Raw genomic sequence first — 288,358 nt, 5'->3', positions numbered from 1 at the left:
TGCCAAATAAATCTAAATGATCTTCAAACATGCGTTCCCTTCTCAGAGCACGATTGGCAAGCTCTTCAAGAAGTAACGGAAATGCCATTTTGATAGCAAGGCCAATGCACAGAAACAGACCTATTTATAATCCGCATGGTTACTACCATGAAAATAATTTTTACACTTTAAAATGATTTTTTATACTTTACTTTTAGACATTATTCAAATACTATCGTTTTATCAGCTGTAGACTGAACAAAACTGCTATAACCGATTATTTTGAACAAACTATCATTACTCAAATGTGCGTACGAATGGTCTTGAGTTTGCGTAGATTCTGTTCTTAGCTAAGAACAAATTCAGATAAGAAAACATTGGTGAATGTCAGAATCTTTGTAAAAAAAGGTGCATACGTGGGGTTTAAGAACAATTTTTGTTCTAAGTACGGTTGGTGAATGAGGCCCATTGTTCCTCAACACTAAAGCTGATTTGTACTTTGGTTCTGAGTCTGTAAAACAGTTTTAAAAAGGCAAAATACAGAGGAACTTTAATTGACAAGATTTATTTTAATGTCAAATTTTACTTCAATTCAATTGTAATAATAATAAAAATCTTGATCTAAACTGGAAGGTTGAAGAATAATTAATAATAAAAAAGAATAAAGCAGATTATGTTCAAAAAGAATGCAAATCTGTATTGCTAAAAGATTAATAAATTACACTCCTGTATAACTGAAGAAAACGGTCAAATTGATATGTCCTTTAAAAAACGTTTGAAAACATCTAACTTTGTAATAAAAACGGGCCTTATTCATCTTGTTCAAAGATTTAGGGAAATAAGTTATTAAAAAGAGGCATCCAGTCAAAGATGAATCTAGTGTCTTATTTAATTTGAAAATAACCTTTTAAATGCACTTTAAAAAGCAAAAATATAATGAAAAGTATCTAATTGCAATCTTCCAAAGCACTGAATAAAACCATTATCGTTTTTATTATCTTTTATCAACTGTAGCTAGTTTGGAAGTACAAAACACATTTAAAGTTGTATATTTTATTAGTGTATTTTATTAAATAAAATAACATCTGCTCTCCAGGTACAGTTTCATATTACTTGTGTCATTTTCTAAGGTTCATTGGTGGAACATTAACATCCGGTGTGTCACTGTGCCCTGGGTCATCCTAATAAAAAGGCAATACCTAACAATTTTTGTTAAATTAAATACATTGTGTAAATAGGAAAAAATATGCAAATAAATTGGCCTTCAGGGATTAATGAAACTACAATAAATATGGACAACAATTACCTCAATGAGGTAAACCTAATTTTCTTGGTATTTTATGAGGAATATAAGAAGATTAGAATAAAGTCTGACATGTTTGTTAATATATAACTGGGCATGTGGGCATAAATTATCAGGGGATGGGGGGGTTGTGACCCACCCAGAAATCAACAGCAGCCGATACAACCCCCTCAACCCCCCCAGTGCTCAACCCAAAGTTTTGCCCTTGACTGAGCATGAATGTCATTTAATTTCTTTGTATGTGTCCTTAGCATTGTTTGAAAGGCAAACATTTATCACATGAAAAAGCCTGAGAAAAGAATCCGCATGTTTTCCTACCTCTGTCTTTTTACAGATCCCTGTGATGCACGGCTAGATAAGGAGAAGGCTGGATATGTGGCTGTTTTGTTCCCGTGAGACTCCGTGCAGGATGGCGCGGTGTATTAGTGGGCAGCAGTGTAGCCTCGCACCCCCGACGTTGAGGGTTTGTTTTGCACCCTCAGCTCTCTCTGAGTTTGCATGTTTTCCATGTGGCGTGTGGGTTCACCCACCATTTAGGGGTCCACCAACAGTCAGGAGACATACAGTTCAGAGGACTTGGATTTGGAATCTCTGTGTTACCCACAGAGTCTCTGTGTTGCCCCAGCTATGAACCGATACCACTGGCCTGTGCTTCATGGGAGAGGGTCCAGCTTCTCCATGATCTGCATCACGATTGTGCTCATTGTGTATTGTGCATCACGATTGTGCTCATTGTGTATTGTGCATCACGATTGCTGTCCATTGAATTTGCATATTAATGGTCAGATTTGCCGTTTAGGGCTTTTTGGCAAGTGGGGTTCCCCGCTGGATTGGGAGAGGAGCTCCATATTATAAGCCTGTGGTGTATCAGGAAATAGGCAGCAGCCTCAATTGTTGTAGGTCATGCCTTTGTTCTCGCACTTATGCTATTCTGCAGTAATAGCAGAGCTATTGATTTGCCAGTCAATCTGCCCTCACCTATGGTCATGAGCTCTGGGTAGTGACCGAAAGAATGAGATCGCCGATACAGTCTCCTTTTGCAGCGTGTTGGGGCTCAGCCTTAGGGACAGGGTGAGGAGCGTGGACATTCAGGAGGGGCTCAATGTAGAGCTGCTGCTCCTGCGCATCGAAAGGAACAAGTTGAGGTGGTTTGGACATCTGTCTAAGATGCCTCCTGGACGCCTCGCTGTGGAGGTGTTTTGGGCTTGTCCAACCAGGAGGAGCCCTCAGGGCAGACCCAGGACACACTGGAGAGATTATGTCCCCTCAGAGGAGCTAGAGAAGGTGGCTGGGGATAGGGAGTTCTGGGCATCCCTGCTTAAACATCTGCCCCCGTGAACTGACCCCGGATAAGCAGTGGCGAATGAATTAATGAATGAATAAATGAATGAATGAATGAATGAGCATCTCTGTGTATTTTATAACAACAGTGCAGGCAGTATCCAAACCAGGCGAGGTGGAGTGCTGCTCATGACGGTAGCCTTTTATAGTGATTTATGGTGATTCTTTGTATGATGGATTATCTCACCCAAGGTGTCCCCTGCCCTGTCCTCCATGCTGCCTGCCATGGGGGCATAAGCGGCATGGTGGGGGGGGGGGGGGGGGGGGTGCATAAACGGATGGATGGATATTAAACTCATGCCTGTGATTCTCACGAGTTAAGGTTATAATAACAAAGATTCCATTCTGTGTGTGTTTGTGTCTTATGCACATTGCTGAGGATCAGGGACTCTGCAGGTATGTCAGCCTGTGGCATTTTTCACAGTAAATTACCCGGCACTGCTGCCTAATCAGTAAATGTGGGTTTGATCTGAACAATGCCTGACATATTGTGTAATGAATTTAATGTACGCTATCATACAGTGAAGCTCAGAGAGTTTACACCACTGGCTTGCATTGAAGAATGCAGGGACAGGCGCAGGTTCCATTAAGGAGGAGGTCAAAAGGGCAACAGTTGCCCTGCAAACACAGCTGTAGATCACATATGTCTGACGTGATCACTTATGTCTCACAGTCACACAAGCCTTTTTAATAAACTCACACATTAAAGCATTTGAAATCCTCCCACCCATTTTCCATAACAGCTTATCTAGTATATATATGGTCACAGTGACATTTTAAATATATATTCTCAATATAAATGCTTAATATAAGCATTAAATCTAATTGCCTTTTTATCACGCATTATGAATTACAATGTTGTTTCTCACCTTAAACAACTGCTCAGTTTTATAATCCCTTAGGGTCTTAACATTAAATTAGCAGGTTTCGCTTTTAGTGTAAGTAGCATTCATCTGGGAATAGGTAATCAATTATCCATTAAGAGTTATTTCTTTTAAAAGACATGAATGGTGTGGTGAATGTAATCAGTCTTCGTATCATGTCCCATTACTGCTGATATTTTTGTAAGTATTGATGCTGTTGTATATCTGTATATGGTGGGACAGGGTGTAAATTAGACACCACGTGGATTGAGGCTGGTCCCCACAGGTTTGCACAATGGACTAGAGTCTGCTTCACATCTGCCTTTACACTGACGCTTTCCCATCTTTCATGCATCCCACATTTATCCATGAAATGCAGCTACTGTATGAACATTATGAATTAATCCTCCTATTTGTTTCTCTACCTGTTGGCAGCTGCCCGAGTTGAGGCCTGTTGGGTGACCGTGCAGCCAGGGATTGTGGTGGCCGTTATCTGACAGTGTGTACGGCTTCTCCCCAGCAGGGAGAACATGCAAGCTGCACATGCACAGAGCCGGGGGAATATGACAGACACCGGCCTCTGTGGCTCTGTGGGTTCAGCCTCTGGGCCAGTGATCGCCTGTTCAAAAATCTCATGGTCGGCAGAGTGATTTTGACGTTGGGACCCTGAGTGTGGCCCTTAAAGCCAAATGCTCCAGGGACTGGCTGACCCTGCTTCCTCAGTTGTACGTTGCTTTGGATAAAAGCACCAGCTGAATAAGTAAATGTAATGCAGAGCGGTTGCTCAGTGGCTGGTCTTGCGGGCTCATACCTCCAGGGCTGTGGAGACCCCCCCCCTGCCCGGCACGCGTGTGGACTTTGCATGTCCTTCCCATGTCGTGAAGCTCCCTCTTGCAGTCTGAAGGCATGCCATTAGGTTAATTAGTTAATTAGTGTGTAGCCCTGCTTTGTGGCTCCAGGTCACCCCCTGCTACACCAACCAGGGTTCTGTAGACATCTTCAGGCTGTCCTCCATGCTTCTATGGATCTGCCAGTTGTCTCACGGCGCATTGAGTTGACTGGAAAGTGAAACGTATGTCTAAACACAACATGCATTCTTTGCCAGCCACCTTTAAACTAACATTAGACAAAAAATGGTGTCCCATCGATATTCACTCTGACCATTTCCCTTTTTTTTGCGAACTGAATGAATAATATATTCTTCAATCAGACCAGTTTAAAGGTTTCATTGTAGCTGCATATTCTTTACACAGCAGTGCAATAATCAAGATGCCAAATGCACTGCCAGTGTTGCTAAGCAATGGCATTTATTCAAGCACATGGACCAGTTCAAACTAGGATTAAAAATTTAATTCACAATATATGTCAAAAGCTGAATTCTTGTATGTTGTAATAACAATTAGTCAGTACATCGTTCAAATGTTTTAATTATATTTGAATTTATCCCAGATCTCAGACTTAAGGATCCATGATGTCATTATCACATATAGGGGTTGGACAATGAAACAGAAACACTGGCCAAGATAGGGTTAGGGGTTTCATGCATATATATGTGTGGCCTGGTGGCCACAATTCACTGATTGTACATTCCGTCAGTAAGAGTAGAGTGTGAAGGTTGAATTAGTAGAGCAATAGCAGAGCTGTACATAAAATACTTCAATTCACACAACATAATGGGAGACATATCAAAGTTCAAAAAAGGACAAATTGTTGGTGCGTGTCTCGCTGGTGCATCTGTGACCAGGACAACGAGTCTTTGTGGTGTATCGAGACACGGTATCCAGGGTAATGTTGGCTTACTACCACAAAGGACAGACCACATCCAACAGGAGTGACTGTGGACAGAAGAGGAAGCTGTATGAAAGGCATGTCCGAGCACTAACCCGGATTGTATCCAAAAAACATGAAACCACAGCTACCCAACGCACAGCAGAGTTAGATGTGACTCTCCAGTGACACCATGACTCTCCTGTTTGCACCAAAAGCCTCCCAAAGAGGCTGACCACCTGGACTATTGGGTACTCAGAGTTCAGCACAGGGGTGGGTCAGTGATGGTTTGGCTTGCAATATCATGGCATTCCATAGGCCCTCTACTGTGTTCAATTGGCGTGTCACTGCCAAGGACTATCCAACCATTCTGGTCAACCATTGGCGCAAACATTGTACCCTGAAGGTGGTGCCATGCATCAGGAGGATAATGTACAAATACACACAGCAAAACTGGTGACAGAGTGGTTTGATGAGCATGAAAGTGAAGTTGAACATCTCCCATGGCCAGCACAGTCACCAGATCTGAATATTATTGAGTCATTTTGGGGTGTTTTGGAGGAGCAACTCAGGAAACATTTTCCTCCACCAGCTTCATGTAGTGACCTTGCCACTGTTCTACAAGAAGAATGGCTCAAAAGCCCTTTGGCCCTTGTGCACGACTTGCATCTCTCATTCCCAAGATGAATTGATGCTGTATTGGCTGCCAAAGGAGGCCTTACACCATAGTAATACATTATTGTGGTCTAAAACCACGTTTCAGATTCATTGTTCAACCCCTGTAGGTCTAACCATGAACACTAAGTAAAGCCTGACACTGTCACAGAGTCAAACAGTTAAATCTCCATGTTCTTTATTGGTCTTAGGAGAAGTCATAACTGGAAAGGTGCAATACTGAGTGTCTGTAAGTGGGCCACAATGGATGGATGATGCATGCATGAATAGAACAAATGTGGGAAGTGATTCATGATTTGTTTGGAATGCTATGTAGTTAAAATATTTATGAGCGTTGCTTCTTCCTTGAACTTGAATGGCTTAGACTTGGCTAGCCCAGTTGCACAGGCCATCTTCCACCTGGATGCACGTACAGTTAAAACCTGCTTTCTGTAGGTGTCACTGACAGCAACATAGTAAAACTGGCTTCAAACACAAAATGGGTATAATGATAATGTTCAAAATTAATATATGTCTTGACTGAAACTTGCCTATTTCCTTCTACTTGCCATAGTAGACTTGATTTGTGGGAAGATGTTGTGTAGCTTATGCTAAAATACTGTTAACACTAGTAACTGGGCATTCATTGGAAGCTCAGCCTAGCCACACTTGTGCCTAGTCATTACAGCCATATGTTTGTAATGTACCATTTGCCAACCTTGTACACTGGATAAAGTTGTCTGCTAAATAAAATGTAAGTATTCCATAACTTCGCATAACAATACAGGAAGTAGTTCTTATGTGCACTGTTTTCTGGTACTTCAAGAAATTTCCATTTGCAAGAAATTCCCATAAGATACTTTGATAGATGTGGTTTGGTGTCTCAGCGGGTTGCACTGTAGGTTAAATTAATACAGGTAACAGCAAAATCTTCTACTATTTAAGTGGTTATGGAAGCTGGTTATAGGACACTATTGGCTTATGGAGGAAGAGACTGGTAGTCATGGCTATTTGCATTGATTCCCAGTGTCAGTGTCTCTACAAGCTATTGTGCTCTCTTTGTGTCTGGACAGCAAACACAAAGCTCTTTAGCATCCTCAGGAAAAACGATATCTGCTGAGCCTTCTTGAGAAGACAGCTGATGATTAGAGACCATGAGAGGGAGTCAGTTATCTGGACGCCCAGGAACCTGAAGCTGGTGGTTTTCTCAATGAATGATCCATCGATGTATGATGTGGAGTTAAGGCCTCAGGTGTTTCTGAGCTCAGCGATGATCTCCATTATCTTGTCCACATTAAAGGTCAGATTGTTATTGTGGCACCCTACAGTTAGGTCTCTGACCTCCCTCCTGTAGGTGGCCACACAACTCAAGGAAACAGGGGGTTCCATTCTTTTGCATCGGTCAAAATGTCACCCAATGTGTAATAAAGCTGACATGAGCTTCAAAGTTAAAGATGAGATTCATTAACCTTTGTCCCTCATCCTCTAATTCAGCCATGGCTCAGCTGCCTGGCAGGCTAATGGAACAGCTTGGGCGTCTGAACAGTCCAGCTCTGTTCTACTGTTAGAAGCTGAAGCGGTAGACAAATAATGACACCAACCAAGTGCAACTGAATGATCCAGTGTTTTGCGGTTCTGCTAACTGAAACAATGTACACACTCCCAACCAGGAGTTAGCAAATAAACAGTGAGTTAGCAAATAAACAAAGTAATGACATAATGGTGGACAGGAGAGAGGAAGACCTTCATATTACCATTTTTAGCACTTCTGATTAAGAAACTTATAAATATCTGCGAAATTGTCTGAAGCAGGCTGAGCATGTAGATCCCTGGTATCTTATTTCCTTATGTGAAGTGGGGCATGCATGTCTGTAGTGCTGTCGAATGCTATTACTATTTGTATTTTGTATTTCTATTGACAGCAGAACTGTCTGCAGTCCGTGCTATGCTACGTGTCTCTCTGAGCCATCAGTGTTGTGTGTTTGTAATGCCACAGTGGCTGCAGACTCCAGAAGGACTGAGATGTAATACGTTAGACGTATTATACACGTCCCAGACATGACAGTATAGCTCTGATGTGTCGGTCCATCACTGGCTAAATCACTGCACGTTTTCAGCTTCTGTCCAGTATTCCAGCATCCTGCCACTGTCACATGTCCCTCTGTTAATTACCGAATTACTGGAATATTTGGGGTTTCCATAAACACTTCAACCAATGATAGAAAGCCAGTTTGTTTCACAATGGTGCAACTATTTAGTCAAGTGTTCAGCATACCGAGGTACGCTACCATGCTTTTATATATTGGTAATGCGAGCATGTTTACTCGGCTCTGTCTCCAAGCCCTTTGATTACTTTGTGTGGGAAACCATCAATTGCCTCATTGAAAATTGCTGTTGCTGAAATCCTGGACATGGTAATTCTTTATATCATCACCATTTTACATGAGAGCATCTATCAATTTCATTTAAATGGCATAAAATGAGTAAATATTTTTGTTTACTGACAAACTTTATCTTATACATTTTTTTTTATATATTTGTTTGTGTATGTACTGTAATAAGTCAAGACTGTCACAGAATCAAATGCTATAGTCATATCACCACTGGGTCTATAGGTAAGGCACTTAACTCAAACTGCAGCAGGGGTGCTGCACACTGACTGAGTCTGCATTTTCAATGGGGGGGAAACTGACAAATCTCCGTCCTGTTCAAAGGTCAGAGGTCATCAGCAACCAGAAAACACATACCTTTACCAAGAGTGCGCAGACGGAATCCAGACCCAAACAGTGAATAGATCTCAGAGACACAGGGGCTGGAGGTTGCAGCAGGAAGGTTATCTGTAGCCACAGGAGGTAACAGGCTGGGTGAGCAAAGCAAACAGCCAAGACAGTCTTTTTGGTGGTGACTAAACCAAACTGACAGGGCAACCGCAGGAACATAGCTCACTGTCTCTCTCACCCCGCAACCCCGCCCCCTTAAAAAAGCACTTACCCCCTTTAAAAATCAATTACTAGTCCATGCAGTAGCCTGTCCTCCCCCCCCCCCAGAAGATCTACTCCCTCCTGCCATCTCACAAGATCTACCTGCATTCATTTGCAGGGTGAATTCTTTGTCCATGACTATTTCTAGACAGATATTATGACGAATGTCTTGTTTGTCATTTAGAAATATGTGGAAAAACCCTGAACTCTTAACACAACAGCTGAAGAAATATGCATTGTTTTATGCTTACAGGTTTTAGTGGTGCAGGGAGGACCAAGGTCACAGGGTAACGGCCTCTATTCAACTGTGACTGATTGTACTAAGGGTATAAAACAAGCTCACTGCATGCTGGATGGGGACAGAGGGGGGGAATATAGCAAAAAAATAAAACGTATGACTGGAAATGTGCCTGAAATGTTGCTGATATGCTGCTCACATTCCCTGACTATTCACTAGAAATTCACCAGAGAAGCTTAGGAACTTCATGTGAGTATATCCTTCACCAAAGTTGTTCCTGTCGCGTGTACTGTCACGGATGTGGGTGAGGCGTAAAACTGTAAACTGGCCAGAAAACAAAACAAAACAATGAAACAAAATAGTTTCAGCAAAAGTAGCTGGTAGACAGTATTAACAATTCAAAATGGCTACCTACTGCCATAAGGACAGATGGGACAGTAAGTGAAAATCCTCTTGACATTACAGTTAATACATATAATATGTGTCAATAAATTATACTGCAGAATTGGCTGCCATTCTGTGTCTGTGGTGATATTATATTATATTCATATAACAAAATATTTTATCCATCCGTCTTCTAACTGCTTAACCAGGTCCAGGGTCACAGGGATAAAAAATAGTTTTAAAATCGAATTAGTGAGAGAAAGCAAGAAATGGAAAAGATGACAGAGGAAGACAAAAGCGTTTTTCACTGCTTCATGGCTTTTGTTACAAATATTTTCTGACAAGCAGAGACAACAGGGTGATCCTGGTGGGGAAGGGAGACAAAAGCGTAAAAAGGAGCCTTTTCCAGAAGCGGACGTTTTTAATAAAGTGCGATTCCTCGAATTAGGGCCTGCCACAGATAGCTATAAGTTCCTTATTAGACATTATAAAAACAGGATTTACAGAAAATAGAGAGGAACGGCAGAGTAGCGGTGGTCACTAAGTGAACTGCGTACACAAGCAGGAACGCATGTAGTCCGGCCCCTAACCCTCAGGCGGTAACGAGCGTGAGCACGAGTAAACACTGTATTATTGGAATCAGGGCTATATTTAATCCTGCTTTACTGAGGAAAGCCAGGTACTTAAGCCATGGGGGAGGATTGGTGATCATTACACTTACCCACAATGAAGTTCATTATCCTGAAAGTACAGCAGGAAAATGTTTCGCTCTATGACACTCTGTGGCTTCATCATAGTATGACTTGTCCTCTCAGAATCAGAATCAGGATCAGAAGACTTTATTAATCCCGGGGGAAACTACTCACATTGCGACTGCACAATCACACATAGACACCAAGGCAAGAACAGCACAGTAGAAGTATAAAATATGAAGTGTAAAACAAATTGGAGCACTGTTAAACATTCTAATAAAATAAAATAAGAATAAAATAAAATAGAAAATCTCTGTACAGGAGAGTACTTTTGTCCAAAAGTTACAGGAAAAATAAAAATGTGTAGGAGTACATTGCACTGTAAGTAAAAGTACACTACACTTTTGTATATATTTTCTAATATTGACAAATTTTCTTATGATTTTTGACAGGGCATGTCTACCAACTTGTCTAGTTGAACTGTTAATGTAGACAGTACATATTAATGTGTCTGATGGGATGTGTAAAGGGATGTGGTGGGGTGTGTAAAGGGATGTACCTCATCATGGGTGCTGTGGGTCTGTTTACAACAAGATGCTGGCTGTAGATCATCTGTAGGGGAATGACGGTTCCTTTTGGGTGTCGGTGAGCTGCTGGAACCAGACACGGTGCCGTGATGGGCTTTCGTCCCAGACTTGGTGCGGGGGTGGGGGGAGGGGCATTTGAGGAGCAGGGACAGTGACACCTCCTGCTGCTCCTGTCCTCAGCACCCGCTCCCAGGTGGTAGAGAGGGCCGTATCTATAACAACGCGGGTCGCAGTTTCCTGTCGCCCTGTGATGTCGCTCTGCTGTGTCATACATCATGATCCCGATCACTTATCAGTGAGACGCGTCCTTGTTGAGACTGGCTACGGGAGAGTGGGGGCACAGACCTTCCCATTATTCCGTACTGCTCCTCTCGTGCTGCTTTATATCTGCCCTTGAGTGAGAATGGTGTCGGAGCTCAGACGTACAGCTCCAGGAACTTGGCCGCTGGCAGCACGCCATAATGCCCTACGGCCTGCTCGGCGCCTCTCATCCCTGTTTTCCTATTGGTGTTGCCATGGTTTTCCCAGCATCATTCTTTGCTAACGTTAACATGCTAATCCTCAGTTGTATGGTATCGTCTCCATCACTGTTCATGAATTTGTCACAATCATCGGCAAATTAAAAATAAAATTACCTTTCATTTGAAGCCCTCAGTACAGAAGGTTTTACATTTTTGTACTCTTTTTTTTGCACTTGAGTTTAGTAATCATACATCCATTTTCATACATTTTATCCCGTATAAGATCACAGTGAAGCACCAGTACAGGATGCCAGTCTTTTGCACAGCACCCCCTTCAAGCATGTAAGAGACACCAATTCACTTAAAGCACAGTTATTAGGCACTGGGAAGAATCCAGTGTACCTGGAGGAAATCCACACAACACTTAAAGTACATGTGAACTGCACACACACACACAAACACACACACAGATAGCGGCGTTAGGGATCAAATCCACATGCTGGAGTTCTGACGCTGCAGTGCCGCACGTGTATAACCATGTATCACCTTTTTATTTCACTGAAGTTTTGCTCCGCAGTGTTCCAGTGGCTTGCAGCACCTGTCAGTTTGATAATGACTTTGGCATTTAAGTGTTACTCCAGGAGCTTGAACTCCCAGTAAGTATACCCTAAAAGCAAACCAACACATTTCTGTACCCTTGTTAAACACTGGCCCGAACAGGTCTCAGACCTGGTTAGGACCCAAAAAGGTGATCACCCTCCACTGGTGCGTAAACGGAAAGGGGGGTGCATTATTCATCAGACGGCAGGAGCTCCTCGAGACAAGGGGAGCAGGTGGGCCTTTGGCACTGAGTGATCGATGGGCTTCCTATTCTCACTAAAACAGTGGCAGTGAATGCTGGACTGCAGTGGAATAGTCCCTCTGTTTCAAATGCTCCATGATCACACTCGCCACTGCAAAATGCTCATGACCAGAAAGACTCTCTAACCACCATTTACAGGTGCATGCATAGGTACCCAAATGTCCCCACAATGTGATAAAGACTGTCATTTTGATGGTGTTGGGACCATTTGTGGCCCCCACAAAAAATCTAAAAACGCCAAAAGTCTTGTATTTTCTTTGGTTACTTATGGTTAAGGTTAGGGCTGGGTAGGGGTTAAGGTTGTCATTGTTGAGATTATGGTATGCCCATAGAAATAATTGGAGAGTCCCCATAAAGATATGAATAAGTGGACTCTGTGTGTGTGTGTTTGGTCATGCAATTATCACATTGTGGGGACCAAATGTCCCCATACAGTAAAATCCCGTTATAGTGGACTCACTTATAACGGAATATCGTCTGTAACAAACAAGGTCCGCTGGTCCTGGCCGTGCGCCTTTAAGAACATGCAGAAAAAGCATCGGATATAGCGGACTCACATATAACGGAGTTTCGCTTATAAAGGACAGACAATTTGGTCCCCAGGGCCGCTTTTAGCTGTAGTTTTGTTCGGCTATAACGGACATGCAGGCTCCGCCTACAAGGCGTGTGGCGTGCCGGTGATATCCAGCGCAGATACGTAGTCGGGATTATTAATAGTCACACATCTGGTCAGGTAAAGTTGGATTACTACATGTACAATATAATAATCTATACCACACGTGTGTCTGCTGGGGTGTGACATGAGTAAATGGTGTCCTGGAGTTGTGTTCTGGGCTTACAGCGACTCTGGATATAACAAACTGTTTTGCCAGGTCCCTTGAAGTCCAGATTTTACTGTAATGTGATAAAAAAAAACCTGTTACTTTTTACCTTAACATGACAATAACATATGACAACCACGTGAGACATTGCAGTGAATGTGTTCATATATCTGCATGGATATGTTGAATTTACTCTGATAAATGCTCCCTAGTGTATCACAGGTGTAGTAAGAAAAAATATAAACGCTTGAAATAAGCCAGCTTTTCAGCTTTGCTTGACCTGATTTACTTTGGCAAAAAACTTAAGCGAAATGTAAAATATGACAGGTTTTGTGTGGCCCAGGTTGGTGTATCTGCTGGCTTTAAACCCCCCTGATAGATTCTGGACTCATACTTTCACATTTTACTACAATTCTTCAGACAAAGGTGGCAGACAGTGAAATCTTACTGCTGAATCTTCTTCCAAAGACGTTGTTACGTCCTTGCGTTTCACAGCCCAGCACCAGTCTTTTTTCTCAATGCTGTGACATGCTACTAAACTATTTATATTTTGTAATCAATGGTTGTCGAGCTAAAGACAACATGCTTAGTGTATTTCGTTATCTATAACTTCTCGGACTCAACTGGAACTTTTAAGAATAGGAGGTGTTTCTCGATGTGCTTACTTGACTGTTCATGTCTTCTCCTGTATCTGTTTGACATCATCTTCCATTGCCGAAGACCGGTTCCAATACTAAGAACAGAAGTACAGAGGGAGGTAAAAATCCCCTGATGTCGTTCTTGCTCCGGAACAAACATGAAGGATGCATCGGTTGGATTCTAGCCAAACAAAAACAATCCCATGATTCACTGCGTCCCAAGTTTGCGCTCTTGAGAGACACCCAGGGTCATCCGAAGGGGTAGCGGCATGGCATGGGGGCTTCCCTCACTTTCCAAGGGGGCCTGTTCATGCCCAGGTATCCGTGATGGGGAACTAGTTGCCATTCTGTGTGTCCTGCAGCTTCACACAGACATTCACGCTCATGCTCTCCTGATCTTCCCGTGCTACCTGTCTGACAAGGTTACATTGTGAATGGCAAATCACAGAGTCACAACAAGCTGTGGGGCTCATCCTCTGTTTTCGCAGAATTGTTTCCAGCCCTGTTAGTGCATGTAGAATACAGCTGGCAGTGCGACCATCTGTGGAACAAAACCAGGAGATTTAATAAAGGAATTGCTTCTCCACCCCACTGTTCTTCTTGATCCTTTTATTTTCTTCCCCTTTTGGTGCCAGGTTGCTGTAATCTCATTGGAACCTGGCCTCCTCTCTCACATTAGCTACCTGTCTGTCTTTGCCCATGTATCCTGATATTTTTTTCTTTGAACAGAGTGCCGCCATTTTATCTGGAGGACGGTGGAGCCCTTAGATGACCTGTTTGGAGGAGCGCGATGGATGTTGGCAGGGACGAACGTCTTGGTTTCACAGCAGAAACGCATGATCATCCCAGCTTGCTTGAAACACTATGTCCTGATTCAGTAATTGTAATGCCATATAATTCTGGCCGTAACATTCTTCCTGGGTGGCGATCTAGCTGTTAAGATGGGGATAGTTTGAAATAGGTCCAAAGCACTGTTTAAAGGGACTGTTCAGCCTGAATTACTGCTTCCCCAAGCTGCTGAGTCATTTTATGAGAACTAACTGGAAGTGGTCTTGGATTGCTGCAGAGCAAATTTGATTTTTCATTAAATTCTTCTTAAATAAACACAGCATTTTGCATTGAATGCAGTAAAAGTAGAGATGCAGTATAACTATACCAGTTAAAAAAAAAACAGTTAATTTGATATCCCCCATTGAGATACCAGCTTAGCTGCCTTCACATTCACACCTTTGTGTCCCGGCTGTTGTTTTTCCCGAGCCAAACTGCAGCAGGCGTCTCTGTCTGGCAGACAGGCTCGCGGGACCCTCCTGCCGCAAAGCATCTACCCTTTGCGGGGCTCCCCGGTCACCTGACGGAAGGCAGGCAGTTTTACCTTCAGCTGAAACCTGGCAGATATAAATAGATCTCCTTAGACTGCGGCTCTGGTTGGCCGATGCGGAGTGAATGCCCACAGCGGCAGTGGATGCTGACAATGGCACGGGCAGAGGGCGGCGTTTGGAGACCTGCTTGGCACATGGTGGCATCTTTAGGCAATTAACCTCAACATAATCAGCATTTATATGATATCTGGCATATTGTAAGAGACAAAATGTTTGACGGATTTGTTATTTATAAGCAAAAAACATTAACATTATAGTATCTTAAATTCTGTTTGATTTGACAGATAAATTAACCATTCCAACCAAACAGTAAATACTATACATATGATTTTTTCTGGAATCTCTAACTTCCTGGTATTTTACGGCTCACTAACCCAGCAGGAGAACTGTGGATAAAATGGAGAATCGCCTGGTGGTTGTTTTGAGTTATATAATCAAGGTTTTGGGAACTGTAGTGCATCCTGAGTTTATGAAATCCTGTGTGGTTAAGTGGTAAGCAGCTCTTGTGAAACATCTTCAAAAGTGGACCAAACCACTGTCGGATTGTAGCTGGGGGGTGCTAATGTCTGCTCTATAGAAGACCCACGAGCTTCATCCTTGCAAAAATATTTTGTTTTGGTCTAGCAATAGAATGCAATAAATATACTTTATAGTTAACCTCAGCATCAAAAGGAAAAGCACCTGTAATTTCATCACATTTCTCATTGCGATATGTCACATCACAGGAGAAGCATCAACATGACAGCAATGAGAGATAACATTGATCCTGCTCAGTCCAGCTGGGAAGGCGCACCTCTCATTGACTGCATTATGGCACAATCCTCTGATATTCCAGGTAAGCTGGGAATCCTGGATGATGTGACTATCAGGAGAGTGGAAGGATCGTCCTTGAAACGTACGGGTGCACCGATAAATCATCTGGAAAACACTACATTTTTAACCAACTGCACATGCATAATTTGCAGAACTTTAAAAGCGATCCCGCCATGAAAAACAATACCAGGTTATTACTTTCATCTTGTAAATAAATTACTCCTCTATGGAAAAAAAACTTGACATGTTTGGCAGCGAAACATGTTCCACGGTGAAAAAACCAAATTATGGGCCTGCTTTTAAAAAATAATATTCATAGATCATTCTTGAGTATTACGGGAGCGCAGTAACCGCAGAGCGTAACAAAGGGAAAGCCGGAACGAGACCGTAAAACACTGTTACAGGTATACGACTTAAAAAGCCATCCTATTAAAGTCAGCCCAATCCCCTGCAATCTCCGGATCCTCCATTAAAATGATTAAAGCCCTCCTGGGGTGGTTGGCCATCGGAGCAGAATGCTAAAAGCGCAGGAAGAGCCGGCAGCGTGCCGGAGGACATCCTGAAGTCAGCCCACCGCCTTTTAACACCAGAGGTCCAGCATACGGGACACCTGACGGGCCCCCGCTGGTCCTGCTGGCCATTTATCCGGGTTTGCATTTGTACAGTCGTGCGAATGGATTTGTGCTGATGTTTAAGCCCCCACCGAGTGCGGCCTAGTGGTAAGATTAGCTTAGCAGCATCCCAGTCTGCGGGCCACATCCAAAATGCTTTAATACGGTCCGCAACATGCTGTTCATTCATTATTAAATATGGCCCGCAGATCAATCTTTTGTTTTCCACAAAAAGACAGTATGAAATCTATATTCCGGTAATCACTGCCAGCACCCCCGTGGCCTAGCGAGCTCCACCGCCCCGCCCCCCAGAAAGCTTTGCCACCAACACCAAGTCCTGATTAGCATGTTATTGAAAGTACATTATTTTTTATTCTCTCTCCTTTCCCTTTTAGCTCAAGTTGCCTGCTGGGAGAATTCCTGCTGGCTGGTCGGCCCCAGGCTACTTAGGTTTGACACCTCTGGTCTAGCAGTAGATATAGATGTTAATGGTCAGGCCAAAGTTTGACTTACTGGGTGGAGGGGAGGGGGGGGGGGCAGGTGATGTAGTCGCAACGTGCTGGGCATCATTCAGCATGTGGCTCTGTTCAATGGAGTCCTGTTTCTGGGGCCGTCACACTGTATTTGCCCACTGGAATTTTGTCTTGGGGTTTCCTGTCCATTTCGGGGTTTTAACTCCCTTCTCTAGTAGCGTCGCCTTGTGTTCTAGGGCCCATGTCCCAGTTCCTGTATCCTGGATGCAGGTCCTGCCGATCTACCACACCTGAGTCCTCCACCTATGCCTGTCCATCTCATCAAAGCCCAGAGTCCCTTTCAGAACAATGGATTCCGAGACTGAGGATCAGAAGATCTGGCACTGCAGATTGGGGTGGGTGGGGGGGGGGGCAGGGGGCTCACTGCTTTGCGTTTATTCTCTCTCAGACCTTGGGTCATTTCCAGGAGAAATAGGAAGGTGCATGAGAAATTAGTGGTTAATTAAATAGCATCATGTTATTAATTACTTATTAATTAATTATTATTCAAAACTATTTGAGGAATCCCAGCTGAATGTTTTGTTTCTCACAGTAGGCTATGCCTTTATGTTCCCTCCATTTATCTTCATTCAGAAGAGGCCCATTAATTGTCTTTTGACAGGACCCTGTTAACACCAACAATGAATTAATTCAGTGAAAATGATCAACTAGATCCGTCCCCATCCACGGAGCTATAGATCAATGTTTCCCAACCCGGTCCTCAGGGACCACAGACTGTCCATGATATGACTCCATCCCCACTAGCAAAAATATGGACTGTCTGGCAGGGAGCTGGGAGGGAGCAGTGACATGATCCGTCTGGGGGTCCCCAAGGACCGGGTTAAGAAACACTGCTATAGACGCTGCATAGGGATTGGATTGCCAGAGTAAACACCTTTGGCTCGCAACACAGGCTGGGTGGCTCCTGCCTAATGGAAACAGCCGTGGTATTTCAGAGCCGTTTGCACTGGGTGAGAAATATTAACGTGTCGACAGCGCAAGTCAAACAGACCATTTCCATTCATTTAATTCACAGACAAAATGTTGCAAACAATCTCCCTATAATATTGAGAAAAAAAGATAGGGATAGTGACCAAATACATTGAATGGAAACAACGTTAATATCGATGTTAATGCTTTGATAAGTCTGATCAAGAAAGACATTCTACATAATACTAACTGGTAATATATTTACATTTAATTTATTTAGCACATGCTTTTATCCAAAGCAAAGTACTTTTTTTCCTTCAGAAAGCAGGGTCCCTGGGATAATTGGGGGTTGGGGTCTTGCTCAAGGGCCCAACAGTGAGACCCAACTGACTACACTAAACCTGCAGAAGTATCAGTGATGTCTATCAGCATTTACTAGATATGTTTTAAAGCTAAAAGGAGAGGATGAAGTTCATTATCTAATTAAAGCAAATGACCAATATGTACACATACTTAATGGTGATTTGTGTGGATCGTGAATACTTTATTTCATTAATTGGAATAAACTCTATTAAAATATAAACCTGCGACTGAGAGTTAAAATGAAGTGTAACCTTTTCATTTATGCAGCTTTAAAAATACACATTAAAGTGAGTGCTGTGCATTTCTGTGTTCAGGACAGGCTGTGCAGTGAGCATCGCTGCTTGTGACATTCACTTTTGCTGCCATTGTCACTGAATTAATATGCACTATGTGGTCTAAACAATTTGTGCAGTAGTTTAGCTTGCAATTGCCTGAAAGGTTCAGGAAATTTTCCTGGTAATGGTCAGCATTAATCATCACTACTAAATAAATAAATAGATCCATTATAAGAAAAATTCATGCACAATTTGTGCTCAGACATGATGATTTAATCTGGGAAGGTTCTGAAAACTTTTGTGCATTGTAAGAGTTAGTGTTCAGGTCTGTGTTCCTGAGGAGTGTCTCCCTTACACTGAAGCTGACCGGATTGGGAAACACGTTCCGTCATTCCATCCTCATGTCATGCAGCCCCAGCAGGTAATACATACTACAGATGGAAATCATACATCGTGTGTCAATGTATTCCTCTGCTCTGGTAATCCTTCTGGACACTTAGAGGGTAAAATGTCTTGTGTCATGTGTAGATATACTGAAGGTTATTTCATAGACAGCATTCCTTAGAAAGCCAGCTCTTCTGTCCGGGTTTGCCGCTTAGATGACTGAGTCTGTCTACCTCGTCACTCAGGAAGTGAGCACTGAGTAAGGAAACTACACTCTTCTCACTTAACAGCCGTAGCTGTGTTTAATTTCCTCAGAAGACGCAGTCTGTGGCCCCAAAAGTCCCTGAGTTGCTTGTTGCCCTCCACTATGGCACATGATCTGTTACAGGAACGCAGCGTATCCGGGGAATGTTTCATTACTGGCTGTGTTCTGTAAATGTGATAATACTGTATAGTCTCCACTGTGGATGTGGCCCCCGCTTCCCGCTGTCAGTCAGCGACTCGGCTGAAGGGGGTGCAGGCGACCAGCGCGGACGTGTCATTTAATCAATCTCTGGCTCTGACATTAGAGTCATTTATTCGCACCTTCAGTTATGCATTTAAAACGGTGAGCTGGAGCAGTGGCTGAGAACTGCTGAAAGGGCATCATTTCATGTACGCCTTAATAGCAGGAGAGATCACAGGCCATCTATCATTCTCTCCATGCTCTCTGTGTTTGGGATGATGTGTGTTTCCTGATCCCCCCCCCCCCACCCCATATTTACTGGAAAATCAGATTGGTGTTTTTTTTTTTTTGACCTAGCGATTACTGGACTTTTTGTTTCAGTTGCGGGAGTCTTCCTTTGAAGTATTGGGTTCTCCTCCGAGATGCGTCTCCCCTACCGTCAATGATGACATCATGGCCGAGCTCATGAGGAGAGATCGAAATCTGATTTGCTCTCATAAAACTTTCAGTACCTTATCGGTGACAAAGTAAGAATTATGGAGCTCATTCGTCGGCTGGGGATGAAAACCAAGTCCATCGCTAGAAAGAAAAGAAAAAAAAACACAAAACTGGCATGACGCAAGTGGACAATACAGTGAATTCGGCTGTTGAGAAAAATTACTTGCATGAGTAGGATGCAGGACCCCATCCTCATGTATAATAGATGCTTTCTGCTTTTTTGTTCTCCAAATGTCCTCCCGTTGTCATGCTCCCCAATGTATAGCTGTCACTGATAAGAGTGACAGGCCCCACGCAGCCACAGCCCCAGGAGAGTGACCCAGGCCTGGCCGACTTGTGTCACATGTCTGGCAGTCTTCTCCTATTACTGTACGGATTTCACTTAAATCTGTCACACGTCTCCCTCTAAGAGACCAGTGCAGTACATTTTAAAGCAGAATATGAAGATATGGCAGCTGTTTGGGTTGGGCTTTTAAATGCTGCCCCCACGCTGCCTGTCTGCAGTTTGCATGCTGCCCCCACGCTGCCCGTCTGCAGTTTGCATGCTGCCCCCACGCTGCCCGTCTGCAGTTTGCATGCTGCCCCCACGCTGCCCGTCTGCAGTTTGCATGCTGCCCCCACGTTGCCTGTCTGCAGTTTGCATGCTGCCCCCACGCTGCCTGTCTGTAGTTTGCATGCTGCCCCCACGCTGCCTGTCTGCAGTTTCCATGCTGCCTTCGTGCTGCCTGTCTGCAGTTTGCATGCTGCCCCCACGCTGCCTGTCTGCAGTTTGCATCCTGCCCCCACATTGCCTCTTTACAGTTTGCATGCTGCCCCCACGCTGCCTGTCTGCAGTTTGCATGCTGCCTTCGTGCTGCCTGTCTGCAGTTTGCATGCTGCCCCCACATTGCCTCTTTACAGTTTGCATGCTGCCCCCACGCTGCCTGTCTGCAGTTTGCATGCTGCCTTCGTGCTGCCTGTCTGCAGTTTGCATGCTGCCCCCACGTTGCCTCTTTACAGTTTGCATGCTGCCCCCACGCTGCCTGTCTGCAGTTTGCATGCTGCCTTCGTGCTGCCTGTCTGCAGTTTGCATGCTGCCCCCATGCTAGACGCTCTATGCACCTACACAGGTTTCTGCTTGCTGTCCAAAGAAATGCAGTCAGAAGATGTGAGTCTGAGTGTCTGCAGGCATCCCATCCTGGGCATCTCCTGCCTGCGTCCTTCGGAGACCGAGAAAGGCTCCGGGCTCCCTGAGAACTGGAAAATGGGAGAGAGGATGGATGGATGGATGGATGGATGGATGGATGGATGGATGGACAGACATTCTGTACATTCTATAGCCTACACTTAGCTATAAGCCTATTAGGAGCAGATCAGAATCAGGATGGAACTCAGTGCCATTAACGGGGCCTATTCAGCAGTGAGAATGTTCTGGTTTTCTGGCAGTGAGATGAAAGCTGCAAACAATCAGTGCCTGCTCAACAAAACGGGGGGCTGAAAGGGGTCTGAGCCTGTACTCCAGCAAAGTCGCTGAATTCTCCTCAGAGCAGCAAAAAGAGCAAACACACCAAACACTGGCAGTCTGGATTTACTTTTTCTTATTTACTTTTTTTTTTTCCTTTTTCCAAACAATGCTTTTTGTAAAAGAGCATTACTCCAGGGTAGCCTTGGTTAGACTATAAAACAGAATTTTACCTTAAGTTTGAAAATAATTAACAAAAGATTTCATTCCTTACATGTAGTTAAGTAAATCAAAGACTGCATGGTGTGTCTAATTTGAGTGCTCAGTGCTTTTTAAATGTATTCTTGACCACACCCTGCAATTACCTGTGCTGTCATCCTAGTATCCACATTATGTAATTAAACATCCAATCCCGCCTTCCAAAACCAATCAAGATTCATGTGACTTTAATTTGGGCTAAATTGTTTACGTTGTCTACAGAAACGCAAAAAAAGTTCTTGAATTAGAGAGAAAAGTCAGTTGATACTGAGGCCATTTAGCCAGTTCCACACTTGTAGCGTAAAAAACATTTATTTTCCTTAAAGCATGTTCATTTCTGTCTCATAGAAAACAAAACATAGTGAATTAACTTAAAATAACCAGCTGCTTTGAATAAGAAATACATGGTTTGCATCAGTTTCAGGTACATGGAAACCATCTCACATTATGTCATGTAAGATTATATATTTCATATTTCCCAAATGTTTAGATTTTTTAATGTTAAAAAAGCACAAAATATTGTAATATCCAAATGTGCCTTCTTAAATATACCCATCCTACCCCAAAACCCTAAATGTTGAAACTTACCTTATTGAATGTACACATCCCACCCCTTACAACACTAAATGCCTGAATGTACCTTCGAAGATGTACACATCCCAACCCCTATAGCGCTAAAAGGCCAAAAGCACCTTCTTAGATGTACACATCCCACCCCTTACAACACTAAATGCCTGAATGTACCTTCGAAGATGTACACATCCCAACCCCTATAGCGCTAAATGGCCAAACGTACCTTCTTAGATGTACACATCCCACCCCTTACAACACTAAATGCCTGAATGTACCTTCGAAGATGTACACATCCCAACCCCTATAGCGCTAAATGTCCAAACGTACAGTACCTTCTTAGATGTACATATCCCATCCCTTACAATGCTAAATGCCCAAATGTAACTTCAAAAATGTACGCATCCCCACCCCTACAGCGCTAAATGCCCAAACTTACCTTCTAAAATGTACACATCTTACATTCTAACACCTCAAGAGCCAAAGCTTATTTTTTACACATTCCATTTTCTAAAACCCCAAATGTCCAAGCTTACTGTCTTACTGAAGGTACCTTCAGAAATGTTTTGAAACACAGATATCCATGCTCCGCATTTCAATTTCAATGTGTTTCCTTTATTAGAACCCAGATGCCCATTTTTCCCTTCCTAAATCAAATGCTGACTTACAACCCAGCGGAACGTCTTAGGTATGCTTAAAAACACAGCTTCTTCAGCAGCTTCAGCATGTTTATGCTTTAAAGCAGGACTAAAGCACAGCAGCACCAGCTCTACGTTGCTCATTAGCAGGAGCACTTCAGAGCAGGCTGGACGGGTCATTAAAGCTAAAGGCAGGACAGCACTATTCATCTCTACCTCTTACTGCTCCTAAGCGTCTGTAAGGATGTGCCGAGGAAGCAGTGTCATGGTAACTCAGCGGGCAGCACTCACACCTCACACCTCCAGGCTTGCTGGCTGGAGGTCCTGGCCCAGCTGTCTGCATGGAACCTGCATGTTCTCCCCGTGTTGTACTGGTTTGGTTGAGGTCAGCTGAATTGGCATCTCTATATTGCCCTTAGCGTGTGAGAGTATTTGACCTGTGACAGACTGCCATGCCATCCAGGGTGTACCCCTGTTCTATGCTCCAGACTGTCTGTGACCCTGGAATGGATAATAATTATTATTAGTATATATATTATAGTATATTATTCTTATTAATGAGGATGATGACCATCGAGACTACAGAGTTCTCCAGAATGTCCTGCCTTCTGATTGGCTCTTCCAAATATATTCAATAACATACAGATTTTATGACGCTTGAAGACATACACCTTGTTGCTTGATGCTTGCTCTTTCTCGTTTACCATGTAGCATTCTGCTCCTACAGGCTTCATAATCAGCAGTCCACCGGTTTGCTTTCCTTGCAGTTCCTGGTAAAAGACACTGATGCTCTTCCTGTCCTGTTTCTTCATTGCTTGCATTTCACATCCAGGAAGAATCATGCCATATTCTGACCACATCTGATCATTGTTCCTAGAGCTATATCAGTCATTCCAGGGATATTAACACATTAAGGGTTTGTGACACTGGAAGGTAGTGGATGTTTAGGAGAAGGAACGGAGTCAGGGGCATGCTTCTCTATTCATCAGTATAAAACAAGTTTGCACTGTTATGTAGAGGGTGTCTAGAAGTAATACTCCAGGTATGTTACCTACCTGCCCATCTCAGCCAATTAAATGGCCCCGTTCCTTTGTCCACTTCCCACGTCCCGCTCATCCGTTCACTTTCCAGTATCCGAGGTTCTTCACTGGATAATAGGCATGAAAACCAATGAACAGACCTTTTTTTGCACATCGGCGTTACCCAAAGCTTAAACAGTTTTGGCACAGATGTTATGCAGGTTTCCTAGGAGACATGTAAGAGTCCAGTCATCTCCAAGGATGTGTCAAGCGCCGCAGAATCCTTAGTCATTAATTTGTTCAGCTCTTGCAGAATGACATGGTACCCTTGACCTGTTGATCGGATGAAAAATCATAATTCTCCCATCACCATGCCTGTCTGTGCCTGAGCAGGGCGGAGGCTGACAACGACTTTCTTTGATTTCTCATTTCGGTTTATTAAGCCACTGGGTTCCAGTTGGGAAGTGGCATGACAGCCCCTGTAATACATTTTGGATTTACACCAGAAGCCAAGGTTAAAATCTTCCCCTCAAGGTCCAGCTGGTTCTTTGATGTCCGTGCCCAGTTTAAAGACCATCCAGAGCAATGCCTTCTACAGATTACAGCCTGCTCATTTATCCCCAAATTGGGGCTGGAGTCTAATTTATCCTCACACTTCAGCCTCGTGTGTAAATACTTCACCTGAGTCCATTTTATATTTTTGTAGAGCCTAGATTTAATATGAGGCTTTAAATCACTAACCTTTGATTGGCAGATCTATTATTATGCTCATAAAATCTCTTTCAAAACAGATCAGGTCCAAGAACCTGTTGCTGGACTTAGTCCATTTAATTAGCATATTTTTCTTATTCGTTTGTGTCATTATTATTATTATTATTATTATTATTATTATTATTATTATTATTATTATGTCATTTGCTTATCTTATTTTGAATTGCGCAGAAGTATAATATGTGCACTTTTTACAATTTGACACCTTTTTCTGCTTATTTATACTAGGAATTTAAACCAAGTCATTTCGATGAAGGAGAAGGACTAATCTTGAGACGTCACATGATAACCTTTTCATTGCATGTCTTACACACCACAACCACAGCACAGCCTGCTGGCAGCCGAGCAAAATCAGGCGACTAAGCTACAGCATGGAGAAACGCAATTAATTTTGCTTGCATTAGACATCATGCACATCATTAATATTTTCTGGAGTGATCATTTATAACATTGTACTGGAAATGCACAGGATGAGTAAGCAAATGTGGATTAAGTAAACACTGTTAGCTTGGATGATATGGTAGGTGTCTGAATGAGTACGACAGAAGAAGTAGTAATGCACCAGCCACATTCCTGGATGTTCACACTTACTTGCGCCAAGGCGCCGGGTATCATGTACTTTGAGGCCAGGCCTGGGGTGGCGCTATGGAGCAAAGCTGCTAATTTATGAAGCGTGGTCTGGATGTTACATTAAAAATGATTATTTTACTAAAACTAACCATGCAATATGCACTTACAGAATGCGTGGACAAAGGCAGGAATACGATGTTGCAGTTACAAGCTTGTACAGTGGTACCTCAGAACTCGAATTTAATCCATTCAGAACTCCGGATAGAATCCTAAAAAGTTTGAGTTGTGATGGAATTTTCCCCATAAGAAATAATGGAAAACCAATTAATTGGTTCCCGGGCCCAAAAAAATACACCTAAATATGTTTTTTTAAGCATTTAAATACAAAATAACTGGATAAAACAAGAAGAGCATATACTGTACTAAACACATCTAAGCACATTCATCAAAACAGTAATTTGTAAAATAAGAAAATAAATGTATCCAAACAATGTTTCCTGCCCCAATCGTCCGCTCCTTCCATGTGCCACGCCCCCTTGTTGTTATTAGTCCTCTGTATTTAGTCCGCGTTTCAGTTTGTTTCCACAGTCCGGTCATTGTATTGTCTGTCTGCGTTTTGCCTGCCTTACCTGTAATTAAACCCCGTATTCCCCGATACCCTGACGTCTGCGCCTTTGTCTCCTTTCCGTCCCTGCTCAGCACGACAATATTATTATAATTAAATGTATTAATGGTTTATTATTAATACTTAAATAATTAATAAGAAATCTTTATTTTTAAATGTATTTTATTATATAATAATAATTACTGTTACTTTCTATCATTGTCTAAATATTTTTACTGTCTAAATAAATGTATTCAGCTAGTGTAAACATGCACGATGCTATCACAGCAAACGTGAGGCTAAGACTGAAGCGTTACTCTTTGTTTCTGCTGAGAGACGTGCCGCGTGACTCATTTCCCTGAGCATACAAGTTATCTTAGGTCGGCGTTCACGGTTTGACTTCTGAGATTCAGATCGAGTTCTAGGTAATTTTTTTTCGAACTGGTTGGTTCGACTTTTAAGAAATTCGAGTTCTAATGAGTTAGAGAACTGAGGTACCACTGTATTTTACTTTAGTTTATAAGACCATAGCGGGGAATCATATAAATGTTACGGATTGCGTCCAGGGGAGCAGAACAAAATGCCGTGAAGTGGGGTAACAGGGGGTTTATTCAGGGAAATCACCAAGCACAGGATTAAACGCGTACCACCGTCAATGACTGGAACAGGGGTAAGACAGACAAGGAAGCACTAAATACAGAAAAACAATTGACAACAACTAGAAACAGCCGAGAACACCGAATTAGACGAGATTCCACACAAGGTAACAAGGGGGCGTGGCACACAGGAGGGTCGGACGAGCAGATCATGACAATAAATGCCGGTTTTGATGGACTTCCTCAGCTAGCCTCTCTTTCAGTCTTCCAGCCATGTTTGGGCAGAAATTGTGTTCATATACAATCTTCGGTCCGATCTCCTTTCTGACTTCCTGCTACTTTTCCCACTGAACAATCGAGGCAAGTTCACCTGACTGAAAGATCCATGTGCGTTGCTTCAGTTTTTGAGTGGTATGTGCTCTCGTGCCTCCCCAATGCGCTCTCCACACCCGACCTCACTGATGAAATTATATCACCATAGTGCATCCACAGTAAGTTTGATCCAGCCGTAATTCACTCAACTGCCCGTCTTGGACTGCAGGAGATGGGCGACCTCTGGAGAAAACACAGGGAGAACATCCAAAGTCCACCTACACAGAGCAAGGGCAGGACTGAGACACACACTGTGCTGTATATACAATAGCATATAGCAACCAAAGGAGATTAATAGCTATATATGTGACACTATGTATTTCTATAAAGATACAAACAGCTATGCCCTATTTCAATTACATCATTTTCATACATTTTCTTTAGTCATTCTGGTGTGCCTCTCAATGCCGCCCCTAATTTTAGCATCCTCACAATCAGCGAGCACAGCGTCCTCCCAGGACGTGCTGATATTTCATAGAAGTTCTATGGATCATCCTCGTTGATGTTGAAGATATAGTGGCATCTCTTTCAGGATGTGGGGCTTGGCTGATCACTTGTGTTGTTGTGACCCCGTGATCCCTGTGTTGTTATCAAATGCTGAAGTAGCCATCTTGGTTGCGCTCCTCTCCCCACTACCTTGCTGCAGCACCTCCCCACTGCACAACATGGCCTCTATGCAGAAGGTTGGGTTGTAGCGAGCGATTACGATCGCTGGGAAGCGTGAATATGAAACAGCTCGGAGTCAGTCGCAGAGAGCACCTCTACTTTGACCGCCGTTACGTTATGTAGCTACGACCATCAAACGCCCTTGAGCCGCAGTGCGGTGTTTGAATGGGAGGTGATTAGATAGGGCTCTGAAATTACTTTCTGTTTGAAACGTGCCTTAATAAGAAGTAATACAATGAGACTGGATAATGAAAGCAGTGTGACAGACTGCGACCCAGAGGTGCATAGGCATGATATTCCAGCAGAGTGTTGGGCTTTTCCTGGCAGCTGGCCCCTGCATTGAAGATAACTTAGATAACAAATTATCATCGCATCATAATACACCCCATAGACTGCAAACAAAATTCTTACATTCCCTTTGGCTATGTTAATGTTTGAGTCTCTGTGATTAAAATTGGAGATGATTTCCATTGACAAAAGAGTGATGTCTAACTTGTATCCTCAGTCCGCTTTGAAGCCCTGTCTGAACTCTGTCCAAATTATCCATTACGTATAACCAAATGAACGCACATTCAGTCATATTTAAGCAGCTTCATGTCATGCTTTTCTGCACACTAACCATGTAGGTAGGCATAGCACATGATGTAATACATTGAGTTATACATTTCCAGAAGCAAACTTTATCGTTCCCTTGTGTGATATTATTGTAACCTCATGCTAATCATTGTTTGCAAACTCTCAAATAATTTCTTTGCCCCAGTGCCTCCATGTTATAAATAAAAAATAGCATAAACAATAGTGCACTTCAAAATAATGGAATAAAAATCAGAGAACAGCTTTGCGTGTGTGCATCTGCTTGTGTGTTTTGTAGGGCAGCAATGACGATAATAATTGGTAATAAAAGTAATTGACAATAAATGTTGTCATTCACTGGTAAACTGCACACAATGAGATCATCGCCTAACAATGTTAATAATGGCATGTTAAATTTAGCTGATACTTCACTTTTCCATGTGCCTTTATGGCAGATGTACTACAACAAACACAAATATAAGCAGTGCAATCTGAAATTGTCGGAATATCATTCCATGAAAATACCATCAAAATCAACCACAATCAAAGTGTGGTATAACGTACAATCGTTAGCAAGCTATATATGGCAGAGACAGTAGAGCATTGTTTATATGACACTTTTGCACTGTAAAAAGTTTTCCATAAATGCTTAACCAATGCAAGCCTGGAGCTTGTCCCATGATGTACAAGGCATAGTACTGTTTGGACAGGACACACTTAATGGTCAATTCAGAGACACCGATGCATCTAAAGAATAGGTAGGAGACCACAGAACAACCTACCAAATATACCATAAATTCATTTTATTTCTATAACCAGGCTGTATATTAAAATAAATTGCTGTCAATGTGCTTAATTAAAGTCTCCTCTTCTTAGTCTTGGACTGCAGTGCCTTGGTTTGGGCTACGATCATCGTTGTTTCCATTCAGCTGCATCATCATTGCATGTTACCCCAGGAAAAAAGCAGGCATGGCTGTATATCACGATGGCAGCAAACCAGGAGAGTTAAAATCTTAATTGATGGCTTATTTGAAAGCCAACAGCAGGCCGGGTGCAAATCAGTTTCAGCCAACTGCAATCATTTTTTTAGCCTTTGAATTTCATAGAGCCTTTATAAATGCATGTCATTACAGTATTAAGTGAGTGTGAAACATGAAGCAACTCTAGCAGCCAGGAAAAATTGCTTTGAGAAAATCTCCCAACATGTGTCAGTTCAGTCCATTGATAGTGCAACTGATCATGTTGCTTCAAGTACAGTCTGCGTTTGACGAAAACTGTTTTGATAAAAATGCAAAATAAGAAATTATGTTATTGTTGTTCCTATAGGGAGATTTTATTCTTCACTCAGAGAGTTTGATATAAGAGATCCTGACAATTAGCTCCAGCTGGGCAGCGGCAACCATGGAAATGGTTTAGATGTAAATTGATGTAAGTGCTGAATTTGGTGGAATGTAAAATACTGAATTAAAAGTATTAATTTGTGAAGACATGGAGCCCTGGGGGTGGGGGTGTTTGAATCCTGTCCGTGTCCCTGTGTGTGCAGTTTGTGTGTTCTATCACCCACACCTCCAACTGGGGTTTGGACCCTGTCCCTGTCCCTGTCCCTGTGTGTGCAGTTTGTGTGTTCTATCACCCACACCTCCAACTGGGGTTTGGACCCTGTCCCTGTCCCTGTGTGTGCAGTTTGTGTGTTCTATCACCCACACCTCCAGCTGGGGTTTGGACCCTGTCCCTGTCCCTGTCCCTGTATGTGCAGTTTGTGTGTTCTATCACCCACACCTCCAGCTGGGGTTTGGACCCTAACCCTGTGTGTGTTTGTCTGTTCTATTCGTCTTCCCATGATAAATATGATTCCTTCTGTGGTCCAAAATCATGCAGTTTGTTAAAGCAGTGTCCAGTCAATGTGTGTGTGTGGTCCCTTGGATGGACCCCCCCTCCCCCCCCCAGATAACTGGAAGGTACTGTTCGTACTTTAGACATTTTGAGGAGGTGGGGATTTGAGTATCATGGTGTTCCAATAAAGCTGAATACAATTATTTGGAAAATGACCATGTCTATAAAAAATTTAGTTGTTGATCCATACCCCTGTAATAGAGGCCATACTGTGATTTAACACGGAGTATGCTAACAGGCCACACTGTGATTTAACACGGAGTATGCTAACAGGCCACACTGAGCCTTTCAGGAAAGGTACTCTGGATTTGTTTGTCATTTGCCCCAGCTCTGAGAAATTACCCAAAATCTTAAGGTTGCTGGGCATCCCGGTCAGACAGTACTTACTGCCAGGAGCATATTAATGCTGAAGCAAACGGGTCAGCTTTAGGGTACCAGAACCAGCTCAAAATCCAGGTTTCTTGGTCAATAAACATTGCAGTTTGCGTCTTCCTGTCACCCTTGGGCACGTGGCATTTTCAGCTACACCAGGCTTTTTTGCATTATAGTCAATTCACAAGCATACTGATCATGTGAAGGACTAATCTGTAGAAGGTCTGGGTCTGTGTCTGTGTAGGTGGATTTTCCTTCTATGGGGATTTTACCTAAGATTCTACCTAATTTGAAGAAGTCAGGTTGGTGGGAAAATATCAGGTTTAAAAGAGGATTTTGTGTCTAGTGCCATGCATGTTCAAAATCCATCCATCTGTCCGTATGTCTTTCCATCCATCCATCATCCATCCATCCATCCATCCACAGGACCCCCCGAGAAACATAGTCATATGCCTTTCCCAAGACTACGAAACACAGACTGGATGGGCAAACTGCTACAAACCCTCCAGTATCCTTGGGAGGTACAAAACTAGTACAATGTTCCATGACTAAGATGGAGTCTATATTGTTTCTCCTAGATCCAAGGTTTGGCCAATGGATGGACCCTCCTCTCCAGTATGCTGGCATAGAGCTTCCCAGGGAAGCTTAGGAGTGTGATCCCCCTGGACCGCCCCAGTCTGCCAATCCAAAGGCACTGTTGCCGATCTCCATGCAATGTTGAAGAGGCAGCCTAACAACATCAAGAGCTTTCAATACCTCAGGGCGAATCTCACCCAACCCCAGAGCCTTACCACCAAAGAGGTTTTTGAATACTTCAGTGCCCTAGTGAAGGGTGAGTCATCTAACTCTACTTCCTCCAAGGAAGACGTGTCAGTGGGATTCAGGAGGTCCTTGAAGTATTCCTTCCACCTCCCGACTATATCCCTCCTGTAAACAACATGGATAAAGCCCTGCTTCTCCCTCCTGAGTCACCTGATGGTTTGCCAGAATCTCTTCATGGCCGACTAAAAGTCATTTTTCCATGGCCTTACCGAATTCCTCCCACATCCAAGTTTTTGCTCCAGTAACTGCCAATGCCGAATTCCACTTGGCTTGCCGATACCTGTCAGCTGCTTTGGGCGTCCCACAAGCTAACCAAGTTCAGATGGCCTCCTTTTTCATCCTGACTGCCTCTGCCAGATGCTCCCAGCACACCTTAATTATGTTTTGGTCTACCAGGTCTATCCGGCATTTTCCCCACCATGTGATCCAACCCACCACCATGTGGCAATCAGTTGATAACTCAGTTTCTCTCTTCATCTGAGTATCCAAGACATACGGTCACAGATCTGAAGATATGATTACAAAATCAATCATCAAGCTGAAGCTTAGGGTGCTCTGGTGCCAAGTGTACTTATAAACACCCTTATGCTCACACATGATGTTTGGTTTGGACAAACTGTGGTTAGCACAGAAGTCCATTGATAGACCACCACTCGGGTTCAGATAGAGCAGGCTGGTACTCCCATTTACACCACCCCCTCCCCCACCCAGGATTCACTGTCATTACACACGTGAGCGGTAAAGTCCCCCAGTAGAGTAGTGGAGTCCCAAGAGTGGGCGCTTTCCAGCATCCTGTTCAAGGTCACCAAGAAGGCTGGATACTATGAACTGGTGCTCAGTGCATAAGTAAACCTGCCCTCTCTCAGGAGACACAGGGCACAAAAAAGAACATCATCTCACACTCTCTCTCACACCTGCCTACCACGACAGCATGGGTGTGCCCGGCACCTCTCACTCAGGGGAACTGCAGAGTGGAATAGAGTCCAGCCCCTCTTCAAAAGTTTGGTTTGAGAAACTGCATTGTACATTGAGGTGAGCTTGTCTATATAGTAAGTATCTCTCTACCTCCAGCACCAGCTCAGGGTCCTTTCCCATCAGAGAGGTTACATTCCATGTCCCTAAAGTCAGTTTTAGTAGCTGATGATCAGACCCCTGCCTTCGACTACCACTCCATCCATAATGCACCGAACTCCACGGTGCCCCCTGCTGGTGGTAGGCTCACGAGCGTGCGAACTCATGTAACTCTTTCAGGCTCTGCAGGGTTGGGGTCCGTGGGTAGAGATTCGACTACTATGTGCTCCAGACCAACAGCCCCCCTTCAGGGAGGGGCCCCAGTCATCTTAGTCTTGGAGAGGTTACATGGTCCTTATACTTTGCCTTCATAAAGATTTTTGAACCTCACTTGGTCCAGCCGCTCACTTAGGACAAATTTGCCTTGGGAGACCCTACTAGAGGCAATTTCCCCTGACGACATACCTCTAAGATCACAGAGACGCACAAACCGTTCCACCACGAAAAGGAATCAATTCATGGGTAATCCAATTATTTTTATTATTATTTTTATGTTTTGCTATTATATATTATGTTTATTCTGTTTCGTGTCTGCCATGCCTAGGAGTCTCTTTCTAGCCTACACATTAGTGAGAAAATGACTTCACAAGTCAAGTGAAACATGAAATAAGGTCAGTGAATGCACCAGTCTTATATTACACCATAATGTCAGACGGAGGAGAACAATGAACTGGCCAGGGCTCACATAGCCACATATCAAACTGCAGTTGCCATCTTGCAAAGATTTGACCCTTGACCCCAGGCCTTTCAACAATCCTGAGAGACCGAGATGGGACAGATTTGGCAGCCCACCGACCAACTCTCTGCTGGTGATGAGGTCAACACCCCCCTGAGAAGTTCCCATGCAATGTTTCTCAGATAAAAAGAGGTCCTAGCAGTCGCCCCCCGCCCCGCCCCCCCTAACAGTCACAGTCTGCATCCACACCGCTATTAGAGAGGCTCTTTCTCTCACTGCTGATAAGAACAGATATAAAAGCATATTTCAGGAGGATAATGGCTTTGCGGGGTGTTGGGTTACACCAGCAGATGCTCTGAACCTACTCAGGCTTCTGGCAGGTGGGACTCAGAAACACGGACGTGTGATAGAATGATGCCCTCGTTTGAGTCAGGCGGCGAGGCCTCTACGCATTGACCACGTCTGTCCACTCTTTTCTGGGTCACTCCCCGGTCCAGTCTTCGGTCAGATATGGCAGGATTAGCAAACGGCATGCAGAGGCAGTCCTGCAGCGCTTAAGGCTCGTTAAGGCTAAAAAATGAAGCATCAGCATGCGAGCTGATAAAACAAGGAGCCACGTCTTTACCCACCATGGAGCACCGCCATGCCTGTTCATTATTTAAGCCTTGCAGATAAATCCATTGACAGGGTGGTGACAGCGACGTCCAATTTAATTTGGCGAGGACTAATGGAAAAAAATTACTTAATTACATTATGTGATTCAGTTCTGTTGTTTTAATTGTATTCCTTTTCATAATGCTACGACTTAAATAATCAATCCCCAGACAGGCCACTAATGAGAGGCACAATAGCTAGAATACACAGAATACACATCAAGCAAGGACTTTTAGTGGTGCTATCAGTCAGCGAGAATTCAGTCATTACTTTTGTCCTGATTGAAAAAATACAAACGCATGTTTAAACATATTTAAACTTTTCAAGCACATAAAACACATATTTTTCACATCTTAATTGAAAAGTCTGGGTGTATTAACACTCTCTCACCTTTCCCCCCCCCCCTCCGTCTCTTAACAAAAGCAGGACACGTGAAGTTCAACAAAAATGCGGATTTTGGAAGAGCATTGTGGGAAAGGCTGTGGACAGCTCCCTGGCTGCACCTTCTTGGCACCGTGAAGACACCTGATGTTCGCAGGATGCACTTTAGCTGGCTCCCTCGGCCCTGGAAACCTGAGAGCGCGACTCTATCGAGCGCAGCCCAGATAGAAAGTGACGTGGGTGGCAATGGCTCAGCCTCGGCAGATGTGCACGTCACAAGAATAGCTCTCCGCTGGTGCTTGTTCAGTGGATGAATAGGCCACATTAAAAAAGGACATTAAAGCGAGGTGAAAATAGCCCTCTTTCTGAAATGTTAATGGGGTTTCAGGTTATGCATCTTTAATAAATTATGCGCAGACAGTAGCACCATAGCGCATCAGGGACAGCTTGGCCATCTCTATATTTAATTTAAACCCAGAAAACAACTTCTTCACCTCTGAGGCAGCTGTCATCGTCTCAGGCTTGATGTAGGCCGCACTAAGTGACTGGAAGCTTCTGTCCCTAGCACAGTGCACACAAAAAAGAGGATGTAGTTTTGTTTTCTTTTTCTTTTTTCTGATTCAGTGCCTGGATGAAGCCCGCAGATTTGATGTCTCCCATACAGACGCGCTTGAATCTCTCAGCTCCGTCTCTATGATGCAAGCTGACCGTTTGTGGCATGTTGGCGAACGTGAGCTCCATCCAAGATGTGAGATTTGGATACAAGAAGGTGCACGAGCTGAGTGCTAAATGCCATGTTTGTGGGGGGATCTACTCCATTCAGCCAGTAGAGACCACAAGGCTGCAGGTGCTCTGTAGTAAAGGTTAGACCGGGTCGGGAAAAAAAAAGGAAAGATGAGATACACATATTTCTCCATCCAGTGTACTTATTGTTTTATACAGACTTTCCTCTACTTAAGAACTTACGAACTTTCAGACATACGAACGAAGAGGACTGTAATTTCAAATTGTGTTAATCAGGCTCTCGTTTACTGTCCGCAACATGAATTTTTTTTTTCTGCACGCCAATTCCGCCTAGTACAACTTCTGGCCGCTACTCCCGACGTGTAGCAGCGTAGCGTACGTACTCCCAGCATCCTAGTTCTTTGTACTTGCGTATACCCTTAATATGATCTTGAATAACGATTTACGAACATTTCAGGTTGCGAACGGCCTTTGGAACGTATCTCGTTCGTAAGTAGAGGAGCGTCTGTATTCCTCCTTCTATTAATGTACCATGATTGTATGACCATGTATAATATAAATGTGTTGACTGGTCCCTGGTTTTCGACTTCCACAAAAAATGCATCCCTATTAATTAATGAAACTGACTCAGATGTATAGTTCACGACACTGTAGTAACATGAACCAAGAATTAGCTAAAATTATAGCGTTTATTCTTCACAACCGTGTAACAAGCTTCAACTGATTCCACATTTCTCCACAGCACACTCTCAACATCCCATTCCACCAAACAACCTAACAATACAGGCACCAAATACACATCTCAACCTCACTCGATGTAATATAACAACAGAAAATATTCAGTATGCTACAACCACAAAATTTCCTGCAACAAACATTAGCAGCAGAATGGGTGGTTTTAGAGAGGTTAGTAACTTTCCTCTTGGCACCATCGTAGGATGCCACCCTTCCAACAAGTCAGTTTGCCAAATTTCTGCCCAGCTAGAACTGCCCTGGTCAGCAGCAAGTGAAGTAATTATGCAGTAGAAACATCTAGGAGCAAGTTCAGTTGCTCCTGGTTTTTTTGCCACACAAACCTACAGTAATGGACCCATTCGTACGACATCAATACCCAACCTGAATGGCAGGAATAAACCCATCGGCAATGTTACAACATGTAATGAAATGCACTCTTGAAAGAAGAGAGGCTATTATAGCAACAATGGTTCACCAAATTCATAATCATTCCCGTGGTCGTGGAATGAGATACTAGACAAGCTGGTGTCCACATAAAACAGATTTAAATTTCTGTTCCTGTGGTAGCTCACTGCACACAGATGCCTTTTCATTAATACTGACAGGTCAAACACTGTGTCAGAAGAGAACGCTCAACAGTATGCTTCACTTAAGGGTGCAACTTGAGATCTTAGCGTCCATCTGTTTCTCTAAGCGGTGGCACAGCGGCCCAGTCGGTACCACTCCTGCCTCTGTAGGTGTGGGTTTGTCGTGCTTCCTCTGTCTGTTTACAGGGGTTTCCTCTGGGTCCTCCAGTCTCCGCCTGCAAACCGAAAAGTGTGGTTTGGTGAGCTGACATCTCAAAATTTCCCGTGGTGTGCGCTTGTGTGTGCAGGATTCAGTAGCGCAGCCAGAAATGTTAGCGTGGGTGGGTTCGGCAGAAAATCAGGTGGACCAGTCCCATAATAATTCACTTGGTGACAGTGTCACACTGCAGACTTCAGTACTGCATATTTGCTACATATTTTTTCAGTTTTTAAATGACCGGTGGCATTACTATGAGCGAATGAACAAAGACAAAGAAAAATCTATTTGCCTCTCACCAGTACGATTCTGCCGATTGATCTAACTATGCACACAAATACCTGTCAGGCACCATCATTTTATCGCTCTGTATTGCTCGCTGTGATTGCTGAATGGGTGGGCCCGGGTACCACCCCAGCCATTGCATTAGGTGGGCTTGAGAATGAGTGTGACAGGATGGTCTCCTGTGCCTTTTAGGATAGGCTGCAGGGTGACAGTGACCCTGCACTGGATATGTGGAATGGAAGATGGATGGATGGATTGATTCAGTAACTGCTAGTCAAGTGAGGTTGGCAGTGCTCCCTAACCTCTCTCAGGAAGCACAGGGTGTAAGGTCAGGCACAGCCTGGTCTTTGGTGCATGTCCACTGCTGGACACTGCAGTGAGTCTGGAGGTGATCCCAGGAAGCAGCGGGCAGGAGGCAGGATGCGCCGATCGCAGAGCACACTCTCAAGCAGCAATCTAGCGACACGAATCAGCTAAACCACATGTCACAGAACCGAGGGGGGAAACCTGGAGGACTGACAAATTCGGGGGTGTGAGGCCCTGGCATTGCGCACCCTGCAATCTCACTCACAAAGCTGCAAACACAGCCGCATGCAAACACACATGTTCACTCACACAGGACCACATAAAGGAATTCTTTGCTCATTGATTTCACTTTCATAAGCAGGAAGAGGCAACAAAAAAAGCCTTAAAAATTTAAATGAAAAAAATAATTAAGGAAATTATTGCCTCGTGTTCTACTTGTTAAATGGTAATTCAAATTAAAGTCAATTTTCAGAGCAAAATCTGCCATACAGCTGTAATGCCAGTGGGCTTTGACTTATGAATAATTGATAATTGCTAAATAATAGTTGCAGATGTATGATGGAAACAGATACTGCAGAAAATGTGATGGAAAAATGAATAAGCCCTGAAATTCATTAGTGAAGGCTGGCATTTTTTTTAAATATCATTTGTACAAATGAAAATATAAAAATACAGATGGGCATTAATTGCATTCAGCATGTTTGCAACCTGAATTGAGTGAAAGATGCAGATCCTAAAATGTTCAGGCACCTGCTGCTCCAAATCCTAGCATGTGCTTTGCAGTAGCAATAATTTACTAACTTCATCTTTTCAGTTCATATTTTTAATGTACTTTATTAACTCTTAGTTAAATATCTTGGAATAGACAGTCAGGGAGACAAATTGCACTATATACTCTGTTCATTTTCTTTATCCACTCTTACAACTGTTGCTTTCATGTGAAAGTTTTTTGTGAAATCTTCATGATCCCTTTACGTGCAAGAGATTTATATCTGCCTGCAGCCAGCTGTCTGTATATGCTGTATGTAAACTGGTTTTTAGCTGGTTTGGTTAGCCGCTGTGTTAATATGACATGGACTGTCACACGCTGATTTAGGACCATCAAAGTCACCCTGAATTTGTGCATTTTCTGAGGAGTGAAACACCTACGTCAGGTTTTAAGATAGACATCAGGCCACACACTATGGATTTTGATAAGGTCATGACACCAATGAATTCCTTTCCCATAAATAGATTTCAACTAATAGCAAATGTCCAAATTAATAACAAAAACGTGAATAGATCTCTGTCTTTAATGAGGACAGTGATTAATAGCAACAATGATTTAATTGCTCTTCATAAAGAAGCTAAATATATCAATGGCTGATTCTGCCAAGTCCCTCAAAGTGCTGTTTCCCAGCTTCCAGAGGCAGATTTGTGTTATCTACTGTTTGGTCAGCAGGGAGTTTTACCATAAGAGTTTTCATTATTCTTTAATTTTATTAGCGTCAAATAAAATATTCAAATAAGTAGCAGCTGTAAATAAAATGAGATAATGAATCTTTGATAAACATCAATAATGGATTTGCTATCTTCATTTAAAGAAACGGAAGCCTATTAGACATTTAATGTAGATGTGTTTAAAGTATTAAAAGATATATGAAATACATTTGTCTGCCCTAGCAGGACTGTTCTACAAAACCCTGTAGAATTTTCTGATCTGATGATCATTTCCAAATGAGGTTAGATGTTTTCCAGTAACGGCACTTTCAGCAGATCAGCATCATACTGGGGACACAATGAGGCACATTGTTTTAAATAAAATCCCATCCAAACTACAGTACGGAGGTTAAGTCTCCATTGGGCCATAGAAACACTAATGTGTCAGAATCACAGGCTAACTGCCATGTGCCATTTCCAGTGTTCTTTTTTTTTTTTTAGATATCACTGAATAATGCAAAGCAAATTAAACAGATAAAATTACTGTGATTATTCTCTTTAATGAGAGATGCAGCAAAAGGTGTCAGTAAATGTCAGTGTTCCGTTTGCTTATTTGCTCAATAAGTAGGAGTTCATTTGAGCTGCTGTCGGGAACCTTTTTCCAATCATTGTTAATGGCTTTATTTGAAAACCCATAGTCTTCTGCAGTGTTCTGCTCAGGTCATGCACATGTAGTTACGCATGTAACATGTTGTAAGCATCCAAGACAGGAAGTTGACAGTCAGCACGCAAGGCACATCCCTGAAGACCTGTCATGCGTGTAAGTGGTACTGGAGGAAACACTCACATTTACAGTGGAATGGACGCTGCCCAGTACGGATCATGACTTGAGAAAATGAAATGAGCATGACCTACTAAGTTTGCCGGAACACTATCACTTGCCAGGCATGAAGATCCGATTAGGGAGTTATGTGATGCTGGCTCAGCCGTGGCCCCTCCGCAGCCAGCCATGCAGCCTGCATGCGCATGTGCCGAGACTCGCTTTCACTTTACTCCCAGCCCACATCTCAGGGGCCATCGCTCCTGCTTCCATACATGATTAATGTCGCATGTGTGGGTCAGTCCCCTCACCCTAGACGTGCGTGCGAGGTATCTAGGCCCAGCATCTCGTCGCTCATTTAAATGCATAAATAGGAAGCTGTGGAGCAGTAATGCAGAGGAAGCAAGGGGGAGGGGTCAGGCAGCTGCAGCATCGTCTTTTTGCATTTGAAAGCAGGGCTGCTTCTAGCGACTGTCGCCTCAGGGATTGTTTTGGTCTGTGCCGAACTTTGACACTCGATGCTTAATATTAAATGTGTTCTGGTCCATTAGAGGTTTCCTGAAGATACTGAGGTCAACCCAACTGTGAACAAGAACGAAGACAAATTTGTAAAAAGAGCGACTTTCAGCAAAATCACACTGGGTCCATGAAGGGAGGCGATCCACTGTTTCAAATTGTTACTGTCATCTAACCTACCCACAAACCACGGTAAAGAGTCAATTTGATCAAATTATATTTACTGTATTATCAGAGGTTATTTTTTATTATTCATGAAGCTCTGATAACACTAAACTGCATCTAGAAACATGACCAAAATAGATGTTTTACATCAACAAAAGTAAATAAATAAGAAGAACAGCAATGATAAATCTAATCAAATGTTCAGCAAGGGTAGGCGAAATGCTGTTGTCCTGAATCAGGGGTGTCAAACTCCAGTCCTGGGGGGCCGGAGCCCTGTGTTGTCCACAAGGAGTTGAATCAGGTGTGTTAAAGGCGGGGAAACCATAAACTGTGCAGGGCTCTGGCCCCCCAGGACTGGAGTTTGACACCCCTGCCCTAAATCGTCACACGCTGTTCCTGCAGATATTCAATCATATTACATCATCTTAAAATCCATCCATCCATGTTCCATTCCTGCTTCTCCTACGCATGCTCATGAAGAGTTAAATAATGCAAATCCATGGTCATTATGTAATTTCCCCAGTTGTTCTTAGTAACCACTACAGAGTGATACATACCATGTAAACAGCTGATAAATGGTTTCACATAAATGTGCTCCTGCCATACTAAATGTTTGATTATTAGCTTTATAATAAGCTACCAATTTAGTTTCCAGCCAAACCCATGTCATAAAAGTATGAACCAATAACCACCCGTGGTGGGGGGGGGGGGGGGGGTCCTGTTATGCCGATATCAAGACATGCAGTATGATTGTGGTTCTGAGAACAGGAAGAAAACGGACAGCACAGGCACTGAAAACTGCTGTTAGCCTTTGGATTTGAGTGTATCATTTATTTATGGAGCATTATTGTGTGAAACAAAAGAGAAAATATTTAGCGTGCCAACTCTGCCATCACTACGCGGCTTTTCCCAAATGCAGGTGTTAGCATTGGTCTTCACCAACAGCCACAGGCGTCATTTATATTAAAAATAAATATTGACTAAACGTTTGTCTTTATTATTCGCCAAGTTGGGGTCAAAGGGGAATATCATAACTCATAAATCAGCAGTCTGCCTTTTAATCAGATAAGAATATAAGCATGTATGACATAAAAAGGATGTTATTGGCCAGCAGTCAGTCACATGGGAATGCCCATGCTTGCCTTGTAAATCACTTTCACAGCCAGGACTTAAAATGAAAGCACCCTTGAAATGAGACTGCCGCCCAGTAAGGGGTCTTAGTGCTGGCTTGCGAGGCCCTTGTTTATGAACCACACGGGCCCCATAAAACCATCATAGACAAGCCTCTGCCGTCAGACCTGTGGACTGGTCAGGCTGTCACACAGGCCACCGTAGCCGACCCTGTACCACGCATTGCCACAGAGCCATCTCCATCCTGCTGATGCCCAGCCACAGTGCGTGCTGGGAGTGATCTCTACATACATTCTTTTTGGCTTGTGGAAACGCTGTTTCCCCCACATATGTCTAAGAATCTATAGTGGTACATATAAAATTACATAGAACTTGTATTATATTACACATCATTCTGTTCTATTACTCCACACACTATTCAGTACTTTTACATCACATACTATTCTGTCTATTACACCACACATACATATTTTATTACATCACACATTATTCTGTGACATCACATGCTTTCTGTTTCATCATGCATGCATATTCTGATGTATTACAGTATATCACACAATATTTTGTTCTATTACATCACGTGCAATTCTCTTCTATTACGTTTACATTTAACACATTTAGCAGACGCTTTTGCCCAATGTGCGGTATTAGCCAGGGAAATTTCAAATCACAAACATTTTCAAGGAGTCGGCTAGGTAAACGTGCAGCTAGGTTGAGCACAGAATGAATGCCCAGGTACAGGTGTGAGCAGTTTTGGTGCAGGAGCGACCCAACAGCTACACAACAATTACTCATCCAGCTATTAACAAAGTAGGAACTTAATATGACTATTCAAGGGCCGACATTCAATCAATAATCAGGGCTGAGTTTCCTAAAAATTATCAATCTTAGCAAATAACGAATGAGGTAGGTAAAGAATGAGTGTGATTCACGAGTGTTTCCCAAAACCCTTGGTTATTTCAGAAATAACAAACAAACTTTAAGTAGTACGTTATTGCTTCCTCCTCAGCCTCCATGTAAGAAAAGCACAAACTGTTGATACCAGGAATATCAATCCCATGTATTTCAATATTTGAAATATTTTATGACTGTAACACCAGACATATGTAACTGCAAAAAATAAACTAAATAGAAACACACAAAAGCGACAAAAATTACGAACAAAACAAATTAACCTATTTGTTGGAAATATAAAAATGGGCTCAAAATGTGATGTTGCTTCCTTGTAAACAAAACGCAATGGTGAGAAGCAATACACAAAGAAAGTTACACTTCTTAAAAGAATTGTTAAAACAGCTTATGGATGAGCTGGTCAAAATTTTTATTTTAATAAAATAATACTGCAATGTTGTGCAGCATACTATACACAACAAGAACAGCACAGCAACATTCAGGGGGAAACTTTAGAGCTCCCATTAGACTTGTGTAGGCACCAGAATCACATCATCCTCATCATTCACCAGAATCACATCATCCACCAGAATCACATCATCCACATGCCCAAAGCACACAGTAGTGATGTAGTCAAGACCATCTAAACCGAGACCGAGTCAGTACTAAGACCCGAGTGTACTGAGTCCAAGACAAGACCAAGACCAAGGCAGGGACCAATCACAGTATAATTTGAACCATATAAATGTTTCCATACAAATGTAACATTTTCTTCAAGTGACACCTTATTTCTTGCATTTGAAAATGAATATCTTTGATTTTGTATCCATTTGGTAACTGCAACTGCAACAATGCATGTTTTTATATTTTTTATTTGTTACTTAAGCATCATGTGTCCTCCCATGTTTCATAGCCACCTGAAAAACAGCATTTAAACCAGCAACATGGCTTCCTGGATGGTGCTGTCTCTAATGCCGTCCTTGGTTGAGTAGCACAAGTCTTTGTTGGTCATGAGGGGTGATTCATTTTTCCAATTTAAAGGATGTAATCGAACACATAGCTAATTTGACTGGTTAGATATGTATTGGGGTTGTTCAGAATGTATTGATTGTGCCCCATTCCATTAATGAATTGGTATTTGAACTGAATTGGTCACACAAAATAATTATAAAATAGATTTACTTTCTAGATGGTAGATGTATATATTGACTGTATATGTATACTAGTGAGTGAATTGACTTTATATTTGCATGAATTGTCCAATATATAATTAACAATATGAATTTGGTGCCAATATATATATATATATATATATATATATATATATATATATATATATATATATATATACTGTATATTTGGCATATTTAGATGTTTATGTGTGTTAGTATTTGTGAGAAGACTGCAGTAGCTTTTCTTGTGCGTGTCTGTGGGTTTTCACAACCTCAACCTTGGTGGTCTTCCTTGGTGTTCTTCCTTCTCAGCTTAGTACAGTGGTCAGAGATCTTGGTGTCCTGGTTGATTCAAATTTATGTTTTGATACTCACATAAGAAGTATTACCAGAAATGCGTTGTACCATCTACGGAACAAAATCAAACTTTGGAAGATGCTCACCTTTCATTATGGAGAAAAACTAATACCTGCCTTTATAACCTCCAGACTGGACTACTGTAATGCCCTCCTTTCAGGTGACTCTTCTGGATTCTTACATAAACTTACATAAACATCTAATACAAAATGCGGCAACCAGAGTTCTTAAAAAACACAAAAAAAATTTATGATATCAGCCCTGTTCTATGCTCCCTTAACTGTCTTATAGTTATTTCTTGGATTGACTGCAAAATACTGCTATTAACTTATAAAGCACTGAACGACCTTGCATCAGAATACCTTAGAGACCTACTGGTCTCTTATCAACCTCCTCGCTTGCTTTGATCTCAAGGAGCAGGATATCTATTCGTACCTAGGGTACATGGAGCTATGGTAGGCTGCAGAGCTTTCTCTTATAGAGCTGTGGAATAGTCTTCCAGCAGATGTGCGAGATTCAGGCTCATTCTCAATATTACACTTATTTAGTCTCGCTTATAAGGACCCTCTTTCTAGCTCTCACTGACTTCTCACTCCCAGTTAGACCTATAGTGTGAGGTGTAGAGCTGGGTGGGGATCGGTGCCATTGGCTTTGGAGGAGCTGAACTGTCAGTGCTGCCTCTCTAGCTTCACACCCCCTTGTGGATCTGAGGTGCTGACGTTCAGGGACCCCCCATGCCTGCGTTCCCACCTGCCTCTCCCCCCTACTTATGCTGCCACAGCCATATCTGCTGGAGCTTACATACTGCACTCACCTGTTTGCACTGCCTCTAGTCTCCCCTACTTTGGCTAATGCACTTTTTATTTCCCCTACCGCTCCTGGGCTGTGCTGCCTGGAGACCCCAAAACTTCAAGATATTCTATCTACCCTGCTGCCTGTGACACCTCCACTACCCGTGGCTCCTTTCTCGCCCTTCTGCCTGTGACGTCTCTCCTGGATGCCCTGCTGCTGAATGCACCTGCCTGACATCATCACCTGCCTGACATCACCTGCCTGACATCATCACCTGCCTGACATCACCTGCCTGACATCATCACCTGCCTGACATCACCTGCCTGACATCACCTGCCTGACGACATCACCTGCCAGACATCATCACCTGCCTGCCCCTCGAATTGAAACTCAAATCTTAAGATGTGGACAGTGTGAACTGGAACTTTTGCCATCTTGCCCGTTTGACTTTTACTTTCTCTGCTGCCCCCTGGAGGATGGGCTCCCCCTTTGAGTCTGGTTAGGGTTAGGGCTTCCTCTGCTGCCCCCTGGAGGATGGGCTCCCCCTTTGAGTCTGGTTAGGGTTAGGGCTTCCTCTGCTGCCCCCTGGAGGATGGGCTCCCCCTTTGAGTCTGGTTAGGGTTAGGGCTTCCTCTGCTGCCCCCTGGAGGATGGGCTCCCCCTTTGAGTCTGGTTAGGGTTAGGGCTTCCTCTGCTGCCCCCTGGAGGATGGGCTCCCCCTTTGAGTCTGGTTAGGGTTAGGGCTTCCTCTGCTGCCCCCTGGAGGATGGGCTCCCCCTTTGAGTCTGGTTAGGGTTAGGGCTTCCTCTGCTGCCCCCTGGAGGATGGGCTCCCCCTTTGGGTCTTGTTAGGGTTAGGGCTTCCTCTGCTGCCCCCTGGTGGATGGGCTCCCCCTTTGAGTCTGGTTAGGGTTAGGGCTTCCTCTGCTGCCCCCTGGAGGATGGGCTCCCCCTTTCAGTTTGGTCAGGGTTAGGGCTTCCTCTGCTGCCCCCTGGAGGATGGGATCCCCCTTTGAATCTGGTTCCTCCCAAGGTTTCATCCTTCTTGGGAGTTTTTCCTTGCCACTGTCCCCTCTGGCTTGCTCACTGGGGGCTTTGGACAGGGATAATGTAAACCACTTTGAGACAATGTAATGTTGTGAAAATGTGCTGTACAAGTAAAATTGGATTGAATTGAATTAAATTGAATTCAACGTCAGATGGATAAAGTTGTGATAGGGTTACTTATATGATTGCATGGTGTTGTTCCACCACGGTACAAAAAAATGACAGTTAAATTATTTATTATATAGGTTAAATTTCAAACGTGGCACTGGTGAATTTTTGTGATTGTGAGGTGGAGGTGGGATTCAGTGAATGCTCTTTATGTTACCTTGCTGTGTAATTCACACTGAAATATAAAGCTGTTACAGCTGCACTGGCACTATGTGTATGAATTTCAATCAATTTAATTTAATTTCAACTTCCTTATATTCAAATTCAAATTGCGATTCTGCATCCTTTTTCCAACCAATTTTATGAATTGAATTTGAATTTCAAGGTCATTCTTAATTCAGTTCTGAATGGTGTACAACCCTGTTAACTGCTCTAATTGCATACAGGTGTTAAAACAACAAGCCCTTTTTATGCTAATTTATAGCCTACATTGTAGCTTTATATTGCACCCTTGACCATTCTATTGTTATATCATCATCAGCCGCGTTATCACATTCACCAAAAAAGAGCATCAGTGTGTATTTGTGATCTAATTTGGGCAGGCAAAAGTTCAAATGTAGAACGGTGTAAAAAGTAGTGAGCGGGCCAGAGCACTTGTAAACTTATGGGCAAGACTACAAACAACTTTAGTTACGAAAGGGTTTGAGAAACACTCACTAATTAATGATTTATCTAAAGTGCTAGATAATGAACTACTTAGTGTTATGAAGCTTTCTGGAAACCCACCCCAGGTTAGTAAAGGAATTCAGGGAATGGATGAGTCTATGGTGTTTCTTGAAGGTAGAAGAAGGAGTCTGATGACCAGACGTGCTTTGGCAGCTCATTCCACCACCGGGGAACCAAACGAGAAAACCATCTGGAGCAACACTTCTCGTGTGGTGGAAGGAGCTCCAAGTGATGTTGGTTTGCTGACCGAAGGGGGAGAGATAGGACATAGGTCTTGAGGAGCCTTTGGATGAAGATGGGTGCCTGTAATGGATCTGTAAGCCGGCCCCAAGGACTTCGACTTGATTCAAGCGCCAGTAGGGAGCCAGTGAAGAGAGATCAGGAGGGGTGTGACATGAGAACGCTTGGGCTGACTGATTAATAGACGTGCTGCCACGTTTTGAATTATTTGCATTGGTGCGATAACCAATGCTGGTAGCCCTGCCGATGGACAGTTGTAGTAGGCAAGTCATGGAGTAACATCACATGTTATTCTGGTCTATTACATCATACTGTCCTGTTTAATTGCATCACATTCTGAGGAAGGAGGAGGTAATGATGGTGGTACTGCAAAGATGCCCTACGCTTGTCCCAGAATGCCCTGAGACGCATGTGTCACTGGTAGCGTGTGGCATGTACACTGTGCCCCGTGCGATTGTGCCGGCCAGTTTTAGGCCCTGCTTTTTCCAGTGACTAGCACTGCGGGATAATAGCCAGGCGTCTCATCTCTCTAAATGCTCCTGGCACATTAAGATGCGGCACTGTGCAGCCCCGCATTAGCTGGGCTTGCGGCCTTAAGATGCGGCACTGTGCAGCCCCGCATTAGCCGGGCTTGCGGCCTTAAGATGCGGCACTGTGCAGTCCCGCATTAGCCGGGCTTGCGGCCTTAAGATGCGGCACTGTGCAGCCCTGCATTAGCCGGGCTTGCGGCCTTAAGATGCGGCACTGTGCAGCCCCGCATTAGCTGGGCTTGCCGCCTGGATTGGAAGGACCCTCCCATTGGGTCCAGCACTGAACTGTTCTTTAGCACCCCCAAGGGTTCCAGTCCCTGAATCCACAACCGGGTTGTGCCCTGTACCCATCCGTCGTATGCGATCCTGTGAGCACACTGTTTATGTGGTGCTGGGGGGGGGGGGGGGGGTTAGTAATGAGCCCGTCGGATGATGTCAGGTGCCAGCTATCTACATATATTTCTTCATGTTTGGAAAGGCGAGGTGTTTGCCTGGATAAAGACAGGGGCCCTTTATGTCCACACAGACAAACTCTCATAATCGCTCCCTCTCTGCCAGCAGCCATGGTGGGAAGAGGCTGTGATTTAATGCCAGGGGTCTTTGCGGGTGAGGCGAGGTGAGTGGGAGTCTTCCTGTGACAGGGAATAAGCTGTCATCACGGCTCATAGACAGAGCACTCCAATGCCTATAGCACATTACTGCCACAGACATCAAAGGATGAACAATACGAAATGTCACGTCAAGCAGGCACCCTGTTTTGACAGCAGTGACATTTTTACAGCATGTAACAACGTGAAATATATCTGCTGGCAAATCAAAAGTAACATCTTCAGAGATCTTTAGAGGGAATCTGTAATGCAGATACCCCTGCTAACAGAAGATCTGTAATGCTGATCTCTCTGTTTAATTGAAAATGTCTAACATAGATTTCCCTGATAATTGAAAATGTCTTAATGCAGATATTCCTGATAACAGAAAATGTCTAATCAAGGTACCCCTGAAAGAACAGAAATAGGAAATCTATAAAGCAACCAATAAATCTCTCTACTGTTGCAACCTCAATTATAAACACCAACTAGTATTTGTGCTTTTCTCCCATTTCCTTTCTGTATAACTTAACGCCATGTGGCCATATCTGATGGGTTGGGTGACCTTCCTGGCTAATACCAGAGTCCACAAAGGCAATCGGTTGCCCCAATTATAAATGTACTCATTAACTGTGGAAGAAAGATGATTTCGAAATAGAGAAAACAAGAAGAGGCCTGATTGAACCTGGTCCTGGGCCCACGCCATGTGTAACACTACATCCGTGGGCATGTCTTGCCACTCATTTCCATAAGAAGGTTTTTACCATTTTTTTAATGGTTGCTCACCATAAAGGTACATCGTTCGTATATAAGAAGCCTATTGACTGTATGGCAGCTGGAAACCTTTTTATTGTCATGGTACGGCCTAATCGTGGATGAGAAGAGACATGCACACCAGTGGGCCGTAACACCGCTAACGGCATATTGCTAATGCAAATCTCCCCGGTAATAGCTTCTAATTGCTATCAATCATTGTGCCTTCAGGGTCCTATTGTCCAATGGTTTCATTTTTCATATTTTCATTTAGTCTAATTAGGCATAACAATATCCTTCATTTCCCACCTATAGTACGATAGCCAAAGGTAACTAAAATTACATTTTCATTTTCCTCTGTAATACACCTATTTGTCGATTCAATGCGCACAAACACACAAACGGACGGATACCCCAGATGCCAGCACGAGTACGAAAAGATGAATCATTATTATCATAAGCGATTTATTTGGCAAGCAGGAAGAGCACTATAGCTACTGTACGTACAGCAGGAAAGTGTACTTCATGCATTCAGAAAAGTATACTTCAGTATACTTCACTATACTTCAGGCACTGTATGAGCGGGTCACTGAAGCATCGGGAGCATTTCTGAGTAAAATCTAAGCATTTTCTATTTCAGCACTAGGAAGCCGTGCTGGGAGCGTGCAATCCCTCACATACAGTCGCACTAAGCAGACGAAGGTATGGATGAGTGCACAGGGAGGTGCACGATTACGGCGTGTGGAGGGTCACTGTACCCTCCCCCATTAGTCTAAGAAAGGGTGACACCGGCCCTTTGTGAAGCCCTCCCCAGCAAACACTCTGCTGAAAGCTTCTAGGCCACAAATGTAGACAGTCACAGAGCAGCTGGGACCAGAACTAAGGAGACAAGTCTCTACACAAAGGGCAGTGAGCATCCAGAAGTACCTCCCCAACAGCGCAGCACCATACAGAAATTAATAGATAGTAAATGCACATATCAACAAGTATCATGCATCGCATATGTACATATATAAGAAATAATACCCCAAGCAGAGCCACTGATCAACATTCAAGGAAATCAGAACACCATGCTTTGTGGTTTGTAGTTTATTTATAGAATAAGTCTACATAAATCATCATAGGATACATAGTTAATTACAGCTGTGATTAGTTCATTTTTTAGATGGATAAGTCAACGAAACACTGATTAAAGATGAGTTACAAACATGTGAGTAGTTGAACACCTTATTCCTTCAGCACTCTAAAGAGGGTAGCACACACCGATAGGAGTACGAGAGAAATGCAGAATTCAGTGCGCGCTCCTCCTGTGAAAACACATCACCGGCAATGTCAGAGGGAGCCACAGAGTCATTAATAACCATACACAGCTCGATGGCAGTGATAACACAAAGTACCTGTACGTGTAACACACACAAACACAGAGACGTAAGGAATCTCTCACTTCCGGTGGCTGCCGCCAATCCAAGGTATAAAAGAGGAGCGCAAAAAAATAACAGACATATAATTATGTATAGTAAGATGTTTCGCATGTATACATACTGCAGATTATTTCAAATTATTTACTGGAAGGGAATTATATTAGGCTATATTTTAAAGACCATATTAATGCGGATGCATTTCGAAAAGCTCCCGTGAAACACCGCAGAATACATCCATCATTTCATTATTTACTTCCAAGAAATGTTTTTGTATCGCTTGTGTACGGAATGTCCCTCATTACTGTACTATCACGCGTAACATTTTCTGAGGAACATGTCCGAAATGTGTATTTGCGCTGTAATATATTTCTCTCCTAAAAACACGTGGAATTTATCTGAATGTGTTAATGGAAAAGTAGCACTTTTGGTCCCCGATTTACGTAACTGCCCCCCACCCCCTACCATCCATTAATCCCAGTTTACTCCCAATAGCACCGTCACCGTATCCATGACCACAGTGCTGGGATTTCTGCAGCCGCGTCCCGACGCAATTAAGAAGCACCGCGGAAATCCATGCGTCTGCAAACTCCTTCGGGTAATGCGCTGCTTCTGTCTGCCCGCCACCATGTATGCACAAAACGACGAAATGTGGACAGTGCATGACGCGGCATGTATGATCCCGCAAAGGAGCTCAACCCAATACCGTACATTAAGAAACGGTCTGACATTTCAAAATGAATGACTTGAAAAGGGGGTCAAATCAACACCCATCTCCCATTATTGAACAAAGCTCTCATAAAATGTAGTATTTTAATATCAATAAATAAACTGTTAAATGCCAATACATGCCATGTTGAATAGTACTCTATATACTGTAGATAAAATGTCATACATGAGGAGTCTTTATATAAGTAAAGGCCAAAGAGGTATAGCTTTTACGGTGTGACTCGTTTTAAAATATTCAGAGTTTTAAAGTGTTTCATATATTTTGAGAGGAGCTTTTGTCAGGAATGAGCGGCTAATGACATTCTTCACACACGTACAACTGTCATGAAATACCCTTCAAGTAGTACACAGCAATTAATTATAAACTGCCGCACACATATGAAATTCCACGGGAAAAAAAAAAACAGAAATTTTGAAAGATACAAAGCAAGCCAGTAGATTTTGCAGCTTGTGTCTTTTTGCACCATGTGTCTTGGTATAGAGACTAAGAACGATTCTCCTGCTTTCAGCCTTGATCTCTGATTTTCGACAGTAAAATGAGTTCATAGCAGAACCATGAATGAATGACCTACAAGCACAAGGAAGATGCTGCTCTTGTTAAGGATGTGATGGGATGATGTCCTCATTCTCCCCCTTATTGCTCAGCTTCATTCATCTAAATTAATTTAGCATCAGAACCCAAAAATAAATAACAGGATACAAAATAAATAGCAAAATAAATCTTGCAAATACAAAAATACCTTTAAATATAAACATTTCCGACATCGCTTTGTTCAGTTGGTCTATTATCATGGCAGCATGATTCCTCATGCATCTATAACTTACAGTAATGTTTAGTCCTGTGCACAAGGTGTTTTGACCCCTCACAGTAAGCTTGCTAAAGACCTACAGTAATGATGTTCCTCAAGAAATTTATTGCAAGGGAAATATATGTATATGCACAAGCTGGGGCCAATAAGAAGACATGATGTTTTTAGGGATTGGAGCCTTTCTGGGTGGGGGCCATGTTTGCTGACGGTCTGGATTTGGGTTTACTTTTCATAACCACAGGTCTGTAAGCATCAGGTTGCCTTCCTTCAAAACAAGTAGTATAGAGCAGCTTACATTCACTTAACTGGCAAGGCTTTGGGCCACCACTGAACACAGATGCAGTTGCCCACTGCAGATTACCACACCTCACTGTGGGTTTAGCTACTTAACTAGCTATTTTCTCTGAGGGTCAGTCCCGCCAAAGCCAGGGCTAAACCGGCCTTGTTTGCAGGACATTAAGATGCTCGGTGCTGGAACGCCACTGCGTGCAGAGCCACCACACCGACCAGAGGCCTGGATGCCTCCCAGTGCTTCTGTGAGTGAGGCTGGTCTCGCCCCCCACTGGGATGCTTCTGAAGTGGATCTCAGAGGATTCATGCGTTTACCACGCAGGCCTTTCTGCGTTTCCCTGCGACTGGCTGCGGGGATAGTGGACACACACACACACACCTGCAGTCCCTTATGGGAGTGATCTCAACAAATAAGACCAAAGCTGAGGTTCAGCAAGCGTGCCTGAGTATGGGGCAGAGAAAGGAAGCAAACAGCGGCGGTAGTAGGGGGGCAGACGGCAGACTCCATGAACACGTTCAAAGCGCAACAATCTCCTATTAACGACACCCTGTCAAATAAATTTGCTGAATATTCAAATTGTACTTTATGATCCTGAACCTTCCACCTCTGGTAACTATCAGTGAGATGAATGGCAGATTTAAGCTCACTTTGGTTAAATATTTTCACCATTTTGATCGGTCCACGTCCTGCTTTACTGCAATGCGGCCACTGAAAGCCATCTAAGCCTGCTAGCTGTTTAGCTTGGGTCCAGTTGCTTACTGCATGGTTCAATATATGCTGAGAAATGACTGACAGTTCTAGAAGATGGAAGGGATTAGTAACAGTGCTGATGTGGCCGGTCACTTGGCAGGGTGCAACTCTGCTTTAAGCGAGCAGAAGCAGCTTCCTAGTCATTTTCAATGTTTTCAAATCTGAGTCTCGATTCACGATTTGACTTTTCCAAAAGCAGTTGCATAAAGCTCAAATTCTTGGTTCCTTTTGAAGTATCCCTTACATATAAACCCCTGGATTTATTACAATTCTCAGGAAATTGAAGCTTTTTTCTCCTACAATAGTTGCTTAATTTTACACTGTACTACAACTTTTCCACGGAAGCTGTGTGAGTCACTATGGGCAGGAACATCTGCCAAATGAATGAGATTCCAGCCTCATCAAAAGTGTGATTCCCTCAACATAAGCAGCTGTTCTCCTTACCAGGTTCACATCTTAACATCTAACCACCTTCCATAACCACTTATCTAGTATGTGGAGGCAGGTCACTCTTAATCAACTATACTGAATTAAATATGAAATTACTAACTATTCTTTAAATATATAAAGATTAGCTGGTATTAACAAAGAGAAAGAAAATTATTGGCGAATAACCAAAACAAAATCTGTCTTTAAAAGTTCAATTGGAATTCTCCAATCATGTGACAAGGCCTTGTTCTAAGTTCAGGTTGCGGTCTGTTTCAGGAAATGATCTTCATTTCCTGGATCCAAATAAGTGTTTACCCTGCAGCACCTCCTACTGGCAACGCTGTAACGTAACTGTGTTTTTCTACAACTCAAACCCCCTCCACAGGCAAATGCACGTGTGCTTAAAACACACAGTAAACGTGCCCATTGCTGAAGTCACTGAATCTCACGTGACTGACCTTACAAATGCAGACCCTACTGTGATATTATTAAAATTGCTGTAGGTGTAACTTCATATTAGTTCTCAATTTTCCCATTTTCTGAAAATTATGTTTCTGTCAAGAATAACTTATTAGATTGCATAAAATACAAATGAGTCCAGTATATTATAAGGACTGTACATTATCAGAATACAATCATGAAAATTCACTTTTGGCAGGATCTCACTAAGTCAAGGAAGGTTTATAGCAAATGCTTACATAATATATGACATGGTCGGGGCAGATGGCTGTGGTGTATTACCATTCATCCAAAAAGGTTGCTTCCCCCAAGCTACTCGTGGATACAATCATGTTCTCAAGGAGAGCAGTCAGAGTTTTTCTGCCAGCCTGAAATGTAAAAACTGGATCACAGGGAGCCGGACCCAGAGAGGTCAGGCCTCAGGCGCAAGAGAACTTGACTCAGCTGCAGCCTTTCAGTCCGAGCCACCGGGTCCCTTCTTACCGCAATTAAAGCCTTAAACCCTCCATCATACTGCAGGAGCAGTCGCGCATGGGAAGAGAGGGGGCCCGGGGCTGGCATCTTGCAATCCGTCAGAGGCCAGTGCTTTCGAGCTGCGACCCACAGACCTGCGACCTTCATCAGAGACCGTTTGACCTTGGGGGATTAGCGGAGATGGGCCATCATATTCAGAGGGTATCTAAAGATCGGAAAACTCATTTCACCCATAATTTCCACCCATTTCAGCAAGGTGAAGTCATTAGACTCGCTGCGACCTTTCTGGGGGGGTGGGGGGGGGGCTGGTTCTGAGCCACCATCTTGTCACACTCACTTTGTTTTGATTACACCGCCCAGAAGCCGGCGATTCTCCCTCAGACACAATTAATTTATTGATTTTCTTTGCAGATGAGCTTAAACAGTAAGTACAGGTAGCAGAATTACCCCAGTAAAGGCCGTTCTCTTGGGAATCAAAGGGAATAGCATCGTCGAGGAAACATGTGAGTCACAGATTCGAAGTCTGGCCATTTTTCGAAACAGGCTACCAGGTATCTCAACCCAGATGTCATCACCTCTGAGAAAGAGGAAGAAATAATTCCAACCACAACCATTCATCTTCCTTAATGCTTATCCAGTGTAGAAATCCTTCTCAAACAGGGGGAGCCTGGGAGATGGGAACACAAGTCCCAGCCCTGGAGGTATGAGGCTACAATGCTATTGGATAAAATACTGTTTCACTAAATTAACTTTCCCATAAAAATTCACAGCAGAAAATGCTTTTGTGTGGTTTGCGGATTGGGCGGGAATCATAATACATTATCATAACACAATATCCATAATAGAGTCCATGAAAATAATATTAAGTAAATCCCACAGAAGGAGATACAAAGAGATCTATTAAGTTCTCCTGCTCTGTGATGTATGTGTGCGTGCAGATCGAGATTCCGACACACGGGGGCGCTGCTTCTCACTCTGCCCTCGTCTCCACGCCACAGGTGCCCCTGCTTCCTCCTCCAAGCCTCAGCCAGGAAAGAGAGCCAAAGAGGGCCCAGTGGCTGCCACTTCCTGGGCATGCAGAGCTGTCACACCATAAACTCAAGCCTTGAGTCCTGGGAGCACAATGGAGCCATAGAGGAAATGTGGCGGCCCCGCGAACGCCGGCCCCGCGAACGCCGGCGCCACGAATGGGACGAGCCCACACAGGCCCTCACTAGCTGCAACCCAGCATGAGCTCAATCCAAATTAACAAGTGATCACATACATGTATATGGTCGAATAAAACACAGCAATCATGCCCTCAAATCCATCCAGATGGTCTAAATCACTGACATCAAAGCATGTAAAAGAAAGTCTCAGATTACTGCCCAATTACAAACGTCAGCGACTCGTCACAAAAAAATACCCGTTTGAAATGCAAATACTGCCGGTACCTTAACAGTCAGAAAACTGATCTACAGCCATTCTTACATCCACCGCAGCCTGGATTCCATGCATATAGAGAGTTGAGCCACAGCAGCGGGGGGAGGCGTGGACAGACCTAAACAGTCGAGCCGCGAATGAAAGCGAGGAGACAGGATGCTGGGATATGAAAGGCAGAAGCAGATTATCTCACACGAACATTTCCCTCCCCTCCCTGTCGTCCTGGACCACAGCCCCGATTCCCCCTTAGAATCAGGGCCAGAAGAACCTGCACATGGTGGAGAGGATCCACCGACTATCCGCGTAAGGGGCGGGGGCACTCTTTATTTATAATATACTGATGGGGGGGTGAAAGGCTAAGACAGGGTCTGGTTGTATGCTGCGGGCCTTTCTGAGGCCTGGCAGGAACAGGAACAGACACAGTCACTGCAGGAACTCAGATCCACAGTGTCGGGCACACAGGCACAGCCGTGAGGCCGAGCCGCATGAGAGGAGTATCAGCAAGAGTCACAGCGAGGCAAACACCTATTAAACACTCATCACCCGCACTGTGTTTCCAGAGGACATGGTGATGTCAGGACTGGCCTCATCTGAAAACCCAAAGTGATTTTTGTTCATCTAAATTAATGGTCAGTGACATTTAGTAAACATAATACTGTGATGGCACTAGCACGCTTACAGAGGGGGACCTAAAGGGCGGCGCTCTGTCGACTTCAGCCTGCATGGTTTTCGCAGGTGGATGAAGCCGCATGTACAGCTCATGTTTACACTCTCTAAAGCGCATCTTGTAGAAAGGCTGGAGAAAGCGTGCTATTTTTGGCAGGATGAAACCAGGTGACACTCTGCTTACATTAATAATAAGAAATCAATAATTATAATAACCATTAATTTAAAACCTGTATTAATGCAAATCTGCATTTCACAAAAAAGGAATCCAATGCAAAGGCTGCAACCGTGCCACATAATATTTAGAAATCCGGTTACTGGGTCTCGATGTGGACTGAGGGCTATTTACACCATCGCAACACCTCCCAGGCAAACACTGAGGATGGGTGACAATGACACACAGACCACTGTGGAATGCAGAACGTGGGGAACATGGACTGTGTACTACCACGTGACATCCGAATGAGCTTCCTCTAAATGCGACGGACAATCAGGGTTAAGTCTTGGGATGCCTTCGACGGTCCTGATGACATGTTCAGAAACACGCCTTCCTCTGTGAGTCTGAAAGGCCAGAGGCCTCCTGCGCCAGTGTTACCCTCTGCGAGGAGAATACAGTGAGGAGACGTGCGAGGAGAATACAGTGAGGAGACGTGCGAGGAGAATACAGTGAGGAGACGTGCCGCGCCTCCCACCAACTCCACATCGGCGGGAAAAAAGTATAAACGCCTGGAAAACACCGGCGTCTTTGTGACACGTCTCACCGGCTCTCCGGCCTCAGTTCATACTCTCTTCCGTCAGGATTACAGATGATGAGAAGTTTGGTGTCCTTGCTCAATTAAAAAGAAGGAAACGTACATTCTATGATCATGTTAAAAAGTCGAGAAACTAAAAAAGAAAAAAAAACAATTCTAGGATTAACTCACCATAACATCACAACAAACTAAATAACCTAAACAGGAAAAGAAATAAGTTAACATAATTTGTGACACAGAATTTACAGTATATACATTTAAATTATTAAATTAGGTTGTATTGATTGTTGGGTCCTTCTTGCTAAAGGGTTCTCCAGTTCGCCAATACGCAGATTTTTTTTTATTATTATTATTATTTTCAGAAAAATAAAATCCCCCAAGACGCATCTCCAGCATCAGAGATACAATCCAGCCAATCAGAGTGCAGTAAGGCTTTCTTCAGGAAGTCCCTGCCACTGGTCCCACTCAATAACGTGATTAAGTCATCTGCAAAAAGTGCCGTACTTTTTGTGATCGACACAGCAGACAACCACAACGTATTAAAAATAAAAAACAAAAAGTATATATCTATTTGGACAGAATATGAAAACAAAAAAAAAACACACCCAGGTATTTAATCTTGTTAAGTTGTTGTACCAAATGCAAAAGTATTGGTTCTCTCTTTTTTTTTTTTTCCAGTTTTTCGGTGCTTTTTTATATTTGTTTTGTTCATTTTGGAGGCCATTTTTAAGAAAAAAGGATTTCAATCTTCATACAGTATAACTGTACATTTTTATATGCACGTAAACAAAATGTAAAAGTGCTTTTTTGTCTTTCTTTAAGACCATTATCCAGTGTGTGGAAAGGAGTAGCAGGCACTTAGGTCCATCCCCATGTCAGGCGTGTGACAGCAGAGCACTAAGGTACGTGTTGTTTGGTTATTCCTGGGTAGTGCTGGCCTGTCTGCCAGAGACGGGCAGGTGGACGAGTGGGTGGCCCAGGCACTGCTAGCCTAGGATGTCCAGGTAGACCGGCGTGGCCTTCCCCAAGGCGTAGAGGATCTTCTGCATGTCCTTGATGTTCAGTCGCTGCTGCGGCTCCCTCTGCCAGCAGCCCAGCATGACGTCGTACACCTCCTTCGGACAGAGGCGGGGCCTTTCCAGGACGCGGCCCTGTGTGATGCACTCGATGACCTGAGGGGGAGACACAGAGCAGAGGTGAGAAGGCGAGGCAGAATGAGAGGCCGCTGGGCATGCGATGAGTCAGGCCTCGCTGTGTAGCTGTATATACAGTACACAGCACTGTGGGAAAACCACAGGCCAACAAAGAAGGTGCTTACAGCTATTTATCTGGGCAGTATGGGGATATTTGCTCAGGAGTAAAACAATTTAACATTAGAATACTGTACATGCAGACGAACAGTAACAAAATGAAAGTATCTTGTTGGATGGCTAGATAAACACCACTTCAGTTCCCAAACCTCTCTTCAGGGGCACCCCAGACATTCTGTGTATTTGTTACACAGCTCCACTACTAGCATTCTGAATTAGTTAAATAACTTGATTGGTTTTTGATTACCCAAATATGCTATGCTAATCAGAAAATCCATGAATGTAGGAGATTTGACAGACAAGACAAAAGATTTGAGAGTTGAAAGCATAATTTTACACCAACATGACAATTTTCTTGGGCAGCCTGAGACTTTTGCACAGTATTTATCTTGTTTGCCCAAAGCAGAAAGACACGGCAGCTCTGAAGTGAACTGTTTTTTAGTGATTTCAGACGAAACACGACCCATCCTGTTTAAAAAGCTGCTTATCGCTTATCCAGTGAGAGGTGATTTGGGCCTGATCCCTGGAAGTGTAGAGGGAAGCACGCTGAGCACGGAGCAGGCGCTCCAAACGCACACAGAACCGCACGACTGTGGACCTTCAGATGCACTATGAGCCCTATACGGAATGCTAAAACAGCAATATACATTTAACACAGAACCCGACTGAAACCTGAACCTCTGGACTGATTCATATACTAAAAGAATATTTTTATTCAGAACAAAGGAGAATGGAGAAGACACGTCTGGAACTTTAACAACGTACAGAATAGTCCGTCTGAAACAAATGACTGCAAGACCACATCACATCAGGCAGAGGCCATTCGGGTTATTAAGACTTTCATATCATCTGTCAGCACAGAAAAATGAGACATGCTGGGATCATACAGTCAGCTGGAAAGGAGAACATTGCTTTGGAATGTCTCTGGCTGCCAGAGAGGCGTTCTAAGGCCTGGTCTCATAAAACTGCATCCTATTTGCTTACAGTGAGGGCCCACTGGATAAAATGGAATGGGATATTCACCAAGAGCCAGCTGACAGGGGCTGGCCTGGCCTAGCTCAGGAGCGTGGGGGTGGATAGCAGCTCGACACAGAGGGACACTCCCGTGCAGTGGATGGGGGGGGGGGGGGGGGGGCTCACAGTATCACATTTGTAGAAAGCGCAGCACCCCAAACGCATTGGTTCCCACACAGTGCCCCCACTGGCCACTGTCTACGGAGTGCAGTGCCAGCGCACGAGGTGGGGGGGGCAGTTACAGTGTAAGCGTCTGCGTTTCCCGGGACAGTCGAGCGTATAATGAACTCAGCCGTCTGGAAGCAGCTGGATAATGACCAGCACAAAATCCCATTCCAAACCGGTCAGCCAATGGCGGGGCAGAACTGAGAGCGGGCGGCCATTAGAGGCATGGAGATTTTACTATCTGTGACAATGTGATGTTTAAACAGAAATGGTACATTGCTCCACAGTCTTCCACTTCAGTCTTGCCATGCCCTGCCCCCCCCCCCCCAGTTACACACCTCTAGCCGTGTGAGGCACTGAAACTAGCCAGCAAATCATAGCTCAGCCGCAGTACGGCGTTTAGGTGTGTATCTCTACTCAACAAGCTCAAATGCCATGCGAGCGCTACAACACGGTCAACTGTCACATACCAACACGCACGTCAATCGTGTTTTACTGCTCGATCCTACAAATGGGCTGATGCATCTTGTGTGACAGTTGCAGGGTGAATTTGTCTTTATCACATCAAGAGGGTGAACAATGTTGTAAGCAGGGAGATAATTAATCAGTTCACCCATGTAATACCTGCCTATCCTGATCAGACACACCCAGAGCCACCACCCCCCCCACCACCACACACACACAGACCTGTACCTAACCTAACCATAACTAACCAAACAAAATACATTTTTACTTTTTTGATTGCATTCACAGATCTTTGAAGTGACCCAAAAAATGGTCAAAATAACAACAAACCTAATCCACACACAATCACACACACACACAGTCATACACCCCCATGATGGGGGAGAACATGCAAAATCCACTGTGCCACTGGGTAATCATAGGGGTCCCATCCAGGGCACTCCTGCCCCATATCCTGCATGGGATAGGCTTCTGGACGTAACCTGACCTAAGGGATCTGCAAATTAAAGTGAATAGTGAAGCTTCTTCCTGCTGGCTGGGCTGCAGACAGGGGGTGCCGTACCTCGTTGTTTGCCAGCTGGAACCACGGCTGCTTCCCGTAGGTGAAGATCTCCCAGAGGATGACTCCGAAGCTCCACACGTCACTCTCCGTGGTGAACTTCCTGTACATGATGCTCTCCGGGGGCATCCAGCGGATTGGCAGCATGGTGTGTCCACCCACCTGTCATAGAGGGGGGTGAGGTCAGGAAAGAAAGTCACAAGCATGCACACGGAGACCTCATTGTGTGGGGGGGGGGAGTATTGGCACCAGCAGAGACAAAACTGCACTGGGAAGGTTACAGGTTTGAATCCCATGATGGTTTTCAGCCTCACAACCATCAGCTGAGCTCCCATCAGAACTGCCGGCAAAAACTGAAACCAGCGTATAATTTAAGCTGGTTTGGGTGAAAGCGATATCTGAGCAACATGATTTGGAAAAATCAAACTTGTACTGTCTTCCATATGGCCTGTGCTCATTTAAGAGGCGGCATGAAGGAGCTGCATCCTTCATCGGAGGAGATCCCAGCGGGGAGAGCTCATGGCTGCCAAGACACGGGAGACAAAGCAGATAACTGCGATCACGCGGAGACTTAAACACACTCGCAGTCCCAGCCATACATTAATTGATTAAACAATAACACATAAATCATGACAGTACTCAGCTTCCATTACACCGCATCGCGTTAAAATCTATTTCCTATTCCCGTCGATCGCGCAGCATTAATCACCTCCATGGCAGCATGGCAAGGATGAAGTTTCAATGGGCCGCTGGATGAGCTGGGCTCTAAGTGGGGTCTCCATAGTAATTACAGAGCTCATTAATACCAAACGTTACAAGGGTCAGGCTAGAGGCTGAATCAGTAAATAGGAAGAAGGAGATCGTATTCCATCCATGGACGTGGATCCTGAAACCGATGGACCGCTCTGTTTACCACCATGCTGCTTAAGGAGCCCAGTTTAACAGGTTAAGCACTATTTTACAAGGGAAAGCACACCTTAGAGCTTAAGGTAAATCTATAAACCAATGGGATGTAACCACACCTAATCGTTTGTTAAAGAAGACTGAGTATATTCAGAACTGCACAGCCTTGCCTGCTTTATTCCTTCTAATTGGCATTAATGGCTGGTAATATTGTGCCCAGTCTTGTTTCTCAAGCACCCTCATTTCCTGCCTCTGTGTAACGCATCTTCCTGTTAAAAATGCATTCGGCTTTTATATAAGAGGGGCACGTTCGCCGCGGCCTGTGAAAGCCGACGTGTGGGAGCAGGCAGCGCAACACACACCACCTGGAAGGAGAAACAGAAGCCACCTGGTAAATAATACACAGCGATGAATATTCAAGGGAAAATCCTGAAAGCGTCTCTAGCAGCAGATATGCACATTATACACAGCGCATCAGCCCGCTGGAGTATGAGAGCCCCTTACAGAGGCTGCCTCCAGCCCTCAGAGGCCCCTCAAAGGAGGCGCGGGCAGACCTCTCAAAGGAGGCGTGGGCAGGCCTCTCACCTGCTGCTCGGCTCTAAGAGGCCTCTTAAAGGAGACGCGGGTAGGCCTCTCAAAGGAGGCGTGGGCAGGCCTCTCAAAGGAGGCGTGGGCAGGCCTCTTAATGGAGGCGCAGGCAGGCCTCTCAAAGAATGCATGGACAGGCCTCTAAAAGGAGGCACTGGCAGGCCGCTCACCTGCTGCTTGGCCTCTCAAACGAGGCGTGAGCAGGACTCTCGACGGAGGCGTGGACAGGCCTCTCACCTGCTGCTCGGCTCTCAGAGGCCTCTTAAAGGAGACATGGGTAGGCCTTTCAAAGAGGGCATGGGCAGGCCTCTAAAAGGAGACGTAGGCAGGCCTCTCAAAGGAGGCATGGACAGGTCTCTAAAAGGAGGCACTGGCAGGCCTCTCACCTACTGCTGGGCTCTCAGATGCCTTGAGAAGCTGAATGATGCCCCCCCCCCCCCATCTCCGCCTCTCCTCCAGCCATACTCAGACTCATAGTGTGACCATACAACCCAAGTCAGGGAGGACACTAGCTACTATTTTAAAACTGAAAGGCTTCTGTGTTTTGATAAATCATTCAGTTCTTTTGCTTTGACTGGTTTCCTTGATTAAAATACTTATCCAGCTGTTTCACATTAACAGTGACACTCACGACAGGAGCCTGACCAATCAGCATGCAGCAAGAACTCAGTGAATTAAGTGAAATCCAGGTCCTTTTAACTGAAATGTTAATTCAGAAATCCTGTCTCAGCTCCATCTGTCCTCCAGGACATAGATCATCTGGTCAACCTAAATGTGAAGAAACTAATGATCACACCATATAGCCTAGGTGTATAGTAGGGCTATTCCATCTAGGTTTGTGTAAGAACATTCTATGATGTTCACACAACAATAAAATTGCCTTCTCTGAACATATCCCTGTCATTAAGTGACGCATGACTGTACTGGCAACATGATTATTTTAAATTTTACCATATGTTACCCAAATGTCTTTTGTATTACTTAGTTGTTAAAACACTCACTATGCCGTTAATTATTGTTTTGTATTGAATGATTTCAGCCTTACAATGACCAGATGTATTTCTGAGTTTGCCTACTACGGTTATCAGTTTTACACTGTCGGTGTTGGTATAGCTGTGGAATAAGAAGGTAAAAAATATAATAGCATATTCAGTCAGGCCTGGCTACTCTTATGAGAATGATTTTCCTTTCCCTTTATTTGTGAAGTAGCTGATGAAATACACTGATAGCCACTAAGCCACAACATACTACAGTGGCACTGATGAGATATAGTTACATTTCTTAGCTTTAGATTGTTATTTAGACTGCGTCGCACGGCTGGCACTCACGGCACAGCGCAGGGAGACACGCAGTATGGCCCAGATCCACACCGCATCGCCGGCAGCCCTTCATATTTCAGCTGGGCCTCAGCTCTGTGTACCTGCCTCTACATTAAACACAGTGTAATATTGATGTACACGGCAGCCGCTCCTCTGGAGAGCCATTCCGCCGGCATTGTGACTAGTGGGGCCTGCCGCTCCATTTCCAAAGCCGCTGCACCTGGGACTGATTATTGCACGTGCTACATTGTTTCGGGCGTGGTATTTTCAGCCCACCGCGTTCCCCGCGGACTCGTCTCGTGGGCCCTGTAATGGGATGCATTCCGCTGCCACGGCAACATCGCAGCGGCGGCTTGCCCTTACAGGAGATTAGGTTCAAAGCCCCTTGCCCCCCCCCCCCCCCCCCGCCCTCCTCCCTCAATGTCTGGGTTTTTTTTTCAGGTGGGGGCCTGCCCACCTCCTCCCCCGGCAGACAGTGGCGGACCGACTGGCTTGCTGACGTTTAGCAGAAGCCGCGGAAACGCGCCTTCCTTCGCGATGCTCAGCATGGAGATAAGGCCAGGGACACAAAAAGGGGATGAGGGAAGCCTTCACAACAGAGTCCTGCCCGTCAGTTTCGCTTTTCTTCCCTGACTGACAGCCTGTGCCAAAGCCAACCGGATCCGGCAAACAAACGCACGGCATTCCAGCAGCGGTGATAACGACGTGGTACGCTTCAGCATGAAGCCGTGCAGCCTGGCCTCACTTGGGCCGGCTTTGTGCACGACGGTGGCTGCGTCAGTGCTCGTGATAGATAAAACCAACTTGAGAAACATATATTAATCTAAATGAGGTGTTTTTTTTTCCCCTCGCGGTGAGCCGCCGCCCACACGCCCTGGCTGTGAATGCGGTTACATTAGCCATAGCCTTACCGCGGAGACAGGGGGCCCTTAGCAGAGGTCGTGCTAATGTGAGATTGTGCCAAGCCAGTACAATTAGCTGGACAAGGTGAAAATAAATGAGAAAATGTGGAAAATAAGACTGGAAATGAACCCCATTTTCCCAGTCAATGCTTTGCCTTCATTCTAGCCGCTATTGTCTGGAGACAGGAGATGCATGGACAAAGTAAGGGAGTTCAATCAGCATGCGGCCCGGCCCACACTGGAAGGCTTCTTTAGCATAACAAAGAGACGAGGTGATTATCTCGTTGCAGATACTGATGCTGATGTTGATTCTGAGGTTAACAGTGCGGACATTGACGCTATTGTGGTTTGTTTCTGAACCTGTTCCCGATGTGGACGCTGACGCCGATCTGAAGCTCACGTCCTGCTAAAATGGTTTGTCATGTAGTTTATAACACAACCTACCACGTCAATAATACAGCTTCACTATTTGGGGGCCAACATACAATTTTCTTCGACGCGACTGAGGTCTCCACTATGCAACTGATCACACCCAGGCTGACAAAATAACCCCCCCCCCCCAAAAAACTGCCTGCATGTTGCGTCAGCTGATCAAGGCGCCTCGACCACTCTGCGGCCTCCATCGGTGTGCTGTGATTTCCTCGGGGACGGCGGACAGGCTGGCAGGCAGCTGGTGTTTCCTTCAATGCACTCAAAGCCAACGAAGGCGCCAGCTGCTTGTGGAAGAATTCCCATCACACCACTGCCAGAACCTCTGGGTCTAAGAACATCAGGGTGCCGCCATGACGTTCAAATCAAAGCCCCCAGTGTTATTTCAGGTTAATTTATTTAGTAACATGCAAAGACAGCAGGAGTCTTGAAGAGGATAGAGTACAAAAGAGATTTTTCCTGCCCGTTCAGAGTACGCTGCCGCTTGTTTGGGACCCTAACAAGCTCTTGTAGAACTGCATCGCCAGGAGCGACAGAGAGATGTTGGACATGGCAGGCATCCATGTACGCAGGAGGCCTGACAGCGCCATCAGTCAGTATGTTTTACGCTGTTCCAGAAGGACTGCCGACAAAAGTCTCCCACCATCATGGCCTCCTTCTTAATTATTGGGATGCAGTGTCTGCTCAGAAAAGAGCATCAGACGACAAAGAGGTTTAAAAACGGTCATGCTAAATGCTGCTGCACCATGGGTCTATGCCCAGCATAGTGCTGTGTGGCTCTGTGGGCTAGGACTCTGACTGGATGCTCATTGGTTCAAAACTCAGTGTGGTAACCAGAGGGCCAATGAGTAAGACCCTTAACCCCAGCTGCAGAAGAGATTGGCTGCCTCTGCTCACTGCTCTTTACTTTCTGAACCTCACTTTGAACAAAAGCATCTGGTACATTGCTGATTGTACTGGGAGCACTGGTCTCTCGCTGCTTATCCCATCACCCTTGGACTCAGTTCTTAATTATTTGCACACCCCTACTTTAGTTACCTTCTTACATATTTATCATTTTCTGTCTTTATACTTGTATTCTTTATTTCATATTGTATTGTGTTGTTTGTTATCTTGTATAATATTCTATTCTTTATTTTTGCTATTATTGCATCGTATCGCATCACTTCATATCGTAGACCCACTTTCACGTGCTGTGAAATGCATTGCTTTGTTATGTATATTTACATATGATATTTGCATTGACTTTAAGTTTGCACATATATTTTTTGTGCTACTGCATATAAAAATTACAAATGAGATCCAAGTCAACTGAAGGTTAATTCAATTAATATGATAATTAAATCTCACCTGCTGGTTTTTTAAATATACATTTACTGTAAGCTCAATTTCTTATCGAAAACATTGTCAATATCAGATAATTCCTTCAAATATTTACAGTGACCTCACGGAAATGACTGGATCTTCTACAAAGAGACCTGTAAGGAAGTGTTTATCCTGGCCATGTTAATACATTTGGTATTCAATACTGGATTTCCTAACGCAAAAAATATCATTACTGGCTGAAAATATGATGGTTTGATTGTGGTATTTCACAAACCAGTCCTCAGAACCCCAGACAGTCCAAATTGTTGCTCTATTCCAAATACTTGAGGACTGGTTTGGCTATTCTAATGGACTGATGGAATCCCGTAGTGCCCCCCCCCCCCATAGCTAACATAATCAGTAATGCCAGGTACTCAGTAGACCTAGATAATGGGTAGTCCCAGGTAATCGGTAGACCTAGATAATGGGTAGTCCCAGGTAATCAGTAGACCTAGATAATGGGTAGTCCCAGGTAATCGGTAGTACCAGATAATGGGTAGTCCCAGGTAATCAGTAGACCTATATAATGGGTAGTCCCAGGTAATCGGTAGTACCAGATAATGGGTAGTCCCAGGTAATCGGTAGTACCAGATAATGGGTAGTCCCAGGTAATCGGTAGACCTAGATAATGGGTAGTCCCAGGTAATCGGTAGACTTAGATAATGGGTAGTCCCAGGTAATCAGTAGACCTAGATAATGGGTAGTCCCAGGTAATCGGTAGTACCAGATAATGGGTAGTCCCAGGTAATCAGTAGACCTAGATAATGGGTAGTCCCAGGTAATCGGTAGTACCAGATAATGGGTAGTCCCAGGTAATCGGTAGTACCAGATAATGGGTAGTCCCAGGTAATCGGTAGACCTAGATAATGGGTAGTCCCAGGTAATCGGTAGACCTAGATAATGGGTAGTCCCAGGTAATCGGTAGTACCAGATAATGGGTAGTCCCAGGTAATCGGTAGACCTAGATAATGGGTAGTCCCAGGTAATCGGTAGACCTAGATAATGGGTAGTCCCAGGTAATCGGTAGTACCAGATAATGGGTAGTCCCAGGTAATCGGTAGTACCAGATAATGGGTAGTCCCAGGTAATCGGTAGTACTAGATAATGGGTGTCCCAGACAGGGACCCGCCCAGCCCGGTCTGTCATACTCATAGCCTGTCTCTGGCCGAGCTCTGCAGTGATGATGAAGGACAGGTGCCCTGAGGCTTGCTCGGCTCAGTTGCCATGGCGAGAATATAAACATAATACATGCTTACAGGGCTGGGTCTGTGTGCTTTCAACAAGCAAAAAAAGTATCGGCCTTTAATAACTGGAGACACACATGCATGCAAACCAACATCTAAGCCAGCAAAAGCCAGACTAATCGTCCCATAGAGCACAGACAGCAAGAGCAGCTCTGCATCTCCAGTGATTCATAACAGACACCAGCTAATTACATGTGAAGCACAATGCAATGCGACTGAAAGCCCACAGGATGGAACCTCATGGTAGAGATAGAGCCTCAATCACCTCAGCTAGCTGACAGGCCCCTTATTGAAGGCAAGAGTCCAGGAATTAATTATGACATCAATGCTGCATATCAAATATAAATGTAACTGCAACACATAGATTTAGATATACTGATATTCATATGACTGCAATGCGGATTTTCAGACACAAATGCGACCTCAATACGGTCATTTAGCCCCAAAAATGTGATGACTGATTGAATGCCAAAGCAGCATTAATCTTTCATATTTCGGTAGATGTAAATTATTCAGGATTTATCAAACAAAATAAAATGTTTTTTATACTTTACTCTGGCTGTGGACGACTTTCATCATCTTGAAAAGTACCGACGCTGTGCTTCCTCATAGCTGGTCCGCTTCCTGCTTGGCCTTACTGTGTCTTTGGCTACAGATGTTTCTTTCAGTCGCACCTGTGCCTGGCAATTCATCCCGCTGTCTCCGCGGCATTGAGCTCCGCTCAGCGAGTCGCAGATTCACTGCTCAGTCCCTGCATCTGCTATGGGGTCGACGTATGCTTGAACTTATTTATTATTTTGTCACGTAAAGCCAGCTTTGAGGAAGTGAGCTTGGCACATTTCTCTGTTACCGTAGCAGCACACAGTTGTCAAGACATGCGTGGTTACCAACGGTTACCGCAAGTGTAAATAAAAGAGGCGGGACATCAATGGCCATTACGGTCACAGTCACTTCTTAGATTAGATCTTTTTAAACTAATCCTACTTGTATGAGGGATGAACCTTAACAAAGTCAGAACATGCTGTAATATTGAACAAGAATCTATTTTAGGGAGTTTCTCTTCAAAGTAGTATTCTTCCTGATCATTGTGGATGCTTCATGCTAACCCTGCCGCCGTCTTGCCCATGGTGTCTACATTATACAGAGGAAGCTGACATTACACAGCACACTCGGACTGCCGGAACATCCCAGAATATCCTGAGATTGCTAATCACAATGCCGTCCAGTGAGTCTGTTCACAGTCCATAAGAACAACTTTATATATATAAATCAGAATTACATCTGGACCACCAAAGACCTGGAGGAATTAGCCAGAAGGCATGGAACAGACACCGAGTGAGGTCATGAGGTCATGGGGTCATGGGGTCGGAGTCACCAAGAGGCACTACACATTAATCAGCAGGGTTCTGCTACTTTCGAAATAGGTTCATGGAATTCCTTTCCGTTTATTTATTTACCATTCCCTCCAGGCAGCACTTTGCATTTTGATGTATCATTAAGGCAAGGTGGGTTAATTCAGAAACCCTATAGATGACAGGTCATTTTATATAAACAAATCGTGCTTTCATCCAAAAACATCTCATATGCTTATCCTGCTTCAACCAGTGTGCAGCATATTCCCTCCTGTCCTCCTCAGCGGTCCCGCTCCCCCTCTCGGTCCGGTCACGGTGACCGTTTCATAACCCGTAACCTCTGCTCAGTGCGGCAGCCATGTCATCAGGCTGAAAGCTCTTCTGGGGTCTGAAGAGCTCATATCAATGGTGCTAAACTCATCTTTCAGCCATAGAGCATGTTTTTCGGCTCAAAGCAGGGAGTTTCAATGAACTAAACCCAACATTCAGCATAGCTCCATAGCCCTAAGACACATTAGGCAGAAGCAGACAGCATGAAGGCCGTGCCCACAGGAACTATACTGGTGTTCTATCTCCATATCTGGTGCCGTTTCCAGTGCAGGCCGTGTTATTTCCTATTTATTAACACACAGCTAAATGGCTCATTAGGCAAATCTCACATTGGTCTTGCGAAATCCAGACGCCCACACATATGGCCGGATCGCTTCGGGATCCTCCGCTGTCTTATTTAATCAGCCAATCACCGCCCCCCCAAACGTTACTGAACGAGGGAAATGTGGGACAAAACACCCGTGCTCTAAATGGAACCAAAGCAGAACTTTCTGGAATGTTCCCGGAGTCATTTTAGCGGCTAGGTATTGCTTGGGGCTGTGTCTGAGGCATGAATTTTAGTAGCATGATCGGACATTCGACAGGCCAGCTTCACCGATGCCATCATCTGATTTAACCCTGCAGAGTTCAGCTGAATGCCTTCACGCCTCAAGGGTGCCGCCCTGGAAGAGGCCGTGATCTAAGCAACTGCTGATCACGGCCAAGACTCCATTACGGCCCGTCGCAGCGAGTCAGCGAGACAACCGAGACGTCTTTGATGGCGAGTTTGAAATTCCAGCTTGCTCCAGCCGTCTGGAGTCGCTGATTAGCTCTGAGCTGAGCTGACTGGCAGGTGAGCCTACGTGTGTCAGCATGTGTGTTTTGCAGCTCACCCGGTAGTAGTCGGTGCTGTAGATGTCCCGGGACATGCCGAAGTCGCCGATCTTCACCAGCAGGCCGTTGCCCACCAGGCAGTTGCGGGTGGCCAGGTCACGGTGCACGAAGTGCTGGGAGCCCAGGTAGACCATGCCGGCGGCGATCTGGGTGGCGATGTGCAGCATCTGCGAAAGGCCTAGCTCCCCGCTGGTGGGCAGAGGCTGCCCGTCAACCAGGATCATGGCGTCTGGGCCATGGGCTCTGCAGGGAGGTAAAACACCACAATGTTTCCTCCCGCCCTCACAGCTCCTGCTCACGGTCACACCAACCTCCACGTCGACCTGGGCGACGAGACTATTTCACGTTTTTCATTTTGACATGATACAGCACAAAGTGTAGCTACCTCCAGGCCTTCCCACAAGGCCATGGGCTACGGGTCATGTGGCCACATCCATTCCCTGGGCTATGAGAGGTCAGGATTCAAATCAGTCTGCTGCGCAAAACTCTGTCTAAAAGGCTTTTGTACTAGAAAAAGAGGTAGACTGCATTTAAAGTCCTCATTTGGGGACATTCATAGATGGCTGCCAAGCTAACATCAGCACTCATGCACGTCAGTTGTGTTGGGCATGAAGGCGGGACAGACAGCACAAGTGAATCCATTAATATCAATCTCTCTGAAGGTCATTGAAAGGATTTTTTAAGTTTGTGTGTTACCATGCCCTGTGGTATCCTAGCTAATGCGGGTACCATCTTATACGAAATGCTAACTTTAACAAACAGAGCACTTTCAACGTTTTTTAAATATAAGACCCTTTCGCTATTTTACAAGCCTAGCACCTAGAAACGCAATTATGGAGAATACTCATTGCAATTAATATCTCTTATAATTACCCGACAAGTCTACCGCCATCCTCTTAAAGACCAAAAGTGGGTAATTAAACACAGAATTTCCACTTTGCCTTACTAGAGATGAAGTCATAGCAGCACAAGTAAGTACCATCTGTAGATTGGTAGCCTGTAGGAAGCAGCATTCCAGTCTAGCCCAAATATCGATTTATCACACAGCCCAACCAAGCCGAATAAGGTCTCCGTGAACCACAAGAACCAAGGTGCCGAGCTGCTGCTCTTGGATCTGCACTCATGTTGCTGACGTGACTGTGACAGCTGTGTGAGACGGGGTCTCCTGCGTTTTCAGTGACCACCCGCTCCCCCCTTCCACTGAACCAGGAGCCAGTCAGACCCTCATAATCTCTCCGTCAAAGGTATCAAATGACTGCCTGCATTTTCCTGAAGGCCAGATAACTTAGATAGGAACAAAGGCCAATATGAACCTCAATATTAGCACAAATATCTGCACGTCCTGCTACAAAATGTATATTAAACAAGGTATTTCCAGTACATTGTTGGGGATAACAAGCCTCTCTACCAGGGCAGGACGCCAGACAAACTTCCCAGCACCCAAACCCGCTTTGGGTCACAGCAAAGTGGGAGATGATCCGAAAAGCCTGGCCAATCCGGCCCCCTTCTGGGGCGGCAGGAGGATGGGGGTGCCTGACACACAGAGGCGTCTTCGTTTGACCTGGAAGGGAGAGGTGCTGACGTCACGCCTCACGGGCGTGCCGATGCCAAGCACCCCCCTCTTGTGAGACGTGGCAGGGCGCTTTGGCCGCTTAATTCAATTTCACAGCTTAATCTGCGCTGGGATTAATGGAGCTGTAATGGACCGTCTCACTTCTCTGACGCCATCTCGCTCTGCTGGGAAGTGTCTCGCCATCTTCTGTGAAATAACGGCTTTGTCCACTGAATTACAGAAATCTTGGAACGCCACAGGTTTCCCAGCCCCCCGTCTCCCACCCCCCCCTTAAGGCTGCTAATCGTATTTAATGACCCATGTGAGAGAAAAAACTCCCAATGTCACGTATAGCCGGCATGGTTAGTAGAGAGCCACCCCTCCTGGGAGACCTATTAGTTAGGGTTCTGTATCACAGCCCTGCCGGAGCAAACAGGACGCAGGGAGTCTGCAAGCCCCCCCCCCCCCCACCCCGGAACCGCCCTCCACTTGGATCCACGCAGTTACCTGAGGAACTTGTTGAGGTCGCCATGCTTCATGTACTCAAAGACCATGATGAGCGGGTCGCCGTCAACGCAGACTCCGTAGAAGCGCACGATGTGCTCGTGCTGCAGGTTGGTCAGAAGCTCCGCCTCCCTCTGAAAGTCCTTCCTTGCGGCCAGAGTCGGGTCCTTCAGCGTCTGCAGAGCCGGGAATCAGTCAGTCACGTGAAGGAGGGCATCCTCCGATGGGAACGGAGGCTTGGGATGGCTACATAAACAGAGCAGGCTGCAAACTCATCTCCAGACTACATCGGGAACACAAAAACCCCGATAACAGGAAAAGTATTCATTTACAGATAATAAAAAGAATAGACCTAGATGAACACATATTGAGAGTTCCTGGTACACCGTGTCATCTGCTGAGATGACTGTAATGTTCATGGACAGGCAGAGCTCGAAACTGCAGCAAACACTTCAGATCCACTTTAGACATGAGTTCCATCATTTGGCATCTCTGAAAATGGAAGATGAGTGAAAGAGGATTTCTGACCGGATGTCACCAGCATGCGAGAGCGGTTCTGGACAGCTGCCTGATGATCTGCATTAGGGTTCCCGTATAAGGGCTGATGGTTCATTTCAGAGTGCAGACAGGGAGCCTCGCTCCCTCCGGATCACACTGTTCCCACATCTATCTCCTGGGAATCTCAGCCCTGCCAGGCCTTCTCTGTCCCCCCTTTAAAACATGGAGATTTACTGCTTATCCCCTGGGCTTTTGCTGAGAACAATAATTTCAGGTGATTTCCGGTAATAAGATAAATGCTCTAGCCTCAGCAGACACTGTGGACAGTGTCACTCTAACCCAAGGGAGTGTGGACTCAGAGAGTCACTGTAGCACCACCAATCATAGTTAAGTGTGTGTAGGACAGAGTAAAATGACGGTAAACGGATTTGCCTTTACTATTCATCTTCAGAAATCAAAAATCTTTCCTGGGATGCAGGACTCTTGTTTTATTTATAAGGTGATTTCCATGGCAACGACAGTGACTCTGATCCTACAACCAATAAGCAACTGGGTCCTGGAGCCAGAGAAGCACAGAGCTTCCTGGGTGAGGGGGAGGGAACAGGGTTACAGGTGGAGGATCTGTCCTCCTGGCCCGAGATGCTCATCAAGCGACTGGTCTGATCTCTTCATCGTTGAGTTCTGGAGCCTGGTGTGGTTTGATTTTGATTAGACTCTCCCCAGATACGTTTCACTCCACAGATTCACATGGATGAAGGCTCCAGCATACAGATAGCCAGGCAGCCATTTCCACCTGGGGCATTTTATCTACCCGGTGAGGCCGGGGGTGGGGGGTCCTGACCTGTATAGACAAGCACCCCCGCGTGCGTGTGAAGTGGAGATCCATCAACAAGGAGGATCCAGTGGCTGCATTTATAAAGCATCTCAGAGAAGGAAAATGATCCAAAGTGGCCTAAAAGTCTCAAAGTGACGCAATTTTAAGGAAAGTGCTCCCAGCTGGAGCAGGATTTAGGAGCTCCGGAGCTGTCCTAACTCGCCGGGAGCTGCCAGGAGACGCCGGTCAGGCGAAGACCAGCACACACATTCAACACAGAGCTTATAAAAGGAGATCGGCCTGATAAAGATGGAATATTATTTGTTACTATAAGACATGGTGAAGACATACCTACAAGGAGAAATCAAAATTATTATTATTATTATTATTGCAAAATCAGAGAACTACAAAACATTTCAACAACTTTAAAGAACTACAAAATATCACCATTAATGCCATTTGTCCACACAAATGGAAATTGTGATGTTAATTTCGCTCAAACATGAACACCTACTCCAAGCTGAGAGTGGGTGTAGGAAGCTCTTTAGCCTGAGGTAGGATAAACTCTTCACCTAGTGAGACACTTTGCGTGATTCATCCTGAGACGCTTTATAAATATGGCCACAGGTCTCTAACGAGATGCAGAGCCCCGCCATCAAATGAAGACTTTGTCAGCAGTTCTCTGACGCCTTAATCGTCATGTCTAGTTGGGATAAATAAACAGTAAAAACAATTCAGTCAACGTGTGGATAAACTTTGGTATGTAAACTCAGAGGAAAAATGTGTTTTTAAGAAGTGTGTCTCCACCCTGTGCAAAATAAAGCCAAGGACGGTTTGAGTCACTCTTCTTCTTGGGTTTGTGTTTGGATCAATACACTTTACAGGGTTACAGGCAGCTTAATCACAGCACCGCTGCCTTGGCTGTGTGTCACCCATCGGATTTATATAAGCCTCATTTGTACGGATACAGTTCTCGTCCTCAGATGTTTGTCATGTACAAGGAGGGAGGGAGAGAACGGAGCGGCTCAGAGGGATCCGTCAGCCTTTTAATTCCGATCAGAAACACGTGGTGGATGGAACGTGTTTCACAGCCGTCGCAGCGGTGTGTGGGGCAAGCGGGGGTGGGGGGGGGCGCGTCCAGTGGCGCTGGTGGCCCGATGGAGATTGACGGCGAGCGAAGCGGACCGCTGTCTCGTCTCGTCTCCTCACGTCGGCAAATATTTATCAAGCTCATCATCGGTGTTTTCTTTGCTGCGGCCGCTTGTCTCGACCGTCTCGCCTCCGTGAAATACTGTCCCTCTTAAAAAATGGAGGGGAGCAGGCAGGGGGATAGAGATGCAGAGACTGAGAGCGAGAGATTTCCATGGGCGGCTGTAAATTGGGATGTTAGGCTGTTGCCGCTATCTGCATGCCATGTAACCACCGCGCCAGGATTCATGCAAATTCAGAATTACATCAAGTCCCCCCCCCCCACCTAAATTCACCCGGGCTCAGGAGTTACTAGATCAGGGGCGGCCAATCTTATCCGCAAAGGGCCGGTGTGTGCGCAGGTTTCTGGGATAACCTGTAGGTCAGCTGTTCAAACCCAGGTGTGAGGACTCTTCAGCCAATCAGTCCTCTAATTAGTGACCTAATTAGGAAGTTGCAGCGAAAACCCACATACACACCGGCCCTTTGCGGATAAGATTGGCCACCCCTGTACTAGATCATTTGGCTGTTGCTTATATTATTATTATTATTATTATTATTATTATTATTATTATTATTATTATTATATACTAACATTTTTTTTCCAGTCATTTTTGCCTCATCCCCATAGAGCAGTGACACAGGGCACAGGGACTACAAAAGCTTACAGTTAAGGCTCTACATGCTGGTATCTGATCATAATTAATGGCTGATAGTTGTACCACTGGCATATAAGAGTGCAGATCGAAACCCAGCCAGAACAGGTTATACAAACCACATCATCTGAAGATCTTTAAGCCTGGATAAAGCGATTCACTGCCCCTATAACGATTTTGATGTTAATGACTGCAGAGGTCTGTGTTAGGCAGCCCAGACGATACATCACAGTTAAGGGACAAACTCAAAATGTACTGGTTTGAAGATGCTAAATTCCAGCAATATTAGCCTCCGTCCTTATCGAACAGCATGTTCCTCGTGTGTGACGTAAGGCAAGAGGATAAGGTTGTCATCAGACACTCATGTGATTTCCAGAAGCTAAGCTGGTGACCCATTTGTCAGCAGTCGGCCGCTCTGATGGCAGGTCTGATGCCAAGATGACAGGGGGGGATCCCCTGCGGCCTCGCACTGGGAAATCTGGGTCCAGGCGGCCCGGCAATACCGGCCACTGGCAGTTTCTCTCATCGATCACGTCGGGAATGAGTAGCGAACCCACATCGATCGGCGATCCTAGATGCATACTGGGGAGGAGTTGGGGTTGAGGGAGTGTGGGGCAGAGAGGGGTGGGAAGGCGTGACCCCTGCCCCTCAGCTGAAACTGGATGCTTAATAGAGTCTGGGGAGAGAGAGAGAGAGAGAGAGGGGGGGGGCGGGGGGGGGACAGGGCCCTCACTTGTATCTCACCTTGACTGCCACCAGCATCTTGTCTTTGGTGGGGCTCAGGTTGTAACACTCCGCCAGGAAGACCTTTCCGAAGGCGCCCTCCCCCAGCTCCCTCTTCAGCACGATGTCCCGCCTCTTGATGTGCTGGACATCTGTGGGAAGGGGGCACACAGATGGACGCGGGTCCGTCAGCGCGGGGACAGCCTGCATGGTGGGAGCGGGACGCGCCGGCGCGGAACGCCCGCTCCCATTCCGGCACAGATGGGACACTAACAAGCCATACCGCTGGCAAGGGCTGGGGGCCCCATGCCGAGAGAGAGGAGCTGCCTGCGGAGGCGTGGCACGCGGGCCCCGGGGCCTCCGTTACACGTGGCGTGCCGGCTTTGAAAAGCCGCAAATGGTGGACGAAGGCACACCCCCCCCCCCCCCCGCCCCCCGCCAGGAACACACTTCGGTCAAATGAAAACATCCCAATTAAAGGTACGCGGAGGAGGGGAGACGCGTCTGCCGCCATAAACACGGGAGCAGCAAAGTCAACAGTCTCTGCAGCCTTCTACCTGCTTAGCATTCCTGGGAATATTCAGCAGGGAGACAGGCAGCTCCATATGGCCAGCAAGCACAGCATCTGCTATTTACTCAAACGAGTGCTCTGGAGAAGCAGCGTCCAGCATGGCTAATGAAGCCGACCTCCGGCGCGGGGGCCTAACGGTGCGTTTCCTCTGACAGCCTCGGGGCCACCAAACAAAGCAAACACTGGGGGCACCCGGGGCAGTCAAAAAAGGAAAGCGGGCCTGGTATTCGATTGGCTGCTAAAGCCTGCTGCTGACACAGATCAAACACAGCCAATCCCGTGCGTGTTTACTCACAAACCAGGATATGGGGCCGCTCCAGGCCGACAGAGCTCCATGCTAATTACATTTTCAGGCCATCTCACAACCTGTGGGCACATAAATCATATTTCAACACTTACGATCTTTTTCGAGGACGGCGAAGAGACTTTTTCTAAATGCTTGTGTTCTCTCGTCACTTTGTTGACACCTCTGTAGGTTTTCACTTCCTTTCCAGCGAGGTATGAGTTTGAAGCAGCCTGTCTGGGCTGGATAATTAGGACAGACACAGCTTGTAACTGCGATGGAGGTTACCCATCCGTACCCCTTCTCCTTCTCAGAGAAAAACAGAGTACACTCTCTGAAGTCCTGCGAGGCTAAAAAAAGGCACTAAGACCACGTATTTATGTCTGATTTAGTCCATATTTCTGAGTTGACCTACGTCAACATCCGCAGTGCTCCTGCTCTTTTTCTCCTCCTGCAGGCCACCGCCGTACACAGGCTGCTAATGTTCGACAACAGCGGCAACAGCAGCACCAATTCGAGCTGCTATTCTAAAACACATTTACATTTATAGTGTCCCGTCTGCCTGTAGACTCGACCTGAGGACTCACGCCGTAATCAGTCTGGGAATCAGCCCGACTCCTAAAGCGGCAGCCCGCTCCAGGGCCTTTAATAAGCAGCCAGTGCCGTATATGGAGCGCTACATGATTACAGACAGCAAGGCTTTTATTTTAGAACCCAGATGAACCCAGCTATCATAATTAGCAACAAAATGTATCGACAATAGACAACTTTCACCAATAGCTCATGCAACACTTACAACAAAAATGCATTGTTATGGATTATTATGTAGATGCTTAATTAAATTTTATTTGCTGTATGTTTAATTCAGCTGAAGTGATTATTTTCTCTTATTAGTTATAAATATTCAGAATGCTACATCTACAAATCCAATCATTATTCAAAGCATGGATATTATTAGCAAACACAAATGCTAAATGATATGGCCTGAGATCTCTGTCTGTGGGGAGGGGGAGGTGTGACGTTTTTAGGTGAGGGAGGTGTCAGGGTCAGGGGGCTCCTTCCCCTGTCTCGGGCGGGTGGCCCCTCCGGAAAGGCCACGCAGGTGAAGCCCTGGCACGTTCCCGCCTCGGCCCAGACCGAACCAGCGCTCCAGCAGGCACTGACAGTAGTCTTGAGATGGGGGAGGGGGGGGGGGGGTTCTGCTTTTCCCATGGGCCATCTGTGGAGCATTCGGCTTGGGGCCTGAGTCACATCGGAACAAATCCAAATCGAGGGTTTTCCTCTCCGCCGGTGACGAGCTGAATGCACATTTTTAAAATGGGGGGGGGTTAGCGGGTACCTCAGGCCTTCCGGATGAACGGATGCAGCGGGAAACAGGAGATTGTTGATCAAACACTGGCTGAGGAGCCAAAATCACCAAAGAGAAGGGAATAAAATAAACTCGCTGAGTTTAGCCGCCTTCCAGCAAACTCTGTACATTCGGAAAGGTAGAATATGAGCAAAGGGCAGGAAAGGGGAAGACACTCGAGTGACAGACGGGCATCAAGGAGCCTCTAAGGTCTTGCCGGCCACGCAGTACCCCTGCCCACAGTGAGCCCCCCAGCCTAGTGGTAAAGCACGCTCTCGTTACTGCCACACGCTGCAGATGGTACGTCTTCTTCAGTGTGCAGCTGCAGCTGTGACGTGTCACTTCGCCGTGGCTGTTTGGGGGACTCGCATCGATATTACAGCCCAGCTCCTAATAACCCTGCAGCTTACATTTTAATATATAAAAGCCATTTGAAAGACTCCTCTGTGATCAGCACAGCTTATGAATTCCACCACACATTCATGTATTATTGCCTCAGCCAATCACGGTAAAGCTCCTTAAAAGCACCACACACAGCTTCTCTTAAGGTTACAGCAGCAGCCTTCAGCTTCGGTTGCAGAGGTGGGCATTTCAGTCCAGAGAGTACAAATCCAGACCAAGATTTTGTTTCAACCAACCCAGGTGTCTAAAACGCCAGTCCTGGGGGGCCGGAGCCCTGTGTAACTTAGTTCTTTCCCTGTTCCATCACAAATGATTCAGCTCAAGAGCTGTGTGGTAATTAGCACAAGGACCTGAATCAGGTGTGTTAAATGAGGGGAAACCAAAAACGGTGCAGGACTCCGGCCCTCCAGGACTGGAGTTTGAGACCCCTGAACCAACCAGTTGAGTAAAGAGTGACTGTCACAGAGTACTCAACTGGTTGGTTGAAACAAAATCTTGGTCTGGATTTTTACTTTCTGGACCTGAAATGTCCATCTGGATTTGCGTGTCTTAACCACTAGTCCAGCAGCTAGATGTTAATACAGACACTCAGGTGACTAAAGCTGCAGCTACACTTTGGCATCACGGATATAAATTCAGCATTAAAAAGTGTTTGTTTGGATGCCTCTTCTTCCTCAGGATGTTCTGTAGCTTCATATCATCAATAAAGTGGATGATTAGAATTCCTAAATGTGTGTATTATAATAATGTACAATAATTAAACGATCACAATAATCATAATAATCATTTGGTAGGTGACTCAGACGGAAAGGTGCGTATTCCGGCAGACAGGGTTTAGATGGGGATTTGTGGACTGCAAGGCGGTTCTGTGAATTTTTCAGGTATATTATAAATATTCCCTCAGATTTCTTTGTTCTGTTTAGATGGAAGAGAACTGGTTGTAATTAGAATGTAAATTGTAAACTAAGTAATTAAAATGTAATTTCTGCTTGGTGAATCTCACATGGTCACTGCCAGCCCCCTCGTGGGCTATAGCCACTTGGTTAGGCCTCATCAGCTCTAGTGGCATGGAAGAATTTCCAAATTAGTTACATTACCATTCGATGATCAGTAAGAAAGACAGCAATAAGGGAAAAAAAGGGTTAATGAACATAATTACATTTTGATATATTGGCTGTCCAGACACCTTCATTTCAGATATAATTCTAAGAGACGTTTGTAATATGGTTATCATGGTGATTAATTTCTGTTACTAACATGATCTTAATCAGCCGATAATTCATATAACAAGCGTTACATCTATTGGACGATGGTTATAGGAGAACGGGGCAAAGTTACTTTGTAGGGTACAATGAGCATTACAAGGGTGGTTCAAAAGCCAAGATCTTTAATAAATTGAGAGCGACATATCAGAGCATACACGCTAATCAAATAAATAAGGGCCGTTTGTATAGTTCCACTCCTGATACTAAGACGTCGCTGTTACAGTACTGAGAGCTACATACATACAAACTGAACGGTTCATGTTTATACACCAGCAGCTCATCTACTGACAGAAAACAATAACACTTATAAAGTCAGACTCTGTTGGCTGGCATCCTGCCGAGAGTCTCCCCAAACTTATGTCCTGCGCCGCCTGGAACAGGCAACAGGGGATTTGTTTAGGTTTTGTTTAAGGTTAGAAGATGGATGGATGAATGGATGGAAGGTGAAAAAGAGTAAAAACCAGTACAGCCACCCATTTCCCATAACCACACCAGTTCAGGCCCATCCCAGGAGAAAAGGGGACATGGCAGTGGACACTCTGGACAGTGCAGACTGTAAGGAGCGGCTGAGGAACACCACCCTACAGAGCTCTGAGCCGTGTGAGATGCCCAGAAGCAAGCAGCAGGAGAAGGTGCACACAAGGCCCAAACAGCCCCTTGCAATATGAGGTCACTAAGCATCTATAGATTATCACCACGACATGTATGTTCTTATATATATCGCATCCTTAAAACCATGCTTGTGTATTTGTATGTCTGTCTGCTTATTTCAGTTTCAGTAACTTCATCTATAAATGCATGAACATCTATCCACAGTAAGGAATAAGTGATGCACTCTGTTTACCTATAGATGTAGGGAACATCATACCGAAGTGGTGACAGTCAGCGCAAAGGTAGAATAGTATGGATGTGCAAGAAATATTTCGAATATCAATCTTCAACATTTTGACTCTTCTAGCTTTTACTTAATAATTGCAAATAATAAGTGTTTAAAAGCCTTAAGTATTTCTCATAAATTTACTGATAACGGCATTCATTAAAATGACATAAATATGTTTTTTCAGTACGGCGTTGCATTCAGGGGCAGCCTGGTGGTGCAGCTGCCTCACACTTCTGGGACCCGGGTTCAAGTCTCTGCCATGTTGTGGTGGGGTTTTCTTTACATAATCTGGTGCCCCCCCCGCCCCCAAGTCCAAAAACATGCTACAGTGAAATGGTATCCTCTTAAAATAAATGCACTTTTCCTTACTGAAAAAGGAATGTTGAAAATAGACAGAGAGGGAATTGGATGGATGGATAAAGAGGAGACATAATCCTTTACTGGGGACTGAAGGAGACTCCAGAGATCGGCCCTCCTGCGTCCCCTTCATGACTTCTATATAATGGTCTCTTTCATATCACACCCAGAAACCAGTCTGAAGCCAGTCCCAAGATTCATAATCTTCTCCCAAGCAATATCTTCTGAATCTGTTCAGTCCCGATACCTCAGGCCTGTTTGTTTGCTCTGCACCCATGAACCCAGCTCCTCTCCTGCAGTATTCCCCTTACTGCTGCGGCAGCCCCCAGCCCATCTCGCCTCTGTCTAATCGGGAAAACGGAAGGTATTCTAATTGAAGTCATTCTTCACTGCCAAGATCCAAGAAGATAACCGGGATGCTCCCACAAGCAGAGCAGAAACCTGGGACAGACCACAAAGCGTAATCGATAGGGAGTTCACCGCTGGTCAGAGACCTTGTGTGCCTCTTCACCGTGCAGGAAGAACATCACCAGGATTCCTCACATGCCAGCATGAGGCACTCCTCTTCACGCCTGCTGTCCAGGAACTGCTATCCTGTTTCCCACAGCCATCTCTCTGCTGTCTGCATCTATTTAGGTCTCAGAAATGAGACCAGAAGCATTTTTAACTGCTATCAAACAAGCATGGCAATGGTCAAGGGCTGTAGGGTGATGAGGCTGCTGCTGCTTAAGTGGAAGAAGTGCAGGAAGCCTCAGGCAGAGGAGGACAATGACATCTCAAGGAGAATGACACCCCAAAGAGAAAGGCCCTGGAAATGATAGGCCTGTCGGGGCAAAGCACCAATGGATCTCATCCTTGCAAATGTGGACCAGTTGCTCCTGGGGCCCGGAAGATAGAAGCACGTTTCTCTGAGGACAGTGTGAAGCCGAGGACATTGAAGCAGGTCATCTCCCAAAGGTGGTGTGAGATTGCCACCGGTAACACCATCCACCCTCCCCATGTATACGGCTGAAACCTTCTGTCTGGCTGTCTGCCGTGACACGAGTGAACCCGCCAAACCCAGACCGAGCCCCCATCCTACGCACCCCCCTCCTTTTGTTCTGAAGTCCTTTTATGCCGCCTGAAACAACAGCACCGGTCATGCCAGGATGCACCTCCCAGATGGACTCTCGCTGTCATCAATGCTCAGCTCTCAGCGACAGCCCTGGGGAAGATTGCACTGTAGCCCGAAGCACTGCTTGCCTTTAAATCTCTCATTTATCCTCACTTAACCACCATTAAGCAGTCTACTGGTCCATCCCGCCCTATCTCCAGCCATGGAGCCGGCAGTCCAGCGTGCACCTGCGGCCGAGGATGGGGGGGGGGGGCTTCCCGGGCTGTTCTCCCTGCCTGCATCCTCCACTCTGTTTGCACAAGCTTGGCTCAAGGGGGCCGCAGGATTAAAAGGCAACATCTCGCCACTTGCAATTGCCCGTTTACCCTTCATGAGCCGAGCTCCTCACTGAGGGCTTCTCCCCCTTTTTGTGCAGTAGTGCTCTGCCCAATGGAGAACGGCCTGCGGTGACAGCGCAAGACTGGATTTGCTTCAAGGCCTCTCCAGTTTACTCGAGAACTCCCTCCACAGCTTGCCATGTCCACCTTTCTCTCTGCCTCATCTCGGTTCGGAGAAGTCTCCTCCCCAGCCCAGCAATTTATAACTCCGAAAGAACACCCGTACCCACAAAGCCGTGCTGTTTGTATACAAAATCCCAGCATAACAGGCCTCCTCGCCGTCCATGGATACCGGGGTGCACGCTTCCATGTGAGAACCCCTCAATCCGCCTGCCCGCTTCCCCCTGCTTCAAGTTTGGCACCACAGACATCCGAAAGATACATGGACTTTAAGCGCTCGCAATCGACCGAGTGACGCCCTACTTCTGCCGGTTAGCGGGCTTGTTTATGCTAAGAGCCTCGCTGGTGAGAGACTTTGAGATTTCTACCCTCAGCATTGCCGCAGGCACAGGAAGCCTGACCTGGATACGATGCTTTCATGTAAATGAATGAATAAATTATACTTCCACGGTCAGACATCAATAATTAATCACTGTTTCCCTTTCTGGTGGCTAAATAAAAATGACACACGACATTGAGAAGGTCGTAAACAATCTGGAGAGTTCTCTGGACTGGTTCATTGTAACAGCACAGTCCCGGGGGAACAATTCACGGGGTTGCGATGTAAAGAGTCTGCTCCTTTATTCCTGCAATCCAGCTGCAACCTGCATCTGACAGCCTCTTTCATGGCAGTCAGTGTGCTCAGCCACGCTTCCCCGTCCCAGCCCAGCTGCCAATTCTCCCGCTGACTCAGCACGCGCACATTTATAGCTAAGAGGGAAAAGTAATCTGTAATCAGCGCTGGCAAAACATAATGAGCTTGCATACTCGGCCACTTGGAAGAAAATATTTGGACAAAGTGGGCCTTTCGTTCGTCTTTCTTCACCCCAGAGGTCTTGGCTTAGGCTCGGATGGGCATTCCTTATCCCTCACGTCCGCATATGAAGGTGCGATCCTCTCCGGATTGCAAATCAATATTGCAAAGCAAAGGGCATTACTTTAATTGATTTAACTTTAATTTACTCAGCAGCCACTCACTGTTACATGGAGCATTTTGTATTTTATATTGGGAATAATTAACTTCCAAAAGGCATCTGGCTCAGAGAGTGTCATTGTTACACTCACACCTCCAGGGCTGCCAGGTTGAGCTGAACCATCAAACCTGCATGTGTGTGGGATGCCATGTCCTCTGCGTGTTTCTGCACATCTCTGCATATCAGGTGAAGGCCACGTGCTGAAATCATCTGATGGATTGATGTTAACATTTTTTAACATGCAAGCTGCCATAAATGATTAATACAGTAACATATCTTGGAGCGCGTAACTTTGCCTGTTTTCAGTGTTACCAAAATAAAACTACATAATTATATATAGTATGTATATTTTTTGTTTTAAGAAACTTTGTCAAATGATTCCAGCTGGCAGATCTCACAGGATCTCGCTACGAAACATGGCAGGGCCAACGAATGTGTCCGAGTGCCAACCTCACACGCGTTTGTGAAAATGCACTTTCGGAAACCAAAGCCAAATATGCAATCTTGTCGGCAGCCACCAGAACTGGAACAGAATACCTAGAAACCAGTAAGGTGTTAAATGGAGCTGATTAGTGCATCAGGAATGCAACTATTTCACAGTGCATTTCACCTGTGTTGACAGTAGTCAATTGCCAGTGTATTTCTTTGCTGAAGCTGGTTTCTCTGATCTTCTTAGGAGAAATCCACTTTTACTTCAAGGAAACGGTGCAGAGAGGAGCCGTAAGAGGAAGCCTCACTGTCTGTCACTGTCAGCAAAAGAAGTAAATTCTGTTCCAGTTGCCATTCATTACACAGAAATCAGGAAATAATCACATTCGTACATGTAGGACCCTTAAAGGGCATTCTGGCCTTTGTCTTTTATATATGTACTATCTTAGACACACATCACCAGGTACTAAGGAGCTCTTGTTTTTCCGCTGGCTGATGCATGACTGATGATGCTGGCCTTTGTTTTATGTGCTCTTTATAAGAGCAGCTTAAATTGTCTTTGCAGAGAATGGGTTGAATGAGGGCCACAGCTAATCAGTGAGGGTTAGTATAAAAACGCTTATAATAATGAAATTAGCCTTGAGGGCAAAACAAATTAATAGTAGATTTCTGTAAATGAAATATCAAAAAAAAAAAACCTAGCAGACCTACACAGTGTCCAGTTAGAAAGGAGACCAGTACAGGCAACCCTTCGTTTTTGGGCCCAGTCGTCATCTTCTTCTTCCCATCTAAACATTGGAATCTCATTGGAATCTCAGGTACGTGACCATGAAGGATACACTTAATACGAAGTCCCCCGTCATTTACTTATTAATTCACGATCGGATCTGTAGCACATGGGCACGATGGATTATAAATCAGCCATTTGCCATGAAAGATTCATTCAATCCATAATGCATAACTCTGTTAATTTATTTATCAGTGCTAAATGTGAGTTCCTCTCTTCCCTTTGGGTCCCCTGGTTTAAGAACGGCATTACGGGTGAGATAGAGGAAGAGGATTCGGTTGTGACGGACCCCCACTCCTCCAGCAGATCGCCCCGACTCAGCAGGCTGCCAGTTAGAATTTTCTGGTAACACTCACAACCTGTGTCACGTACTGTATCAGACGTCTGTGGCGTGCGGCAAATCCACCAGATTTTTGGGTCGTCCCTGAGTTTCTCTGTAGCTACCCGAGCAGCTCGCAACTTCTGGCTGGATTGATAGAACAATGACGGCTGGCTGGCTTCTCCTGTGGCTCTGTCATTTTTCATCTGCTTCCCTCCGAGTGGCTCATGGAGAGGAGAACGGCAAGGTTCCAAAACGCTGCCATCTCCCCGCAGTGCGTGGACTGCCATCCCAAGCACCGAGGAACCTGTGGAGGACTGTTCCCCGAACGCCTTTGTGTCAGAACAGAAACACCATGCAAAATTGAAAATAAATAAATAAGCAGTCTGACTGCTGCCACCAGGCGTTACAGCGATAAGAGGGGATTGTCACCATGCAACAGCTGTGAAATCCTACAAGGCTTTAGGAACAGGCCAAGCTAATCAAGGTGAGCAGATGGGGCTATTTTAAGAGACACAAATGTTTCGACAACCACATCCCAATTCATTTCTAACGCTAATCACTAATGACCTCACAAAAGCAGCTAAAAATAAATGCCAGACATTTTTTATTATTAATAATGGACCCTGTTTGCTTATTTTTATCCAGAACTTTCCAACAATGTAATTTGTATTCCTTGCTACAGAAAATTGCTTTGGACCCGGAGGCTTGTCAAATTCTTTATTTCGCATTCGGCGCGGAACGAGATCAAAGGGATGCTGTAATCAATACCCAACAACTGCACCCTGATGTAGCAAATGTACTAGAAAATATATGGAAATAAACCCGGGGATGAAGATCTGAAGGTCTGAGAAGTCAATATGCAAGCCTAGCATTAGCTACTGCAGTAGGGCTAAAATCCAGCATACTGATATACAAGGGTCACAGGTGGAAGCGTAAATAAGTCAGTGTTTTTACAGAAATGCCAAGAAAATACAAACGTGCCCTAGAAGGAGGCGAGATCCAGCACTAAGAGAAACACAAAGAACCATTGAGTCCACAGCTTTATGGACCCCAAAACAGAAAGATGGCTGGACACAGTCCATCTTTAGCAGTAGGGAATTCTATTCAGCTCTTTTTCTTCCTGACCAGGGAACTAACATCCATACTTGTTAAATCCCCCCCAACGTGGTGCAGTCACAGAATGGATGGAGAGCCAATCAGAGACAGGCAGAGCAACGCAGATCATAAATTACAGTGAGGAGGGCAGGATTCTGCCAGACTGCCAATCCGCATGGCACAAAAAAGACATCAAACTATCAGTATAGCCAACACACAGCTGGTTATGTGCAAACAGATATGGATAATCTGTAAATATAGGGGCTGTCAGTCTGAGCATACTACTGATGTTTCCTAATGAAAACACCAAATTAAGCCAAACATGACACAATCCTCTTGGTTGCACAGTAACCAAAACACTAATTAGCAAGTTGCCGATTTGATTTAGTCCGGTGGTGTTCACACCACCAGGGGAATGGGGGGGGGGGGGCTGAGTGTGTGGGGGTTACTCACAGGTGGTCGGCTTGTTACAGTTGTGCCCATGCCTGAAGTACTGCGGGTTCTCGATGACCGGGATCCGGGTCATGCCAATGACCACAGCATCAGGAGCAGCATCCAGGGTGCAAGGTGTAATGATGCCATGGTTCACGTGATGGAGGGGGCTCGCCGAATCCTCCTCTCCACTGATCACCGCTACAGGACCTGCGGAGCAAGAGAAAGATCCATCAACATCCAAACGGACAGGGTTTCCCCGGAACCGAGGGCTTACCTTCATGACATGGCACCGATTTAATCAACACAGAACTCCCATAAATAAAAGATGTGGCATTCATAATTTGCCCACAATATATCTGTAAAGAATAAATTGCCTTTCAGGCTAACGCCACCGTTAATGGAACAAAATATATCTGTCTGATTGAGTATTACAAGCAGGAGGATCCAGCGAGATGTTTCACCAGGCCAACACTGGCTCAGCTAAGGTAATACCTCAGCGGTTCTGGAATTGACATTAAGCCTCCATTAAGGCTCGCCATGCACCAAATCCCTCTACTCGATTGAAACATATACGCACAAGCTACCAAAGCTGACAGCAGCACAAAAACGAAGATGCACGCAAGATGCTCCAAGTAGCACTGCTCACTGTCATTGGCCATGAGCAGAAAGGGGCCCGGCGGCTTGCCTCATTCGCACGGTACTCCATATTACCCGGCTCACATTATAGATTCAGTGGACCATCACAAAGCTCAATGTTTGGGCACCACCTCGAAACAAGGGTCAACAGCTTGCTGAGCCAATTTGAAACAGTGCCAGATTACAACAGAAGTCATTTAAGGTTACCTTTCCTATAGAACATGTCTATATATTGCCCTTTTATGAAATAAACTAAATTTTATTTACCTTATTTACACAACAGCTTGTCATTTTTTGTCTCTACACGGCCGCGCGTTTTCAATTCTACTCTGGTCTCTGTATCGCGCATGGCGGAGTTCCGCCCCAATGCGCGCACACAGATGCCCCCCCAAAGCTGTAAACCTAGGGAAAACACTGCTCACCACTCCTTGAAAGGAATACAGCATCAAACCACACCCCTTAGAGGAATACAGCGACAAACCACGCCCCTAAGAGGAATACAGCAACAAACCACGCCCCTTAGAGGAATACAGCATCAAACCACGCCCCTTAGAGGAATACAGCGACAAACCACGCCCCTTAGAGGAATACAGCATCAAACCACGCCCCTTAGAGGAATACAGAGACAAACCACGCCCCTTAGAGGAATACAGCATCAAACCACATCCCTTAGAGGAATAAAGTGACAAACCACGCCCCTAAGAGGAATACAGCATCAAACCACACCTCTTAGAGGAATACAGCGACAAACCACACCCCTAAGAGGAATACAGCGACAAACCACGCCCCTTACAGGAATACGGCATCAAACCACACCCCTTAGAACAATACAGCAGCAAATAACGCCCCTTAGATGAACAGAGCAGCAAACCACACCCTTTAGCCTCACCACTCTTTCTAAGGAACAGAGCAGTTCACTGACCAGGAACTCTGCTAAATATCTTTTCAGAGCAAGCAACAGAACAAAACAAAAAATGAGAATATGATATTAAAGGAAATGGGACACCATGAAGTGGATGCTAGTCCACTGTAGGACACACACGCATTTTGATTGCATTCATAGATCTTTGTTTGACTTGAGAAAAGGTCCCCACAACATCAAAATAACAGGTTTTTATTACATTTTGGAGGACATTTGGTCCCCACAATGTAATATAAACATAATGCACCACCCACACGCACACACACACATACACACAATCTATGGGTAGTTTACAGGTGCTAGTTTTTCTATATGCATAGTTCTGCTGTGATGGAAGAAGGGGGTGGAAAGGCAAAGGAATCCCACAGGAGTCCCCAGTGGTCTGCAGACACACAGGCCACTCAAACCTGGGAAGGTGTGAGGCCACAGCGTTACTCCGTATGGAAAATGATTCCTTCAAATTCAAAGAGTGTTTTTAAAGCCCAAGCCATGAGCAAGTGTAAGTGGACATAAAGTGTTTTGTTTGTCTCACGGAAATCACAAGCCACTTTCAAGTCAATGTCTGCCATGACTAAGCTCTAAGCTCTAAGACTTTAATTCATCCTTTTCAACTACAAAAAGACAAACTGCAACACATGTGGTTTGTGCTATTCAAAAATATTACCATAATTTAACACTCACAAAGTTGATCAGGCTTGAAGCAGCACCCAAATAAACACTTATACAATATGTGGAGTAATTACCAGAGTCAAGTGCAAAGTACCTTTTCTGAAAGGTGTCTACTGCAGCATAGTCCTTCTGTGTTGGTAAAATAAACTTAATTACTGTGGAAATCTCCCATAGAGCCAGTAGCAGCTTGTGCAAACGGCCAGCCAGCCTCCATTGTTCATTACCGTGTACTTTAAGCATAAGTACGGTTCCAGTGAACAGAAACAGCGCTAGCAGTAAGTGGCCAATCCACCGCGCGTCCTAATCTGTGCCAATCATTAACCATCTGTTTTTAGCAACTACTTGCAGTTAAACTTTTTGTTTGTTGTTAATGTTCATCTGTTTTACGGTTTTGTTGGATGGCGTTACCATTCTATGTCACTGTGAACGTTTACATGCACACTACGAAAATCGAATTTTGTGTTAGTCAGAATAAAACTGGACTTTTAAATTACATGTGAACATGTTAGTCCGACTGAAATCGAACTAAAACGAATTTCTCGAAGTCGGACTAAGACACCCAGATAATGCGATTGGGAATCGATTTACTGCATGTGTACGCTCAGTCGGACTCAAACTGGCCTAGGCGCTCTGCATGTGCTCCACGGTTTCTTCCCCTGGGCTTTGACCCGGAAGTAACAGAAGAAGCCAGTACACAGAAGAAACCCGGACCATAGCAGAGGACGTACAGCACGTACGAGATGTAAATGTAAAGCTGACCGAATCACCGCTCAACTAAAGGGCGCTTTTCCACCACACCAGGTACTGTATTTTGGAACGTCAAGAAGGTACCAGAAGTACGGCACTTCAAGGTGTTGGTTTTCCACTGGCATAAAAACTGTTACTGGCGCTGAATGACATCACAACACGAGCCAGGGTATTGAATTAAGAAAATGGCTGTAGTAGGACTGGATGATTGTACAATATCAATACCAATTTTTCAATTCTTACATCGCTAGTCAGCTACTGTAGGTTAAGATCGGGCTTTGTTAATTTCAATTTGATACAGATGTTATAGCACAGGGATTTTAAGTCTTGCTAAAATCGTTTTAATCATAGGAAAAAAAAAATGTTTAAAATGTTTAAAAGCAGTTCTCCAAGACAATCATTTTCATCCTTGCTGTTTAAATCACTATTAGACAGATTTGTGAGAAATTTATGTTGAACTCCCTTTTTTTGTTTCATAAATACCCCAATATTTATTACAACAAAATCACATTGCAATATTTTGATTTATTTCCAATACTGTGCTGTCATATTATATTATACAAAATACTTTGTTTATTGTAATGCTATCCTCATCTTGCTGTATCTCTTCTTCCGACAAGATCGCAACTGAAGCTTGTGTCACTTCATTTGTCAATGCATCCATTATTATTCATTTTATTGTTTTTTATGTCTGTGACATAACAGGTCAACCGGAAAAAGCCCAATACTAACTAGCTGAAAAGAGCCATATTGCCACCTATTGTAGCGGAGTCAGACATATTTCGCTCAGTGATTCAATTCCCCTGTCGTGCATGTATACTGGGACAAAGATAGTAGTCTGAATAAATGGCGTAGTCAAGCTATAATGTATGTAAACGTAGTCACTGTGTGTGTTTTATACTTTTATGAAGTGGAACCAAAACTACCGTTCAGCCATAGTACAATATCTTTCACACGCACCCCACCCCAAGTCTTCCTGTTCTCTCCCAGTATCTCCCAGTCTTGCTGGATCCCTCCCAGTCTCCCTGATCTCTCCCAGTATCTCCAAGGCACCGTGATCTCTTCCAGTATCTCCCAGTCTCCCGGATCCCTCCCAGTCTCCCTGATCTCTCCCAGTGTCTCCCAGTCTCCTTAATCTCTCCTAGTCTCCTTTATCTCTCCCAATCTCTCCCACTCTCCTTGACCTCTCTAAGTGTATCCCAGTTTCACCGATCTCTCCCAGTCTCCCTGATCTCGCCCATTCTCCCAGTACGGGTCTCCCTAGCCCCAATGCCCCAGCCTCCTATTCCCACCATGTGGCCCAGAAGGTCCACAGCTAGCTATGCTGCTGGAGTTTGGGGCTCACCCACAGGGCTTAATGAGCCAGTGCAGCTCTCTGAGGCCTAGCCTGTCTGTCAGGAGGCAGAAAAAGGCAGCAGAAATCGATGGGGGGTATTGACATGTCAGGCTGCGTGCTGGGATTGGGTGATAATAAAGGTCCCCCAAGGCTGGATCACCTAATGAGAGACAGACAGACAGAGGCAGTCGATGTCCTGGACTCCAATGAAGAAGCAACTCAAGGGAAAAAATGAAGATGAACACTTGGAATTCGCACTACTGCAGGACGGACATAAACAGGCATTGCCGAGGGGAAGCAAATAAAGATACTCCTGCTGAAAAGAACTAACAGCTAACATCTTTGGGTTTTCAGAACCACCTCCTGCAGCCAGAGCTGCATGTTACACATAAGAGGTTTCCATGGACCATCTCATTCCATCTCTGCTTTCCACAGCGTAGCACTGATCACGTTCACCTCCCAAACAGAAAGTCCTTGGCTCGAAACTGAGTGGAAACGCACCATCGTTTGGGGACCAGTAGGTTAGGCCTCTGTGTCTTGGATCAGAAGGTCACAGGCTTGAACCTCAGGGTCGACAAAACGGTTGCATCAATGTTGTGCCTTTAGGCAAAGGTCTTTTATGGAGCATAAGATCATTCTTCTCCACTTGCATGCATCAAAAGGGGCAGATGAAATGAAGACTAAACATCCAAGGACACAAGCATGCCCGCTTCATAGAGCTACACCTTCGGCCTGTGTCACTCCCGACCTTCAGTGATGTTTATCCAAAGTCTGACACTGTGTTGCCAGTGAACTGGGAGGATGCTGCATATTAGAACAGCTTTAATAATTAAAATGTACAAACAAAGGAGAAGCACACACAGTTATACCCCAAAGCGAGCCTGGGTAACAGTTCGGGAGTTCGCTGTTGTTTGGGATGGAGCAAACTGCCTAATTACTGCTGCATTCCAGGTAATGTAAGGAATAAGAAGAATCTCAGAGTATTGAAGAGAAATATTCACTTAAACAGAAACGTTCACTTCACAATGCAGTAAACATTTCAGGCAGCCATGAATGTTTAGGCATTAGCATGCCCGTGTGTACAGAGCTGTGCAAAGTCTTAGGATTTTGCAGAAATTTATGTTCAAATTACATTCATGTTGGTGTAAAAACATGATATGTCAGTCAAAGTGTGTAAGCTTACTTTTTCCAAACTTCTCATTAAGCCACCACAATATTTTCTGGTACCGTCCTGTATATCCTTATATTTGTTAAACCTGACCCCTAATGTTTAGCCAATCAATACCCCGTCAATCTATTAACCGATTAAGTAATTCAATTCAGTGAGCTGGTGGTGAAACTTAACAAATAGAAGGATCGGCTGAGGAGGCCCTGCGGAGAGGTTTTGGAACAATCTGGATAACATAAAAAATTGTGTTCCTTTTTATTTAATTACAACACCCCCCCCCAGTTTGTCAGTTAAAAACATAGCTGGGTCTGTATTGTGATTTTGTTGCCAAATGAATTGTTGTGGGACTGGCCCACCTGATTTTCTGCCAGCACACCCACACAATAATTCTGTTTCGATTACTAGTTTACACATTAGCATACCTGTTTTAAGCATTAGCATGTGTGTTTATACATTAGCATACCTGCTTCAGCATTAGAAGCCTGTTTACATATTACCATACCAGCTTCAAGCATCAGTATGCTTGTTTACACATTAGCATAACTGCCTCAGCTTTAGCATGCTTGTTTACACATTAGCATAACTGCCTCAGCTTTAGCATGCTTGATTAGCATACCTGCTTCAGCATTAGTGTGCTTGATTAGCATACCTGCTTCAGCATTAGTGTGCTTGTTTACACATTAGCATACCTGCCTCAGCTTTAGCATGCTTGATTAGCATACCTGCCTCAGTTTTAGCATGCTTGATTAGCATACCTGCCTCAGCTTTAGCATGCTTGATTAGCATACCTGCCTCAGTTTTAGCATGCTTGATTAGCATACCTGCCTCAGCTTTAGCATGCTTGATTAGCATACCTGCCTCAGCTTTAGCATGCTTGATTAGCATACCTGCTTCAGCATTAGTGTTTTAGCATGCTTGATTAGCATACCTGCCTCAGCTTTAGCATGCTTGATTAGCATACCTGCCTCAGTTTTAGCATGCTTGATTAGCATACCTGCCTCAGCTTTAGCATGCTTGATTAGCATACCTGCCTCAGCTTTAGCATGCTTGATTAGCATACCTGCTTCAGCATTAGTGTGCTTGTTTACACATTAGCATGTCTGTAGTTGTTTCCTGAAAGGCCCTCATTTCTTTGTCCTCTCTTGAGTGCTCCTTCAACCTGTAGCTAAGCCCTTCCGAGTCTACCATATACCTGGCCCACTGCCAGAATGAAGGAAAATAAAAACACACAAAGCTAGTGGAGGAAAAAGCACCTTTGATTCTCTGGAGAGGACTGACATCTAGGAGAACTGGCCATCTGCCACGGCTCCCCAGGGAGCACATCTCATAATGTTTAGTATCTACAGGGAAGGGGCCAAACTCTGGGTGGAGCTTGTCCCAGTTTATATTTAATTGACATGAATAATAACAATAATAATAATAAACAAATTTCTGAAAAGGCTGAGTAGAAAAACCACTAGCTAAGGAGAGGGAGCTATCCAGTTCTCCTTATTCACCTCCCACAACAAGAGTTTGACATTCCCAGCATTCCCAGAGCAGCGGTTCGTCACTGTCGGACTGTGGAGGACAGGAATGCCTGGAGATACTTCCCATGCCTGATTACCTTTCAGCGGCCTGTGCTTCAGGCTAGCACTCTGTCATTCGGCTTATTTTCAGATCGCTCCAGAGAAGGTCTTACATGAACAGTGAGTGGATTTCAAATCTGAACAAGGTGAGTGAGTGGCAATACTGAGACACAAAACCATGAAAATCCTAAAGTAGCTAAATCTGTCTTGATACTGTAACTGCTATCATGCTGTGTGGTGGAACTTATGAATCGTACAGTTTAGGGATAGGTTGCAGTGATGTCTACACACCACAGCGTTTCCAGTCTTTGTTCCGGGTGCTTCCGTCGTGTCCCCCTCTCAGCGTATGCTGTGTTTGGTAGCAATCACCTATATTAAACCAACTAATGCCAAAACACCGCAGCATGTCTGCATTACTTATAGCAACAGCTAATAAAATGAAGATGATGCTCGGGTGCCGTGAACAGGAACGTGAATAGGAATAGGAGTGGGAATAGGAATGGGAATAGGAGTAGGAAGAGTAATGGGAGGAGGAACAGGATCAGGAGAGAGAATACCTATAGGTTTAGATGCTGTGGTTCTAAAGTCAGATATTAAACATAGAGTGCACTTGAATAAGTACAAAACTCTGAAAAATATAGTCACACTATGCTGATTTCAAGCAAACGTAATTAGTTAAGAAAATGTCCATCAATTTTATCATAACTGCAATATTAACTCCTGCCCTGTTTACCTATACAGTTTTAAAATTGTTTCTCAAATTACAACTAATCATTTGCATGGCATACACACAAAATTAATAACTTTGTTTTCTGATTGGATTGTTCAATCATTTTAAATTGTTACCAAAAATGCAGGATGTTTGAAGAGGGAATATACATATACATACAGCTAAACACTGACCTAAATAAACAAAATGATAGAAGCATGTGACTGTATTCTTCTGCACTATGTAAATGTCTCAGCTAATTTTATGTATATCCCCCATTTCTCCAAAGCACAATCCACAGGCTGATTTTAAGAAGTGATGACCTTTCATTTGCCGACTGTAATTACAGCTTCAATATTAGAACTTCATACTTTAAACAGAAACTTAAATGCATTAAAAAGTAATTACAATTATATTAAACTATTACATTATATGATCTATCAAATTAAACTAAAAATTATCCTATATATTGTAAAAACCACTTAGATTCACGCTTGATAATCATTGGTCATTGTTATTTATGCAAATTCAGAGAGACTGTTTAAAAACCATGAGCTTTGTTTCAAGCTCTTCTCATTAACATTTATATCTGAAAAGCCCTATGGTTAGATCATTAAAAATAACCCTGACAGAGCACCGGGAGGGTGACTGGGGCCAAGCCCGCGACTCGCCTCCATGGCCTGTAATAATGTTTCTAAGAGGCATAAGGGGAAGCCCCATAGTCACGCTCGGCATCCACGGCTCTCGCGTAAGAATGAGATATTCCCTATAATACGCAGACGTTACAGATTTGGTAAAACCTTTGTGTGATTTACACAGTGAATTAAAGAAATGAATGACATTAGCCCAGTTGCCCATTTACAGCTCCTTCTAAAACAGTGCATCGTAACACGTGCTGCATTCAATTTTCCTGAGTGCCTGGAAGTCAGATGAATTGTGACCCATCACTGTGTTTTCATAAAAGGGCAATACGGCGGGTGCTGAATCAGTGATGGGAAGCAGGTGAGGCACCAGCAGCAGACATTATTGGACAGAAAATCAGGAAGCGTAACTAAATATCCAAAATGACTCTGCAGCGCCTCCCCCTGGCATGTGTACGTCAGATTGGTGTCTGGGCTCAGATGTCAGTGTGTGGATGGTACCATGGGACGTCTGGAGCAAAGGACAGCAACAGAGACGTCCGTCACGAGTGTCCTCGTCATGCTGCCCTGGACGGGCGTGTTTAATTGCAGATTCGGGGGGGGGGGGGACTGAGTGGCGCACCTGCGGAGAGGCGCACTCTCCAGCAATACACCTGCTGCCTGCGTAAAATCGCAGCTGCCAACCTCTAAGGGCGTGTTGGGCCACCGGGCCTGCGGGCCAGGCATCTGCCTGCCGTATAAGGCAGCGCCGACTTAAACGACCCACAGATGTTTTAACAAGGAAGAGACAACTACAATTTGGTTCCCTTTCATAATTCCGAGTGAATATGGAGCAGCCAGGCAGATCCTGAGGTAGAGTCTGTTTCTACGTGGTGCGGGAGAAGGTGTAACAGACAGCCTGATTGTCTGAATGGCCATGACACCCTCAAAAACAACACAAAAATTCTCACATACAAGAAGAAGAAGCAAATGGAATATTCCGAAGAAATGAAAGTTTCTCAGAACAAGCGGATGCTCCCCTCTGGCCAATGTCAGTATATGTAATGCGCTAATAAAACTTAATTAATTTCAATAATAACTATATGATATTTATAGCTGTTTTGAAGAATATTAAGAGGCCTGGATATTTTATGGTAAGATCTGGCTATATAAACCAAAGACTAGAATAAATTATATAATGTAATGCTCATCCACAATGCAGGGACCCAATGGAGGCCTATTCAATCCAAACCAGACGTCCAACAGCATACTGAACAATAACATAAGGCAGTGTCAAAAAGATGGATTCTGTTTAAACAATTTATTGGATACCCAAGAAAGAGATCCCGTGTTGCTTACACAGCAGAAAGACATCCGGTTAAATGTTGGGTTGACGCTAGAAGACACAGGAATCATGGTGTGATTTTACAGCCTCCAATTAGAGCAGGGTAATCAGTGGAGGACCACAGCATTCTGTGTTAGGGCAATTACTATTCCTCATCTGCATAAACAAGCTAGATTCCAGCATACTTAACAAACTGTTTAAATTTGCAAATGACAGAAAATTAAGTGGCGCAACAGGCAGAGCAGGAGGGGAAACGCTGGGAAACAGACCGGGAGACAGCAGACGGGCTTCCGACACAAGGTGCAATTTACGTCTGTGTGCTGTGTGTCTGTCGCCACACCGCATCAAGGCTGCAAAAGCCTGTCCCTCGGGCCACAGGAAGTGCCAGGGTGACGGCAGGAAGACCCTGCCTAGACGAGTGTCCAGCTTCGTCCGCCGTCTTTAAAGAAGGATATTTCTGCCTTGACGCACAGAACAACAAAATCGAGGCCTAGTTTTTGGAAGCCGCCATATATCGACATGCCAACAGAACAAAATCGCCACAGTCTGGCGCAATGAAGAAGAGGAAGAGAGGAGGGAAATGATCTGAGCGTCTGAAATCCTGAGGGTCAAGGATTTTCCGTATTAAGCATCCTATCCCTGTGTGTCAAAATGTACTCGGAAGTCTAGCCCGTGATGAATTGTTTTTTCTGACACTCAAATTATTTTCCCTGACTTAAAGGCCTACTCTGTTTATCACAAATAGAGAAAAAAATAAACCTTTCTTCTTAAACAAAACCGGATCAAAGCTGATTTACTAAGATACTCAGATACTGAATGAGTCTTGTGTGGCGAGCTTCTGTCTGGGGCAGCGCAAGGGGGGCAAAAGAAGGTTTCCAAGGGTGTGTGTGTTGGGGTGGAGGGGGCACACACTGTAGCCATTCCCACGACAGGGGTAACTTTCCAACAGGCATAAAAGGTCATAAATAATTTCATAAGACATACCCCAAAAATACAAGGCAATGCAGAGTGCTGGTCAATTTCTAAACTAATACATGCCTCCATAATACAAAGGTTTATCCAGTACACAGCCCAGTGAGCCTGAGGTTGTTCCAGGCAGGGGGGCTTCCTGCATGAAAGGCACAAACACACACACACACACACACATACCAAAATGACACAGGAAACCAAAGTACAAAGGCGAACATGGGAAGATCATATGAAGTCAGCCCAGTGAGCCCAGCGAGAGGCCGACACTGGCCCAGAAACAGCGCCATATACTATGGAAATTTACATATATATTCATGGTGAGTAAGTGAACCACAGGAAGCAAATACAGAACAGCTCACTAAAGTGTGGGGGGCAGATCCTGGTGGCAGCAAGCAGGAGGCCGGGTCTCTGGCCACTCGGAGCGGGAAATGGAGCCAGCGGAGTGCACGATTCCATGCTGCCCCGTAAATCCATTATTAACAGTAATTTGAAGTTCGCTACCGAAACGATACTTATTACGGCAGACCTGGCCGTGGGTGGCGAAGTGAGCCAGGGGGCGGATAGTAACAGCCGCCCCCACAACTCCTCTCGTACCAGACAAGGATGGAAATGATGAATAATCTTACTGAAAATTATTTCCAAGGAATTAGATATAGGTCTCATTATCATTTAAAACACGCTGGCTGCCATTATCCGGCACCGTTTACATTGCCTTTCCCATGTAAATTCCTCTTTCATAATATCTTGACACGTCGCTTCATCAGCTTTGATGTTTAAAGACAGGCCACTCGCGGAGGTGAAAGGTGAGGCACAGCGGCGAAGGCGTCCTCGTCACACTCATTAGCTCGCTTGGGGGGCGCGTTACGCGGCTGAACGGGGCCCAACGCAAGCTTGCTGCCGAATTAAAACACAGCCCTCCTCTTGACACTTTTATTCTTTCTTTCCGAAACTGAAGGATTAATAGGTTTTAATAGATATCGGCAGCGATTTGTACTAAGAAGCTGACACTGGGACAGACGGGAGATTAACTGGAATGGTACCTGCTATCCAAGCTAAACCAGAAATAGAACATTTGGCCCTTTTAAGAAAACTGGAGTTTAATGTAAGAGTACGACCCAGGTCAGGTAGGGCAGCATGTTCAGCTGCAAAGGCTCCGCCCCCTCGCCTCACTTCCCTCCTGCTTCAGCACAGCTGGCACTTCCTTACGGCCCATCAGGCACGTTAACACGGACAAGCCGGGCATCTTTGGCGGGCGGCGCTGGCACCGGGCCCAATCATCTGCTCCCAGCCATGTGATCCGGCTCACACGGCCCAGCAATCAGGAACTTGATGTTTTCCACGAGTTACTTTAGTGGATGTATTTAATCAAAGCCGCACATCCAGCGTATAAACACATCACTTACGTAAAACTGATTTTTTTAAACAAATCACTCTCGATTGAGGCTGGTTCCCATGGAAACTACAGAATGAAACACTGGATGAAAGCAGAGAACATTGATATGACGTATATGTAATATAAGTACCAAACTCCGCACTCAAAATGTGTGTACAGGAAAAGGATAGTGTTAAAAAAATGGAACGCCATTTATTGGAGGTCGAGCTTCAAATTTTATTTATTTATTTTTTTTAAATGGCTTTCTCTTGGAAACCTTGCAATTGCTATTGCGTGTTTGGCACAAAGGTAGTATTCCACACAACCATGTGTGAAGTAGCTCATATCAAATTTACAGTCTGAGTGCAACAGAGTGTGTCTTATGTTTACAGCTGTATAAAAGTGTTTTGAGGCTGTGGAGGAAGACCGGTGTAGCGTGAGAGGACAAAGAGACGCAGAGACACTCACTTCCCACAATGACAATGACAGCGTTTGCTTACAGAGCTTGGGGCCACGTGGTTTGATTTTTCTAATTCTTTTTCCATCTTAATTACCTTAGGCCAATTGAAATCATTATATATGAATTTAGAGTACCTACTCATGACCGCCAGTCACTGTGAGACACACAAACCCCATCTATAAAAAGTAATGACTGGATTGATCATTTCTTTCTACAGATATAATGATAGAATCACAATAACAGCCTGGTATCCAAACCTAGGCTGCTGTTTTCTGTGCTTTATGTTTTACTTTTCATTACATCCACAACAAGTGGAGACGGATGGATATTTCAAGTTAACTTCATTTACCGCCTCAGGAAAAGGTGGTTAGCCGGAGCTTTGAAAGGCTCCTCGTTTTACGGATCCGAGGCCGGAATAACCAAGCACAACAAGACAAACAAGGTCTGCCTGTGCTGGGCCTTTAAGGGGCCGGCAGTAAGTTTTGATAAATCATTCACCTTCAGCGAAGCCTGTAACCATCCCTGTGTATTTTCAAAGCTCTGCACGCATGAGGTGTGAGGCAGTGTGGGGTGACAATGAAGTGCCAGTTTGGTGCAGGACACAATTCAGAACCAGGGCATTGGCCAAACCCATGACTCTACGGAGGTAACATAGTGGTAAATGTCATCTCTGTGGACTAATTGCAGACCTGCTCACTCATGCGGCCATATCTGGCTGAGTGCACCTTCCCACTGGCCGGCTTCAAAATGGATCCTACAATTCAAGGCTGGGTGCCTGTCTCTTGCTGGGCCTTTGTGTCTCCCTCTCCTGCCCCCCCCCCCCGGTAATAAAAGAGGCTTGTTATAAAAAGGAGTCAGGACTCAGGAATTCTGATGGCCACACCCCCACACGTATCCACAAGCTCCCGACACACATAGGAATGGTGTTGTCGGCTCAAAAAGCACGACATGCTGGGAATCCAGGATCTCAGTGGATTTTCTGTGCATCCAGCCCAAAATTCCTCTCATCCCTTCTTCTGGATCCGATTTGGTGCCACACTGAAATCCTCCTGGAATCCAGGCCAGCCAAAGCTCACACGGGACAGCTCTCGCCTGTCGAGATGTTTGTCCACATGGAACCCTTCCATATTTACCCAGCAGAAGGAAACTGGCTACGGATGTAACTGCCATCTGAACGCCTAAGTGAAATCCCTAAATGCTTCCTTGGATGCAACAGTGAGTTATTGAATCAGCTTGGTGTGCCATCTTCAATAACTGTCTGGCATATATAACCAACGATTTAGGCTCCACTGTGCCAGACTCGCCAACAAATTAGAAGCTACCGAGACTGTGAGAAGGAATTAGGATGACTCAATGGTTTTTCAGGAGCTTGTACTGATGGTGATGATGATGATGATGATTATGATGATGATTATGATGATGGCGCAGTAAACACAGAACCTGGGCCAGATTCCCTGCTGTTTCTGCAACAGCACGACTTGCATGTCCGGCAATATGTTTAGTTATGGTAAAGATGCAATTTCATACAGTTTATGTTTAAAATAAAAGTTTTTTTTTTCTCCAATCTAGTACTGTAACTGACAGAAACAACAAATTTTTTTCAGCAGAGGGACAATCCAACCAATGAAAACACCAGGGCAAACCTATGTTTGCATCAAGAAACAGAAGACATGTATTACTGTGTCACTGGTGAGACAGCTGGATGATTTCACTGATAAACAATGTCTAGGCAAAGAGATACCACATTCTGTCTTAGATTCATTTTGCAGATGCAGTACAGGGGACATAAAGAGGACCTGTTTGCTTTGGTCCTGATATGAAGATGGCAGGAGTGCTGCAGCTGCTGGTCCATATACCACCAGCACTGTCCTCGGGACGCCACACATTTGCCCAGAGGAGATTCATCGTGCTGCAGGATTCACACAGTGACCCCGGAGGCTCCTATTCTGCAAGGGGACTGGCATGGCAGCGGGAATACACACACACACACACACACACACACACACACACACACACACAGGTACACACACAGACGCGCACAGACCCACACACAGGTACACACACACACACAGACGCGCACAGACCCACACACAGGTACACACAGACACACAGACGCGCACAGACCCACACACAGGTACACACAGACACACAGACGCGCACAGACCCACACACAGGTACACACAGACACACAGACGCGCACACACACAGGCACATGCACACACACACAGACACACACAGACACACACAGGCACAGACACACGCAGACACACACAGACAGACACAGACACACTCGCCAGCCCACCCCAAGCCTTCGCTGAGGAATACAGCAGCAGCACTGACCTTTAGTAAGATGGGTGGGATGTCAGAGTAAAGCGGGACGCCGCTGCAGGCTAACAGGCTGGCTAACATCTAGTCCTGCAAATTCTCTTCCCACACCTCACATCACGTGGTTCTTATCACCATGACAACCAGAGACTGCTTCACAAAACAATATAATGCAGCTTCATAATATCGAGGATACTTCTTAATAACATGGATCATTTAAAGATCTGATTTGCAAGTAATAAGGGGAGCCGGTTAACCAGTGCACACAAACAGAAGGACGTAAGCCTGTAAAAAACCAGACAGCGAGATGGCGGGGGGGGGGGGGGGGGGGTTTGGGAAGGAGCGACGGGGGGGTTTGGGAAGGAGCGACAGGTGAGCATGTTTCCATCCTCCTTCTCTGCCCAAGCTCCTGTGAAGTGGACATGGCGTCCATTTCCTTCTGAATGGTCATCATGTCAGGAGCAAACCTGACCTCTCACACCCCAGCCAAAGCTTTTCCTGTATCCATCCATTTGCTGTCTATTCAATACCAACCAAAAGGACAGTTTGTTTCCTTTCTGCTTGCATTTAATGTATCTGTCCATCCCATTCATATTCAACCCTGTTTCACCCCAAGAAAAGGTCCTGTTCCCTGCGCAGTCCTGTGTCACATTGGTCATGTTCAACATTTCAAACAGACTTCCATCCATCCATCCATCATCCCTTCAGCTATTTATCCAGTGCAGGATCAGGGCAGAAGGCAGGGGACACCCTGGGCAGAATACTGGTCCCCCACTGGGCACAAAAGAATCACAGACACCTCCATTAATTCTTATTTCAGGTCTTACGATGACTAATACAAGCCTGATTATGCAAACACTGAGCCAGATGTTGCATCGATCTGGACGGCTTTCTCCACGGCACCATGGAGGCCATCAAACATCTACGTTTATCACTATATCTTTAAAGTATTGTTTCCCGTCCTGGTCCTTGGGGGCCCGCAGACGGTTCACATTTTTGCTCCCTCCCTACTGGTAGCTGGGAGGGAGCAAAAATGTGGACTGTCTGCAGGTTCCTGAGGACTGGACTTGGAAACAACTCCTTTAGAGCGTGAGGCCATAAAGACAGTGTCCCAAAGGCTTCCCTGGGATGGGGCACCCTTACTCACTCCCCCTTCTCACTTTCTCCCCCACTTAGACGGCTTGGAGTCGCTCTCTATGCCCAGCTCCATCACCCAAACCCCCCCACGATTCACAGCCGGCTGAAGAGAAACATACACCAGAAAGCTCTCTAGCTCCCCCGGTGGATGCTATGAGCGGGGCTAATCAGAGAGCTCAAAAGCAGATAAACAAAAAAATGCACCATCATGCTTCCTCATTAGCTGCTAATGGATGCCCCTATGCCTTTAATGCAGAGCACCATCCCAGCCTCCGTGGGATGTACCTCAAGCTGAGAAAATCCACAGATGCAGCCTTTCACACAGCTCCGTGGTGACCAACAGTGTGCTATCAGAGGTATGATACAGGCCTCATTTGCTAGAACCCAGCCAGCTGTGAGTGTTCTGGCCCAGCTCTGAGTAGCATTTTAGTGTTTTTCTGGTGCTGTAGAAAGCATTGCAATGCATAACACATCTAGTGCGACCCTTTTAGAGGCATGGCGCTGGACAGATCTGTCCGTCTTCCAGGGCTCTTAGCTAGATGACAGCCATGATGTGTTTGAATATGTTTAACCATGTTTGCAAAAATTATAGCCCGTTTTGGTCAGTTTTTTTTCAGCTCAAGCATTAGTCAGAGATAAAATTATTTCTACAAACATAAAAATATGATTTCTATCTGTGATGCACTTCACTAAAATTGTGAATCTTACAAATCGCAATACTGTCCCTCAATTAAGAAGATTAACCAGCACAGGGAACACACATATTACAATCACACACTATCAGGGATGCAGAGATCAGGAAGTAGGGGCAGCCGTTGCCTTCTGTACAGCTTCCCAGCTAACAATTTCTCATTTCTCTCAATGTTAAGAGAACGTTATGATTAAGGTACGGAAACGTTCAAAGTCACCAGTTTTCCTGATGTTCGCAGAACGTTATCCCACTTCTACAAGAATAACAATGCACAAAATGAAAAAGGGCATCGGCATGGCAACGGGTAACACTATTGCTTTACACCACTAAGGTCATAGATTCAAAGTTGAACAGCACATTCACTGTACACATATATAGCACCTTCGTAAGACAAAATTTTTCAACATTAATTAAACGGGTGGCCAGATAATAATGTTGTCATGCTAGCACTGACAGAACCTTTGTTAGATTGTAGAATATAAAAACGCTCTCTACCCACTTAGAGAAGACCTTTACATAATGTTGGCTAAAGTTCTTGGAACATTACCTGTTAGCAGGGTTCAGTTCTTCTGGGAGCTCAGTCCATTCTCCAAGAAGAAAAGTCTCTGGTGTTTTCATGAGTGATACAGGTGGAAATCTGCTTCAGAACTTCCATAAAGGCCTAGTAATGTGTAGATGTGGTTTTATAGGTAGCCATGGAAGTTGTTTAACTTCATCCTGGTTTGGCAGTATGTGTGGGGGCATCACCATCTTGGAATATAGGGGCATCATCAGTGTTTGCAGCATACGGTCCTGTGAAATGGCCTCATATTCTCCAGCTGTTAAGTAGAGCAGTCATCTAACCTAATGACACAAGATGGCTGCTGACCTCCACACATTAAACCATTTTGCGGGTTTTGTGACCGGTGCACCTGCACTTTGGGTACAGACTCTTCAGTCCCTTTGGAAGGCTGCTAGTGGACTCATGTTGCTTTGAAAGCTCAGATATCAAAGTGCTGATTGTCAGCTCTCTTTTATAGGTGACACTTACTGCTAGCTGGAATTCAGCCTAATATGACTCACCTTTGTAGCTGGATTTGCAATTGTGATTTGGCTACTTCAAAGTCCTTTTTCATGTGCTGTCTCTGATATCCTGTGCTTCCCCATTAGATGCAGGTGCACAGATAATTATGATACAAACCATCCATCTATCCACCTTCTGACCGGGTCAGACCTTCTGGTCAAGATGACAGGGGTTCTGGGACCCTACCACCTGCACAAGGCTGGGGGGGGGGCACCCTATGTGAGATGCCAATCAATCGCAGGGCACATACACACTCAAACACACTCACATTATGGGCAATCTGAACTGCTCATTATTATCAGTGTTATTTTCAGTACAGTTTTCTAGGCCATATTATGCAATTAATTGAAGTGCATTTAATTAACCTGCGTCCAGAAAGATTATTTGTTCATTACATATTATTGCACTTTATTTGAAATGCATTTTAAACTGGACATTAAGTACTGGTACTGGTGAGTAAATAAGTAATAAACAAGTTTGCACCCAGGAAGAGCAATCTAACTGACCGGATTTATTTTAAATTATTTATTTCCTTATGTGTTTCAACATTATTTCTGTGCACTCAGTTACAGATGAGAGCTGCCTGTTTTCCTCCAAACAGACATACCCAGTAGTTTCCTCTATCAAACACATGGCCATCAACTGAACGGGTGAAAGACAACCTCAGCGCTGTGTAAGATAAGAGAGGATGGGGGGGGGGGATTCGCGATCCAGCAGAGACTACAGCAGCCTTGGAGATAACAGTTACTCTTAGGCGGGCTGCATGAACACATGCGTGAGCAAGGATGCACCAGCTGCATTTATCTTGGTCGATCTCAGTTGCTGATTTTTTTTAGGCCTGACTAACTGTTACGGACCTTGGTCAATTCTGATTTTCTCAGTTTAATAACAATTAGCAGGCTAAACATTTCAAACACTTTTTAAATGAACATAGCTTTATGCATACAAAATATTTTAAATGACCTTTTCAAATAAAATTGGCTCTGCAAGTGTCGAAGTATACCGGTCATTTCACACGGTTCTAGGTAGGCCTAGCTCCTTCACGGACACCTTCTGCTCATGTCTTATACACTGCAAATTTAATGTCTTTGTCTCACACTATAAGGAACCTCCAAACAACATACATGTTTCCCGGTAGTGTCATACCTCAATTATCACGCAGCATTAGTTGGGGGGGGTGGTGAGGGGCAGGGGGCACGACTGCAGATGGAGAGTGAGTGGGGACAAAAAGTAATGACAGATTGGTGAAGTCTTTGATCAATTAATTTAGTCTGATTGGCTGATGGCTGACCAGTGGCGATTAGGGTGAATATCAGCCATTTCTGGTCAGTAGCTGAACGGTGCATCTTTTGCCATGACTGAACAGATTCCTCACAAGCTAGAGAGCGGCACTGCAGGTTGTGACGGCTTTCTGCTGGCAACAGACGTCACCTTGGCAACTCACTAGGGGGAGATGAGTAAATTGCTCTCAAATTAACGCAGAATTAATAACACAAGTGATGGGATGTTAAATTAGGTAGTAAAACTGAATAACAGGCCTCTACTATTATTGTTTTATCAAGAAATTTCAAGAGGATATGCAAAGTATCAAATATTATTTAAAGCAAAAAAGTTTTTTTATATATATATTTACTACATAATAGTCAGAGCAATTTCTGCATTTTTTTGTAACCTGTTTAGGTTTAGCTGGTGTAATGAGTCTACAAGGGGCCTAAAAATAACCATTTTCGACACCTTTACCCTGAGGTATCAATAATCACAGCATATTCTGCGTCTCAGATAGGGACTCTGTCGAAGTGCATTTAAGAAAGAAAGCTTTTAGCATTTAAACATGCAAATACCTTGACTGGTTACACAAATTCAGTTAACAAATTCCCTGTGCTGTCCATGTAAGGATCGCCACCAGCGAATACAAAGACAGTCAAATCTCCAATGGTCATAGTTGTCAGGGTTGACATATATTTGTCATATATAAACTCAATGAAATATTCACAGGCAGTTAATGTCCATTAAAATCCCATTAGTGTCCAGAATTCCTGCTTAAGACTGACCTCTATGCTCAGAATGCCCCCTCCATCACGTTCATCTCCCCCCAGGCTCCTGCTCACTGGCGCCCCCCAGTGGGCAGCCTGGCAGAGTTCTCAGAGCAGCCACCCCACTCTGCTGTGCCTCATCTCAAAGCCATCGTGTAACAGCGACACGGCCTTTGCCAACCCTGCCCTGCTCACCCTCAGGCACGCAATTAGTTCACCTGCGAAAAGGTGGAGGGATACGTGAAACACTGGCGATCCCTTCCTGCAGTGTTCATCCGCCAGCTCATTCGCACCACAACTAATCAACCAGGCTGCATAAAAACTGTTGGCCCGGGAGGCAGTATGGGCCCGCCCACCTCCTCTCATTGGAGGACCAATTAGGTACATGCTGGGCAATATGGCATCATGTATCTAATACCACCAAGAGGCTAAAAGACACAGCACTCAGACACCCAACACACTGATATAAAGGATTGACTGGAGGGCCTATTTCTGAAAGCACCGGAGCTGAATATCTTTAAAACGGCATAGCTGCCTTCCGCATATCCAGTGATCTCCTTGCTAACAGCACCAAGAGTGCTAGATGCTTCAAGGTTGGATCTTGATTATGCCATGAGCGGAGCTCAATGAGGCATCTCCGGTGATGAGGACAAGCTGGCCCAAGGAAACGCAGAGTGACATTACAGGTCTGAAAGCAGGGCATCGCTACAGTGGGCGTCGGCCTTTCCCACACCTCAATCCACAGCTGCAGAAATATTATACCTGGGGTTTGGGGTGTGGGACAGCAGTGCGACCTGCCAGAAACGACACAGACGGCAAAAACCAGCAGACATCTCACACATTCCATAGACTTCTTACACATTTTTGTATATTATTCTGTAGTTTCGCTTTTACCATCTTTATTACCGTTCATACATTACACCACACAGTATACTGTACTTTAGCAGAGCAGCCATCATACCTCACGCGGCACAAGCTAGCCAGAGTTCCGCTGCAAGGTGTACGGCTGCCTGAAATTTATTTTCACATAAATGTACTCTTTTTTAAAATCCAGTCATATGTACAAGCGGCCATTTCTGTTCCCTTCAGTACTTACATTACACCTCGAATGTGTGCGGTTAAACTGTACGTGCATCTGACCATCCGTCTTCTAAGCACTTATCCAGTAGATACACTGGGTAACACTTTACATTAACTGCACCTTCATACTGCATAATGCAAAGAACATTCATAAGCAGCATGTACGTTTACCTTACCAGCTTTAATATACATTAATAACAAACACTGTATGGCAATAACAAATATTATAATCATATAATGTTTTGTTACTAATGTATAATAGAGCTGTTAAAGCATGTTAAGATGTTAAGGTATACTCACATGCTGCTTATGAATGTTCCATGAATGCATTATACATGCATTATGAAGGGTCAGGTAATGAAAAGTGTTAACACACTGTATGTACTAAACACAGTCTGTACACTATACCCTAAATAATGTACAGTATTTCTGAAGCTGACCCCAGGGACTGTCCTCCAGGACAGACAGCAGAGCTCTCTACATGCTCTCCATGACTAGAGACGGGCCTCGCTTTCCCCATAAAACACATGGACGCCTCCAGCGGCAGCTCCCTGTGACTGGACCTGCTAGCACTGCAGGGTGGAACAAAGCCAGATTCTTGGATTAGGTGGCTTTTAGCCTTGCTACCTCCCTATTCCATCTGTCCTGCAATCTACTTTAGAGGTTTGGAGTGGAAAAAAAATATGCTACTGATAATGCTAACATCAGCTATTAATTCTAATAAAACTACTACTACTACTACTACTACTAACACTACTACTACTACTAACACTACTACTGCTACTACTACTACTACTACTACTACTACTACTACTACTACTACTACTACTACTACTACTAATAATAATAATAATAATAATAATGGCCTCAACTGCCTTCCTGTGTGAGTGTGCTTGTGTGTATGGGCCCTGTGATGGACTGGCACCCCATCCAGGCTGTACCCCTTACGGCCCATCCTACCTGTGACAGGCTGCAGGGCAGAACATGAAGTAAAGTGGGCAGACAGATTGATGATTATCTCTCACTAAACAGATAAGAAGCAAAAAGCATAAACAGTGTTGCAAATAAAATGTGCCATTAGTTCCAGTGCTAAAAACTACTAATTTCATTCTCAAAGTAATTATTGAAATAATTAAATATATGTACAGGTTAGATAAGAATTAATACAACATAAGTGAATAAAGACTTCAATTAGTGATAAAACCCCATGACATTCTTAATAAAGAAATAAAATAATAGAGGGAATGATTAATTATCACCAGGTTAAGGTTTGTCTGACCAAATAAGGCCTGAAGCTGAAGGGCACATGGCCTCACCCCTCTCTGATCTTCCCACCCCCCAGGGAAGCACCCCTGGGTGTGGCCCCTTTACCTCAGTCACGGGGGGGGGATCACTGGCCGGCACATCACATCCAGTGTGTACCTGCTGAGCTTCACTCTGACATTTAAGCAAATCCTTTAATCTATGGTGCAACAGATGGTCTATGAAACCCTGAAATTTGTCCTTGTTTTATGCCAGGTATGTAAACTCCTCAAAACAGAGAGCATGTCAGGAGTCTTCCTATCCATAAAAATGTCCTACAAGACTTTATTACAACAGAAACAGCAACAACAACAACAACAACAACAACAACAATAAAATATACCTGCAATAGGCAACAATGTGGCTAAGCACACTACCAGGGCATGGTTGCCATAGAAACAACTTTACGCACTCACAGTAAATTTCATGTCAAATGACCAAAGATTGGCCAGGATATCAACTAACTTATTGCTAGGCAGCTACAATGCCGAATTTGACAGGCTGTAACGGACAAATGGTTCTGAAAATAAAAAACCCATCTGATTGGAAAGGTTCATAAAGGTTGTTTGATGCTGAATGTGACTGGGGAGAGTGACAGGTTAGAGACTGGCCGATCGCTGTTTATATCAACTGGTCTAACTACAGCGATTTTAAGATCTATTGGAATGATACCCAGCACTAGAGATCTATTTATCAAATAAGATATGGGCAGAGAAATCAGGCAGACAGGTCTTTAGCAAACATGTGGGAATTGGATCTTTTAAGTAACTCCATGACATAGGAAGCAGTAATAAGAAAATGGAGGGATTGAATATTGAGGAGGTAAGCCTGGTACAGTAGCAGGGGTAGGGTTGGGGAAATTCTTATAAAGGGAGGCAACTTTACTTTGGAAGAAGTTAAGAAAAGTGTCACATTGCTGCGGAGTGGCAATACATGAGCATTAACAAGCCTTTTTATAGTAGAAAAAAGGATTCAGGACCTAAAGTTCGAACTATTGATGACTGAGACATAACAGGAAGTGTGAGCACCTTCTAGAGACCTGTATTTCAGCAGATGCCCTCTGTAAGCTGGGGAATGTACAGCGAGGCCCTGTCATGAAGCATAAAGCATTCTAGGTGGCGACCAGTCACCTTGAGGACTCGAAGCTCTGGAGTAAAGCATGGAGAGAAATGGGAGAAGGGGACAGACCAGTGCTTAATGGGAGTGTGGAGATCAAGAGCATGAGACATAACCTGGGTATAGGGGGAGAGAATCTCGGTAGGAGAGGATACACAGAAAAGGAGTGGAGAGACAGCACTAATGGAGACCAACCCTATTATATATACAGTATATTGGGTAAATTCTAACAATTACAATAGGTGCTCACATCTTCAGTGCTTGGCCCTTAATAATAATAAAGTACGTACTGGATAAGTGGTTAAAGAAAAAGTATATTAATAATTATATTATTATTAATTGTTGTTATCATGGTTAAACGGTAATCTGGATTCCAAAGCATTGATCACTGAAGATGTGATGACTGGAGGAGTTCTGCGCCTGACCATGGCCTTGGTGCCCTCATATCATTGCAGCAGAAATGAGATGCTTACTGAGTGAAAGGGACACAAGTATATGAAGGTAAAATGCTACTTTTTTTAGTTAAGAAGAACCAGACCACACTCAATTGAAAGGCATTGCGATGAATCGCATTGTGTTGAAGCTAATCGTGTCGAATCGCACTATATCGCAATAGGGCCGAATCGAATAATTTTGCAATAGTAGTTGCTTTACTGTATTGGATCAGCAATTCGTTGAGATGTGCATAGGACCAGCCTCGGTGATGGAGATGCACATCCCTATACTGTAATAATACATAAAATGCTGTTTTTTATACATTAAAACATCCATTTTTGATAAACAGCAATACAGTGATCCTGGAGCCTGGGAACAACGCAGGGGAACATCCAAAATGGGCTGCCAGTGCATTACAGGGCACACAGGAAATTTAGAGATACCCATATTTTTTGAGAGAAAATCCATACGAACACAAGAGAACATGCAAAGTTGACGTACAGAGCTGGGACTGGAAAGAAAAAAAATAATAGAACAACCCTAGAGGTGTGAGGCTACGGTGCCCCCCATGTATTCTCCCTTATTCATAATTAAAGGGACTCGGAGTGCACTGATACACTGTATGACTAGCATCTGTAAATCCTTTAGGCTCAACCAACCGTCGTTATCCGCGTGAGCGAGGTCACCGCTGTCACCTTCCCGTTTCTCGGGATCACCACGGCTCACTGAACTGGGAGTCAACAGGTCTGGCATAAAAGCTGAAGCTGCTCCACTCACTTCTCACCAGCTGGCTGGAAGACGGGAGGATCCATACTTTATAAGGTTCTTGTCGGACCCACGGCCCGAGGAGGCGGTGTGGCGCTGGGAGGGGGCGGGAGTGGAGGCCTCAGGGTGCGGCATGCAAGCCCGCATTCTCTCATGAAAGCTGCTCTTTCAGAGTGTAAAGCCACACACGACGCCCAGGATGGCAGATACCTCCCGCCCTTCCTCGACAGTGCAGGCCACCAACACACAGGAAGAGCTGCAGTCCTGGCGGCTTGCAGGATGAAGCACACAAGCAGCGCAGGGAACAGCAGCATAATTCATGAGGTGAGGAGTCGGGGAGCATGACCATCAATCATTCACAGTCCTCTTAAACAGATTAGCTGCAGATCACGCACATCAATGCTAAGACAATCCCGCGTGTGTGTGCATGTGTGTGTGTCCGCTGCAGGTGGATGGGGTCAGGCCGAACATAAGATAACACAGTCTGGGCATGCTCGGGATGGGGTGGGGGGAGGGGGACAGAATCCTCTAATGATCCTCTGGGAACGGCAACAGGATTCCGACTGGCAGCCCTGTGGACCAGAGACGCTTCCCATGGTAGACGGGAATTGTGGCTTGAAAGACTTTATTTGGAAATACTGTACCAAACACGTATTATCATCACTCCTAGCCACTGCATTATACATCATGACCTCGTCAACACTGAAATTAAAAACCACAAAGAACACTTTATTTAGGGGTTTTGGCATGAAGTTCTGAAAAATCCACGAGTTATAAATGCTGCCGATTACAATCTAAAATGGTCTGAAGAGAAAGACCTTATCATGATGCGGATGGCTGGCCGTCTGCTCACACAGATGAATGTGGTGCCCCAAATAACAGCTCAATTTGCTCCTAAAGCACAGCCAATACTGAGCAGGACTGGGACAGGTGCTGTTTTCCAATAAACATACTGCGCCCAATCACAGATAAGCAGTGGGAACATTGGCAGGTGATTAAAAAAGGGATTTATTATTCAAAAAGTGGGAAGTCAAAGAGAGGTGTGTAAATGCAGCTGTATTGTGAGCATCATCCACGAATCACCACTACACTACTATCAGTCAGCTGATTCATAAAACCAGCAATTAGCAAAACTTAAAATGAGCAGCCGTCAAGGGCTATAGTCCGCTGCTGACACTGCATCATTAACGTGGGATTCAAGTAAACAACAAAGACATTGTAAATGAAAGTGCTTTTTCCCTATCATACAGGAGCACAAATAAATTAATTCATATATGTAACAGCATGTCCTCAAAATGATTTAGGCCAAGTAAATCAGACAAAAGTCAGTGTTTAAAACAGGTAACGATACAAGCAAAAAATGAACATATTGTTATACACTGTACAGCAGGCTGAGGACTGGTCAAAACAAACAAACAAAACAAATAAGCAAATAAACAAACAAACAAAACAAATAAGCAAACAAACAAACAAACAAACCAAAGCATCCTAATAGGGCAACATGCAGCACAGGAGATATGGATTCACTGGTGCCAGAGCTTGTGTAGGGCTTTCTTCAGCTCAGTCAGCAGATTCAACCCAAAACATCCTTGTGCTTTACCCCCCACGCCAGGTGTGGGATGAGTGTCAGGCACACTTACCCCCCACCATGCACCCCCTGGGCTGGCCGGTTAATGAGTCACTGGGTGACCCCCAACCTTGACGCTGCCACATGCACAAGAAGAGGCAATTTCTAAATAGACAGCCCCAAATTATGCACACCATTTACAAATTACAACATAAAAATCAACTACTGCTAGCACGGCTCACCTAAAACCAAAATACTACACAGTACATCATATGAAAGCCAGCATCTCAACTCCTAAAGGACACTTGCAATGTTTCTTTTCATAATGGCCATTGAGAGCTGTATGCTCTATGCATAACTCTATGCTCTATTACCCTTTCATAATAGGCTACTTCAAATTTGCAATTTTAAAATGTTAATGATTTAGCTGTTTGTTGCTATTAATGCCTAAAATGTTATATTTTCCAAACAGCTTTAAATTATCCATCATTCATTCATTCAGCCATGCAAACATTCCAGTTTCCATGGCTACTCACTCAGTACGGGGTCACAGTGAGCCTGGAGCTCTTTCTACGGTCACCCAGGACAAGAAGCCACTGTACCCCAGGGAATTATGGGGAATTTAGAGACACAAATGAACCCAACTGCATGTTGTAGGACCAAGGGAGAAACACGCAAATTCCACCCACAGCATATCACATATTTCATTATAGTACAGCTCTGGAAAAAATGAAGAGACCACAGCAAAATTTGATATTTCTCAAGGTACCACTTTACAATAAGGTTCCCTTTTGCCACTTGTAAATGGTAGCAACTCATTAATAAAAAGAAAACTGTGTTATAACTTGTTTAAAATTGTCCATTAATAATTTACAAAGTGTTACAACCTAATTAATAACCAGATTATAAACCATTCATAAACCCTTTATAGGGGTAGCCTTATTGTTTAACCCTTATTGTTTAAGCCTTATTGCACTTTTCTTAATTTATGGGTATGCACCTTTGTAAAATATACATTTTTTTTCCAAACTCAGCCTGGCTTTTCCCTACTTCCCTGCTTGATGAAGGACTTCTTCCTTACTTTATGTCTTCAGTCTTGCTTCTAGGAACCTGTTATGAACTGTCCTAGCAATGCACTCCACACCAATTAATGTTTCCTCTTCTTTTTGAGGGTCACTTGATGTCATCCTCCAATTCATGAGGCACTGCCGGATAAGTTGACGGTCATCTCTGGCATTAGAAGTCACTTCCTTCCTCTACCTGGCTGGTTTTTGGTCATTGCCAGTGTCTCCTGCTTCACCTTGTTCATGTGTGGTGCTGTCTTGGACACTTTGAGCCTGGAAGCAGGCTGTTGTGCAGTGTTGTGTTCTACCAGCAAACCAGAGTTAAACCAGGGTCTAAAAATGTAGATTTTAAAAATATGTAGTCTGTTAATTTTTTCCAGAGTTGTATAATAAGACGGCAGACATTAAACGAGATTAAGCAAGCATATTCATCAGAGCACGGTTATAGGATGCCGCTCACTGGGGCACACTGCCTGTCCCTGCCCCTCCAAGTCCCGTACCACTGTCCGGCTCTCATTACTCACTGTCTGCCCGGGCAATGGGGGATGGTAAAGGGTGCAAAGCAAGGAGACGGATGATCTCTAGCATGCAGAAAAAGTCAATGTGAGCAGCACACTGGCAACAACGCGGGCAGTTTCCTAAGGGGAGACATCAAGAGGCTATACAGATCCTGGCAGTAGTGCTCTGGTAAAACTGGTTTTACTAGTTTCTGCACCAGGACTGCTTTGGATCACCCAGTAACTTACAAGCCCAGAACCAGGTTTGCTGACTGACTCCATAGAAAAGTGAACAAACTTAACTGCACTGGCATATTTAATATATAAGCATGCTTTTTTACACCTTAAACTTAATTTTTGGAGATCATTTTTGATAGTATTTAAAAACACAAACCAGTGACGATATAATTATATGTTTCCTAATGATCTGCCAAAAAGAAACAGTGAGACACAAGCACATGTGGATCATAACAGCTGGACAACTGGATCAGTTTTGAAATTTCACTCTTGATGCTGAGAAACCTTTGGCCCAGTGGCCAGTGATAAATTATCAGGCACTAATCATGCCAGCTTAAGACCAATTTAAGACCAAAGCTTAAAGTTAACATAAATCAAACTTTTCATTGTTATTTTTTGACTTACTGGTCCGTAAACAAGCAGTCACCGTAAGTAATGCTACTCAGCAACACAGATGAAGTATGAGATCTTTTGCAAAAAGTAACTATGTAAATTAAAAAAAAAAAACACCAGCTGCTCTCTTTAGATCACTGTCTCTGATTCTAGCATGTCTTTACGAGGCTGACAAAAAAATCATTGTCTTTACAAAGCCTCAAACATCATTGCTTCAGATGTCCTTATTGTTTAACATGGAATCATTGTCTTCAACAATGAGATCATTTCTTTGTAGATATAAAAATACTAATTCCTGCTGACAATCAGGAATACATACATTTGTATCAGCATATATCCTATCAAAACAAATGACATATCTATTTGTATAGTTTTGTATATAATAATGAGGCCCAATTGCTGCTTCAAATTGAATTGAATTGATGTCTGGGGGATGGCAGTTCCCCTGCTTCCCCACCATTTGCTCCTCATCTGTATGAACAGTTCCATGTCACCTTCTGAGAGTAACCAGTTTTGTAGTACAATCATAAGGCATATTAGCTGCAATGTAGAAATGTGAAACAGACTTGTCAAAATCAGATTCTGCTCTGAGCAAATCCCCTCTCGAGATCAGTATTAGTTAGCATATCTGTCTCAGGCTCAGCCATTGCTGTCAAAGTTGTAGCTCTCTCTCTATCAACGGGCCGAGAAATGCTGACATAACAAGTCCTTCTAACCTTCAGAGGCAACACGTCTCTATCCTAACAGTGACCCCAATTACAGCGCACAAGATGTCTCCTGGGCCTGAGGATGTCGGGCAGGGCGTAGCAGCACAAGACCACTGCCTCCTTCATCCCCAAGTGGCTTGCTGGGGGAGCCGTTTAAGTTGGGAAATGGCGGGCCTTGGATTCCTCATGGGCAGCAATGAACGTACGTCCGTCCATCTATCAATCTATCTACATGCTGTTTGACCCAGAGTAACACTGCATGTTCTGTGTTCATCTTAGACACTCTCTACTCATTCCATCACCACTGCTATTGCTCTCATTGGTGTCACCAACTACAGATATCACTTATTGACGCTGCCCTCAAATGCACTGTGTCTTTACTTGGTTCTTCCTGTACATGTTCCCACTGCTTATCTGGCAGTACACTACATAAACATTCTGCGGCCTGCTACAATGGAAGTCATCCTGTAGCTGCTACAACGGAAGTCATCCTGTAGCTGGTCGCAGCCATTTGCAGATTCGGAGCCCCTGCTGCACACTTGAAGATGGCTGAAAATCACCATGTTCTTCATACTAACTAACTGAAGCCTAATACACTAACTGAAGCCTAATACACTAACTGAAGCCTAATACACTAACTGAAGCCTGCCGTGCTGTGCCCACCTTCCCATGATGCTGTGTCCCTTGTCCCTCACCTCCCGCTACCATCACACACTGGTGTCAGAAGACTTCCCTGCAGAAGTGGCTGCCAACTTCGTCACTTGCTGTCCCCTTTCTCTATTCACCTCTGCCACCGAGGTAAATTGGGTCCATTTCTTTCTTGCATAGCGTCAAGCCTCATGTCGATGGCATATAATTCTGATTTCATAACACCCAAGACATCCAAAACGCGAGTCTGTGAAATGTAATTGGCCCAATTATCCTGACCAATTGTTATGGTACATATTTCTGTTCCTATGCTGAAAAGCGAGACAATGGAAAGGCACGAAAAGGAAGCCCAGCACAGGGGGCCTGGCAATTTCTCACTCATTCCAGAAATACATTGCATTGACCTTGGCGTTACTGTCTGGCCTCAGCCAGCGTCTTTGCTCCTTGGGTTGATGCAGCCAAATCCATCCGGCTCATTGGTGACGGTGATGCCCAACCGAGACTAATGTCTCAAAATCAACACATCATTTGAATGAAAAGACCACAGCGTCATCGAATTAAGCTACGGCTCAGTGGGAAAAGAGGAAAAGAAACAGAGAAAACTAATTCAACTTACACACACTGACATTTTCCAAAGCTGCTCTCTTTATGGAAAACGTACTTTAGCACTCTGCCTGGAATCTTGTCAATTCTGACTCTGATTCCTTATTCAGTCTATCACCAGTCCCAAGTGCTCACTGCCTGGCAGAGCTGAGAGGGAAGCGCGAATATTGTCCCACTTTTCCAAAGATATTTGCATCCCCAGGCTAATTGGTGACATTTGCTCAATGCGGTTCCTCAGGTTTCCCAGATGCCTTCTGCCATTGGTCTTAATTATCGGGCTCAAAAAATGAATGTAACGTCTCCTTAAAAAAACACAGCGCATTAAGATGGACTGAGCCATGTGATATGAAAACAGAAGTAGCCATAGGTCCAGGCACTAAGAAGTACCGCACACTGGATGGATACCAATTCATCTATCTTCTATTGATCAAGTACAGGTGTCAATGAATACCTTAGATCCTTTTAAGGTTTTTAAGTCTTTTCATTTTAAGTGTAGAAATTGTTGCTGAAAGTTGACATGCAGAGGGAGATTGACATACAAAGAAGGAAAAGAGTTTTTTTTTTTTTTTTGTGAAGTATATGCATTTTTGCATTTACCCTAGATAACAACAAAATTGCCAGAACTCACAGCTGAAGCTTTTACTCTTTAGACTTGAATTGCTCTGATTTTTCTTGTGAATAAACGTCTTTGAGCATCTCCTGAGCATAAAGAATTGATCTCTACAGGGTCTTGGAAAGGGCTCAGTGTATCGCAATCCAAGAATCTTAAAACATCCTTGATATGAGATAAAAAATAGACCTGCTTTTTCACTTGACTTCCATCGATTAAATATTAATGTCTAAAAAGCCATCCATTGCTCTTTCTAGCGCTTACCCTGGTTAGGGATGCGGGGGGCCTGGACTGACCCCATGAAATCCAGGGAGCATGGCTGCAGTACAGTCTGGATGGGATGCCAGTCTGTCGCAAGGCATGCTGGGAAGACAGACAAAGACACAGACACACACACACACAGACACACACACAATCACCCCTCCTGCCCTATCCCTGAGAACCTACTTGCTCCTTGGCAATCCCATATTCCTCTTAAGCATACCTCACACTTAATTATTCCAATTAATTTACTCCAAGTACTTTTTTTTTTTCTTGGACCTCACTCTGTCATTTGGCTCTATGTAGATGAAGAGAAAAATGACCAAGCAGAGGCTGGAAAGGCCCCAATGCACAGTGACGGAGCCCCCCCCCCCCCCCCCCAAGCTCGGGGGCGCGCCTCTAACAGGCATTACTCACACTAATTACTGTACAGTTATTTATTTATAAGATGAATGACTGATGTGTTTTGTTTGGCCAGTACCTCTGGTACAGGGAAAACCAGACTGGAATTAGAAGTGAATCGCTTTTGTCTTTAATAAGAAAGGGAGAATCATGGAGCTTATTTGCTTGAAACTCCTGGAGCTCCGTGTGTGATTGGGGGTGATGATGGGGGGCTGGCAGAGGCGTCCGTGAGGCATGCAGAGACGACTGGTTTTGTTATCCCCATGCCCTGCTTGAAAGTGTTCGGCTTGGTAGCCTGAAAGCAGCCGACGGACCTGTCGGTGTGGATGACGATCAGAGCGCTCGCCGTGTCCTCCATACTATACTCGTCTGTTTCTGCCATACCGTACATGCATGTGCATGTATTTATGTACAGTATACTCACACAGCATGTCAGTATGAGCATGCGAGACTGTGAACTGGTAACGTGTGTGAATTGGCTGCTATTGCAGTGACTTTAAACATAATTTCATCACTTTCTACAATCTTCAGGGAGGAATGTAAGCCATATTTCTGCCTAAAGTTAATACTTAATTTTAATAAAAAAAAACCCTAAACCTTCGCAAATGACAAGGAGTGCATGCTGCCACTAGGGGCAAGTAGCAGATCCAGCAGAGGTCTCCTCACCCACCGAGCTCTTCATGGTACGTTTTCCCGAAAGGCTCTGCCATTGACGTGAAGTACTCTGGTAATGGTGCTCAACCAGCAGGGGGTGCTCAACCAATGACACACAAGACCTCTGGGGATGCCTGGGGACCCCGATTCCACAGCCCCCGTCCCCAGGGCATCAGTGAATACGACTTGTCCTAGCATAGACAACCCCCCACCCGACCCGATTTCCCTGTCACCCTTATGAGTGGGAGCAGGATGAGAAAGATTCCCCCCTCACAATGGGCAGCCAGTCTCTCAGAAGCCCTTGGCTGGAGGGGGCCACATATTGTGGGCAACCAAGTAACCCCAGCCAATGACTCCTCCCTCCCAGCCTCTAAGCATTCAGGCCGCCGTGAGGCATGCAGCGAGACTCATGACTCACTTCCGAGTTGGCCTACAGGATCACCAGGGCCCAGCTAAACCCCTACACCGCCTGGGCCAGTATGGCCCTCCCCGCAGGCCTTGGGGATCTTCTGCTTTGCATGGATCATCTTCCCAGAGCTCACCACACACAGCTTCCTTGCGCTGGGACAGTGGTGGTCATCATCGGCCCCTACACCTCCGAGTAAGGGTGTAACGATATACTCAGCCCACGAGACGAGGAACGAAATTGGGTTCACGAGAACGAGACGATATTTTAGCAATATTTTAAGGAAAACTTCAAAGAAGAAATATATTACTGGAAAGCAGCCTTTTATTTGATTAATTTCAAAGACAGAAAATGATTCGGTTCTAATGTGTTGAGGAGTCGCCGAAACTCCGGATTTCCTTCTACAGAAAATGGTCTCATGTCGGCTGCAATGAAAACGCTGATATCCTTCGTCATTGAAGTGGCTCTAGCACTTGACTGTGAAAGCTGGGGTGCAAACACATTTGTAAGCGTTTGTCTGGCCTTTTAATGTTTTCTTCACCGGTGCAGTGGATTTAAGTAAAGTGGTGATGGTGCTGGAATTGGCATTATTTTCCTACAATGCTTACAGATGGTTCGTGTTTCGTCTGTCACCCTTTCACCGTTTATATTTCCCAGCCGGGTCCCCAAAATGCTGCCACACAAAAGATTTAAAAGTGTCTGTGGCATCTCACACGCTTACAGCAGCTGATTTGCAGCGCCTTCCCGAGACCGCTTTTCACTTTGACGAGGAATCTCGTCATCTTGCAATATCGCGAGGTCTCGTGACACAAGACCTCGTCGCACCCTTACCTCCGAGTCTCTGACTGCGTACGGAATCTCAAGCTACCTCGGAATGCATTAGCGCTGAGAATTGGCTGGTTATTGTGATTTACAGAGGCAGGCTACCTGTTGCTATCAATGCCGCTGGTCATTAACCAAAGGCCAGGGCCAGAGAGGAGGTGATGTTCTGAGAGACTGGCCATATGAAGGACTGGCGCATCATTTAAAAATCTGCCGCAATTCGATGACGCAGGCGGCTTCTCCCCTTGCGTCTCTGAAGTATGGCCGTAGGGCATATCTTAAGGGTGACGGTTGTGGCATCGCCCCACAGCTGGGTAAAAAAAAGAGGAAGAAGAAGACTCCTTCCTCAGAGGCACTGACTGCGGAAGCAACTTTCTTGTTAGAAATGCCAGCCATCGAGATAAAGTTTCTTTTTTTCCACCACAGACTAAAAGTCAGTGTGACCAGAATCCAGTCAGGGATCAGCGACAGTAAATAAACAAACACGCCTGACACCAGTGAACATCAGAGAAGTCATTTAACACATCTTCCTCTTGGTTCTTCACTTTTAAGGCGGCGCGACTGTGAGTTTGCGAGACAGCCAAGGAGAGAGAGTCATATATAGAGAGAAATTTCCTCTGAACGCCAGACAAGTAATCAGCACAATGTTCTCATAAACCAACTGAAAAAGAATCCTTGCTTTCTCTGAGATTAGTACTTAGATTTCAAATTAGGGTAGATTACAGGACCCCATAAAAAAAAGTACACAAAAGTGAAGCACACGGAAGGATAGAGAAGGAAACTAAATAAACTCACAAACCACTTTGAGCCAGTTATATGAGGTCTGAGGAAGAGATTTCCTAAATGCACACAAAACATTGGTCTAAGCAGCTATGACAGAATACAGTAGCTAGAAAACCAAGCTTCAGATCTATTTAAAGCACCATCCTAAGGTATCTATTGTGGAAAAGTAACACTACGCACAACCAAGAAAGTTTAAGAAAGATATCAGTATATGTCTGCATTCACAATATGTATCACTTGGATGTCCTTCAATTAGACTGGTCATTGAGACTTTGCACTCTGTACAAGTGACTAGGCAAAGATCTATCAAAAGTGTCCTTTAAAACATTAAGTCAGACAGTCAGCAAACTCAGCTGGAATGTCACACGAGGACACGAGCAGAGCGTACACCGCATTCAAAGCCAAGGGGATGGGGATTTTTAAAAGGCTTTTTTGCAAAACAAGTAGAACTATCCACAACTAATGTCATACTGGAGATATGCCAGGAGGCATCAAGCAGAAGTGGAGCACGCCAGAAGGGGCATTGATGCTCCCCCTCTGCTCTGATGCTCTCAGATCTCTGCACATGAGAGGCACGCCCCCACCCCCCGGCGTGCCAAGCAGACCTTTATCTCCCATTCCCTTTTCATTCAGAGTTCTTTTCTGTCAGTGCCGCATTTCTATCAGATTATATACAGCCTGGGCCTCTGTGGAGATGAGGGGGATCGACCCGTAATTGATATATACGTTTACTTAAATCAACGCAACTTTTTTTCCAGCCACTGAGAGCTGTCGTTTCCGAGGGAATGGACAGTGTTGGTGGTGTTTCCCCACAAAATATGATGCAGATACTTTCTGACCGGCAAACGCACTGAGGAAACACGTTTAAAGGGGAGCCTTTTAAAATGTATTAGGCAACAAAGACCTACTACTACAAACAGTAAAAACAACCTTAGAAATTTGACCTAGACAGATTCATGCAAGGTTTGCATGTAACAAAAGCCTCACCAATTATAAAATGTGTTTAATCAGTTTCACTCACAGGAAGCTGCACCTATGTGCAGTGGAATGGTGGGGGCTGCAGGTTCGAATCCCCCCTCATTGTATGTGAATTGCCTTCTGCAGTCTGGTGAACTGGCATTTCTAAATTGCTCGCATTGTGCCATGGTGTTTGGCCTGAATGGACCAGCATCCCAGATCTCTGGGACAGACTCCCTGCAACCCTTTACTGCATCGGCGGTTATAAGATTGATCGTTTCAAAAGAAAACGTTCAGAAACGCATTTACTGTACCCATTTATACATTTGCAAGTGTCTGCATCGTTTAGCACCCACAAAAAAAAACCTCATAAATAGTAAAATAAAAAAAAGGATAAAACCCCTAAATTTCATGGTGGAAAATGACATTTTAGGTAAACCAATAGACCAGCTGCTGTAGTGTGATTCAATGGAAGTGTTTTTGCTGGATGAAGTAGCACAGAGAGCACAAACAGCAAGTCAGCGTGACATGGGTAAATATATATATGTGTGTGTGTGTGTGTGTGTGTGTGTGTGCAGTGCCTGAGTCTGCAGGCCAGAAGCCTCTCACAATCAAGCACATCTGGCTGGTGTTTCCATAACAAGCAGGAGAGGACAATGAGTCAGCGGTGAGCTTGACGTAGGGCCATGCTGGCCTTCAGCTCTGCAAGCGCTCTTGCCAGCCACTGCGACTTTAAATAGCTTTGTTTCTTTAATAGTGCTGTAAGATTTAATAAAGTTACATTTCATATCCGATCGTCTCTCGCATGGTTATAAAAGCCTGAATTACTATTTCAAAAATAAACCAAACAACATTAACAGAGAACATCGTGCAGTCATGCCAAGACAGGGATAAGTACTTTATAATTTGCCCCCTCTTCCAAAAATATATTTTATCTTCCCATTTTTGGTATGCAAAATTCTTACCTGAAGATATTAATAAATGAATGGAGGTAATATCCAACAAATGTGGGCCCATTTTTCTGCAGTTCATCTTAAGTATTATTATTAATAACATAAATTGCTACTAAAGCTGATAGGCTGAGAGGTGGTGAGGTCAGGCACCTGGTAAGGCTGAGGATTGCTGGGATTGCTGTAGAGGCTGCTGGGATTGCTGTACTGATCGGGAGTGGTGTAGTCGCTGTGTGCACTTGTGTTGTGTTGTGTGCCTGTTGAAGCGGTTGATTTGATTTGAATTATCTGTAAAGGTATATTTGAGCGTTTGTGTGCCAGCACGGTTACGTGGGTGGTTGTTGTTGTTTTCATTTTTTACTCTTATTTTTACGTGTGTACTTGTCTGTCCTTGTGAGTGTTACCGACAGCTGCGGGCGCGAGCGGCGTTTCTGTTTGCGTCCTTCGCATCAAACACCCGCGGGTAATATTATCGAACATCGGTAACATTAACTCTAAAAGGTCAGTTGCTCCGGAGCTTTGCTCGGTCGCCGGTCGGGGCCGGGAGGACATTTTCCACTTTTTTTCCCGCTCCGGCAGTAGCCTGCTTTGAGAGGGTTTTTGTGGTTTTTTGGCCTCCCTAGAGCAACTTCGCTTTAGTTTAGCTAAACGTGGTTCAGCAGGAAGTTAATCTCGGGTAAGTAATTGTAAATTTGGTTATTTTAAAAGTAAAATTTAAAGGTTGTTATCGCTGACGCTGCCGGATAATTTATAATAAAGTACCGATTTAACGCAAGTGTTAATTTAGTGCTTTAGTGTACTCGGCACTTTGTTTTAACTATACGTTAATTAGATCAACTAAAAGTTTAAATAATCTCTATTAATATACTGGGCTGGGAGTAAAGGACGGGGACATAGTGAGTTAGGTAATTATGGGGCCAGCTCAGTGTTGTGTTTGCAAGATGTTTGCCCTTCTGGATGCTTGCGTCCAGTCGGACTTCGTCTGCGAGCGATGTGGGTTAGTTGACTCACTCATGGTCCAGGTTCGTGACCTAGAGGAGCGACTGGCTCTCATCCAGCATAGCAATGAGTTAAAGGAGAGAGTTAATACGCCTTCTAGGGAGACTATGTGTACGTCACAAGCGGGGAGGGGGGAGAATGATGAACAGGTAGGTCGAGAGAGCTGGGTGAACGTAGGTCGTAGACGTAGAAAAGGGCGTACACAGTTCACAGAGGCGGCATCACCTGAAGTAACGGTTTCTAACCGCTTTCAGGTGCTTCCAGCTTTAGAGCCGGAAGAGACTGGGGAGGCAGGTGGGCCCTTGGGCACCAAGGAGCCACCTAACCCCAGTAGGAGGGAGGTTGTGGTAGTAGGGGATTCAATTATAAGAGGTGTAGATAGTTATGTGTGCACCCGTGATAGAGGGTCCCGTACGGTGTCTTGCCTGCCTGGTGCCCAGGTAGGGGACCTTCCAGATCGAGTGGACAGGCTTTTGGCCCCAGCCGGGGTGGATCCAGTGGTCGTGGTGCATGTTGGCACCAATGACATAGGAAAGGGCAGAAGGGCTGTTCTGCAAGATAAATTTATAGAAGTCGCGGATAAGCTTAGAAGCAGAACATCCACGGTGGTATTCTCTGGAATACTTCCCGTGCCACGTGCAAGTCAGGCAAAATTAGCGGAGATAAGGGGATTAAATGCGTGGCTAAAATGGTGGTGTAGGAAAGAGGGGTTCAGGTTTATGGGGCACTGGAAGACCTTCTGGAACAGGTGGGACCTGTTCAAGCCGGACGGGTTGCATCTGAACCATAGGGGAACCAGTGTATTGGGGAGGCGTATGTGCAGAATAGTTGAGGAATGTTTAAACTAGGGACTGGGGGGGCAGGGAGATCAGTTATGAATTTATGTGGGGAGAGACGGAAAGCCCAAATAAATATTAAAAGTAGACAATGTAAAAGGCCTACCATTAGTGGTCTGTATTTGAATGCTAGGAGTATTAGAAACAAAATTAATGACTTAGAGGCTTTAATTTCTTCAGACAATTACGACATTATAGGAATAACTGAAACATGGATGAGTGACAATGATGGTGATGAATATAATATGGATGGTTATACGTTGTTCCGTAGAGACCGGATAGGCAAGAAGGGAGGTGGTGTTGCAGTATACGTAAAAGAAAACTTGCAGGCAAGGGAACTCACTGATAAAAATAAAAATTCAGAAGCTGTATGGATCAAACTTGATGCTAAAGATTCAAATGGCCTAATTGTCGGGGTTTGTTATAGGGCACCTAATGTAGCTGTAGAGGAAAGCAGAATATTATATGATGATATCAGGATTATGAGTAATAAAAATGATGTGGTGGTTATGGGTGATTTTAATTTACCTGGGATACAGTGGGACACAGTCTCTGGCTCTTCTGTAAATGAACTTGAGATGGTGGAATTAGTACAGGATTGTTTTTTTACTCAGTTTGTTAATACTCCTACCAGGGGAGAAGCCCTTCTTGATCTCGTTTTTTGTAATAACCAGGATAGGATTGGAAAATTAGAGGTTTTAGACCCATTGTACGGTAGTGATCATAACATGGTTAAATTCGAGGTTAATTTTAGTGTCCGAAGAGCAAAGTCTAAATTAAAAGTATACAATGTTAGGAAGGCTAACTTTAATGGTATGAGACGGAAATTAGAAACTGTAAACTGGACAGAGTTAAATAGCAAAACAGTTGAAGAGGCATGGGAATTTTTCAAAAGCACATTGTTGCAAGTGCAAGAGGACTTCATACCTGTTTCCAGCAAAACTAAATCTAGGAAACGACAACCAAGGTGGTTTACTAAGGAAATTAAGAATAAAGTCAGGAGGAAAAGGGCTCTGTTCCACAACTGGAAAATAACTAATGATTTCAAAATCAAGCAGGAGTATCTAAGTCTACAGGCAGAGTTAAAAAATGACATTAGGCTATCAAAGAGGGATGTAGAAAGAAAAATTGCATTGGAGGCTAAGCATGACAGTAAAGGTTTCTTCCAATATTTTAACTCTAAGAGAGCACTAAAAGCTGAAATCACTAATTTGCAGGATAGTAAGGGCCTTATAATTGATAACGAAATTGATATGGTAAACGAGTTTAATGATTATTTTTCAAGGGTGTTCACAATAGAGAACACAAGTAATTTACCACCAATTAATACGAATACAGCATCGTCTATGACCAATATATGTATAACTGAGGTTGATGTGATACTAAGCCTAGCTAAACTCAAAATAAATAAATCGCAGGGGCCTGATGGCATCTTACCTTTAGTCTTGAAAGAGATGAGGGATATTATTAGCCAACCTTTGACTTTAATATTCCAGAAATCGTTATCTGCGGGTGTGGTACCATCAGATTGGAAGCATGCTAATATAACACCCATATTCAAAAAAGGGGATAGAAGTAATCCAGCAAACTATAGGCCAATCAGTTTAACTAGCATTACTGGAAAAATAATGGAAGCTATAATTCAAGTGAAAATGGTAGATTACCTAGATGCAAATAACATTATAAAGGATAGCCAACATGGATTTAGGAGAGGTAGATCCTGCTTAACGAATCTGCTTGAGTTCTTTGAGGAAGCTACAAGTGAAATTGATCACAAAAAGGCCTATGATGTGATTTACTTAGATTTCCAGAAAGCCTTTGATGTTGTCCCCCACAAACGGCTCTTGTTAAAGCTTAAAGCTGCAGGAATTTTAGGAACTGTGGCAGCTTGGATCAAAAACTGGCTAACTGATAGGAAGCAGCGAGTAGTTATTAGAGGCACTATGTCACAGTGGGCCTCCGTTTATAGTGGGGTACCGCAGGGTTCAATTTTAGGACCACTATTGTTCCTAATTTACATTAATGATATTGACACGAATACATACAGTAAACTGGTTAAATTTGCAGACGACACTAAGGTGGGCGGGGTAGCAGATACTATTCAAGCAGCAGAGAGGCTTCAACGGGATCTGGATTTAATTAGCGAATGGGCTGATACTTGGCAGATGAAATTTAACACAGATAAATGTAAGGTAATCCATGCAGGGAGCAGAAATATACAGTACAGATATTTTATGGGTTCCACTGAAATAAAGGTAGCTGATTACGAGAAAGATCTCGGTATGTATGTTGATGCTTCCATGTCCCACTCTCGCCAATGTGGGGAAGCAATAAAAAAGGCGAACAGAATGTTGGGTTATATCTCTAGATGTGTGGAGTTTAAGTCAAGGGAGGTGATGTTACACTTATATAATTCCTTGGTAAGACCCCACCTAGAATACTGTGTGCAGGTTTGGTCACCATACCTCAAGAAGGACATTGCTGCCTTAGAAAAGGTGCAACGAAGAGCTACGAGAATGATTCCTGGTCTTAGAGGAATGTCTTACGAGGAGAGGTTAGCGGAACTGAATCTGTTCAGCCTTGAGCAAAGGAGACTAAGGGGGGATATGATTCAGGTCTATAAGATTCTAACGGGTCTGGATGCTGTTCAGCCAAATGACTATTTCAATATTAGTCTAAATACTAGAACTCGTGGCCATAAGTGGAAATTAGCGGGAGAACATTTTAAAACAAATTTGAGGAAGCACTTCTTTACACAGCGTGTAGTCAGAGTATGGAATAGTCTTCCTGCTATTGTAGTGGAAGCTAAAACCATGGGTTCCTTTAAATCAGAGCTAGATAAGATTTTAACAACTCTGAGATATTAGCTAAGTTCTCCCCAAACGAGCTTGATGGGCCGAATGGCCTCCTCTCGTTTGTAAATTTCTTATGTTCTTATGTTCTTACCACTAACAAGACAGGGGCCAATAAGGGTCATTTTAATTAAGGTCAATTCTAATGTTTTTTAGGGGTTTTTTTTTTGCAATTATGGAATTACTGCTCTATTTCAAGGACAATAAAGCAAAACAATGTGCCTCCAAGGGTCTTTCCCATGTGCGGATTAATCAGAAAGCCTTCCGATTCATTCAGGCAGCAGGCAGATGCTACAGATCCCCGAGCGGCTGGGTGTGGCGGATGTCATATGCTTGTCTACACAGACCCCTCATGGACAAGGCGCTTCACCCGAGACGCAGCACTGCTGCGTGGCTAAATGGAGAACAAAGGGCTTCACCATCGGTAGGGTATATATGCGCTGTGGCTCTACCTGCCAGCCACTGTACATATCAGATGCATTACAGTGCTGTGTTACTACATTTCAATAAACAGCAGCCTCTTTGAGAATTAAATTCCCAAAGAATTAAAAAAATACACTGCAAAAAAATAGACTACGGATACAGTACTCCCAGAGCATTAAGATGCAATATTGCCAGAGCCTTAACAAGAAGTACACATACATTACTCCCTGAGCATTAGGATGCTATGCCACCAAAGCCATAACAGACAGTACATACAGTACTCCCAGAACATTAGGATGGAATACTTCCAGAGCCTTAACAAACAGTACAGATACAGTACTCCCAGAGCATTAAGATGCCAAAACCTTAACAAACCACACAGATACAGTACTTCCAGAGCATTATAATGCAATACTGCCAGAGCATTAACAGTACAGATAAAGTACTTCCAGAGAATTAAGATGCAATGCCACCAAAGCCAGGACAAACAGTACAGATACAGTACTCTCAGACAGCTAACAACATAGATATTGTACTTCTTTAAAACTAAGATGCAGTATTGCCAGTAACATGAGCAAATTACTTGGGTAAGCATTTACTTCTTCAGAAATCGAAGAGCATTAGGGTGAAAACAGTGTCCTTGGGGGCAATAACTGCATTCACATGAAAATGATCCCTCTCGTCTGACAGAACTGGACCTGAGACATTAGCATTCACAAATGTACTCAGAAATGACACTCTCCGCACCAGCAGCTCGTGGCAGTCACATGGATGATAACAGAGATGGTTAGGGTTAGGGTTTGCCTCTGGAACCCGTGTTAATCGGCTTCCCTATGTGCCAGGCTCAACGGGTGCCTGACAGAGCCATTTTCTGCATGAGCTGGACATTGGAGAACAAGACGTGGAATGAGAAATCGAGGCCTTAAACGCTGCTACTCCACTGTTCCTCAGTCAAGCTCAACAGAACTCTGCCTTCCCTTTAAACAATCCTTGTTTTTGCCATTCAAAATTTATAGGCCATGAAACTTACATCTTTTTTACTTCGGAGCAATAATCTTAGAGGTGCGGCGTGAGTTTCTTGAAAGGAGCAAGGCCCCAGTGTGTCAGTGAAGCAGCGGAGTTGTGGACAAGCGTGATAGCCTGGCTTCGAAAATAATGAGAGGATTTAGATAAGCAGTGCTTTTCCATGGAAATCCGCTTCTCTGGGCAGAGACTAAACCATCCCATGGCTCTGCAACGAAAAAAAAAAAACTTTGCTATTTCATAATAATCATATAATGATAATAGGATTACGCAATGGGTTGAAGTCAGACATGACATAAAAGGGCTTTAGGTATCCAATGAGATTTCATTTAGATAGCGGGCCGATTCTTAAGACAAAAAAACAGACTTTTATTCAATTTTCCTTTCGGCAGAAAATCTGTAGCAGAAAACAGGACCCACCCCCCAGATGCCTAATGCAGTTATATAGTCGCCTTCATCTTTTCTTCCATCATCCAAAAGGTCCCCTAGTCCTACATGTTCATTCGTCAACTTGTCACCAGTGGGATGTATCCATACCCGAGACGCAGAGATGACGCAGATGAGGACCCGCCTGGCGCTGGCTTAGCTCCCCACCCTCACGGCCTGGCTCATCCCAAAACCACACATCTGTCAGCTGCCAATCAGGACAGAAGCGATGGGCCTCCAATCCGGGCCGAAGCCCCTAAAGACAAGAGAGCCACGTTGCTCACGGAGACTCGGTCCGGCGACCCTGTGCGCCTGATTGGACGAGGTGCCCCTACAGGCCGGTGCTCCACAATTGATCACACGTTACCCCTCTGTCAATGAAACGAATGAGGCTGCTCAAGGCCCCCCATCCCTCTACCCACGTGCCAGCAGCCCGCAACCCTTGGAAAGGCTGTAATTATTAGCAAACACCCAAGCGAGGGAATGAATCAGACGTCGTCGTGGAGACGGCCGCGCGGCGGCCTGAGAGGTGAGTAAATCAGCCGAACGCGGTTGGAGTGGCTGCCGGCACCGTGGTTCCGGTGCTAATTGGAATTCAAAAGTGCTAACGGGGAGAACGTTGCAGTTTTATTGGGATTGCTGGAGAACACACAGAGACCCGGAATGATTTAGGGGAGCAAAAATCCAATACACCTCATCGGAGTTAATGGCTGCATCGACCACCTCCCCCCACCCCCAGTGGATGGGGGAGATAAACGAGATGGCTCGGCTGATTCACCATACCGGTGGGGGGAAGGACATAGAGGGGGGAGGGAGACAAGGAATGCCACTGCTGTGTAATGTGTTTGGGTTTAGGGACTTCTGTCTGTCTGATGAGCATGTCAGCACAGTCTTTCAGAGACCACCCCTTCCCCCCCAGTCTTTCAGAGACCACCCCTTCCCCCCCAGTCTTTCAGAGACCACCCCTTCCCCCCCAGTCTTTCAGAGACCACCCCTTCCCCCCAACCTGAGAGTGTGCACTTGTGGGTCCTGCCTCACGTCTGTCCTGCTAGAATGGCAACACCAAGGAGTCAAGTCCAGAAAATTGTAATAGCTGAAACATTTGACCTGTGGCGTTATGGAAGCAGATTTTTACACAAAGAAAAACATACGTAAAATCATGAAAAAAAAGCATGGAATTTCAATATAGCAATGCATTAGAGCTAATCTGGTGAAGCACAAGATAATTAGAGCATGGAATTTTCAAGAAATTTCCAGTGTAACAAAAGAAAATGAAACACCATTAAAAGCCGTGGGGAAAATCAAAAAGCAAAGAACATTCAGAAAAAGACAATCTGTGCATTCAGAACACATTTCCAGGTATGGAGGAAGGGTGTACAGTAGTACAGTTTTACGTCGTAATTATCTGAAAGAACAAAGTGGGGGACAGGCAAGGAGATTTTGCACATCTCAAAGGAAAATGACTATGACACCTCCAAACACCTCATAGGCTGTTGAACCCCAGGAGTTGGGCGATAATGATCTCGGTGTTAGTCCTTCCAGGCAGTTTAACGCTGATGGAAGTAGGTAGTGGAATTGGCAGTAAGTAAGGTGGATTTCTGTTCAGAAAGTGCCCTGAGATGCCGGAGATGTCTGGGCCGAGACTGACAGCATTAATGAAACGCAAAGCCAAACTCTTAATAGTCACTCGTACCCACTAGAGCTCACTGTGATCTCCTAACGAGATCCACCAAATCCACCATATGAACCTACCGGAATGTAGAAGAGGCTTCTTGAATACAATTCAACTGGTCCCCCAGAACCAGACCAGAACAATAAAATAAAGTCTCACAGAATTATAGAAGCTCCAAAAGGCCAAATACTGTCTGGAAGCAATTTAAAACCCTCATGGAAGAAGCAAACTTTAATGTTCTGATTTTGTGGGTTTTTTTTTTTTTTCGTGTCGTTTGTATAAGAATGTTCTCACATTGTTACACACAGACTTTTACTGCTGCAAGTAAACATCTGAGCCCATCTGTGGGAGCTCCCTGCTGGCTCTATCTGGCCACCTGTCACACGCTAGTCAGCCTGCTTCCATGGCCACCGCCATACATTGTGTGCAGAATTATTAGGCAACCATGTATTTTGCTTGCATCCTCTCTTCCTACCGATAATTTCAGTCCAGACCAATCTCCAATTACAACTGGACAGTAATTACCTATTCAGAATAATTAAGCAACATATTATTACTATTAAAATGGACCAAAAAGGACCTTATAGAGTGTGGAAACAAACAAAACAGTGCAGTTCTAACAGAGGGATGCAAAACAATCAAAATTACCAACCTTTATAATATGATCACCATAGAATTTACTGTTTCATGGTCAACTGCCAAAGTAGTACGACATGAGTAGGGAGAATAAGACACAAATGAACTGGCATGTGTCAAATTAAAGGGGAGACTATGAGAAACTCTTTAGCATCAAATGCCACCATTTTTCAAACCTGCAATCTGAACGGAGTCTCCGGAAGTATTTGGTGCAGTGAGCTAGGGTTTAGACAGGCTGGCATTCAGGGCAGAGGAGGGCAGGTGGTGTGGTTTTCAGAGAGCTGCAGGACGGTGCTTCTCAAAAAGAGACTCGCATGTTGGCAGGCTAATGCTGCAGTGAGGCTATTCCCAGCATCCTCCGCTCATCACCTCAGTCAGGAACACGCCATATTATGGCGGGCCTGCTTTGAAGGTATAAGACAATGGCTGCTGACCCATGGGAAATGGGAGTCTGGGAGGAGGGCAATGGTCCTACATGTCCTCTCATTTCCATCAACCCCCCCCCCCCACCACCCCTAATCAGCACTTCCCAACAACACAACAGTATCGACTCAATCTGCTTTTAATTAACTTCATTAAAAGGCCTTCGGAGCTGCTGTCATAAGGGGGTGTTTTCTTTCCATACTGGCGATGGTGAAGAAAAGAAGCACCCCGTGGGAACTGGAGCGAAATGGAGAAAGTCGATGAATGGGGCAGAGTGCCAAGACAAAGAGAGGCAGGCGGCTTGGTACGCAGCCGCTCGTGTAGGAGGCAGCGGGAGGCCCGAGGCGCCTTAAGCCCCGATAGTATCAAACTCATCAGCACCTTCGACTGTCTCACGGCCACGGGCAGGCGACTGGGAGAGCTGATGCCCCCCACCTGCCGAGGGCACATCCTCCTGGCCAGCGTTGGCACTCACAGACACGCATCATGTTATTTTTCGCACATTTTTTGTTTATAAACGAACAAGACTATAAGTATAACAAACCCCAAATAGGGCTTCGGCAAAAGAATATAAACCACTGATTTCCTTTTTCAGTTTCGGCTCCGGAGTGTCGGCAAGGACAGGAAGTGACGTAAAAACACAATGATGTAGCAAAGGAAAAGATGACAGGATCATGGTCCTGTTCTCTTGACTTGACGCTGCTCAACTTCACTCTTCTGCTTTATCTGCCGTTACGTTCAACCGGCAGCCTGAGCCCTTTTCCTCAGCCAGGGTAGAGAGCGAGCATACCCTGTCTGCGCATTGCCGGAATGTTCTGGGGATCCGCCGGGTTTCAGCCGGAACTGATAGCGGCGATTAAACGTTCCGCGCGGAAGCGCACTGCAGGATAGCTGCCAGGCGCTTGTGTTGCTGGCGGCCAGCAGCCCGAAGGAGCCCCCCGCTCTCGCCACGGCCAGACGAAGGACCCGCAGCGCTCACAGAATCACGCTATCAGATGGAGCTGAATACAGATGAGCCACTCTGGACGGGAACCAGCATCTCGAGCAGCAGAAGGATGAGCGCAGTCAGCCGTATTAATCCCCCCTTCCAATTCTCTGCTATGATTGACACCCCGCTGCCCCGCGCCTCTCAGATCGCATCTCCAGCACGTTGGCGCGGGGCAAGATCGCTGCCTGTCCCATGGGTCCCCTCTACGTGACTCTGGCATCATTTCAAGCAGGCATAAAGAGAGGCGTTTTTGGGAAAAGGCTACCCCAGAAAACAGCAAAACAAGAATGACCGGGAAAGTAGTAGCTCAGAACACAATCTTTAAGCGCTGAAGATCCCACGTCTGCCTTACCCTGCACTTTGTTTTTGGGGCATAAGCCATCCTTCCTATCTTGAGCAGAGATTTGTTTGCTCGAGAAAGGCTAATTCAGATTAGCATCACGCTAAAGGGCAGAATGGTTACAACTGAGCTCTTCAGACATCTCTACATCTACGCCGTTCCGTCGCGTTAGGCACAGAGCTGCAATTCTGTGGGAAATGTAAACTTCACCTACCTTTCATGCCAAATTTGGAGCGTGGGCCATATTTGTTGATGAGGACGTAGAGAAGGACCAGAACCACACAGGCGAAGCCAGCGAGGCCAACCGCTATGGACACCTAGAGGCCAAGGAAAGAAGGGCTCTGTTAGCCGACCGGCCAGCAGATCTCTGTGTGATAAGAGGGGCCAGTCGCCTGGGCTCAGCTCGCAAGGCCACACAGCTGCACAGGCAGCAACCTGCTGAAAGTACCTGTGATGTACAGTGGCTCTGATAGCTTAGGCTCCCCATATACCAAATCTGCACCTACGGCCCACAAGACGGCCTACCCGCACTCCTCGACCAGAACGGCACAGGCTAAGGTTGCAGGTTATGGGGAAGGGGTACACCAGTAAGTCGGAGCTGGTGCTTAAAATACAAGGCCATGACAAGGAAAGGCGACTCCTCGGCTCATGCTTCCAGACATATGCCTCCGGTGCTTTTACCAGTTTTGATACAAGCTTCTCTTTCTGAGATTTTAAAACCTCGGAACATAAAATCTGCTCCAGGACGCCATTTCATTGACAACTCTACCCAAAAGTCTCCTCTTTCAGTACACCGTGAATCAACATTTGTTTATTCACATGGATAATATTGTGGGTAATGATGCAACCTTAGTAATAAAATTCGGTGGCTTTTTAATGTTTCTCTCTTTTGGCTCTTGCTATATATTCATGAGTCGAGAGAGTTACACAAAAAGCCTTTTCATTAAGCCACTGAGGAGTGGAAAAGGCAGAGAAAGGTTTAAATTTGAGTTTGAAAGGCAGAACGGAGCCCAAATCAGGTTTTCGCCACAAAACCAGGGGAAAAAAATCACTGCAGCATCTGAATTCTATGTCTTTGTTTCGCTCATAAATTAAAACAGAAGCAGCCCCAAATACCATTATTTCAGGATGAAACTTTCATGTAATTAAGATCGGGGAGCAACAGAAAGGTTGCAGTCCCCAACCAAACACTTGCTTCACCACTAAAACCATAAAACGAGGCAATAATCTCTATATGGACAATTACTGCGCACACAGCTGGGTGAAATTACATTTTTAAGAGCCCGCTGAATGCAGAGGCCATAAGGGAGGGGACAGCAAGTGGGTATTAGAAGGTGACTTAAAGCCCAAAAAGAGAGAGATAATGATGCAGAGTGTGGCAGAGAGGCCACCAACGTCCCAACTCACCCCGAACGTGCCCTCGTCCGGCCGGTGCGTGACGCTGGTCGGCGTGGGAGGCTCTGAAACAACACATCGGAAGAGAAGCCTCCTTTGAGCAGGGCAAAGAGCCCGCTGAACAGGACTGAGAATAGCTGTGCCAGCACAGGGAGCTGGTGACATAGCAGAGGCTAAGCGTTAGCTAACAGGGAGTGATAATTACATCTGGCCAGGACACAAGCTGTAAACATGCATGGACATGCACACATACAGAGATCAGTAGGAGGAATACTGAGTCCATGCTCAGAAGCATGAAAGACATGGAGATCAGAGGGCAACTGCAGACTGACTAATGTGCCCCGAGCAGAGGATAAGTGACAGGGGTGAAGTTGCAAACAGAGAGTGGCCTGGTCCTTCCCTGCCCTGCCTGCCCTCCCCTGCCCTACAGGTGTATTTTTGCTTTTCCTTACATACTTACTGTCCTGTGTGCCTTCATTCCCAGCCTCTCCCACACGCTTCCATTCCCAGCCTCTCCCACACGCTTCCATTCCCAGTCTCTCCCACACGCTTCCATTCCCAGTCTCTCCCACATGCTTCCATTCCCAGCATCTCCCACATGCTCCCATTCCCAGCATCTCCAACACGCTTCCATTCCCAGTCTCTCCCACAGGCTTCCATTCCCAGCATCTCCAACATGCTTCCATTCCCAGCATCTCACACACGCTTCCATTCCCAGCTTCTTCCACACGCTTCCATTCCCAGCATCTCACACACGCTTCCATTCCCAGCTTCTTCCACACGCTTCCATTCCCAGCTTCTCCCACACGCTTCCATTCCCAGTCTCTCCCACACGCTTCCATTCCCAGCTTCTCCCACACGCTTCCATTCCCAGTCTCTCCCACACGCTTACATTCCCAGTCTGCCCTATACACATTCATCCTTTCTGCACATCACCTCTCTTCTGATAACAATCTAACTGTCTAAAAAGACCAAGCTACTTCCATGTATTAAAAATCACACAAGGCTCTAACAGATTCTTCTAGACCATTATCTAACAGGTCATTCTGCCCACACATTCAGTTTTTACCCTTTAATATAGCTGAAGAGGTCCAGGTCAAGTACCTTACTTAAGGGTCCAAGAGCAGAGAGCCACTTACCATCTTGCACTGTGAGTGACTGTCTGATGGGCTCGCGCTAACGGTCCTGCTGCTTTGGCCCGTAAGGCGGCTGTGCTCTGACACTAACCCTAACCCTGACACTAATCCCGCAATGCAACACAACATGAGCCTCATAGAACTAATAGATTTACCAGCATTTCTTTCTCAGTTATCTCTCAGAATTCACTTATTTTAGTATCTTGATTAAGAATATTCCCAAGCGGGGCTTAAACTGAAAAAGAAAAAAATCATTTTGCACATCCCCTGCCTTCAATCAGCACTCAGAGAGATCACGCCTCATGCAAATTCTGGAGACACTTGCAGCCCATATCACGGGTTGCGCTCGCTCCTTGCCGAGTTGCACAAAAACTTTCAGTATTCAGTATCCGTATTATCCTGGGCCCTGGGTACCTGCCCCTTCTGCACGTTTTTTCCTGGATCACTTCTGTTCTGAATCTCGGTTCATTAAACCACAACCCTGCACTTGGATCCTCATCCTCATCATTGAACTTCTTCACCATATAATCCCTCTTATTATTACTATGCATAAGAAGATCAGTAAAGCTTACCTTCATAATCTGAAAATAAAAGGACAGAGAGACAGATGAAATATATTAAATGTGACCTCCTGTCACATTCAGTGCAGCAGGGGAGCAGGAAAGCAGACAAGCTGACCAGGAAGTCGAATAACACAGGGGTTTATTCGGAGGACAGGACTGGGGAAAGCACAACGAACACACGTCAATGACCGATCTGGGGTACACCGACTGAGACACGGACTAAATACACAAGACTAGGCAAACGGAACAGGCAACAGCTGGGCACAATCAGGAAAGCACACATGGATAATGAGGGGGCGTGGCACACACTAGGAGTGGACGGAGCGGGGCATGACACCTCCAATGGAACAAACTCAGCATAAAACAGCATGATCCAGAAATAAAAGTATATACGAAACAAACTGCACATTTTCTCATTAATGTTCTCTTTTCTATTACCTGCTTTTCCGTGATGCTGGCACTTAGACCATGTGAATGTCACTTAGGTGTCATGACAGCTCTTACGGTGATGTCACCTGGCACTCCACAGTACGTACCTTCTGAAAAGGGCGGGGTCAGGAAGTGCCCATACACTGTCTTGGTGGCTGTGCCCAGGAAGTTGGAGGCCTCCAGGGTGTAGTTGCCGTTGTTGTGGTGTGTGGGGTTCTTGAAGGTCAGGCAGCCCTCCAGGTAGTCCTGGAAGATGTCCATCTCCGTGCGCACATAGTCGCTCTGCGAGATCTCCTTGCCCTTGTAGAGCCAGCGCAGGGTGGGGTGGGGGAAGCCACGCACCGTGAACTCGATGCAGGTGTCATGTCGCCGCTCGGGCTCATCCAGCTTCAGGATGGTGGGAGGGACTGTCGGGGGGAGGGCAATGAGCCTCAGCAGTGGAATCTCTCATAAGCGCAGCAGGCACAATGGCATTTGGGGTTTGCAGATTTAACCGCGGAGGCAGAAATCAACAACAAAAAAAGCTCTACTGGTCCGAGCATTTAATCATTTAATTACCCAGAATGTTGAAATGCTTACTGCAATAACAGCTTCCTGTTCGCCCTTTCAAAAGGCACCTTCAGGATTTACATTTATTCTTTTTAGTCCTTCCCTTACTTTACCTCACCAATCAAACTGGTCTACTCACCCATGGAGGTTAAAATAATTGCATCACACAGTCTAGTCAGGACACGTTACGCTTCAAAACAGTGACCATGTGTACGGAAAGCTGAAATCTTCCAGACAGCAATCAGACACGAGGACACAGAGACGCAAACATGCAGCGGATGCTTTCGCTGACGCCCGAGGGATGAGAGTGGCAAGCAAACCTCGCAACTTACACAACAGGTTATTCTCTCCAGCTAGCAAGGTGTAAACCTATGAGAGGGTAATCTCTCTAACTCACAACAAACTCACTTTTTGTGAGTCTGTGGCAGGATCGAATGAGCACACAGTGACATCAGGGTACTCCGAACTGCACTGGGAAAGTCCATCTCGACTAAATCACACTAGAAGCAGATGTATCAGTCTGCTACTCAGGACACTTCATTCAACTTTGATGATTTAAGAGGTGCAAAAACTGAGCAGTAAACCAATTTTCACCCAGTTTTACATTCATAATGACCACTAGAGGAAAATATGCTGATTAATTCATCCCTACATAGCAGAATATATTTCATTTGCTCTTATATTTCAACATATTAATGTCAGATTTCCATCTTATTGGAATTTAATGAAGCACTCATGCAAACTGATGTCTTTCAGTCATTCTACTTTGCAATCTGTAAAAAAAAAAATAGACAATTCACCTCACGCTGCACTCATTTTCCAAACCACGCCTCCCTTCCACACTAAGTAGGTATAAGGTTAATCTATTTTGCTCATGCATTTACATAAAGTAATTAAACACCTCAGTGAATCAGACGGTAGCCAGTCACAGAGAAAAGGCAGACATCATTTCACACGTGTGCATCCACAGCACCGGGAACGGTGTGTTTACATACATGGACATTCCTGTCAGGATCCGGCACAGGTGCCACTAAGAGAGGGTCTAGGGATCAATAGCCAGGGAGTGAGAGACACTGTCAGTGGCTGCAGCTGTTTCTTATTTACCTACAATCAGGTGAAGAGTTCGGGTCCAGAAAGTAAAAATTCAGGCCAAGATTTTGTTTCAACCAAGAATATTCTGTCACTCTTTATACTAAACTGGTTTGCTGAAACAAAATCTTAGTCAGGATTTTTATTTTCTGGACCTGAACTTTCCACCTCTGCCTACAATATATCTGCTGTGTGTTTGTTTCGTTTGCAAGTGCACTATGGACAGCAGCGCTGCCATGATAATATCATCCAGTACCATTGCACTTATTTGGCAGATTTTGTCCAAAGTGATGCACAAGTAAGGATCAACCTGGAGCAGTTATGCTTAAGGGTCTTGCTCAAAGGCCTAATTGTGACATGATTATTACGGATTATGCCACAGGACGTGAACCAGCAACCTTCAGATCGTAACCCACAGAGCCGCACAGCAGCCATCCCCACTCAGGGATGGGAACTGCTCAGCCCTCGGCGTAAAGCTAAGCGGACGCTCTCTGTGTGTTATCAGCATCACCGGAGGAGGCTGCGCCCCATCCTGCAGCTCCGTGTCTTCCTGACATTTCCAGAAGCCTAGGGATACCATCTTTGGTGAAACGAAAAAGAGAACATGTCCAGGGATCAGAATATTAATGAATTCTCGCGTTCAGTAACCAATCAGGTAGTGCTTCTCTCATGAATAGTAATGAAGTTCCCATTCATTGGCCAATCAGGTAGCACTTCTGTTATGAATATTACAGAGTTTTTTCCTAAATGCCCTGTAAAATGAAAATCCGTGTCCGGGGAAACAGTTAACTCTCGTTTTACAATCTATACACAAATTACTTTTTCAAGTCTTTTTCAGCAAAAGTTACAAAGTGATAAGCTAAAGTTCATTAAATTTCAAGCAAACAGTGTCGTTCACTGTTTCTACGAAAAGAAAAATAAAGTGTCAAAGTGCCAGTTTTTCCGGAAGTTCACTGAAGCAGCGTGACACGTGGGGACGTGCATATCGCTTATCAAGCCTTGCAATCACTGTGTGACGATACTGAGTGGCTGCCGTATATTGAAAATTGGTGCCTTTTCCTTCACTTGGTACAGAACTGTAACTTGTAACACTGGGTCATACAGGCTGCAGAGCTAAACCTGGACAAACCGCCGATTTCTGAAAAAGTGCCTGGACGCCCGGACAGGGGGCCAAAAAGAGGACGTGTCCCAGTCACAGACACAGGCTAACACCATCTCCATGACACAGGCTAACACCATCTCCATGACACAGGCTAACACCATCTCCATGATACAAGCTAACACCATCTCCATGACGCAGGCTAACACCATCTCCATGATACAAGCTAACACCATCTCCATGATACAAGCTAACACCATCTCCATGACACAGGCTAACACCATCTCTATGATACAAGCTAACACCATCTCCATGATACAGGCTAACACCATCTCCATGATACAAGCTAACACCATCTCCATGATACAAGCTAACACCATCTCCATGATACAGGCTAACACCATCTCCATGATACAAGCTAACACCATCTCCATGACGCAGGCTAACACCATCTCCATGATACAAGCTAACACCATCTCCATGACGCAGGCTAACACCATCTCCATGATACAAGCTAACACCATCTCCATGACACAGGCTAACACCATCTCCATGACACAGGCTAACACCATCTCCATGATACAAGCTAACACCATCTCCATGACACAGGCTAACACCATCTCCATGATACAAGCTAACACCATCTCCATGATACAGGCTAACACCATCTCCATGATACAGGCTAACACCATCTCCATGACACAGGCTAACACCATCTCCATGATACAAGCTAACACCATCTCCATGACACAGGCTAACACCATCTCCATGACACAGGCTAACACCATCTCCATGACACAGGCTAACACCATCTCCATGATACAAGCTAACACCATCTCCATGATACAAGCTAACACCATCTCCATGATACAGGCTAACACCATCTCCATGACACAGGCTAACACCATCTCCATGACGCAGGCTAACACCATCTCCATGATACAAGCTAACACCATCTCCATGACACAGGCTAACACCATCTCCATGATACAGGCTAACACCATCTCCATGACACAGGCTAACACCATCTCCATGATACAAGCTAACACCATCTCCATGACACAGGCTAACACCATCTCCATGACACAGGCTAACACCATCTCCATGATACAAGCTAACACCATCTCCATGATACAGGCTAACACCATCTCCATGACACAGGCTAACACCATCTCCATGATACAAGCTAACACCATCTCCATGACACAGGCTAACACCATCTCCATGATACAGGCTAACACCATCTCCATGACACAGGCTAACACCATCTCCATGACACAGGCTAACACCATCTCCAAGACGCAGGCTAACACCATCTCCATGACACAGGCTAACACCATCTCCATGACACAGGCTAACACCATCTCCATGCCTGCTGGAGTCATAATTGTCATTGTAGCACCACATGGCGTCAATATATATTGGATATGGGGAGTATTACATTTCACTTCTGTTGGACAACACAGTTCCCCATAAATATAAAGATCTCCAGAGCGATTACACTGGTATTATCCTGTAATTTTATCCAATCGACAGCAGAGCTGCAGACTAATGACTGTGTATTTGAAGGTCCCTTAAACACTGTCTAACATTCACGTCACGCCACCCCACAGTAACATCACATCACAGCAACATGTCACATATGCTGTAGTTTATATTTTTCATAAACTTATTAATTAGGTTTCGTTTTATCATGTCACCCACTGGACGTTTGCCATGGCTTTGATGCTTTAGGCCTCTTGGCGCAGGATTCATCTCCTCGCGAGGCTTTGTCACATCACACGTCACCCCAGACGATCTGACAAAAGAACAGTGCCAGTCTAGCACGTTATTTCCCCAATAAGGCCCTTCAGGACGTGCTCTGACACCCAGGCAAAGCTAAAGCAGGAGGCCTTCACCTATCTGATTTGTGGATCTTCAGCAGTTGAAAGGTGTTTCTGATGAAGGAGGCGTAATTATTGATTTTGTCTGCATAGAAACGGGACCTACCAAGGTTATCTTATGGGGGGGGGGGGACATGTTACAATAAAACCAGTAAAACCATCAGAATTACAGCTGACTGAAACTACTGAGGTACGTTACCTTATGTGGTCAATAATGAACTCAAGATTTACAATCCGACTGGAGGAATGACATATTAAACTATGGACAAACGACAGCAACCGTGTACCGTCGTGTATGATTATTCCTCTTTTCATGAACAAATTAAATTAATAACGCACAACACAAGCCTACACTTCCTCCATGAATGTATACCGTCGGGCTAGTTAGCACACAGGCTGTAATGAGCCTCAGCGACACTCACGCACTGCATCACGCCAAAGCAGTGCAGCTACACCTCTACCGCCCCCCCGCACGGCGGCGCCTTCCTGCCAGTGGGCTGCGGCTCTCACTCCTGGGAGAAGGCCTCACTTATTAGTGACTTCACTCCGTCTTCCTCCATTAGATGCACGCCTTGACCTATTTAATAAACCAATCAAATTGCTCCTGCCGTTTGAGCCAAAAAAAAATAAAAATCCCTCCCTCAGCAAAATGGTGCCATTGTCATATACAGCGGAAGTTCCCTGAACAGCGAGGCGCGGGGGAGACACACCCAGAAGAATGATCGGTGTTTCGCACCGTCCACTTGTACCTCCCACTCCTGCCAAGCCAACCCACAGTGGCCGGGAGGGACGTAAGCTCAGTCGTGAGTGAGGGAGACACGGCAGCTGCACTGGGAATGCATCCAGCCACTGGGCCACACAGACATGTGGCCACGCCTCCCTGAGACGAGCTCTCTCCGGCACAAAACAGCCGTCACTCCGTGGAAATAATCACCGCAGTCTTTTACAGTGTGGTGTTTCACCCACGCGCAATGTCATCCAGTGGGAAGGTTCAGAACCCAAAGGGCAGGTTTCCCGCGCCACAGAAAGTCCTCACAGGATCAACCCTGCGTACTGAGCCAAAGCAGACTGCCCTAACCAGCACGCTGATACTTATCTGCTATCACGGCTGATCCGGCACTGGATATCTGCTGGCCTGCACCCTGTTCCAGGCAGCACAGGGCACAGGGGGCACCCAGAATGCCAGCATGACTATCCGTAAAACATGATGAAATAAGTCAGATCTGGATATCATATACAAGGAGGCTGCATCGATAGCATCGCAGCCTGGCAGGTGGACATGTGACCAGACATCAGCAGTCAGCACTTACATCTGAGGGAACCGCCCGCTACAGCTCACGAGCGCAGTGCGTGGCGTGCACTGCGAGAACACTACCCCCCACTCCGGCTCCAGCTGTACGTGACACCCTGCTGTAAACGTGTGAACATGCTGGGTGGTATATGCTTGTGTTTCTGTGAGCTCCAAATTTGGAATCAGTTTTCACATCTCCTGGCTGCAGCATATATGAAGGGAGGATGTGTTCTCATGGGCTCAGAGGTGCCGGCCTGTTAATTAGCTGAGTCAACACAGGTACCTCTTTTTCAGCCACGTTAACCTTTGAGGAGAGTTGGCTTGTGATTGCCCTTTAAGACGGTTTCCGGGAGTTTCCCGTGGACCTACACTGCACGGCCAGCTGCACCGAGGCGTTGGTCATCCCCACCATGTTCTCCGCGATGCACGTCAGCACGAAACTGTTGTCGTCCCGGCTGATGTTGACCAGGGTCAGGTTGATGGAGTGAACGTTGGGCAAATAGACGAACGACTGCAGGGACAGGGAAGCAGGATCACAGGTTAGCGGCCAATCAGGCAGCCAGAACATCTGCATGCAAATTATCAGACAAACTAACCTTCTGCAATATTCCTAGTCCATTAAGAATGCACATTAGGTTCATCTATATACCGGGCACAAACTCCATGCTCACAGAGCTGGGGTCGGCTGCAGACATAGTGCTGGATGACAGACCTCCTGGTGTGGACTCACCTGGTGTGTGTTTATGGAGTGCAGCTCCCTGACCATCCAGTCCACCTCTGGCAGAGGAGCACCCGAGCCATTACAGGTGAATGTCACGTTGTCCCCCTCGATCACAGTCAGGTTGCTGTGAGTCATGCTAATTTCAGGCAAGTCTGGGCAGAAACATCAAGCGAGAAAAGGGCGGAGTTTAGGACCTGAGCAAGGTGGAGCAGACAGACCATAGTGGCAGCGGTGGCCTCCTACCACACTGGGAGATGTTCATGAGCTGCAGAGGGGTCTTCGAGCCATTGCTGTTGCAGTAGAGCTGCTGATTCTGCAAGCCGGCCTCCCCCCTCTGCTGCCACAGCTGGATCCAGCGGATGCGGCAGTCACAGTCAAACACCACCTCCTCCAGCCGCCTGGTGCACAAAACACCAGAAGCCGTTAACAAAACGGGCCTGTTGTCATGCGAAGCGGCCCCCGCCATCGCTCTCATCGTGCCCGGAGTCCCATGGGCATCGCACTCAGTGTGCCCAAAGTCCCATGGGCATCACCCTCATTGTGCCCGAAGCACCATGGGCATCGCCCTCTTTGTCCCCAAAGTCCCATTGACATCGCCCTCATTGTGCCCAAAGTCCCATTGGCATCGCCCTCATTGTGCCCAAAGTCCCATGGGCATCACCCTCATTGTGCCCAAAGCACCATGGGCATCACCCTCATTGTGCCCGAAGCACCATGGGCATCGCCCTCTTTGTCCCCAAAGTCCCATTGGCATCGCCCTCATTGTGCCCAAAGTCCCATGGCCTTCACCCTCAGTGTGCCCAGACCCCCGTGGGCATCACCTTCAGCATGGCTGGAGCCCCATAGTCATTGCCCTCATTGTCCCTGGAGCTGCATGGGCATTGCCCACATCATGCCTAGTGTGGGCAACACCCTCATTGTGCCAGGAGCCCTGTGGGCATCAGTGTTAATTTTGGCAGCAAATTTTCATTTAGTTTTAGTCATAGTCTTTTGACTAAAATGTAATTTAGTTTCAGTCATAATTAGTCATCTAAATTATTTTAGTTTTAATCTAGTTTTAGTTGACTAAATATCATAATATTACAGTCGACTAAAACTACAGTCGATTTAGTCGACTAAAATTAAAAGTGCAAAGTATGATGTTTAAAGTTTCCCTTCGATTTCTGAAAGTCATTATGTTCACCAAGATGAAATGAAACCAATGTTAAGGAATGGTGTTAAGGTCTGACTGTGCAGTACACAAAGACACACATTTCCCTCTTATTTGAAACACAAACATGTGTTTATTTACCCAGAAACTGAGTACTGTAAAATCAGTAGTGCCATTAGTGCAAAAATAACATCACTTCAAAGAAAAAGTGCATAGGCTATAATGCCACCAGGCCTGCTCTCTCTGAATATTAAAATAGAAATATTAAAATAAATATTTGTAGAGGTAGTTTATTGGTGATTTCATGTTCGTTGAAGTTTCCACTTTTTAACAACTGTATAAAGTAATGTTATTTTGTTATATAAATCAACTCAGGGGAAAGAAAAATGTACGTTTTCAGGGCTGCCAAAGCTCAAGAATCTGGCGTGACACTCACACTTTCAGACTCACGCAGGAATTCTTACGACAAATCTATATTATACCATTATAAACCTAAAATTAGATAAGTCAAAAGTGTATTTCCACGGTTAAACACAAAAGTAGACTATTTACAAGGTAAGATCTGTAACATATGTGTGCAGACATCTCGAACTGACCATCTCACTCCAGCCTGCTGGCCGAAGTTGGCAACCCCGCGTTTTATTTGAAATGAAAAGTAAAATGCACTGTTTTCGCCTGAAACGGCTTGTCATTCCATTTGCGTTTGACAAATACTGTATGAGAAAAACACAAAATCACATTTTATATCTTTTCAAAATAATATGACCACCCATATTCTGCTCTAATAGCGAATAAAGTTTGTATGTATTCATATTAATACGAGACTTTAATTTTATTACCGGTGTGGGATTACAGAAACGAATACTTAAATCCATGAACACTAAAATATATGACACAAACATGGCTGTATTAGGGTTTTACGGCTTAAGTTAAGCACTTTATTTCAACGCACAATTTTGACATTTTATTTTTTCTTATTTTGAAATGCAGCCATAATTTTATTTAGTAAAAGAGAAAACATTATACATATCGGCAGTCAAACATATATGCTCAGTTCTATGTCACGTAACAATAAATATTGTCAAAAAGTTTTTGAATTGTCCTGAATTAATTTGATTTGACAGTGAGGTATTATATGCAATGTTGATACAACTAATAGGCGATTTAAATATACATCACACTAAACAGACATTATGATCTTCCGGACCTTTGCTTCAAGAAATTCTCTCTAACTGGACCTCTTTAAACTTTAGTTGAATACACCTGTCTTACGCGAACTACATTAGTTCTGACTGGATCTCGTCTCAGGCAAACATTTTTGTCTCATTTTTATTCGTTTTATTCGTTTAAACATTTTATTATTGAAATTGTCGGTACAGTTCGTCATAGTCTTAGGCCTCGCGAAATAATTTTTATTTAGTTATCGTCTCGTTTTAGTCTGAAAATAAAGGTTGTTGACGATAACTATGACGAAAACACTGGTGGGCATTGACCTCATTGTGCCCGAAGTTTTGTCGGCATCAACCTCATTGTGCCCGGAGCCCTGTGGGCATCGGGCTCATTGTGCCCGTAGCCCTCTGGGCATCGCCTTCATTGTGCCTGGAGCCCTGTGGGCATCACCCTCATTGTGCCCGTAGCCCTCTGGGCATCGCCCTCATTGTGCCCGTAGCCCTCTGAGCATCGCCCTCATTGTGCCCGGAGCCCTGTGGGCATCGCCCTCATTGTGCCCGTAGCCCTCTAAGCATCGCCCTCATTGTGCCCGTAGCCCTCTGGGCATCGCCTTCATTGTGCCCGGAGCCTTGTGGGCATTGTCCTTGTCATGCCTGGCATTGCCCTCATCATGCCCAGGGCCCCATGGACACCATCCTCATCGTGCCCATGGTGTGGCGCTGCCCACACTGACAAGCCTGTACTGGGTGGGTGGATGGATGGATGGATGGAGCAAAGGTCAAATGTGAAAGATTTGATCAGGATGTAGAACCTGGTAGGTTAGCAAGAGGATACGCAGGTATCTGGCTACACACGGTGCGTGGCAAGCGGTCCCCAGAATGACATGTGGGACGGGCCACAGCTACCTCGATATCCCCTGCAGGCCAAGATCCACACCTTCATCTACATGTGTGGTAGAGTCTACTGAGCACTCCAACTATCATCCTCTCTCATCCGACAGAACCGTTGATGTGTGGGTTAAAGGGATCAGGGGTTGGTTGGCCCAGACGCTCCATAACATGAACAAATTAACTAGTAAATTAATAGCTAAATCAATGAGAAATCTATTGAAATAAGTGTCATTGTTTAAACACAAATCTGGCTGCATTGCAATAAGCCTAAAATGCAGATGAGCCGTACGTGTCATGGAACGCATGTGGGCACCCTACTGCAGGAGGGGTCCTCCAGAGAGGACCGTCCCTTTAAGGCTGAATTTGCATGGGTTTAGGAATGCAGCAATGCGAACAGGGAGCACTCGGTCAGAAGCGAAGGGCCGCCCTGTGCTGAGCCACAGTCACGCTTTATGCCAATAAACGGCTTATGCGCCGTGCCAGACAGGCGCCCTGTGGAGTAATAGAACACATTACCAGACAAACAGCTGAACAAGCCCGTTTGGAAACGTGAAGGATACTGTTAAGTTCGGGTGCTGGCCCTTCCCACAGTCCTGGGGGCTTTTTTCATTTGTCTGCTATCGCACTGCATTGTACAGTGAATTGTTTTCAGATGCCGTTCTGATAACAGGCAGTGGGGGGTGGTGGTGGGGATTAGTCATCACCACTAATCTGACAGACAGACTCCCATTTTCACACTCTGATGTTTTTATTGTCTACAATATAAGCTTGGCTCCATCTCCACCTGGCCCACGCCGGGAAATCAATCAGAACGTCCCATTCCCATTCCAAGCTCAAGACAAACACAAGAACACAGAGCTTTCAGAATGGAGGGGCTATTTCCGGAGCCTGGGGGTGGGCAGACAGCACATGGGTGACTGCCCGCAGTAATGATCCCAGAGAGAGGGCTGGGCCAAGCTGAATCTCAAGGGGCCAGCGTCACCAGGAAAAGCCCCCCCAAGGAAACGATGCCTCACAACGCTGGGTTCCACCCTGGTGTTCCACAAGTGGGAAAGACCGCCTGCTGATCTGTTCATTCGTCAGGGAACCAGTGACCTTCCCCATCTGTAAGACCCAGCCAAAGATACGGACAATGAATACATAAGGAATGGGCTCCACAGCAGAGGAGAAGCTGGGATTAGGCAGGCTTTGCATGTGCAGGGGAAGACAGCCACCCTGCTTCTGTCCTGTTACCCACACCTCCTTCAGAACATGGACATCCACAGAGGGAAAGCAAATCCAGATAAACACGAGAGGGAAAACAGAACAGTAAAAGGGATTTGAAAAGGGAAAATATGGATACCCATGTCAAACACAGCAGGCTCAATGTAAATCAGAGGTAAAACTGTCAACTGGAAAGATGACGACTCAGCCCGTGCTGTGAACATAAGAAGAGACATGCAGAATATACACACATATATTACATCCTTTAGCTGGGAAACTATAACCAAAATATGTTCAAATCTGTTTATTTAGCGGAAGTGCATATCTGGAGGGTGGAAAAGGCATCCCGAGAACTTCAGACGTGGGACCGTTTTGAGGGCCTCAGACAGCGACCCTGTCCCGATGTGAGAGATGTGAGCGGACGCACTCTTATAGCAGCAGATAAGGAGGGGCGGAGCCTGTGCCACCCCATGGCCTGTGTCACCTTGACGGCCAGGAGGTCGCGGTGATTCAGAGAAGCTGGAAGGTAGCTTCAGTGCTCTGCCCTCTCTGAGCAATGAGCTGATAAGCATCCTGGCTGGACCAGGTAGGCCGGGGCATGCGAGCTGCCTGAAGGGCACAGGCCGGCCCAAACGGGCATCAGGGATGGCAATAAAGACTCGATGTGGGAGGCAGAGAGCTGCCGTGCTCATGACCTTCCCTTCTGAAATGCTTCTAGGGACAGGGAGGCATCAGTGGCCAGAGCTTGTGCCCATTCTTGGTGGGGAACCAAGCAGAACACCGCAAGAACACCGCAGGTGGGGCAGGGGGGACAACGGCTGACAGGACGGGACACAGCTTCACATGTATAAAACTCAAAGGTGACTGGAAACCTAGTGCCTTGGCAGACATGCGCTTGAGTATGTGAACTCTATGCTGACGAGAGAAGCGGACTGCCAGAGCTGCCCTGCCCAACAAATTAAAGAGCCCTGACCCTGGGGGGTGCACTGCCCCAACCCTACACCCAACCCTACAACCCTACATCTACAACCCTACATCTACAACCCTACATCTAATCCCCAGCCTTAAACTGGACCCCTCTCTCACCTGTGCTTGCCAGCTGTATCTTGCGTAATCTTGGATTCCTCCTTGCGTTTCTTGTCCCAATGTGCAGCTGATATTGTATTTCTGCGTGTTACTCATGTCTGTGTGCTAATTTGGTTTTTGATTGAGTTGTAATCATGAGCCGTGTTCTGCTCTTAAAAGGCAATTACACTAGACCAATTGTTTGAAAAAAGCAGGAGCCTCATATGTATGTAAATGAATACTGCCCCAAATATTCATAAACCCCCAAAAATAAAGCACATTTGTTTGACTCACTATAAGGAGACTCTGCTCGTTAATGAGGCAACCTCATGAAAGACGCCTATGCCCCTCCCCACTACATGCACGCTATTCCTTTGATCTGCCGCGTCTCCTGTGTAGCTCGAGTCCCTGGTGCTATTGGCCCCTGAGGAGCGAGGCTGCTACGGTCCCCTGAGTTTGATCAGATTTACTTTTCATCTCACCCCACGTATGGAGAAAGCCTCCCCTTGTGGGGGATGCCGGGGCAGGGTCTGGCCACCGGGGCAGGTGGGACACAGCAGTGACAGTTCCCATGAGCCCCTCAGCACCAGGACCTCACACACACACACACACTAAGTTTAACCGCAGTCGGTTTTGTATGATGAGGGAATGCAGTGTCAGACTCATTAACAAATGATTCATATGTGACAATCTGTTTGACTGGGTCATACTGTGACCTCACACCTGCAGAGCTGGGGGTTCGAATGTGGCCCTCGGTGGTAAGTTCGCACGGCCTCCCTGTGCTGTGTGGCTCTCCTCCAGGTCCTCCAGTTTCCTCCCGCAGTCCAAAGACATGCAGCAATAAATTAGTGTCTATAAATTCCCTGTAGTGTGTCTGTATGTCTGTGTCTCAGTGTTTGTGGTCTGAGTGTCTCTGTTTTTGTAATAATTACATTGTTGGATCAGATTTCCGCACAATGTAATAAAAACCTCTAACTATTTACCTTGTGTAAAATGGTCCCCGCAAAGGGAAGCTCAATTGTGTAAAATTGTATAAAAAATCTATGAGCACCGTATTTTGTTTGGTTACTAATGATTAAGGTTGGGGGGGGGGGTTAAATTTGTCATTGTTGGGATTAGAGTTATGTCCATAGAAATGAAAGGAAAGTCATCACAAAGATATGAGTACAGGTCTCTGTGTCTGTGGGGGTGGGGGGGGGCATGACAGAGGGTACCTGCAGTGTTTTAAGAGCCACTATGGCAGAATAAATGTTTATGTCATTAGCTGTTTCAAATACAGAAATGACAGCTGTTTAGCAGGTAACCTGGCTGGTGATCAGACCTGCTGACCAGTGTCTGACCTCAGCTATTCTAGTCTCCATGACTGCTTCAGCATCGACACCCAGAATCCTGAGCTGATTCACAGCCCCGCCATAGCCCATTTTGGCTACACAGTGTGTGCGTGCCCTGCTCCCAGAGAGCAGTACCCCATCCCGAGTCAACCCTGGGATAAGCGGCTGACCCAATACTGGAGAAGCGGCTGCACAGAATGGGTGGACGATCGTGAGCAGGAGGGCTGCATGCTGGCTGGGTATGCAGATCTCCAGAGCCTATGTCTTTTACAGCTGATCCTTGAACCCGCTCGCGAGTGATGAATGATTTAATTTCATGTTTCCATTGATGCACATCATTGTTCTAGGCCTGTAATTAAGAAGCTTATCAATTCAGATTCCATTCTGTGACTAATGACTTTAACTTGCAAGGCTCTGGTATCTCCCCTGCATCTCATTACCCCGCCTCTGTAATGGATCCTATTTGCCCCCCCCCCCCTCGGCCTCAGTACTCGCTTCTTCTGCTCAGACTCCTGACACTGCTTCCCATCCCACCTGCTTTTATTGGCTGTTCCAGTCTCAGACATGTCACCTCCTCTCTGCTCGCAAACGTAATAAACTCCAGATGAGCAGTTAAGTTATATAATTAATATGGGAAGCGCAGCGTTTAGCCTTGTCCCAGCATCCGCCCGAGTGAATGGAAATCGATCTGGGACTGGGAGTCCGAACGTCCTCCATCCTCCAGCATCTTCTGCCCGTGTTCCTGCAAGGGCAGCGCCCCGCATATTCTCCTGCTAACCAAGTGAAATCCAGTCAGTGCTCTGATCATTCTCGCAGCGCCAGTCTTCTGACTGATCTCATGGTGAGCAGAATAAGTGAAGAAACAAAGGCAGTTAATATCCTTATGAGCTAAAACATTGAGACCAGCCTCATATGCGTATGGGGTTACATAGATGTGGGTTGGACTTGTCAGTCCAATGCACTGCCCAGATGCTGGCTGTCCCCATGATGCTGCAGAAGATGGTATTCATCAGACCAGGCGCCCTGTTTTCCATGGCTCCAAGGTTCCGGACTAACGCTTCGGGTCAGCATGGACACTCCGAATGACCTGCAGCTCCGTAGCCCCATACGCAGCAGGGCTCGATGCACTATGTGCCGTGACACGTCACTCCTGTGATCACCATCAAAATGATCTGTGCCACAGAGGCCCTTGCATTGGTTTGTAGCAGACAGGACAGCCGACATTTTACATCCTGCATCAACAGCTCCTGGCTACCCAACACCCTGTCGGCGGTTCATGGCTTTTCCCTCCGCAGACCAAGCACTCACCATAGCAGACTATGAGCTCCCCACAAGTCTTGCTCTGGCCCATGTCAAAGTCACTCAGATCTTTATTCCCGCCCATTTATTCTGCATTCAACATGCCGTCTACAAGTAACCATATGGGGTTGGTCGTACTTTTGCTCACTGGTGTGTGTGGAGTGAGGCGCAGGTGAGTTCCTGTGCCTCTGTAGTGAGTGACCTCGTATCACACCCTTCCTGAGAGGCTAAAGCTGATTGTCCGTTTACAGTCCTCTGTTCAGATATCCTGCACAGATCAGCTGCCAGGGCGCTCTGTGCATCACTGAGCCCAGTGCCAGGGCTGCCCATCCGGCTGACCAGACATCGTAAGTGCCGTGCCCGGGTTTACAACACGGCACTCCGCTGCCATCTCCAGAACAATAGAATGGACTCGGGCATCTTGGTAACAGTCCACCCGAGTCACACTATGACAAAGACCCGCTCACTCCATATGAAGGCACAACCTTTTCATTGCAAGCATATTTATCTCACTAAGAGAGGCTAAACATCGCTAATTATGCAAACAAACAAGTCATAAAAAAGCTCCCAGAAAGCAAGTGATGATTCATCCTGTTCATACGTTTTGGTTGAGCACTAACTAGCAACTTGTAAAACGAGGTAAACTGACAATCCCGAAAATGGCGATGGTAAGAGTCTCAGAGCAGCTGCCATGAGGCAGCAGAGGGTCGACGGAATCCACATGAACTGAGAAACGTCTCCGAACTGCCAGTGGATGGAAATCAGGGCTATTCACTTTCCAGATTTGCCGCTCTTTATTCCAGCGCCAGCGAGGGGCTTTAAAGAGGTGAGGTCAGCCTCTATAAGGCTTGGCATTAAAGTGCTTCTTTAATGAATTCGGCGCAAGCAACGGCCCTCATGACGTCTCATTGGGGCAGAGGCTGGGCAGACAGCACCTCCTCTGAGCACAGGAGCCAATCAGCTGAAGCCATTTCCCCCTCACCTCAGCCTCCATGTTTATGCACACAGCTGTTCATATAATAGTTTATACAAATAACCGTGCTAATTATCTGTCTTAATATAGCATTGGGGCCACACACCTCTGCTGTCGCACTCTTCTCGCTAAGAGGCGGTTGACTTATTTTTAAACTTGATCTTCCCAGTTGTGAGACATTTTTGCAGAAATTTCTCCTGCCGTGAGGGAGATACTAGCGCGGCAGTGTTACAGGCGTAATGTCTCTGTCAACAGGAATCCATTTAGCAGCATCTCCAGACTCGCGTCATGTCGCATGACATTACCTTAAGATCATATTCAGGAATGAGCAGACGAACAAGGCGGCTGCAGGTGGAGATTCAGCGGCGCTTCAGAGAGACGCGACAGTGATCTACAGGCGCCACGATGTTACGGTTCAATAAACAACGTTATTCACAGACAGTCGTCATGATTCTGGGTGGGGGCGCGTAGAAACCTGAGATGATGCTGTCTCCAGCGGGGGCAAAATGAAAATCAATTGTAATACATCTTCAATTGACTGGGCCGGTTGCAGACGTACACAGACCCACAAAAGTCTACACACATTCACACAAACACATACATATACATATATAAAGACCCCCGCAAGTCTACAAACACACACAGACACGTTAACTCACACACATACACACACAAACCTATGAAAAACCATACACACATAGACAAATACAGAACTGAGAGACAAACACAAACATATTTACATGACTTGCACAGTTCCGTAAGCCTACACACACACACACACGCATACAAACACGTTCTTACACACACGCACACACACACACACACACACACAAACACACACACACACAGGCTTGTAATTATATCTTTGTGGGGACTCTCTATTTATTTCTATTGGGAAAACGCTACAGGTGGCTGCCCTTCGCGGACAACTTACTCTACAAAGAGCAAGTTGAGGGAGGCGTAAAAAGAATTTCCCCACGGGATTAATAAAAGTGTCAAGTGTCAATTATATTCACAGAACTTTGTGGGGACCTGAAAAATGGTTCCCAAAAAGTAAAAAAATATATATTTTTATTTTATTGGGGGGGGGGGGGGGCATTTTGTCCCCACACTGTACTATAAACCGAATCCACACACACACACACACACACAGTGTGTTTCCAGGGATGTCTCTCCACTCGTGTCAGTCTCCCTATCGATCTTCACTTGAGTGCAGTGCATTCTGCACCACAGACACCAGATTAATGACTGACACCAAACAAGTTGTTTTACTGTCTTGTTCCTTGAAAAAAGCGTTTCCCTGGTACTTGCAGGTCAGACGACAGATGGGAGCCCTCTGGCAGGTCCTGGATCAGCCCTGCTGGTACCGACCCAGTGGGACATGGCCATCCAGGGCAAGGCTTATCAGAAAGATGAAATTATAACAAAACAAGCTCATTTTTTTTTACTTGCTTTCGATCTTATATAAATTCACAGTTTCAAATTTATTTCACTTCAACTTGCAGGTCTGTTAGTTCCTGTCTCGCATGCAGTATGATTTTCCGGAAAGCTCTTTAAGCTCCCCTCACAGTGTCCCCTGTCCTCATCCCCTCCCTCCAAGGTTTTCCAGTCCCCACCATGTTCCATTAACATCAAATGGGTGGGGCTCCCTTGCAATGGGACACGCGATTACCTCCCATCACACCTCAAGCCATCCTCCTCCCCAAAGAAATAAGACAAAGAAAGAAATGGGAAGGCTGTGCAATGCAATCAGTTAACTATGGGGGGGGGGGGGGGGCATCTGCCTCTCAGACACACGGCTTTCGGGCTCATCCCGGGTGGGGCAGGGACTACAAGAGTCAGCTGAGGCTTGCAAATTTCACTGTGCTCAAAAATGGCTGCCACGCATTCAGAACCACAAATGCGAGTCTTCAAGAATGGCAGGCCCGTACTTTCCATAACTTACAAACAGGAGGCAATCCCTGGGGCTTGGCTGTCCAGTCGCAGGCAACAGGAGAGCGGCTTGCACAGAAGGTGCCCGTAACACCAGCCACAACAAAACCGCCATGCTCACGTTATCCGGGGGTCCGCAAAGTCAATTATTTCTTGAGACATTAATCGCAGTGCCCAGGAAGCGTGCTTTGTCAGGCTGGATTTCCATCATAAAGGAGGACGGATGACAAGGCGCGGGGCAGCTTTGTTCCAAAAGGTCGCGCGTTCTTATTAGTAAAGCGAGAAGGCATTCATTTCTGCCAGTTTGATCTTCCTTTACCCATTAATGTATTCCTTGGGAGCACTGGAGGGGGCCTGCCTGTTTCATAATCACGCGTTAAACTTGGTAAGCGGGCGCTAAGGGCCGCTCTGTGCGTGACTGGCGCGTCTGGCATATCACACGGAGAAATGCCGCAGATTTCTCTGTCCTAACAAGCCGCCGGCTCGCTGGTGCCTCCTGTTTGTGGCCTGATTTGCTATGCTTAAGGAAATGCTGATTTTTCACCTCTGATTTCCAGGTGCCCTCTCTGATTTCATAGATCTTACCACGGGATTTTCATATTTTAGGTCTGATTTCAGAGATGTTGCCCCCCTGCTTCTGAAAAGCTCCTTCACAAAAACACCAAAGCTTACATAACCATGACAGCTAACACCACAGACTTCACCAGGAGAAGCAGTGTAAAGATGGATGGATGGATGGATGGATGGAAGAAAACAGCCACTTACACCTGTTCTTCAGTACGTGATCCTGAAGTGAACAGAATTATAACTGAGCATGTGACTGTTTTGCTGTGGCTGACGAGCATCAGGCTCACTTACAGCAAAGGCCAGACCCTGGATATCACTTTTTCTCCCTTCTAATGAAGGAGGCCCCAGAATACAGTTAGTTATCTTTTTATCACGGATTTCCAAATGTACTTGGGAGGGCTATGCTTTATCATGCCGGTGTTATTGACCCATTAAGGATAATGGGGTCCTGAGCCCCTCCAGGACAATATGAAAGCACACGTTCCCGCTCCCTTCTTGGGATGGGACAACCCTATAAAGAGGATGACTCCTCTCCAAGGAGGTGTCCTGCTTCAGAGCTTAAAATAACATATCTGAGGGAGCTGCTGGAGCAACAAGACATGCTCTCGCTCCTCGTGGTGCCAGCGGGATGAAGGAATCTCGCCCACGGTGGGGAGACGCGTCAACCGACGGCACAACGAAGGCCTGCCTGCGGAAAGCCCCGCCCAGGAGAAGGCGGAGCTTGACTCGCATGCCGTATCTGGGTAATATAAGGTGGGTCGAGGTAGGAGTTGGGATTGAGAAGCAGGTCAATCCGTCTGTGTCGCAGGGCCCCCCAGCCCATGTACGTTAATCTTGTAAGGAGAGTGGGGGGCAATTACCTGCTCACACCAGGCTCAAAAAAAGCTTTTCATTTGACTCTCGCCATCGGATTACAAAGAATCACAGTTATATGTAGAAAAACAATTTTGAGACGATAAATTAAGAGGCCAAACTTACAGCTCGAAGATCTGGAGGTTCTGGAATAGCTGCCAGGAAAGCGTGACGAGTGGGTTTTTCGACAGGTTTCTGCGAAGAGAAAGAGAGGGAGGAGAAATTAAATAGTCCAGGCCTCAGCCTGACAGGAGGACGATGTGGAAACCAGCAAGAACAAGTGCGGCTGCATAGCTGCAGGGGAGCGAAAGGGAGCACAAACTCAATAAGGAAACTCTGTAATCTTCAGGACAAAACAAATTTAATACAAAGACCCAAAGCCTAAGGTCTTAAAAGCTGCTAAATTTAATACAGACAGACCTTTAGGGTCAGAAACCAAAATAACAGCTCAAGAGTGTCCATCACTCTTAAAGCAGATGCTAATCGCGATCAGTCCCTTCCAGAAGGAGAAGTCCATCCTCAGCTGCTTCTCATACTGTTTTTGCTGCATCGGGGCGAGGTAGCCTGCATGGAGACGCAGTTTAGGGTAAGCATGCTGCGAGCTTGCCATCATATGTGAATGCGTCTCTGCCAACGAGCGCATTACGCACACGGGGTCAGGGACCTGAGCTCGCCGGGGGCCGAAACATGAAACTGGGGGGCCGACCAACAGCACTCCTTATCGACATTTACTGAATCCTCCAGATCACTTAATACCGCGACACCCAGCCCTGTTAGATTCTATCAGTGTCGCCTGACAGATAATCAATGGCTTCCATTATCTTTTATTATGCTTCATTCCGCCCTGGGGATGACTGGCTTCTGGTGCCTACGACCCACCCTGCTGTCGGCCGCGGTGCCAGGCCTGACCAGCGCATACGCCGTCCTGGAACCCGAGCCTCTGAGGGCGCACTTAATAGTGCCGGGCTCCTGTGCTCGGGGCTCCGATTTCAGACTTTTAGACGGGGACAGAGATTAGGCAGATTATAGATGAGTCTGCGCAGGCAGCAGATGGACCTGCCTCACCTCCACACCTCCCCAGGATGGCTATCACCTCTCACTGCGCTTTGCTATTATCCATCGTCGGGTCTGAGTGCCACACACTCCAGGACCCCACCAAGGCAGTGGCCGCATCCCTTGAGGCTGACACACCCCTTAGCCAGGCTACCTCAAGCCCCCATCCCTACACAGTCACCCCTTCAGCAGCTGCTCTAACGAAGGGCCCGAGTCGTAAGCCCCTGCCTACACACCCCTTAGCGCTGGCCAAGCAGTGACCCTGTTGCATCACCGTCAAGCCATCGGTCCCTCAGAGGCCACCAGGATCACTGCAGTGAGCTATAAGAACGTTCACTCACAGGCCTACGGAGATCTCTGGCCTTTTTTGGGCCCAAGCTGATTGGTCAGAGTATGCCCATTCCAGGCTGAGCTTTGCCATCTAGCCCTCTGTTTACGCGTGACGTGGCAAATGTGGGCGTGGCGGGTCTGTTTCCATGGCAACCGGGGTCTGAGGTCACGTGAACTTTAGTCTGTCCTGTGACATGGGTGCTGGTGGAGGCATCGCTGTGGAGCTCCAGCTGAGGTCATGGCACAGGAGAACGTGAGCCTCACAAAAGGCTGCAAAACCAGGCCCGCAAACTCAGCAGAGTGACAGACAGCATTGCGGCAAACGTGATCCATTCGGGGGTGTCCCCACCCCGGCTGCCAGTGCCAACACACAAACAGCACTTCCAGCTGTAAATTTATTCTCCCAAGCTGTCCTAGAACTAATCCTATCACGTCACGAAAAGTAGCTGGGAGAGACACTGTTCAACAAGAGAAAGAGAAAAACATCAATCTTTTCAAATGGAAGTTTAATGTCTATGGAAAATCTTTAGCTATAACTATGCTAATTAACTAGGGTCACCTCACACCTCTTGGATCCAGGGTTTGAGGCTCAACTAGGCTGTGGAGTTTGCATGTTCTCCTCCCAGGACTCTGGTTTCCCCCACAGTCCAAAAACATGATGAAGCCAACTGGAGTTACATAATTACCCATAGGTGTGTGTGTGAGAGTGAATGGTGTGTGTACAGAAAATGGATGGATGGATGGATGGTTAGGTAGATGGATGGTTAACTGAACCCTGTAATGTCTTCTCATCAGTGTCAGATAAACTAGTGACGAATCCTGTTAAAAAAAACACAAAAACAAACCTTCTGCTGAAGCACAGAATTCTTAACAGAAGCGTAAACCACACTCTCCTGATGATGAGGGAATGAGGGAATTACAATATCCGAGCATTACTGGAAAGTCAGCTGGAACGGCACATCAGTTACACCAGCAGGAGATACAGGGTGGGGGGGGGGGATAACCGGGGTGGGAGGATGAGAGGATGGAGGGGGGTGGGGAGATGGCGAAGGAATGGCGGGGGATGGGGCATGGTGACGGGATGGGGGGGATGAGGAGATGGCGAGGGGATGGGGAGGGGATGGATGGGGATGGGGCATGATGAGGGGATGGCGGGAGATGGGGAGGGGATGGGGCATGATGAGGGGATAGTAAGAGGATGGCGGGGGAGGGCGGGGGATGAGGAGATGGCGAAGGAATGACGGGGGATGGGGCATGGTGACGGGATGGGGGGGATGAGGAGATGGTGAGGGGATAGCAAGGGAAGTGGCCGGGGGGAATGGAAGGGGATATAGTGGTGACGGAGGGATGTGGCATTGCACGGACTTGCAGGAAGTGTCCTTTCCAAAGGTCACCCACCACCATCACAGCTGGGAGAAATGTCAGCTAAAATTGGGCCGAGGGTAAAAGGCAAAGCAAACAAATAAACAGGGAAAAAGGAAAGCCGTCCATCAAGCAGAAGAGTGGCCTTAAGACGAGGGGGCATGCCATTAATAAACAGAGAGGAGGGCGGCAAGCAGGTGGTAATCATGGAGAGCGTGGGGGCTTGCAGACATTGCGTCATCACGCCTCCAGTGAACTTTAACATCGCTTAGTTCTGTGCTCACTGTTTATTTTAAGCAAAAACAGAGACAGATCCTCAGGTGCTCACTGCCCTGATCTGGTTCTGTCATATCGGACCCGCCAGTCAAATATATATTAGTCGTGCCATCCCAAGTCAGTTTGAAAACCTCACGCCCTGTTTACAGCTTACAAGGACACCTGCAGCATAGAGCTGCATGAGGCTTTGCGGCTAAGGGGTAGATCATAACTTATAAGACGTGGGCGGAAGCAGGACAGAATATGATAAGCTACTGCGGGAGCCTGACAGAGTCTTGCAGGTGCAGACGGGAGAGGGATTTAAAATTCTGTCCCATGCAGACCTCTACCTGGACAATGGGGGATAAAGGCCTAACTAGGGGCCAATGGTGGAATCACTCTGACGACAGAGGTATCTGAACCGATAACCTTGCGGTCATAGGAACGGCACCCTAACCTACTGAGCCACACAAAACCCCTCCACAGATAATCTGTACATGCATATTATACTGAATATTATTTAGATATTATTATTTAGACTTCTACCCATCAGTGTAAATGCGAGTTAAAAACTAAAAGGCTGATGGCTAAGGATGCACACCAAGCATGGAGATTGCGCCCACAGCCAAAGGTACGTCGGCTCACACCAACTGGGAAGCCCAGGTCCGCCCACTTGAGCCCCGCCCACCTGCGCCTATCCACCCAAGCCCTACCTGCCCGGGCCTCGCCCCTTGATGCCAATCCCTTAACGCTGGCATGTTTGCTCGTTGACAGCTTTCCCTGAGATGCATGCTGGCACGGACACGCGGCGAGCATTTGGCACCTCCAGGGGGGATCATCCTTTGTATTGGAACGCCTGAAGCACGCTAATTTGTAATGGCACAGTTGGCGCAGTGGCGTCGTCTGCGCAAATCTGAGCGGCAGACAGGCTGCTGTGGGCCAAAGCCAAATGATGGCTCCAGGCCCCAGTGGCCATCCACAACAGACCAGCACTGCCGACCCCAACAGCCCCCACACATGGGTGCAACATGGGGGCCTCGGGGGGCACAAGCCACTCCCACAGTCCCTCGCCTTGCCTCCTAAGGGGCGATGCTGTTCATCAGTGAACGGCGGTAGGGGTCACTCCTCGCGAACGGCGGTAGGGGTCACTCCTCGCGAACGGCGGTAGGGGTCACTCCTCGCGAACGGCGGTAGGGGTCACTCCTCGCTAAGACTTGGAAGACTCAAACTCAGGCGTCCAAATGCATAGTCAGCGGGATCTGGATGAACAGGTCTAATCTGAAGCCCAAGATCCGCAGGTCAAAACCAGCTCCATAGTGCAGCAGGGGGCTTTAGAGCACAGAGGCCCAGAAATCACCCTCAGACTGATCAGGGGACATACAAGGGGTGTGTCCAAAATTCAAGAGAGGCCGGGCGTGATCTGGATGGGCGTGGCTGGATGGGCGTGGCTGGATGGGCATGGCTGGATGGGCGTGGCTGGATGGAGTGCTGACTGGCTGCTGACAGAAAATTCAAACAGGCCTCAGTATGGTCCCCATGTCACATGCACCAGGTGGTGGACTGGTAAGAGGTACAGAGCAGCTTAAGCTTCATAAGCAGCCCCATTGTCGAATTCTTAAGCACATAACCTGGACTGGCCCGGGAAAATATTTACACAGCAAATGGATCAAACAGTAAAGCACTTTAGGAAAGCATGTGACAGTGATACACCACTATAAGAATTCATTCCAAAAACAGTCACTCCCAAACAAATTCATAGCATTTTTTTTCATGCAACATTGTACTAAGCAGATGAGAATAATCCCTCACAATATGCAGGGGCCCCATATGGAGGAAATTAGGACAATTTGAATGACAGGGGCCCTAAAAACTTTGGAAAATAACTGGATTGGTCTGGACTGGGGGACCCAATATGATGTTCTTTCATGGGGCACAAAATCTTTAGCAACGCCCTTGACAGAATTCTCACATTATTTTCACATAAAAGCCATGGTCACGTTATGCAGTGCAACCTGGAAGGTCACCCTGTATACAGCCCGGCAGGCCGCCTTCTCATTCCCCAGGCCCTAGGGGAGTAAATCAGCCTGGCAGGCCACCTCCTCATTCCGCAGGGACTAGGGAATCAGTCCGACAGGCCGCCTCCTCATTCCCTAGGGCCTATGGGAGTAAATCGGCCTGGCAGGCCGCCTCCTCATTCCCTAGGGCCTAGGGGAGTAAATAAGCCCGGCAGGCCGCCTCCTCATTCCCTAGGGCCTGGGGGAGTAAATAAGCCCGGCAGGCCGCCTCCTCATTCCCTAGGGCCTAGGGGAGTAAATAAGCCCGGCAGGCCGCCTCCTCATTCCCTAGGGCCTGGGGGAGTAAATAAGCCCGGCAGGCCGCCTCCTCATTCCCTAGGGCCTGGGGGAGTAAATCGGCCCGGCAGGCCACCTCCTCATTCCCTAGGGCCTGGGGGAGTAAATCGGCCCGGCAGGCCGCCTCCTCATTCCCTAGGGCCTGGGGGAGTAAATCAGCCCGGCAGGCCGCCTCCTCATTCCCCAGGGCCTGGGGGAGTAAATCAGCCCGGCAGGCCGCCTTGTCACCATGTTTGTTTATACTGTAAGTAGTGCCTCACTTTATTCTTCAGTCTTTCTCGACGTTGCTGTGCTCCCTGCACTCCTGTCAGTTACTGCTCAGGGTGCACATCACACAGATGCTTCCTCAGAGCCTGAACATGCCATCAGAGGATACACAGGCCTCCTTAGCACGTGGGAGTTCTGTATTGGGGTGTTTGCACGTTCACTTGCAGGACAGCAGTCAACAGCAGTCAAGAAAATGGCAGGTCCCGCCCAAATGGAGGGAACATTAGCTCGGATGTGGCATGGCCTGAAAATGTGCCACTAATGGAGCCCTGGCTAGGCAGCCAAAGTCACTCAGCTGAGGGTCAGGGTGACACTTAGAGTAATGGTTAGGGTTAGTTCTCCCCATGTCACGTAGGGTGTGAATTAGTGACTTTAAGTTGGCAGTAGTGTGTGACTGTGTGCATTACAATTACCCGGCACCCCAGCCTTGGGTTCTGTGCTGCCTGGGTTAGGCTCCAGGCCCCCCGATGGATAAGTGGTTCAAAATCAGATGAAAGCAGGTGGCCAAAACAAGAGGATCCACTTTGGCTGAGTAGGTAGGGCCTTTGGAATGGATGGATGGATGCTCGCTTATTTCCAGTTCAGTTCCTATGACAAACACTTCTTTCTCCCTCCCCATCCCTTTTAACTTCAGACTCTCCTGCCCAAATAGTGTCAGAACTTTCATAAGAACAACAACAAAAAGGTCCCATTATCATCAAAAACATTTGCATCTAACTCCGCACAAACGAGGGTAAAACTGAAACTGACTACTGGGACCAGCTCGGAATAAGCGTCTGACATCTGAGAAATTTTAATATTAATGAGACTTGATGTTGAAGTTTTTAATGTCTTACAGCATCTAATCTAGTAATTAAATCTACAGACAAAACTTCAAACATACATCTTGAAAAGGAAATGGGCCTGTTCCTGGAAGCAAGCGAACGCAGGTGGTGCACCAAGCAACACAAGGTGTTTAAATGGATGATTCCCTGTGAGCAGTTAGGGAAGAATGTCAGCATGCTCATAGTACAGGGACTGCGCTTAAGCCAGCAGCAGCATTCCGCTCGTCCCTCTGAGACACAGGGGGCGTGGCCTCCAGCCTGGGCTCTGCTCTGCACTTCATGTGCTCTTCTGGGTCCCCAGAACAGCAGGTCCTAAGGTGGCTGATTCGAAGCTGATCTCCCGTTTGACAGCGTGTTTCTGTGTGTGCCTGTGTATGTGGGAATGCCAATGCCCCTCCTTACCCGCCCCCACCCTATCAGACTGCCTTGGGACACATGCCCCCCCCCCCCACACCCCCCAACCATGGAAATGGAGAGAAGGACAATGTTCCACCCAGTCCAAGGCACCCCCCTCCCCCAGCCCACAGGGTAGTGCTGGGAGATGAAGGGCCAGCTGCCCAGTCTGATGTGGCCGTTCCCTGTGCAGCCCCCCCCCCCCCCCCCAGAGAGAGGGTGCCCCTCGCTGGGTGGCCTCGCCGTGCCCCCAGGGCACCGCACTGAAGGTCACCTCATGGGCAGGACACCCCCTCACTCAAACACAATGGCTCCTTGATTTCTCCTTGCGTGGAAAATCTCTGGAGACAGATGGTACCGACTGCCCTTCCAGGCCGCTCCATAGCCTCTCCCCCCACCCCCCGCCTCCCACACCAGTTCCCACCCTCCCTCAAGCTCTCGCTCCCTGTCTCCCTCCCTCTCCCAATCCCTCCCTCTCTCCCTCGCACCCTGCCTCTCCTCCTCCCCTCACTCCCTCTTTCCCTGTACCCTCTCTCTATCGCTCTCTCTCCTGCTCTCTCTCATACCTTCCCTTTCTCTGCCTTGCTTCCCATCCTTCCTCCCCAGTGATGGGCATTATTTATAGGGAATACGCATTAGCACTCCCCCACCCCCCTTCATTATTCCTCCAGTCACCCCAATGTGGCTCGGAGGATACACAATAGCGCGGACCCGGCTCCGCTTGTCCAGCTCCGGAACCTGCCGCGCTCTGCTGGCTAATTGTCTCATTAACAATCCAAGCCACTGCTTCTGCTTATGGAGACAGATCTATTCTCCAGGAGCAAAAAAAAAAACACTAAAAAAAAAAAACAAAAAAAATAAAATCCATCCCCCATTTCAAGTACAATGGTCATATGAATTTTAATACCCTGTAATGTCGCCTCTGTAGCATGACAGTGAGCTAAAAGGTCTAATGCAAGCCGATTGTGTCTCAATTAACAGCGTGTCTGTATTCACAGAGGACTGGCCAAACGGCCCTTCTGGGGACCCAGCTTACCGAGGAGCATGGGCGATATTGGGAGGTCTGGGACTTTCAGATGGCCCCTAGCTCTCTGTCCTTGGCACGGGGTTCCAAACGAGGCAGAGACTTATGGACTTACACCATTAAAGACGCCGGACAACGTTAGCGGAATGGGGGGGCATAGGGCACTCGGATGTGGGCACTCGGGGGTCAGCCGTCTGGATGGCACCAAACACAGCTGCTGCATCTCCAGAGGGGCACGTGCTACACCCAATAGGCACTCAGCATGCAGAAGGAGCCTTAAAGGGGCAACCCTTACAATTCCTGCTGCATCTCTATGGCCCAGACTGAGGGTGACAGAAATCGAAGGGCTGCTGAGGGAGTCAGCTGAGACGAGCAGATCAGTCATGTGACACTTTAAACACTTCCTACTTTATAAAATCACAGGCAAGTGACACTGGAACTGTAGTCAGGTTTATATCCTGGCTGTAATGGCAATTTGCTTTAGGAAATCCTTCCCCCCACTGTCCACCTGAACAACAGCACAGCAGGGAGAATGACAACTACATCCTGGACGACCAGAGGATGGACCCGCCGTTACAGGACAGGCCAATGGGCACAAAGATCTTATACCAAGATTCTGCAGTTTCGGTTCTGGAAAGCCAGTCTGCAACACAGTTATCAGATTTCCCTGCTCAGACACACCTTATTCAACTCACTAGCCAATTACCAGGTTTATTAGGTGTCTCTGAGCAGAGAAACCTGCAAACTGTGTGGCAGACTGGCCCTCCAGGACCAGAATTAGGGAACCCTGTCCTGTATAATGCCAAGCTCCTGTTCTGACTGTCAGAACTGCATCCTGGCTCCATCCTCTTTCCCAGCAGCCTGAAATCATGGTGAGACAGAGCACGTTGTGCAGATGGTAGCCCCGCAGCCTCTGCCGCTTTCCGCGTGTGCCCTTCACTGGTTAGGGTGCTCAGTTGCCATGCGACAGGCTCCAGTGGAATCCATGTTGGCCAATGAAACATGTTTAATTGCAGCTTAATCAAATCACTGAAGTGGCAAATTCATCAGCTGAAAACAAAAATACAGTCTCTGCCTCTGCTTGGATTTGTGCCGACACTGGATGCCGGATTGCGGGACGTAGCGGAACACGGAGATCCCACATTGTTCCGGAGTACGGACTGCTAGGAACGGGGGTAAATTTCGATTTATGCAAACTGAAACTTATTAATCCTGCTCTGGGTGCAGGGACATGCATAATTAATGCTCAATGGGGGCTAATGCTAATGCTAATGCCCCAATGTGGCGTAAACAGAAAAAAGGTGCTGAACTGATGCAGGTGGAATCAAGCCCTCGCTAGCAGCCTCTGGCTGACGCAGCCACCTGTGATCACTGGAGCTTCTGATCAGGACTTTCAGCTAGATAGAGTGGGGCCCAAGCTGAGTGCTGATTACTTCATTTCTAAAATATGGTTAGTGTAGTTTTCTGTGTGTTCTTCCGGAATGCCACTCGGTTTTAGCCATTTATTAAGAGACTTTGAGAAAGAGTTTGTAATGTTAACATTTACTGTAGATCCGCCTCAGTGTTTTGGCAGCAATTGTTGCTTATATTGAGTTGATTTTTTGCCAGGATGAGCTACCAAGAGTCAAAATTTATTAATTTAAAACGATACATTTTGCAGTCTGTACTGAAATTTAGCTTTGACGGACTGACTGTGAAGAGGAAAAGAGTTCTGTAGCATGATCCCAGCCCATCCCTAAAGAGCCCCACCCTGAAAAGCCAATATGGGGAGCCTGGTGATCATACGATGCAGGGAATCAAACGCATTAGAGGGAAGCTGCTTGATGGCTAGCGCAAGAAGGAACCGCCAGTGAAATCCAACAGACAGGAGGCGCTAAAAGGCACCTAGATCCGACAAACTGAGAACCAAATACATACTGCTCCTAAAGCCAAGTCCAACCACATGAAACAAAAGATAATTTTGGTATTCTCTGTATTTAAAAAAAAAAGAATCCCAAAAGTCATGTACAGTGGTACCTCGGTTCTCAAACTCACTAGAACTCTAATTTCTTGAAAGTCGAACAAACCAATTTGACCTAGAACCCGATCTGAATATCAGAAGCCGAACCGTGAACGCTGACCTAATATAAATTGTACGCGCCAGGAAATGAGTCATACTACAATGCAATTCTTACTTGAATGCCTTCTTCACAGACTGGACGATTAACCAAATAAAGCAGCGCAACATTACAGTAACTAACAATAAATAAACCACTAACTTACGTGTACTGTTAGAGCATTTATGTCATTTATTTAAACTTTATTTTACCAGGTAAATTAACTGAAAACCAGATCTCACTGCTTTACGTGATATTCGGGAGAAATAGCAGATTACGCATCGGAACTGTCAGGGATACAAACATCATGCGTGTAACTAAACTCTTCAGCCAATAAGGGCAAAGGTGTGTCGTCACAGAGGCGGTTCCAGTTTGTGCAGCCGGGTGAGAGGTCGCAATGCATCTAACCATAATGCATTGCGTCAGGATCAGAATGAGTTGCTTTAAGCCAGCGCTGTAAGCAAGTCGAACGCACCCAATGATCGGACTGGGGAAACAAACTGAAACGCGGACTTAATACAGAGAACTAATGACAACAACCAGAAACAGCTGATCACATGGGGATCCCACACGAGGTTAACGAGGGGGCGTGGCACACGGAAGGAGCGGACGATCGGGGCAGGACAGGGGAAATGTTGGGATAAGATCTTTATCGTTTTGGGAGCCATTAAGAACAAAATGCTCTTCTTGTTTTATCCTGCTCATTTTAGCATTCATTAAATGCTCAAAAAAAATAAACATATTTAGGTGTAATTTTGGGGGTCCGGGAACCAATTAATTGGTTTTCCATCATTTCTTATGGGAAAAATTCGATCAGAACTCGAAATTTTTAGGATTCGATCCGTAGTCCGGAACGGGTTAAGTTCGAGAACCGAGGTACCACTCGGCAATTTTTTTTTGTTGGTCATTTCTTTTTTGACCATGATACATGGAAACCCTGTGATTTGAACTGTCCTGTAAACTGCATTTTCACGCTGCCCGCAAACCCCGCCAGAGCAGCCCCCTGGGGGCACTCACCCCAACGCCTGCTCACGCATCGACATCTGACGCACACGAAAAACCACACACCTGCACCAACAAAGACCCCCCCACTCTGCTTCCCCATTACAGATCAGAGGTTGCAATGTCTGCCAGGAATGACTTATGAGCACAACTTCTTGATTCATACAAAGCATACTAACTGGTCTGACAGCAACTTAAGTGTCACAACATATGAGTTACTACTAATATGTATAATGCTTACAGGTCAGAGGCATTTATTAATGTTTGTCCGTTGCTTAGAGGCTTTTGCTTCATGGATTAGGCTCCACACTGCCCTGTGCTAGATGCAGGGATACGGATGACGGATGGATGGATTTCATTGATATATCCCAGAAAACCATTTTTGATCCCGATTAGGTCCTGAAAGGTTAATTGTGAAAAGTGGATCCCGGAGGCCACGGACCGCAGCATCGATGCAGCTGGCCGTCTCGAGCCGCCAGTCTGAGGTCCGGAAAGGGCCGCCGGTGCATGGATGTCCCTTCAAGGACACGCGGTGCTGATGAACGTCCACGCTGGGCACCCGGGCTGGGGGCTTGGTAACTGGGTGCTGGCTGGAATTACCTACACAGACCCCATCGTTCCATATGAGTAGCCAATGAGAAACTGTCTAACACGATTACATGGCATCTCCGCTCACCACGGCGCGGCCCCGCCTTCCCACTCCTATTTTTAGAGATTCAGGAATCATCTTTCTCTCTTCATATTAAAAACGACAGAATGAGCCGGCAAACCGGGGCGGAATTAGGAATTAAGGCATTTTGTAAATATCAGTGATGTATCGCTGTCCGCATTTAAATAAATTATAGTGAGAGCACAGTGCTGAAGCAGCCGGACGATGAGCCGAGAGCCCGGATAGCGTGCATCTGCCAGACAACTTAATGCTTTATTTATAACCTTCTGTATTTTAAGGCCACGTCTTTTCTGGAGAAATTCAGGCCGATACAAGTGCAGCTCGTCTCGTGGGATCTGAACGAGCAAACTGGCGGTCAAACTCCCAGCCTCCAAAGCAGTGACCTGCATACAAAGCCTTCCTCACGGCACTCTGATCGGGCCAGCGGGGGGGAGGGGTGGTTTCCGGTCTCTCTTTGCCTCCCTTATTGTGACCCCCCCCTCCCCACCCCCGGCTCCCTGATTCAAATGCAAAGTAAGCTTCACTGGCCACTGCTCCTTTAATTGGCATACACGTAATAATAAAAATAATAATGCAACTGATGGGTATTCTGCCCACAACATACGGTAATGTATGGATCATGTGACTAGCATGCATTGGCTTGTCCTAAATGCATGATAAACAAGCAGACAGTCAGAAACAGGAGCAGCAGAGGAAAGGAAATGGTTAACGGCCCAGCGCTCCCCCCCCCACCCCCCCTCCCGCCACCATCCCCTCTCCGCTGGCCCTTTAAATCCCCCATGTCCCCCTGCACCTGCGAGCCACACGCTCAACAGGCTAATTAGCAAATAAAAAGCCTTCCCACTTTCTGCATCGCTGCTTTTTTTGTGGAGGCAATGGTGCCGTTTCTTACGGGGAAATCGCTTTACATATGTGCTCTGAATATTTATTGGATGGGCGAGGAGCAGCGCGGCGAGGATTAAGGGTGGCATGCTGTACGATCTGGGTCCAGCGGCTACATAAACACTGCTTGTTTTCTGCTCACTGGTGTTCCAGCATATGACGTTACTGCACACTCATTCTGCTAATGACGTCTCGTAAAGGAACTCTACCCAGAGCGGCAACCAAGACACTCAAAGATACGCTGAGGCGTGACATTTTCAGAAGGCCTGCTTTTGTTCGACCCCCAAAAGATCCATATTTTCTATTTTAAAAGCCCAGAGCTGACACTTTGCTAGCAGTTTCCTTGATTTTCCCCTGTACCTGAAATTCTCATCCCTGATTGACTGAATGCAAACGAAATGATGATAATCGGCGGCCATGGCAGGGATTGCCTTCCAACTTGAATTAGAATGGGAGATGTCCGAGCCACTGTTTCTTTCCCAAAGGATGATAAAAAAAAAAAACAGCCAAGACTAGGCACATCAGCAAAGTCTGGCCAGCGAGGACAGGACCTGCCTGATGATTCACGCAGCGTGGGGTGTGGCTTTTTTCTTTCACAAAACAACAGCTGAATCACTTGGCTGAAGCGTGTTCCATGCCGGGGTCGGTCACATGACCAAGCACGTCTAGCCGCCCGCTTTTCTGGCAGGTCGTTGACGAGCGAGGTGGAGGTCTCACAGATCACAGGGCCTGGCGGTGAGCCGCAGTAACCCCCCCCCTGCCCACAGCCCCATCGCTGAGCCCCCCTCCCACTGCCGACGCTCTTGGGCCGTTTCGAGAACATTTCCTGAGCGACAGGACTGGGACAGATGGTTGGGAAGGCGGCGGGGCGACGGGGGTTTGGCGTGAGGAGCGCCGACAGGTCCCGCCAGCCCGCCCCCGTCCCACCGTCTCCGGAAACGGGTGGCTGACGGCTCGTCCCCACCAACTGCTGCGTCCGAACGGAGGCTCCCGGAAATCCTGTCGACACGCGACGGCAGTGACTCGCTCCATAATCACCCTCAAAATGTTCCCATTCTCACTTCACGGCCCCCATAATTGCAGGGGGAGCTTTCTGAAGCCATACGTCACAGCGTTTAAGGGGGGTGATGAAGGCTGGATCCAGGCGAAAGCCTTGGCGCTTCTGCTGGATATTAGCATTAGCCGTTCCGGCTCAGTGGAGGCGCCTGCTCGGGAGTTACCAGCCTGCCCGGGAATAAGCGCTAGCAGGCCGGGTTTATAACTCCTCCACGAAGCTGGCGGGAGCCTGCGGATTGCAAACACAGAGGCCGACCGCAGGCAGTGACCCTGTGCTTCACTTTACATGCCACGCCTCCATTTCTGGAGCCTCTTTGGATCGTCCGAGGCAAGATTAGAGCGCGAGGAAACAAGCCTCAGCGGACGGTCGAAAAAAACAAGCAGAAGCCGCACTGGTGCCCTCGTCCTGTGTGCTCTCAGATACCGAGACCAAGCTGCTCAGGCCATGTCCACCCAGACCTCCTCTCCCAGAGACAAGTCTCACTCTCTCATTGCATAACAAAAATGGCCACCTCCCCCATTCTCTGGCATTCCGGGGTTCTAATTAGATCGTTAGCAGAGCAGATTTAATTATAGCATGAGTCGATCCGCCTGCATTAAACGAGCACCTGGCAAATGGAGTCGATTATCGAAATCCCAGCACGTAGGAGTCCATTTTGCAAGGACGGCCAGCACATTAGGATTGTGCCCCTGCCTTGCCCCACCCCGGGATGGAATGGCTGGAGTCTAAGGATGCAGCTTCACACACGGCACCAAAATAGCATCTGCATTTCCCCTGCATAGAACACAAAAGATGGAAAATGTCAAATATGTGACTGAATGCTACACAGTGCACACAGCAGGCTGTATTGCCTCACGTCTGGCCGTCGCACGGAGGTCTGCGTTTCCTCCGCAGCTCCCAGCTCACATCATCCTTCAGCTGCGGTGCCTCGTCCCCTCTGTCTGCCCATCCCAGCCAAATATACATCCTCAATTAGCCGCATTTATTTCAGATCTTGTCCTTGGCCATTAATTTGATCATTGCGACTGATTCAATTAAAATTTGAAAGCCAATGTAAAAATGTCAGGGAATTTCGATGAGTTGCGCTTCTTTGAAATTCAAATCACACCATGGGGACTCTGACATTAACCGTGAGTTATCCGAGAACGCTGGAGAAGCTTTGTTAATCCATTGTGGTGCCTGCCTGTGTACAAGCATTTATGTAGCACTGTAAAATAATCAGTAGACAGAGCTATCCAGGCCTCAGTGAAAGATTACAGCCTTCTCTCGTGCTCTTTGGTCCTGCCTGAGTCCTCTACAGATGTCACATCCAGATGTAGGTCATATTTTTGACAAGCGACGGCATGACTCACCGGGCTGACCTGGTGTCTGGGACTTCCTGTCAAAACAGCCAATGGCGCTCCGGAATTCAATCCCGAGGCGAAACACTGCTGCCCCGATACTGTCCTGGAGAAGCAACCCCTGTTTAACAAGGGCTGGCCTCTCTGCGCAGTGGCACTAATCAGGGCTCCCTATTTAGGCCGCTGATTCATCGAGGAGTTCTGCGGGGCCAGCAGGGATTGGCGCCCAGGCCATGTTACGGAATACGGATGCTGCCTTCGTGGTCCTGCTGGAATTCTTTGGCCATTGACTGGCCGCCAACCGCAGGGTGTGCAAACTATTTTTGAATTAGGAGCTGATTACAAATGATGATGGGTATTCAGCCCCTGCAGGTTTTATTTTTTTGCTTCTATTTCTTGCAGATAAACAATATTCATATTTAATATGACAAATATTATGGCTTCTATTTTTAAAAGATATGCAAATAGATTAAACAACTAATTAGTTGTGGGGACCTTTGGCAACATGGAATGCTAATATTTTGATGATTATATTCACCTGGCTCCGTAAACATATGCATTTGACGGTTCAGTCATGTGAAATTATAAATGTTCTTAGGATAATTGCAGGATGAAAGTTCTGGGTTAAAGTATTAACTTTGCCACAATAGACAGCCCTGGGACTGAAGAACTCCTTTAGTTAATCAGATGAATACTGCCCTCAAAGGGAGCACATGGTGGGGAGACTCCCTGGCTAAAGGTTCGAATCCTACGTTTGTGGTGTGGGTGTCCCCCATTTAAGGGGCGCTGCAACCCTGTACTAAAGCAGGCAGAATGTGTAGTCAGATACTTTGCAGCATATACTGGGCAACACTAATTCATATGTTTCATCACGATTTATCCACCCTATGAATTATGGTAATTCTCCTGTCGGAGGTTTGACGACCAGCTGGGGAGACCCACAATATGGCGCCCCCTATGGCAGATACACGCCTTTTGTCTGTCATGCCATAATGGAACCAAAAGTGAAGGTCCAGCCGCCAATCCATCCGTCTGCTTGGAGCCCCACAAATAACTCAGTCCCAGAAGAGCAGGGCCGGAGGTGCCCTGACACCTGAAGGACACTCCTGAATTAGATGTGGCTGGGGGAGGGAGCACCATCAGACGGCCTGCACCCCCATCCCCCTCGCCGAGGGGGGTGGCCGGCCGTCACAGCGCCTGATGAATCGCGGCTGGGGGAACCGGGCCTGGGTCAGCGCGGCGCGGCGCCGGCTAGGCCATGCGGGTCAGCCTCCACCAGCCGCTCCATCTGCTGTTGTCAGCACCGGCCCTCAGCCACAAGTCCTGGGACCCCCCCAACGCGTTGGGGCGGAGCGCTTGATGTCGAGTTCTTTAATGACACAGTAACACCAGGATGTCCAGGCCAGGGGCGACAGATATCACGCTGGCCAGCTAAGCCTGGGGGGGTGTGAAGCCAAGAACTGGGGGGGCTATCGATCAGTGTCAGGCCGGCTGACGCAGTTTTCCGGGGGGAGGGGGGTGAGCATTTGCGTTCTGCCGCATGCAGGGGGAGGGGATTTCGCAGGGGGGCACTAACACGCGAGGATGACTTGCCCGGACCCCGATGCACTCTGCACTGAAGACCCTGAGGAGTGACGTCATGCCGATGTTCGACTCGCCCCCTCGGCATGGAGAAAGCATCAGCGTCTGCCGGGAATGAATACACAGAGTGTCCGGGGTGCTCTGTAAGGACAGCAGGCCAAACAGCCGGAAATCCTAAAGGCAGAGCAGCTTCCCGCCTTGAAGTATCAGGTCAAAGTGTCTGTGCAGCTCTGATCAATCAAGGGAAATGGCACTGTATCCCGCAGCCTGCTATCCCGCTACCCTACACTCCTGCAGCCCCAAAAACCGTTACTCCACACCTCACCTATTGCCCCACAGACTGCTACCCCACACCCCCTGCCCCACACCCTGTTACCCCACTGCCACACAGCTGGCTCCCCTCCTGCCCCACACCCCACTACTCAATACCCTGATACCCTGCTACCCCACACACCACTACCCCACTCCCTCACACCCTGTTACCCCACTGCCACACACCTGGCTGCTCTCCTGCCCCACACCCCACAGCCTTCTTTCCCCACACTCGGCTGCCTGGCTGCCTTCCTGCCCCATGCCCAATTGCCCCGCTGCCCTATATCCGACTGCCCCGCTGCCCTCCTGCCCCATATCCGACTGCCCCGCTGCCCCATATCCGACTACCCTGCTGCCTCAATGCCCCACCCCTGGCTGCCCGGCAGCACCATCCTTTCCGGCACCTTCCGCTCATGTTCTCACCAAACTCAGCACATGCTACTAGTGCCTGAAGCTTGGGGGCTCAAGCCCCTTCCAAAGTCGGCCTATCCTCTCACACACAGCAGGTTGGCCTATCCTCTCACACACAGCAGGTTGGCCTATCCTCTCACACACAGCAGGTTTCAGCCACTCCAAAGCCCACCCCTGGCTGCATCCTTTGTTCTCTAGCTGTCTAGCCTCCTGCCACTGAAGACACGGAGCTCCGAATGTCATGGCATGTTATTTTTTCCCTTTAGCTTTTTGGAGCTTGTATCTTTTTACAAGGGAATTTCTCTGAAAAACACAGGGGACAGTTAAACGCTCCTCCAAGCTCCTCCTGCAGAAGGTCCAGCAAGGGGTCATGCCGCTGAAGGAGGTCCATCCACAACAGATTGGTATCAGCAGTACTATCCTGTGAGCTCACGCCAAGCTCATGAAAAAACCCTCCAGATCACATTTGGACCCCCCCCATTGGGCTCCTCTTGGACTGTGCCAGTGGTTTGCATGACTAGGGGGTGTTTGGGAGCTCGTTATCGTGCGCTCGGGGGAAGGGGGTACTTTCCCTGCATGCTTTTCCGCTTACGGGTGTTTCCCGTTCTGGGCTGTCTTTGGGCTCATGCCAGGTATCCCACTGCTCACATCAGGTAGCCCCCCCCCCCCATTAGTGCCACTGTTCACACGCAGCTCCTTGATACCCCATGTCCTTCTGGAGAGCTGTCCTTGGACTGACCCCCCCCCTTCCAAACCACTGCTGACATAACGTGGAAGTAGGGTATATGTTCTCATCCTTTTGTAGCCATTTTACCGAGAGTCAGGCTTAGAAAGAGAGCCTGCGTCCCCAAGGATCCAGCCACACGTCGCCACGTCACCGTGTCATCGCTCCCCACACAGTCACCGTGTCATCGCTCCCCACACAGTCACCGTGTCATCGCTCCCCACACAGTCACCGTGTCATCGCTCCCCACACAGTCACCGTGTCATCGCTCCCCACAGTCACCACGTCATCGCTCCACACACAGTCACCACGTCACCGTGTCATCGCTCCCCACACAGTCACCACATCATCGCTCCCCACACAGTCACCACATCATCGCTCCCCACACAGTCACCACATCATCGCTCCCCACACAGTCACCACGTCATCGCTCCCCACACAGTCACCACGTCACCGTGTCATCGCTCCCCACACAGTCACCACATCATCGCTCCCCACACAGTCACCACGTCATCGCTCCCCACACAGTCACCACATCATCGCTCCCCACACAGTCACCGTGTCATCGCTCCCCACACAGTCACCGTGTCATCGCTCCCCACACAGTCACCGTGTCATCGCTCCCCACACAGTCACCGTGTCATCGCTCCCCACACAGTCACCACGTCATCGCTCCCCACACAGTCACCGTGTCATCGCTCCCCACACAGTCACCACGTCATCGCTCCCCACACAGTCACCACATCATCGCTCCCCACACAGTCACCACATCATCGCTCCCCACACAGTCACCGTGTCATCGCTCCCCACACAGTCACCGTGTCATCGCTCCCCACACAGCCGCACATCGCCACGTCAGTAGTGACTCCTGAAAGGAGCAACCTGTAAAATCCAGAGGGTGAGCCAGCCAGCAATGTTTCCAGAACTAGAAAGCAGCCCCTCCTGGCAGGGGGAGTTTTGTGCTCAAAAAAGTGGAGAACATGGTCCCTCTCTCCAGAGCAGAAGGAAAAGCGCACTCCTTTATAGACGGCCGCATTAGCAGTGCTACGACTGCTCCGTTACCAGTGGTCATCTACAGGAATGTGCACATCAGCAGCTACAAGAACCCATCAGTGAACAAAGCAGAGTGGAAATGCGGGCCGCCTTCGCTTCCTCAGCTCGGGAGGGCATGGCCACATTTATGATATGCCCTAACCTGCCAGGCCCGGCAAACGGCGTTCCACACGGACTCTCATCTTACTCGCACAGCAGTGTAGTCAAATACCATTTCTAGAACCTGCCACCCCCATTGGGGCTTTCCGTACCCAGGGCACCCGGGAGAAAGCCCAGCAGGTCCCAGCTTCAAGTGGCGATCTCAGATGCTGCCCTGTGGTTCAGGTTTGGGGAGTCTGGCCTGCAGCTGGACCCCAGAACCACTTTCAGCAACATGACGTCCTGGTGGTCAGTGCTGGTAGCTCTCCTGTTTTTTCTACTATATCTTTATTGTTTTTTTCATTGCAGAGGCAGAGATAAAAATTTACGCCAACTCTTCGTCTTTTTATGGAAAAGGCATAAGGACTTGAAGCCACTGATATATCGCTGATACATCTTTGAGGGAAACTCATAACGAGAACTGTAAGGCTAGATTTATAATATCTCCCCGAGAGCCACGGCTGGGTTTTGGTTGGCCTTCTGTGTTACTATGGTGATGCATCATATGTCCCATGTTTGCAAATGCGTCAGGTAATGAAACCCAGCCAGCCCTGATTGCACTGCTAGGGAAAACAGGGCCAGCTGGGTAGATTTCGCAGGAAAGGATGCGCTCCTGCTGAGGTGCCTATTTCTTACTTTAAGGTTATGTTTGCTTTGCTCTTTTGAGCTTTTGCATTAGGTATTCTCCCCTTTTACTTAGGCTGAAAAAAGGGACTTAAAACCCTGTTTACGGTAGGTATCGTTTTAATGTCTGTCTTGTTTTAACTCTGTTCTATGCCACTTCTTACACAGACATAAAGTGAAGCTGAGCAAACTGGTGAATTGCAATCTGCAGGCTGCTTACAGATGTGCAAATAGACTGCTAGAAAGCGATAAATCGCCACATGCTAGCTGTTTCTTACAGCCTTTGTTTCTTTCTATTAAAAATAATTCATGTTATCTTACTAGTCGAGCTGGTTCCATTACAAAGCATAAGAGAAACCCATCAATGGAAGCACATTGCAGCTCATGGTCTCCTAACCCTACACAAGGAATGAAGGGAATCACATCTGTCACAACCAATCACGTGGTTCTGTTCACCATCCCAACCAGATCTTCTTTTGCTATTTCTCTAAAACACTAATAAGCTTGATATTGCTGAAGGTGTCCTGGCATAATTTGAGTAATCAAATGCACTGTTTATTCCGAGTCTTAGATGACAAAATCAATTAATTGTCTTTTGGTGTATATATCTTTTGGTGTATATATCTTTTGGTGTATATATCTTTTGGTGTATATATCTACTGACAGCATTCATAAGTGCGATCAGTGGCGTCCCTGGGAGACCGACTTTAAAACAATGCGATTTCTGCACTGCCCCCGGGAGCCAGACCTTTGATGGAGTGACTGCGAATCATCTTGGACACAAACACTCAGTCAAAGCTCCAGGGGCCAAAGATCACCTCGAAGGAATCAGGCCGGGAGGCGAGGGAGGGGCCGGCCCTGCAGGCCGGCGTCAGAGCAGCACTCTGAAGCGGGGACACGTCACCGCGGATGAAAGGCTTAACGACAATGACATTCACTCACCCCTAGGGGGGAGTGACCTTTACGGCTCCATGGCGACGGCGGCTCCTTGAGATTTATCGGCCCCCCCACCCCCGTATGAGGATTAAAACAAAAGAAAATCTGTCGTTCACAACAGTAACCTTGCCTTCACCACACTCGGAAAATGACACATCAAAGCCTTGGCGGACGGCAAAGATCAAAAAATGCGTAGTCGAGAGACTGAAAGCTGCCCTTTATCTGTTCGTTCCCTTGCCTTTTATCAAAAGCATTTAAAAACAAATTTCCATTGGTGCAAAGAAGAAAAGTGGCACATGAGCACAGCGCTGGCGGGGCTCGCGAGCTGTGCCTGCCAGCCGGCGTCGAGGGACACGCGGGATCCTTACAGGCAGCGGCTGCCTCTGCTACTGCGAGACCAGTCGGAATTAATTAAAAAGCCGTCGCTGAAAGCCGGCGTCTGGAGAAACGGTTACCGAAACAGATAACACGGGATCCAAGTGCAATCGCTCGCTAAGCCGAGCGCGTGTAATGCAAAGAGACTCTTACAGGAAGAATCACGGCTGTAATCGGATTTTCAGTAGGGGTACAGTATATGTGGGCAACAGCAGGGTGGAGCACATGTGACACACAGTACTGTAGGGTATAGTACATTTAAGGTAGTATGGGGTTTATGTAGAATACAGTACAGTATGGTACACTACAGGTAAGTTACAGTACATGTAAGGTAGTATGAGGTTTATGTAGAATACAGTACAGTATGGTACACTACAGGTAAGTTACAGTACATGTAGGGTTGTATGGGGTTTATGTAGAATACAGTACAGTATGGTACACTACAGGTAAGTTGCAGTACATAGCAAGAGGAGTCTGAACCAGATCTGGCCAAATGTTGTTCAGAAATTGCCGCAGATACGTAAACCAGATCTGGCCCAGTGTCTTTATGCACCAATACTGGTCTGAATCCGCTTTACGGATTTGAAACAGATAAGGGCCACATGTCGACCAGAGTTACATTGAATGTTACCAAATCTGGCCCATATCGGCACCAGAGTCAAAAGTTAAATTCAGAGCAACTGGGCCAGATCCGGTTTACGGATCTGCGGCAATTTCTGAACAACATTTGACCTAGACCCGGTTCAGACTCATCTCGCTATGTGGGGCGATCGTCCTTCAGATTCTTAATGCATCAGCTGCGCATCTGGTAAGTGAGTGATCATACATATACGGCGAGGCGAATGCCTGCCGGATTTGCAGATTGCATACAGACCAACAGTATCATTTAGAACTCTGGACAGATTCTGGTGCAGACTCTCCTACCCGGATGTCACCGGTGCCCGAAATTAAGGGGACGCAGGCGGATCTGGCCCAGAATCACTTGCTATGTGGGTATGGTACACTGCAGGTAAGTTGCAGTACATGTAGGGTAGCATGGGGTTTATGTAGAATCCAGTAGAGTATGGTGCACTGCAGGTAAGTTGCAGTACATGTAGGGTAGCATGGGGTTTATGTAGAATCCAGTAGAGTATGGTGCACTGCAGGTAAGTTGCAGTACATGTAGGGTAGCATGGGGTTTATGTAGAATCCAGTAGAGTATGGTGCACTGCAGGTAAGTTGCAGTACATGTAGGGTAGCATGGGGTTTATGTAGAATCCAGTAGAGTATGGTGCACTGCAGGTAAGTTGCAGTACATGTAGGGTAGTATGGGGTTTATGTAGAATCCAGTAGAGTATGGTGCACTGCAGGTAAGTTACAGTACATGTAGGGTACAATGGGGTTTATGTAAAGTAGAGTACAGTTCAGTGCAATTAAGATTGTACATGTAGGGAATATGGGGTGATTGTAGAGTACAGTACTTTACAGTGCAGTACAGTGATGTACAGTGCATACTAAACAGAGCGTAGTGTGGTATAATAGGATACAGAACACGTGCAGTATGGATTGATAACAGTAAATACAGGATATAGGGGAATTTTGGACAATACAGAAATAGATGGACGTCTGCACCAGGCTGACACATGCTGTAGGATGGCTCACTGAGGGTCCTTTCCAGTACCCTTCCAGCCCAAGAGCAAGGTGTGCTGGTCTGGCGCCTGAACTCTCTGAGGGGGCAGCAGACTGCGCCCATGTACCCCTATGAATTGCCCAGCACCCAGAAAGGAAACTTTACGCATGTGTCCCCCAACAAGCACTCCACCCCATCCACAACACAGGGAAGGAGGGTCTTAAAGTTTGCTAAATACCAGCATTGACACCTTCACAACACTGTCAGAAATACTCCAAATCTGCGTGTCATAACAGGTCACGAAAGATTATGCCACCGGTCACAATACCTTGTCAGCTTCTGAAACTCGTCAGACAGCAAAACGCCACACCCTCGTTACACTTTGGGCCGTGTAAGTAGATATGGTAGCTTCCACATTCTGAGTAGTTTCCCCAATTATTCTTATTATAATATTATTTCCCAGTACAGCTTCCCATTTGTTGACTCAACGATTCTGCGTCCATCAAACGTGGACAAAAACACGCGGACAAAAACACAATGAGACAGCTTGAGCGATTTTGCCACATGATGGACAGTTAAGATTGCCGATATTACCTCTCAGGTAACGGTGTGCAATTCATTCTCCTGCAGTATTTATCCTGGTAGAATTGGGAAATAGCTGACTGTCACATGACAAGACGGCATTTTGGCTGCCATATGGGTTTTAAAAGCAAGCACCCATTTTATTCCGAACACAAACGGTGGAGTTGTCTGCATCGTCAGATGAGTCGGTATAGGGCTGAGCCAATTTATTAAGATAAATAACTCCGTTCAGGAGGATCACATCCATCACAGAACTCTCAAGATTACTCACTTGACTGCCAATGCATGTAGGGACAGGAGAATGCTGAGGAGGGGGGCTGTGCTGATTTATATGAAGGTCAGTCCACCCCCGGGCCCCAAGCCAACCAAGACTACACTTCCTCTTGTACTTCCTAACTACCAGAGCTACTCTCCTTCCGAATCTGTCCGTTGAAGCACCTGCTTTAGTAGAGTCTCCCGAGAGCTGGTTGAATGGCGGTATCACCAGTCCCATCGATACCTCACAGCTCCCTCAAGATTTCTCACAGGCTCAGGAGGGGAACAGAGACGTCTGCGGAAGGGAAGTAGAGCGCGGTACCAGCCTCATTCTTCCTGGGTCACATACTTACATGTAACGCAAGTGGGGGTTCTGGGCGAAGGCGCGCGACTGGATCACCTGCAGGTTCGATCTCATGATCGTCCTGAAAGACACAGCAGCACACACCAATGTCAAGTTACACCACACAGTGTTAAGCCATAGTGAATTCACCCAAACAAACCTTTACGAAGTAAGGAGGTAAGGTTAAGATTATAACACTGGCTGAATTTATAGTTTGAGTAGTTAAACGTATTGGTCTGAGTTGCCTTTATGTGGACATGATCTGTGATGATGGTCTATTAGTTCCTGGAGATCTTTAGAGTGGAGCACATTGACATGCTACGCTAACTTTATCCTCAGTTCTGTAATGTCTGTATTTTCAAGGAGATCTTTATGGTGCAGAACACTGTCATACTACATGGTAACTGCTCACTGCTCAGTTACATTTCAGTTACTGCCAACAGGGAGATCTGGACAGAACAAGCGGTAGGGTTGAGGTACAGGTCAATTCTGTTTCATCTACAGAAATCTGTAAAGGACGTTTATATATATATATATATATATTTCCTGAAAAATCTAACCGAGCATTCCTAAAAAAGAGCAGAAGTCCCACCCGACCAGAACTGAATGCTAATGATAAGGGGTGGAGAGGTGAAGCCCCAGATCACTGTCACAGAAGAGGGGGGTGCTGACAATGTGAGCAGGCCTTAAGCTCCCCATTCAGTTTGAAGAGAGACATGGGGCGAACACTTAAAGTGGCTGCTGGCAGGGGGGGGCAGCTGACAGCCTGACCGGTGGCCTCCATTGGAGACAGGCTTGAGCAACAGGGGAACGTGCGATTCCAGAAAGACAAAGCCGCAGCGAGGAGACTTTTGGGTGAAGGGTGACCGCGGCATATGCAGGCAGCAACTCCCAGCAAGATTTTAGGTGGGATCTCGCAGGCAGGCTGGCGTATTAGGGCCAGGTGGGGAGGTACAGTGCTGATGCTCATACTCACAGCCTCTGGAGTCCTGTGTACAGCTCCATGTCAACGTCCCGCAGTGTCGGCAGGCTCGTCCAGTTCTCTATGTGTCTGAGGAAGAGACGGAGAGATGCGGTGAGGGACAGGCCATGCAGCACGTGACACCCTGCCTCGGCCTGACCTTTAAACACACACTAGGCTGACACATCTGCTGTCCCCACCTTACCACGTGCTTCTTATACATACATTGAGATTGATAACATCTCACTAAACATCTCACTCACTTGCACTTTGCTGCAAGATGATTTTTCAAGAAATATTTTAAAGGCAAAACCACGCATGTTAAAAACGCTAAATAAAAGGTGCAGTCCGTGTGTGTTCTGTCTCATGCTCTGCAAGTTTGTACCATTAAATAATTTGGTACAAATACAAGCTGCCTAGACCTGGTTTCCAGAATGTTCCACCCTGTTTTGCGAGCAGATGATGCACACTGCCAATTAATGATAGATAGCAGCAAGACTCATTTAAGATTACATGTTTCTTAACGATTCCTTAATCAACAACCTGAAGTGGAGGAGCATACTGAACACAACAGCTGGGTTTGAACAAGGACACTCTGTTATAAACAGCCACCAATTTTACACCCCCAACTCTGATACTAATAAACATTCTGGAGCCCCTGCCTTTGCTGCCTATGAGCAATACAGTAACACGCCAGTTTACACAAACCTTTTAATACTGCCTTGGATTATGTAGGTGGAAATGAACTGATTTACATACAATCTGCAGCTGAAAATGTTCTCCTTATTGCCTTAATTAACTGTGATCTGGAAGTCCTCTCTGGTTGTTCTGGTACACAATCTGGCATGTTTACAGGGGGAAAGGCGACCCGCTGTGCTCCTCCAAACGCAGCCACTCCTCAACATGCGACATCTGAGCTCCAGCGAAACTACTCTATTCTCGCTGCATTTTTGCTAATTAGCAAATTGTATTTGCGAATGAAAATGATTGGCTGGAACTGTGATTGTTGAATTAATAGAGTGCAGTGAGGAGTCGGCAGAACACGCCTCACACCTCCTCCCCCCACCGCTCGGTGTCCCCATGGGCTTCCATTGCGCGCGTGTCGCCTTCCCCCCTCGTGCCGTGTGCTTCCCGGGATACACCCGGGCTAACATGACACCCGTGTGTCAGAGGAGCAGCTATAGGAGGCATCTGCATGGTCTGAGCGAACACCAAGCATCTGTGTTCATCATTACAATCACTTGTGTTCTTCCTCCAAATCCTAAAAACACCACATTAAGGTTTGACGACGGCTGCCTAACCGGCATAACACAATGTCAACAGTCAAAACACTGCAATAGACGATAAGATGGGGGGTGGGGAGTGGGTTGTCTTGTAAAGGTGCCGTCATTTTATAAGGCACTTTTACACTTTTTAATTATCATTCATAAATTCATAAAGTGCTTAATTACTATTAATTTATTACTGTTTGCACATTTGAGCCCATTCACAGCCCATCTTTGCCTACTCATCCGCTCATTTTTTACTTTTCCTCCAAATGCACTTATGGAAAATGTTGGGTATTTCAAGTCCAGAAGCTACAAATCCAGACCAAGTCACAGAGTGCTCAGCTGGTTGGTAGAAAAAAAATCTGGACCAGAGTCTGGATCTGTAGCTTCTGGACCTAAAATGCCCAAGACTGCTTAGTCACTCAAAACAGCAAGTTTAAATACTGAAGTGCGCGATTTGGGACTCATGGTTATGTTCACTCTGCTAGAGATGTTTTAATGTCGTTGACAGACCCAGTCACTAGAAAACGTGGGGGGGAAGGCGACACAGGCGCAATGGAAGCCCATGGGGACACCGAGCGGTGGGGGGAGGAGGTGTGAGGTGTGAGGCGTGGTCTGCCGACTCCTCACTGCACTCTATTAATTCAACAATCACAGTTCCAGCTAATCATTTTCATTCGCAAATACAATTTGCTAATTAGCAAAAATGCAGCCTAAAAAGTATGGAAGGTGTGGTCAGGAACAACTTCATTGCTTTCTTTCAACTTATAGTATATATTTTTTTGGTCTTTTATGGTTATTATTAACAAATCAGACAAAAGTAAGCAAGTCCAGCCAGGCAATTAGCCTAAACAAGAGCTACTCAAATGCAATATGGAAAATCAGGATCATAAAGCCAGGATGTCACAATAAATCAGCAGGAGTTTCCTCTAGTCATTACAATATTAATAATTTATTGATTATAGTTTTAACATGAAATATTGTCAGTTAAATGTGCAGGGTGAGGAAGGGTGAAAAAGGGCTAATAACAATATAATGATTAGGAATTATTTGATAAGACACAGCAGAGAATGGGAGAGTTCGCCCTTAGGTGAGATTAAATCCTCAGTTACACCGCAATACAACTAAATCTCGATGCTGGCTCGACCTCAGGATGTCTGTCAGCCATTGGTGATGGAATCGTCCCTCAGCCCAAGCCTTACACCGGATGATCAGCCTTACACCGGATGATCAGCCTTACACCGGATGATCAGGCCTGGCCCGGCTAACAGCCTGAAGCCCACCCCTGGGTCAGTGCTTGCACAGGGGGCACCGCTCTCCTCCCGGCGATGGTCCCCCAGCAGATGGTGCAGCGTCCGTCTCTCGGCTGCATTATGACGGAGTAGCGCAGCAGTTCATGTGTAGTAATGAAAAACGAGAAGCCAAGCTCCGCGCTACATTAGCAGGGCCTTAATTTCCCATGAGGGGCGCCGTACCTCCCTCAATCACACACGGGGTGGGAAGGCAGAGGACCAGGGGAACGTGTCCTAACCTGCCCTAGCATCAGACAGCGATCACGCAGAAACGGCACCATAGAGAGAAGCAAAATGGCCGCCTTTTAGACACACGTCTCCTGGGAAAAGCTGGGCACTCTGGTCCGGTCTACCTTGGTAGGTGTGTCAGTGAAGCACGTCATTATTCCACGAGGCCCGCCTCCCTCTCCATCCCACCATTTCTGGATGATTTACAGCTTTGTTTAAATCGTCTCCAATGCAATTAGACCCATCTCAATGGGACGGTGGTTAATGAAAGAGAGCAGCTCAGGACATCCCCGAAGTGCCCTCGAGAGGGGTGCATAAAGCCCCTTTTTTGGCTATGTTTTTTTGTTGATCTTGTCGGAAATCCAGCCACTGGTTGGGGAATCTCCATGGGGAGGAATGTGGAAGCACATGGCAGAGAATCCCGGCCACTGCAAGAGATCCACCCTCTCCAGCTGGCAGGGGGCGCCCCATCTGGCAACTGTATGGGTACGGATACAGTCACGTGACCTCAGACTTCACTGTCCAAGAGGCATCCTGCTAATGTACCACGCCGTAAAAGCTCCAAGTGAGAAATCTGCCAGGGCAACAAAACAATGAGCGGGCCTCAATGGGCAGAGCTTGCCCTGTGAATTCTTCCAGCCACCAGTGATCACAAACCTCATAGATTCAGCTGGGGTCCTCTGCCTTTTGATGCCAATTGTCCCCACTCTGGGCACACGCATGCAGGGAGACACACACACGCGCACACACACCTCCAGACATAGGCATAGCACACGGCCGGCTGCCATCTGTTAATGGGGCCGGGTTTTTAACACCATCCTCAAATATTGACAGCACAGCATAAATCCGAGCAGACCCCGTTTACGTGCCCCTTCTGTTCCCCATTAGGCCTCTGAGGCTCCTGATTCAGGGATGGAGGCCTTAATCTCTTCACGCCGTTATGCAGAATCCCAAGCGCCTGCTAACTAAGCTCCCACCTATCATCCTGAACATGTCCGATACCAAATCGCAGTAGGAAAATCAAGGAAAGCCAACTGCTGACGACATCTGGTCAGATGACTGGCAAAAAGAGCATCCTCACACACAGAGTAACAAGGTGCCCACATGCTCGGCGATGAAGAAATACAAATGGCACCAACAGACTGGAGCGAGAACACACCATATATGCCATTAGGGAAGACAGATGAACCAGAAGCTGGGTCCAAACCTCCAACAACCGTCATTTAAATACGTAAAGATACATGCGGTCAATTCAAATCAGATTTACGGCAAATGAAAACATATCCTCTCTCCTGGGAGTACTGCAATCATTTTCTTGGCTCATATAGCTGATGAGGACGAACACATCCACTGTACTGCAGCTTCACAAAGCGAACACATGGCAGTTACAGACCATTTAAAGATTGTGGGCTTCACAGATGCAAGAAAAAGAGTTAAGATGCTCAGGAGCAGAAGAATGATGACTTGAGGTGGAAAAGCAGCACATGTGAGAGCTGAGGGAACTCAGGATCCTCCACATCCTCCAATCAAACCCTCAGTGAATAAAAAAGGAAACAGAAAAGTTTACCTGACCGCTGCAGTCACTTATGACTTCCTCTCCACTACTAGCCTAATTGACCAATTGACAAATTGACCATGTGATCGATTGATCAATCGACCTTCTAAGTAGCTTATTCGAGCAGGAGAGTCTCTGCAGTGTGAAAAGGGCCCCCACCCCCACTACTCCCAGGAACGCTGTCTGCAGTGTCTATTCCAGATGTAATACCTAAAGCAGTGGTCACCAACACTGCTCCTGGAGATCTACCATCCTGCAGATCTTAGGTGCAGCCCTTTATTTAACACACCTGATACTGATTATCTTGCCCTTCAATAGCATCTCACTATTAGAGACTAATTTTAGCTTCGACATAACATGTCAGGTGTGCTAATTCTGGGCTGCACCTAAGCTCTCTAGGGTGGCAGATCACCAGTAGCAAGGTTGGTGACCACTGGCCTAAAGCATTGTCCCATGTCCAATGCCCCCCCCCAACACACACACTGTTCCTTCAAAGCTTCTCGGTGCTACTGAGATGTGATTCCCAGCAGGTTCAAAGGGGTCCATGGGTTTAGCGCGCCCCGAGAAGGGTGCTTTTGTGTGCTCACAGCCATGCCAGACATAGGTCGTACATAGGAGCGGGGTGCCAGCGGAAAGGTGCCCGTCCCTCATGCATGTGATGCACTGGCATGCAGTGACTACTGTAACCCTGCAGAGTGACAGAGTATTAGCTCAATGCTAACATAAGATACAGCACAGACAGCTCTGCCTGTGCTCCCAAGCCACTGCAGGATATCATTCCAAGAACATGGAGAACCTCAAAAATAGAGTAAGGCACAGCAGGCTCCACCCAACGCAAGCAATAAAGACTAAATGATCCTCTTATCTCCGGAAGAAGCATCTAGTTGTAGTCATGTCTTTGTTCAGGTCTGATGTAGCTTTTTCTGTCCGTCACCACATTCTCATAAGAAGCAGATCAGAGGTGGAACAAAAATCTTTTAAGAACCAGCTTTGTTCCCGTAATCTGCAGATGACCTCTCACAGCATTATGCATTAATGGGTATCTATGATCTTACGATGGCCTCTCTGCGCGATGCAGAATAAAGAGTGTGTATGTGTCAAGGATAAATGTATGTCCTACCTATACAGCCACACCATACAGCAAGTTATTTTATAAATATACTGCAGGCTTTTATCTAAAGTATGCAAGTACTCGTGTCTTTTTTATCATTTATATTATTAACATTAATACTACTGACAGTTTTATTCTCAGCAGTCTTTTGTCAACCAGGCACTTTTTATGACTTGAATTTGCATCTGTGTTATTATGAAGACAATTTAATATAGAGATGTAGGAGCATAAGTTAGTAACACTTCTCACTTTTCTTACTCTACCGAGCAGAACTCGATTTTTGCATTTCTGTGCATATATACACACAGTGTGGCTTCACAGCTCCTTATCATTTCCATCATGTCCGTAAAGGACTATGCATACACGTTTTTATAGTGGACAGGAAGCACTATTTTGACTATATGTCCACCGTGAACCCGCTGCTGCGGAGACGAAGAACCGCCGGCCAACGTGAAAATTTACCCTGCTGCTAAACCTACCGGCGAGCCTGGAGGTACGTATGTGTGTACTGACTGTGGTATAAGCAGGTTAATGCACTCGAAGCCATATATTCCGCTTTTAATACCTTGTACATATTGCTCTCGAACACCCTGGGGGATGAGATAATTTAAAAAATGATTTAGTTTAATGTATCTCAGGGTATTCAGCTACATTATGGGTAAAACCCCGACTTATTTAATGCGTACCCATTATTTAAAAGTGGACTTTGTTTAGGCAGGTTAAACAGGACGGTGAAGTATGACTGGACTACAAGTGCATTACTTCTATAAGTAATTTCGATATTTACTCACTGACCACAAGTCCTGGTCCTCAGCCTGATGCACTGTTGCTGTCTAAGGGATTTGTGTCGATTTCTTTGTTTTTATACTTTCCGTTAAGTAACGTTTGTTAGAATTAAGGAACGTAATTGTGCATTGATTTCCTGCTGTGATTCGCCTGGCTGGTACTACTTGTTAGGTTACAGAAAATTAATCAATTCCCTTCAGATTCGGGAGTTACGTAATGCCGTGATATCAATGTATACAGTACGTATACACGTACATTGTAAGTGATATATATCTACAAAAAAAACTGCATGTTTGCCAGCATCTTCATGACAGTTGAAGCTGCTGCTTGCATTTGTGTAATAATATCACTCACATTCCTGTTGAATTGTAGTTTATGTTAATGTGTAGGCAATGCAGCAAGATGTGCATAAATGTTCATAAAGTGATCTCCCGTGTTTCAGCATGGGTTTGGCCCGGGAATTACCCCTTTCAGATCCACGCAACGTGCCCAAGAAAATGCCACGAACACAAAAGAATGTGAAAATGCACCACCACAGAAAGCCTTCAAATGACCATCCGTAATGTCCCACTGTGCACTCACACTCCATCTCAGTGCTTTAAAATGATGTTCCTCTGATCAGAAGGTTGCCCGTCCAAATCCCATGGCTGACAAAGTAATTTTGCTGTTAGGCAAGGTCCTTAACCCCCTCGCTCTAGGAACACTGGCTATCCCTGTTTTCTCAACAGTATGTCGGTTTGGGTAAAAGTGCCTGTTAAATAAACTAAGTGAAAATGTAGTCTCACTATTACTGCAAAAATTTGATATATAAAAACTAGGAATTGAAATCTGTGTTGTTATAAGTAAATGTAAACAGAGTCAGAATAGCTAAGGGCAGTATTAGGAGTGCTACCAATGTTATATCTCATGATGTGCGTGCTGTAAAATAAATATTTGATACTAACTTACTGTAACGGATTTATTATTATAATTGTTTCAGTTGCAAACAATAACATACATTTCATTGCCTGTCTTTATGATTCACACTCCCTATTCACTATGATAAACAATAGCTGGATGTAACCGCACCCCCAAACTGTGCATTCCCCCTGCAGGGATGACTCTCAGCAGAGTGATCACACTTTCCATGCAGTCGGCAGGCGTGTCGCTCTGAAATAAAAGAGAGTCACACCTTAACAGAGAGTGACACGCTTACCCAGCCGTCATCTCCGGCAGCGTGTCATTAGAAACACATTTCTGTTGCCAGCCCTTCAGAAGAATGCGTGCACACATGCACCATTAGGCGGCTGTTACGTGCGGCAGAGAGAAGGGGCCGAGCGTGTTCGTTCACTGCGTGAAATGGCCACACGGCGAGATGAGTAATATTAAGAATATTAGCTGCCACTGGAGCCCCTGCCAAGTTTACAGCAAAATCAATACGCAAGATGTCTCTTCTGATTCTATTTAGGCTCATTGTACAGTGACTGCACTACAGTGTGAGACCAATTCATCTGAAATTGCTCTGTATTATTTGAGTCTGATCATTGCATTTTATTAGTGTTTATACAGAGACGAAAATGAAAAACAAGGCTTTTGGCGCTTGACAGCCTCTTATAAGAGAATGATATACCTTGCATTCTGTAACACTGTGGTTCAGTCAGCAGCACTAAAGCCTCACACCTCCAGGCTTGGGGGCTTGACTCCCACGTCCATCCTGTGCGTGTGGAGGTTGCATGCTCTATCCATTTCCACCCACCATCTGATGATATATACTTAACTGGCTCCTCTGAATTGCCTGAGGTGCAACTGGGTGAGCATGTCTTGCAATGGACTGGCATTCCAGTCGGTCCTGTGTCCTGTGCTTCCTGGGAGAAGCTCCAGGGTCCTCTGTGACCCTGATATGGATAAGCAGATAGAACATGGCTGTTTGCAGCCGTAATCTGCTGTACCTTTTGGCACCATGGAAACGGGTCTTTGGAGAGAAAAGTCCTGCATTCCATCTGTATCATAAACACAGCGTTGTAATGCGATTAATCTGGTCCCGCTGCCAGATAAAATAGCTTATCACGCCTCCCATCTTAAAGCCATGATAAAGCTGTACCCACTTTGGGCTTTTGTACTTGACTGACTTTATTCCCACCCAGAGACTCTATGGACCAGTTATGCTAATCTTCCCACTAGCCACAGATGCTTGATTGGCAAAGGGAGGGATAAGGGTGGGGTTTCAGCAAACCGCCTCCCCCGCCCATATAAGGAGAGGAGGAAGTCCCTTCATCTTCAGTGCGACGATGGCGGTTAGACAATGCATTTACTTCCGCTGCTGCACCAGGGCGTCCACTTTAGGTTTCATGTCTTTGTGTCCCACAGCGGCGTGAACAACAATGCCCTGCCGTAAGATGTTTCGTGTTCATGCACGCAGTAGGTTGCAGTTTTGTAAGTGGAATGTCCCCGAGAGCCTAGAAAATCTTTGCCCAGCTGTGCAGTTCCTGCTCTATGTATTTTTCAGGTATTTTCAGACTTCCGCCCTGGGGGTATAAGGTGTAACACAGAGAATTTTGTAGCTCAAAAGCAGATGCTTTAAGTTACTCCCAAATAAGGGAAAATTACTTAAATCTGTCTTTGTGATGGTTTAGCTTTACTGCCAGAAGTGTTTCTGTTAGAGTATCTCTATATAACCATGACTCGTGAGTAATGTACATTTTCAGTGACATTGAAAATATATCAGAATCTTCATGTGATGATGGAGTGGGATGACGGACCGTGCTGTGCATGTGGAGGGCACACATTCTCCCTCTGGTGCTTCATTTTCCTCCCACAGTCCGATTACATGCAGATAGGCTAACTGCTGTCTCTAAATTGCCCACAGTGTATGAGTGTGTCTGTTTGCCCTGAGACGGACAGGCATCCATCCAAGCTTCTGCCCCGTGCTGCCTGCAATGGACCATGATAAATGTTTGAAAGATGGATAGATCTGAAAAGGATCATGCATCATGCATCATCTCAGATTTTGTCTGTAGTGCTCCATCCCATTTGGTGCACGGACATTACGGGTGCACTCTGGGGCCAGTCCAATTGGATCACCTGTGCGGCAGTGAAATGGCCCATTTTAATGTCAGACAAATCAGACCCCCCCCCATTACCACCTTTGGACTTTGGTTCAAACAAAGCACAGAATTCTGCTTATGTATGAAATCAAAATCGATTTAGGCAAGAACATGCCAGATTAAAAAAAAATGTGTCTCCTTCTAGGAAGGAGGCCAGAACTTAAAAGATTACTGTGTAACACTTCATATTCCATCGATTTTGTTTTTGGGATGGTGTCATGTGACCACATGGCCTGATTGCTGAGTGCGAGTCTGCCAAACAGGCTCACAGCAACCACTGGAAAGCTGCAAACTCCCTCGAACCTTATGATGGAGCCACTATTTTTCACTCTGTAAAAGCCACAGGACATTTTCTTAGCTGAGTAAAGCCAGCACAGAACAACCTGCAGAATTGTCTGGGGGGTGGCTGAGAGCTCTGATCTTCTCAAGCAGCTGCAGCTGAGCTAGGCTTGTTTTACCAATGGTGTAGTTATGGAGTAAGAGCCAAAGCCTGAAAAATGGGATAGGAACAAGAGCTGCTGATCTGCGGGTTTGTGTCATGGGATAAACGGTGGAGGTGGCACCTTCCGCAAACGCCGCTACTCTTGTAAGTCGCCTGGCTATTCCCATAAGTGAAACTTTTCCGTTTGTACTGGATTGAGGTGTCAGCTAAATACCTACATGTAACATAGCTCTGTTCGGCTGACTGATTTATGGAACAGGCCGGCAGCAGAAGCCCGAAAGCACCCGCTTGCTTACCAACATGTGCAGTCAGACAGCTCAATAGCTCAGTCAGAGCCTCTGTACGTCCCTGCAGAAGGCTGCCAAGTGCAGCGCTCTGCATTATAATGATGATTATTATTATTATTATGATCTTTAGCCCTGTGATGGACTGGCATCCCTTCCAAGATGCCTCCCCAGACTCGTCCCTACGCCGCCTGGGATAGGCTCCAGCCAATTCCACCCCAACAGCCCAGGATAAGCAACTGGGGAAGATGGCGCAGTATTAAGCTTGTTGGCTGGCATGGTGGCTCAGCAGGTAGCAGTGCTGCTTCACACCGGTGGGGAAGGAGATCTGAATCGTACCCCACCTTGCATGTTTTTCCCTGGTGGCATAAGTGGAGGTGGAAAGTTCAGATCCAGAAAGTAAAAATCCAGGTCAAAGTTTTGTTCCAACCAGCCAGTTGACTGTGCTCTTCATACTTAACAGGTTGGTTAAAACAAAATCTTGATTTGGGATTTTTACTTTTTGAATTGAGCTGTCCACCTCTGTGGATAGGTTTCCATGTGGACATATGATTGGGTAAATGGGGGTTCTCCATGTGGACATATGATTGGGTAAATGGGGGTTCTACACTGCTCATAGTTCACCCATACAGGCTGCACCCCTGCCCATGTTTCCTGGGATAGGCTCCAGGTGCCTGCATCCCCACACAGGATAAACTGTTGGAAAATGGATGGACTGTTCTGTTTTCCCAACTGAATATGTCCACACCATGCTCATACATGTACTGCAGCCCTTCCGAAGAGCTGGAATGTGTAATATCCATAGAAGACCCCATTGCTGGATTCCGGTCCCGGCCAGAGTTTTAGAGGTGTTAAGCCTAATTACGCGCTAGGTCACTCGCAATCACAGAATTTTGTAAATGTACTCATTAGCGAAACATCTCACAACAATTAATCCTCGTTAGAGTGCTCCTACGAGAGATCTCGTAAACAAACTGGCCCGGCGACAGAGCGGAGCTGGGCCCCAAACAGCATGTGACTATCCATCACAGTCACAGGCGGACATTTCCTGAATCACAAGTGATAACATCTTTACTCAGGTGCAGTGCCTTGTCTTAAAACAAAGGGGTGGATGTAAAAATGTGGTGGCTCTCAATAAATATTAACTGAGAACTCATTAATAATGTGCTATATTAAGTATTATATTCCACTTTGTTATGTAGTGGACACATATCCAAACACATCAAGGGTCAGTGTGACTCCTAACTCCTACCCATCCATCCATAACAGAACAGCTGTTCTTGAACCAGGCCCTTTTTGGACCCAGACCCGCTTTCTTGTATCTTATGCCATCCAGCGCCCTGATCCATTAGACAGGGACTGGCGCCAGTCAGGACCTGGGAGGTCGCTCAGCTCACTGAAGGACTTATTAAATCAAGCTTGCGTAAAAATAAGGCCACTATATTTAATGGGTCCGGTTTAACACCCCCTGTGACAAAAGGCTCCCTGCTTGACACACACCTCCATGAATCACCACCTTAAAAAAAAAAACCAAACATGTACAATTACAGCTTCTGTAAAAACCACCACCTTAAATTGGAAGGTGGGATTCTTCAGTGATGGTAAAAAAAATATGACACCTCGTCTCGCTTAAGACGGATCATTTCAATAGCTGAAGGGGAGCGAAACGACAGAGAAGTGAGCGCCGACATATTAACATCTTAAAAATAACTCCTGGCCGCGTGAGCCAAGCCGGTATATTACTCTGTGCTGAAATGCACCATTAACTTCTTCCTGAGCCTCCTGCCCAGACCCAAATGAAGCCATTAATTCCAGATCAGACTATTTACAGCCCAGGAAGGTCCTGGCAAGCATGGTTAGTTATAGCTAGTTAAGCCATCCACCCGAACGCAAATGGAGCACACGTACGGGGGAAGAAGGATGTCCCCAGGCACTCTGCCTGATCACATGTGTCATATGTCACCCATAGCTGCAAGGACAGGATCTTTCAACCTGCAGGTGTCACGTGACAAAGGGTTCCTGCCAACGAGTTTGTGACCCATTACAGAATCAGACAGCTTGGTGTCAAATCAAGAAAGCCGGTGCATGATTGATTATGGGCCTAATGGGGGGGGGGCATCATATCTCTGAGCACTTCCAGCATGGGTGCTGATATCTAGGCAGGATAGATGACATGTGAACAACCAGAATCATGACCCAAATGCACACCTAACTGCACACTGACAGAGCGGTTTAGGTTTGCTTCCCACACCCCAATCCAATGTCCAATGTGATGTATATATTACATTGTGGGGACCAACAATAAGATCCTATTATTTAGACGCTGTGGGGACCATTTTTTTCGGTCCTCACAAGGGGAAACTCAGATTTATAAATATCTGTGACTGCAATCAAAAAACTAAAACAGTTAAAAGTCTTGTGTTTTGGTTGGTTACTTGGGGTTAAGGTTGTCATTGTTGGGATTTGGGTTTTTCCCCAATAGAAATTAATGGATGGTCCCCACCAAAATATGAGTACAAACATGTGTATGTCTGTGTGTGTGTGTGTGTGTATGTCTGTGTGTGTGTGTGTGTGACATTCTGTCCAAGATGTGTGTGTAAGTGCAATATCCATCAACTTACGTCCTTTCAAGAAAGTATAATCGTGTTTTTGTCTCAGGCCAAGAGTAAATAACTTACAATGACTGAGAGACCCCTGAAAGTGGAGGCAGTAGGATGTTAGGGGGTGTATCGCTTAGAGTAACAGGTGCATGAGAACGGGCAGCGCTGCCAGCTGTATAACGACCCACCGACCATGTCTAACTATACAGTACGCAAACAGTGATGTGCACATGATGGACAGCTACAATAAGCAGATATGATGCAGATACAGTACCAGTTCTGTGCTGTTTCATTTCATAAAAGAAACTTACTGCACTGTACAGTGAAATATTATGCCTTACCATCAACTGCCATCTTCTTTCTCAGCAACCGTGCACATCTTTCGATTTCATAGGGCAATTTGTGCCTTATTTTTTATTTAAGTGCAATCTCTTCTTATTATAAAATGTTGTGATTTTATATGTACATTATTTGCAGTCCCAGTCACAAATGTAAGTTGACAAATACCTTTATATGTTTTAGTTCCTGTTTACATTAAATTAAATTAAATTTCATTCACTTCCAACAACAGCAACACAGTGCTACAGAATGCCTGTATTAATTTCCCGTGATGCTTTGCAGAAAATCCAGGTGAATACTATAACACAATCTACTATCATTTGTTTATTCCTTAGCGGTATAGTAACACTGATTAGTGGCCTACTAATTAAAAAGCACGTTTGGTAATCCTGCTCAATGGGAATCAACTGGAAAAGGTATAATTAATTTGGAAGTTCATCAGCATACATATCAGTGAACACAATACTGTCCTGGGAGCAGGGTTAAGAAACATTATATTACACCATGTCAGGCCTTAATGGCATTACTTTAATTGCACACCTAGTAAACCACATCTGTAATTAAACCGATTGCCATAACTGCCTATCTGTGATCTTTTATAACCTGGCTTTGAACTACACCAAAACACATGCAACCCCACAGACAGATTTTCACACTCTCACCTCCAGGGCTAGGGCTTTTGAGTTGTATGCAGTTTGCATGTCTTTCTCAGCATCCACCAGTCCCCCCCACACTGCAGTGACATGCAATGAGGTCAACTGGTGTCTCCAAATGATTCATAGTATTGGCATGTGAGTGTCTGCCCTACACTGGCAGTGTGTGCAAGGTGCAGTGATCCTGTACTGGATGAGCAGTAATGGACGAGAGATGTTTCTTTCTGTATCTGCATTGTTCAATAAAAAACAACCAGCTCTATGTTATTAATGTATGTTAAGTGTATCCTCAATTTCATTGCACCACAGCTCAGTAATTACAAACGTAAGAATTAACAATATTCTGAATTTTCTGGATAAGCAATAAATCCCTAGAAAAATATCACCTGATTTGAGAGAAATTGTAGGATGTATAAGAAGAAGTAAGACAGCATTTGCTGATATTATGCCAAAGTATCTCTATGACACAATACATTTTACAGAAAGAAGTGCCCCCCCCCCCACCCCCGCCAGCCTGTGCCATTTTAAAGAGATCGTACTCTCAAGATTGATGGACTGGCATTGCATCCAGGACGTCCCCTGCTTTGTGTCCTGAGCTTCCTGGGATAAGTTCCAGGCTCACTGTGACCTTGTACTAGATTAAGTTGTATGTGCTATATAGGCTCAATGTTGTAGGGATCTGTGCCCATGTCCAAAAGGTTGTAGTTCACATCCCAAAGCTAATATTCAGATGGCTATTACATCCTTGAGCAGGACCCCTAACCCTAGCTGGCAGACCATGCTCTCTGACCCAGACCTCCGTGACTCCTAAAATACCCGCTAAGTCAGTGTAAAATGGATTGAAGGATCTCTTAAAAATAAACGAGATTGCTTCACCAATTTCCTGTTTTAGGCTCCAGGCTGCCGTCCCTGAGGGCTCATATTTGATACATGGTTGGAAGATAGATGGACATCCCTGAGTACACTATGTCCCTCAAAAGACCCAGCAGAGTAGACATCTAGGCATGAAAGACAAAAGCCAGACAATCTGGCAACGTACAGTATGCACAGGGTAAAGACCTACAGTAGCCACTGAGTATCTCTATCGCAAGTGGTGATGAGCAGAACAGCAGCATTCGGTTGCCTCTTGCTCCATATCAGGACCCACCCCATGCAGCTCCTTCCTCCTCCATGCCTGTTCACTTCTTACAAAATCCCAAAGGTAATGGAGGCTAACGATAAAGGCAAATGCTATTATTTAAACAAAGGGATGGGTGAACAATGCATTTATTGTTCTGGGATAATTTTCTCTAAGAGAAGGTCCCCTGGCACTTGAACCTACACACCTTCTGGTCCTTCTGGACACTGCAGCGGTTCCTTCATGCCATCCAGTGGACAGTCCAGAGCAGATAGCTAAGGTCCATCTGCAGGCTGTCATGCTTTTTCCGAGCAGCTGGCCAAATGGCATGGAGGGAGACTGGGAACGCATGTCTGCTGGACACTGGATGGGGAAAGCTGCGTGAATGCTAGAGCAACCCAGTGGCCCCGCTAGACCCTAAGACAAGCATACAGGTGAAGCTGGGGCGACGCTTCATCCATCAGGTGCTTTACGACTCAGCAAAGACAAAGGGAAAGGTATTCATTCCTCTTGCTAATGGATTATTTCATTCAGACATGTAATTACAGAGTGAACTAGAGATTTCTCCCTGCTCCAGCGACGGAGAACCCTGCCAGTGTCATTGCTCAGATCTAAATGTATGAGGCACATGGTGACTGCACTCATTATTTAAAGCTATTTACTATGCAGGATGCCTTTCCCCATAGCATCCTTTGGGGACTGTGGGCACCCCAAGTTAGCCGTCTTGGCATGCGCTCGTCCCTCACTTTTCTGTCACTGGGTGATCCCTGTGCAGAAGACACGGGGAGTCATGCATTTATCACTTTAGACGCCAATGCAAACAACAGGGGTCCACCCAGCGCTGTCATCGATGCTCTCCGCCTGCTGGGACCAACACTGCTACAGGCTGGCGGGCTGCGGTTACTCTGGGTCCTCAAAATTGGTCATGGTTTAGCAGCTCCTTGTATATAAACACACCATGATGTTAGACTTCAACTCAACAAGAGAACTCAATTAGTCCCCTGCAGAAAACTTGTTTTTCTTTGGAGAACAATAATTACTTTTGTCTCCATGGGACCTTTTACCAAAGTTGGCTTATCATTTATGTATGAACGACACATAGCTTATGATGAAAAATATATAAGTTAGTATTAATTTATAATTTAACAAAAGTATAATTACTTCAAGAAGAAAGGAGTAACCATTTCCAAATTCAATAGCAAATGTGTGTGTTTTTTTTTTTTTAAGAGTAATTTAAATCAGAATCCAATTACCAATCTTTCAAATCCTTCCCATAGGGTGACACACTTTTAATTATTTGGGAAATGGCAACACTACAGAGCACTTTGACTTTCCAGAGCAATTATGAATCAATTAAAACAAGATTTTCCAATGAATTTATGATGAATTAATATGAGTCATCGAGGACTGTTAATGTTTGGCACCCATTACAATTTCAATTTATGCTTAACTAGCACGGATTTAACCAGCCAGGTTTACTGAGAGCCCGTAAGGATAACATCGCAGGTGAGACATCTGAGGACAGTGTCCAGCAAACAGACACCCTCATCAACACATAAACACGCAGACCGAAACTACAGGTAAAATTCCCTGAGTAAACAGCCCCCATTACCCCTGTTTCTGACCTTCTGGAAGGAGTCTGTGTTCATCGATAAGTCAACGTGTTCAGGTTCAGTACGGAAAAAGGATGGCCCACAGGCACCTGGGGGGACGTGGTGTTTCAGAATATCTGTCAACACATTGATTGGAACAAAGCACAATGGAGAGGTCAGCTCATTAGGTTTCATTGAGCCATTGTATAGGGCAGTGTTTCCCAGTCCGGTCCGACGGGACCCACAGACAGTCCACATTTTTGCTCCCTCCCAGCTCCCAGGCAGGCAGCTGCATAGGAGCAAAAATGTGGACTGTCTGGCAGGGAACTCAGAGGGAGCAAAAACATGGACTGACTGTGTGTCCCCGAGGACTGGATTTGGAAACACTGGTACTGGGTATAGAGCAGCCTGTGCTCAGATAGAATGCTCTCCCTCACTGAGGTTTCGGCGGTTTTGGGAGGGCAGGGCTGGGGGGCTTGGCCTCCCACTGTTCCGGTAAGGAGTCAGAGTTCATTTGCATACAGAGCTTACAGGTCCCACCTGTCCTTCCTCCTTCCTGCCAACCCTACCCCCTAATTTGATGTTTACTTGAATGCCATGTTGGGCTTGATCCCACCTGCTCTAAATAATTACTTTGAATAAATCTGTTCCTTGCCACTAAAACCCCACATCAAGTTCATCTGTTCTCCATCTCAACTGATGAACATCTCCCAGCTTGTGTCAGCCCACACAGCCCCCCCACCCATCCATCCAAACTAGACGGGGGGTGGGGGGTTTAGGGGGGGGGTAACACATCTTCTCAAGAACAACTCCAGTCATGGGGGGGCGGTTGTTTGCTTCTGCCATCGGGCGGCGCATTGGGCTCAAAAGTATTATATTGGAGGACTGGCACCTCAGACGGTTCAGCCTGTAAATGCACACCATCTGACTCTCATTTATAGTGTAATTTTCATAAATAGATCATCTGGACACCATGATCCAGACAGACTTTAGGGAAATTGAAGTGAAAGGTTGCAAAAACCTCCACTGCAGTAGTCAGGCACCTGAGCTCTCTGTCCTCATTAAATGCAATAATGAAATTAGCATATTTATGTCAACTGGAGGAACAAGACAGAGACAATTTGCACCTGGCCAACAGTGAAACTTTGTGCTCCTGATTTACTTTCAATTCTGCAGCTTTTACCAGATGTTTATTTCAGAGAGTCATTAACACCCCCCCCCCCCACACACACACACACACAAACCCGTTACTTGGGGAGGGGTGAAAAGGCGATTGTTCAGTATGCGGAGGCCAACGCGTTCCCAGCCTAATTAAAACCCTCCTCGCGTCGTTCGGGAACGCTTCCTCCGCCTCCTGTGAGGCCTTTGCTCTCGGCATCTACGTCTCAGCTGAAAGAATCACGCAGTCATCCCCCCTCCTCCCGGCTGGTGGAGCGGGGGGAGCCGGAAAAGCCAGCAGGGAAGGGGGGGCGTGACCCTCCCCCGACTTTAACCTTCAGCAGATTCTCACACGACAGCAGGCTTTTTGCGAACACACTGACGGACCAGCATGCGTCGATAGCCAGGGCTTGGGATGATTTAGCTGCCAGACGCGTAACGTCTCTCCAGTAGCGGAGGGGGGTCCTGTTCCACTGCTACACAACAGCCCGGAAACTGCCGCATTGCCCAAGAGCGAGAGCTTTCAGTCTGCCAACACCTTTGCAGAAAAGATCATTGACGGCTGAGATGAGATATCTGCTGCTGTCCATACTTCCCTACTGGAGCCCCAAAATGAACACCTCACCACGGAGAGTTTTCCATTTACTTATGTGGCACACATGTTTGTCCAACAAGATGTACAAGTATGACTTGGGGTCAGAACTCAGGGTTATCCAGCATGCAGATGGGATTAAGGACCTTGCTCAAGGGCCGAACAGTGATATGATTACTCTGCAGGCCATGGCATTAAAACCCACAACCTTCCGGACACGGGCACAGATTACTACCCTGCTGAGTTACTCAGCCCTTTCGGAAACTTCTGGGTGCCAAGTGACGGTTCAGGCTGAGGTACACATACTGTGTCACAATACTTTCCGGTATATGTACTGTGTCACAATACTAGATTGTCCCGTCACGCAGGAGGAAACGAAAGAGGGACAGATCAAATGCCTTCAACATAAATTCTGCGGTCAAGGTTCTATCTGCTCACCACAACAGCATCTTACCTCCACGGGGCCCTACGGTTTAGTGTAGACCAACAAAAGCGTAACCCCATTCCCTGTAATCCTTACCGTTTAACTCTGACAAATGAGTTGGGATAATGTCCAGGGCCCCTGGGAACAGGCACTGGGTCGGCTCGCCCGCCACATGCATCTAGGGGTTGGCGGGGTGCCTTTGGAGATACCCGCCATCGGCAGGTGCCATGTGGGCCCTTGTCATCTCGCCACATGAGCTCCTTTATATTGCTTCGGCTATCATAGAGGTTTCCGCGGGCTGTCCTGGACTCACTGCTGGTGAGCCATTGGCCAGAACCAGCCCTGGTCGCCACACAGTGCCTCTCTGGACCCTGTACTGTCCTCCCTTACTTTCATAATTCTACATGGATGAGTAGTAAGTGGATGAAAAGAAAGCAGATTAAGTTAGCAATGATCTACATTGTCACACAGGAGGTTTGCTGTACTCGTGAATAAAGCGACAACAAGGACTTTACTACCTAGTGAAAATAATCAAGACAAGGAAGTTGTACTGAACTACTCATCACCAGTATACTGAATAAAATGGGACGTGCACTGTGGTCAAGTGTGGAATTGAACTCTCTTGATACAGTATGTGCTCAGTATGAGTTGGGGTCTTGTTTTGTACATTTGCAGGGTGGTTTGCCGTCTCGTCTCTTCGTTTCTGTCTGTTCCGCCAAGACTCATGTCAGCTCTGTCGTTATGCTTGCACCCAGGTTTGCAGTCTTGGTTAGCCAACATCTTGCTTCTGATTTCATGCTTTTGTTTAGCCACCATCTTGGTTCATGGTTTCAGTGTTTAGTTATCCGGAGTCTAGTTTCTAATCTAATGGTTTTGGGTATCTGCCACCTTGTTTTGGTCTTGGTTAGTCAGAATTCCACAGCTGGAGTACTAAGTGGCCAGAGTCTTGTTTTAGGTCTCTTAGTGTTGCTGATTCTGTATTACAGCCTGATTTCCTGGTTCCAAAATCTGGATGTTTGTCCCTGGTTTCCCCAGTGCTCCACAGTCTTGGAGGCACCTGCTCAGTCAGCAGGCCCCAGCCCAGACAGTCACCTGCCTCCACAGTCTCAGTGAGCATCAGACAGGAAGCCTGGAACTGTAGGCCGACAGTCCATTTCAGGATGCCCTCTCTCAGTCTCCAGTAGTCATGGGAAAGAATAAATGCATTCCGAGTGTTACAAACTCAACATAAAATATAAACAACTACCTGATCGAAAAACAATAGTTTGGAACAAAATAAGTCTCCTAAACACTGGAGGTGGACTTCAGGCGAAATCCCCCACCCTGAATCCCACCCATAACCATACAAATCACAACTGTCATCACTGTCAAATCCTTTAAATTCCTAGGGACCACAATTTCTGAAGAACTGAAATGGGGGCTTAACATCACCTCCATCACAACGAGAGCCCAGCAGAGGATTTACTTTCTCAGGCAGTTCAAATTGCACCATCTCTCTCAGTCTACGGTGGTCCAGTTTTACACTGCAATCATTAAGTCCATCCTCATGTCCTCCATCACAGTCTGGTTTGGATCAGCCACTGAAAAAGACAAGGCCAGACTGCAACGCATCACCCACTCAGCAGAGCGAATAATCAGCTGTAACCTGCCCTGCCTCCAGACACTGTACATCAGCAGAACCAGGAAAAGAGCATGCAAAGTCACTGAGGACCCATCTCACCCAGTTCTTTCAAACCATACCCTCCAGGAAAAGACTCAGGACAATCAGAAACAAGACCACAAGACACACTAAGTGGTTCTTCCCTGAATGGACGTTCAATTAGCCGCCACCTGCAGTGAACTTTTGACCAGCGTAACCAGTGAACCACTGATAAACTAAAATTATAAAATTATATTCTGCACTCTTGCACGTTATACACATAATGCAAACACTCTGTATACATATCGCACTCTTGCACGTGTAGTGTTGACTTGGCAGCTACTTAATAACCGTACAATATAAGAACCCTTTAAATTATTATATTGTTGTATATAGTGTACTGTATATAGTTTATATCATGTAGTTTATATTTATACTTAAATGATTACTATGTATATACATATAAACATATAAAATTACATATATAATTATATTATCATCATTACTACTATTATGATAATTAATTATCATATAATTATTATATTACCCAAATACTAATGTAGTGTTTTTTTTTACTTTTCTGTATATGCCTTGCTAAACGTTGAATGTTCTTTGACTTGTGTTTGTCTTGTAACAGTACCACCAAGCAGGACCGTAATGCAGACAGTTCTCAGCCTGGGACCTTCATGCCTATGACCAGCCCACTTTTTTCCAGGATGGTGAAAACTGGATAAATAAAGCAATGCTTCAATTCTTATTATTCACTGGTTTTTATATGCTTTTTTCAAATATGAACGAAACACAAGTCAAATGAATGAATAAAATAATATCAAAATTAATCTTGCAGTTCTTCAGTACCATGAGGCATGTTGCACTACTATGCAGATTTTTACCTGAAAATGGCTTAAACAACAATAACATAATATCAATAACAGTAACAGCTGCCTGAGTTGTGTACTGGTCTCTGTAACTTTGTTTATTACCGTCTCATTATCTACCAACATAAGGATTTCCTTCTCTGTGCACATTAGCACAAAGGCCTCCAAGTCCTCCTGAGTCAGTGAGCTTCGTAACCTTTTCTTAACAAATTTAAGGGTAGAGAAGCTTTTCTCACAGGCAACCTGAGTGATTGAAAGTGTCAAAATGTCTTTTCATATACAACACAATACATTTATGCCTGAAATATGCTGTACAAAAACATATATAGTAGTCTGTTAATTTCAGTAATACACATCTTTGTAGTTTACCTTTGAATGTAAAATGTAAATCTCATCAACGTCTGAATATCTGGGTTTCATATGGAATGCATCTATCACTTGTGTGTATATATGAGTATATTAAGTAACTTTAATTCATATATAATGCCTGACCCCTCAGCCGTCCTGGCGTCCTCACTGCTAATCAGTAGTCGCTCATTCTTGGCAGAACACCGACTGACAGGGCACTACTGGTCAGAAACTACAAAATGGTTAAATGGTCGTTTTACTGGATATTCAGATCGTACTTTAGTTTTTTATATACAGTGATCCCCCGCTATATCGCGGTTCAGGTATCGCACCTCCACTATACTGCGGATTTTTCATCTATGGCTTTTAAAGCGTGTGGGATGGGTATTTTAAGGCTTAAACTATAAAAAAAAAAATTATTTATATGGTCTTTCCATATCTCGGATTTTCACCTATCGCTGATGGGTCTGGAACGTAAGTTCCGCGATAGGCGGGGGAATCACTGTACATTTTTTTTTCTTAAAATTACATTTGCGCACACATTGATTCGTCATGATAAGCTACAGAAATACGCTAATATTTGAACTGGTTCCAACGCTCTTTTTTTTTCTTAGCCTGGCCTTTTCAGCCACCCTGGTCTCTTCTTTTCCATACTGTTACACTAACTGCAATTTTACCAAGTTAAACAATTTGTGGGATCAAAGTCGGACTCTTGGGCGTAACCAACTTGAGCGATTGGGAAGGGGAGACCTCCCTCAGGTGGTAGCACCCATGTCATCTATCGTTATAGAAAGGCCGCGATGTCAGCTGGTAAATGTGGATCTTACGTGCTACTGTTTCAGATTCACCAAAGCCAGGACTGTCAAATTGGATTATTTTATTTCCGACAGGCCCAAAAGTCAAGCGGTCCACCGGGAAATCTCCCGAATCTGCCGATTAGTCACTCTGGGCCTGCCACCAAGGCAAATTTCTTGTATGGAAACATACTTGGATAATAAAAAAGGATTCTGATTCTGATTAATAAAAAAAAATGTGCAACTCCACCAAAAAGCAAACCCTATGATCACTGCCCTGTGCTGTTTTTCCAGGAAGTAAAAGCAGGAGTGTCCAGCCACGAAAACCCAAAAAGGTCTACCATGGGCAGTGAAGGTGTTTGCAAGGAAAGGCCATCCTCCGGGGGAAGATCAATGAATAAATACATCTGCGTACTGATGGAATGGGCAGAAAATGCCGCATTCTCATCTCCCATTGATGCAGGCCAGAGAGGCTAGCCTCAACAGACTAGCAAACACACCCGCCAGTAAAAGAGACCCATACACCTTAATTAGGATCTCCTGCACATCGCCAATTGACCCCAATGTCCATAGTCACAGAACAGAATAGGCAGAGATGTGGTACCCTTGAACTCGGCTACCCGTCTGCCCAGCCACGAACTTCCAGAAAGTCAGCAGTAGAGAGGATACAAGAAGAACAACGTAAGGCGCATGTAGAGCATGCGTTGCACTCGGAGGTGACTGCTGAACAGCAGTGCTAACATGCTCTGGCTCTCTGTCGTGTCCCCGGGCTGAGCGGCAGAAAGCTGGAAAAATAAAGGGATGGTTCTGCATCATGCTTATTTGCCAGGGCTTCCCAAGGAGCACTTTTAGCAGGACGAGGGGATAGTATTAAGGCATCTCTGTGGGATGAGGGGAGCGGGCATTTACCTGATGTGCAGCCATTTCGAATTACAGAATAATCTATTGCAGTGGAAACCCGCTTATAGTGCTCATATAGTGATCAACCACTTACAGTATATGGATCAAGAAGCTAGGGACAGAATCGCTTATAATAATTCGCTTTTAGTTATCAAGAAGTCCGTCTTGAGTGTTGAGCATGACAACATACGGAAAAAAATAAAACCGCGCTAATTCATTATTTTTTTTTGTTTACTTTGATAAGCCTACTTCACCTTGCAGTAACCAGTCTGCTTCTGGCTAGCTACCTGAGGCTACTGCTGCGTGCACAGAAAACATGATGAGAAAAAGAAAGTCATTTTCTCTCAATGACAAATGCAGGCCCATCGAAGTTTATGATAAACCGCCAAAAACCAGCCACCGAGATGCATCGGTGAAACCACAATAAGCTATATTTTGTGTACAATATTGTACTGTATTGAAGCGCCGAACACACCGAGGAATCGCGGCGGCGGCGAATGAAACCGACGAGAGGCGGAATGACACGTTGTTCTTTATGTGACTCCTTACACACCAAGCAACAATAACACAAAAGCCATGAATAAGACAGAAACACGGGGAAGTTACACTAAGGATGGTAAGGTACACACACGGCGGGTAATTATACAATGGCTAAGACACGCGAGGATCAGGCAAGAAGCGAGTACGACCACAGTTAAAGGCACAGGCGACAACCGGATACATAGTACAAGAAGTATCTACACTAAAAAAATACAAACAGGCTATATACTGTACAAGACATACACGGGGCTATACACGCTCTCGCGAGGCATGCCGGGACATGCAGATGTCGCTGGCACCACAGTATTATATCGTATCTGAATTAAACATAGTTCACTAATTTAATTTACACAGTACTGTAATTTGAAACAGTTGTGCCGTATTTTGAGAGTCAATAAAATTCTGTAAATAGTGTAAATTCTGTAAATGTCCGTTTTATTACCTTATATTCATGTAATATACAAATGTGAATTAGGTAATCTGCCTAGGACATAAAGAAAAAGGGGAAGAAATCTAATATAATAATCGTCTGCTTATAGTGATCAATTTCACCCAGACTTGATCATTAGAAGTGGATTCCACTGTTCTCTTATTAGTATTGCAGCCAGTATTGAATCCACACCCAGCTAAACTTTGTTCAATTGACTTTAATAGAGGTCTAGCCCCACCCCTTTTTCTCTCACTGGCCAAGCCCTCTTAAATGGTGACCACTGTGACAGTGATTGGGCCCCACCATTGACCCCCCCAAACAAACCACAGCTTATTTGCTCTGACAAACACATTGACCCCCACCATTTTTCCTCACTGACTTAGGGCCCAAAAATAAATCCATAATTCTTACAGTAGGGGAAAGGCATCAATATGATGTATATTTTTTATTATTTTAAAATGGGACAATCTATAATGGTATAGAAAATTATAATGCATTATGTACAGAGATCAATCTGGTATGATGCCAAACCAGCAAAATGATAAACAAAGAGCTTTTTATCATTCAAGGTCACTGCAGAGACACTTGGGGGGGGGAGGGGGGGCTGTCTTTAACAATGCTGTCTGCCATTCGAGTGCCTCTAATAAACCCCTTCGTGTGTCAGTGGTCAGGAAGAAGGGTTATTATATCTGTCTAAGTCTGAAGACCTTTGCACTTTTATTAAAGGGTATTTTATGCTACTTGAATGCAATAATCATTGAATTCATTAAATGCAATAACCTTTGCCTGCCAGACATTCTCTGATGACTACACTAGCTATTATTGCTGCCTGATAATTTCAGTCCATTCAGGTTTAGCAAAAGAACAAGCACTGTCAGAATTTATGTCATTTCTGAGAAGTCATTTAAGGCCATAGTTTGCCCAAACACAGTATTTAACCCCTGCTTTTATATTATGTGTTGCACTTGATTTATCACTAACCATGACAACCAAGAATTGCTGTTACGTTGCTTGGTTTGATATTGGTTTCACGTTTCCTGTTGTAGTAACTTACTGTTTTCGATTACACACTTTCTGTCACAGAGTAAGCAAGATGCAGGTGCTCAGGTAGTGTATAGACTATGTGCACAAATGTGCAATATGCTCACTTCCAGTTGTGAAGTAGACATGTGTACACTTCTTTTTGTGAAATGTACATTATATCCTGTTATGGAGTACACATTGTGTGCACTTATTATGTGCGGTACAACCACAATAATAAGATCATACACTCTATATTTCATGTTGCAGCACGCATTTTCTTTTATAGAGTGTACGTTATGCTTCTTATTGCAGAACAGTGTTTCTCACCCAAGTCCTCAGTACCCGTTTTTGCTTCTACCGGGAGCTGGGAGGGAGCAAAAACATGGACCGTCTGGGGTTCCCTGAGGACCGAGTTGAGAAACACTGTTGTAGAGTAAGTGCTCTGTATATAACCTAATGTATATATTCCTCATATTTACTATCCTCTGGGTTACAGAGCAGAAAACCCAGTTAAGATCTAGAGCTCTAAATCTAAATCCTTTTAGTATAAGTTTTCCAGCTGTACAACTTGAACTTATATATTTTAGCTGGATGTTCAATGAAGCAATTTATGCCAAGTACTGGCTCAGAGGCACCCCCGCAGGCCGGATTCCGGAACTACATGTTCAAGCTTGACCACCAGATGCTTTTGTACCCAACGGCCAATTTTACATTTTCATCTGAGGTCTGTGCCTGGTGGGCAGGGTGTCACCCCCACCCACAGAAATATACAGTGCAGCAAAAATTATTTATACACTGTGAAAAAATGGTTAAAAATGGAAATTAAATTAAGGATATTGATGAGCAAACTGTAAAAACTGTCTAAAATGTTACAATTATGTGTGCTATGTAAAGAAACAAGAACAACTATTATTCAAAACTTATTCTGGAATTGTTTTCAAGTGATTTATTGCATTCAAACAATTATTTGTATACCTGGCCATTCATAGAGTTGGATGAATATGTTACATATTCCCAGTCATAATAGAGATCATTTAACACAACCCAGAACAGCAGGGGCTCCAGATAGGCAGGTGATTGGCTGCCTTTAGTTTCTACAAGTAGCCCTGGTGGTCATTCTCCACACAAGCATTTATAGGGTTAGTTCAGTTTCCCAACATGGATAAAACTGCTGAAATACCCAATGCATTGAGGAAAAAAGTCATAAAATTTCACAATCAATATCCTCAATTTCATTTCCATTTTTGACCATTTTTTCACAATAAACAAATCATTTCTGGCTTCATTGTAAATGGCAATGAAGATACAGGATGCTGCAGACTATATCTGGAGATTATACCCCATTTTTGCAAGCTCAGATCTCCATGTCTCGTGAGGCACTTTGCTGACACTCAGTTCATACCGACAATACCACACGCTCTGGCACTGACCTCACCGCACGCCATCAGGATAAGGTCAAGACAGTCCCAGGGTTGGGGGCTCTGCCCTACCTCACACACAAAGGTCACCTTTCAAAGGCACGGTGGTGGGAGGTGGGGGGTGGGATAAAGGATGCAGCCTGTGACCGGACCCTTTATCTCTCGTATTCCTGTGCAGGCCAGGCGGGTCACGTCCCCTCGCGGGTCACGTCCCCTCGCTCACGCATCCGGTCACGCTGCCGCCTGCCCTCCTGACGGGAAGCGTACCGTCTATGGCACTCCTGCCGTCTCAACGCCACACTTGGTCATGTAGTTTCCTCCCATAACAGTAAACATCTAACACATTATTTCATACCAGTAATGAAAGTATTCTTTCATGTATCAATGCACAACATTAAGAAAAAAATCTGTTAAACATGAAAAAATCACAGTCAAACAAGGATGAAAGGATTAGTGCTGCTTTGTATTTGCCCGACACAACTTCTCTAAAGGAAAACCAAGACTATCAGGAGGTTTCCCCTAATCACTCTCGATCAGGCTGTCCATGCCCCTCTATCAGCCCTTCAATGCACATCTACACGTGTAAGCCCTTACTGTCCGCATGAAAGGAGCCTCTTCATTCATATTCACCCTTCAGACCGTGCACAGCCCCCTCCCCCCGAAAGCCACCCCGGAGCCCGGAGCCTACCCTAGGATGCACAGAGGAGAGGCAGGGCAACATTCTGAAAGGGTCATTATTATTATTGTTATTATTAATAATAATAATAATAATAATAATAATGATTATGTTGGTGGTGATGATGATGATGGTGGTGGGGGTGATGATGATGGTGATGATGGTGGTGATGATGATGATGGTGATGATGGTGGTGGCAGTGTGTTTATAACCTGGTGCTCCCACTGGTGAGCCCCTCGTAATGTCATACAAACCGTTGGTGCATCTTTCCCAAAAGCCCAGTCTATTATCAACAAGATGCTTTCCCATGCACAAAATGTAATAGGGCTGGATCCTCTGCACAGAGGGACATAACACCTAAAGATCTTCATCCCCTTCTTCCGCTGACAGGCCTTCTCTCTCCCCAGGGTGACCCAGAGACACACCCAGGTACACTGACACGCACACACACACCCCAAAGTGGCAGCATTACATAAAGCCTGCACACATGCTGATGTGTGAATGTCAACGTATCTCTTAAGCTTACCAATATTCCCAGAGACATGCTGTCAGTAGCTATGATTCTCAACATCTGCAGGCAATATGGCGATACCTCACCGGCCCCAAGCTCTTGTAACATACCACCTCTCACACTTCAGTTACAATTTATACATTCATCCAAAACATACTGACCTCATTCACTACAGATAGGAGACAATTTAAACCACTTAGTTTAATAATGAGTTTGTAATTGCCAGGATTAAAAACAAAAACATAAATCTCTTCAGGATAATGTTCTTAAACATTGCACAATATCAGATTAACATATTGACCTTGCCTATATTTTATACCCAGCTGGCTAATTTGGCACACACAGCTTTAGTTTTATGTTTCATAATGAAAAATCACTTTCTTCACACATATTGCAGAGTAATTTGTTATTGTGCAGAATGAATGTCACAGAGACCAATATTCATTTTGATGTTTTTTTTTTCTATAATTGGTATTTATACATCCTGACCATAAACAATATGCATTAATACAAGGGAATAAAGCAGCCATTATATCCCATTGAAGATGCTCTCTTTGTGATAAATGTGACTTTCATAATTGCGACACATTATGCTATACAATCATTCCCACACATAACCATTTTTAAACTGACCACATCTTTAAGCTACCTAAACATAGGCCAACTGGAACTCAGTGATATTTTCTAACATTGTTTGCTTTTTATATGGGTCTATTGAGGATGTTGATTTTAAAGACAGATGTACTATTCAAATACAAAGCCCAAACATTTTCAAAAATCAATAATATATATATATATATATATATATATATATATATATATATATATATATATATATATATATAAGCTGTAGAAACAGACAGACACAGAGGTAAGGTAAGAGATACAGATATACACTGATGTCAAGGATTCATTAGGGACATAAAAGATTGCAGTGCTTAATACAAAACTGCCTTACTAAGTACAGAAAAGGCAATTAGCCTAATGGAAAGTCTTGATGAAAACAGATGAGCTACGCTCAAGGTACTCAATTAGGCAGACATATAATATGCGGAAGACAAATAACATATGGATGCCAACTGATAATTGGAACAGCAGTTACACCTAAGGAAGGCTGTAGGGCAATGAAGACTGACCCACATTCCAGGCTCTGACAATAGGATCAGCTCCATCTCTCGACGCATCAAACATTTTCACTCATGCTTTGTCACCAATATATTCACCATTGCTGCCAAAATATTATCATCTTTATTTTGATATTAGACAGGTATTCACGGGAACATTGATGACCTAAGTCTAAATACATTTCCATTTACCTCATAAACAATATAGCAAAATTTGATATATTTGCCTACTACCTTCAGTTATCTAGCCTAGATTTGCATTTATATTATACAAAACAGGTGACCTCAGAGGGATCCCCAATAAGCCACAAGGTACCCCAGAAAAAAAGAGCATTCATGCCAAGCTAGTTTATCATTATTACCAGAAGAGTACCACCCGCCCCCAAGAATCTTTGGTCACTTCGAATACTGCAGTTTGTCACAGATAGCTATTAAATAGCAGTCCCTACATTGCAAGGGAGTCTACTTTTACTAATTTGATTTTTTTAAATCTGCAAAATTGCATTGGGTGAAACTAGTTAAAAAAAAAAAAATATTTAAATGATAAAATTACAACAGAGGTTTCTCTTTAAAAGAAATCAAATAAATACATCTTTAATTTAATATCTGATGCTTTATTCTTATATCTGTTATCAGTTGTTTATATCAGGTAATGTATCTTCTTTAAAAGCAATAAGATACTAAGATGCACAATCTGGGACTTAAACTAGCATCAGCTTTCCTTCAACCACTAAACAAGCTAGTTTATTATTATTATTATAATTATTATTGTTGTTGTTGTTGTTGTTGTTATCATCATCAGTATTTTAATATTTAATTGATGAGTGCAGACCCAGAGATAAGTCCGTATCCAAGTCTGCATTATTCAATAATTTGGAAGAGCAGTACATCAAGCTGTCAAACATTCCAGATATCTGCCATTTATTATCCTGCATGTACAGGAGCAGCAGTTGATCCCCATAATAATCATCATCGTGGCCATAATATTATAGATGCAAGGCAGCAACTAAATGGGTCCAGCAGTTTTTTTTTCTTTTCTTTTTTTATGAGAAGGCTATAATTATATTTCTTCTGTTTTGGACGTGATGCGGACTTCAACGTTTGTCACGTGACAGGGATTGTGACATTTGCAGCTAATTTACCATGAAATCACACAGGAGCTCAGGCTTCAAATGTAACATATTTGCGATTGGAAAAAAAAGATATGTGTTATTACAAAACATTTGCATCAACATTAATTCGATTAAAGTGTTTAAAGTTACGGCTTTAATATTGTTTGACGTTGCTCTGTATGGCTAAAGTTACTGTAATGCCAAAGTAAATCAGAAATAGGGCTGTGGCTTCGCTAGAGGATAAGAGATGCATTCAGATCCGTGAGGGACGTTATATTATAGCTTAAAAATGTCCTCTGTAAATGTGGGTGTGTTACATATATAGGCCTACACTGGAAACTGCAGGACCTTTAAGCTTAACAAAAATATCTAAAAGGAATCAATACACAACATGGCACAAGTGCAAAGAAATCGATAGGCGAACACCACAAAAGTCAATTAAATTGGTTATTACAAAAGCATAATAACGGAATCTGAAAGATCCCGATCATCGGTTAATATCACAGTTAACATATGTAAAACGGACCGCATTCGCTGTCTCAAATGTCTTTAATGGGGTAAATATTGAATTAGCTCAAAGTTTAATTAGAAAATCCCGACGAGAAGTCAAACGAAGATTGATGCAGCTCCATGTGGCATGCGGGCCATGCTTTATACCTACCATTCCGAACAAAAAGCACACAAAGTGTAATTATCCGTATTGAGTGTAAATAAATACACAATTCGGCAGGTGGTGGTTCGGCTGGGGGGAGCCGGGGGTACATTATTATTCCCGTCTCATAATGCAAGAGGAAAAATCTTATCTTCCTACACTTGCGCAACGGTGCAACGCAAAGATTTTGCACGCACTAACCGAAAGTTGGAAACACCAACAGCAAATGTCCCCTAGAAGGCTGATATTCATGGCTTATAAGTTATATTAAAACGATGCGGCACATCGGGGTCGGTAATTGCGCTAACCTGGCGCCATCGCTGGAAACGCAATCCCTCCAATTAACACATCTACTTCATTAAGGCTTTATTGATCCCGGAGCCTCCAACGGATGTCGGACTTGCCATTAGGAGGACGTCAGGCGGATCGCTTGGCTGCAGAGCAATCCGCTGCCTAGCTGAACCCCATGAACAGGCGAAACATCACCCCCCCCCCCCTCCGGCAGCCTGGCTGGCTCGTTCGTAACTTTCTCCAGGTGCGGTATGGTTATTTATGCATACGACAACTTAGCTGGAGATATCTGCATACATAACAAATCGGGCAAATATATCAGGGGTGGTCGGATAAGCTTCGTTTCTGTTACACGGCCTCCGTGGCCCGGTGTCCCCAATTATTCTGCTCACTTCCCGGCACGCTGAAGAGGGAGCTGTCCATTATGCGGGGTGCTGATACACCAGTCCCACCTCTCCAAAAAAAACTGCAGGTGCACACACGTAAATTTAAGCTACGATCCTAGTTTACACGCAAAGAGCTGCACCTTGTGCAAAACTGTGTTGCAAAGGAGGTTATCCGGCAGCGAGGACAATTATTCTTTTAATTTCGATTTTTTTTATTGCTCATGGTCACATACTAGTCGTTGATTTCGAATGCACTCTTTTTTTTATATATCCGGCCTTTCTGTAAAAAGCCCCGAACATCCCCTCTAGTGGCCTAAACAAGCGAGAGAAGAAATGCGCACAAAACCAGCATTTTCTGCGATCCAAATGCAACAGCACAGTGCTTACCCTCAAAATCGCGTATCAAAAATGAATAATTAATAAGGTGCAAATAAAGACAGCATTTAATGCAAAAGTAAACTTGTATAAATATCAGCACTGTTAGTTGCCCGTAGATTAAATGGGCAAAAGCTCACGGTTTAGACTATATGGAAATTGGGTGAATTCAGTGCAAAGCGGAGGGGTTGTCATGGTATCCTAGTTCTTGGCTATCCCCAGCAAAGAATAAATAATGAATCTGTTTTTGTTCCTCTAGAACTGACTTTTCGCATTGCCCCTCGGACCACAAACACGCTTTAAAATGCACTGTGTATGTGCAGCAATATTTTACATTATATACCTCATTTGCATACATCTAGACACCAACACATGTAAAAATCACAGTTTCACAACCGGAAAATTCACTGTAGACGCTTAAGATTTGAAGACCAAGCTGGGGAGACAGTGATCCTGAACTTCAGAGACCTCTTAGAGGAAAAGCCTTTGTGAAAAAGTATGTCATGAGAATCCGTGTTCTATTTTTAAGGAACTGCTATGTAGAGTTTACAAAAAGAAAAAAGAAAAAAACCTTCTTTCAGAAAATTCTATGCCTTTGTTCTCAGGATTCGTCCACGACGAAGCAATATTTAACGCCTTTTCGATCATGAATACCTTTAAAAAGTATTTTTAAATGAATGAAACAAAAAGCATTTCTATTGATAAAAATAGTTATGAGAGAAATATATAATTTAAATTTAAATGCTGCAGTATAGTAGTAATTTCCATTGTAGACACCTTGCCACAATGCTTTTGGCAGGACATCGTCTAATCCAATGTTAGAAAATATCGCTTGGGCAAATGTTGCCAGAGTCTACATTTAAGAGGACTTTAAGAGCTGAAACGGTGTTTAGAGCACAAGACGTATCTATGTCACCACCTGCTGTCCCTTTGATCCAAAAAGAAGACCTTTAATATATATATATATATACTATAGCTAGCGCCAAAATTACTTAGAAGCCCCCTCTAGAAAAGGCATCCACTATTAATAGCCACTAGTAATTAACATGCAGAAATGTAGTGACTGGATGCACCTTTTTTTCTGGGGTTTATTTTGAATTATCTCTTGGTCAAATGGGAAGATGCGTTATTTACTTTTTTCCAGTTAAGTTCGGTGGGAAAGGGTTTTCCTCTATTGTATTGTATACTCTCCATTTCAAGAAGGGATACGCGACCATTATTTACTCATTCGAAAATGCCATGTACACGAAGCCATTTACACAACAGGTATATTCGCCCACACATATATTTATACATATTTATATGAATGTGTGCGTGTGTGTGTGTGTTTATGAATATATACATTAACTGTCTCGCTGTAGTGAAGCACAGACTATTCGGTCTCGAGGTACCATACTAAAATAGCAGAGTGATCGTAGATGTTGTGCTACTTTACATTAATAAAGGAAAACCAGAGATCCAATTTAACGCTTTGAAAGCATTAAGGCAAGTTTAAAGGCGGTAAGATGAAAAAACAATCATTGCGGTGAAACGCATGCGAATTTAAGGAGCTGAATTAAAATCTATGCACCTACAGATTGAATGCAGCACTGGCATTTACTTTATGAAGACTTACATGGACGTGATGTTCTTGAACAGGTCTTGGATGCTGTTGCTGTTATTGCCATTGCCCACGGTGTCTTGCAGAGCGAGCAAAGGGAAGAATTTCCCATTGTCGGACTTATTGCAATAGATCTCGGTAGGAGAACAAATGCAGGTCGGCGGGCAGTCCAGCATGGAGCTCAGATAGTCCTGGAAGATGCTCAAGAGAAATAATACCTTCCACCAACAGATTCGGAGTGTAAAGAACGATACATCCATGTTTCCCGAGCTAAAAGGGGGGTCTGATGTCCTGCGTTAGTAAAGAATTAGGGATGTTAGTGTCGAGTTTGGATATGTGTGTGCGTGCCTGTGCGTGTGATTATGTGAGCATTAATCAGTGTGGAGGTATGTCAGATTAATACCAATGCCGTTAATGTCCGATTTCAGAAGCCGACAAGTTGAACAATACTCCGTCACAACAGAAAGGCTTGCAAAATCAATACTCCCGCTCCGTCCTCCTCTCCCGACCTCATGGTATAGGTTTACCCCCGTCGTCTTTTGCCGTTAGTCGCCTGGCACTTGGCTGTTCACACACAGCTGTAGGACTCGCAGGAACAGCGGCGGGGGGAGGGAAAAAACGAGGGGAAAAAAAGACGCGGAAAGGAGAAGTGCGAGCTCCTGGCTTCAAGTCCCACCTACTGGGCAGAATGGAAAGTGACACACCTGCAAAACAGCAAAGAGAGCAAATCGTAGTGAGCGTCAGCAGGCACTAAAAAGGCAAAGAAAATGCGCTAAAACATATATGTACGTCCTATATGCAAACCGTCCTATAATACCGGTTATGAAATGTAATGCCTTTGAATCAGCGGCTGCACCTGCCAGCGCTCCTGTTCCCCGCAAACGACTCTTTTTAGCGATCAAAGGCGAGACGCTCCGCCGGTGGAAGTTGGAGATTTCCGGGGAGACTGGAGGCAGCGCGGGTTTGATTTTTCTCAGTATTTGCATTGACGTTTGCATTTCAGAGGGTGTGGCGTTTGGACAGTGACTAGTTTAGGCAGCTTCAAGTCGCAACGATCAACAAGGGGAGATGTACTGGATGAATTAATTTAATTTTTGAATCGTGGTTATGCATTGATTTACTTTGTCTTTTTTAACACCAATCTATGAAAGCCGGGTTGAATTTGTTGCGTGTAAGGAGAGTAAACAACGATCGTGAATGAATCAGGGACCCATTGTATTACTGCCTTTTTCAGTAATATTACCCATACATTAAGTTTTCCTTGTAGGCTTAACATCAATTTTCCATACATCATAAATGTGCGACTGTGTGCGTGTCTGCGCGCGCGCTTAGGCTATACGTTCTATTAAATTCTCTTACTGATATTGCATGACAGCGTGAACTTGTAAGCGGCTCCAAGCATCGAATCATATTAAGTGGCGAGTCATCGCTGATCTTCTGGGACAAATGGGTGGCGAATATAGACAATACTATTAAAAAAAAAATCAATGTCACCTTCATCTGGAGTGTCGCGGTAATAAACGATCTACAGGTTTTTGTGAGCGTTGAGCTGCCAGGGAGCGTCAGTGACTGGACGAGTGACAGTATCATCTATACGATATCCATTGAATTGCGCTCCTATCTGAACACTCTTAAATACTAGGTTTGTGATTAGGTCCATTTAAACAGATTTGACACTGAGCAGCATAACTGACACGAGAAGAACAAAGATTTCATTTACGTTAGGTGTGCTGAATAACTCGCAGTACACGATATGGGACGAAAAACCATAACTTAGTGAATTAATCCGATTTTAGAAGATTGTAAATCGGTGAAGATTGTTATTAGCATATCCATATTCTATTTATGACACTAAAGCTAGCTATAGTTTTTAGATTCGTTCCGGGATAATTAGGCTATAGATGCATTGTAATCAATTCAATAACTTAGTGGTTTGTAAAACATCTTAACATTTGGAGCGCCTCACTTCACATTCCCTTCATGTATTTAATTGGTTTAACAGGAAATAATAAAACTGCAATGAATTACGTGATTAATTAAACAAATAAAAGCAAATCAAACTACAAATAAATTCTCTAGACAAAGGGGGAAAGGAATAAAATAACCCGAGTGGGAATACAACCCATAAAATGAGCAAGAAAATGTAGGACAACGAAACACGATGTACGGAAATTAACTATAATGCACATATTTCTGTTCGCAGATTCAGAAATGCTGGATCATTTTCCATTCATTATATGAAGACAGAGCTTATTCAGTTCTAGATGTTGTGCTGACGTTGCAAGAATGTGCATTTATAATAGTATTTTCTTTTTCATCAACAAAGCCCCGTTTTCTTCTCAACTACACGATTTGTTCGTTTTTTTTCCATTAACTGCATATCTGATTATTATTTTTAAGATTGTAGGTGTGAAATACAGTTGCTGTTAAATAGTTTGTAGGCCTCAAATAATTGTTTTACAATAGTAAAATTGCACTAAATAATTAAAGCTGTTCACCTCAATGTGCAGTTATGAGCCAATAAAGATTTAGAAATAGAACCTGAACCCGTGTTATGTGTTTAAAATAAAAAGTTAAGAAAATCCTTTCAGATGCTAAAAGTGTGTAATTTGACCTTGAGAGCATTTTACCTTATCTTGAGAAAGATAAATGTTTCAACTGTAATTACAAGCACAGTTGCTTTCAAGGTTTTCAGAATCAAAATCAAGGAGCAGAAATGACCACCCTGTGAGCTGAATTCGCGGCTAAACCATCAACAGGATATTTCCAGGCAAGTTTGACCATCTTAGCCTGTATCGATGAGCTTCGTAAGAATCTAGGCTTCTAGACATTTTGGGCCCCATGGAAGCGTATTGTTCTGGGCACACTTAGCAGTACACCTCCGAATGTGACCACACCGACTGACAGACCTCTCCCCTGTGACTGTCTGCTGCTGGGCATTGGTGGGAGGGCGATGACCTTTTAGCAGGGACTCCCTCAGCTGGACCTCCCCAGATTCCCTGGGACAAATTGTCCTTTGAAGTGGTTAACAAGCTTTGTCTGCTTCCAGAACATAATGCACACATAAGGAATGTTGCATGTCAATGTCAGAGGTCTACAATGTGTGCTTCTTGACAAAATCCAGTGCAGCCTATACAGTGTATACCCATTGCACTGAAATATTTGCTTAGATGCAATCTTCTGAAAGCCTAGCACCAATTGTGTAGTTTGAAATGGTGCAAAAATAGAAATAAATGAAAATCTGAACAAAGAGAACAGTTGAAAACCATGTCATAATGGTTAATTTCCTATATAACTTCTGTGGTGTAATGTTACAGCTGAGGTAATTTGAATGTACTGTACGCTGCAAGTGTCTGATACGCTTGGATGAATTTGTCATATTACCCTGGCTGAGAAAGCACAAAATAGAAAAAGAAAAATTACAAAGAAAGTTCCAATGAGATACTACATGCATTGGTCGGTTTGCAGGAAGTAAATCATTTTTTTTTAACCAGGCATCAAAGAGTTTTCCTCTTAATTTTCAATTTGTGGGTTTCCAAAATGTCGGAAATACTAAGGAAATCTGTCAGTTGTATACGGTGGGGCTCGCTGCCTGAAGTGGGCTGGGCTGGTGCTCATCTGCCGAAGGGAGAAGCGGGCAGGGATCGAGGGGGCAGGAGGCACAGAAGGGGCTGCACCCGGGAGGCTCTGGAGCCACAATAATTGTTGTTTGAGATTATCCTGGGTGGAGGCCTGAAATGTGTTATTTAGTATGTGGACTGGCAGGATTTTCAGAGGCTGGCCCCCATCGTTTGACCGGTTCATAGGTCATTAGTTTAAAGTAAAGAAGAAATGCAAAAATAGATCAATATAGTTTCTCCAGCTAAGAGGCTGAAATAGTGAGCTTCTTGACTTTAGCAAAACATTTTCATACTCTGTTCTATACGTTTAAATCTAGATATCTTTTTAGTAAATCATTATACATTAATAATCGCCCTACCTGGTGGATAATTACAGGAAATTAGACAAAACCACCCCACATTTTTTCATGTCTATAATAAAGTACCAGGAATAAGGCAGCCTTACCTAATACTTTTTGTACAGGTGCAGTGCATACAATTAATGGCAATTTACGAAAAAATCCATATTATATGGAAGAATTCTCCCTCATTGTCATTCATAATAAAGATGAACTGTACAAAAAATAAAAAAACACTTTCACAAAGGTGTCTGTACACCAGGCAACTTTCAGCACGTCAAACCAAATATTTAAATTAAGAATATCATTGAGCTAATTCAAATATTATGATGTAATAACACTGCACATAAAGAAGTCAGGTTTATATATTAATGTGTATGAGGCTTATCAGTGCTGTATGTTCCTGATGCAGCACAATCAAGATGAATCCTTAACTAAAATAGATCTTCTCAGGCTCAGAACATATGCATGGCAAACCTGTGCATTGTTTTCTGATAATTGATGTGTGTCTGTGTGTGTGTGTGTGTGGGGGGGGGGGGGGGTATTTTTAAAACCTGTTATTTTGACATTGTGTGGACTATTTCATAAAAATCTGTGACTGCAATCAAAAAACTAGAAATGCCAAAAGTCTTGCATGTTGTATGATTATTTATGATAAGGATTAGAGCTGGGTAGGGATTAATGTTGTCATTGTTGGGATTATGGTTTTGACTATAGAAATGAATAGACGGCCCCACAAAGATATGAGAACAGGTCTGTGTGTGTGTGTGTGTGTGTGTGTGTGTGGATTATGTTTATATCACATTACATGGACCAAATGTCCCCCTCAATGTAACAAAAACCGGTTGTTTTGATGTTGTGGGTACCATTTTTCAGGTCCCCACAAAGATCTGTAAATGCAATCAAAAAACTAATAATGCCAAAAGTCTCGTATTGGTTGCTTATGGTTAAGGTTAGGGCTGGGTAGCGGTTAAGGTTGTCATATTCTAATTACAGTTTTCCTAATACAAATGAATGGATAGTGCCTACAAAGATATACCAACCAGTGTGTGTGTGTGTGTGTGTGTGTGTGGGGTTAGGGTTAGGGTTAGGGGTTAGGGTTAGGGTATATATATTGAGTGTGATAAAAACCTTTTTTTTTTTACCTTGTGAGGACCATTTTTATAATTCAATTTTATAAAAATCTGTGATTGCAATCAAAAAACTAAAAATGCCAAATGTATTTTGTTTGATTACTTATGGTTAAAGTTAGGGCTGGTAGATGTCTGGCAATAAGATGAGTGGCTCTTCCACAGCCCTATATGGTGGGAAAAGCACAGGACAATACTAATGAAAAAATATTTTATAGTAATAAATTTAAAGAAAGCAGAAAAAAGCAGCTCCAAAACAGCACAGTACATGTTATAGCAGAAAAACATTACACAATACAATATACTGTCATATATAAATATATACTATACAATAAAAACAATCTTTCTTAATGTCTGCTGTCATGTTCACAGCAGTGAAATATAAAACTAATAATTGAAGTGGTTTAAAAAAAGGAATTTACATCACGTCACTGATAATAGTCAGGATATCCCCCTTGGCTCAAATTAAGTTAAAAACATCAACGTGTGCTGCACTGTATCATACAGTAAGCCTTTAATGCTTCTTGACCACAAAGTAAGCCACAGTCACATCATGAATAAATTATGTGCAATTTAGTGCAATTTATATTGTCAATTAAGTGCAATCCGTCCAGTCTCATGCCAGCTTAACACTATCAAAACAACTTAACGTAATGGGGATGATCACCTCTTGTCTTTTTCGTAATTTGCATGGCGCCTTTTCCCATATCCGAGTTCCCGTGTTTGGAATGTTTCTTCCAAAACTTGTGCATTTCCCAAAAGCCACAGAACTGTAATTTCCCTGTGAGGGGAAATCAGTCAATATTGTGTTACACAGATATTATTTGTTAATATAACAACAATACGCCTGGTTTACAGGACAGAGACTACCTCAGCGATGCCAAATTTATCTGTGTTTGGCTAAATTGGGTGTCTTTGTCTTACCTAACCTGTACTTATGTTCTTGGCAACGAAGTAACAGTGATCAGCGGCTGGGTACACAAACACAGACTCTCACGTGCCTGTAGTGAGTGAGTGTCTAATGTAACCCCCGCCTCTGCCCGCATCTCCAGAGCACTGACCTGCCCGCTGTTGCTCGCTGCCCATCCTCCAGGCGAAAAGATCAGCTTCCAGACCCGTGGGGCTCGAGGTCTGTTTGACAGTGCAGGGGTTCGCGGCCATCTGTCAGCCGCCGCTCTGCCAATGACACGAACAGAGGTTCGCTTTTAACAAGCGCTACATTAAGAGCGCCGACCCGAGCGCACGCTCCGCTGACGCGCTGCCAAGCGGAGCCGCGGGGAGCAGCCCACACCATCGGAATCCCCCACCTTCTGCCATATTTTTACAGTTTCAGCAGAGAGTGCGCCTCCATGCCATAGGAAGAAAAAACGGATTAAATAAGGTTTTACCTGCATTCAAAAACATTATTTAAAGAAATTTAAATAGGCTGATCATTATTTTAACAATAAATGATGTTCTTATTCATTTACAGACATGTTCTGTCAGACATAGTCAAAAAGTTTGCCAGCACGATGGACAGAGCATGGGTCTTCAGGGTGGGGCAAAGTCACATGTCAAGCTATTTCAACCGACATCACCTGTTTCCGATCATATAAGATCAGCTTCTGTTTTTTTTTCTCTCTCTTTCATCGTTGTAACTTACTACCATTTCAATAAACCCATGTCCATACCCAAACACCCAAAGTTTCGTTTTCTTTCTTCCATACCTGTGTCACATGACTATATTCACTGTCCCACTCAAAGCAAGTCTTACAATTTCCTATATAACTTTGGATACAGCATTTCTAACTTTTTGGATACAACGTTTATAACTTTCCTATATAACTTTGGGTACAGCATTATTTTCTGTATCTGTTCTTAGAAATTGAAGTCAGATTGGTCCTTTGATACTTGGGTGATGATAAGTGAAGTTGGTTTGGGAGATTTAATGCATGAGAGTGTATCACAAATTCAGACTGAGGAAAAGGTAAATGTAGCATTCAGCTTGCTTGTTGCTGCAGAGTCACATGGCTTTATTCACTTGAGTTCAGGTGAGTTTGACAAAGAACTGTCCTTGCAAAGGCAACTCTTTTTTTGCCTCCCTACAGCACAGGCAGCAAGTACAGAAAGGCACAGAGAGCTATAAAGAGATTTGCATGAGCCTGCCTGTTATTCATGGCTGCCCCCTTATATAAAAAAGTGCCCACTCATAAAACCCTACTGACCCAAACAGACCCCAACCCTCTTTATAGTAGTGAGGACCAAGTTGCCTGGCAACCTGTGTGCAGAAGTGTTTATCAGTGTTCCCACTGAGTGCTGTGGTTTGTTATTCCATGCAAGTCACAGTTTCATTGCATTTCATGCCAATTTGCCCGGTCTGCATGGAAAGCTGTGTCTTCTGATGCAGAATCTGAGGCGTGAGACTCTGCTGCTGCTGGCTGTTTGTCAGACGAACCCGAACCGATCCGAGCTCAAACTGATCCGAGCTCGTACCGAGGCTTTATAGTCTGCGGTACAGATTATGATCCTTTGTAACACTTCTGAGATGACGGGATATGACCTGAACTAAAATGAACATAATCATTTAGGCAAGCACACCACTCAGATATCTGAGAATATTGTCACCATATTTTTTATGCTGGGAAACATATATATATATGGTTCCTCTGAAATTATGGACTAAATAGTAAGTGACGTCCAATATCGTACTATGCACGACTCCCCGTAAAATCATGTACTAAAAGAATTTAGGTTCATTTTATTGTATGTAAAATAGTAGAAGCATGAAACTTGAAATTCCTCCCAATTTCCATCTAATGACTGCAATAAAATCTTCCAGTTTTAAATAAGCATTTTTGGTCGTTATGTGCAAAACTATTAATGCAATAAACCAAAGTACTCAAACCTGGAGTAAAAAAATAATAACACTGGATTCAGTAAGATGAATGAAATGAAACGAATAAATAAAAATAATTCTACAAATAAACATTTAAGTTTTTATGTTTTACACATAAAAATAAAAAAAGCATGTTCACATCTAAAATGTTTTGGTTGTATAATTTTGTCAATAGTCCAGGACTTCACCACTACAGTAATAAATGCAAGGGCCAAAATAAAGATGGGAATTATAGCATAATCACATAAATCAAAAGAAGCTAATCTCACAAATCAATTAGGCGGCATAATGCCAATTAGCTTTCATTTGGATGTTCATTTGCATATAGCTGAAGATTCTAATGTGCGTCGCATTTGAAGGCTGCTTCTACATAGACTTTTGGGAGGCGTCATCTGGCCCTGTGTTGCCATGTCACAGCTGTTTAACGCGTGCTTTGGTGGGGGGGGGGAGGGGCTGATGAGGGAAGTTGACAGCTGGCACCTGCCTCATGGACACCCCAGCGAGCCTCCTGTGTGGAGCACTCTTTGGTGTGAGCGGATGACACTCCGAGTCATGTGACGCATGGCAGACTGTCATGGGCAGACTGTCTGAGGAAAATAAACTGCAGCTGCACATTCCTGTACAGTCACATGACAAAATTATCTTATACAGGTATTTTTGTTTTGTTTTAAATGTACCTCCATGTACCTACGGCAGAATTCAGTCCTCAGAGTATTTTATCATCCTTCATAACCATTTCCATAATTTTTAATGTTCCTTTGTTAATATCGTAACCGTTTCCCATTTGTCTGCATTTACACAGTGGACTCCCCGGGAAGCATAAATGATGGTTTGTGTTCAGCATCAGTTTTAGTGGATTCTGGGGTGTAAAACGCCTGTTCATAGATTTTATTGGAACCTTAAATTTCATAACAAGCCACAGAGAAATACAGTCACAATTGCCTAAGGTGACAGTCATGAAGGAAAGAGATTGGGTGTTTCTGATTCTGTCTTGGGCGCTTCTACAGGACACAGTTGCAGGGCCCCCACCTGCAGGGCCCCCCGCCCGCAGGGCCCCCCGCCCACAGGGGCCCCCACCCGCAGCTTCCTCTATGTTCAGAGTTTGAAGTTATGGTGGTAAAATCCCGGCGTGTTTCCTATCGTCCGGAGTGGTAATCCCTGCAAAGATAGCAAGCCCAGAAGAACAGGCATGAGGACATCCTGATAAAATGCCCCTTTTCTCTACACATTTTACAATTTCATGAACTTTAATAAAATAGCAAAAATGGGACAATGTGGATATCAGTGTTTATTTATGTTTTGTGAAAATGGGGTTAGGGATCGTTATCAGTATTAGTCAATGAGAAACACATACCTGAATATAAATGTGTGTGTGTATGTGTGTGTGTGTGTGTGTGCGAGCGGGTTTACCTATCCTTATGGGGACACAATGTCCCCATAACGTGATAAATATCAGTTTTTTTTTCCACTTATGGGGACCGGTTTCCTGAGATACAGAACAGGAAAAAGGAAGGAAAGAAATTAAATAAAGAAAGCCAGAAGACAACAGAGGAGAGGAACCAAAAACTCCCAAGTAAGGAAAAAAAAAACCTCTGGGGGTCCAAGGTCAACTGGCTGCGCCCCCCCCCCCCCCCCCACATACTGACATTACTGAAAACAGAAAAGAGTGGACATGCTTCGTAAAAGCTAGGTGTAAGCTGTGATTAAGGATCAAGACAAGCCAATGAATCTCTTATCCACGCTGGCCTGTGTTGGGTGGCACTGAAGGCTGCACCCACGATGAGGTTCGTAGGTCCTATTCGCTATGTCAGTCCTCCATGGGACTGAACCAAGACTCCAGCTGAGATGGTGCCCAACCCAGGCACCATCCAGACATGTGGGAAGGCAGAGAGCATGGATGGTCAGAACATGCATTGATACATTAATGGACAAGCATAGTAGATAAAAATGACATGTAAAGCAGCACCAGCAGCCATAGTTACGGTGTGTTGTTGCAGGTAAGCTAAACTGAATAAATATGTCTTCAGTTGAGATTTACAGACTGAGACCGAATCGGCATCCCGAACATAAACTGGTAAACAATTCCACAATATTGGAGCCCTGTAGCAGAATGCTTTACTGCCCACTCTCACTTTATTTATATGTGGAACGACAAGGAAACCTGCATTCTGTCACCTAAGTGGACGATACGGCTTGTAAACTTGAAGTAATTCTGCCAGGTAGGCGGGAGCTAGACCTTTAAGTGACTCATATATAATTAGGAGAACTTTGAAGTCAGTCCTCAACCTAACAGGAAGCCAATAGAGGAAACTAAGAAAAGGGGTTATGTGTTCAAACTTCCTGCTCCCGGTGACAATTCGAGCTGCTGCATTTTGAATACGCTGCAAGGTATTTAGTGTTCAGTGTGTGCACCCAGATAACAGAGCATTACAGTAGTCTAACCAACTGGATACAAAGGCATGTATCAATTTCTCTGTGTCTTGAATAGTAAGAAATCGTTGCAGTTTGGCGATGTGGCGTAGCTGAAGGAAGCACGGCTTCGATACTGCAAATATAATTACAAAACTCTGTGTGTGTGTCTGTGCATGTGCATGTGTATGTGTGTGTGGTCCAGATATACCTTACCTTGTGGGGACCGAATATCTCCAGAACATAACGAATACCTGCTTTTTGACTTGATGAGGACCAGCTTCCTCTCTGTCTATAGCCTGGCCAGCAAGCAGCTTTTGTCTTGACTCTCAGTAGTTTTTTTGATATAATTAGGGGTTTTTTTTGCACCTGCTTGGCAGTAAATGAAAACCGTTCACACACTTTGCACCCTTGCTGGCCTCGTCCTCTTTACACTGCTGGCAGAAGGAGATTCAGGACACGCAGGGAAACCGGAGCTGTTTCAGCAGACGGATGGAGACACAGGCAGCCTGGACATGCTGACCTCTGCACGCAGACATATTACTCCCACAAAACACATCTCTAATAGCTAGAAATATAGTAAAAAAAAAAAAAAAACTGCATTACACCAAGTACATTTAATGTAATAATCTTTACAACTCAAGACACTGAGTAACATAAATACTAGTCAATAACAAGAGCTGTCTGCCTCTATATCATCTACTTCGAGTGCTGACTTTGAGTTCTTTGCACCTTTTCCCATCTTTGCGGTTGCATCTCTGTGATGGCTCCCATTTTCCGGTCCTTTGTTACACTGCATGACTGAGCTGCCAGTCTCTTTGGCACAGTTATGTACAAAACATCTACAACCAAATCATGCCAAAAGCACAGCACAATTACGTCAATTATGTCAATAATGAGATTATAATTTTAGAAATGTGTTAACAAGTCAGTTTACCCATAAGCTATTGCAAAGCTATGTTTACTTTGAATATCAATAAGATCTGTGGCCTGTATTACAAAGCGGGGTTACTGGCTTATCGGGGTAACTTGTCGGATTTAAGGTAGTCTGGGCAAAATGTAAGTGAATGAATGCGAAGTCCATTTAAACTGTGGTACCTTAAATTCGACAAGTTACCCCGATAAGCGAGTAACCCCGCTTCGTAGTACAGGCCACTTGTGGAGGGAAAATTGACTTATTTAAAACTGTGCATGAGAGGGAAAGCCAAGTCACCAGGATGGTGTCTGTGGCACCGATCACCTGCCACTGTAACCCTTTGTCCTTTGTCTCAGAACCTGAAGCAGGGGCCTGAATCTATTCCCTTGTCAGACGGCTCTGCCTACCTGCCAGCTCAGCTTCTGTTCAGAAGGACTAGAGGGAGACCGTTTCAGCAAGGCCCGACTCTCCAGCAGTCTGGACCTGCCATTCCACTTCCTACAAGCGTGGTACTGCTCTTGTTAAGTCACACCGCTTCCAGTCCAAGTCAAGTATCATGTCACTAGTGACCAAGTCACATGTGATTAGATCCAAGTCATTAAATATAAAACCAACAAATTTCAGTGATTTTCAGAATTACATGATCATACTGTCCAGATATAGCAGACTTTATTAGCTGTTTTCATAAGTACACTATCAGGTGAACCAGTTTTCTCATCACTCTTTTTCCTTCGTTAATGTTTTCACAGTATACCTTGTGAATTATGACAAATTTTAAGCTTGCCGTGGGTGTCTGTAGTCACATTTGGCTCTTTGTGAATAAAATAGCTAATCACCATCTGATTACTTGGAGTTGCAGGAATGCCCAAAGCCGGATGCGCCGTGCCATTTGGGAAAGCAAAAAAAGCAATAAAAAATACTCCTGCATCAACTGGGAAACCATGAAATAATTCATTTTAGACAAAAGATTTGCTGGCTTTTTAGGGGTGACAACCAATCAAAATTCATGAGCAAAGAACCAATGTGGAAAAAAACAAGGTTGTGCCAAAAAAAAAAAAACTCTCAGCGCTCATGTGGCTAATAAGGCTCATTGTTAGTCAGCGTCATTAATGGCGCACATCAGCATGCCGTAAAGTGGCACTGTTCATTGCACAAGATGCCAGTCATGCAGCAGGAATACATATTGAGAGAAGATGAAGCACTCGCCCTATCTGGGCTCAAGGCAGGGAATAACCCAGGACAGGGTGCCAGCCCATCACAGGGCACAAGGCAGGGAATAACCCAGGACTGGGCGCCAACCCATCGCAGGGCACAAGGCAGGGAATAACCCAGGACAGGGTGCCAGCCCATCGCAGGGCACAAGGCAGGGAATAACCCAGGACAGGGCGCCAGCCCATCGCAGGGCACAAGGCAGGGAATAACCCAGGACAGGGCGCCAGCCCATCGCAGGGCACAAGGCAGGGAATAACCCAGGACAGGGTGCCAGCCCATCGCAGGGCACAAGGCAGGGAATAACCCAGGACAGGGTGCACACACCGGTCTCACCTATGGACAATTTGGTTACTCTGGTTCACCTTAGCATGTTTAGAGGGGAAACCTGAGAACCTGGAAGAAGCCATGGGGAGACCATGCAAACTCCACACAGGGAGCCCTGGTCCGTTAGGTGTGAGACAAGAGGGCTAACGACTGTATTACCCCAACAGCATCTCCTATCTAAATTAAGTCCATTTTAGCAAGATACCTAGCCATCCGAACTCCAACATGAATGGTAAATCTTTAATAATTTGTCTCTGCTGATGAGTGTAGCCCACAAATTCTAATCACATTAAAAATGGGGTGTAATCTATGGTAAGTCATAAATTAGCCAGTCAGAAAATGGTTAGTTAGAAGTGGCTGACTTTTGGGCATTCTATGCTAACAGCATGCGATGGAAAGTGCTAATGCACACTGTAGCTTGATAGCTGTTACAAACTTCCAGGGTGAACTCGAGAGAGGCACTGGATGTAGTTTGATGCTGTTCCAAGTTTCTCCTCTATCTTCTTTTTGCAGGTATTATTGTAGGAGGTTGACGTCCGAATATTAAATCTTGTTAGCCCTGAGAGCCACATAATGATTATGTACACAGAAATTTCTTGGCGAAATAACAACAGCACAGGAAGCATTGTGAGCAAGTATAGGTGAGACCCAGCAAATGTGCCCGTCTCCTTCCATTTACTCAACAAGTATTTTTGCAATTTCTCTCATTCCGGTGGGATTTGTCCTCCATTGCTCCGTCTGTGGATGTTTACCTGGGCTGTTGCTGTTGCCATGACGATGCCACAATCCAATAACTGCTCAGAGGGCACGTCTAAGCAAAGCAGACACGAATTTGTGACAGGGTAATTTGTTTGCAATCACTAAACAAGGTATTTAACGAAAGGTATATATATATATATATATAATTGTTCAGTTGTACAAAGTCATAGTTATATTAATACATAATATTTATATAAATATAGAAAACAGAAACAGTAAGCATTCAGCTAAGCATAAACATTCAATTCATCCTGCATCAGCTTTGAAGGTTTGTACGTTTGAAGGACTGATGACGTCCCAGCAAAGTATCCTGTCCTTTCACACTCGGATCAGACATGGCTTCCCTAAGCAAAGCCAGGGATCCAGCATCACGTGCAGTCTGGAGAGAAACATCCCACACAGAGCGCGCCTCCCCATCGCGGCTCCAGAAGCAGACGACGGTTCACGGCGCGGTGTTTTTAAGCGGCAGTGAAACAAATATGTATGTGAGAGGTCACATCATCCAACAAGCTATCTTTAGTCACGGTCTCTGATTATACGATTTTATATTGAACGTTTCGAAAGCGATTGAGTGTGGTGAACTCTGAGAGCAGCCCTCTTATTTAACGTCGGTAGAGCTGCAGAACACGGGATCTCCTCCGCATGAGGGAGGCTGGATATGCGAGTCTGGGGGGCACAGTGACCGTCGCATGAGCGGAAGTCACGTATCAGGCAAGACCGCAGTGTTTGTACCCGTCACCGAGCGCCAGCCGCATTGATCCCCGCCCACACCCCCCCCCCCAGAACGCGGTGCCGTGCTACGCCTTGAAAATGCTTGTCCGGGGCCACGGCCCTGGGGTCCCTCTTATCTACCCAACCTTGGTAATCAATTACAAATGCCGGATTGCCTATTGTGTTCTCAGGAGGCGGTGAGTAATCTACTGAGCCTCCTCTCTTATAGATATAGCATTCAGGTGCACAGGGTATATGGGAGAAAGCCCTATTAAAACTGATACACTCCTTTTGAGACTCAGCTTTGGATGCATCGTTCTAACCCCAAAATAGTCAAGGGCCACATATTCAAAAGAACATCAATCCATCTTCTTACCAGTTCAGGGAGCACAGAAGGCTGGGCAGGATGCAAATCTGTATCAGGTCATAAACATACAGTCATACACTACGGGCAATCTAGAGATGCCTATTAGCCAAGAAGGAGGAACCTGGACCACCCAAGGGGAAACTACCACAGCAAAGGGGAGAGTCTGCATACGGACACAACCCACAGCCCCATAGCCCAGCCTAGTCATGAATTTACAATCAGTGGAACTTACATAGTGTTTAGATCATTATTGAAGCTCACTGGAACTTAGTCTAGCGTTACATAATCTTACACTCAGCAGAAGTCAGTGTAGTCTAGTGTAGCGCTTCAGTGGTCTTACACCCAGCGGCATTCAGTGTAATATAGCATAGCCTTACGGTAGTTGTATATTTAACGGAGTTGAGTACAATTTAATGGAGCACTGGAATAACCTTCCATCCAGTGGATTTCAGTGAAGCTGGAGCACCATGAGGCCCTCTTGGGAATCAGACCCCAGTGTCGTTAAAATTCAGTACCCAACTGAAGTAGCCTAGACACTCAACAGGACTCGAGAAAAAAAAAAACAACATCTATCATCAATATGCGAGTGAGGTCAGGATTGTGAAAGCCACAGTATTATTTTTATTATAAGAGAAAGTGCGGAAGTCAGGGAAATGATTAAAGATTCCAAATATGGAGTCTGTTTATTGTAAAAGTCACCAAGCTTCTCCCGCGTATCTCCCATCACTGCATTCCTGAATCCCGCCTATAGCAGCAGACAGAGCACATCAGCCATGCATTAGAGGACTCCCATCCCACATCTCCACCTTTATCAAATGGCTCCGTTGCTTAAACTTTATCAAAGTGCACTCAAATTCCTTCATATATATTCTGCCCGTTCCAGCATACTCTCCCCAAAACAATCCTGCTGTGCTTAAAGTCCTCTGCCCCTGGGTGCTAAGCGTAAGCTAGTTTGTTATCCTCTGAGATGAATCTCATTTCTCTGTTGTCCCCTGGAGTACAAGCTTTCAGATTTAGGCAAATGATAGGTCATTCGCTCCGCTTGTCACAGGCAGGCTGACAAATCGGCTGGTTATTGAAACTACACTCTACCTCCAGTGCTTCCTGAAGTATTACTGGTCTGTATTAGGTGACCTTCGGTGGTGAATTTTTTTCTTGCTGTTCTTCTCAGGCCTGCGGGAACCAGGGCCAATCGGGGGTGCCGCTGCCCCCCCCAGCATAGCGGTACCTAAGGCCCCTCTCCCGTCACCATTGATTAGAAATTGATTAATCAGCGCTTGATTAGAGGCACAAGAGAGGGGGGATTTAATTTATCTTTGGAGTCTATTTAAGATTTAATTAAGTAACAGTAGATTCAGAGATTTTAACAAGACAAACAGGAAAAGACTGTAGGTGTTCCAAATTAACGCTGCACAAAAAAATCTATCACCTGTTTATTATTTTCTCTCTTTTTTCAGTTGCGGTGTTGCACTTTCCCCTGCCTCTCCCTGCCTCTCCCTGCCCTCCGAATGAAGGACTTGATGAAACTTTGCCATCAGGCCACATGAATTAAAACTTCAATGGGAGGAGGCAGAATACAGCAGCAGGATCAATAAGGCCAGTGAATATTTTTTACAGCACCGCTCCATCCCAAACAGACCCTTTGTAATACCGCGCTAGGGTGACGTGTCAACAAGACAAATGAGCGTGAAGAGGTACGGCGTTGATCCTGTGTTCGTTATGCCGCCGCTCTGTGACCCGTGGGGACAAGCGGGAGCCATGGAGATGGCTGTGCTTTCTCAGTCTCACCAAGAGAATGTTAGCATGTTAGCATGTTAGCGTGGGCTATAGCTGCCCAAGCAGGTGAGAATGCAGGGAGTGTCACAGTATGTGACAGACACAGATAAAGCAGACAGCTGTCTAGACAGAAGCCGTTTCATTTGCAAAACACACACATTTGGATTTATATCTTTGTGGGCTCTATCCATTTATTTCTATGGGGAAAAACCCTAATCCCAACAACAACAACCTTAGGCCCTACCCAGCCCTAACCCTAACCATAAGTAACCAAACAACTTTTGGAGTTCTTGGTTTTTTGATTGCAGTCACAAATTTTTATAAAATTGAATTTCTTCATGTGGGGACTGAAAAAATGCTTCTCACAACATGAAAATAACAGGTTTTTATTAAGTCGTTTGGACATTTGGTCCCAACAATTTAATACATACATAACCCACACACACACACACACACACACACACAATCTGATCAATGATGAGGTCTCTGTCCTTCACCCTGGATACTTCATTTATTTTTATCAACATATGAAAGTGGCACTTTTTATTTAAAGAAAAAGCTGACTAACTAAAAATGCAAGTTTAGTACCTTGTGGGAAAATCCCCATAAGGGTGGCTTTTTCGGGTTTACTGTCCTTATGGGAATATTTTGCCCTAAAATGTTCCAATAAGGACAGGAAAAGGCACAGAAAATGCATACACACAGATACGGGCATACCTTTATTTCTGGGAAGTAAAAATGTTGTTCTCAGAAGACAGCTAAACATGTCTGAATACACACACATACTCTTTCTCACACACAGTCACCTCTAACTGCTGTCAGTGTCCCCTGGGTACTTAGGACTGTTTCCACCCACACGCATCCTCAGTGCAAACATCCTCACAAAATCAATACTTTTGTTTGGAAAATCACTTCACTCGCCCCAAACATTGAAACGAGAGAGGCAGCTGAGGCGACAGTGGACAGGACTTGAAGTCGTCTGATGACATACAGAAGATGGGGCTGATTGAGTTGAAGGGTTTCCAGCAGCTCTGAGCCAACGCTTTCTTTTCAGATCAGGGTGATCTTGCTAACAACCTTTAGGTGGGAGAATCGAGCTGTGGGATTAGCTGGTGAACAGGAGGAAGTAGTTAGCAGGAATACCCTTTGTTAAGGCCAAGGAGTATCCCAGCGTGAGCACTTGCTGTAATTCTGTTATTTTCTGACGAGCCCTGCCTGCAAACTACACTACAGTGGGAAGTCCGCCATTCATCGCCGCGACAGTCAAAGGCACGGTGTCCCAGACATCTGGGGCGATGGCCCCAACGATACTGCCTTGTGTTCCCACTCTAGTGCCAACACAAGAGGGAGGTGTGGGGGTCAGCATCTCAGCCCTTTCAAAGCGAGCACTGAAAAGCACAAATAAAGAAGGCTGCCTGTTTGTTCTCTGGCTCTCTTGTCCACTCTAGGGGAAGAGCTCCAGGCTAAAGAATCTGCCGCTCTTTATTTCCTGCTGCCGATTGAGATGTGAGGCCCAGCTCTGGACAGTCAGGGCTGCTGATTGGAGGCCCTTCCGGAGATCGAGGAGAGTAGCTAGGGGAGGAGTGGGTTAGCGTTCGTTAGCGACGCCAGAGCCCACATCGCAGAGGCAGCATTTCCTGTCCAGATGAAAGGTATCATTACCCAGGTTTCCCGAACGGGAGCCAAAAGTCAGTCTTTTAGTGTCTACACTTATCACAGGTTTTGGTTGATGGGAGCGGGAAGCGCATTTTAATGTGTGTTGATAAAGCAGAAATCTGAGTGGCCTAAATATCATTAAGAGAATGTGGAGGGCGGAGGTTAGAAAAATGCCGCTTTTACGGGCCTGGCCCTCAGTGCTGCCCCAAAGCGCGCTCACTGCATATAGAATTTCCAGGAGACCTTCAACAGGTGTTTGTGTGAATACTGAGCATTACCCTCTGAGGCCCTTTGAAGCCCTAAGGGCCCCTGTCATTCGGAGAAGAAACCGTAGATACAGTGATACAGCAGAGCAAGCCGTAGGTCTGGCAGAGTGTGGGAACTCGCTGCGTGATTCAGGGCCCTTTATGACTACCGATACACGGCATCATATTACCTCAGGCTGAGAACGACGATTAGAATGTCATCACGGCAGCTGGGGATAAGTGGATCGCTATGGTCATGGGGGGAATCTGTAGCCCCCCGTGGTTTACCTGTGAGGATGGCTCCTCTGTTTGCCACAATGGCACGCATCGGTGTCAGCGAATCACATCATAGCAACGTGAAAACGCGTCGTTCGGAAAAGGGCTGCGCGACTCAAAGCGGGCTGAGCTGTCACGGGGAACTAGAACAAAGCCGCAGGAATGGTCATGAGCGGCCATCCTGCCCACAGCAGTGTTTCGGTAATGAGACCTCGGAGGCGAGAACCTTCTGGCCTGGGAGAGGACAAGCTGCCCAGTGTGTAGGAGGCACTGTGCTGGCCCAGACTTATGGTCTTATTCTCAGGTTTGCCGCATAGATTCAGTGTATTTTTTTTTTATCAGTGTGTAACGCAAAAGTTCAGCCTTTAGTTTGCTGTTGTTAGGTGATTCTTATAGGATTAGTGTGTCAGCTTACACATAAACATTATGGATTTGTTGCACAGGTTATAGGGTTATATATTTAGTGTACAGGTTCTGTAAGTGTCTACCAGAAAATCAATATATATGTAAAAGTGCAGCGGTCATACTCCTGCTGCTACTTTCCAGCCACCTGCCCGTCAAATATGCCCTGCAGTTTCATAAACATTTTATCACAAGGTAAAATGACCTCTACGTTATAAAAAACATACCTTCCACATTTATACTCAGAACACATGAAACACTCTTTTTGTTGCCATTTTTAAAAAGGATTTGGATGTGTTTTGAATGTTTTCCTCCATTTCGTCATATTTGGCCCCAGGGGACAGGGCTTGGGTAGGCCTAAATAATCAGCTGCGCTGCCCCCAGAGGTCCATTCTGGCGCAACATGAATGGAAACTGACCAGTACGGCTTTTAACTGTACGTACCCTTCTGTGCTATTTTGTGTTTTTTCTCTGTATTGTGCACCAATCCTTTTTAAACCAGTTTGTTGATGGCTGCAGCCACAGAGTTTGTTCGACAGCGTCTGTGAGACGTCTGACTTTATTGGCCGTACCAACATGTAGGCTATAGGGGAAGGAACTGAGACTTACGTCTGGCGAGCAGGGCCTCTGTCTTCCCGGGCCCAAGGCTCTCAGCATCTGCTGTACCCACCAGCGACTGGGAAGTGATACGTGTACCGTCAGCTGCATCCCTTCATCTCAGCCGCGTTTCCTTCCTTCCCCCTGCCACTTTTGTCATGGTGTTATTGTCGTTGTTATGTTTTGACAGGCGATGTCATTTCGATAATGGCCCGTCCGACAACAATGTCAATCTGAAACGTCAGAGGTACATCAAGAGTGCGTGTGTGTGTATGTCAGTGTGTGTGTGTGTGTGTGTGAGAGAGAGAGAGACTCTGTGTGTCTTGTGGTCATTTGTGCATTATCTTGCCCCCCTGATGGGGACTTTCTGGTGTCCGATCAGCCCCAGACACCCCAGCAAATAAGAAGCCAGCCTGGGATCACATTTTGAAGCATATTGAAAGGTAAATAAGCTTCAGATGGATTCACTGCCACGCCTTTACTGAATTTCACCAGTAAATGGATGTGTGTGTGTGTGTGGGGAGGGGGGGGGGGTTTGCTGGTGTGTTAGGTCAAATACCTGATACACATTATTTGAACGGTTCAGTGTCTCATGACTGCAAAATGACTTTCTCAGAGATTTGTGAGAGAGTCCAGTAATAATATAGAACTTCATATTAAGGGTTTTCATGCTTGTCACGAATCTTGTACCCGTTTTACAAGAAATGGCTGTGCGATCACCTCCTGCTGAGAAATTTATATGGCCACCCTTCTCCCCCACACCTTTCTGAAACTCCATGACTTTTAAAGGCCTCACCCTGGAGACCTCCAGGATGAGCTCGTGATTCTCTTGTCACCCTCCAACACTGTGTATCTCCCAGCCGTGTACCCCAATATCGGCCACCCTCAGCTGTCAGTTACACATTGTAGGAAGCATCACCCTGCAGGGCTCCAGGCGCAGTTGCATCATCGTTTCAGGCAGCATTAATGCAGAATCCATACTGAGAAAGTGAGCTCTTTGTAACCCAAGCAACTAGTTTAAATCTGCTCAAAATAAGCCAACATATACAGGTAGTCCCAGGTTACAAATGAGATCTGTTGCCTATGTCTGTTTTTAGTCAAATTTGTAAGTCAGAACAGGTACATAAGGTTCTTATTTAGCATCAGTTAGTCAAATGTTTGTCTTGGTATATACAGTGGTACCTTGGAACACAAACTTAGATTGTTTAAGAAGGCCGAATTTTCCGATAATAAATAATGTAAATGAATTTTATCCCCCAAATGATTGCCTATTTAAACCCTATCTACCTACAGGTTTTAGCAGGTCTGTTTTGTTTTGTCGTGCTTCGAGTTTTTGGTAGAGTTCTGGATAGATGTTTCTAGACCAACCCCTTCAAGGTAGAGTTGAATCCATCTCAACCCATACAAGCTTTAGCAGGAACGGACGAGTTCCAAGATTTCGGTTGAGGTGCTAGTCGGAAAAAATTCACCAGACCAGTTGGTTGTGAGTTGGTTAAGGGGCTTTCGAGTTCCAAGGTTATACTGTAGTATATAGTTTACCTTTCTATGCATATAAACGCTTAAAATCCACTTGCAATTATACAAAAACATCTTATACTTCTTAAACATCTTAAACACAATACATTATAGTAATACAGTAATAATAAAAGTAACTACACACGGTACTGTACTATACCTCGAGTGGACAAACAGCTGAAGCCGTGCAGCGTTTTTCCCAGCGTCACAAAGTAGCATGTGTGTCCATTATTACAAACCATTGCATTTACCCAGAATTTCTAATATAATAGGCTTCACGGCAGTTTGTTCGTAAGTACAAGTTGTGCTAAGTCGAAAGTTCTTCATAACCTGGGGGTTGCCTGTATAAGCACTTTCGCATCATTCATGGGATACATCTGATCACCACATCACATATGATACTGTGTCGCTGGTAAATACCATGACACAAAACCATCACCAAGAGAGTCACCCAGTATCTCTGAGAGCAATTTGATAATTGTTTTAGAGCTGTAATAGGCAGGACTGAGGGAGGACATGTAATTGGCCCCAATTACATGCCTTGTTTGACAAAGTAGAAACTAAATTGTGCTCATTTTCAAAAGAACAAACTGAATTTGGAGATCTACTGAATACAACTCTATGTTTACCTGGAGGGGTCTGAAAAATATTCTGTTTGTATTTGATGAAATCGTTGAACATTTCATGCAAAAACCTGCTAATATGAGAATATTCTGATATGTCTGACCCTCTTTGATGTTTCAGGTCAGTTTGACCAACTTCAGGCATTAAACTTGACACCATTACCGTGTTTTTCAGTAAGATCAAATACCTTTCTTCAATTTTGGGAGTGCTCAGAATTGCCGTGATTTCGAATACCTGTGCATTATTAGTGTACAAAATGCTGTGGATAAGAAGTTCTAAAGCATCCAAAATAAGTCTGTAATAACCCTTTGCTGTTGTTTCTATTTTGCATTTTGAGTAGTAGTAATCGCAGTTCTATAAATATCTGAGTGTCTAAAAAGAATGTTCCGGAGCTTTGTCCTCATCATTTTCGCCCTGGCATATGGTTCAGAGAGACACTCAGAAATGAGTTACAGACGATATACAGTCAATGAAGTGTTATTCTGGGTGCTGATAGTGACAAAGAGAAGGAGCTTTCATGTGCCCAGAATGTTTCATTGATACAAGACACTGACAATTCTGACAGTGTGTCTCTGCTCTGACGGTGATTCACTGGATATGGTGAATCTGCCTCCACTGTGCCTGCATCAGTTGAAAACAATGGGACGACATCGGCACACAGGGATATGGTGACATGAGGATGGAAAAACAGAATGATCTTTGTCATCACAAGCAGGCCAAGGCAGCTTGTTAGCTTCCAGTGAAATCAAGACGCTATCAGGGCCGACTAGATTTGCAGCTACTCGGAACCGTAACACCCAATCAACATTTGAAGCTCATACCTCAAACATGAAATAACATCACACTGGGCATTGCCAAAAAGTGGGGGGGGGCAGGTGGTTCAGTCACCTGATCACACTGATTTACACGCAATCATACGGTTGATAAAATTAGCTGGAGTCCACAAATCACTGGGCACCAGCTGCTTGTCTATAGAATGCAAATGGAAGGGCGATTTCTCACACAGACATGACACTGCAATCATTTCACATTATCTTTATGATGATTCATTGTGATCACTGTGTCATAACAGAGCCCTTGAATGTGGTCGGGCCCATCCTACACTGTTATGGACAGTGCTGGGCTCCTCACCCTTACAGTTGGCAGAAGCCTCATCCCACTCCTACGGCGCTGTCCTGTGACCCACCAGCCAACACCAGACTAACCAGGAAGTTGGCTACCAAATCTGGGCAGCCTGTGTCGTGCACGGAATATGTATTTACTGGAGGACCGTCTCAAGGGTCGTTTAAATCTGAAGCAAAAGGGCTAGGAGATGGAAGCACGACGGGAGGCTGCTCCTTCACGCATGACCGATCCGGAGGTCGGCCGGCTTGCCTGGGAGCAGAGCAGAAGCAAAAAAGCTGAAGGCAGGTACTGAGCATGTGCAGATGCGGTGATGCCATGTGGCGACGCCCACCTGCTCCGAAGCTGGTGCTGCTCTACTGTACTTCCCCAATAATGATGGGAATGTCCTCGTTAGGGGCGCAGTGTACAGAACTGCATCAAGGAGCCACAAATCACCCCTGGATGAAGCTTCCACAAAGAGAGCAACAAACAACCTTGATGAGGTGACCTCAGTGTGCAGTCCTCATGAGGTGACCTCAGTGTGCAGTCCTCAGCTTGTAAGTGCCCACTGGTAACTCAAATGGATATAGGTGCCAGCATGTCAAACTTGTTTTCCCCCCGCCATCACAGAAAGGCCAAGATCACGCACACCAAATGCAGAAACGACACAAAGAAACTGAGAACACGCACAAACATTCACACATTCTGTGTGGAGTGTAGAACAAGCAGAATGTGGAAAGAAAAGGGTCTAGTGTCAAAGGAGATTAAGCAAATGTGTTCAATTACAACTACTAGTACTTAATACTAATGTTTAAGGTGGGAGCATACTTCAAACAAAACCAACATTATTTTAGCAATTCAATGTCATATGAGCCATAATCACTGCAGGGATCACCGTTTCAGCACAGTGCAGGGCCCCCAAGGCAAACTTGTTGTTTGTTCTGATTCCACACACTGTCCACAATTGGCTGACATACACTCAGTGACAAAAAAAAAGTTAAGCACCCAGAAGTAATGGTCCGTTTTGAATGTAATTCGGTACACATGCAGACCAGCAATGGGTGTGTAAATTATTTGATTAGCAAGAAGCTGGCATGTCCAGTCACCAGACACAGAGGATGCCTCCTAGACACATTAGACAGCATTACCATTATATATACTTGACGGAGTTTGATAGGGTCGCATTGTAGGTTTGCATGAGGCTGGGTGGTTGTATCGTGCAATTGCTTGGTATGTGGGGCATGCAGATGTCACAGTTGACTATGTTGGAACCAATGGGCACGTGAGCGCACCCACACACGTCGTGAAGGTTGTGGTCCCCCAAGACAGACCTCACCAAGGGAGGATCGTCGTATTATGTGCCAAGCATTACAGAACCCCTTGACATCTGCGCCTGCCATCCAGACACAGGTATTGGACTCTCTACAACACCCACGTCATCCCGCACTGTGTCTCGATGACTGGCAGCAGCCGAACTACAAGTTCATCATCCCATGCGTAGGCTGCCGTTAACACCAGCTTAGAGATGGCTGCATTTGGAGTGGCGTCCATAGACAAGCTGGAGGTATGGACTGATGACAAGTGGCGTCGTACCATGTTCAGTGATGAATCTCAGTTCTAACTTACCACGGATGACCGTCATGTGTGTGCATGGCGGCGTCGAAAGGAAAGGACCAATCCCGCCAATGTTGTGGAGAGTCACACTGGCGTCACTCCTGGCATCATGGTGTGGGGAGCCATAAGGGATGACTTCAGGTCATCTCTGGTAGTGATTCGGGGGACCCTGACGGCACAGCGCTACTTCAGTGACATCCTGCATCTGCATGTCTGCATCTGCATGGGGGGGGGGGGTGCCACACCCTACTGACAATGGATCAGTAGTGTGCCCATACTGCCAACTGTTGTCAGTTTTATCTGATACTATAATCATTGCGATACAGTCACATGACCTTTCACCACATGCAGATTCATTTCATTTGTATTTGTGTATTTATATTAATAGTAAATGTTGTAGTTGTGTTACCTTGGGATTGAGGCAAGTCTGTGATGAGGAAATGTACGAGGCTAGCAGGCTTACAGCACTTGGCCTCTTGAATGGTGACATTGAGGTCCCAGAAAACTGGGCCCAGGAAACAGGTAGGTGGCAGGATTGGAACCGGGTCCTCTTTCATCATGGGGGGGTGGTCGAACTGTCGAGATAAGGCATCAGCATAGGGCTTCTCCCCAGGGATGCAGGACACCGAACCCCACCAAGCAAGCCCGAGGCGACAGTGGCAAGGAAAAACTCCCTCTAGCAGGAAGAAACCTTGAGAGGAACCTAGACTCGGAAAGGGACCCCATCCTCCTCTGGGCAACCGGGGTGCATGAAAATGTATTCACATTGACATTAGTTCAAAAGTTCAAGTCCATATAATTTAAAAGTCCTACTGTAGTTGGTTCCAGATAATGGTCTCCAAGGAGCTCAGATGAGGGTTGAAGCGGTGAAGTGTCAGCTCGGTGTTCAGCTCGGAAAAGAGAAGAAAGAGAAGAGAGTTAGTGCCCTAACCCAAACCCCCTGCAGTACTAAAGTAACTATGGCAGCCTGGCTAAAAGGGAGACCTGGTAGGAAGCACAGACATGAGGGTTTGCAGGGGTCTTGGCGTCAAGTCAAACTACCATCAACAACATAAGTGATCAGCGAGAGTGACAGGGTGACAGCACCAATCCCCCCCTTTCACCTTTAATCTCAAATGACCATGGACCCCCAGTTCTCACATTCACCTTAAGAAAAAGGAATTTTAGTATCCAAAAGACTGACTAAAGAGGTAAGTCTTAAGCCTTGAATTAAAAGCAGAAATTGTTTCTGAATTCCGAACGCTAATAAGAAGTTTGTTCCATAACTGTGGTGCTTTATGAGCAAATGCTATTCCCCCAAAAGTAACATTCTTTATTCTGGGTATTAATAGATGTTAGAGCCATAGCTGATACTTGCATTTCATTGCATGCAATGACTAAAAATTTGATATTTATTTTATTTTGTATATTTAATGATGAATATGTATTTCTTAGATTTTGTTATAGTGATTTAGTTAACATTTATGTTTAAATTAAGACCCCTATTTTGATCATTTTGGTATGACCTTTTTTTTTTGTACGTAGTCACGTGCAGTATTGATTTGTTTTTTGAAGAGAAGTAAGTGAACGGAAGGAAAGGAATTAGCCACTGCGGAGCAAAACAGTTTCTTGACCGTGCAAATAAAGCCGGTGAATCCTTTGGTTTTATTTGTTTAGGAAATACTGTCAACTAGATTTTATTTACGTTTATAGATAAAAAGTTTTGTTGAATTACGACTTTTTTGTTTGCTCGTACCGTTTAAGGAATGACGCAGGTATTGGATCTGTTGCCATAACAATAGAAGACCTGCATCTTGTGATCGAAGCGTACAAGTCGGAATGTAGTTGCAAATGAGGTTACTCACATACTGTGGTGCTAGACCATTTAGAGCTTTCTAAGTTAAGAGTAGTATTTTGCAGTCAACAGAAATTAAACTGGCAGCCAGTGGAGTGAAGATAAAATTGAGCTGATATGAACATATTTTTTAATTTTGGTGATTTTTTAGTCACAGTGAGTCACTGGATTCGTTTAATGTCATGTTAACAGAGTTAGCGGCTCAAATACAGCTGATTGGTTCCAGTCAAACGACCACTATTGGACTTGTTGTTCGTTCCTGTCTCAATGTTCCCTGATTTTCAGCCTGCAACCTTCAGCCTTCTCTTCGGATCGTAATAAGGTGGCTTACATAATGACTCATGATCTCCCGATCGAGAATAGGCAGCCGCTGCATGGGAAGCCGGGCGTCTTTTTGTGCCGGTTTTTTCGATTTCACTGCTGAAATGAGGCGACCGATCAACCCACGGCAGAGAAACAGCCCGCGAATTGTTCCAGCTTAGACAAGATGACCTCTCTGTTTCTGATTTTGCCATATCTTTTCAGACCCTAGCATTATCTACTGGCTGGGATTGGCAGGCTCAATATGATGCCTTTTATAATGGGCGTTCTGATGGAATAAAGGATGAATTATCCATCAGAGAGTTGCCCATTACCTTCAAGGAATTAGTCAATCTTACTGTACGAGTGGACAACCGCCTCCGTCAGCGTCAACAGGAATGTCACAGAGGGTCTGCCTTTTGAGAGTCTTTGACTCAGCTGGAAGGCAGTCTGTACCATAGCCGGTTGAACCTATGCAGGTGGACCAGACCCGGTTATCCCCCACCAAACAGCAACGTTGATGGGCTACCAAGGCGTGTTTGTACTGTGGACAGTTGAGACATTACATCAGGAACTGTCCAGTAAAAGGACGTGCCCACCAGTGAGGAGGAGGGCACTGGTGGGTGTAGCTCCAATTTTCCCCTCCTCAATTCAGAGGGTCTTTCTGCCCATGCTACTTATGGAGATATCCAGCAGCCCTTAGCCGCCCCATCAACTCAGGAGCCAATGACAGTTTCATGGATACCACTTCTCCACCAGTGGGGACTGCCCACCGCACCCGTGCAGACACAGCTGGACACCCATGCTCTGGATGGGCATCGTATGACCACCATCACCCGTGCTACACTTCCAGTGAGTCTCGCTGTAGGGGGAAATTACATGGAAGAGATGTTTTTTGTCATTGACTCCCCTCAAGCACCTATAGTGTTGGGTCACTCTTGGCTCGTTAAACATAACCCCTACCTAGATTGGAAGACAGGTTCAGTCATGGGTTGGAGCCCATTTTGCCATGCTCAGTGTCTCCTCACAGCTCCCCCTTCAGTTGTTCCGGAGGAGAGGGAGGAGTTTCCTGACCTGTCTGCAGTTCCTGCAGACTACCAGGATTTAAAACAGGTATTCAGTAAGTCACGGGCTTCCTCTCTTCCTCCACATCGTCCTTTAGATTGCGCCATAGACCTCCTACCTGGCACCTAGCCTCCTAGCGGTCATCTGTACTACCTGTCTGTCCCAGAAAGAAAGGCTATGGAGGACTATATCAGCAGTGCTTTAGCATCGGGAATAATTCAACCGTCATCATCTCCAGCAGGTGCCAGTTTCTTTTTTGTGGAGAAAATGCATGGGTCCCCGCGGCCCTGTATTGATTAACATGATCTGAACCAGATCATGGTCAAGAACCGCTACCCTCTACCTCTGTTGCCAATGGTCCTTGATTTACTCCAGGGGGCTAGGTGGTTCAATAAACTAGACTTACGGAGTGCCTATCATTTGGTTAGAATCCGTGAGGGGGATGAGTGGAAGACTGCCCTTCATATGCCCTCTGGTCATTATGAGTACCTGGTTATGCCTTTCGGGTTAACCAATGCACCAGCCATATTCCAAGGACTGATAACGTCCTTCGGGACATGTTGGACAAATTCGCCTTCGTATACTTACAGTAGATGACATTTAGTTTTTTTCCCAATCCAAACAGGATCACGTCCTACACATTTGTTAGGTACTCCAACGACTGCTAGTTAATAAGTTGTATGTCAAGGTGGAGAAATGTTTCACTGACAGTCAATATCCTTCCACGGGTTCATTCTTGGGGAGGGGTCGGTCTGAATGGATCCAGAGGAGATCCGAGCTGTTGCGGAGTGGCCCCAACCTCACAACCAGAGGGAGGTACTGCGTTTCCTGTGTTTTGCAAACTTTTACTGGCGTTTTTTTCGGGGTTATAGTACCATTGTTGCTCCTCCCACAGCACTCACCTCCACCAAGGTCTGTTTTCAGTGGTCCCAGGCAGGCATTTCAGAAACTTCGCAGTAGTTTCACCTAGGCTCCTATTCTGCAGATCCCTGATCCCTCTCAACAGTTTATAGTGGAGGTGGATGCTTTGGGTACTGGAGTGGGGGCTGTTCTTTCCCAGAGGCATGTTACGGACAATAAGTTGTGTCCGTGTGTTTTTTTCCCCATAAGTTAAGCCCAGCCGAAAGGAACTACGATACTGGCAATCATGAGTTGCTGGCGGTCCGTCTGGATTTGGAGGAGTGGCGGCAGTGGCTTGAAGGCACTAAGGATCCATTTCTGATTCTAACAGACCACAAGAATCTGCAGTATGTACAGTCGACGAAGCGACTCAATGCCCGCCAGGCTAGACTTTTTTTTTGTTGTTTCAATTTCCTCATCTCTTTCAGACCAGGCTCCAAGAACCACAAACCAGACGCTCTGTCGTGCCAGTTCGGAAAGGAGGATCAAGAGGAATGCCTTGGACCAATCCTGCCTAAGAGTCGTTTCATTGAGGCGGTGACCTGGGGTGTTGAGGAGGCAGTTCAGGCCATGCAACAGTTTGTCCAGGCTCCAGGTGGCTGCACGCCTAATAGACTGTTCGTCTCAGATTTTTTACGCTCACGGGTCCTCCAGTGGGGACATGACTCTCTTTTAGCTTGTCATCCAGGGGTACATCGCACCTGAGCACTCCTACGACAGCGCTTCTGGTGGCCTACTATGCTATAGGACATCAGGGGATATGTCACTGCATGCCCAACTTGTGCTCGAGACAAGAACCTTTCCCGCACTCCAGCAGGCCTGTTGCAGCCTCTTCAGATTCCCCGACACCCCTGGTCTCACGTACTGTATCGTTATTTTGTGACTGTTCTTCCTCTCTCCAGAGGATTCACTGGGGTCCTAACTGTTGTTGACCGCTTCTCTAAAGCCATGTATTTTGTCCTTGTTCCCAAGCTCCCCTCAGCTAAGGACATGGCACTATTACTGGTGGACCATGTCTTCAAGTTGCATGGTCTGCCATCTGACATTGTGTAGGACAGGGGTCCACAATTTGTGTCCAGGTTCTGGAGGGAGTTTTGTAAACTGTTTGGTGCCACCGTAAGCCTTTCTTCTGGTCTTTACCCACAGTCCAATGGGCAGACGGAGAGGGCCAACCAGGACCTGGAGTGGATGCTTCGTTGTATGGCCTCCCACTCCCCTGAATCCTGGAGTGTCTTCCTCCCTTGGGTGAAATACGCCCCTAACTCCCTCCCTGTATCCTCCACAGGTATGTCCCCATTTCAGTGCTGTCTCGGGTATCAGCGCCCTTTGTTTCCAGCGTCAGAGAAGGAGATTTTGGTTCCATCAGTCCATCATTTTCTTCGTCGCTGTCAGCAGACCTGGAAACTGGCTAGGACCATCCTGCTGCGTTCCCGTAGTTGCATGGAGAAATACGCGAACTGATGCAGATCCCAAGCTCCCAGGTTCTGCATAGGACAGAAGGTTTGGTTGAATGCCAGGGACATCTACAGGTTCAGTCTTATAAGTTAGCGCCCTGATTTGTTGGACCATTTCCCATTGCCAAGGTGATTAGCCCCTTTGCGGTCCGTCTTCTGTCAACCATGCAAAGCATCCATCCCACATTCCACATGTCCCTCCTGAAACCCCTTGTGGTCAGTCCCCTGGCTTCCCCTGCATTGCCTCGTTTGCCTCCCAGGTTGGTCGACGGTGGAGAAGTATACACCGTCCGGCGCTTGCAGGATGTTTGTCGTCGGGGTCTCCAGTATTTAGTAGACTGGGAGGGGTATGGTCCAGAGGAACGTTCCTGGGTTCCTGCACGGCATGTTCTGGATCCGTCTCTCATCTCTGACTTCGACCGCAGGCGTGCCGAGGTCAGCGATCTTCTGCCAGGTGGCAGTCATGGGGGGGGGGGGGGGGGGGGTCCAGATTTAGCACCCTCCGGTATCTGCAGGCACAAAGGCAGCCAGTCCAGTCCTGCAGCAATCATCCTAAATTCCAGGCTGAATTCAGTGGCCAGCTGGCTCCCCTGCTGAAGATCGAGGAGGCAGTCCCCCAGGCATCAGTCGACAGACAGCGGGATGGTCGAACGCCATCCTGAATGCTTGCTCAAAAGTGGCCACCAAATCCAGAGCTGAGCCCTTTTCCGTCCACAGCGAGGTTGCCCAAGCCTGGGTTGACCAGTTAGTAGGGAGATAAAGTGGGAACATCTCCGAGTGATGGTCTATATACAGACCACACTACATAAGGAAGGTATGGTACTGGAGGAGGTTGGTACCGTACCACTCAGGGATCACAATCGGTATGGCCCCTGCAGAGCATAGGGGAGACGATGTAAGGGAGTGTCTGCCATGACCCCCTGCTGTAGCTGCCTGACAAGAGCAGTAAGCTGATCTATCTGGGCACGAGTCTCCTGCAGCTGGGCTTGGATCTCTGTCGGATCCATGTTGTCAGCAAGGTATTCTGTCACAGAACCCTTGCAAAGGCACAAATTGCAAGATGCCTTGCGCTTTATTGAACAATGGGGCAAACACTGGCACAGTCTGAACGCTAGAGCTTGGTCGGGGTCACAGAGCTCAGGGTCTGGGAAGCCGGGGAGATCTAGCCAACACGAATGACACACAATGGAGGGCAGCACACAGCAGGGGTCCAAGGAGTCAGGGTACAGACTGGAACAAGGCAGGCAAGTTGGGATCAGGGCTAGACAATCGACAAGAAAGATTTGCTTGGTAAGTCACATTAGAATCAACAATACCTGGCACCGGGTATGAGTTTGCAGAGTTCTTTTAAGCAGTTACTCACAGGAGCAGCTGATTCCTGCCGATCAGCTGTTCAGCTCGCAGGGTGGACATTACAAGAGACATATGCAGTATTACAAAAATTTGAGTGAACACATTTACCATTACAAAACAAACAGTATTGACACACTTTACTCCAGTATCACCTTTGTGGTCATGTTTTATTTAGTCAAGACCACAAATAACCAAAACATTACATTTAATTCAATATAAAATGAATTCAAGAGCACAAAAAAACTAATCATAGGCACATTTTAGGGATTATGTGAGTTTGATTTCGTATTTCATGAGAACATTAAACTAAATTGCACAATATTTCATACATTGCACTTTCAGAAAAAAAAAACTGCTCCATGGCCCCTCCCGGACTTTGTATATGCCAGCAGTATCAATTTCAGTCACTGAAAGAGCCATACTACAAACCACCAATGAATTTGCAGGCTGACCAAAACGTATTTAATAATACATTTAGTTCACAAAGCACTTTCCATTAGAATAAAATCTCAAAGTGCAAACAAGATTAATGATAAACACAAAACATACCGAATATGTAAAAAAATAATAAAATCAGATGGTGGTTCCAAGCAACGAGAGGAGACAAAAACAATACATCTGCTTGGTTGGTCCTGCCTCCTGTAGTTGCTTGGACCCACCTCTTCTCCAGTCTGATTGGTTATCTCTCTGAACCAATCGTGTATTTTTCTGCCCGCAGAAAATTTTTGTGTAAGTAAAACTCCAATGAGCTTCCTAAATGTGTTTGTAGTTGCAGTTTTAGTAATGAATTATTTCGAAACAAATTCAGTTTTCCCTGCTGTACCAAAAATTGCATTTAACTGTGAACTCAAAACTGAGGTTTGTTCCAAACTGTAAATTTTGTGTACCATTACAGCCCTATCCCTGAGCCATTTTAACAGGGTATCAAAATCATTTTTCAAGGTGTAAAGAATTGCACTGTGGGCCAGATGTGGCCTGCAGGCCTTGAGTTTGACATGCATTATATGGACAAAAGTATTGGGACACACCTCTGAATCACTGAATTCAGGTGTTTCATTCAGACCCATTGCCACAGGTGTATAAAGTCAAGCATCTAGTCATGCAGTCAGGTTTACAAATATCTGTGAAAGAATGGGTTGTTCGGAATAGCTTGGTGAATTTAAGCGAGCTACTGTCATAGGATGCTACCTTTGCAATAATATTATTTGTGAAATTTCTTCCTTGCTGGATATTCCACAGTCAGTTGTAAGTGGTATTGTAAAGTGGAAGCATTTAGCAACAATAGAAACTCAGCCATGAAGTGGGCTTGCAGAGTGCTGAGGTGCATAGTGAGTATAAGTCACCAAAGCTTTGTTGACTCAATAACTGCAGGCTTCCAAAATTCCTCTGGCATTAACCCCAGCAGAAAAACACCAGGAGCTACATGGAACTGGCTTCCATGGCTGGGAATCTGCATACAAGCCTCACATCACCTAGTGCAATGCCAAGCATCAGATGGAGTGATATAAAGCAGCCGCCATTGGCCTCTGGAGCAGTAGAAACGTCCTGTGGAGTGACGAATCATCTCTGTCAGGCAGTCTGATGGACAAGTCAGAGTGTGGCAGATGCCAGGAGAATGTTAGCTGCCTGACTATATTGTGCAAACTGTAAAGTTTGGTGGAGGAGGGATAATGGTATAGGGTTTTTTTCAAGGGTTGGGCTAGGGCCCTTATTGTTGTCCATATAGTGCATGTCTTCAAATCCGCTAGCATATCTGTTACAGTTTTTACTGTCATGTCATGGGAAATTTGTATCAGAGTGCAAATGAGAAATACATATAAATATTTAGACATCTCAAATTGAGTAATATTAATGACACTTTAAGACATGTACACTAAGAATACACAAAGCAGTACAAGCAAACTGTCTTGGGGAAATTGTCTACATTGGTGGGGAAAGATTCTACAATTTAACATGCAAATGTAATGTGCAATTAATGAGTAGGTGTAGTTTCAGAGTTACATGTCACAACTAGGACTCACAGCAATCAGGTAAAAACAAATATATTACCTTTCATATTTTCTGCTGATCCATCCACTATTTCTAGAAATTGTGCAGGTTGGTGATGATGGTGATGTCTGGGGAATACAATGCTGTCATTTCAAAACCATATTTTCTAGTTATTTGACTGTTGTTGAATTATACCATGTGGGTCACTTTGACCCAAAACATGATACAGTCATCTGTCAGTCGAGAAGTAAAATATCATATGCAACGTAAGTAATATTTAGTAAAAGCAGCCAAAAAGTAACAAAAGTATTGGGCCAAAAATCATTTTTGTATCCAAGTACTTTTTCAATGATCCATTTTATTCCAAACCATTAAGAGATATGTCATTTATTTGAAAAGTAAAACCTTAATGATGCCATCATAGAGTAGTTAATGTCCAGCTGGCATTAACATTCGGAATAAAATTGCAATTCTATATTAATTCTGGTAAAATTATGTGTAAATGAGAGAATGAGGAACCAGGAGGTCACACTTAGATACTCAAATGCCTTACAGGTGTTAAATAAATACAAGACAAATAATAAACTAGAGAAATTGAATTAAGCTGGAGAGGAAATAAAATCCACAGGCTCTACTTATCAAGAAAGTCCTTTAAAGGGTTTGAAAATGTCCCATTCTCATAAGATCAAAGGAAGCAGACAGAGGCTATTTAGAGTGTCGCTGGGATTGGTTTTCCATGCAGCCCTGCACACGAAGATACTGTAGCCTGCATCTGTGGCTTATTTGTATGAATATGAAGAGTGAGAGCAACTAGCTGCTTTTAGCTTTTACTCAGAATGTGACAGAGTGAGAGAGAGAGAGAGTGAGAGTGGCTAGCTGTTTTTAGTTTGCACTCCAATCCTGACAGAGTGAGAGTGACTGTTTTTAGTTTTTACTTAGATCCAGTCAGAGTAAGAGTGAGCCTGACTAATTGCTTTTAGCTTTTACTCAGATCCTAAGAGAGTGAGAGAGAGTGGCTGATTTCAGTTTGCACTCTGACTCTCACAGTGAAGGAGAGTCAGAGAGACTACCGGTTTTTGCTTTCACCCAGATCGTGACAGAGTGAGAAAGAGTGAGAGCGGCTAGCTGCTTTTAGCTTGCACTCCCATCCCGGCAGAGAGTGAGAGCGGCTAGCTGCTTTTAGCTTGCACTCCCATCCCGGCAGAGAGTGAGAGCGGCTAGCTGCTTTTAGCTTGCACTCCCATCCCGGCAGAGAGTGAGAGCGGCTAGCTGCTTTTAGCTTGCACTCCCATCCCGGCAGAGAGTGAGAGCGGCTAGCTGCTTTTAGCTTGCACTCCCATCCCGGCAGAGAGTGAGAGCGGCTAGCTGCTTTTAGCTTGCACTCCAATGCTGACAGAACTACACATAGCTCCATGCCATGGATAAACTACACTTGCTCATTCATGTACAGAGGAATTAGCTTGGCAGGCAGTTATGATGCAATGTCGCTGTTGGGAGGCTGCCATGCAGCAGTAGGGGGTGATTAGTCCCACACAGGCCAGCCATAACCGTGGGTCCCTCACTGTGAGCCTTTGAGGAGAACACGTGATACACGGCTGGAAGCTGATGATGACCCCAGTCAGGGAGCCGACAGTCTTCCCTTGGGTGATTTAAGACCCATGTGTAAAAATATTTTCTTTGAGAAAAATAATTGATAGTTCTTTGCAAGGGAGGCATGGTGTTGCATTGGTTATCACAACTGCCTCACACCTCTGGGCCTGGGGTTTGTGTCTCCATGGTTTGCATGTTGTCTCTGTTGGGTTTCCTGCAGGTAGTCTGGTCTCCCCCCACAGTCCAAAAACATACTAAGGTGTACTGGAGTTATCAAATTTTCTGTATGGGGTGAATGGTGTGTGTGAATGTGCCCTGTGATGGGTTGTGCCCCCATCCTGGGTTATTCCCTGCCTTGTGCTCATAGATCCTGGGATAGACTCCGGACCCCCGCGACCCTGAACAGGTCAAGTGGGTATAGATGGTGGATGGATGGAAAATTTGTTACAACAATTGCACAGCAGGGAGATGTCCATTCTTTTATGCATCCATCCATCCATCCTTTTCCAGTACAGCTTTGCTATGTTACTCTGTTTTCATTAATAAATGCCCCCTTTTTTGCATGAGTCATGGTTCCTTTGTATGTCAGTCTGTCGACAGGCTGAAATCCGCAGGGGATGAAAATGGGCGTCCAGTCGGCCTCTGACCTTTACCTGCCCCCCTGACTGAGAAGACCGCCATCGAGCAAGGGGCCACTGTGATTAACACCTGCTAACGAAGGCTTCGCAGCCAACCTCACAATGTGTCCCGCAGGCACACTAGTCAACAACCAGAAATGTGAAGGAAATGCTGGTTTGTGTGCCCAGCCAGTTTGTTAATTCTGCAAGGGCATATATGCCATACCCTCACATTTACTCTCATTAACTGTCATTAAGTGCTATTACCTAGTATTTTTATCTATCCTCTTTCTAACTGCATATCCAGGTAAGGGGGCACGGGGACCTCAAGACTATTTGCTTAACTACATGTCTGTGGACTGCTGGAAGAAACATTATTATTATTATTATTATTATTATTATTATTATTATTATTATTATCTGTGACCCTATACTGAATAAGCTTTTGGGAGGATGGATGGATGGATCTATATATCCTTTCAATACTGTACTATGTATAGGATCCATGGTAGTGTTTACTAATGCAGGAATGTCCAATCAATATGTGCTTCTTATAATTCGAATAAATGAGCAATACCTAATTTATGCTGTGTATAAATTACAGGCTGATCCTGAATAAATAATGCCTGTCTAACTGTATACTGGGCTTATTTGTGCATACAGATCGACTGCGACTCGGGCTTCTCTTCTTCAAAACGTGCGGCTATAGCAGAGGGGGAGGAGCTCTGTTTGTTTGTCCCTTACAATGTTAATAATAGAAGATACAGAGTTGTCCTAGTATTGCATCATCATAAAGACCAGAATTAGTCTAACCACCCCCCCCCCCCCCCACCACCACCACCACCAGAGAGATGGCTCTGACACGAACTAGACTGAGGCATAACCACACCAACAATCACCCCCCCCCCCCCCCAGCCATAAATGAAGATTAATATGAACTGATTCCGAAACTTTTTAGTGGAAGGTAATCTCTGCCTGAGATCCAGTGGAGGCCACGCCCCCAGTTAATGGGGTCGTCTGGCGTTTCCATGGGGCAGGGGGTGTCCGACAGCTCGGTGACAGGAGCGGGTTCCCGTGGCAACTGCAGGTCACTCCGCCTGAACAATCCACAGGTCCAATTAGTTCCGCCTGCGAGGCGAGCGGGAGCGGGCCCCTCTGAAAAAGGGGCCGTTCCGGACCTTTTGCAGCATGATGCCCCCCATTTTCCGACGATTCCTTATGGAAATTTACCATCACAAATGCAGAAGCAGTTTCTGTTAGCAATCCACAGCGGTCAGGCCAGGGCAAGCTGTATTCAGCTCTAGTATCACTCTGAAGTAGTGAGAGGAAGAGGACGTCACGCCAAAAATGTGAGACATTAAAGTACACTCGAAAAAACGCTGGGTTGTTTTTTCAACCCAAATGCTGGGTTGAGACTGCTGGGTAACAAAGTTGGGTTGATTTAACCCAATTTGGTCTTGATCTATAACCCAGCATGCTGAGTTAAACGTGTAACCCAACTTGTTGGGTCAAAATAACCCAGCGTTGGGTTAGTCCCTTTTTTACCAAAATAACCCAAATTGGGTTGTTTTTAACCCAGCATTTTTTAGAGTGTATATGTACTGCATTATGATTTATGACAATGGAATTGTCACGCCCGGCTCCGTACGATCCTAGTGTGTGCCACGCCCCCTCATTATCCACGTGTACTTCCCCGATTGTGCCCAGCTGTTTCCTGTTTCTTTTGCCTTGTCCTGTATATATGAGTTCGCGTCTCCCTCAGGTCCCCAGACTTGTCATTGTATTGTCCGTGGATGTCTCTGTCCGTCTGTCCTATGAGCAATAAAACCCCGTTTTCCCGAAGTTCCGGCTCCATTCGCCTGCTTCCCTGCTCGCCTGATCCCAAACGTGACAGGAATGAATGTAGAACTTAAATTAAAGTGGTACAGAATGTTTAGCAGCTTAACTGTGCTGAGGAGCACAATATCTCTGTGATGCTCAGGGATGGGCAGTATTTGTTATACATGTTTTTAAAATACGTATCTTAAATACAAAATTTTATTTTGTAATTTGTAATTTGACTTGGACACTTGTGTTGAACCAAAACACTTGCAAGCTGCATTTAGGCCAATTCGTATTTAAGGTTTTTAAGATGCGGCCGAGTTAAATGCTCAAATTGTGTTGGTTATTTGATTTTAAGTTTTGTTTTTTTTGAGTTATTTGCATCCGTGGTGCCAAAAAAGGAAGCAGTTTAGTCAAGTAAATTACAAAAAAATGTAGAAGTTTGTTATTTTTTCCATTGATTGACTTAACATTTTCTGAGTACAGTGGTACCTCAGAACCCGAAATTAATCCATTCAGAACTCCGGACCGAATCCTAAAAAGTTCGAATTTTCCCCATAAGAAATAATGGAAAACCAATTAATTGGTTCCCGGCCCCAAAAAATTACACCGAAATATGCTTTTTTTTTAGCATTTAAACACAAAATGAACCGGACAAAACAAGAAAAGCATATACTATACTAAAGACATCTAAGCACATTTATCAAAACAGTAATTTTTAAAGTAGGAAAATAAATGTATCCAAACAAGGTGTAAAGTTAAAAAAAAAACAATGTGTCATGCCCCGATCGTCCGCTCCTTCCGTGTGCCACGCCCCCTCGTTAACCCCGTGTGGAATCCCCGTGTGATCAGCTGTTTCTGGTTGTTGTCATTAGTCTTCAGTGTTTTGTCCGCTTTTCAGTTTGTTGCCCCAGTCCGGTCATTGTATTGTCTGCGTTTTGCCTGCCTTACCTGTAATTAAACTCCCGATACCCTGATGTCTGCGCCTTTGTCTCCATTCCGTCCCCACTCGGCACAACAATATTATTATAATTAAATGTATTAATGGTTTATTATTAATATTAAAATAATGAATAAGAAATCTTTATTTTTAAATGTATTTTATAATATAATAATAATTACTGTTACTGTCTATCATTGTCTAAATGTATTTTTGCTGTCTAAATATATGTATTCAGTTAGTGTAAACATGCAAGATGATATCACAGCGAATGCAAGGCTGAGACTGAAGCTTTACCCTTTGTTTCTGCTGAGAGACGTGCCGCGTGACTCATTTCCTTGCGCGTACAAGTTATCTTAGGTCGGCGTTCAAGGTTTGACTTCTGAGATTCAGATCGAGCTCTAGGTAATTTTTTTTCGAACTGGTTGGTTCGACTTTTAAGAAATTCGAGTTTTAATGAGTTCGAGAACTGAGGTACCACTGTAGTTGGGATATATTTAAGACATTCCAGAATATTTTGTCTGGTTTCACATTTGTATTGTGTCTCATTAAACATTGAAAAAATGTTGCTCTTATGCTTGGCAATTTGAGTCAGTGTGTTTGTGAAGGAAGAGGCTAATATAGAATAGAAGTTTTTGAAATGTATTTTTATATTTTTAAAATACAAAATACTGTACTTTATTTTGATACTTTGCTTGGTAGCTATGTTTTGTAATTTATTTTGATACACTTACAATTGGGGTATTTTGTATCAAAATACGTTTTGATCTGTCTTGTGCCCGTAGCCTCCGGAATCTGCTGTGGACCCCCTGCAACCCTGAATAGGACAAGTGGTTACAGAAAATGGATGGATGGATGGAATACATTTTGGTGTATTTTTGCCCGTCTCTGTGATGCTGAGCAGACGCCTAGTCTAGGACAGAATCTGCACAGAGAGGAGGCTCCGCCCAGAAGATGAGCTAGGGCAACATCTTCTGGGGGGGCGTAAAATTAGCAAACTGCTGACTGCAACAACCCCCCCCTCCGGTATGAGGAGTATGTAGTGCAAGACAAAGCAGAGTTTGCTTACGATACCGCACGGCTTCACCCAGCACTGATGGCAGCCATAATGAGATTGTATTTGTTTTTCTGGCAAGTTTTAGGAGGTGCTGCTTCGCTGTTGTGAGAAGCTTGGCTATTTCGGGCCAGAGTTTCCCACAGTGTGAGTGACGCTGTGTAAAGACGACCAGGGATCTGCTTTGCGGTGCTGAGGCATGAGGCTGGTACTGGCAACCAGCTGTGACCCAAGTGTGCAAATAGCCCAACCAAATCTGAGAAAGAAGCCGGCATCCAATGAGGGAAAAGGGGCGGGGCTTGACACTAGATCAATACAGCACACAGGCTGTTTAATGCAAATCCCACACTAGTTTAGGCTGCTGTGTGGAGTTTTGTAAAATTTTATTTTACATAACCCGTTACCCGTTACATAAAAACCCGTTGATAAATAAGACACACAGCTGCATGTACTTAAATCATAACCTCAAAAATATATTCGACACATTGACATTACAATTAGCAAGCATTGTTTCTTTTAAATGTTTTCGTTGATGAAATTTGAAATAAAAGTCAGAGGCCAATGCATAAAATTATTGAAACTATTAACATGCAACCAATGATAGAATATAAACAGCAAGCTCCCAATCACATTTTTTTTCTTCCATTTGATATTAAACATGTATTTTTCTTGGTACAAGCCTATATAAATGAGGGTTAATTAAACATACAATCTTCAATAATATATTTTATTCTTTAAATTTGAACCTCCATGGAAATGTGTAGGCAAGCATTATCCATGGCCGATTGTTAGATCAGTGCCCCAGTCATCCAGATCCTCTCCTGAGGCACCATCTGCAAATTTTGTCTTACTGGTATTACATATTTATGACACCAAATGTTCCCCTGATCTTCAATTAGAAAGGTAGGAGGTATTGTGTTTAAGGGAACTGCAGTGAATGAATCACACCACATTTTGATGATGACATCATATTTAGCAGAGAAAAACATACCCTGTGTGATAAATCTCCACCTTTATCAGTAATTACTACCAAATAAAAGCTGTAGCAATCTATCGCACTCTGCCAATTATGGTGAAAAACTTTTGATCCACTCTTCCATGCCGAACTGCATTGGCCCAGTGCCTTTTGTGGACTTAGGAGCATAAGCTGCTTGTTTCAGGTCTTGCTGCAGCATCTCAGGGGGGTTTATGTCTGGACGTTGACTAAGCCTTTCTGAAGCCTTTCCAAAACTTACAAAAGTCATTCTGATGCAGGCTGGGTATTTTTTTTTTAGATCGTTGTCATGCTGCCTGACCCAGGAGGCTTGGCGATCTGCAGTGGAATTCTGCAGTTCCGAGTATAATTCCTGGTTTCTTCAGTGCTGCCCAGTTATCCAGGTACAGTGGTTGACCGCTGTTGTAGGATTACTGCTGAGTAAGGTAGCGGATTACTGCTGAGTAAGGTAGCGGATTACTGCTGAGTAAGGTAGCGGATTACTGCTGAGTAAGGTAGCGGATTACTGCTGAGTAAGGTAGCGGATTACTGCTGAGTAAGGTAGCGGATTACTGCTGAGTAAGGTAGCGGATTACTGGTGAGAAAGGTAGCGGATTACTGCTGAGTAAGGTAGCGGATTACTGCTGAGTAAGGTAGCGGATTACTGCTGAGTAAGGTAGCGGATTACTGCTGAGTAAGGTAGCGGATTACTGCTGAGTAAGGTAGCGGATTACTGCTGAGTAAGGTAGCGGTTGTAGCGGCAGCCGGTGCCCCAATCCTGTCATTGGGGACCAACAGTCGTCCATGTTTTTGCTCCTTCTGAGCTCCCTGACAGACAGTTTACATTTTTGCAAAAAATAGAGCAAAAACGTGGATTGTCTGTGGATCCCTGAGGACTGGATTGGGAACACAGCTGTAACCCGCAGACAAATCTGACCAAATTTTAATGTGAAAAATATTATAAAAGGGAGAGGCTAAGTGTGTTTTTTCTCAGTACTGTAGTGGTTAAGGACAACATATACCTGAGTAACAACCATTTGAAAGAAATTCAGGGAGAAAATGCAAAGTCTACACAAACAGAGCAGAGGCTGGATTTTAACCCACAATTCTTGCACCATGCAAAGTCAGCGTTGCCTGCTGAGTGACCCTGCCATCCTTCCAAGCCCCACCAGCCTCTGTTAACTACGGAGGTCGATAATCAACTCTAACTGCAATGGATCAACAACAGTTAATTCTTTGTTATGTCCTGAAATTGGAGGTCCTTCGAAAAAATAATGTAATCATTTCATTTTATCTGAGCTTGCAGAACCCATGAAAGAAGGGATTGATTTCTTTGTGCTTGATTCAATGCCGAAGAAAAGTGAAATGAAGAGTCTGCAGACTTTCTTGAAAACTGCCGGCACTTTTGTTTATTCCTGCCCAACACAGTCAGGTACTTGTCTGTATTTTCAAAGCACCACATTAGTACAAATATCCACTTCTGTTTTTTTCTCCCTCTGTCGCCTCATTGCTTATAAATATGATTTTTCCTGTTACCTGAAACTTTGTGGAAGCGGGATACTAACTTACAAAATGTTTTCTTTTCCAGGAAATGTTTTCAGCTGTAGATATCCAATCCTCTTAGGGCTTGCTGCAATACGTTTTGGGCCGGAGGTTTTCTGCAAAATGTCTTTGTGGAAACACAGATTCGAAAAACCAGTCAGCAGAAGCCTACCCAGAAAAACAGAAGAAGACCGAAAGCAGCGTGAGCTCCAGATCGCCTCTCTGCCCTACTGGGAGCACTAGCTCCTGCTGGGAGCACTGGCATGGACTCCATCTCCTCTGCAAACTCACCTGGCTGACCCCGCTTAAACCCAAAAGCTCTCTTACCGGGGCCGGCTGCATTTCATTACTGGAAGCCGCTGTTGACTGGCCGCTGATCAGTCACCCATGGGTACACAAAGGCTGAGCTGTATCTGGGCCCCACTTGTCATCACCCCGTCACCCCCCAGCAGACATTACAGTCCTTCTCGATCACAGGACCGTATTACATCTGAGACGTGAGATCACCTTCTTTGGGCGGCTTTGTCAGCACCGTTTGAGGGCAGTGAGATTCAATCCTGCCCACGTTGCTGCCCCTGCAGTTCTCGGTGCCAACAGTCCAAAAACCTGCTGTAATGTCAGAGAGAACACCCATATGACCATCCATATCATCCCTATTTATTGTTAATTAACCACCTGATGATATAAAACAGGGGATCTCTACTGCCGGGTTTTGGGGGAGCGGTTAGCTAAATTCCAAAAATACCAATGTACTTTCAAGCCATGCCTTTTGTACAACCCCTGACGTTTGCACATCCTGATTGCATTGAAATAAAATGGAAACAGCTAAAATTTCCTACAGTAGCATTAGTAAACAAAATTTGGCAAAAAGTTAGTAAGCTGTTAGCAAACAAATTATGAAGCTGATGATACTCTCCTAATACTTGCGTGATTCTCCTGGGTGAATGGTGGTAGCTCTGAGGCTAGGGCTCTGTGCTAGTAATCGGAAGGTTGCTGGTTTGAATCTCATGAATGCCAGGAGTGATTTTACTCCATTGGACGTAATTGTACAATGTTAACCTTTATTCAGTCGGGCAAGCAGGTCCTCCAACTTACAGGGAAAATTTGGGGGTTGGTGGCAGGATCGACACTCCAGCCACCGGAAAAAACTCACACTGTCCCATTTATAATATTGAGGTGCTTAGGTTTCACCCACCGCACGGCTGCACTCAGGTTCTCATCCCTGAGGTTGTTTTGTGTGGTGGGTGCAGCAACGTGCTGTAATCAGTATGTTCTCCCTACCTCCTCATGGGTGTTAAGTATAAATTATATTTCAATTAACTAAGTGTGTTAGTTCCTAAAAAAAAGAACAAAACTGGCCATTCAACTCCCGTGTAGCACACCTGCTGGGCTGCGACGCTTGCCGTACTTTGGGTATTTTGAGTTATTCCTCATATATCAGGTAGTGAGTATTGAGTATTAATGCTAATACTGCAGTCCCTGTATGTCTCTGTGGAAATGATGCTCACACTGCTTCAGCAGAAAGACCTCATTTTAACTCAGTTAAGTTTATATGTCTCAGGATAATTTTTACAAAAAGCAACGACAGCAATAAATCGCATGAATAATATATTCAGAAATATCAGTGAGTCGTGTAGGAAATGGCTATAATCTTAAGATATGTGAACTGGGGGGCAGCATGGGGGCTCAGTGAGTAGTGCTGCGGACTCTGCGCGTGCAGACTCTTCATGCGGGATGTGTGCGTGCAGGCTATGTGGGTGCGGACTCTTCATGCGGGATGTGTGCGTGCAGGATGTGTGCGTGCAGGCTGTGTGCGTGGAGACTCTGCGCATGTTTTTTGTGGTTCATTTGGTTCTTCTAGGTCACTGGTTTCTTCCCACAAACCAAACACACTTAGTTACTTAGACTAACTGGCATCTTTCATAGTGCATGTGAGCGTGTGCATGTCTGTGTGTGTGTTTGAGCCCTGTGATGGACTGACTGTCCACCCTTTTGTCCTGAGCTACCTGGGATTGGACCCTCCCCCTTGCTCAGGATAAGCGTTTGGAACATGTATGTAAACAGCTGCTACTTACCTCCTCAGTACTGTCAGTTATTTGGGGCTGAGATAAAGTGACGTTTCTCAAAAAACTCTACAGAGACCTCTTTTTAGATCCAACTGAGCAAAAAGATGATCTGGTACAGAAAAACTTGAGAAATATCAGACTAAGCTGCGAAGCCCGTGTTTGTCTTGTAGCTAACAAATTTTTATCTGCCATAAATAAAACTGAAAAAGCGCCGTCCTTCTGTACAGCTGTTCCTCCTGGGCATGGGAAAGCCATTATTCTGTAACATGGGCATAGATAAGAACATGGTTAGCCTGATGCATGCTCAGGATACAGATAATGCTAAATACCCAAATGGGGTATCCAAACCTTTGCCATACTTCCAAGATTTTTCATAATTAAAAAATTACTGGATATTAATGAACAGAAGCTGGACAGGAGACAGGAAATCAAAGAAGAGATAGGAAACAGAAAGAGGAACTTCTGGGAGACAGGAAACCAAACAGGAGATAGGAAACAGGAAGGAGAAACCTCTAGGAAACAGAAAACCAACATCTAGCATGGGCAAAATAAAATGACAAATCCAGCGTAATCAAGCTGTTTAATTATTCCAATGAACTCTTAGTGGCTGCAAAGAGCAGCCTTGGTTTTGTGTGACCCACAGCCCCTTGATTACCAGTTTACGGTTATGTAACGAGGTGACTCACTGGGCCCATCCTGACATAAAAATACCCGTTTCCTTCAGGCAGCCAGTGAAATGTTTTACTTAAGAATAAGAGGGTCTTTTAAGTATATTGTGTAGCATTAAGTGGGTATATGGTGCTGAGAAGCAGAAATAGCAAAGTGATGTTTCCTGCAAAACAATCTATTTGTATGAGTGTTTTTCTTTGAAACTCTTTTCGTTACATATTAAGTCAGTTTTGTTCAATAGCAACAGCCTTCAGCCTATAGGACAGCAGGGCAACCTTTCATCCTAATGCACAGACAGGACGGGAACAGACAGCATTTATCACGGGTGGGGTGGGACACATCCGCGACAGCCCCGGCAGGGCAAGATAGCAGGCCAGCTATCCCACAGCTTTCCGGCACTCAGCCTAATGTTCTCCACAAGGACGGAAGTGCCGAGATGGTGCCTTGACCGTGCTGAGACGAGAGCCCTTTGGGCATGCTCAGTGTCAACGTGCTGGTGGTCAACACACATCCTGGCTACAGTCGATACCCTCATGTCCTTCTGCAACACTGGCCAAAATTAAAGGTTGTAAAAAAACCTACTGGTTGGGTTGGTGTGTGAGTGGTCAGCTTGGCTCCTGCTCCTCGTTTTGTGTGTGTATGTGTGTGTGTTTCCTCTCAGAGTCAACTGATCAGAGTCACCTAGGAGAGCTGGTGCCTCTACATTGTCCCAGTGAGAGTGTCTGGCCCATGACACCCTGCTTAGGGGGGATGGCTCTGTGTTAGCCTAGGATAGCCTCCAGGTTAACTGTGACCTTGGACTAGATGCTGAATAACGGATTCCGGATGGTAAAATATGGGACTGAGCATTTGAAAAACCACACAGTACCATTTCTTATTTCTTTTGAAATATTCAGGCGACTATAGGAGTTAATATGCCTATATATTATATCAAACTAACATTACACTTGAATTTTCTGTGAATTACTGTGTAAACAGACAGGATAAAAAATAATAATTTCCTTAGGTGACATTTAAATTTTCGTCTGGCTTAAAGGACAGTCCATCAGAGAGTCTTTTCATAATTTCGTCATTTCCAATTCTGTAATGAGATCTGGCCATCCGCGACACTGCCCCCCGCAGGCACTGACCGGGACTCCCAGAAGGCTCTGGGGGCTGCTGACACACTTCCCCTGCAAGCTGACTGCTCTTCTTGCATACAACAGGTGAATGGGAGGCCCACTGGCTGCAGGGACACACCCCCTTCGGTTAACAACCGGAGACCCGCCCAGCAAGCTCCTGGAGGTTGAAAAACTTGGGGAGACAGCGGCTGTATTCGCACGCCCCCCTCGTTGCAGGTGACTGACAATATTGCCTGGAGGTGGCGGCCCCGGCGACAGGGCCTACCCCGGAAGCCTCTGGAATCCTGCTTGTTTATGCTGACTTCCTCCAGTAAACCACAGCATTCCACTAATCATAGCTAATAATGTGACATCAGAGCCCCAGGAAGCCATCTGCGCTCAGACTTTGCCTTAAATTAAACAGACAGCATTTAGTTTGTTTCTCTGCGCACCGGCGTGCTCCTGCAGATCGCACGTTTACCGATCACAAATAAACCAAAATTAAACCAGTTACTCTTTGTCAGTCAAGCATCTTAGCTGAATCCCAAAGAGAGATTTACATGCCGTTTGTGTAATATCCATACTCATGAAAAAAAGCCTACCAATATAATTTCTCCAGAAGGGCATGGGATGAATACATATTTGTAAATGTCACAGTAACACATGAACAGTAAATAACAGTGAATAATAGTACTCTTGTCATTTTTATGTATGTCTATGTGTAGAATGAGTACAGGAAGAGTTTTGACGATGTACTGAATAAGAGTTTAGAAGATGGATGGATGGATGTTTTTTTGATTGTGTGTATTACAAAATGAGTAGGTAGGGGTTAGTTTCCTGGAATCCTGTCGGGTTAACAAGAGACAGAAATGCTTAAAGTTACATAACTGCAATGCCTGTTCCTCGCTGGAGCGTGGTGATTCATCCACTGCAAGGCAAGAAGAGCTCTGTCCCCCGGGTGGACTGACAGGCAGCGGGCGAAATCTCTCCCACTCCGGGTCCCCCCGCCTCCCTGCCCCCCACCCATCTGGGCCGTGGAGAGCTATTCCGAGGCTGGGCGTGACCCACGCTGCTGTCATGAGGGCTTCAGGACCAAGAGGGATGTGCATTAGCGGAGTCCCAGCAACGAGTAAACCACGGCGTGGCTCCAAAGAGCTGCTCGGGGCCCCAGATGGAGGCCTGCTGGGGGGGGAGGTGCCATCTTTAATAACACCAGCCTTTCCTGTTAACCTATTCATCAACGTCAGGGACCCATTTTAGAGTCCCAAGATGAATCATTGCCTTTTTTCAAATGGATGCTTAAATTGTTTTAACTAACCGCAAGATCCTTTTAACCCCCCCACATGCCGCACATATATGCACACAGGCGTACACGTGCCCCACCCAAACACTCGTTATGCAGGATGGGGCCCCCGAGGGCAAATGACTGTGTACTAATGGAGCAGCCCTTCCCTCAATGGTGTGTTGGGGGTGGGCAGGGGGGTTAGGCCATTCCCAGAGATTGCAGTCAGCAGAAAGCAGATGGCAGGGTCTGCGTAGCTGCCCGTGACCCCTGACACCCCCCCCCCCCCCCCACACACACACACACACACACCCCTGCCAGCTCCTGGGATTCCCAGTAGCTCCTGAGGTGTGGAGGTTTACCTGAGAGCAAAGGTGAGAAGCTCTTCTCTCCGAACATGGAGGTGACGCTGTGTGAGGCAGACCCCACACATGCATTTAAAACAGAACACAGTGCAGCAGTATACAATTATACAGTGTGTTATATGAGACCGTGTAGCTCGGTTGTTTTGTAATCATATACGTGGTGCATCCCCAGCAGATTTTAGCTCCAAACGTGTGATAAGGAGGCTGCCCTCATTATTCTAAACAGCAGGAGTTCCCAGACACTAGAATCCAGGCAAAAAACACCCACATCAATCATCCACATTCCAGGCATGCGAGGGCACCAGGCAGGGAAACGCCCTGGACAGGATGGCAGTCCTTTGCAGGGCACATCTCCCAGAGGTTCCTTTTTCGATTGCACATCTCCTTATTTGGTTTCCTGTTATAGGTTCTTATGTTCCTATTGAAGCTTAGCTTGATGCTCTGAAGATTCTCTCGTCCTTATCCACTTAATAAATATTCCAGGAAACATTTTCGTAAATTTTTAACTGTTTACTTAGAATCTTTGAAACAAAATTACAAACATAAAAGAGTTTATCCACAGAATATATAGAAAATTCGAGAGCTATCTTACCAGGAGGTCAAAAAACTATTTCGCTCCAATCTCATGTCTCTCTCCTACCCCCTCTCCCGGCACCCCTTATCATAATAAAAGCACCCCAATAGTGTCCATCAGAACTACATTAAAAGTCTCGTTTTTAAGGGTAGATCAAATAATTCTTAACATTTTTAAATCATGTTTGTCAAACTTATGAACTTGTACCTTGAATCAATATTCAATATTTTTTTCAGTTAATTACTCAAACACATATAAACTACATTTAGGCTCCTACACCTTTCTCCTAGATGTTTCTCCTTCCTGTTTCTCATCTCCTGTTTGGTTTCCTTTCTCCTAGAGGTTTCTCATTCCTGTTTCTCATCTCCTTGTTTGGTTTCCTTTCTCCTAGATGTTTCTCCTTCCTGTTTCTCATCTCCTTGTTTGGTTTCCTTTCTCCTAGATGTTTCTCCTTCCTGTTTCTCATCTCCTGTTTGGTTTCCTTTCTCCTAGAGGTTTCTCATTCCTGTTTCCTATCTCCTGTTTGGTTTCCTGTCTCCCAGAAGTTCCTCTTTCTGTTTCCTATCTCTTCTTTGATTTCCTGTCTCCTGTCCAGCTTCTGTTCATTAATATCCAGTAATTTTTTAATTGTGAAAAATCTTGGAAGTATGGCAAAGGTTTGGATACCACGTTTGGGTATTTAGCATTATCTGTATCCTGGGCATGCATCAGGCTAACCACACACACACTACAGGCAATTTGTGGATGCCAGTATGCCTGACTGCAGGGGAAATTGAGGATTTGCCATTCTGTTGTACTGTTGTACGTCTACATAACATGCAGAAAAAGCATCGGATATAGCGGACTCACATATAACGGAATTTCGCTTATAGCGGACAAACAATTTGGTCCCCAGGGCCGCATTTAGCTGTAGTTTTGTTCGGCTATAACGGACATGCAGCTCCGCCTACAAGGCGTGTGGCGTGCCGGTGAAATCCAGCGCAGATACGTAGTCGGGATTATTAATAGTCACGCATCTGCTCAGGTAAAGTTGTATTACTACATGTACAATATAATAATCTATAGCACAAGTGTGTCTGCTGGAGTGTGGCATGAGTAAATGGTGTCCTGTAGTTGTGTTCTGGGCATACAGCAACTCTGGATATAACGGACTGTTTTGCCAGGTCCCTTGAAGTCCGTTTTAAATGGATTTTACTGTATTGTATTGTATTATCTGTATTATAAAGCGTCCTTTAGTGTGAGAATGGCACTATATAAATAAACCTTATTATTATTATTATTATTATTATAAATATCTGCCTTCTCAACCCAATAACTGTACATGGTCGTTGCAGAAATATAATAATGTTACATGAGCAACTAAAATATGAATATTTATGAATGTACTGTACGTCACTAGAGAAAGCATAAGCAGAAGGAGCTTACACACAGCCTATAATTATGCATCCATTCCATAAAATATGTGAGGAGGGCTGTGGGCGGCAGAGGGATTGCACCCCTTAGCTGGGCCTGATTCCGGGGAGGTGAGAGAGCCACCTGACTTCAGAATCACAGAGATACTATTCAGATCATACTGGATCAGGACCAGCAAGATCACAGACTCATAACCTCATAATCGAATAGATCTTCTTTGGGTCATAGAGGTTCCAACAAGCCTAGTGACCCCTTTCATGTCCTTCCCCCACCCCAGTAAAGCGCAGGCTGGCCTGTCACCTGCCACATCAGCGTAGTGAAGCAGCATGGTTAATGATGAAGAAATGCCACTTGGCCCATCAGGCATCGTCCTGTGAACTAAAAGCTTTGAAAAATGTGACATTACCCAAAGAGAACACAGCCGATTTGGTTATTCTATTTATCCAGCCTAATGTGGGGGCCGATGGGGAAAGGGCTGCATTATGCAGGTAGCACAGCCCCCTCTTTGCCGTCTGTATTACCTCACTGTGCCTCCGATGAATAGCAGAAACACAAAAAGCCTGGGAAGTCGTGTGTTTTTATGACTGTCCAGAACACAATAACCTGCCCACAACCTAGACCCAAATATGCTTACGGCCCAGTCTAATGGCAGGGAATGGAGATGCGCGCCTCTGTACCGCGGAGCCTTATCTTATAACTGACTTAGCTGATGGTAATCTGGGCCCCCCCCACCCCGGCCCGCCCCCTCTTAGTTCAGGGCCAGTGCACAGGTCCCCACGTCTGACGGCAGTGATGCTCTGGGATTGAGGGTGAGTGGCCGCCTTCGCTCTCCGAAGCGAACTCCTTATTGCCTAGTGGCACGGTAAATTGCCCCCCTGTCAAATGGCCAGTCATCTTCATTAACAGCCCAGTCACTTCCTCCCAAGGCAACACCCCCCCCCCCACTGGCATTCAAGGAGGTGTGCAGAGGGTCCGTACTGTCCCCCCCCCAAGAAGGCTGAAGGCTGGATCATACTAACAGATAGTGTGTAAATCTCTGAAATCGAAATAGCATGGCGGAAAATATCAGCATTTATATGACTCCTTGCTATGGGGTTATAAAGACTCCCGATGGCTGCAAACTACAATAAAACACGTCTGTACCAGCGAGTTTGCAGTCCCGTGCTGCCGCCGCGCCCGCCCCCCCTCCTCCCCCCTCCCTCTGCGGTTCTGCGGTGCCTGATCTTCCTCATACCCTGGTCTGCAAGTATGCATCCCCCGTTCCCCTTCTCTGAATGACTGCGTGTCCCGCCGCCCCCGTGGCCGTACGTGCGCCTGCCACACCATGCAACCCCCCCAGATAAATCTCCTGGCTATTTCACCCATGTTTCGGTTTCTGACGACTTCAGCTTAGTGTTCAGGTTCTCTTTCAGCTTGCTGGAACCTGACACTGACCTCCTGTTACAGCCACATCATATACCTCTCCGTGTCTTTGCATACTGTTAAGTATATTATGGTATGGTTAATTTTAGCAAAATAATTATTTTTAAGATAACGTCCATACCACACTTCATAAATGAGTGGTTTTGCTCCATGGCGCCACACCAGGAATAGTCTCAAAGTACAGTTGCCTGATGCATTGGCACAAGAAGTATGGGCATCCAAGAATGCGGCTGGTGTGGCGCTGCATCTGTGGTGCCCACAGTCAGCATGAACTTAGTGACCAGGCTGGCAATGCCAACCTCAGGATCAAACTGACTTCATGCAATAAGGTCTGACTATTGCAAACTGTTCATACCCCGAATTACCCTTAATGATACAATAAAAGTATCCACACTTTAGTTTTACATATTCACACTATTAACAAAAAACACTACTCCCAATGTGTAGTACCTTTTCTGATATTTGAATGACCTTTTACAAAGACCAGAAGGTCTTGCCTTTAAACAGGGTTCTACTGGGATGTCATTGATGTTAAATGTTTAATGTTCTCTTTTATGTTTTTTTTTGCTCATCTGTTTCCTGTTATGCATTTCACTACACACTGTACTGAGTATAACCGACTATATCAGAGTATATACACACTGTACTGAGTATAACCGACTATATCAGAGTATATACACACTGTACTGAGTATAACCGACTATATCAGAGTATATACACACTGTACTGAGTATATAACCGACTATATCAGAGTATATACACACTGTACTGAGTATAACCGACTATATCAGAGTATATACACACTGTACTGAGTATAACCGACTATATCAGAGTATATACACACTGTACTGAGTATAACCGACTATATCAGAGTATATACACACTGTACTGAGTATAACCGACTATATCAGAGTATATACACACTGTACTGAATATAACCGACTATATCAGGGTATATACACACTGTACTGAGTATAACCGACTATATCAGAGTATAACCGACTATATCAGAGTATATTGAGTATGTGAATGTAACAAATAAGATTTCATTTGATTGATGTTTATTTGTAAAACATAGTATTGCACCTGTTTGTTGTAATAATGGGTATATTACAGCATCCCTGACACTTAATGAATCTCCCAGTCCATGTCCTGATCAGACCCCCCTCCCCCCACCCCGGGGCCAGATTAGAACCCCTGCCCCTCACCCCCACCCCCCACAGCCCGATGCTCCAGTTTCTTACTCTGCTCGCCTGCTCACCTGACACCTTGTTAACAGTTTGTGGCCAGCAGGCAAAGGCACAGAGCAATGAGCCCACACTGGGAGGGCATGAAATTAATCAGGGGGCCGGGGGCCCCGAGGCCGCGTGTCTGAGCATCACATGCAGCCTGGGGTGCCCAACACCTCCAGTACTGTATTACCCCAGGTAGGTGAAGCCGGCCGCCCAAGGGGGGGCTGGGCTGGGTTAAAGAGGTGCCAGTGGGCAGCCGTTCCAGGCCCCAGAGCCGGCTGCCAGTCGCCCGGCGGGCAGGCATGTCGAGGCGGGCGGGCGTGTCGAAGCGAGCGGGTGGAGCGGCGAAGCCAAGCGGCAGAGAGCCACCTGGTCCTCAGAGGGCCGGCGAGCACCCAGCTCTGCCAGGAGGCCTACCTTCACTTATTCATGACTGAGTTAGCATGACGCTCATGTCCCACCCCCTCCCCCACACACACAGCTCACTCCCTGAACACCACAGAGAGGCATCTGCTCCCCTCAAGTGTAAGTCAGGGGTGTCAATGGACCCAAAAAGATGCTGCAAAACTTAATTAACTGTTAATGTTTTTATTGAGGACTGCAGAGATTTTAGTAGATGATCCACATGCTTCTAGTTTCTGAAAAAAAGGTTGAAATGAGGTATACAAGCATTTGCACCTAAGCCTAACCCTGCTGCAGGCAGACAGGACGAGACGGTTGGCGTGAGCAGAAGCTCACTGCAAGACAGCTCGCTGTACGGCCGCAGCCTGACCGACAGTTCACAGTACGACCGCAGCCTGACCGACAGCTCACTGTACGACCACAGCATGACCGACAGCTCACTGTACGGCCGTGGCCTGACCAACAGTTCACTGTACGACCACAGCATGACCGACAGCTCACTTTACAGCCGCAGCGTGACCGGCAGCTCAGTGTACGGCCGCGGCCTGACCGACAGTTCACTGTACGACCGCAGCGTGACCAACAGCTCACTGTACAGCCGCAGCGTGACCGGCAGCTCACTGTAAGGCAACTCATTGTATGGCCATGGCCTGACCAACAGCTCACTGTACAGCCACAGCCTAACTGACAGCTCACTGGCAGCTCTTCCACCCCGATCCCAGTCAGCGCTGCCAGCAGGCTTGGAGCCGATATATAAATGTTTGGGGTGCATCCTGGTCACACCCATATATGTCAATACTGTCTGAAGCCAATGTAACACCCTAGGTGAACATGACCCCCTTAGACAGCGCCCCCTTTCTAAGGCAAAATGGAATTGACTTGCAAGTCGACACCCCCTCCGAAGATGGCTTCCAAGGCAACCCAATGTCGCCTATAGGATTCACTGGGCCCTGTAGCAGGTAACAGAGAACACTAACACTAAATGGATGGACAGGGGGCATCAGAACTTCCCTGTGATGTGCAGTTACGCTTTGCCGTGTCAGCAAGCCTTCACATCTTAACATTTCCCCCTTTTACCGTAGGATCTGTCAGCGTTCCTTTCATTACATTACCAAGTGATTGTTTAGAATGCCCAGACCCAGCTTTTGACAGCCCGAGAAGGATTGGACTGCTAAGCACTTGCTTTTAAGTGCAAATTCCATTAGATCGGTACACCTCCTGCCTGTGTTGCTACCTAATGCCGCCTTGATTTCCCGCCACCATTATCGCAGAGAGCTGAAAATCGTCCCAAAATCCCAGACAACCACCTGGGGTGATGAACTCGGTTTCCTCGGGGTAATGGCCACAGGTCAGACACCAAAGTTCCCAGAGTTTTAAAGTCCCGCAGCTGCATAGGCGCTGCAGTTAAGCGATTCCCAGAATGCCAAGGGACACCCCGGTCCAGGCTGCAAACGGGACACGACGTGCTTGCCCACAAATTTCGGAAAAGCTACAAAGAGATATTAACCTGAAAGAAAAACACTGCTCATCAATCATAAAAAATGAACGTCTGGCCCAGCACCCATAGAAGGACGTGGCCTGCAGCCCCAACACTGCACTGGTCTAATGAATCGACCGCCAAAGGGCCATTTATAGTGCCTTACGGAGCGTTCGCCGCTTCTGCGTACCAGCGGAGAAGCAATAAATAAGGCCGCTGCTTTGGAGAGCTGCTGGGGGCTTATTACTATCTGATAGCTCCTCCCATCCCTAAACTGCACCCTGGGAGCTCCCATAACTGAGCTAAAGACACCAGCAGTGTGCAGGTGCCGTTAACATAACAGCAATGCAGCTACACAGTCCTTACCTCCATTTAATTGTAGAAGGACGACATATTGCATTAAATCCGCTTCCGGAGGTAGCCTGGGGCTGTAAGTGTTATGTATGAAAAGGACTTAGCTTCTCTGCTGTGAAAACATGAAGTGTTTCTCTTTGTGCAGAATGACAGGTGACGTTTAACACAGTCGCCCTCGGCAAGTGGTGGTTTAACCGGGAACAGAAGTGCCAGCGTGTGCCCACTCCGGACGGGCCAGTCGCCTGGCACAGTCACGGGCTTAAATTCTCCACACTGTGAGGCCCTCCTGAATTTCCTGCATGAACTCCAGGGATGGCTGACTGGACAGCCCTATCCTGCAGTTATAGTGTCACCAATGACCCCCCCCCCCCGCCCCAAGGCTATATGGGGGGGGGGGGGGTTCCTGATGTACAGCAGGGATCCTGGTGCTTTGAAGCATGATGCAAGAGGCAAACATAAAGGGGTCTCTGTTAGCAAGCTACCACAGGGGCAGGAGGTGCTATAAATTCAAGCCGGCGATTGGCTTGGCTGCCCCCCCCCCATGCTGGACGGTGGCACCGCCATGGCTCTGAGTGCCATTTACCCGCCATGCTGCTGCCCCATTACTCCGTGCTTTTTTCAGCCATGTCCCAGGGGCTGCCTGTTACTCCCCCAAGCCGGGTCTTCCAGATCGATTTGGGAGTCTTTCTGTTTCTGGATCTGCCCCCTCCCCCGCTCTGCTCACGGTACCCGCAAGCCCACTGCCCCTCCAATAAGTGTGCCCATCCGTGACATGGCTCCAACTCCAGCAGAGGTTCAAACCAGAACTCTGAAGTACGAGCAGCCTTATTAAGGCTTTTTATTTTCTATTTGTTCATTGCTATATTTGCTTCGTGTGTGTGTGTGTGTGTGTGTGTGTGGATTATGTTTAAATGTCCCCCATAATGCGATAAATGCCTGTTATTTTTAAAAATGCCAAAAGTCATGTATTTTCTTGGTTACTTATGGTTAAGGTTAGGGCTGGGTAGGGATATTGGTTGCCATAAGTTGTCATGAGCGGTCCCCATAAAGATATGCTTACGCACCATGTGTTTGTGTGTGTGTGTGTGTGTGTGTGTGTGTGTGTGTGTGTGTCTAATTCGCAGTCCGAAAGGCACGGGGGCGTAATCGCAGGATAAACATGGAGTCAGCAAAGCGCACGACAGCAGAGCCGGCTGCACAGCCGAGATGGGGGTACCGATCGACTGCCCCAGCGGCGGTTTCGAGGAAATTGCCAAGCCCTGAGCGTTGCGGCCGCAGGACACGCCCTTAATGCGCCAGTGGCATGCCTCCCTGGTACGCATTGATCCCGCAGCTGCATTATGCCTGCCCACAAATGCCACTTTACACCGAAAAAAACAGGGCGCCCCTTTGACCTCCGGCGGGCTTTTGGGGGGCGTGATGACTTCATGGTGCCGGCGTCACTGGCTGCCATCTTTATTGGATTAGGCTGTCCATAATGCATTTGTGGTGGCGTTACGAGTCTCGGTGGGGCTGCAGGTGTAGGGAGGGACCTGTACCAGGGCCGTAATGGGCTGAGTCCCGTTAAAGAAAGGCGCATATCTCCAGGTCCATGAAACAATTAGGGAGTATTTATAGGGGCCCTCAGTGTGTAATGGGCAGGCTGAGATGTTAAATGGCCGATGTCTCTTTTATCTTTCTGAGCTGGGACACTCAGCGTGAGCCACAGGGACGCCTTCAGAGACCGCTTTGGGGAATGCTTTTGTTCCTGGATGCATTAAGCTCGCAGATCCCACATTGGCCACACCCATCCCCTCTAACCCCTCCCCCCCCCCCCCCCCCCGCCTGACTGGAGCGGGAGAACGGGATTCCACCGGACGGAAACGAAGCAGCACGGACATCCGGTGGTTTATTAGTGGGGGCCGGGAAGACCCCGCGGCGGATCTGCGACCGGAATGTGCAGCGTGAAAGTGAAATGTCGCTCAGGATTAATCTGGCCTGGGCCTGAATATAATGGTGAATGCGGCGAGAGTGCTACGCAGAACGGAACAGCGGTGCAGCTAATCAGCTGTAGGCAGCAACAAGTTCACACTCTGTTGGTGCACAAAATCAAACAGCAGATAGACTGTGCTGGGCCATTCTTTGGGAGCCTGATGGGGTCGCCTCATCATACTGGGTACAGGCCTCACCTAGAGCAGCATCACCTGCTAACCTGTGTTTACCCCTGAGTCCCTGGCTACTCTTGTAGCCCCACAAACCACTTTCCCTCTTTTCGAGCAGCCCCATTCTATCCGCCGTCTTCACCCCCCCCAAAAATGTGCCCCCCTCCCTAACATTTCACACTGAGTGTGCCTGCCTGCCCGGCTGCTCGTGGATGAGCCCATCCGCCGCAATCATGACACTATCTGTTGGGTTGCTAAGAAACCGGGAATCGTGTCAGGTCTTGAAGGAGACTCAATATAATTACAGTTACAAGGGACAGCAAATTTGCGGCACACAGAGGAGTGAGAAGGTGAACATTTTCCCCATTTAACCAATCTTTCACCACACTTGACTGCATCTATTCCATTACATGCCTTCTGACTCCTCAGCTAAGTTCCTGCGATAACCAAGAACCTTAAACCTCCAGTCAGTCCATCCTGTTCCTCGCCTTCCATCCTGTTCCTCGCCTTCCATCCTGTTCCTCGCCTTCCATCCTGCTCCTTTAGTCCTGTCCCTCTCCATCCATCCTGTTCTTCTCCTTCTATCCTGTCCACCTCCTTCAGTCCTGCTCCTCTCCTTCCTTCCTGTCCACCACCTTAGATCCTGTCCCTCTCCTTCCAGCCTGCCCACCTCCTTCCTTCCTGTTCCTCTCCTTTCACCCTGTCCATCTCTTTCAGTCCTCTCTATCCCATCCTTCCATTTTATTCTATTAAAATATTCTTGGTTTGATTAGGCCTTTCATCAAAACAATAGCATCAAACCTAAGAAAATATATTTTTTAAATATACAGTATCCTACAAGTAGTAGAATTATTCATTCAAAAGGCAACCTGACATTTAGAGTTAGTGTTTTTTGTTTTATTTTTGCATTTGAAATAAATCTAAATAAAGTCATGATATGTAAATTCTTCCCACACTGTGGGAGTCAGTGTTGGTTAAACGTCTTTCCCTGCCATTTTTCTATTTCCTGAGCAAGAAAGGCAGTTCTTCCTTTTTAACGGTTTGGTTAATATTTTAAAAGCAGCATTTACTGTACAGCATACCTACTCTGGGTCTGTTAGCTAGCTTCCCAGCTCCAAATTAAGCTACAAATTCTCAGCAACAGCCCTCGGTGATCAAATGGCAGCGTTGTTTTCACTACAGACCACATCAGCGGCCCAGAGCCAGAAAACGTCCAGCTTTGAGCCCTCAGTACTAAGGCGCCCCCCCTGAAGCAACAGCAAGCAAACTTTGATTACCAGAAGATGTCTTGGCATGTGGGGCAAAAATCCTTAAAAGAAACTTACACCATCAGAGATAAAAGTTACAGGGTACAATGACATGGGTTGGCTTGCTGATGTCTTTCTGGAACGAGCAAGCAGAATAGAGGCAATAAAACAAAGCATAACATCAAATGACATGCAAACGGTCGACCCAATAAAACGGTAAGTTCTGTTGACACAGCGGATCGCGAACAGTACAACACGGCCAAGGCAGGCATTGCAAGTGGTCCCGACAACAGAAATCAAATCCATTTTTACTGCTGAGACTAACATTCAGCAAATCAAAAGACAGCCGCAACTCTTTGTTAGAGAAAGATGGAATGAAATCGATGAAAAAAAATCGAATGGAAAGCGGCGGGTCACTGCAGACACTCTGAACAAGTCACAAATGAAGATATGGTTAGAAAATACCATGATTTTTTGGGGGTGGGGGGGCTTTTTATAAGATTGGGGCATACAGGTAGGTCCATATATATTTGGACGCTGACACAAGTTTTACTATTTTACCTGTTTACTGAAAAATATTCCAATTGAAGTTATACAAAAGTTATACACTGAATTAAAGCTGAAAGTCTGCACTTCAACTGCATCTGACTTAAAATTAAAATTTATAATGGTAATGTACAGAACTTAAAAATTGAAAAACTTTGTCTCTGTCCAAATATTTATGGTCCTTACTGTACATTGAAGACACAAAAGACCTGCATTGAGGCCTATTAATTGAAGTAATTGATGTTTTTTTTTCCGGAATCAGGAACACCTGTAGAGCCAGTGCTGCAGAAAAATACTAACATGCACAACCCCCCCACACCCCCACACCCCCATCACCATCTCCGTCCCTCATTTATGATGTCACAACAGGTCTAAAACCTGCCAATGGAGACCCACTTGCTAGAGACAAAGTGCACAGCAGGCAGAACCTTCCAATATGACAATAAAATGAAAGTGACATGTCATGCTTGTCCTTGCACCCTCACACATATTCACGTGAAACCACTGATCCTGTAGTATTTATTAAAGCCGGTAGAGTTTTTAACTCACTTTAATGGCACCTGAGCATGCTGTGTTATCAGCTGCTCCAGTCTGTCACGCAGTCACAGACGTGACGGCGGATTATCTGATAGATCGGGGCGGGAGTGTTTCATCACCGTCTTCCCACAAATAAAGGTTTGGCCGGTTCCTCTCCTCCGAAGCTGCTCCCACAGTTTACAGTTTCACACCTCCCAGCAACTCGATGTCTGCTAAAGCAATTTGGGTTTAGCGCCTCTCTCAAGGGTGCAGTAGCAGACCCCTGCTGCTTCGTTTAAATTAGCCAAGCTGCTTGTTTTATTGGGGCTAACATGGCTTACTAGCTCCAACCTTACAACACATCATTTCACAGAAACATTAAAAGAGTTTAGGTCAATCACCTAAGCAGAAAGCCACAGAGAGCTGTTACTGCAGATCAGGTTATAGGTCAGGAAATATGTAAGCTAGCTTCTACACCATGCCAAAAAAACTCCAAGATATTTCAGCTACAAATTCATTGATATTTTTCATAACAAATTACAATCCACAAACAAGGTAGAGCTTATTTCAATGGTAAGAAACCAAACAGGAAAATACAAGATAGGTGAGTATACCTGTATCAGAATTATTATTATTAGACTGACACCAGATGACAAAAAAAAACAAATAAATCATTGCCTTTCAAGCATGGCAATAACATCCTGTGCTGCCAACAGTTGTGGAAACATTTTTTGTAGCTTATGTCTTTTACAACATTTGATAATTTGAGAGATGCACCATGTAGGAAAGCTATAAGGATATGCAGATAAGACCATCTCTCTCTCTCTCTCTCTCTCTCTCTCTCTCTCTCTAACACACACACACACACAAACACTGCGAGAAACTCCGCACCGCCAAGCCCGATCACACCCAGCACTCTTCTGGACACGGAACGCAATTCCAGTGCCGCCAGTTCCCAGTTACCACACTCTATGCCATTCGTTTCCAGTGCTGGGGAGCCCGGTCCTGTACACAATAACGAGGGATCGTAATCCCTGCATAACGTTTAATTGCCCTGTGAATACAGTATATTAAAGCTGTACACATACATTCATGAGAATGACACAACACAGGAAGCCGGCTGTATGAGAGTCATCACCCTCTTCTGACACGCCTGATGTGGGCAACTGAGATGTTGACCACTCAAACCATATATTCCTGTGAGCCCCGCGAGGTTTGGGGGGTCGCAGACTGTCACTACACTAGAAGGAGCAGGGGGGGGGCCTGGAAACAAATGCCCTGAATGTAGAGGCTCAGACTTTTTTAGGGCTTAGCCGGCTGCTGGTGATAGCTGCCTTCTAAACTATACTGTGACCCAGACTGACAAGCATCTGCACCTACAAACTGTTACAGTTATCGTTTACTGCTGGAGAAAGCCTGCTTCTGACTGAGTGCTTTTACTAGTGCTCTAGTTATACAATACACTGCAGATCAATTCTAAGTTATTATATGTAAATCAAACTGCTGTGTTGAAAAGCTCTCCATTTATAGAACAAATCCATCAGCCCTCTGTGTAGGCCGGCATCTCTGCACACTGAAGGCCGTCGCATCCGTGCGGGGTGTTCAGATCCAATTTAAGATCACGGAAATGTGAGCAAATCAGGTGAAGAGCAGAGCAGAACTGGACGTGTGCAGAGTTTCAAACACGGCCTGTGTGAAACGGGACGTGGCTAAACCGTCCTAAATTCCATGACTTCACTGGGGATCCATGTGAAGGTAAGGGGACAGCGGCGGCTGGGCACAGAGGGCAGGGGGAGATCGCCTCTTCGCTGCTGAATCTGCATAGGGAGCTGAGGAGATGTCCTTTTAATGGCTTTAATAACGCCCCCGGGGGTCCATCCGTCATGTCCCAGTAGCTGCACAGAACCCCTGACACTTTCCATAATGGCCATGTCTTAAGCTGGGCTCCCTGCAGGATGCCTATCAGCTGCCTTGGTAATTACAATCTCCCAAGTGCCCCCCCCCCACCTTCTTCCACAAGGCAATTGCCCCCCTTCTACACCCCCTGTTCCCCTTTCTTATCACCACCAAACTGCTCTTACATCCCTGCCCTGTGTCACCACCTCCACATCCCCACAGCCCCATACCCTGCCCCCTCATCCCCACACCCGGCCCCCTCATCCCCATACCCCCATACCCTGCCCCCTCATTCCCACACCCCCATACCCTGCCCCATCATCCCCATACCCTGCCCCCTCATCCCCACACCCCCATACCCTGCCCCCTCATCCCCATACCCCCATACCCTGCCCCCTCATCCCCACAGCCCCATACCCTGCCCCCTCATCCCCACACCCCCATACCCTGCCCCCTCATCCCCATACCCTGCCCCCTCATCCCCATACCCCCATACCCTGCCCCCTCATCCCCATACCCCCATACCCTGCCCCCTCATCCCCATACCCTGCCCCCTCATCCCCAAACCCCCATACCCTGCCCCCTCATCCCCACACCCCCATACCCTGCCCCCTCACCCCCATACCCTGCGCCCTCATCCCCATACCCCCATACCCTGCCCCCTCATCCCCATACCCCCATACCCTGCCCCCTCATCCCCATACCCTGCCCCCTTATCCCCATACCCCCATACCCTGCCCCCTCATCCCCATACCCCCATACCCTGCCCCCTCATCCCCATACCCCGCCCCCTCATTCCCATACCCCCATACCCTGCCCCACACCCCCCTACTCTGCCCCTTGATCACCACACCTCCCCCCCCCATCCCCACCTCATCATCCACACACCCTCCACATCAGACCTGGCTCTCTTCACCTTGTGCTGTTGAAATAAGGCTTCATCATGTGCATCCATAATTGCTGTTATTACATCGTAATTGTGTTATAGGAATTATGCGCTGTGGCGGGCCGCACTGAGGAACCTGCAGCCGGTTTCCTGCCAGAGATTGACGGTAATAATTACACGGCACAAATGCATCAGACACTTTTCTTAACAGCTCCATAATACAACATAAAATGGTTTGGAACCAAACACCCTCAGCAGACAGTAAAATCTTCTGCGGCGTGTCACAGAAACAGGTCAGACATAATTCACAGTTTTCATACGGATGAGAAACAAGTTCCATTGAAAGGGTAATTCAGCCCTGGCAATTGCAGTCGCATCCGTCGTCATAAACTCTTTGGGAGACTCGCGTCATATGAAAGCAGCAGATCCCAAAATTGCTACTCTTTCACTGTTCGGTCTGGTGTTTCTGGAGAAAACAGTCAGGAACAGAGTTTAAATTTGTGAAGTGTACTCTGGCAGGTTGGCACTTACCCCACGCGCAAGAGGAGCTCAGCCATTGGGGCCGACTCTGACAGACGCCTCAGGTAATCTGTCTTGTCAGGAGCAGCAATTTAATGTTGTTTCATTTGGCCTATAAAAAGAAGGATGTTTTTATGGGTGTGTCCAGCTTTGTGCCAATGGACAGCTTATGTTATACCATAAAGAATGGGACACATTCCCATCCAAAAAAGCCTTTGATTCACAGAGACAGAACTTTCTCTGATGAAGCCACTTTGTAGGGAAGGCACTCAAGAAACTCAGAGGTCGTTTTTGAGGTTCTGCTTCCTCCGGATTTGGGGCTTCTTTGTGAGGTCTGAACACATCCTGAAAATCCCAAACGAGGATTAATTAATGCAGAGCAGCACACATGATGTCTAGTTACCACGTGCCCAATATGTTACAATTACATGGAAACCATTTGTATTATCTCACATTGTCTTTGTTTCCTGAGTTGCTAATTGAAGAAAATCTCCTTTTTCTATGTGCACAGTGGAAATCACGTACCGTGGCTTTAATTACATTTGGTAGTTTGGCTTGGGGAGACGCGACGTCTGCCAGAGGGTGTTTAGCAGTCCGGCGTAACGAGGGAAGCCTGGAGCAGAGCAAGTCGCTGAATTCTGATTCCTACGAGTCACATTCGGGGGGCAGAGAAACGCGACACATGCGCACATGGGAGGAGGCTAATGCTCTCCGGCCAAAGATCAGCTCAGCCAACAGGAGCATTAGAGATGGCTTTCATTTCAATGGCTGTCTCCGAACACTGACAAACACTCCGCATAAATGGCTTTTCTGCGGCGCAGCTTCCCTGTGATCTATTCCTGTCCATAAACCTTAATGTTTCTATAAATACAAGGTACGGGGAGCCATTTTCTCAGCAACGTTTTTAATTATGTAAAAAAGTAAGAACTGAAGAATATTGTTTTAGGTTCAGCTAGACTCATGCAGAGACAGCAATGTGGCTCGTCTGCAATGTGGTTTCCTCAATATTATAGCTAACCATGAATATTTCAAAGTACGTGTTTTACCGGTAAAATAAGGACACTTTATTCCAGGAAAGAGAAATTAACAGAAAAAATGAAAATTCTCCATAAGGTTCACAATACTGTACTTGTGGGGCGGTTACCCATCTTAAACATTGACACAGGCTGATCTTTTATGAGGAGAGTAAAGCAAATCCACAGGCAGTTATTTGAAATAAGCGTCAGTATGACATATTCAAGTGTGAGCAGCCTGGGATGTATGAAATGCTTTAGTACAGTCACTACCGGTCTCATTAGCCATTATTTCCTGAGCGTGTCCTTTCAGATGTGAGGGGGAGGGGGGGGTTTCATTCGGCCATCCATCACAGGGACCTTTTGCACATCATTTGCATGGGGGATGTGGTGGCTCACTGCTCATGTGACCATCCGTCATGTGACAGCAGTGAGCCTGCAGGAAAGGCAGGGGGGGCCTCAGCGTCTCGCCTGCTGGCTCAGTAACGGCCACCAACTTCCTCGCATATTTCCTCTCTTGCCTCCTGATTATTATGGGGTTTTGTAAGATAAATAGTCTTTGCTGGCAGCAGGGATTATGAGGGTGTGTAACAGGGCAGCTGATGAGAGCCAAGCACTGGCACATCACAGTCCATCCATCCATCTTCCATACCACTTATTCAGTAAGGCTGGAGCCTGTCCCAGGATGAACAGGGCAGGGGACGCCCTGGAGGGGACATCAGTGCTTCTCAGGGCACCTCCCCCCCCACCACACACACACACACACACACACACACAGAGTTCATATGTCCCTATCAATTTTAGTTTCTTGATTGCAGTCACAGATTTTTATTAAATTGTGGTTGTGTCCCCACATGCTAAAAAATAACAGGCTTTACCACATTGTGGGAACATTTGGTCCGAATAATGTGGAAAATACAAACCCGGAAACACACACACATGCAATTTAAAGTCAGCAAGTGACCAACTTGACGTAACAGGCGCCTGACTAACAACGTCAGGAGACGAATCAGGTACCTGGGTGACGTCACGAGACTGGGGCAGAGCCGGCAAGCAGGGCGTAGTCAGGACACCTGGAGGCAAGCAGACTCAGGCGAAGTGGCCCTCTGGGGGGTGGGAGCCTGGAGCACGGGTGGAGTGGCCCTCCCTGGACCGGGAGTCTGGCTCGTGGACGGAGCTGTCCTGTCTGGGCCGATAGCCTGGAGCATGACCTCCAGAGGTGCGGTAACTGTGAGACGGGCTTGGAGGAATGCCAGCGGACTCACTAGGGCCGGACACTGGATGCACGGTGGCGGCCAGTCCTAGGCAGGACTCCGGAGGCTCCAGGTCTGGCGAGGAGGCAGCCACAGGCAGAGCTCGCTTCTTCATCCTGTGATTGGGAACGACTGGCGGGGCTGCAGCGAGACGCAGGGAACCAGCAGGCAAATCTATGGCAAGTTGTGGGGTAGGTCCTCAATGCTGTACTGGGGAAAGCCAGGGGGCTGACCGACTTCACCCTCGAGCAGCCACTGCATTTCCCCCATACAGTGTCAAACCTTCTCTGCCTCCTCAGGATCCGAGTCGGGGGTGAGCCCCGCTTGCATCTCTCCTGCCCAGGGGACCTTTCCCATGGTGGGGTTGAGCCTCCACTCCCGGTGGGCAACCAGGAAGGAGATTCCTCAGCTTGCAGACAGGGAAGCTCATCAAACTCCTCATGCTCATTTAGCTCCTCTAAATCGCTTTTGCTAAGTGGGTCAATCAGCAGGTTGTCCACAACTCATCGAGATGAATGGACCAGAGGCTCGGACTGAGGTAGGAAGCTAGGTGCAGGGAAAACCAACGAAGTGGAGATACAGAGCAGAAGAGTCTCCCAGAGTTAGCCACCCACTAGGCTGTTTGTGGAGTCCAGTCATTCTGTCACAGCTGAAGGAGCAAATGACTCAAAAAAAATGTAGGCAAAACAAAAAAGACTTTATTAGAACAAAAGTAAACAAACAGGGACTTCAAATAAACTGGACCATGAGGGATCAAAACAAGAAGGCTAGATATAGGAAGACCATGGTGATAAGCAGACAGGTAGAGCAACATTAATGACTGGACTGGGGAACGCAGCACTGAGAGGCATGTTTATACTAGACTAAGGAGGGAGCAAACAAGAAGCAGCTGGAAATGATTAACACAAGGGTTAAGAATGAGAGGTAAGAAAAATGAGTATCAGGTGTGGCTTGTTGGACTCACACTAGGGAGGAAACAGGAGGGTCGGGTGGATATAGCAGGTAGGACATGATACTAACTTGTACAAAGAAACCACAATTGCTTAATGCACCAATATAATCTGATCAAATCTGTGATTAATTTCATCACAGTTGCACACATTTACATGCCAACAAACCCAAATTTCCAGATGTTCCAGTTACATGGTGTTGCTGAAGTGAGCAAACTCCACTGCACCTGGTACACAAAACACCTTCCGCGACCTTGGTACACAAAACACCTTCCGGGACCTTGGTACACAAAACACCTTCCGGGACCTTGGTACACAAAACAACTTCCGGGACCTTGGTACACAAAACATACTTTTCCCAAAAGGAGCCCCGGAGTCATAGGCAGAGTTTGATGTTTGCAGTTGGGGGGGGGGGGGGGTCGGCAAAGAACCCGCATCCTGCTTATTCTACACTCACCTAAAGGATTATTAGGAACACCTGTTCAATTTCTCATTAATGCAATTATCTAATCAACCAATCACATGGCAGTTGCTTCAATGCATTTAGGGGTGTGGTCCTGGTCAAGACAATCTCCTGAACTCCAAACTGAATGTCAGAATGGGAAAGAAAGGTGATTTAAGCAATTTTGAGCGTGGCATGGTTGTTGGTGCCAGACGGGCCGGTCTGAGTATTTCACAATCTGCTCAGTTACTGGGATTTTCACGCACAATAATTTCTAGGGTTTACAAAGAATGGTCTGCAAAGGGAAAAACATCCAGTATGCGGCAGTCCTGTGGGCGAAAATGCCTTGTTGATGCTAGAGGTCAGAGGAGAATGGGCCAAGCTGATAGAAGAGCAACTTTGACTGAAATAACCACTCGTTACAACCGAGGTATGCAGCAAAGCATTTGTGAAGCCACAACACGCACAACCTTGAGGCAGATGGGCTACAACAGCAGAAGACCCCACCGGGTACCACTCATCTCCACTACAAATAGGAAAAAGAGGCTACAATTTGCACGAGCTCACCAAAATTGGACAGTTGAAGACTGGAAAAATGTTGCCTGGTCTGATGAGTCTCGATTTCTGTTGAGACATTCAAATGGTAGAGTCAGAATTTGGTGTAAACAGAATGAGAACATGGATCCATCATGCCTTGTTACCACTGTGCAGGCTGGTGGTGGTGGTGTAATGGTGTGGGGGATGTTTTCTTGGCATACTTTAGGCCCCGTAGTACCAATTGGGCATCGTTTAAATGCCACGGCCTACCTGAGCATTGTTTCTGACCATGTCCATCCCTTTATGACCACCATGTACCCATCCTCTGATGGCTACTTCCAGCAGGATAATGCACCATGTCACAAAGCTCGAATCATTTCAAATTGGTTTCTTGAACATGACAATGAGTTCACTGTACTAAAATGGCCCCCACAGTCACCAGATCTCAACCCAATAGAGCATCTTTGGGATGTGGTGGAACGGGAGCTTCGTGCCCTGGATGTGCATCCCACAAATCTCCATCAACTGCAAGATGCTATCCTATCAATATGGGCCAACATTTCTAAAGAATGCTTTCAGCACCTTGTTGAATCAATGCCACACAGAATTAAGGCAGTTCTGAAGGCGAAAGGGGGTCAAACACCGTATTAGTATGGTGTTCCTAATAATCCTTTAGGTGAGTGTATGTGTTAATGCACATATCTGATGTACACATAACCTACTGTATTGTCTAGATACCAACAAAGTGCCAGTGCAGAATGTGCAATGTTGCTCTTGCCAATTAATTGCAATTTCAACCCATGCGACTGGGGGGGAGGGGAGGATGCCCCCCCCCCCAAACTCTGCTCCAGTATAAACGAGCCCCACACTGAAACTGAATTAATCTGCACTGAATTGGTTCTCAGAGGGGATTTAGGAGATTTTTTTTAGTTCATGTACTTTACTGCTGTTCAAATAATATAAACTTATATTTTCTATTCATGACCAGTCATGTAAAAGTAGCTGTCTCTGCTGGACATCAGAAGGTGCTTTTTTGAAAAACCAGCAGAAAAAAGCACATTAGTATCAATTGTGAGAAACTAGAAAGAGATGAATAGTGTGTGTTTGGACCTGGAAAGCGTTTTCCATGAACTTCTGGCAATTATTGTTAAATTGCAGCTGTTGCTTAATTAAACGATTGTAATTGTAGTTTTTTAATTTGCTTGAAATGTGCCTTTTGTCGTTCTTGCTATGATCAGAGTGCTCCTCTCCAGCAGGTCTATACCAAAAGACCTGGAGAAGACCAACAGGTTGAGGGGCACACATTCCTCTCACTGTGATTGACTGTTAAGCATTCTGAGGTTTTTGGGACCGCCCAAATGAATATGACACAGAAAAAACAGCTACTATCTATATTACACAGTATTCCATCATTTGGCTTTATAATATACAGGCCTTAGAATCCACAAAATAAACACTCATCCTGTTTGTTTGTTTGTTTGTTTGTTTAAGGCTGTATGTCGCTACTAGAACAAATATGGTGGGAAGGGTCATGCTAATCATAACACATCCTGCGATAGAAAGATGCGTCCTGTGAGAAAGAAGCGTGTGACCTGCGCAGCGCCCGCTGTGGCCCGGTTGGCCCGTCTCGCGTGGAGCCACAGAGCCGTGTCCGCACCCTTATGAGCGGGCCTTCTGCCGCGCCTCACGTCTGTGTTGCCGGGCCTGCCATTCCCAGATGGCTGTTCGGAGTCTTTGTCGTGTTCCTTCCGGAATCAGCGATCCTGATAAGACCGAGGTCGAACACCAGCCTTATGGCCTGAATGCGGCCATGGCTGGAAGGCTGCATGTGAGATGTGCACAAAGCTGTATATGCACGGCTAAAATGAATGCAGCACTGCGTTACTGAGTATGGAAGCACTGAGGCCTTATACCTCCCCGGGGGAGTTTGGGTGCTTCCCTGTGTCACACAGGCTTTCACTGATCATGCTGATTCCTTCCCACAGCTCAACGGCTTGGAGTCAGGCTTATTGGCTCCAAATTGTGTGGTGTGTGTGTGTGTGTGTTCGTGATTTATGTATATATTACACTGTGATTTTTTTGGTCCCCACAATTTTATAAAAATCTGTGATTGCAATCAAAAGTCTTGAATTTTGTTTGGTTAGTTACAGTTAAGGTTAGGGCTGGATTGGGGTTAAGGTGGTTATTGTGGGGATTTGGGTTTTGCCCATAGAAATGAATGGACAGTCCCCACAAAGATATGAATATAAACGTGTGTGTGTTGTTGTTGTTGTTTACATCCCATTCTTGGTTTAGTCTAGCCTTCTACTCTATATTGCCCCAATCCTATGACCTTGACCATAGTAAGTGACTAGAAGATGGATGGATGGATGAATGGATGGATGGATGAAGAGATTAAATATAACATCAAAAACGTTCTTCCAAACTGTACCTGTCTTCACAAAACCATGTGAGTGAACTTCAGGACAATCCATCAAACACACTGGAAAACACCATGCAACCTCAGCTGAAACATATCCAACCTCCCTATGCCCATCATGTTCAAAAGCAACTGCTAAGGTTTCACGTGGTGGAGCCTGATGGAACATGAACATCTACTAATATACTAATATAATGTATAATAATACTCCAGTGGCAATCGAGGTTTCTGTACAATCGTCCTGGTAGCTGCTACTGGCAATCTACGTGCTGTGATTGTTTGAGTCATTAGCAATTGTTGATTGTTTAATTCATTAAGAACTGTTGATTGCCTGTGTACATTGATTGCTTGTGTTTACAACTCCACTTCTAATTCTATTAAAGCTTGTGCAGATTTTGTAACTGACTTTTTAAACCCTAAAATTTGGAGATAGTACATGTGCACACCTACACTTGCCTGAAGGAATAGTTTTTGTCTAAACACCCTGGGTTAGGGAAAGAGTGACAACCCAAGTATTTTAGGTCATGTTAACTTTGTTTCATTGGTTTGGTGCTTGGTTTAGTACAGGTAAAGTTCCAAAACATTTTATCATTTTCCTTCCTTTAGTGCCTCCCGTGCTTCTTTCCTTAGTAGGGAAAAGTACCCATCTTGGACTGCTGTAATACCTTGCAACATTGTATATATTGTATATATTTAATTGTGAAGAGTTCCTTGAGCATCAAAAGAACAGAACCTTATCCAGCTGTGTTTTGGTTACTCCGTTGTGGTCCCCTCTGACCCAGACCACATGTTTATGTCATCTGACCTAGACCAGATGTCATAACATGTGTCATTCAGCAGCCTGCCTGACAGCGGCCCAAATTTTGTCATTCAGCAACATGCCTGACAGCAGCCCCAGTTCCGTCATTCAGCAGCCTGCCTGCCTGCAGCCTGGATTCCGTCATTCAGCAGCCTGCCTGACAGCAGCCCAGGTTCTCTCATTCAACTGCCTGCCATCTCTGTGCCCACTGCTTTCTCCCTCTGCTTGTATTTGGCCCCCAAGATATCGAACTCCAGCTTACAGTCCCTACAAAATGCAAATCGCCAGCCTTTGTGATTCTATTACCGCAGCGAGGGCCTCATTCCATATAAATTATACCACTGCTGCAGCTAATAGGGCCAAAACAAACTATGGTTGTTTATGAATCAGCTTATGTGTTCAGAAGAAATCTACTTAAGGACTTTATTAACAGGCATTTTGCTTATCTAAATTGTTTCACATCGCTCATCGGACCCTTTCGGCTAGCTTGCAGGACCACGCGTTTACAGGTTATTTTAAAGTGTTTAAATCACTTTCTCACAGCCAGATCTCCTATAACAGAATGTTTTAATTTCACGCCCTGTCAGCGAGACAAGACCATATATCGCTCATCGTGGGACAAAGTACAAAGGCCCACAGATGCCTTTAGATGATCGGTCATCATCGTTCATCAGCGTACTGACTTAAAGGAGGAGGACACAGTAACACCTTTCTGATCACACATACATCCATTTATCAGTGGGCGCTTCTCTCTAGAACAGCATTCAATCCAGAAAGGAGGGTCAGGTGACCCTGCAGCAACTGGGGATTAAGGGAATTGTTCAGGGGGCCGACAGAGAAGTCACTCTGCTGACCAAAGGACCAGCAATCTCCTCATCACAGGAGCAGCACCCCAATCTGCTGAAGCCCATGCTTGATTAAGCTTCTGCATTAATGGAGTAAAAATTACACAATGTACCTCATTAAGCAAACCAATGTTACTTTACCAATCTTGTAATATGAGGTTTCTGTCACATTCAAACTTGAAATCTATTCACTGTTAGCTTGATATGGAACAACAGAGAGAATATTGAGATAATACAAGGATAATATACAGAGACTGTGGTAAAACTAGCCATAAGCAGAACCTCACCTAAGCCTGAAACGTCTTAAGGAACCTGGACACTCATTATATTAACATTACCATTGATTCAATTTATTAATTGCATTCAGCTGTGTTTTTTATGGTGATAAAGAATCTTTAGAAAATTGCCTGCCAATTTCAGCTAGATAAATACAGTGTGCTTTAGCATTCATCCACGGTGGCATCTGTGTGGTTCACATACACTTATCTAATTAAGAACAAGGTGTGCTCCTCCTTCCACTTTCAGCTCACACTGGAGGCCCGGCCATCTCCCATGCAGTGTCTTCGGGCCTGAATGGCCTTGCTATGTTCATGCACCGTAATTTTAAATGATCGCTCACATGGTTTTCTTGTTAATGATGAAGCAGCTTCCTTTATAAGCGAGAGCTCCCTTTCCTTCTCCCAGCAGACAATCACCCCCCCCCCCCTCCCGCAGCTCCAGAGCAGTGACCGTTGCCTGTTATTTATGCACATGGGGGTGGACGGGGTCTCAGGGCCCCGTGTTGATAATGTCCTCGCAGTGATAGCTCAGGGAGGCCAAATGGCCCATTTACTGACTCCAAATAGCACGTCGCTAATGCAAATAGCCCCCCTCCTGCTTATTTAGCAAACTTGCGCCGGAATGCACCTCTGAGGTGTGTTTTACATCGAGCCCAATGAAGCGGGAATTGCCAGCAAAGTTGCAGAGGTTAGACGGGAATGAGCTGAGAGTGCCGAGTGAGATCCTACCGGAGGCAGGCCAACTCAATTACGGGCACGAGAGGCGTGTGCAAGCCAGTGGCCAGCTGCAGGTGGGCAGGGTGGGGGCAGCGGCCAGGTGGGCAGCACAGCATTACGCTTGGGCCCTGCGCCATCCTACAGATTTGTACATGGGGGGATTTTATTTAAGCTTAACTAATTTGCACAGGGGTGCCACAAGACACAGAGAGGAGGAAGGTGATGAGCATTGAGCAGGTGCACATTTCACACACCATTTAGCCACCTTTCAACCCCCCCACACACACCTCTCCACCCTTTAACCACTGATAAGAACAGCCACCGCCCCCCCCCCCCCCTCCCTCGTGCAGCCCATGTCAACCAAAGGTGACATGAGGGTGCCACAGATGGCAGCAGTGTCACATGACGGGCTCGGTAACTGGCATCGCAGTCAGCGGTGGCGCTCGCGATTGGCCAGGTGGCTGCTCAGCCTTGGAGAGACCAAAGTGAGAGATACACTGACGTCCAAATGCTCGGGGGAGACGCACAGCCCCCTGTCCGCCATGGGCCCCACAGGAAAACACCATTAAACACACAAGAATCAGATTCTGAGTTGCATAACAGATGCAATGACAAACTCATACACCCTTTGCCGCAGAAACCACAGCACAGAAGAGTCTCTGAGAGAAAAGGCACCACAGCAACGTCCCGGTACTGCATTGGGAGGGGGGGTGGGGGCGTGACAGCCATAACCCTGGGTGTCAGGAAAGCAGGGCCAATGTTTATTTATTTGCATGAAGAGGCAAATGGGATGGGGGCTCAGTTTTGACCACGCCACCCCCACCACTGCCATCACTGCCACCGCCATCAAAGAGGAGCACGAGGCCCTCTCCCGAAACCCCCGTATTAGAACAAATACACCGGCTTTATGACTCACGCGGCAATGTTGCTCACACACCTTCCTGTCGTGTCCTTTAATCGCTCCTAGGCTACCCCGAAGCCATCTGTGTCTTTTTCTATATTTTGTCCTTTGAAAAGATCTGTTAGCAAATAATAATTCATGAAACCAAAAAAAAAAACACTCTTTGCAAAGGCCAAGTGTGTTTAATACAGTGAATGCCTTTGAGTGTAATCGTATGGGCTATATGATCACATGATTTGGTCACATGGGCCAGGGTTGCATCTGTGGAGCATCAGCGCCCCCTCACAGAAGGGCTGGAGACGCATTAGCAGAAAACATTAAAGGCACAAGGACATGGAGCAAAGCATCATGGGACACCAGCCAGTGTATTGGCTTCCATGGGCTTCATGTGTGAATTTACATACTCCATGTCATTGCGGAGAATAATGGGTCTAAGGATTGTGGAGGACTCTGATGATGGGGATGTGTAGGACTTCGTATAGGACCAACCGTTGCCAGTTCATGTCCCATAAGGAGGCCGGCTTTGGAATCCATGGGAAGGAACTTCGAAGTTCTCCAGTGAACCTCAACGCTCTGGTGAAATACCCAGCCTCAGAAGCAGATAAAAGCCACTTTTGTCAAAAGCAGCACCAGCTGGGATAATTGTGAGAATAATTATGGGGACCTTGATATTGTGATTGATGATTAAGATTAATCAAGGGAGAAGATGTTCTTCCTCAGCATCATCCCTCTATTGTAGAGATAAAGGAAAATCCTGGGCTCAGGGGACGAAGATGAATCACCAGCGGCAGTGTGCCGTCCAGCCCGGAGGACACATGCGAGCTCAGCTGGTGTCACCAATGATCATGTGACTCATGTCTCCGTGAGGCCCCCAGTCTTCACCCCACCGCCCCCACCCCACGGAATGGACTGCCACATATAATTATGACAGATGACACAATCTCTACCAGCCACCTCATTTGCCGGGGGGGGGGGGGGGGTCACACCCATGCAGCTTCCTGTTGGCTTTAATGACTTTTTAATAGAGCACGCTCACAAGGCGCGTCGCCGGGGTGTCAAGGGAGGGGGGTCTGATGGCAAATCATCCACCATTAGGACGCCCGTCGGTGCAGGCGGCACCTTCCACGTTTGCCTCCCTGCTGTCGACCCCCACGGCCTCCATTTCTTCCACCTGTCTGCGTGCTCCTGTAGTTCTCTACCAAACATGATCAGCACAATTCCCCCCAGCAGGGGCAGATTTGCTGACTTCTGCAGCTGGCAGCCAGCATTGACACGTAAACGCTGATGCCCAGCTGCTCGTGCCATAAACACCATCCATTAAATTTACCCATTCGATAGATGGCATAAGTGCCCCCGCCCTGCTTCAACACTGCTGCCTCTCTGGAACACACAGCGCTGAGGCCCTGAGCACAGAAAGGCCCAGGCCTCAACCAGCGCTGTAGTATTCAAGTCCGGTCTGGGTTTGAGATCACTTCTTCATTTGTTCGGTCTTGTTTCGAATTGAAAGCATTTCTGCTCATTTTAGAATCAGTCTGAAACTGAAGTGTCTATGGATCGAGCTCCTAATTTGAGAGGGAGACACAAGACACAAGACTTTTTTTTCCACCAAACTTCCTCCTGCACTCTCAAGATAACAATTCATGTTAAAACAATAAAAACACAAGTAATATTAATTAATACAAAATTAGTTAATAATACATACATTTTATTTAAAAGGTGCATTTCTAGCACCCAAGGACACCGTACAATAAAGCATAAAGCCTTAAAATAAAGAGAGTATAGAATAAAACAAGTTTCCTAAAAATAATTGTAATAATAACAATAATTAAATAAATAAAATAGAAAATTAGAGAGAAAATGCTAATTTGAAAAGATGGGTTTTGAGAGCAGATTTAAAAAGTAAAAGTGAGTTGATGTTTCTGATATCTGGTGGGAGTGAGTTCCAGAGCCGTGGAGCAGAGCGGCTGAAGGCCCTGTACCCCATGGTGGTAAGACGGGCAGAAGGAACAGCCTAGTGGATAGAAGAAGATGATCTGAGGGTGCGGGATGGGGTAGCAATGTGAAGGAGATCATGCAGGTACAGAGGTGCCAGGTTGTGAATGGCCTTGAACAGAGAGAAGGGTTTTGAATTCAATACGAAACTTAACCGAGAGCCAGTGAAGCTGCAGCAAGGTGGGTGTATCCAATTAATAATAATCCAATTAATTAAACAAAAATCCAATTAATAATAATCTATTACTCAGCTTTGTTGTATTGGCTGTATACTGCACTGATATTATTATATTTCATTAATTTTTAAAAAGACAGGCTCAGAGTGTAACACTACCTTGGAAATCCCTTCAGGGCATATGTCCGTTAACTGAGACTTTATTCAATTCGTTAACCACAAAAGTCATGATTACCAATGAAAACTTGCTTTGATTTTGAACATTTGATCAGGTTTGCAGCGGTATCTTGTTAGGTATTTGTGGTTAAATACTAATGTTTGAGAACAACAGATTGTCTTCCTTGAAATTATCTCTTGATTTTGTTTCTGTTCCTATTAAAAAATAAAATGCTGTGTCCCATTCTCAACAAATTCAGAACAGAATATGTTCCATAGTTTGGTACCCTGTTGTCATGTTGGGAAATGTGGAAGCAGGACCAGGGAGACGAGAGATCATGGAAAGCAGGGTTTATTCGGAATCTATCCCAAATGCAGGACACAGGAACACGTAACGTTAATGACACGACTGGGGAAACAGACTTGAACGCGTAGTAAAATACACAAGACTAATGGCAGGAAACGTAAAACAGCTGGTGAACGTAGGGATTCCACATGAGGTTAACAAGGGGGGCATGGCACACAGGAGGATCGTATGAGCCGGGCATGACAGAACCCCCCCCCCCCCCCCCCCCCAAAGGCACGCACACCGGGCATGCCCAAGGGGAGCGACGGGAAGCGACCGGGGACACAGGACCTGGAAAATTAGAACAAAATATCAACGGGTCACCGGGAACAGGACAGACACACAGAACAGGCACAACGGTAGCAACGCAGACAAAAACTGACAAATCCCGGGCAAGGCAAACAAGCACAGGGGCCCCGAGATGGAGACACAGGGGGAACAACAATTGGAGGAACGAAGGGGCCAGGAGTGAGCGAAGGAGAATCAGATGGACGAGGAGCAGACACAGGGGGCACAAAACCAGGAGGCAAGAAGGCACACGAGGGGAAACGGGGAGCCCCAGGGAACCCCAGAGGGCGAGAGGCGGCAGCCGAGGGGCTGCATGCGACTAGGAGGCCAGAGCTGGAGGGACCCTCGGCGAACACCAGGTACGAGCAGGAGGGAACCTCGTTGGGGTCAG

General features: G+C 45.5%; 1 protein-coding gene across 1 annotated transcript; it reads right to left on the bottom strand.

The window, feature by feature from the left end:
* Positions 1-48,908: 48,908 nt before the first annotated feature.
* LOC111845753 (NT-3 growth factor receptor-like) lies at positions 48,909-213,916 on the bottom strand. The gene is made up of 17 exons (XM_023815391.2): positions 213,704-213,916; positions 212,863-213,551; positions 179,642-179,716; positions 178,676-178,747; positions 154,943-155,011; positions 142,628-142,782; positions 142,394-142,536; positions 142,033-142,174; positions 135,860-136,159; positions 133,637-133,689; positions 132,444-132,546; positions 85,604-85,792; positions 74,809-74,939; positions 70,912-71,084; positions 68,852-69,095; positions 59,551-59,709; positions 48,909-57,206 (listed from the first exon to the last, which is right to left on the bottom strand). Exons 2-17 carry the CDS (start codon positions 213,105-213,107, stop codon positions 57,021-57,023), a joined length of 2,439 nt encoding a protein of 812 aa, XP_023671159.1. The 5' UTR covers positions 213,108-213,551; positions 213,704-213,916; the 3' UTR covers positions 48,909-57,020.
* Positions 213,917-288,358: the final 74,442 nt, after the last annotated feature.

The sequence above is a fragment of the Paramormyrops kingsleyae genome, chromosome 13 (genome assembly GCF_048594095.1).
Source record: "Paramormyrops kingsleyae isolate MSU_618 chromosome 13, PKINGS_0.4, whole genome shotgun sequence".
NCBI classification, from domain to species: domain Eukaryota; kingdom Metazoa; phylum Chordata; class Actinopteri; order Osteoglossiformes; family Mormyridae; genus Paramormyrops; species Paramormyrops kingsleyae.
Note: the sequence above shows the minus strand (reverse complement) of the source record. Positions and strands in the feature narration are given on the sequence as shown.

Excerpts from the sequence above, each read along its gene's own strand:
- LOC111845753 (XM_023815391.2), bottom strand. The coding sequence starts at position 213,107 with ATGGATGTATCGTTCTTTACACTCCGAATCTGTTGGTGGAAGGTATTA. Across the intron at positions 178,748-179,641 it reads TACACAGGACTCCAGAGGCT|GACGATCATGAGATCGAACC; the intron begins GTGAGTATGAGC and ends TGTGTCTTTCAG. Across the intron at positions 59,710-68,851 it reads ACAGCACCGACTACTACCGG|GTGGGTGGACACACCATGCT; the intron begins GTGAGCTGCAAA and ends CCTCTATGACAG.